This window comes from Pleurodeles waltl, chromosome 3_1 (assembly GCF_031143425.1).
Source record: "Pleurodeles waltl isolate 20211129_DDA chromosome 3_1, aPleWal1.hap1.20221129, whole genome shotgun sequence".
In the NCBI taxonomy this organism is placed as follows: domain Eukaryota; kingdom Metazoa; phylum Chordata; class Amphibia; order Caudata; family Salamandridae; genus Pleurodeles; species Pleurodeles waltl.
The window spans coordinates 1171456697-1171745054 of record NC_090440.1 but is presented as its reverse complement, the minus strand read 5'-3'; the positions used below and the strand labels follow the sequence as shown (position 1 = coordinate 1171745054).

The window sequence follows — 288358 nt, the reverse complement described above, 5'->3', positions numbered from 1 at the left end:
TCACCAAAAAACTTTGGTTTGTCTCATTGGTGCTACTTCTGTCGCTTCCATTCCCTATTAAAGGATGTGCAATGGAGTGCACAGTATCTGGCCACTTGGTCAGCATATGCTTTGTCTAATGAGATGTAATCAGTTGACTTTAGATGATCTGCACAACTGCAATTTTCACAGGTAACTCTATCGCTTTCAGCAATTGGTAAACTCTGTCACCGTTTGGGGTAGGTGATCCAGAGCAGGTCATAAATCCTCTCTGGGTCCATAGTTGTTCAAAACGTTGAGGGGTGGCTCATCTCAATGCTTTTACACTGCCCTGTGCTGACACTAGCAGCAGCAACCTGCTTGAAATAGTTGGGTAAAGCAGCAGCTACAGGGTCCAGAGTGGCAGAAAAATAAGCCAGTGGTCTGTTGACCCCTCCCTGTAACTGTGTCAAAACAGAACAACCATCTCTTTCACAACAAAACAAAGAAAAGCATTTGTATTCAGGCATTCCCAGAGGTGGGGCACGGCACAGGCATTCTCTCAGCTTGGAGGAGGTTCTCATGCATGTCATCAAAGGGTACCAGATCAGACACCTCCTTATGTGTCAGTTTTTAGCAAAGGTTTCCTTGATTGTTGAGATTCTCCCTTGGGACTCGTTTCTTGCACATTTCTCTGTGTTGTGACCTAAGTATTTCACCTCTCTTTGACAGTACTGCAATTTTGTGGGGGACACTTTATGGCCATTCTCCCCTACATGGTTCAGAAGGGCAATGGTATCTCTTCTACAGACTTCACGTGAGTTTGATACAACAACCAAATCATTTATGTACTGAAGTAGGACTGAATGAAAGGACATTTTAAGGGACTCTAAATTCTTTTTCAAAATCTGATAGAAAAAGGATGGTGACTCTGTATATCCTTGACGCACACAATACCATGAAAAAACACGCCTTCCGAATTTAAAAGTGAAAAGGAATTGGCTTTCCTCATGAAGTGGAATGAAAAAGAATGCCTGACACAGGTCAATGACAGAGAAACACTCCACCTCACAAGGAATCTGGAACAAAATCACTACAGGATTTCGTACCACTGGACAACACGGAACAACAATCTCGTTCACCTTTCTCAAATCCTGGAATAAGGTATTTTCCATTGGGCTTCCGCAGTACCAAAATCGGGGAATTACACTGACTTCCTAAGATCTTTTTCAGGAAAACTTGTTCAACAAAATTTTCAATTACGGAGTTAATTCTATCAATTACTTTTGGAGCCAGGTTATAGGGTGGTATCCTTGGAAACACTGCATTTGGCTTAACTGTATTTTTAACTGGCTCAACTCCTCTTATGAGTCCAATATTTTTCCTGAAAAATCCCAAAACTTTACCATCATTGTCTCTTGCAACTCTTCGGGCAAATCCTTTACTGTCATCATTGGTACCAATGAAATGAGAGGGTACATTTCATCAATTGTGCTGGGCATTTCATCATCATGATTTGTCTGGATTGCTATTCCCTTGTGGGTGCAGCTAATGGAACAATTTAGCTTACGTTCTAACAAGTTCACAGGACTTGAATCGCAAACCACAAATTGGTGTTGGTCCTCAAATTACAGGGATATGTTCTGTAATCGGTCTAAGTAACTGCTGATTTGCTACTCCTACCACCTGGACCTTTCTTCCTGACAAGGGCACATTTGATACTTCTGCGGTTCTGACAGTGGAACTTGTTGCTCCAGTGTCAACCAGGACTGAAACATCATGTCCCATAATGTTGTCATTTACACGTTAATCTACCTCTAAGAAAGCGGATAACATGCATTCATCCTCATCAGAACTGTCACTATTATATGTTTCTGAAACGTTCTCATCACTAAAATCAATTAATAGATATTGTGTTACCAACTGATTTACATTTGCGTTTGCTCCCTGATTCAGGTTTTGCTGAGGAACCATCACTTGCTGCTGTTGCACTGGGGCTTGAGGAAACTACATTGCTGAGGGACTTGAATTTGTTGGGGGACCTGCATCTGTTGTAATCCAGTAGGAACAGTCACAGTTTGAATTTGGGCTCATTGGATTCACTGAATCTGAACTTGACTGTTGTCCACAGTCTGAACAACACCACCATTTTGCACCAAATTATTCACATTACTCTGTGCGAACATTCCCGCTTCCAGTGCCTGAAACTACTGCAAGCATGACATGGACTCAGTTTCTTAACTTACTGAACATCAACCACTTTGCCACCCTGATCTACCTGAACCCCAGGTCCTCTGCTTCTAAACTGAGACATGTTATTAACCTGCTGTTGCGCACTTTGCATCCCTCTAGGGTTCACCACCATTTGCAGACTGTGTTCCTGTCTTAGCAGATTTTCATCACCATCAATTTCTTCTTCAACTTTTTCTGTTTCAATTCAATTTAATCACTACAGTACCTAGCATACTGCAGCACTTCATTGGTTGGTTTATTCTGCTAACAAATCAAATGCTGCAGAAATTTCAGGTTTCAATCCTTGCATGAATGTAAACACAAAATTACTAATTTCTTTTGTCTCAAAACCTTCAGACCCACAATGCTTGCAGCAATCTTCCATAGTAAGCATGAATCAACTCCTTAGTTGCCTTTGCCAAATCAACATATTTTGGGGAAACCTTGTTTTTCAGAAATTCAGTCACTTTGTAGTACCCTTTAATCACCACTTCAGACGGCGCACAGGATAATGAATCTCTCTGTGGTTCACAAGCTGGCCAATCAACACTCCGCTTGCACACAACCCATAAATCGACTGAGACCACAATGTCAAATAAAGTGTTCAAATCTTCCCACAGGCATTTTGAAAGTTTCACAAATCTCTCGGTTTGCTTATTCCATTCTACTGGTTTCCCCCTCAATCTCCAGTAATCATTTGTGAATGACAATATGTCACTTATGCTCCACGGAACATGTACATAACCTCCACCTTGAATCTCACTCATTGGCAGCATTTGACAATTTCATCAGCTTGATTTGCTCCAGCCAGAGGCAAACTCTGCTTTGCTTTCTTTTGATCTCTTTTCATTGCCTATCTTCCTTCCCATTTATCTAAAACTCCCCATGTTCGAATGTTCATAATTTATTCTTTACTGTGCATTCTCATGCCGGGTGAGCTCATGTTTGCAATGTTTTTGGAACCAAATTCTAACCTGTAACTCTTTCGTAAATCCACATCATATTTTTCATCAAGCTCTACTAATTACTCATAAGTAAGTTGTGCACTATGTGAAACACCTTTGCACATGAAGCACAATTCTTCTTCATTGTATGAATCCAATCTTTCCAGCTCAACCAATCCCTTTAATTATAATTTATATCTGCGCACATTCACTATCCTGCCTTTTTCTGGGGTCTCTTCTGTTCTGACACTGTTGTTTATAGTATCTGTTGCTCCTCTCTGACTCAGACCGTCTAACAACTCATTTAACTGTTGTGCTGAAAATCTTTGCAAACTAATATTACTCCTCTGTGTCATATTTTGTGGGGTATTGCAAAGCATACTGGCAATCTGATCTGGTGTGGGCATGTGTGGAATTGGAGTTCCCTCCGGACTATCGGTCCTGATTGATTTAACATCTGGTTAGAATTTTCAATCTGTGTAGGGTTTAAAGTTGGGGCACACAAAGCTAGTCTCTCCATTTCCAAATTAGTTGAGTATACTGACCTCTGCATAATATATGGTGACACCCCTGCAGATACGAGATTCGGCGCCAGATGTATCAAAAGATTTTGCATTCGCAAACGGTGAAAATCGCAAGATTCCACCACTTGCAAATGCAAAATAGCATTTCATGATGTATGAAAGGCATCACAGTCCAATTTTAGGGAATCTCAATTTTTAGCGATTCCCTAAAATTGCAACTCCGAAGAGAGAATCGCAATTTGCGATTCCCTAAATGAGAAATCGCAAATAGGTAATTCCTATTTGTGATTTCTTATGCACATGTATCATGCATTTCCTAAATGTAAACTGGGCATTTAGGAAATGCAACTACCACCAACTCCAAGTTGCTGGTAACCATGTGCACTTTTAAAAAATGCATTAAAAATGCATTTGTTGAAGTGCCATGGAGCGCACACATGGCCCTAGGACATGTGTGCATCTGACATGTACACAATTGTTTTTGGGGGGCTGCATCAACGGGGGCCTTAGGCCCTCAGCACCCTTCAATTTGCATTACCTAATTTGCAAATTCCTAAAAGGAATTTGCAAATTAGGAAATGCAAAACCATTTGCACCTATGGGCCTATAAGAATGAATGGAGTCTCATTCCCTAATAGTGATTCCTTAATAGCCATTGCAAATTTTAAGAAATTGTGATTAATACATCACTTTTTTGTTACATTCCATTTTGCATTACCTAAATAGCAATTTCTTAACATTTGCTATTCAGGTAATGCAAAATGGAACCTTGATACATCTGGCCCTTGGAGTCTAAAGGTTACTTCCAGAATTACCCGAAGCATACATTGGAACAACTGGACCTAAGGTTACAGGAACTGTCAGTGGATTAGGTCCTGTCAAATTTGTCTGACTCTGAGGATATGACATCTCAGCACTTTGACCTTTTAAAAATATTAATAACAATACTTGGGGTTGACTGTGCCGGAGTACACAAGGGCATAGCCTGGTTCTGATTAAAATTTTGCAATGGTGCTGTCACGTTAGTTGTAGATTCCATCTAAATAGTTTTTGTTTGTACTTGGCACTACCTGATTCACAACATGGCTTGTAATTTGCTGTGCTGTACTAACAACAGGATCTGGTGGATAAATTGTGGGCACCTGTATCATTGAACTGACAGGCGTACTTTGGGCTACCCGAATCGGGTTTTTTTGAAACTGGAGCTGTTGTCACACTTGGGGCTACATTCTGTACTACTCTCTCAACTGAATGATATCACGGGGACGATTCAGTAAACACTGATTTACATAGTTGTCTTCTGAGTCACTCTAATGTGTGGCTGTCTTTGTACCCTCATCTGCTGTCTGCTCTGTCTTTTCTGTGTGCTTCTTTTTCGTTTAAGGGTTTGTACTTCCATCACCTTCTTCTGTGGTAGCTGGAAACATTCTCACCCCATCCAATGTCTCTTTTCTCCACATTTTCTGTTCCTCATCCCATCTAATTTCTGATTTTCTGCTCCCCACTCTCTATTATGAAATGTTGCTGTTTCTTTTTGTATAGCATCACGTTCCCAATCCAATGAGCCGTCTTTCTCTGTTATCTTACACCATTGTTTAACCTAAATGCATGCTGAAACTCTTCTTGCCTCTGCCACTTCAAATGCTGGTGTTACTCTGGGTGCTGCCTCATCATCCCCTCTTACTGAAATAAACACATCTCCTCTTAGCATAATTTTTAAAGCTTTTAAAAAAGTCATTTTGCACTAATTTTCAATCAATAATGCAAATTTCAATAAAACCAGGAGGTAAATTCAACCCCACAATTCTTTTCTCAAGCTGTTCTCAACCAATGGCATTGCAGTATTGGCAACCAATATGTATGCTGCTTTCTCACTAACTGACCTATCCAAGCGTCGTACAACTGATCTCACACTCACTTCGCTCAGCATCTGCAATCGCTTTGCAACTGTCTCTTACACAATTACTCATACATACACTAAATGCTAAATACTGCAAGCACCAGAAAAACCACAAACCTGTCTGCTCACTACAGGTTGATCCCACCTAAAGAGGGGTTTCCTTACTCAGTTTCTACTACTAACCCAGATTCCTGAGTGTTTCTCTCCATAATTGGAGGACTATCTTGGTAGCTGATGGGAGCGAGGAATCCACCCTGGCTCCATAGGGATGATGCAGCACTAACATAGCACCCGTAGCCCATTTCTCTGAACCTAATGCTGATTAATTTTGTGTGCCATAGTACCATTCATTAATGACTAATAAGTGTGAGGCTGTATAATGAGACAGGATGTTGGCTGCCAAAATGCCACTATTATAGGTGGATTTAAAATATTTGGTCAAGGCTGCCCTCAACATGCCATGACTCCACAAGACATCTCTATGAATAGAGTTGATGGTAGCGAAGAATGTGCGAGGAATGTCAAATGGGAAATTTCGTAGTTGGTACAATAAATGCAGCAATGCCATGATTTTGAAAAAATGGGTGATCTCTCCTTAAGGTAGCTATGACAAAATCCTAACGTCAGCAACTAGTTTAACCAATATTGGGTGAATATTATGGGACCACACTACCTGAGGGTCAGAGTGACATAGGCACCCAAGTATTTAAATTCATCAACTGCTAGATGATAGTCCTACACCCGCCGGAAATAACAATGATTTGGTTTTATTTAAACACAGGCAATTCATGTCCCTGGAGATGCGGAGGACCTGTATGGTTCGGGGACCCGACCATTCTGGGTTCGTCAAAAATAGTGCAGCTTTATTGTCTAATAGAGCTATCTGATTAGCCTCCTCCGTGACCACTGAAAGCCCCATATTTGGATATCCATCCTGACATCCTCTGCCAGAGGCTTGATGGCCAATATAAAGAGCAGGGGTGAGTTTTGGCAGGCCCGTTGAGTACTACACTGTAACGGAAATTAGTTAGAAATGTCCCTTCCCACTCTGACTGTAATGGAGAGGTCAGTTAATAAGTCAGATATATATGTATATGATAAAAGTATCATCAAGACTGATTTTGTGTAAGAAAGCAAATAAGCAGTCCAATCCCATAGAATTAAAAGCGTTTTTTAATTCAGTTTTAAAAGCTTTTTTGAAGTCAGCTAGCAAAATCTGTGCTGGGTGTCTAGAAGGTCTGCCAACACCAAAGTGTTATGTATGGGTTGAATGTAATGCCTCGTGGCACATTTGGCCATGAAACAGATTGATCTTGATGGATAAGGGGGTGAATGATGATAGTTAGTCTCTTGGCTAACGCCTTGGCCAATGTCTTGACCTCCACATTCAGGAGAGAAATCAGGCGATATGATGGGCATCGGTCATGTGGTGTGCCTGAATTGTGAACAAGAACTATGTGAGCCGATTGAAGATTGGGTAGCAATTTCCCAGTTTCAATAGACTCACATGTCAGTGATTTGAGGTTCTGTCAGGCATAGGCTCAACGCAGCCAGGAATCCATTGGGTCCCAGAGATTTCTCTGATTATAGTTGGCTGACAGCTGTCAAAAATTCTTGTGTAGTAACTACTTCCTCTAAGGCATTATGGTCGGTGTCCAGCAAGAATTGCATAGGGAAATCCATTACGAAATCAGCAGGGACATGAGAGTTTGGTGCTGACCCCCATGTGTACTGCCTGGAATAAGTGGAAAAGGAACCATCTCTGTGACCCATGTTCCCTCATGTGTTAAAATACTTGGGGTTGGGTCCAATGACATTTTGACTTAGGTAGAGTCCTACTAGTTTTATTGCTCCACTGATAAATTCAGCTTTGCCCCAACAGATGCATCATAGGGGCTTCATCCATCAATCCCTAATGGAGCGATGTTTTGGTATGTGTTAAGTCACGTAAGGTGGCCGGGGAGGGAGGGCACATGCATAATAGCTGTAACTCAAGGACCCGTGTCTCCAAGTCTACTACCTCTTTTTGTCAGTGTCATTTAATTTATGATTGGAGACTATACTATCCCTCTGGGGGTAGCTTGAAAGGCACCCCAGAGAGTGCCAGTTGACATCACAGATCCCCAGTTAATGATGAAGTACAAGTCTATAGCATTATCTCTGGGGCCCCTACAGTGGTTATCCTGTAACCACCACACTCTAAACCACCAGTTAAATGTTTCTGCCCTTGGTCCCCACCGTAAAGTGAGCTCAACAGATGGGTGGCCAGATAGACTGCATGCCAAAATGCATGCCCCACTCGCCAACTTTATAGCAGATATCGGCATTAAAAAATAGTTTAGATGGGAAAACATGGTGTACACCAAGTAAACAGATAAAACCCTATTTGTTATCATGGAAGGTTTGACAGACATAAGTTATTCCCAATACTTCAATAAATTTCACAAGGATTGGGACTCCTGAGCAGTGCCATATGCCACATATGGGTCTTTGAGGTTTCTGGAACACATCAGAGTATTCTTGATAGCATCTGGGACTCCTTGGACCATGTTAATGGTACTGCTTGTTTGATTAGAAGAAGAAATTGACTCTTTCGGAGACCAATAAGAATCTGTTGAATAACAATGTAATTGACAAAAATGGGATGAAATTGATATAGTCTGTGTCTCCCAATTTATATATGGATTATGTAGTGTAAACCAAGGAATTCACAGGATCATTGTATGTTTAGGGGAGGATATCAAGTCAAAGGCGACATGTTCCTGATATCTTCCGAATTGCAGACAGAGAGTAGGAGTAGTATCCACCACAAGTTTGGAGATTAAAGGAGAGCCATCTACTGTTTGAACATGTTCAGGAACTTCTTTAGGAACGCAAGGTATTCCTCTGTCCTTAGCCCATCTTTCATCTATGAACATCCCACTGGCTCCACACTCCAATAACGCCAACACTTGTTCTTCCTGATTTGGACATTGTGGAGTTACTGAAAATATAAAAAGAGCTGTGGTATCTTCTCTGGAGGAGCAGATAGAAGGGTCTCAATGCCTACTGTCCCCTTCCTTCTCACAGGGGATGGGAGTTGGCGTTTCCCGACGGTCTGGTAGTACGGATTGGACACATATGAATTAGATGACCCACACTGCCACAATAAAGACACAAGCCTTTATGTCGTCTGTTTTCTTGTTCTATCTCAGATAACGATCCACGGGAAACATCTATTTGCATGGGTTCTTCTTCTGAGGAGGCTGGTTTCTCTGATTGGTTTTCTTCAGGGCGACATGCAGAAGTGTGTATTGTTATTGATTGGAACTGAAACCTGGACCTTCGTTTCTCTTGTTAGGATCTCCAGAATAGCGTGGTGTAGAGGCAGAGATAGTAGGCACATCAATGGATCGTAATACCAGAGCTTGTCTTAGAGCGGTATTTTCAGTACGCAGTTGTTGTAGCTCCTGTGCCTGCTGCTGTACGGTATGAAGCATAGACTGTGCAGTTTCCACTACATCTTCAGGTGATCCTTCCATGGTTGCAGAGCAATGCAGAAATATTGGGCGTTGCAATCTGTCACGACTTGAACGCTTCTTACCGCAGTAATCTGCCAGTCTTTGCGCACCACCTGGTTTCTCGCTTGTTCTAGATTGACCAAGGTAGGGGCGACCCTTTCCAGTAGTCAGGGTGCTGCTGATAATAAAACACCACGCAGGCCGTAACCTCCAGAGGGAGTCCCAGAGGGAAAAAAGACAGCAGGGAAAAACCTCTAATCACGGAACTCCTGAAAGATAAGAAAATAAAAAACTTTGAGGCACAAAAAGGACTGAAACAAAAACTGAAGTCTGGAAAAAAGGTAGAATCCAAATCACAGGCTACAGGAGCAAGGAGCACAACCGGAACGGAAGTGTTTGCAACTGAAGGAACAGAAGACAAACTGTGCTTATATACAGACAAGACAGGAAGTGACATGCAGGAAGTCATGAAGACACCATCTTGGATTGGGAAGAGCCAAATAAAGGTGAATGGAAAAATAACCATAGTATAAGATAGGAAGCAAAGCATGCAGGGAAAGAATACAGACTTCTGGGAAAGAGAAAATATGGCCAAAGAAGAAAGAAAAAGAACAAAGGGAAAAAGAAGCGAAGAAAAAAAGAAAAATAGCAACAAACAGGTAAGAAAAATTAAGAGAGCAAAATGTGGATGCAACAAGAAACTGAGCCAAAAGGAAAGGTCTCGGGTCACTCTGTAGCCCGAAAAACAGGTCACGAACTGAAAAGCGGCCCGCAGCAGAAATGGCTGTCTGGAATGCGGACCGCCGATCTGAATGCGGCCCACGAGTGGGGCATCGCCGGTCTGCACAGCGTCACACATATATGGTCCACCACCGCATTCAGATCCCACTGAGACCCAGGGCCATGGGCGAGCCGCCTAATGAGGCCGCTCACATGGTTCAAGAAAGACAGCAACAGTGTTGTGGGTGGTTATAATAATTAGGGGAAGTGGCTTACCACATAGCAACCCTGTCAGTACACTAGATCAAGCAGTGTAATTCCAGGTGTCTTTGATCAGCAACCATTATTGAGAAAGATGGCCATCCCTCTGGATTCCCGCATGAACCCAGAGTGGAACACTTGGGTGAACCCCATAGGAGCCAAAATGGACACTTCATCCCAAGAAGGTGAGTCTCTTGAAGAAACACTATGGGGGTCATTATGTTTTTGGCGGGATGCCCCGCCGGTAACTGTGCCAGCGGTCAATGAATGCCAGCTCCGTGGATGCTGCTCCACCGCCATTAGCGCCTCCCTCACCGCCACGTCACTCCATACACTGCCACGTTATAATGAAGCAGTTATAGGTGTTGCGATGTATGGAGAGGCGGCGATGGTGGTGGAGCAGCATCCAGGGAGCCCGTTCCGTCCCGGAGCAGCGCGACGGAAGAGGTAAGTGCTGTCAGAAAGGGAAGGGATATGTGTGTGTGTGTGAGTGCATGGGGCTGTGTGTGAGTGTATGGGGGGATGTGTGTCTGAGTGCATGTGTGCATGTACGTGAATGCGTGCCTGTGGATGTGGGGGGCTGGAGTTTGGGGGGACCTGTATGTAGCGGGGGTGGGGGATGGTGAGGGTCGGGTGGGGGACTGACATGGGGTTTTGGGGGTGGAGGGTTGGGGGGTTGGTTTCAGGGTTCGGTGGGGGTTGTTCTCGGGGCTTGGGGGGTGGGTAGGGATAGTGGAAAGGGGGGAGGGGCCTGGCATGTCACATACAGGTGACAGGAATGATTATTCCTGTCACCGGTGTGCTTTCTGCCAGGGATTACCTAGAGGGGTAACTCTCCAGGGAATCCCTGGTGGAAATGGGATCATAATCCCACTGCCTGTCTGGACTCCAACGCTGGGTCGAATGTGCTCACAGTCAGCCCGGTGGTCGAATCTGGCCTGGCGGTGGGTGGTAGTGAACTGGCTGCTTTGCTTGTTATAGGTTATGTTAACATGGTGGCCTTCCACAGTTCACCTGCAGAGGCAAGTAGTATGTTGCCAATCTGCAAGTCCATGGCTCCAGCACTCCAGGCCAGGGTGGCGTGAGCAGTCTGGTATATATTGATCAACTCAGGAGGCCATGTTCAATACTAAATTGGACATATTGCTCCAAATGCCGTGAGGCAAAGGCTGAGGGGGATGAGCCTTAAAGGGCCTTAAGCAGTCATTTGTTTAAGACCCATTGAGGTCAGAGGGGAAATCAATAGTGAAGCATTGAATCCACAAGAGCCAACACTTCCACGAATGACACAGTTCCCTTTGGGTTACCCTGACCTCTTTGTTTGTTTGGTAGGGGCCTTAACCACTGCAGCATTAATCAACCACTGCAGCTGGAATCCCTTCTTGTGCTGGTGATAAGAGATAGGAAAGAGAGGGGACAGTTCACTCCCATCACACTGCTCACCCCACCATGAATGGCATCCGGCAGTGGTGAGGTCAGTTCTGTCCCTGGAGGAGTGAATGGCCTCTGATGAAACTTCTGGCGTGACAATCTCACCCACAAGCTCCACCCTGTCACCTCTCAGCATGTCTGTCAACTGTCTGTCAAACTGCAGATGACGGGGGAAGGAAACATAGACAAACTCCCTCGTAGGTGGTGTCTGCCATAGTTGCAGCTACTGGTCGCTGCAGTCGCCTTCTGGCCCGATAGAGGCCGAGAACTTCCACGGACTGCACATCCGGGCCACAGGAAGGATGTGTCAAGGAAAAGGACCGGCGGTTGATGTGGAAGTAGTGGTCTAAGGAGGGGTTCACCACTGCCTTCATCCCCTCCACTGCTTAAGGGGTGATCAGGTGAGGACCTGATACACAGAACGTGGGGGATCGCAAAGGATTTTACAGGCATGTGGTGGAGTGTAGCGTAGGCGGGCACATGGAGCGAAAGGCTACTTATCGGCATGCGAGGCAAAGAAACGCACAGAGCCTGATTAGCAGTAGGTGCCGGCCGTGAATAAAGAAGCCATGCCCAGGCATTCTTATTTAACTCTCCAGCAGTGGACCATTATGCCCCACATCCACGGGGAATCATAAGAGGACCACCCTGTCACCATGATGATATGGTATAGTATAGTGGAGCTTCCCACGTGTCCACCATCTTTGGTGACTTAGCCATGTCCACACCCATTTTTTTGCTGCCTTGAGGGCATCAGGATGGCTCTTTCTCTACAGGTCCAAATTTTGCTTATTTGGGAGGGGGAACATACGGACATACTTGATAGGTGATTAAGGAAACACACCCTCTGTTAATATATGTTTGATGCTTTGTGCATTCATACAGTTATTCTTCACACATTTGAAATAGATTCAAAATACTAAAGAGAAATTATAATGTGTGGTGGTTTGTGGTCGATTTAGTTCCATTTTGAAAATTGAGACCCTTACTTCTTAATTTTAAATCTAATATTGACAACACCCAGAATATAAGGAACATAATCATTCGCAGTTTGGAGTAAATGACTCTGAGCTATTTTGAGTATCAGACTATGGGGCAGATTTATGAAAAGTAGCGCTGCACCTAGTGCAGCACACTTTTCTAGCACTCCTCAGGATCCCCCTAAAGACACCATGTGTGCGCAGTATTTAATATACGGTGCACCATGGTGGTAGTTAGGGAACTGCCGTCATAAATGTTTTCGCTAGTTAGGAGCTTTGCAGTATTAGCGTCGAAAATGTTGACCCTAATCCTGCAAAGCCCATTGAGGCCCAATGTAAACAATGATGTGCCTCCTTTTAATGCCCACTCTGAACAGGCATTAAAAGCGGTGAAAAAATTAGTGCAAGGAATTCTTTTAGATTTCTTTGCGCCATTTTTTCGACCCCCCCTAACAAAGGAACGTCCCCTTTGCATACATTATGCCTGGCGCAGGCATAATGTAGCGCAAAGGGTTACAAGGTGGTACAATGCATGCATTACGCCACTTTGTAAATTTGGCTCCGCGATTTTGGCCTCGTTGGGCCACATTAGCGTTAAAAAAATGACACTAATGTGGCTAAGGAGGCACTAGGGCCTCTTAAATCTGCCCCTAAGAATCTTTTATTAAAGCTGATTGAAAGGTTCTAAATATTCTTTAAACCACTTCAAAAGTGGCATAGCTGTATTTCTGAAGTATTTTTACAAAATTCTGAACCTTTCGTTTTGCCAATAAATTGACCCCCCCACATTTTACATGGAGATCTTCGTTTGCCATCCATGAAATGAATACTCAGTGTTAGAAAAAATACCATTGTATCTAGAGTAGTCAAGAGGGCATAAATAGTCCATTGATTAAGGTAGGCTAATGCAGCATTTTTAATGTGTTATTCATTGAGTTTGTTGTAGATCTTTTATTTAGTTCATAGTTTCACTTTGTAATATGCGTATGTGCAGGCGTGCGTTGAGCGTTTTTTAATGGTACAGCAGTGCTCCGTGTTTCTGCCAAAGCCTGCTCGTTAGGCTCCTGTCTCCTGTCCTGACCTTTGCGCACTCCAGGATTCTCAAGCGCCACTGCTCCTGTTTAATTAAAACAAGCATTGGCAATGCCGACTGGATTACAAGCAATGATGGCTGGCATTGCTACTGCTTTATTTACAGTAGTTTCTTGTATCCTCTCAAATTTCTGCTAGTTTTTCTCGTGACCATGAGGTGTCACTGAAAGGCAACACACTGGTATTTATATGTGGCTCCACTTGCAATGTTCCATGCAGGGCAGACAGAATGACAAATTACCAACTTTCTGCTGTGTGAGTCAAACACAGAAAGGCAGGAAAGCAACAAATAAGAACAAAAGTGAACCTGACAAGAAAGCCATCCAGTCTTGATCAAGGATTGGCTTCGTGGCGTACGATAGACAACGCTGTTTACCGACAGAGAGCTGGGCTGTCTGTAGTGAGACAGTAAAAATATAAGTGCAGAGATTCAAAGCTTTACTTCAGAGCAGCAGGGGATGGAGTCTCGATTACACTTTGTGGCTGATGTTTCCACATCATACACATATGACTCTTGCATGTCACTTTTTTAATCCCTGCTTTCCCCCTTTGGTGCCGTCTTCCTGCCTTTCTCTTCCTCTTCCTCCTGCCTGTTTTTTGCTTGCTCTTAGTCAAAATCCAATGCTAAACAGTGAGGGGCATATTTATGAGCCGCTTGCACTGCCGGAGCATCACTTTTTGTGAAACTCTGATTACACAAACTACAAAACCATATCTTTAAAGCCACGCAAAGCCGCTTTGCGTGGCTTTGAATTACCTCACAGATATGGCATAAGGCAAGGCAGCGCAAATTGCTGTGTTGCCTTACTCTGCGCTCTGGAGGCGTTCCATGCAGTGGTGTAACAAAACTTGAGGGGGCCCAGTAAGGAGCTATCAGGCCAGGGGCCCGTGAGGGGGCCCCCCCGGAGCTTGCCCCTCCCCCAACATCACAGGTGTTACAGGGGCTATTGTTACACCAGTTGTTCCATGGGTGTTGCTGTGAGTGTTCCCACACAATACCTATAGACTTTGACGCTTCTTCAGATTTACAAACCCATGTAAACCTGGGGACGAGCCAAAAACCTACACCTCCCGAAGTGAAGCGTAACTAGGAGAATTAACTTTATTTCTCCTTGTTTCCCCTCTTTCCATGTGTGCTGCATTCTGCAGCAGATATAGAAAGAGGGAAACGCTTCTCAAGATTTTTTTGTGCAGGAAGGAGTACCTTCTTGCACAAAAACAAACCTGAACCTGCCCAGAGCACAGGCACTCTTGCACGGTGGAATAGGTGAGATACTATGTTAAACTCCCTGAGACCCTTATTCAACTATCTGTGTAAATGATTTGCTTCAGGTGGGTCAAATGTGATTCTTGAATGGTGGTGAGCAGAGGGTTGCCTCTTTCGAGATAAGAAATGCGAAGGGCCAGACCTCAGTTACTTAGTTTGGACTTGATTGCACCTTATTTTGGCTTCATCAAGAGAGAAGCGCCTTTCCCTCATCCAATGAGAACTATAATCAAAGAATTCAAAGATGTGGTCTTGGGTCCCCACACCGAGAATGGTAAAAGTGTGGTCCAATTGGAGGTTGTATGACATGCCTGCTCTCATTGCTTTGTGTGCATGTCTATTTTTCTCTTTGAGATACATTTTGTATAATATAGAGGAACAGTTCCATCTCTACAGTTAGGTTTAAAACAAGACTTCATTGGAACAGTCCGTTATTTCATCTTACAAAGTTCTCTCATCCCGTTCATCTATCTGTGCAAAACTTAGGAAAAACAAAGAGTAGGAGATTAACTATAGTGCTGCCAAATCTGGTGCAGATCGTCCAAGGAAGGGGGAAGAGATAAGGGGGAAGCAAGGGCAGAAAAGAGGTGCAAAAATATTTTTTTTCAATTCTAGCTTGGAAATTCCTTTTGGAAATGTTCTCAACCAAATACAAACAAACAGCTGAATGAAAGTACCTCACGTTTTACAGATCTGTAGAAGCAGCTTCGAATTAGTGTCTTTCATTGGTGTGGTGCATTTTAGTTGAGCTATTTTCATGTTAGAAGGTAACAAAATTAGTACACATTGTGCATAGTAGTAGTAGTAGTGATGCTTTATTGTTTAATTAATTAAAGCCATAACAAACAGTTCAAATCAGCTCTTATTAAAATGTAAGGTGTTACGTACAATCCAAAGAAAGCTGCCGGAAAAGAAAAGTTAATGCAGTGTAAAGCTTTTACTAAGAGTAAGTGCTACCGACCAGAGTCCATATATCAGAATGTGCAATCAGTGCATTATAAAACAGTTACATAGTCAGTGCTAGCAGACCTGACTGTGTGCCGAAAAGATGCTATGGCATTGCAAGATCCATGTTACCCAGCATTAAGTCACTGGCTGTGTGCACTTTATGTATGATGGAATTAGTTGTTACCCATGAGTGCAATCCATTGCCTTGGTGGGTGTTGGACCTGGCCCTTTTTGCAGAGTCATAACCAAACTTCTTGCCTCCTTCCTCCTAATCTTTCTGACCTGTTTCTGATGGCTTTAGGACTCTGGGCACTTTACCACTGCTAACCAGTGATACAATGCAAATGCTCTCTCTCTAAATTATATTGGTTATTGATTTATCCATGATTTACTGGTAAGTCCCTAGTAAAGTGCAATATGGGTGCCCAGGGCCCATAAATCAAATGCTACTAGTGGGCCTGCAGCACTGGTTGTGCCACCCTCATGAGTAGCCTTGTAAATATGTCTCAGACCTGCCACTGCAGTGTCTCTGTGTGCAGTTGTACACTGCCAATTTGACCTGGCAAGTGTACCCACTTGCCAAGCACAAACCTTACCTTTTACATCATGTATGTCAGTCCTAAGATAGGCCCAAGGCGGCCTCAGGGGTGGGGTGCTGTGTATTTAAAAGGTAGGACATGTACTGTTGTGTTTTACATTTCCTGATAGTGAAATACTACCAAATCTGTTTTTCACAATTGCAAGGCCTATCTCTCACATAGGTTAACATGGGGATTGCCTTTAAATATATTTTACGTCCATTGGGAGCAGATAGAGGTTTGAAGTTTGGGGTTTCTGAACTCACAATTTAAAAATACATCTTTTGGTGAAGTTGGTTTTTAGATTGTCTGTTTGAAAATGCCTCTTTTAGAAAGTGGGCATTTTCTTGCTTAACCATTCTGTGCCTCTGCCTGGCTGCTGAATTTACTTCAGGGTCAGACTAACAGTTGGGCTGCTTGTGAATTCACTCTATACAGTGTCACAAAGGGAGCTGAGGTGTGTCCTGCTGAGTCTTCCTGATTTGGAGTGGGAGGGAGGAGCTGATACCTGCACTTGAAAGGGCCTTGTCTGCCCTCACACAATACAGTTTCCAACCCCCTAGTATGTCTCTGGAGCAGGGCAAGGAAGAGGCAGGGTATTGTGCACTACAAAGACTTTCCTTTGAAGTTTGCCTACTTCAAAGAAAGTAATGAGTCTAAGTAGTGGACCGCAAAATATCAGACTTTCAGATTACTGTTCTGAAGTCTCAGGGACATCAAAGGCTTCATCTGCCAGTGCCAGGGCCCTTCTGCCGAGAGTCCTGACTTGCTAATTGGTGCCAAATCCAGTCTCTGGACCCGTAGAAGTGGAAGCTGGTGACCTGTGAGGGAAAATATATGTACCACTGTGTGCACATCAGAAAAATCAATGCAGCGCCTGTCCCGCGGTTAAAAATTCAACACAGCCCCTGTCTCGTGGCTGGAGAATCGACGCAGCACCTGTTCTCAATGCAGACCCTTCGCACAGCGCGTTGGAATTTTACATGCATCAGCCCTGGGCGTCAAAATCGTCCACATCACTGAACAGACCTGAGACTGCTTGTCTGGAAATCGACGCATCCCTTCCTTGCAACGAAAGAATCGACACACAGCCTCACTTATGAGTAAGGAATTGATGCATCGCTTGCTTTTCTCATTCACGCTCGCCTGTGTGACTTTATTTTTGACGCATACCAGGTACTTTGTGCTGCAATAACAGATCCATTGATTTCTATGGATAAAGACTCTTTTTACTTTAAACATTCATATCTTTGCTTGTGCATGTTGGATTTTTATTGTTTTGACTTGTTTGATTTAGATAAATAATGGTTACTTTTCTAAATGGGTGTGGAATCCTTTTGTTGCGTTTTTACTGTGTTACTGTGTGTGTTTGTACAACTACTTTACACATTGCCTCTGAGATAAACCTGACTGTTGTGCCAAGCTACCAAGAGGGTGAGCAGGGGTTGTCTGAGCTGTGTATCATTGAGGACTCTTAATTGCTGGTTAATAGTTTTCCTCCAGATGTTGAATGGGGGTCCCCTGTTTGGAGCACTGCTTAATCTATCTAAACTGACTTTATTGCTTCTCTTACGTGGGTGTGCCAAGAGTTCCACGGTGTTTCAATGATGAAGTTAAGGTGACTTTTAGTGAATTAGGCTGATCCCTCCTGGTCCTAATATATTTACTTGACAAGAAGGCTTGACAGCCTGATGATTGGATCGACCAGTCCCAGTTCCAAGCTTAACCTGGACCGACGTGCATATAGCAGCTGTTGGAACATTTGTTTGTATGGTCTGCAGAGGATTCATTCAAATATTGACTCCAGGGCTCCTGAGTAGGCATGATGGCTGTACTGTAATGCTGGTAAAAGAGTCACCTTCATTACCTTTAGTATTGGCACTGCCGAGGTACTACTTAATGTCCGAAACGGTTGGTTGATCCCGTATGTAATAGCAACACCCTTTTTCTTTAAAGCATTAATCTGTGCCGCTGGAGAGCTTTTTTCGCTGCACCACACACCCAGGTAATTATACTTTCTAACTGTGTTGATTGTTTTGCTACTCAGCCACCAAGAGGCAATCCTTTTGATCCTCTACCTTCCAAATATTACGACCTTTGTTTTAACCTGATTTACCTGGAGATAGTTCAACAGATTACAAGTGTTCAGGGCATTCAGTTCATGATGCAGTCCAGCTTTCATGCAGTCCATGATCACTATATTGTGTGCATTTGAATTATTTGAAATTTGGGCCCATATTTATACTTTTTTTGCGCTGCATTTGCGTCAGTTTTTGCCGCAAAAGCAGCGCAAACTTTCAAAATACAATTGTATTTTGTAAGTTTGAGCCGATTTTGCATCAAAAAACGGTGCAAATAAGGCGCTAAAAAAGTATAAATATGGGCCTTGATGTTTCCTACTTTAGCTGGTACCAGGCTGCTAGACTCCAGAATTTTCTCCAAGTCAGATGTGTACAGGTTTAAGAGCAGGGGAGGCAAGACACATCACTGCTTTAGGCCACGGCTTCTTCTGATTTTCTGAGTGATTGTACACAGGCCTGTTTGTGCTTGAACCCATGTACCAGAACACAGCAAAATTACAGCTCTTAGTAATGTAGATGGTAAACCTCATCCTTTGAGCTTTCTTCACAGGGTTGGCCTGTCTACTTAGTCGAATGCCGCACTATATTTGATGAAGCAACAAAAAAGTGGCATATTGTTGTTCTGTATTACTTGTTGCCTCAAGAAAGATAGTTTGTGTTAGAAATTGGGTCTCGTTGGCAGAGGTGTACACCCATGTCCAAGTAGGGATCGCAATCCTAGTCGGGTAAGTCACTACATACCCTCTCCTGTGCTCACCCTCTCGAAGCTTCACACAGAGCAGGCATGCTGAACTTAGTGAGCATTGTGTTAAGTATTTGTGCAATAACTCACACAATTACACAGTGAAAACACAACAAAAAGTACTCCACACCAATATAGGAAAATAGATAATATTTATCTGAATAAACAAAGACCAAAATGTCAAGAATTCAATGTACACAGCAGGACTTCAACAATGTTGCGGTGACATCAAGCTTACATTGCAGGCCACGGTCATTGCGTTCAGCGAGGACCACAGAGCAGGCAGGGGCATGGCGTCGTACAACGTTGTCGGTTCTGGAGTCCCTGAAGTCAGTGATCTAGCTAGAAGCTAGTAGATGAAGGCTTTGATGGCCCTGAGAAGGAGGCAAGCTCAAGCCAAGACCTTGGAGAGCATTTGTGGAGGAAGGCAGAACCCTTCCAGCAGAATCAGGGAGCAGCAGGCAGCAGGTCAACAAGAAGGATAGCAGCCCTTCTAGAAAAGCAGTCTAGATGAGTCCTTTGGGCAGATCAGCAGTCCTTCTGACAGAGTTCAATTGTAGATCCAGAAGTGTCTGATTTGGTGGGGTCACAGGCTCAGTTTATATATCCAAAAGTGCCTTTGAAGTGAAGGAAACTTCAAAGAGTGGTTCTGGAGTGCACAAGTTCCCCTTTCAACCTAGCGCTGTCTGCCAGGAGCCCTCTGGGGGTTATATGTCCTTTGTGTGAGGGCAGGCCACTGGCCTTGAAGTGTAAGAGAGAGCCCTTCCACCCTTGCTACCTAGAGAAACCCATCTTTATGCAGATGAATACAGATGCAGCTGAGTGTCCTGTGTTTATGACAGTCTGGGTGGAAAGCACAAGGGTGAGCTGTCAACCAGCACAGGGTATGTGGATTGCAGACAAGCTGTAAGGCACAGTTGGCAGTAAGTGAAGAGAAATGCTTACTTTCTAAAAGTGGCATTTCTGAAATAGTAATGTAAAATTCAATTTTACCAGTAAGTAGGGTTTCTTACTACTATTACAACCATACCAAGTATGATAAATCTATTCCTCTCAGATCCGAAATTACCACTTAAAAGCATATAACGGGATCTCTAACGCTGGCCTGTGAGAGGAGCAGGATTCACAGTTGAAAAAACATTTTTCACTACCAGGACATGTAAAACGTATAAGTACATGACCTGCCTTTTACTTACATAGCACCCTCCCCTATGGGTCACCTAGGGCCTACCTTAGGGGTGACCTATATGGAAAAAAGGGGACTTTAAGGCTTGGCAAGTAGTTTTAAATGCCAAGTCGAAGTGGCCGGGAAACTGCACACACAGGCCTTGCAATGGCAGACCTGGAACATGGTTAAGGGGCTACCTATGTGGGTGGCACAATCAGTGCAGCAGACCCACTAGTAGCATTTAATTTACAGGCCCTGGGTACATCTAGTGCACTTTACTATGAACTTATCGGTACATTAAATATGCCAATTGGATATGAGCCAATGTTACTATGTTTAGGGGAGAGCGCACAAGCACTTTAGCACTGGTCAGCAGTGGTAAAGTGTGCAGAGTCCTAAAACCAGCAAACATGAGATCAGAAAATTGGAGGGAGGTAGGCAAAAAGTTGGAGGAAGACCACCCTAAGGCTGTCAGGTCTAGCAGTGCGTGGATGTTATCCACAATTGATGCCTCAGCCCTGAAGCCTGTTTGAAAGAAGGGTAAGATTTATTGTTTGTGGATCCACGACTTTAACTCCTCCAACAGGTTGAGCATAGGCTTTTGCTTCTACATGAAGGAGTGCAAATAGATGGTAATTTGCTGGTGATGTCCGGTCCCCATTTTTGTATTTACGGCAGAGAACTGATCCTCTCCAGGCGTCAGGGACTGTCGCTGTTTGTAGTGCGCAATTGAAAAGAGGAGTCAGCAGTTTTCTGAGGCACATCTGAACAGACTTGCTGGAAGTCCATTTGGGCCAGGGGTCTCATCTTTTCTTATTCACCTGATGACCTTTTCGACTTTCTTGGTACTTATTTGTGCAGCTACTGTGCTCTGGGTGTCTTCTGATTGACTTAATAGTTCCTGCCCTTTGGTGACGCTACCCCACGCCATTGTGGCCAACTCCTGGGTGAGTGTGGCCTCAGTGGAAGCCAGCTAGTGGACCCTCCCTCGCGTTCCAATTTGCGCCCCCTCCCACCCCCCTCCGGTTATGGCCCCAGTGAGTGCCCATTACTACTGCGTGGCTGAGTAGCAACAAGGCTGTCTGATTGTCGATGTATAAGTCTAATACGTGGCTTATCCAGGCTGCTACGGAGGCTCCGTTCTGTCTTGTTTCCATACTGTTCTTCAGTTTGTTAACATAACCCCAAAAGGTGCTTAGTTCTGATCTTTTAACAGATAAAATATAGTAGCCCATTCCTTTTGACTTCTTGCCTCCTTATGATCCCAGACTGTTCTTATGAATAGAACGCATTCTTTTAACGCTTCCCGCTGTAGTTGCTGATGGATTTTGTTTGAAAGCCCGCTGGGGTCTGTGGAGGTCTCTTCTTTTAGTAATGAAGTCTTTGTCAAACTTAAATCTACTGTCCCCTCCCCCCAAAGCTGCTTTGTGATAGGCCTGTTTTCATCTCATATCAAGAGAGATCTGGGATATGTGACACAGATCTCCCACCACTGGATTGCAGAGACCTGATGTGTTGCTGTTGCTGCCAGACCTTGCTTGCTTATTCACGTGATAGTTGCTGGTGTGTACTCTACCCTTCACTTTATTCTTTTTACTAGTTTTGCTTTTCCTTTCCCTGCCTATCTGCCCGGAAGATTGCATTCCATGAAGCGTTGAACTAACAGGTTCAAGACGCACTTTAAGGCATTATAATCCCTCTCTTGGTTTCTTCGATGTTGAAATGTACTACCTGCGAGGCTGGATGCTCAGAGAGAAAAACATAATCAATTGTTTATTGACCTTTGGAGGTCAGGGGAAGCAGCCATTCTCCTTTCTCTTTTGCCGCTGCCACTCGCTGAGCCGATGTCAGTCTATAAGTTGACAAAAAATTCTGAATAGTGTGCCATGCTCTCTCCCGATTGGTGCTGTGTGGCATTGCCCCCAAACTACAGATGTTAAAGTCTCCCGTGATTATAAACTCGTGGTCAGGATAGTCCAAGATAAGTGATTCTAGCATGTCAAGCAGTTCTCGGACTAACTCAGCTTGGCTTTCTTTACAAAGTTAAGGTAACAATTCACCAGTATTAAGTTGGTGGCTTTTTGATTACATTTCAGACCTGTGATGGAAATAAGTTGGACAACAGTGGTAGTAAAGTCCAGTGGGACAGCTGTTAAATTACTTGAGTGCTTGATGAAAGTTGATAGCCCCCGTGATGGTTGGCCAACATGCTTGACTGAGTTGCAGGTTTAAAGATTTTTTAGAAGCCTTGCAAGATAGTGGACCCAAGTGCCCAGGTCTCCTGAAGGCCCGAATGTCACTTGTTTTCAGATAATTATTTGTTTCTTTACACATTCTAATACTTTTAAGCCAAGCTACATTCCATGAGACAACTGTTAGCGAGGACTTTGATCCTAGGAGCTGGTGATATACCTGTCTTTTAGGCTGTGTCTCCAGCATCAGTGTTCATTTCCTGAGGAGTTGGGGAGTACCTCCTTGTGATTGTGCCTGCATTGAATTGTGAGGGCACATGAGACCTCTAGTTCTGAATCCCAACCGCAGTTTCCTCCCATTGCGTCCCTCAGCATACTCGTTGTTTGACCTAAGGTGTGAATTTAGTAAAACAAATGGGTATTTCAATGGCACTGGGATGTGAAGATCAATGCCCCATTCCTCAAGAGTGGCCCTATCTACCCAAACAACATCCCTTTGTGCCTCTCTTTTCCATACTGTCATGGTCACTTTGCCAGTTGAATTTAGGAAGGGTGGGCCAAATTTAACCCAGTCCAATTCCTCTGAAGTTATATTTTTAATGAGGGAATGTGACTTAACAGACACAACAGGTTTTCTCTATTGAGAGTGTCCATTGTGCCTTTTGGTGTGTATCATGGGATGAAGAGCAGTTCTCGATGTGTACGCCCAACCTCCCTATTTGCAAGCTTAACTTTGGGCAGCTGCCTATCTAGATGACCAATGGAGTGATCTTTACTAAAGTATCCAGACTGAGCTAAATGGTAGTTGAGAACTGAACCTTTGACGTCTGATCTCTGTTGGGGACAGAATAAGGCATCCTGACAGGAGGATTCCAAACATGGCCCCATCTTTTCTATGCTAATAATTGTCTCTCACTTCGACCCCTTGGGAGATCGGTCGCACTCCTACATTTTAGTAGGCTACTAAATAATCCCCCTTGATTATATCCTGGGATTGCCACGATCTCTCCATCAACTTGGGTGCCCTGATCCAACCTTTCTCTTTGAAAGCTGGGATACTCCACTATTCTTGTCCTTTCACTGCCGTGTGTTTAGGCGGGCCATGTCTGGGCCCTGCACCCTCAGAACAGGCCAGATTACAAGTTGTCTGGCAGCCTCCAGGATTCCCCTAATCGTGGGCTCCTCCGTTCCATCAGAGGGTGCTAAGGAAGTTGCGTTAGAGGGCATATTGCTGAAGATCGGGTCTGAGGTTTTGTCTGTGTCGATGAAGTGAAGATTGGAAAACATTTACAGACTTCAGGTCTTGCACTTTAATGTTTTTGGATGATTTATGCAACAGCGCTGATATTTTGAACAAACATTGCTTTTTTTGTTGGCCTTTTTATTATTTTTTCCCTTCTTTCTAGACTAGATGTGGAGAGATCGGGAACGGCCCGGTTATTGATGGTCTCTTGCGAACCTCTTGTGTCTTCTGCCATGTTACATGCCTGAGAGCACTGCCCATTAGGCTCACCCAGCCGTTCTGTTGCCTTTATATCTGGTGAGCTGCAGGTTGCCTGCTCCAGTATGCCTGCTGGTTGTATGGAGAGTTTCAAGAGTGTGTTGGCTGTAGCGATGCGGTGTTTGATTGAACACACTTTCTCCACTGTGGTTATGATAACGCATCCTGCCCTAGGTAATTTACTTACTTTGGGACTCGTTTTAGGCCAATGAATCTTTTGACCTTGATTGGAGGCACATTAAGATGAGATAACTAATCAGCATATCAATCGATAGGTCAATAACCTCATCAGTATTCACAATAGCGGATTAATTAAATTAGTTAATGACATTAATAAGAATCCAAACTCACCATGACCTTTCAACCACGAATAACCACAAGAAATTTAGTAATAGTTATGATATTTATTCCCTAATAGTTACACTCTACTAGCAAGTTTATTGGTCTCAAAACCAGGAAACACATCAATAATGTCACAATATCGCAACTTGAGTAAGATTTAAGCAATGCAAAGATTATAAACATCAGGACAAAACACGGCGTTAATATGTATCTGTTTAGCAGAGTATCTTTGGTACAATATTCGACAAAGCAAAGATTTGAAACATATTAATGCGTTTTCTATGCGGCTTCATTGTTCCTTAAATTGCAAGCAGTTCATGTTAATTTGGATTATAAAAGCTACACTCCAACAGTAACCTTGTGTGCCTTGGCCTGTGGAGCTTTGCTTATTGCATACTCCTTGACTGTGCCCACCAATGCCCCCAACATCTCAGGCAGGGAGCTTAACTTGTCAATAACTGGGGAGCATGGGCAGAGTTTTTTCTTTACAAGGAACTTTAAGTGGGACTCCAGAAGACTTAATTTGGACCTGATTTCAGCCAGGTGCGTTGCCAATGATTACATCAGATCTAATTGGAGTTCAATTTTATTTAATTGCCAGAGCAGTGCCCTGGCTATAGTATCATGTGAAGCTTTTATTGACACCAGCTCTTGTTTGTGGGAAGTGACCAATGGGCAGAAGGCTAGCTTGGAGGCTTTCCCTGTTGATCCCCACCCCACTATTATCCAACTAACCTCTGTTATCTATGTACCAATTAAATCTTACTCCCAGTGTTCATCGGCTGCCACATTCAAAGCCTAAGGTATATATTGATTGCGATGCCCTGTCAGCATCTATTCCATGCCCTTTCATTTAGCACCATGTTACTCCCTTAAACCTTCAATAAGGCCTGGGGAGGGTTGTAAAATGTCTGCACATCCCTCTACTCCACCACCAATCCATCCTGACCCTGACCAAGGAATATTGTAGTGTGTGTCATTGCACCCTTTTGACACCTGTATTTCCACACATCAGGTAAGGCACACCTTCCTTTCCGAAAAGGCGGGAGGGGGTGGAGGGGAGAAGTCTCTCTATTTCCTGGACGCTTACTGCTGATGAGACTCCTTGCCATGCATATATCCCTGCACCCCATAGTTTCTCCCATCTTTTCCAAGGGCAGTGAAATCCCACAGAACAAGACATCAGCAACCACGGGCCCCATTATCGTGTACGCAATTCCAAACAGGCCGTGGGGTCAGCCTTACATGTCATCCTTCAGTGACATTATGTTAGGGTAAAGCAGAACCAGAAAAGGTCAGAGAAAGCCCATGTCCTTTTCACACGTGCTAACAAGGCACTTTAGTTGCTCTTAGCACCACCTAAAACAACCAAAAAACATGTTGCTGTGTAAAGTTTGGGGAAGAGGCACAGCATCCCTCACAACGTTTGGGCAGGACCAGCAGGTTGGCTACAATTTCATTTCCGGTGCGTGACATCCCATTTAGATGTGCACGAATACATAAATACAAATGAAGTACTTGACCTGTGGAACGTTCACTCCTTACAGACCATTAGATGTAAAAAAAAAAAGTTTTGTTTATATTCTTTTGCAGTATTTGCAGACACCTGCAGAGATTCAAAGCATTAGCAATTGAAGCTCAGTTCGACCCTTTCGATGGTCTTTCATTTCTTTCTTTATATGTAGCACTATGGAACAGTTAATGTTCTGTAAAGCCCTGTATGCAAAGGTAACGACCAGACTCCGCTGCCCATAACTTTTGACAATATTCCTCAGGCTAGAGGCTAGGACATGACCTTCAGCCATGGCCAATGCTCTGGCACCAATCCAGCATTACATGATTGTTGGCCTTGCCCAATGGACTCAATGTATAGCTTTTGTGCATTCCTCAGAACTTACTGCACATGGGTGAAGTCTATGCCCAGCAGGCTCTGGGCACAGGTTACGGTCTAAAACCTTACCCTACACCCCCACTCACACTACCCCATCTCCAGTATCCAGACATTTTATAGTAATGCTTGGTGGGTACCGGTAACAGTACAAACTAGTAATGCCCTGCCACCACACAATAGTTCCTCAGCACGTTATGTGCCTTTGGTATTTCTCTGTCCAGTACTTCCTCTCAATACCTGGTAGGCACAGCCTCTTGCCAAGACTAGCACGGACTGGCTATGGCATGCGACTTGTGGCCACTTCCTGTAGCCAGTAGCTCTAAGCCATGCATACTGAGCAGCATCTTAGGTGAGCACGGTTTGGTTTCTCATTTATTAAGAAATAACTATGATAATTGCATTTGGCAATGGAGTGTTTGGGACCCTGTAGTACTTCCTCCTGCTCCCCACATAACCATTCTGCACACAACTTTTATCATAAAGTAAGGTGGGCAGTCGCATTTTCTGGAAAGTATTATATAGATTTGTACCTGGTTACACGCTGTCAAAAATGTTTTCTCTCGCTATATGCAGCACCAGTATATACCCTTACAAAGTAGCCCTGGCACTAGGGCGTGCTTCTGTGTGCAATGCCTAGTGTTACCAGCGCAAACGTAGCATTATGGGTAGTGTTATAGGACCGAGCTAAATTGATGTAATAAAACCCTAAGTTAGAATAAATTGATAAACACAAATATGCATGTTGCCCGAGTTTGTGAACAGTCTGGCTAGAAATAGCTATACTTTCTTAGGAAAACTGGTACTTCACTGAAGATTTCCTCTACCTTTCTCAGGGGCGGTGTTTGCCAATTCAACCACACCATGGTCCCAGGATTTGTTTTGTTGTTGAAGGGAGTCACGCTCCAAAATTATGCAAAACAAGAGGTGGCATAGGGGTGTTTAATGAGATAAGAAATGGATAATGCCTCAGCTTATTTTTTTCTGTCGACAAATTGTATAGATGCACACTTGTCATTTATTGCTAAGGGTATTTTAATTGTCTGTATGGCTGTTCCGTTTTTCTGATTTCCACTAAGAGACGCTATGGATCCGATTGAGGAATATCGTCATATACATCTTTATTCGGATAAGTTATATCCATAAAGAGTCACAAGATAAAACAAGATAAAATACAATAGTATGATAAAATTTAATTCCATTTCACAATGAGCCATTACAAAGTTAAGAACATTAAAAATGGTTAAAACAATATTAAACTTTGTGCAGGAGCTCTGAAAAAATTCTTTAGGAGCATCTTTGACTCATAAGCCGCATAAGAGCGTAGTAAAAAGAGCATCACCCTTCAATGCAATGTGTAATTATAATGATCGCCATACCACATCCCACAACATCAAAAGTGCAAGAGTAATCTCGGACTTCAATCTATGTAAAACAAAAGTCATTCAAAATTATTACTCCAGACCACAGTGGTGACTCAGCCCTGTATGTTACCGCTTCCAAATTTGAAAGCTGTTTTCTTCTCAAGATGGCTGTTGAGATAAAATGGAAACTAAATAGCATATACCCACATTTTCAGGTGAACAGATATATTTAAAAACTGCTCGATAATGCATTAGGTTTCCAATTGTAAACTTTGCTTTCTTATGTCTGTTAGAAATGTGGTCTTTGGTCGGCAGTCAGGTTACTCCCTGCCCAAGCAACAACCCTCACTCTAGTAAGGTAAAGGAGAATCACCCTCAGTTAACCCCCGCTCTCCCCCTTGGTAGCTTGACATGAGCAGGCAGGCTTAACTTCAGAAGCAATGTGTAAAGTATTTGTACCAGCACACACAGTAACACAGTGAAAATACTTAATAATGACACAACACAGGTTTAGAACAATAGGTAATATATATCTAAACAAAACAAGACCTAAACAAAAAAAATCCAACATACACAAGTCAAGATATGAACTGTAAAAAGAATAAGGGGCATATTTATACTCTGTTGCGCCGAATTTGCGTTGTTTTTTTCGACGCAAATTCGACGCAAAACTAACTCCATATTTATACTTTGGCGTTAGACGCGTCTAGCGCCAAAGTTCATGGAGTTAGCGTCATTTTTTTGCGTGAACACCTTCCTTGCGTTAATGATATGCAAGGTAGGCGTTCCCGTCTTAAAAAATGACTGCGATGCATATGCGTCGTATTTATACTCCCGGGCAAAAATGACGCCCGGGAGTGGGCAGGACTAAAAAACCCGCATTTGCGCCGGATTTTAGCGCCTGGGTCAGGGCAGGCGTTAAGGGACCTGTGGGCTCAGAATGAGCCCAGAGGTGTCCTCCCCTGCCCCCAGGGACACCCCCTGCCACCCTTGCCCACCCCAGGAGGACACCCAAGGATGGAGGGACCCACCCCAGGGACATTAAGGTAAGTTCAGGTAAGTATTTTTTTTAAAAAAAAATTGTGGCATAGGGGGGCCTGATTTGTGCCCCCCTACATGCCACTATGCCCAATGACCATGCCCAGGGGACAGAAGTCCCCTGGGCATGGCCATTGGGCAAGGGGGCATGACTCCTGTCTTTGCTAAGACAGGAGTCATTTCAAAGGGGGATGGGCGTCGTAAAAAAATGGCGCAAATCGGGTTAAGGCGATTTTTTTGCCTCAGCCTGACTTGCACCATTTCTGGACGCCCATACGCCATTTTCCCCCTACGCCGGCGCTGCCTGGTGTACGTCGTTTTTTTTAACACACACCAGACAGCGCCGGGGGCTAACGCCGGCTAACGTCATTCAATAAATACGGCGCCCGCATGGCGCTTCAGAATGGCGTTAGCCGGCGCTAATATTTTTGGCACAAAACTGCGTTAGCGCAGTTTTGCGTCAAAAAGTATAAATATGGGCCTAAGAGTCTTAATCATTAGAAAACTGTGAGAATGCTGTTATTACACAAAGGTACCTGGGTTGCATCAAAATAAAGCCGCACAGGTGAGCGTGCATCAAAAAAGGCCAGCAATGTGTTGATTTCTCACTCGTAAGCGAGACCGTGCGTCGTTCCTTCACCAGCTGGGTTGGTGTGTGTTGTTTCTTACCCCCCACAAGAGAGTAATGCGTTGATCCCAGATGGTCACCTTGGATCTAGGCAGGCTTTGCATTGATTTTTCACGCCCAGGGATGTTGCGTTGAAATCCGGTCGCATGGTGTCAAGAAACCACGCTGTGTGGGGGCTTGCGTCGTTAGCAGCCGCTGCAGCTGGTGCATGCCATTTCTCCAGCCACATTGCGTAGATCTCCCAGCTGCAACCACGAGACCGGCGGCGTGTCATTTATCAGCCGCTTTGCTGGTGGTGTGTCGAAAGTTTCCCTGCACAGCGGTCTTTGCATGGATTTCTGTCCTTTTCCACCAGCTTCACCTTTCAAGGGCCCAGGCACAGGTTAGGGGACCACTTGACAGGATAGGATTCTCAGCAGAAAGTCCAGGTGCTGGCAGAGAGAAGTCTTTGATGTCCTTGAGACTTCAACAACAGAAGGCAAGCTCAGTTCAAGCCCTTGGAGATTCTTCACCAGTGGGAAGTCACACAAAAGTCAGTCTTTGTCCTCTTTCAGGCAGAAGCAGCTACTACAGGCCAACCCCAGGCAAAGGGGCAGTCCTCTTCTTCCAGCTCTCCAGCTCTTCTCCTTGGCAGAGGTTCCTCTTGGTTCCAGAAGTATTCTTTTCAGGAGTTTTAGGCCCACGTCTTATACCCCTTTCTGCCTTTGAAATAGGCCTACTTCAAGGAGAAGTCTCTGTTGTTTAAAAGAACCTGTCTTGCCCAGGCCAGGTTCCAGACCACACCAGGGGGTTGGAGACTGCATTGTGTTAGGGCAGGCACAGCCCTTTCAGGTGTAAGTGACCACCCCTCTCCTCCCCTCCAGCCTAGATGGCCCATCAGGATAGGCAGGCTACACTCCAGCTCCCTTTGTGTCACTGTCTAGAGGAGAGGTGCAAACAGTCCAACTATCAAATTGACCCAGACAGAGAATCCACAAACAGGCAGAGTCACAGAAGTGTTTAAGCAATAAAATGCCTACGTTCTAAAAGTGGCATTTTCAAACACACAGTCTGAAAAAACAACCTTTACCAAAAGATGTATTTTTAAATTGGGAGTTCAGAGACCCTAAACTCCTTATTTCTATCTGCTCCCAAAGGGAATCTGTTCTTTAATGATATTTTAAGGCAACCTCTATGTTAACCTAAGAGAGAGATAGGCCTTGCAACAGTGAAAACCAAATTTGGCAGTATTTCACTGTTAGGACATGTAAAACACATCAGTACATGACCCACCTTTAACATACACTGCACCCTGCCCATTGGGCTACCTAGGGCCTACCTTAGGTGTGCCTTACATGTATAAAAAGGGAAGGCTTATGCCTGGCAATTGGGTACACTTGCCAAGTCGAATTGGCAGTATAAACTGCACACACAGACATTGCAGTGGCAGTACTGAGACATGTTTACAGGGCCACTAATGTGGGTCGCACAACCAGTGCTGCAGGCCCACTAGTAGCATTTGATTTACAGGATCTGGGCACCTCTAGTACACTTTATTTGGAGTCTTACTAGTAAATCAAATATGCCAATCAGGGATACACCAACGTACACAGAGAATTTATACAGGGAGCATTCACACTTTAGCACTGGTCAGCAGTGGTTAAGTGTCCAGAGCAAACAAAACAGCAAAAACAGAGGCCAGCACACAGAAACAACCTGGGAAGCAGAGGTAAAAAGTTAGGGGAGACCACGCCAGGAATCCCAAGTCTAAAAATGCCGTTGTAAAATTTACAGAACAGAATAAAGTGCACAGTTGACTTACTAGATTTACAATCACATGGACATTTAGGAAGCATCTGTGCCCAAGCTTCCATCTTGGGGAGAGCGACCATAAAGTGCAGGGTGCCAGAAACTTAATCTTGTAAGAAAAAAATAACATACAATTAACAGGTAGTTTTGAATTCCTTTTTTTATAGGGCCTATGCAGTAACTACGTACAGAGGACATAGTTATCTCTCAAGTGTCCCTATCCATCTCTCTCTTACCTATTAGAATGACTTTTTATTCCTTTTTACTATGGCATAAGATGCTAACAGGATCCTCAATGGTAATATTTTCACCCACAACCTTTAAGAGTCTATTGATATAGGACAGCCATGGGATCTTCTCTCTATGTTCAAGTATTAGACAATCTGTTATCAGCTATTTAGTGAACTTCATACCAACTTTAATCCATATACTATTCCGAAATAAAACAGGACTAATCTGAATGGAATCTTCTGAAAAGGATACACTCAATTACTCTACCTACAATGTATGAAGAGGTTGACCTTTGTACTGCTAAAAGTCTGCCTAAGAAGATATTTTATTGTGCCTGCAGGGAAGAGCTGTTTTCCCAGTCCCACAGTGGAGCCCCATAACTAACACTAGGTAAACATTTGCTTTTATATAACGTCAATAATTCTCTGGCTGGTTTGTGTCCCTTTTTTTGCAGAAAATCGAAATAAGGCTTCTGTAGATCTTAAAAATTTCAATTTCCTAGCTTTCAGCGGTGACTCCTAGTGATCACTGCTAGGAAATTGTCTACCTAGGTAGATAAAAAGTTAGGTTTTGGCCAAACCCTCAAGATTAATATGGTGGACCCTCTTTTTGGCCTTTCACTTCCCACAGACCATGGTAAACATCTTCTTTAGGTTAATTTTCATATCTTTATCCTCCATATGCAAGACAAAGGTGCATCAGACTTCACCTTTTGTGGCATCCCATCTAACCGGTTAATATATAGCGAGAATAGTACAGGAGAAAATACACAATCTTGCATCCCACGTGTGACCTTAAATCAGGAAGTGAACTCCCCTCTTGGCCCATATCGTACGCGCACAGCCAAGTGAACATACATTTGTGACAGAAATGTAATGATTCCAACTGCCGCACCTAGCTTTGCCAGGGTCTGCCACATCTTGGTGTGATTCACTAAATCAAATGCACTACTTAAATCTGCAAAACATAGGTGGATATGTTCCTCTTTTGCTATCGTATATTTACTTATGAATAGATGTAAATTAGCCCATTGTTCCATAGAACATATGTCCCCCCTGAACTCATATTGTGAGTCCGTGAGGATTTATATTCAGACACCCAAGATTCCAGCCTCTCCAGGAGAGCTTTGTCCATTAATTTGGCAGCAGAATCCAGGAGGGATATTGGAGGGTAGCACCTTGCATCTCCCCATCCCCCTCCTTAAACATTGGGAAAATTATGCTTTCAGTCTAGGTGGCATGGATATAGCTGCTAGCTGTGGCCTTGCAAACTTGCATTAGTATAGGTGCCCATAAGGTAACATGAGATTTAAAAGTATCTATTGGGACCTCATTAGGACCAGGCACCTTTGCATTACCGGACATTTCTAAGGCAGTAATTACCTCTTCTAGGCTTATTAGGTTTAGATGTACTGGCCCTATTGGGTATATGGCAGCAGAGGGTAAATCTACACTAATATAATTGGGATAAAAATATGCCATTAGTGTCTTAGCCAATCCTCCTGTTGTACGAGGGCCTCAACCCTGGGAGCCAATGAGTCTTTAAGAAATCACTGATTAATGGTTTTCCAGAAAAGTATGGTATCTCTTGTATCTGCGGCCTGTTCTAGATTGGCCTATGCTATTGCATCTCTCTTCTCCGTTTTTTCAAAACTTGTTTACAAATGGCTTGCAGGTTAATAATTTTGTACCTATTCCTGGGGGATAGCCTGCAAGGCTTTCTTCAAGTTTCAATTCTCATGGGATCAATACCACTGACCTGGTCAGTGCCCTGCTCTGCTTCCTGTGGCTCCACCTTGCAAGTAGAGCCCTTTCCCTGGCTCCTCTGAACTCCTGACCCCTGTCAGGAGTTTGAGGCCCTCCTCCACCCGCAGGCTTCTGCCTGTGCCTCATCCCTGGTGTATACTGGGAGAGCTCTGCTTTCCTACTAGGCTACCTTCTGCCTCTCTCCTCCTTTCTCTGCTTTGCTCTCTGCTCTTCTGTCCCTTTGTGCTCCTTTTGCTTCCCTACTCTCTTCCTTGTGTTTCTCTCACTCCGCTCTCTCTCTGTCTCACTTTCGCTCTCCCCTCTCTCTCTCTCCCCCGCCACTGCTGCCCCTGTGGCCTGCCCCCTTTTTGTGGCCCGCCCCCTTTTTTGTGCCGTTTTTCGCCCCCACCTCCCAGCTGCCCTCTCCTCCCTTCCACCTCCCTACTTAATGGCGGCCGCTGCCTGGTAGGCTGAGCAATACCACTGACCTGGTCAAGTGCACTGCTCTGCCTCCCATGGCTCCATCTTGCAAGTATAGCCCATTCCCTTGCTCCTCTGAACTCCTGACACCTGTCAGGAGTTCGAGGCCCTCCTCCACCTGCAGGCTTCTGTCTGAGCCTTATCCCTGGTGTCTAGTGGGAGAGCTCTGCTTTCCTAGTAGGCTACCTTCTGCCTCTTTCCTCCTTTTCTCCTTCTTTCTCTGCTTTGCTCTCTGCTCTTCTGTCACTTTGTGCTCCTTTTGTTTTGCTTCCCTACTCTCCTGCTCGTTTTTCTCTTACTCTGCTCTCTCTCTCTCACTTTCGCTCTCCCCCTCTTTCTCTACCTGCCGCTGCTGCCCCATCGTCCCCACCTCCTTTTTGTGGACCACCCCCTTTTTCGTTCAATTTTTTGCCCCCACTCCTGCCTCCCAGCTGTCCTCTCCCCCCCCACCACCCTACTTAATGGCAGCCGCTGTGTGGCCATGCCGCTGGCGCGCAAAGGCAAGCCCATCTGCGCCCGTCCGCGCCTAGCGCTCGAACCCCTGGCTCCCAACCCCCCCCCCACCGCCGCCATGCATGTCTTCACTATGACGCCGCCACCCTCGGCGCCCTCAACAACGGCTGCTCTCCCGCCTGCCTTCAAGCCTCCCGGCAGACCACCCATGGACCGTTCTCCTGCCAGAACTGCCCCATCACCAGCCTCCACGCCGACACCCCACCCACCAAGGCAGGACAGAACCATCTCAGATGTATCCTCCACAACACTGGCTCCATCCACAAGCATGCAGTAGAGATATGGAATCTACTCGACTGAGCCTCCCCAGACGTCGCCTTCCTGACCGAGACCTGGATGAACCCCTCCTCAGCACCTGACATCGCCATAGCCCTCCCAGACGGCTACAAGATCACCCGCAGGGACTGCTCCAACAAACCAGGAGGAGGCATCGCCATCGTCCACAAGAACACCCTCAGGATCACGACTAGCGCCAAAGACACCCTCAGCACCGCTGAACACCTGCACTTCTAGATCCACACTGACCCAAACACCACCCTCCGAGGGATCCTCATCTACAGGCCCCCGGCCCCGACAGCAGTTCAGCGACTCCATCACCGACGTCATCAGCACGCACACTCTCACATCCACTGACTACATACTCCTCGGGACTTAAACTTCCATGTCGAGAACACCAACAACAACAACACGGCCACCCTGCATGACAACCTCTCCAACCTCGCCCTCAAACAGCTCGTCATGACACCGACCCATTCCGCAGGACACACACTCTACCCTATTTTCTCCACCAGAAATCACGTCTCCTTGAGCCACAGCACCAAACTCCACTTGACAGACCACTGCTGCATCCACTTCTCCTTCAAGAACCCCACAACACACCACCACCCACAACGAATCCCCCACCGTAGTTGGAACACGGTCACCGAAGACCAACTCATCGCGACCCTCTCCCAGAACCCACCCATCCACACCACGACACTGATGCAGCTGCTCGCAACTTTAGGCAATGGGTCGACAGATACACCAACAGAAAGGCCTTCAGGTTTACCGCCGACCTCCATGAATCCAAGCAAACCTGCCGAAGACTTGAAAGAAAGTGGCGCCAAGATCAGACTCTGTACAACCACACAGGCTTCCGCAGACACCACCAACTCAACCGAGCCACCAAGAGAACCGCCTTCAAAGACCGCCATCAACAACAATGCACACAGCCACAAGGAGCTATTCAGCGTTACGAAGGAACTCTCTAATCCCAGCTCCAACGTCAACAACATCCCGCCATTCCAAGATCTCTGCAACTCCCTAGCCTCCTACTTCCATCGCAAGATTGCCGACATCCACAACAGCTTCAGCACCCAGACCCCCCTGGTAACCACCAGCACCACAGATTCACCTCCGACCAACCTCCTGCTCTCCTGGACCCCGTCAACAACAACACCATCTACGCAGGAACCACGGACAAGCTCCAGAAGAGGCTGCAACGCATCCATAAATGCCTCTGTACACCTCATCCTGGACATCTCCCACCACTGCCACATCACAGACCACCTGAGAAACCTGCACTGGCTCACAGTCAACAAGAGAATCACATTCAAACTCTTCACCCACGTTCACAAAGCACTGCCAAACACCGGACCAGAATACCTCAACAGACGGCTCTCCTTCTACACCCTGACCTGACATCTCTGCTCCGCCGACCTCGCCCTCACAACCGTTCGACGCATCCACAGGTCTACAACCGGCAGTAGATCATTTTTGCACCTCGCTGCCAAAACATGGAACACTCTTCCCACCCACCTGCGCCAGACCAAAGACTTTCTTACCTTCAGGAAACTTCTCAAGACCTGGCTGTTTGAGCAGTAGCAGCACCCCCCCACCTCAGCACCTCGAGACCCTCATGGGTAAGTAGGTCGCTTTACAAATTCCTGATTGATTGATTGGATCAGTTATGGTCAAACCAGCTATAAGACTTTTATTAGTTTCCTTATTGGCTGATCTCAATTTACCAGCAATTTCTGTTATTAAGTTACAAACGGCTGCTATGATTGTGTATGGGGAGGTGTTCCAGTCCATACAAATAATGAAATCTCTAAGGTTTTCCTTGATTACACTTCCTAAGAGGGCAGTACCATTAACACTCATCCATCTAAGGCTGATGCCATTATGACCATGGGTTTCAATATGGTCTGCAAGTTGCGGGCCATTTGTGTGGGAGTTTTTAATATTAAGAACCACCAACAAGGGATGGTGGTCACTAAAAAGACTTGGATTGATTCAGAAATTAAAATATGATCAAAGGTAGAGTTATGGCCGTTCCCTTGAAAAGTTGGGATTGGTATCCCTTCTAGACTGTAAGAATGTTCTAACAACTAGAAGTTAAATTTAAAATAATTTAATTGATCGCTCCCCGTACAAATTGTGTAGAAAGTGAGGGAGATCTTACCCATTTTCACTTAGATAACCAGCAAGCCGTCACATTTGCTAATATTAAAGTCCCCTACCCAAATAAAAATACAGTCATCTTTAATGTGGCTCAAAAAAGAATCCAACAGCCTTTCAAGATTGACAATGACCCTAATTCAAGTGTTAAATATGTTATTATAGAAATTAATTAAAATGATGTTCATGTGTTAATTGGCCTGGAGATAGAAGAAATGGAAGTGAGGTGAGCTGGAATAAGATTTATTTAATGTGAGGGGGCTGTTATAGATACTAATAAAGCTGACCCCCTCATAGCCCTTTCAGTGCTTGAGGGAGTGGCCGGAGTAATAATGAATGAATATTTTTCTACATAAAAGTCCCCCAGTGCCCATGTTTCCTGTAGGCAAACTAGATGGGATGATTTTATAGTGTTCAGCCATTCTATATTCCCCAGTTTATTTTTGATTCCTGCGATGTTTCAAGACCTAATGGCCAGTTTGACAGTTTCATTACTGGTACTGAATAGTACTGAACTTTCCACAACAACATGTTCTGCAGGTATATTCGGGGTGGCAATCAGTTTGGTTCTCAATAGGCCCCTGAAGTCAGTCCTGTTCATCACAGGTTGTGGTAGGTGCAAATCTGTTAGATGTTTGAAGAGATAGATATGCGCCGGGATAGGATGTAGGTGATACCATATGGATTGTATTAATCAAGGTGGGTTTATAGAAAAAAACAAGGTAAGGAGTTAGTCTATGACTACCCTGCCTCTAAGTGCCGAGAACTCAAGGGCAGCTTCATATTATAGACGTTAGTTGGGGCTTCACTCTCTTTGTTTTCTGTTAATTTTTTATAACACTAATAGTGAATAATACTTTATTATTCACTATTAGTGTAATAAAGAACATATTACAATTAGCTGGAATATGACCCTCTCTTGCATCTGAGGGAAGTAAAAATGCTTTTTCATGTGTGTTGAAAAGGCTAAATGGTGCATAATGTCACTACCGCTACTCCTGGGATTTTAGTGAATTAACGTTCATGACTGTAGGTTTTATTTCATTCAAAAATACATTTTGTTGAAGGAGAGCAGGGCTTAAAAGCACATTCTTAGGAAATAATGATGACAGTCAATCACCTTCCTTGAGCGCTTTCTGTAGGAAAACGTCCCAAGTGTGCCAGAAATATGTAATCAGCACCATGACCTCTTAGAGAGATAAAGATGAGTGAAATGGGAGAACACGTACATCTTGAGATCTGTACGTTTAACCTTAACTCCATAACTACCATTAACATAGCAGGTACAGTGGCACCAGGTCCAGGCTTGTGAGAAGCCCACTGGACCCCAATTATGACTGTGTTTTATTACATAACCTGCTTGCTCTAGGGCCCAAAACACCATTGCTATGTTTCTGCTCAACTCATACTACCCCCTCAGTTCAGTATGGGCATTACTGCATAGCCCTCTATTCTCCTCACTTTGCCCACACTTCAGTACCAGACTCCCGTACTAGCAGATGGGGGCTTATACTTTCTAAATTCGTTTTTATGGGCCCATTTTTGAGGGCAAAACATTAACTAAGGAGGACTGTCCTGTGAAGAAGGTAAAAAGTGCATGAAGTAGGGAAATTCAAAGTGAATCTGGTAATGTAATGTTTACAAATACCTTTTTTGGTGTATGCAAGTTATGGAAAAGTTGTATTTATGAAAAGATGTGGTTATATTTTCGAATGTAGTTAAGCATTAGTTCGGTATGCTGATAACGTAGAGGGCAGCAAACAATCTGTCATGTACTAAGGGCCATATTTATACTTTTTGACGCAAAACTGCGCTAACGCAGTTTTGCGTCAAAAATTAGCGCTGGCTAACGCCATTCTGAAGCGCCATGCGGGCGCCGTATTTAATCAATGACGTTAGCCGGCGTTAGCCGCCGGCGCTGCCTGGTGTGCGTGGAAAAAAACGACGTACACCAGGCAGCGCCGGCGTAGGGGGATATGGAGCTTGGGCGTCAAAAAATGGGGCAAGTCAGGCTGAGGCAAATTTTTCGCCTCAACCCGATTTGCGCCATTTTTTTCGACTCCCAACCCCCATAGAAATGACTCCTGTCTTAGCAAAGACAGGAGTCATGCCCCCTTGCCCAATGGCCATGCCCAGGGGACTTATGTCCCCTGGGCATGGTCATTGGGCATAGTGGCATGTAGGGGGGCACAAATCAGGCCCCCCTATGCCACAAAAAAAAAAAAAAAAATACTTACCGGAACTTACCTTAATGTCCCTGAGATGGGTCCCTCCAGCCTTGGGTGTCCTCCTGGGGTGGGCAAGGGTGACAGGGGGTGACCCTGGGGGCATGGGAGGGCACCTCTGGGCTCCTTCCGAGCCCACAGGTCCCTTAACGCCTGCCTTTTCCAGGCGCTAAAAAACGGCGCAAAGGCGGCCGTACGTCATTTTTTTTGACCCGCCCACTCCCGGGCGTGAATTTTGCCCGGGAGTGTAAATACAGCGCACATGCCTCAGAGTCAATTTTTTAGACGGGAACGCCTACCTTGCATCTCATTAACGCAAAGTAGGTGTCCACGCTAAAAAATAATGCAAACTCCATGGACTTTGGCGCTAGACGTGTCTAACGCCAAAGTATAAATATGGAGTTAGTTTTGCGTCGGAATTGCGTAAAAAAAAACGACGCAATTCCGGCGCAAACGGAGTATAAATATGCCCCTAAGTTTGTTATCTGGCTTAAAAGATGGTACACAGTGTGCTCTCCTGAGTTCAAACTCTTTCTTGAAGGAGAGATTTGTCATTTGTGGTATCCATTTTTCTAGAAATGCAATGCAAGAGCTTGGGGAGTCTTCCAATCCTTCAGGTGATCCAAAAATGCGTAGGTTTCCCTGCAGTTTTTGTCTTCTAGTTCGCTTACCATTCTCTGTAAGGTCTTAGACGAGACCTGTAGTTTTTGTAGATCCTTGGACGTGAGGACGTTTTTATGTTTGAGAATGCTGATTCTTGATTCTGCCTCTTTAACTCTCACATTCATAGAGCGTATGTCTGTTCTGACAGCGCATAACTCCTGTTGCATCAAGTCTGCGTTGACTTTTGTGGATTTCGCTAGATCTTGCACCTTCGCCAGTTTTTTTTAAGAATCATGTCCATGGTGCTATTTATCTCTGTCTTACCTTTGATGGGTGAATCAGGGAGTAGCGGATCTGCCTTCATGCATTTATTCCCAGGTTTGGACCTGTGGCTATCATTCTCGGGTCTCACTTGAGAGAGGCAGACTCCACTTAGGAAGGCTTACAGGTTCATGCCTTATTGCTAAGCTCTTATTATGTCATTTCCTATGGGTGATACATCGATTTAGTGTTAGAGGTTTAGAAAAAATTCAGTTGGCCACTGCGTGGGTGACTAAGGCTCAATTCTACAAAATATGTGACGAATTTGCCTATAAGATCAGAAATCTGCTTGTTCTTTATATTTAAATCTGAGTTGTCTCAAAATCCTCATGGTCGGGTGCCATGTTGAGGACAGACATGGGGAGATGAATCAGTCTAAAGTATTTGAGTGTTGCCATTAGTTCCTTGATCCTGACTAGTAATCTCTAATTTTCAATTGTTAAGCATCAAAAATGCATGTTTGTAGACGTACATTGAAGTTGTGAACACGTTCATGGCTAGTATAGGGTTTGCAAGCAGTCCAGATGATGGCGGCCATTTTGTCAGGCATAGCACAGGGGGAGACCACTTGTACTTTGCTGAAAAAGGAATTATCTGCATATATCAGCTTGATGCACTGTATCGTTGGAGTCGCTCAGCATTCCGCTGTGTGTACCATGGTCTTTCCTATAATTTTAGATCAGTGAAGATTCTTCTTTTTCGCTCCGCGACAGCAGGACTAGCAGAGTGAGACTTGCCTCCTTATGCAAGGCAGCGGGACTAGCAGAGCGGGACTTGCCTCGCGGTGCAAGCCATGCCCCGCTCAGTTAAGAGCTATTATTAAGCTGCGCACCACCTGTATATTAAAGTTCGCATGTGCAATACTCTAAGACCTTAGGCACCCAAACCCAATGACAGCTCAAGAATTGGCCATTTTTTTTAACACAAATGGTTATTTGGATACCAAGATACATTAACAAATGTTCAGACTGGAGGAGAAGTTCCCTGCTTATAGTCGTTAATCCACTCAGACACTGGTGACCAACTTAGTGCTCCCCACTTCCTGGCCTTTTGGCCTTTATGTTCATACAAAACCTTCTCCATATTGTACGTGGCTAGGAACCATTCTTCCTAAGTCAGTGGATCTGTGCTTATCCAACTGGAGGCTATACAGAGGAGGGCGACAGCCATGGCAACAAAAAACAGATATACCTCACCTTTGGCATACGCAGCATCTTCACTGTAGCCCAACAGCATTCCTTGAGGAGTGATACTAACTGATTTCCTAAGGATCATTCCAATAATAGCCCCAATTTCTTCAATGTAGCTATTTAGTTGTGGGAAAGCAAAAAACATATTTATAACTGCCGCTTGATCAGCTTCACACTTGTGGCAGCTTGAATACGGAGTGTGATATGAATCAAACATAGTTTTAAAATGTTGACTTTTCAAAGCAGCCGTTAAAAGAGTTTCTCTCCCAATATCCAGAGAGCACTCGATCAATGGCCCTGATATCCCAACCTTTCTTTCCATCCAGTGTTGTGGGCTTTCATATCATCCGGTGAGACCTGCGTTAAGAAATCATAAAGTTATTTTATCCTGGTACCTTGCTCGATTGCCTCGACAATGGGAGATTTTATGAGTGAGATTTGTTTCTTATCCAGATTCATAGTATAATCTTTCATCTGCAAATAATTGAAGACTTTATTTCTATTCAGAGTAAATTTATCTTGCAGCTCACTAAATGAGCACAACTGATCTCCTTAAAACACATCTCCCATTCTCGAGATATCATGGTCCTCAAATCTTTTACAGAGACTATCATGGAATATAGAAGGCAGATCGGGGATCTAAAGGCCTACATTGATTAAACCTTGTAAAGTTTGTTTGCATTTCATCAAGGTCAGATCCAAGGGGCATGATGGTAGCCATGTGAGACTGCTGATCAAGCCCTTCTCCTTTGGAGTGCTTCACAGGGATGGCTTTTGCAGGCGTCTTGTGCTGAGAGCAGGGCTCATCGTGGTTTACATCGTAATGTTGGCCCAGCTGGTCAGGTTAATCTCAAGGCATCACTACATCAACGCCCGAGCAGAAAGCGCTGGAAGAATAACTGCATCCCAACATCCAGGATGGGACCCGGGGCAGCTGGGGCCTCGAAATCCCAGCCAGGTTACTCAGTGGAAGGCACAGCTGAGCGGGGTAAATCCTCTGTTAAGCAGGGAGTCAGTAGATGCAGGGCTCCAGAAAATGTAGGCTATGGGGGGTCCAGACCGCATAAAGGGGGTGGTGGATTTTTTTTCTTCCAGAGAGTGGACCATGTTTATTTGCCAGCTACTGTAGATAAAGGTCCTTCCCAGACCTCTCTCAGATTTGTCAGACATTGGAAGCATCACCAGTTTGACAGGAGCAGAGCCTGGGCATTGGTAATCAAGCAGCTTCAGGTATCAAAGGGGAAATAGAGACCAAGGGCCAGATGTATCTATCCCAATAGAGATAACCTAATTGTGAATATCTGAGAATCACAATTACGTAATCGCTATTTGAATGTATGGAACTCCAGGAGTTTCATTTAGCAATTCCCAATGGCTTGCAAATCGACCTACCTAATTAATATTCATGAGGTAGGTTGCAATTAGCGACACATTGTGAATGGCTATAATCACTGGGATGGTGGCCTGCTGGGCTATAATTGCTTTTAAATAAAGCAATCTTTTTTTTTTTTTAAATGCAGTTCGAAACGGGATGAGTTTAAAAAATGAAAAATTTAAAGTTTTCATTTCATTTTGTAAGAGCAGGCTATTAAAAAATGTTTTTGCATACATTCACAAAGGGGAGAGGGTCCCTCAGGGACCCCTTCCCGTTTGAGAATGGGTTACCACTCACTTGAAGTAGGTGGTAAAATACGAATGTTTTGTGACCGTATTTCGGTCACAAAACATTCCTACCTACTGCTGCGATTCAGTATTAGGAAGGAACGCCCTTGACACGCGCCTTCCTAATACCGAATCGGTATGTAGTCGCAATTCCAATTTGCGATTCGGTAACAAGTTACTGAATCACAAATTGGAATTCATACACACCAAAATGCATTTTTGTGATGGCAAACGGCCCGACTGTATCGCAAAAATGCATGCTACTTCTGGCCCCAAGACAACAACTGTGGCTGTTACTATGACTGCAACTACTACAACAGTGAGTACCCAGGGGTAAACAAAAAAAACTCCATAGCGCCAAGGAAGGTCAGTTTGCAAAGTGCTCATGGCTTGAGTGCAGACACAAAGGAGGGATTCTTCGAACCCCCAGGCATAGGGTCAGGGAGGGCACCTCTGGGAGGGTAGGGGGGGCGGTCAGTCAGTGTAAGACGAGTCCTCTGAATGGAAGCAGAAGTAGTCTGGCCAAGGCCGAGGGAGAAACTGTTTTAGTCGAACCCTTCTTTTAATTATCAGATCAATCTGAGTGGTCGGGTGATGATACAGATGAGGTGACTTAGAGGGGTAGTGGCAGCACCCATCCAACCGCACCAGCAGCGTAAGTGAGTGACAAGAGGTTCTCTCGGATAACTCTGCCAAAAAGGACTGTGGTAAACTGTGAAAAAGGTTAACCTGGTAGATTTGGGGCATGAGGGTAAGTGCGGTTTAAAATGGGACTACTCAGTGATGCCTAGCTTATCATTTGCCCAGGCAGGAGGGGGCACGACCCCAGCTGCTGCAGTTACTCTGGAGTCAATTCATTAGGGGATCATAAATCCCAGGGAGGAGACCAGGGTAGACAGACAAACAGCCTAGCCTGCTACCAGAAAAGTTTAAGGTGCCATACAAAGGGGACTAAAGTTTGCTCCTAATTCTCTGAGAAATTGTCTGAAATGGAAAATAGAGTAATGACCTTAGAGGGGGATTTGCTCACAAATCAGAAGGTTGCAATAGAGCATGAAACATGTTTGACGGATACCCAGTGGAAGCTTGAAGAATTTGAGAACAGATTAAGGTGAAATGACTTGAGGGTTCTTGGGGTCACAGAAGGGGCGGAGAAGGATGACCTGCGCAACTTTATCATCAGCTTATTTAGAAGTGCCTTTCCAGAGCTGGCAGACTTGAAATAGGCAATGGGGGGTCCAGAGAGCTCAATAGTTCCCCTTTAGGGAGCACCAGCGCCACACGCAAGAAGGTGGCAAACCAATGGCCATTTGGGTATTTTGTTTGGTAACTTTCTCCTTCGGCAGACCATCTTTGAAAAAGCTTACCCTTATGCAAAGAGGTCTGCCAATGGCCACACATTTTTTATTAAGCCAGATGTTTGTCACGTAACATTGGAAAGACGATCACGCCTGAGGAGGTTGATCCAGCTGTTTGTCTAAAGGGGCACAAGCAGTCTTGATTATTCCTGCTAAGCTAAAGGGTGTCTGGCAGGGTAAAACCTCTTTTTCTCCTCCGAGATCAAGGCAAAAGACTTCCTTTGACAAGCATCAATTGGTCTGTAAGGGTGATGGTCACTCCAAGCAACAATCTCTGGAGTAATGTTCACTTGGAGGGTATTTTTAAGACTGACAATCGGTGACAGCCTAACAAAAGTGAGAGGGTGTTTGTTCATCACCTAGCCTTTAGGTAGCAATTCCGTGGATGCACCTTCTTAGGGTTTTGCACTGCTAGCGTTGTTGCCTTTTGGAGCACACCTGGGGTAGGGTGGGTACGTCCATCTACAGGCCAGGGAAGGTACAATTGTCTCACTTAGGTGGTGGTAGGGTTCTATGAGGAGACATGGGAGAGTGGGTAGGGGGAAGACTGGGCTGAGAGAAGTGATGAGGGGTAGGGAGAGGAGGAGGAGGAATGGGGCAGAAGAGTACTTTATGGCAGGAGAAATTGCTTGGAGCAAATTTTAAGGTATGGCAGGATGTGGTGCTGAAATATTTCTGAAACAGTGAGGAAATTATATGACTGGCTGAGATTTGGTGTAAGGATGTTTAGATGCCTCAGCGCAAGTTGAATTGCCAGGGGAGGTTACGTATCTGTATGATTAATGCCTGTGGTCTAAACGACAGGCATAAGAGGGGTAGAATAGCACTAGGTCTGAGAACAATGAGATCCAATATTGTCTGTGTTCAGGAGACTCATATCCTGTGGGCGAGAAGGGACCTGGGGTACTCACTTCTTTGTAACACCACTCAGGGGATGACTTCTAGGGGTGTAGCCATCCTTGTGGATAAAAATACCCATAAAGTGAACAGAAAGCTGGCGGATAAATCAGGGATGTGGGTCAGTTTGGAATAAGGGGTAGGACAAGGGAAGTTTACACTGTGTTCTGTGTATGGTTCCAATCTTGATGAACATGTCCTTGTTGACTATCTTAAGAGTTATCATCCCGCCCAACTGACCTCACTTTGTGTGGTGAATTTAATATTCATGTGCCTGTCGGTGGGACAACCAGTGGGTGCAGTGGGTATGCTGGAAGGAAGCCAGCTGTATTTAGAGAAGTTCAGGGGCCAGAAACCATGGGCTGATTGATGTTTGGAGCAAATTGAAGGAACCAGGCCCCAGATACACAATCTTTCCTTCCTCTATAATAAACTAGTGAGGTTGGATTAATTTTTGGTGACAGTGGCTGTGGTTGGACAGGCAGAAATTGAGATATTTCCCATGATATTATCTGATCACAATCGCCTAGTATTCTATTGTGTTAATAGAGTGTTTAATCAAAACATGCAGGGCATGGACGAGCAATGGGAAACTACTTTTAGAAGCAGACTACGTCAATCATATGCCTGAGTGGCTAAGGGATTTTGTGACAGTAAACCAGGGGACTGCCACCTATAAGATGGTGTGGGATTGTCTTAAGGCAGGTATGGGGGGGGAATAGCTATAGTCTCTTTAAACAGAAGCAGAGGCATGAGCAGATACAAAGTTTATATGTGGAGCTTGCTCTCCTCGAAATAGAACTGGCCAAGTGTATCCAGGAAGGGTGAGATGGTGCTGGTACGCTGCAGAACATCACAGTGTGTAAAGCTACAACCAACCAGTAATATAGTGATGAGATAGCTACGAAATTCCTGACACAGGGCAGAGTGCTATGAATACTAGGAACACTCAGGTTGACTACTGGCACATCGCATAAGGCATAAACAGGCAAAAAAGGGGGTTGAGGTTATTATTGACAAGCAAGGACGGAAGGCAGAAACCCTTGTAGCGATCGTCAGAGTCTTTACAGAATTCTATGAAGAATTTTATGCAGAAGATATTCTGCCTCAGGCAGACAGGTATGCCAGTTTCTTTAGCTAAGTTGGTGGGAATACCTTTAGTGAGGAAAAGAGGGCTATCCTTGACCAGGTAATTACTCTGGAAGAGGTAGCTGAAGCAGTTAGGTCTCTGTCAACAGAGAAAGCCACTGGGCCGGACAGGATTCCTCTGGGATTCTACAGGGCTTTTCTCCCGGAACTCAGGAAGGTGATGACTGCTTCCTTCCTTAATGTGCAGGTGGAAGGCATAGCTCCCCCCTCATGGGAAGATACAAGTATTGGGATATCTAGGAAAAAGGATAAATGCCGACTGAATCCAGTAGGATAGGCTCATATCTAATTATTGCAGATATCGAAGTATACTTCAAGATATTTACTACAAGGTTAGGTAAGGTGATCGCCAAGCTGGTGACTCCTCGTCAGCATGCTTTAATCCCTGGGCAGGGAACAACTGATCATGTCTGCAGGGTCATCCCTTTATTGGACATTGCAGTAGTAAATAAGATACCTCTGGAGTTAATTTAATTGGATGCGGAAAAAACATTCAGTCGAGTCTCTTGGGATTTCTTTGGGAGGTACTGAAATGGAAGGGGCTTACCCTGGTATTAGCAAAGCCATTGGGGCTCTGTACTATCTAATGCAAGGCTCCAGGTGATGGGAGAAAGCTCAGATAGGGGCTCAGATAGATCATGAGGGGCACAAGGCAAGGATTTCCCGTGCTTGCCTCTATTACTTGCGTTGCATATAAACCCATTTATCTCCCGATTGGAAGACAGCAATGCATTCCAGTCAGTGTCAGCTAGCCAAATGACTATAAAGTCTTGGCTCATGCTGATGATATAGCGGTTTCGACACCGGACCTTAGAAAAACTCAGGGCCATATTTATACTTTTTGATGCAAAACTGCACCAATGCAGTTTTGCATTAAAAAGTTTAACGCCGGCTAACGCCATTTCTTAGCGCCACTCAGGCGTCAAATTTATACTTTGACGCACGGCGGCACAAACCATTTTTTTTTTACTCAAACCAATGTGTCACATCCTAAAAAAAACGATGTTAACGTGGCGAAAATGACTTTGATCTGGTTTATGACGCCTCAAACCAGATACGTGCCTTTTTTTGCCGCAATTTGCAGGGGAGGGAGAAGAAGAAAAGGAAGTGTCGGTTCAGTGCAGAGGAGCAGGAAATACTGGTGAAAGAGGTGATGGAACACCAGCACCAATTCTTTGTCACCTCTAATCTGCCAATTGGTAGGAGAGAGGCAATTTGGCAACAAATTGTCGACAAGATCAACAGTGTGGCTGAAGTGTGGACAACAGTCATCGAGTGCAAGAAACACGGGCATAACTGCAAGCGCAGGACCAAGGAAAAGATGGGCAGGAACAGGAAGGCAGCACTGCAGACTGGAGGTGGGAGTCCAGCACCGCAGGAAGCCCTGAACCACATGGAGGAGATGGTGGCAGCCGTCATCCCTTAGGAGATCGTCACAGGGATTCAAGGACAGGACAGCGTGGACTACCAGGAGACAACACAGATGCAGGGTGAGTCGCATGGGGAACAAAAATGGATATTTGTAAACTGTAAGCGGGGGGGACCTACCTACTACACAATGCATGCAAGTCATGATATTCAGGGAGTGGAATGGGCAAAGGGGCACAGGGGCACGGGCAGTTCAGAGGAAACCTGGGGCACATACTACACTACGCCAACAACATTTGCATTGGGGTATGTTGCCATGCCAAGGATGATGGAAAGGTAAAGCCAGTCCAGGAGGGTAGGGCACAACGTAAAACTGGCCTGCTGTCACATGACAGCTGGTATTGTCGCTAAATGAACTAGGGCTCAATTAACAGTCTCAGGCCATATCCGCAAGTGGAATTTAACATTGACAACAGTTGCCACTACCACCTCTGCTGTGTGTGCAGGTCAAGTAGCTAATGGCAGTTACGTGCCCATGGATCAAACACAACCAAATTAGAGGGTTCAGGATGACAACGTTATCAATCCCCTGAAATCAATAAAAATGTGCTAAACCAGTCAAATGTGAATGTCCATAGTCCCTACAAACATCAGCCATTGTCATAAACATTATGAGGTACACAGCAGTAATGTCATACCCATGCTGCATATTTCAGGGTCCACCCTGTGCCTGGGTCACACTGCAGTGACACCATGCAACATCCCAACTGTTATACTGCTCAGACAACAGCATTGAGGGGGAGGACATATGTAACTGGCTAGTGAAATATTCCCGCACAGTCAGAAGAGGAAATGGAACACTGCTAGGACCATCAGTGCAATCCAATGTAGCACACATTTCCCAGCATCAACATTGCACACTACCAATGCTGACATCTGTAGTGTGCCATGCCAATGATATACATAGTATATGCTACATCTCAGCAATATATAGCTGGATGTGAAATATCTGAGACTGGGGCAGTTCCACATTGTTAAGTGTGGTGCAAGTGCCATCAGAACACCCACAGCCAGTGCAAGGCCACAACATGAGAATGGAAGTAGACAGAGGGTTGAGTAGGACAAGAAGGTGGCAACATACAATTTGGGGAGAACCTACACCTAGAGGATATGATGCTGTCATTGCCCGAAACAACCCACACTACATGTGACATGCAGGTGGTGCATAGACCTGGGAAAATGCTAATATTACTGACAGGATCAATGAACAGGAACCAATATCACAATGTGCAACTAATAGGAAGTCAGGCATGTCACATTACAAATGCCACAACACAGACACACTAATTGTACTATATCTCATTGCAGAGGATGATGGCTCTCCTGGGGATATGCCTGTCCTGGACTTCCCTGATGACATGGATGACGAGCTGACAAACATCAGCCAGCAGACCCTCCAGGATGTCCTCAGAACCCTCCAGACCCCACCTTCAGTCGCAAGGAGGAGCACAGATACAGCAGCCATCACAGAGGTCTGAACCCACCCACCACCCTAATAGTACGACCTGCCAGCTCCAACCCAGCTGAGGACTCTGACGACACTGGCACCAGCTTTGAGAGGACTGTAGTTGGAGTACAGTGGGAGCTGGCCAAGGAGGTGCGGGTGGGGATGGAAAATATGGCAGCCAGCCTAGAGGGGGTGCGTATGTGCATGATGTCAACTGCAGAACAGGCAGCACCCATGCAGGGGCGAACATCAATCTTGCAAGAACTTCAACAAAGTGTGAAGGAAATCAGCACTGCAGTAAGGGAGTTGACACAACACCTCCAACAACAAACCTTTCAACGCGTTCATGAATGCAATATTGACCCCCTCAGGGCTGACCTGGCTGCCTACCACAGTGATGTAGCTGCTCTCCTTAAGAACCAGCAGCTCCTCATTGCTGCAGTACTGCCCTTAATAGCCCCATAGTTGGCAGCTACCGGGATTTATGAATCCATGTCTCCAAACACTGAAGTGCGTGTTGCCCCTTCAAACCCACAACCACCAAGGGCAGAGGAGATGACACACACATCAGAAGATGAATACGTGGAACAGATCACCTTCACCCGTAAGAGTACCTGGTAGCACAAGTCCCTGCCACATGGCCACTTATAACCAAGGTCCTGTGCTTTGTAACCTGCCAGTCTTGTAACAGCTGCTCTCAAGCACTGTTCTCCAGCTCACTGTTTACCTTGTCACTATGCCCTGTGATTGTCTCTCACTACCTCATTGGCAATTCATGTCCCTCTGCACTGTATGACACTTCACCCCAGCATGTCCAATGACATGTCCGTTTGCACTTGTGTAGGATCACAATGGAAGGTGTCACACTAATGGACTCACAATCCTGGACTATGTAAAATAGCACTACAGCACTTTAAAATAAATAGCACTTACACAACCACTTTGTCTCTGTGTAATGTGACACATTAAACGTGAGGAAGATTAGTGATGTTTGCCTAATGTCCATGCCCAAAGAATGTCAATACAATTGGGCTGAAAGAATGTGGGCTGATAACTATGCACTGTGGTCTGGATTGTACCGTCATCTGCCCTTCCTGAGGATTAATTTTGAGGTAAATAGAAACTATACAGTATAATGCTGTGTTGGACAGAATAAGTCTTCTTCAAGGGATGTCTAAGCAGAAAAATATTGTCTTCTAATTTTTCTTCCAGGCAATCTACGTATGTGACATTTGACTCATATTTTTCCTCACACACCATACAGCAGGAATGGATGTGTATGAGTGTACGTACAAATAAGTAACCTGGCTGTACAATGTAACAAATGATAGGTGTGAGTTATGTATACTATACTAAATGAGATTATACCACCACTCACCTTATCAAGGTTCACATGAACATCAGGCTGCAGGCAGACGTAACACAGTGTCCTCAATACCAAATCTGGTCTCAAAGTATGTCAGATTGAAAACATGCATCCAAACTTAACAACACATTGGGATCCATAGTAACCTTGAATGGGGGGTGCAATGGATGGCAGATGCATTGAGAAGTAGCTTTGGTGTAGCTGCCAATGTGACAGCTCAATTGGGAATTGGATGCCGGGTGGAACACAAATGCAAATACTAAATTGACAATGTTCACCCATGCCAAGGCCCTGATCCCCAAGCATATGACACATACTGTAAAGGAGTACCTAAATATTTATTTAACAGTAAAAAAGGATACTAAACCTAAGGGAAACACCTTAACTAACCTAACCTATCCTAAATACACATTACCCACAACTGGCCCTAGCTACCCTAACCTAAACTTACTTATCACATTTAACTAAACACTCTAAATATCAACCCCCCTTATATGACGGGACACATGGAGGACAACATATACTAACCTAAGCACATACTATCTTATACTAAACAAATATATATTTTTTGGTAATTTTCTTTTAAATATTTTTTTTTTTTTTTTTTTTTTTAATTTAATACTCAAAAACCCCAACATCATACCCCACCCACCCACCCACATAAAAAAGATGTAAAGATATCATACGCCCACCCCTCAACCCACTACTACTAACTAAACTAACAGCCTATTCTAACCTAACACTAAGCCCCCTAAACCCACTAATTAAAAGAACCAGGAAAGAGGAGGGAGGGGAGGGAATCATGGTGAGGGTATCAGATTCACAAGTTCGCCCTCCGCAGGGTCTTCTTAATGGCACGCACCCTCTTATTTATTTGTGACGCCTCCTGCTGCAGCCTGTCCAGTCTGCGCAACATCCGTTGCATGTCACGTTGCATAGCATGAAAATCACCAGTATCAATGACTGCACCAGGGGTGGTCTGAGTGCCAGTTGTTGAGGGTTGTCCAGTTGGTGGTGCCATGCTTGGAGGGGGAGGTGCAGGTGCCGCTGTCAGTGGTCCTGAAACTGAGGAAGTCGATGGTCCTGCAGTGGTGGCTGGCATCCTTAGTGCCACCTGGGTCGTAGTGGTGGTGCTGGGGGTGGCGGCTGTTGTGGACACAGAAGGACCCCCTTGGGCAAATGCCCTCCACACCCCTGAAGCTCTTTTATGGCGATAACGCCGTGCCATGTGGCGGAACACAGACTCTACATCCAGAATGTGGCGGTAATGCATCGCCCGCCGCTGAAATTCACAGATCTGGCTGGCATCCATATTGCCTGCTGTTAAAAAAGATAAAGCCAAACATTAGGTACTTCATTGTGTGATATAGCTACTGATGGGAATCACGCAATACATCTCATGTAGCTAAAACAGGCCATATCACCATACAGATCACAGATTCTCCCTGAGAAAGTGCATGTCAACGCAGCCTGCACGTGTCCTAACAGCACAGCAATGCTCTAAAAGATGTGTACCAACTTAAATGATCTCAGCATCATTGTTCAGCCATTAGTCAAGTAACAAATGCTGCAAGTCCTCCACATGTGACAGGCCAACTAATGACTATCTTCTGGATGACAATCAAGGGCCACAAGATCTGTGATTTGCAAATGGAATTGCCAGTATGTTATGCAGTTGCTAATCAAGAGTGGGTATCCTAGGTTTGGACAAGTGATTTACAGATTTACAGGTATGTGTACTAAACTTGGATCATCACATCTAGGTACACATTTCGTAACCCTAAGCCTGTGCCTCAGTGGGGGATGGACAAGCAACACATACTTTCAAACATCAAGGATACCCAGGAAGCTTTGGACAGCTGTACATGGGTTTAGGCAGTTCACCACAGGTAGGGAGGGTGTCCAACTAGGATAGACACAAACCTTGGACAATCCCATCCACATTTATGTTTATAATTGCAGACAATTGTCAACATCATTTGATACCACTAATACCTGTCCTACAACAAGCAGATAGATGCAAGCACACAACTGGGCATGAGCTGCATGCACACCTATGACATTGTTCTCAAGTGCCACATACACGTAGCACAACATGTGGAGCTACATGCTGCTAAGAAGTCAAACATACAGTCGAACATGTTCATTAGTGAACAGGGAGGCTCAAGTCTGTGGGTAAGACTTTGGCATCCCTATTCTGTGCGATTCAGGGCCTGACTTGCTGACTAAATCATGAATATGGCCCTCTGCTAAATTTTCTTTACAAAAAATGTAACAACAAATGTTCACCCTATTCACATGGCCATGCCTACAGGGCTGCACTACGATCCAAAAATATGAATATACGCTACTGATTGTCCAACTCAAATATGGAGAAAAAAAGTGAAACTCCAGTCAAGTTACATATCAGCTAATGTGCCAGCACATCATACCTTGCTATGTGTCCAACACACAGGAGTCAATCACACAACAGCTGCAAATCCAACACAGCACAGAAATATCAGCACTTACTGGATATGTCTGGGTCCGCAAATCGAGGCACTTCGCCAATTGTGTGAGGGGCAGGTCCACCTGTAAAGCATGGAAGGGTAAAATGTGCTCAATGTCTGTGCACTGTACAACACTTTCAAATAAAATTACTGTGTGTGACTTTATATCTGAAAGCCCAGCCTCTCAGGCATGATGATACTCCAACATACATAGCACTGCAAACATGTATAGACCCTTTCACTCCAGTGAGTGATACTCACACATCTGCACACATGCAGTGGCCCTAACTATCATGTGGTGACAAACCTGCTCCATCAATTGGTTGCAGATTCATTTATGGAGTGTACTCCTTTCATCATTTGTAATAATGGGAGACATACAAAACCACATTCCTGGAGATCTGCAATACCAGTCACTCGGGTATTGTGGCTTGTGCATCAAGGGACAATCAGTTACTGTGTGATGCTCATGTGGGTTGACTGAAGGTCATGATTTATTATGATTTCTATGGTCCCTTACATGTAGGGCCTGTGTTGTGTGTAGGTTACATATGCTACATTAACAGTGTACTCTGAGCCACATATGCCCCCAATGACACCATAATGGCAGGGATCCTGTGCGTTACTTGGTGACAATTTGAGGCAAGACATGGATTGGCCATTTTAAATATTTTAATACAACAATGAAATATATGCTGACAGTGTATATTGTGGTCATCCATGACAGAATGCATGGGCACAGGTGTAGTCATTGTACCTGAAATGTGTCACTCATTGCCCTGTGTACCCATAATGGGTTTGGAAATCACAGTTAGCCACATTCATCATCTTACATTTGCCAAGTTGGGAGATCAGCGGGTATACAGCGGGTATACAGCAAACTTACAATGTCACATTATTGAAACATGGTTTAGCAAATGTACCACTGTGTCAATCATGATGTTGTAGGTTTCAATTTGTATGTACCTTCTGAATGGCAGCAGTCACAGGAATGCTGGTCTTCTGATCTTAGCATACACCCATGTCTGTGGTAGCCTCCATACTGGGAAGTTAGTTATTGTACATATGCTGCACTAGATCAGCAGGGGTGTACCAAATGTAAAGTAGCAGAGTATTAGGGAACTGTATATGTATGATGGAATTGGTCAGGGGTCCCTTGCACGACATCATGCACGTAATACCATGCATTCCCCAACGTCAGGTATCCCATGATGACCCCATAACTGTGCATGGCTATAGAGTGACACAGATGGGAAATGCATTAGCTCTGTTCCAGCTATTGTGCCCAAGACCAATTTAAAACACACAGGTACAATGAACAGAGGGCCAGGGATAGTTGTTAGCCCTCAATTTGTATCATTTGCTTCATGTTATATGCTACAGCTATGGAAAGTAGCACCAAACATTTAGATATGAACCTGTGTGCATTACTTTGGCATCCATTCCTAATTTAATTGCGGCAAAACCAAGTCAAACTATCAGCCTAAGATATTACTGGAGGTTAGAAAGAAATTGGTATGTATGGGCCAGAATACAGTTCAGACATGTATTCTAAATAATTGGGGAACACATTAATTCTTTGAATTAGCTTGTGAAAAACATATTTTTCCTGGTACACTCACAGACCATGGATAAAACATATATTTGAGCCGCATTAGCATCATCTATTGATGTGAAGGCAGCACTAATTTACAAGATCCAGTTGTGTTTTGTAAGTTAGTGCAGCTGTTGCGTCAACAAATGCCGGTAATGTGTAGCAATTATTGTATAACTCAGGGCCACTGTATGTTTAACTTGCATTCCACATGTCCAAAAACATTGCCCGCAGCATATCAACAAATCTGCTACTGTCACTACAGAGCATTTAAATGTGCACATTACTCTGAATTGTACTCACCAACAGGGCCGCCAATCACAATACCCAGGTGGTCCAGCAGGTCTTGCTCTCTGGCAACAAGGTCATCCCAGCTGTGCTTTAGTTGGTGGTCATTGCGCGGTGTGTTGAAGATACAACGCAGATGGTACAACACCTTTGACCACCGGAGCCTCCTCGCCTCTGTGTGATACCCCTGTATCACCCTGCCACCTGTTTCGATCATCAAGGGGAGGAAGTGGCACACCAGCCTAATGAATGCTCCCAGCTCCTACTCACCCATTCTTCCCAGACGTGGCCTATCCAACATGATGGAAATAATAGGAAAAAAAGGGTACAGAGGATAACAAAGTGAAAGGTGGGAGGAAAATGAAAGAAAGGTAACCCTAAAACAGCCCAACTATCCCCAAACTAACAATACCCACAACAGACTCCCAACAGTACAAAGACAAAATTAGACACTAAATATGACAAATAAACACTTACAATGAACAACTGCGACAATTACAAATAAAACAGATGACAAATAGGATGGCACACAGGAGACAAAAGCACAATTGGGGCAGACAAAACTTTAAGCACAGCCACACAGTCCAACAAAATCACAGACTGCAAAGTGAAAGTGAAAGTACACCCTCTGTACCAATTCTATAAACAGGATATCCTATTACATCACTTCCTGCCTCAAATGCGGTGCGTTTTTATTATGATGCGTCAAAATATTATGACGCTTACAGTCTGTGCATCAATTTTTTTTTACGCAAATGTTTAAAAATTACCCCGCATCCATAGTTCAAAATATTTAGCATTGGTAACCAATTTCATGGGGTACAGTGTAGGATTTACCGCTCGGGCCAATGGATGTATCTTGGCTGTGAGCGTCATTTTTCTACACATATGCAGGGATTTTTTATGCATAAGCATCTTTTTTGACGAGTATGTGTCAACATTTATGTCTTTTACTGGGTTTGGGTCATTTCTCACATTTTTATAGTACATGACAGCTGTAACTATACAGAGATAGGCTGTTTGCACCTGCATTGTGCATTCCAGTGTTTGGGCGCATGTGGCAGATCACACTACTGCGGACCATGATCCTCTAGTTGTTGTACCGGACTAGCACTCTTCACTGATGCAATAGAAACCCAAACTTTTGGAATACAATTAGCACAATTAGTAGTACCCAGTTTGAGCAGGTTGTGCGTCACTAGAGGATAGAAAGGCTACGCAACTTAGGGGCATATTTATACTCTGTTTGCGCCGAATGTGCGTCAAAAATTTTGACGCACAATCGGCGCAAACCCGGCCCCATATTTATACTTTGACATCCGACCCTGCGGGCGTCAAAATTCCACCATGTGCGTAATTTTTTGGAAGGGGAAACCAGCCTTGCGTTAATTATATGCAAGGTAGGCGTTCCCTTCCAAAAAATGACTTTAAGGCCTGTGCCCCATATTTATACTCTGACGTCATTTTGACGCACAGGAGGGGGTGGGCCTTAAAAAACGACGCACAGCCTGATGGGCGCCGTCTTTTAACGCCTGGGTCAGGGCAGGCGTTAAGGGACCTGTGGGCTCGGAAGGAGCACAGAGGTGCCCTCCCCTGCCCCCAGGGACACCCCCTGCCACCCTTGCCCACCCCAGGAGGGCACCCAAGGATGGAGGGACCATCCCAGGGAAGTAAAGGCAAGTTCGGGTAAGTATTTTTTTCAGATTTTTTTGTGGCATAGCGGGGCCTGATTTGGGCCCCCCTACATGCCACTATGCCCAATGACCATGCCCAGGGGACATAAGTCCCCTGGGCATGGCCATTGGGCAAGGGGGCATGACTCCTGTCTTTGCTAAGACAGGAGTCATGTCAATGGAGGTTGGGCGTCAAAAAAAATGGCGCAAATCCGGTTTGAGGCCTGAATTTTGCCTCAGACCTGACTTGCCCCATTTTTAGACGCACAACCCCCATTTTCCCCTATGCCGGCGCTGCCTGGTGTGAGTCATTTTTTTTTACGCACACCAGTCCGCAGCGCCAGCTAACATCATTCCATAAAAGAAGGCGCCCGCATGGCGCGTTGGAATGGCGTTAGCCGGCGGTAAAATGTTTGATGCACAACTGCGTTGGCGCAGTTGTGCGTCAAAAAGTATAAATATGGGCCTTAATACATTAACTCATAGCCTGTGTGTCAATGTCTGTGAATTGGCTATTTCAATTTTAGTTGGGCCTCTGTGTGAACATCACAAGACGTGTTTTCATAAATGTGCTTGTATACATGTGATGTGTATGGGGATAACCATTAGATGCTATTCAGTGTGGAAATGAGTCAGGAAATGTGTTTGTCATACACGTAGCAACTAATGCTGTGTGAACTTCTCTGACTTTTGGGACAAAAGCATCTCCCATGACAAACTATGCACAGGATAGATAGAGGACAGTTGATAATGGCAATGTTACAAGACTAAGCCATCAAATGTACTGTAATGTTGGATACCACTTCCTGGTCACTTGTTTGTATACTACCAATGAGTCAGGCATTTGAAAATGCTATGTATGTACAGTGTTTGTGACACAGAGTCCCAAAACCAATTCAAAAATGTAATGTCACTCCACAGTTTGAGCCATATAAATGACCTATGTTTCTCTTGTGGCAGTGGAGGACCAGCAGACCAAGCAGCATGTGTTCACATATTTCCAGTGGTTAATTGCACAAAAAGGTGTCCAGTTCAAGTGTATGGCCATGTGTACCGTATGTCATTATTGGGCTCCATGTTGTCACAGTTACGTGCAGGTCAAGTCATGAGTCTGTGGAGCCATTTCCTGCATTAACAGAGTATCCTTCAAAGCAGAATTGAACGAAAGCCAAAGAGGAATCGAAAACACACATGGGGATAGCCCAGTTATGGCACTGCAGACGTTTTATGAGACTGACAACAGGGCAACCTTGGTGTGCTCACAAAGTTAATGGATCAATATTTAAAACCAGCAGGTTTAATCACAACATTTGTACACAGGGCGACATCTAAAATTCCCACTGCAACCGGGAACATCAGTGCCTCTGTGCTGATTAATCTCAAAGCAAGTCACCACGCAAGCACCATCATTGGGTTGCAGCCAATGTGAATCTGTGTGTGGACCGTCAGGGCACAAACATGTTTTGTCCTTTCATGCACATTAGAAAACATTGTTGTGCTGGATGCCCCATACCCAATCCATGCATACAGCCATGGTACACGGTCACTGTTTGTCACTCATGCATACATGAAACCCAGACAAGAGATAGGCCCGGGATTAGGCTGTTTGAAGACATGTCCCAGACCATGATATGATAAGTAAACTGATTACGCTACACAATCTATTTGAGGATTCACCGTAGACCTACCAGACACAACACCCCAGGAGGAAAGTGAGGGCATGGAAAGCAACTATGAGACAGATGTTGTCACAGGGAACCTTTATGGTAACACAAAGACAGGAACCAATCAGGCTAACAGGTTGGAGGCGCTGTCAGGAACTAGCAGGAACAAGGCAAATACACAGTGAGCAGACTGTGGCTGGGAAAAGCTGGAACAACACTGTGGAAAATGAAAACTGTATTTGTGCTGAGGGCTGCAACGTTACACAATCACCCAAAGCCTGTGTTACACAAGTGATTTATACAGCAATGCACAAAAAGCATATACATAAAATGGCAGCTTCTAAACCGTTCCAGGCAGCAGCAAGGGCAGTGCAGGTTCAAATGCCTGGTCTGCATGGAAGTGCTCACAGGTGTGAGCAGCTTCAGTCTCTCACAAGTCCTGCAGGTGAGAATAAAGTTCAAAGGGCCTAACAGTACCTTTCACATGGGAAGCAATGGACAGGTGATTACAGGTCCTACAGACTACCAGGCAGTGCATTATCGGACCTGAAGTCCATGCAGACAGATGAACTATGACTATGGCATGCCATACTAAGGAGGGAAGCACATTGGAGTCAGAATGTGAGTCCGGGTGTGTGTAGATGAAGGATTATCAGGGTACAAATAGTCCATTTACAGGGTTCCCTAGAGAAGGGTGGGGAGAGACTGAAAACATGGCAGTGGCAGGACTTATAACCTGGGATGGCATGCGCAGGGCATGTTTTGTGAGCAATGCTTGTCATACCTGGGGCACTCGTGCTATCCAGTTGCAGCTTACATGGACTTCTAGTCACACATACTCCTTGCAAAGATAACTGATACCACACTTACTTCTGTCAAGGGTCTGGTCATACATTTCTGTTAACAATGCAATAGCGCATCCACTGCCTCATGTATGAAGCAGTTTTTTACCTTATGATTGATGGTGTTTTAGTTGTGTGCCATATGCTGCAATGAATCATGTTGCCAACATGGATGTGTGCCATAGCTGTGGTCCTCTGATGTTGCCCTTCAAATGTGAAATGGACAGGATATATGTCATTTACACTGTGTGTGAAGTTGGGTGTACATTCATACCTATCAAATGTGATGAGCCTTTTTCAGTATCCTAATCTGTATATCTGCAATGCTCCATGAGGCTAAACTCTGATTATGAATCCTAGGGATCATGTGATGCATAAATAATTATCCAGACCATGATTTAGTGATTAGGGGCCATATGTACGAACACTTTTTCCCATAGACACAGAATGGCTAAAACCTTTGCTACATCTGGCCCTAGATTAGGTGTTTAGTGACATATGGTAAGACAGTGGTGATGGTGAGTAAAGTTAAAAGAAGTTTGTACAATGTGTTGTCTCCGACACAATCCTGCAGCAGTGTTTGGATGGTCCCCCTCATGTTGATGGACAACATGCTCCACTTCTTCCTCTTCAGGCATTTGTGGGTCTGGTTCATAGAAGGGAATGTTCCTCCTTACACAAATGTTGTGCAGGATGGCACAGGTCAAAATGATCTTGCACACCATTTCAGGTGAGTATAGGAGGCTACCTCCGGTGATATAGAGGCACCTGAATCTTGACTTCAGGATGCCAAAGGTCCTCTCTACTATGGTGCGTGTCCTCCGATGTGCCTCATTATAGGCACGCTCTGATGCTGTGCTTGGGTTTGAAAATGGGGTCATGATCCATGGCTGGATCCCATACCCCTGATCAGCTGAAAGAGAAAACAATTGAAAAAATTTGATGGCGCTTGCACCGTGATTATCACTTTGCATGGCAGCTATTCTCTTGTGTTGTCTGTGACTCATCTGTGTTTGTGTTATTGTGTGGAATCCTAGGTTTCTAGGATGTACCATCAGCATTGGGATGTTTCAATATCTGAACTGGTGTTTGGCTGATTGACCGGATGTCAGCGGTATTTTTGTAGACTTGCAGTACATTGTGTACTCCCATGCATTTTGTCATGTGAAAGAGGTGTCTATGTGTCTTAACTGGGGGTGACATGATACTTCCATACACAGAATAAATTCCACAGTGATGGTAACACGGTTGCATCTATATGGCCTCGACATCCCATCCAATTTAACATATGCAATAGAATTTGTTAAACATCAGTGAGGCCCTTTGATTTGGCTACTTGACAATTTACAACACATCTCCATAGGTTGGCAGCACTGACGTGTTGACAATTGACAATGCACAAATATCCCATGTGTGACACATTCTATGCAGACCTACTTATCTGCCCTCACCGAGTTGACTCATGTTCAAATGTGTACGTACACTACTGAACCTGGTCCAGTTAAGGCTGGCTAACTTGGTTGTGGGGTTGAAGATTTAAGTGTCAGAAAGTCCATATGCCTGTACATCTGTTGTGTATATGTTTAATTTTCTCAAACTGTATGTGTAGGAATGTGCACTTTGCAATATTGTCACATCAATATGTGTTGTTAGCACAGTCCACTTGCTTATTGGTAGTGGGCAATGTCAGACCAGGAGTGATGTGAGAATTTGGAACAGCTTCAATGATTCCATGTCCCATTCATTGGAGTCATCATAATCGTGCTATATGTGTCATGGTGTTAGACCTGCAGCGAAACACATTGCATACCCCTTACACAGTACATAAAGGGTGTGTGATTGAGTGTTATTGATGTGATATTGTAAGATTAATCTTTCAAGTTGTACTGGCAGATAAGGGTATGTCATTGTCACTCTGTGGTTTTAAATTGTTCCCTTGTGTCTGTGGACTGCATCTGTCGTCATTTGTCCATAGATGTGTATCCCATTGGGTCAGGATATCCAACGTTACTAGCAGTGTCACAACCTCAGTGTCTTCCTGCCCACATGTCATTGTAGTGGTGTATGTGTTGTGTGTCCTACAGAGTTGCTGTGTTGTGTGTATATAACTGGGTTTCTGTACTTACCAACAAGTAGACCATTTTCATATCGTCCATCCTGGAAGTGTTGATTGATGGTGCAGTGGCGGAAGATGAATGAATCATGTACACTCCCAGGATACTTTGCCACGATGTTGGTTATCAAACCCCGGTGATCGACAATGGCCTGCACATTGATAAAGTGTGTGTGCTTCCTGTTGCGGTATATGTGCTCAGTTGCAGCAGGTGGCACAATCCGTACATATGTGCAATCAATGGCACCAAGCATGTGTGGGAAGCTGTTGATTTGGTAGAAGCCCTGTTTGGTCTCCTGCTGCTTCTGCTGTGTGTTGGTGAAGCTGATGGTAGCGGGTGTGAGGGAGATGATGGCATCCAATACCTTGGGTAGGAAGGCAAGGAATGAGGGCTGTGAGATCCCGGCAACCAGGGCACCAGTGGTTTGAAATGAGACACTTGCCAACATGTGGAGGACAGCTAGCAGCTTGGTCTCTGGTGGACTGATGTGGGGTGTCTGCAAGCTGGGTGCCAACTGTGGCACGATGTGGCGCAGTAGCTGCTGAATGGCTTGCCAGCTGAGTCTGTACCTCTGGATGATGTCATGTTGCCTGAGTCCCTGAATGGTTGTCCTGGTCCGGAATATCCTCTCCTGCCTTCTGCGTTGCATTTGGGGTCCCTGCTGGTGTGGTGGAAGCTGCTGGTGTTGGTCCTGTGCTCTGCGTCTTCGTGCATGCTGGATAAATAGCACCTCCATGTCTTCCTTTTGGAGCTTTGATGTTGCTTCTGTGTGTTTTCCTTAAGTACTGGTGTGTTTGCCCCATTTTAACACCTGCCCTGACCCAGGCGTTATTTTTTTAACGCAAATCGGACTGTGCGCCATTTTCTGACTCCGCCTCCCAGCCGTGCGGGATTTTTGCGTGGTAGGATAAATATGGCGCACGGGTGTTTAAGTCATTTTTTGGACAGGAACACCTACCTCGCATGTCATTAACGCAAGGCGGTTTCACACATCCAGAAAATGATGCACACGGCAAAATTTTGGCGTTCGCGGGTGTCAAAGTATAATTATGGTGTAAAGTTTACGCAGAATTTTCGTCAAAATGTTTGACGCAAATTCAGCGCATGCAGAGTATAAATATGCCCCTTAGGGCCTTATTTATACTTTTTGGTGCAAAACTGCACTAACGCAGTTTTGCACCACAAAGTTTTGCACCATCTTGCACCATTTTTTAGCACCAGCTGGGCACCATAGTTATGGAATGGTGCAAGCCGGTGCAAAGGGTAGTCCAGCTTTAAAAAAATAACGTTAGGCAGGTTTGAGTCCAAATAAATTACTCTAACCAGATTAGCATAATTTTCTGACGCTAAGGGGCATAGTTATACTCTGTTTGCACTGAATTAGCGTCATTTTTTAAAAACTTTAATTCAGTGCAAAACTAACTCCATATTTATACTTTGGTGCTAGAACCGTCTAGCGCCAAACTTATGGAGTTAAAGTAATTTTTTGGAAGTGGAAACCTACCTTGCCTTAATGAGATGCAAGGTAGGCGTTCCCGTGCAAAAAAGGACTCTATGGCCTTAACGGCATATTTAAGGCATATTTATACTCTGTGGCATATTTATACTCTGTTTGCACCGAATTAGCGTCATTTTTTTACTCTAATTCGGTGCAAATCTAACTCCATATTTATACTTTCGTGCTAGACCCGTCTAGCACCAAGGCCCTGATTTATACTTTTTTGCACCGCATTAACTTCATTTCTTGATGCAAAAGTGGCACAAACGTACAAAATATTGGCCCTTATTTATACTTTTTGCTGCAAAAAAGCATTAAGGTAGTGGTCTTCAAACTTTTTTATGTCGCTTCCCCCGCCCCAAGTGGGGGAAAAAAAAATAATCGCCCTCCCCCAAAATATTTCACTATTGTTCTATTTCATTGGCAATGTTTACATTTGTCTACACTTACTTTTGAACATTGCAGTTAAGTTCTGCTACTGTTTTAAAAATGCAATCAAATACATAATGCCAAACCTACTCTTCTGGTTAGGCAGGCCTAACTGACATGTAAAAGTATCCAAAGTGTGATTATTGGAAGTGGGGTTGGGGGTTTTGAAGAATAGTTGAAGTCCCTTCCCTTTTGACACATACCCCCAGCTTGGATGTAAATGACAAAACAGGTTAGTGAAGGCCCATTACAGAGCGGTTAACTGATGTCTGTTTTTTCACCTTAAAGCACAGCCGTTTTATTAGCATAGTGCTGCTTTTTGTCACGGGATCACTTGAGGCCCCGATAGGGTGGGTCACTTGAGGCCCCCATAGGGGCCACCCCCCCAGTTTGAAGACTGATGCATTTATGAGTGGTTCAGGGTTTTCTGGGGTAAAGGAATGTGTGAAAAAGGTTTAAGGGATTTTTGGGTTCAAGAAAGGGTATTGCCAAGATGTAAGACATGTTTTTTAGGGTTTGGGGAAAGGTAGTAATAAGGAGAAGTAAGGGGCTTTTAGATGCAGGTATGGGAAGTATAAAAGGTAAGGTTTTTTTTAAGATTTCAGGAAAGGAGTGTGTTAAGAAGTAGTGAGGTTTTATTTGGGTTCAGGGAAGGGTAGCAATATGAGAAAGTAATCATCATCATCATCAAATACTTTATTCGGTTTAAAAATTTCAACCATAAAAACAGATAAATATATATCACGTATCAAACACGACAGATTAAAAATCACAAATTTTAGAAACTTTAACATTACATTCAAGATTTCATTTGCTGGACAAAATTTCAATAAAAATAAAAATAAGATTAAAAAGGATTTACACTATTCCGCCTGGTTATGGCTCCCTTTAAAAAGGATCCTATCCCCAACACACCAGCACATCAGAGGTCATCCACAGCCACAAAAAGGCTGGGCGATACTGCACAAAGCCCCTTTCCCTCAACAAGGGGAGTAAAAACCGACACTAAAAGGTGCATAAAAATCACAGAACAGAGTAAAATGGATCAGGGTCTGTAGAGAGACACCAGCACATGGGCAAATTTGTATGGAATTTGGATCAAACCGGCCCAACGGGAAGCACAAATTGCTTCTAATTACTCCTAGCAGAAAACGCGAGATGAGGGTCCTTTCCCATACATTCCTTCTCTCTAAAAGGTACGCATCTGGACCCACCACCATTTTTAACATTATATAATCCCTCACAGATTTCTTCCTTAATTCCTCCGCCTCCCTCTTTGCCCCTAAGATTTTGAAGAACTTCTCCTTTGCCCAACGTTTGTCAGTAGCCCTCTGGTGCATTATACATATCTGGAAGACCAAGGGAAATGGCTACTTCTCTTTTGAATGCCAGCCAGGGAATTTCCCTGGCGTGATCACATAACATACAGTTGCGCAGTATTTCCCTATTTAGGGATGCAAACTCATTTGTCCAGATGAAGATCCATAACAAAAAATGAGCAATCTTGATAGCATCCTCTATAAAATCCAAATCCAATGCGACATGCAAGCAAAAGCCAGAGGTGTTTTGTCCTACTCCAAACAATCTTCTACAGAAACGATTTTCCTCTATCATAGCAGCCCTACTATTTTAGTAGCCCCAGAGTGGTGCCCAATACATTGAAACTGGAAGACATTTACGGCTGTATACTTCAAGCAGGGGCTTAATAGGTTTATTTCCCACCCTTGCGGCAAACTCAAAGATAGTGCCTACTGTGGGATTAAAAGGCACCCCTCTCCTAGAGATACAGGATTTCCAGGTTCCCTTTTCATCAAAATGTACCCCTAAATAGGGGCTTTCCTGTACCTGGCTAATTACTTGATCGTGGATCTTCAGCCCCCCCACCCTGCTCAGGGGTTTACCATACACCATAAAATGTGATTTGCTACTACTGATCTCTAGGTCTAAAGCAGACATGACGGCCCGTATTTATACTCCGTTTGCGCCGAATTAGCGTCGTTTTTTTCGACGCAAATTCAGCGCAAAACTAACGCCATATTTATACTTTGGCGTTAGACGCGTCTAGCGCCAAAGTATGGGCAAATAGCGTCATTTTTTTGCATGAACGCCTTCCTTGCGTTAATGAGATGCAAGGAAGGCGTTCCCGTCTAAAAAAATGACGGCGACGCAAATGCGTCGTATTTATACTCCCGGGCAAAAATCACGCCCGGGAATTGGCGGGTCAAAAAACCCCGCATTTGCGCCACTATTTAACGCCTGGGTCAGGGTAGGCGTTAAGGGGCCTGTGGGCTCAAAATGAGCCCACAGGTGCCCTCCCCTGCCCCCAGGGACCCCCCCTGCCACCCCTTCCCACCCCAGGAGGACACCCAAGGATGGAGGGACCCACCCCAGGGACATTCAGGTAAGTATCATTTTTTATATTTTTTAATTTTTTTTGGTGGCATAGGGGGGCCTTATTTGTGCCCCCCTACATGCCACTATGCCCAATGACCATGCCCAGGGGACATAAGTCCCCTGGCCATGGCCATTGGGCAAGGGGGCATGACTCCTGTCTTTACTAAGACAGGAGTCATTTAAATGGCGTCTGGGCGTCGAAAAAAATGGCGCAAATCGGGTTGAGGCGATTTTTTTGCCTCAACCTGACTTGCCCCATTTTAAGACGCCCTAACGCCATTTTCCCCCTACGCCGGCGCTGCCTGGTCTACGTGGTTTATTTCCACGCACACCAGGCAGCGCCGGTCTGCTAGCGCCGGCTAACGCCATTCCATAAATACGGCGCCCGCATGGCGCTTCAGAATGGCGTTAGACGGCGCTAAATTTTTTGACGCTAAACTGCGTTACCGCAGTTTAGCGTCAAAAAGTATAAATATGGGCCGAAGTTTCCATATGCTTTAACCACCTCACGGAGGCCATTCATAGTGCGGGCCATGAGAACCGCATCATCTACATAGATCAATACCGGGACACACTTACCATTGATTACAGGAACATCCTTACATCTTCCTACTAGGAAATCATGCAGCCCATTTGTATATAAAAGAAAGAGGGTAGGGGCCAAAACACACCCCTGTCGTACACCCCTATTAAGCCCAAATGATTCCGTGCATTCCCCATTCTACCCACACCTCACAGTTGCATTAGTCCCTAGGTGGAGATAACAAAGCAGCTCCACAATTTGGGGATCCAAACCCATCAGGGTTAGCTTTTCCCATAGCTTGCTTTGATTCACCTTATCAAAGGCACAGCTGAGATCCATAAAAGCAAGATACAGTGTACCCCTTTTTGCTTGCGTATATTTGCCAATCAGTATAAGCAGATATAAACATTGCTCTTGATTACCAAGTCCTTACCTAAAACTATGCTGCACCCTGCTAAGGACCTCATTTTCAAACATCCAATCCTCAATACGCCTTAACACAATTTGTCCCAAACTTTTTGCTGAGGAATCAAGGAGTGAGATTGGGCGATAAGACTTTGGGTCACTACGATTGCCCTTTTTATAAATGGGGACACTGCATGCTGATTTCCAAGTGATGGAAATTCCTACACTTACTGCTGAATTTAGAACATTGAGCAATATAGGTTCCCACAGCTGAGGGCAACATTTATGTAAATCCATGGAAATGGTGTCAGGGCCTGGGGATTTATGGCTGCCACTACCCTGTAAAGTGTCCATCACCTCTTTAAGTGTAAACCTAATAGCCAAATTTGGGGGATGACCATATGGTTCACACATTACCTCCACTTGAGGGCCCCCCTAAAGATCCTACAGAAATGGCTCACCCAAACCTCAGGGGCGATATTGCAACCCAACCCATCCAATGTTTCTGTCTCAAAGGTTCCTCTATTTACAACCTTCCAGAACAGGCCTGGGTTCTTGTTACGTGACGCACGTTCCAAGTCCTCCCAGGCCTGTTCCTTAAGCTGTTGCTTCCTAACCCTCAAAACAGTTTTATAGTGAGCCTACGCTCCTCTCACATGGGCCTTATCTCTTGGCTGTGCCTTTAGTGCCTTCTTCAAGGATTTCCTCGCTTCAAAACATGGATTACTAAACCACTACCCCTGATACTTAGAACAGGGCTCAACAGCTGTAGTCATACAATCTTTAATATCTCAATTTACACTGAGCATGGCATCCATAACTTCCGCTGGTCTGGGGGATTCGGCCTAAAGGGTCCCTACTATCAAAATTAAGTTGTGGCCAACCACCCTCTCTACTACTTGCTGGATGTTCACTTGTCTCCATCCAAATCTCCTTCCCTGATCTTTAATTCTCAAAGAGACCAGCCCTCCAAACACTGGATTACAAATATTCAAAAGGAAGTCAAAGAAAATCGTAAGAAGGTTATGGTCACTAGATTGCTGCTCTACCACCTGACCATACATGACCAGGTTTTCAGAGATTGGGACACAAAGATGTAATCAATTGACATAAGACGACACTTAGAAGTCTTCCCACCCTGACCTTCCAAGCCCATGGTAACATTTAGGGGTTGTTCCGATCCCGCTGAAGGTCCCCATACATAGGCCCTCATTACGACCCTGGCGGTTTGTAACCGCCAGGGCCGCGGGACGCGGTGGCACCGCCGACAGGCCGGCGGTGCCCCGCGGGGCATTCTGACCGCGGCGGCTTAGCCGCGGTGAGAGAAGGGAAACCGGCGGTCTCCCGCCGGTTTCCCGCTGCCCCCAAGGAATCCTCCAAGCCGGCGCAGCTTGCTGCGCCGGCTTGGGGATTCCGACTCCCCCTCCCGCCATCCAGTTCCTGACGGTTCTCCCGCCGGGAACCGGATGGCGGGAGGGGGAGTCGCGGGGCCCCTGGGGGCCCCTCCAGTGCCCATGCCAATGGCATGGGCACTGCAGGGGCCCCAGTAAGAGGGCCCCGCTTGTATTTCACTGTCTGCATAGCAGACAGTGAAATACGCGACGGGTGCAGTAGCACCCGTCGCACCTTCCCACTCCGCCGGCTCGATTACGAGCCGGCTTCATGGTGGGAAGGTCGTTTTCCCCTGGGCTGGCGGGCGGCCTTTCGGCGGCCAATGGCATGGGCACTGCAGGGGCCCCCGTAAGAGGGCCCCGCTTGTATTTCACTGTCTGCATAGCAGACAGTGAAATACGCGACGGGTGCAGTAGCACCCGTCGCACCTTCCCACTCCGCCGGCTCGATTACGAGCCGGCTTCATGGTGGGAAGGTCGTTTTCCCCTGGGCTGGCGGGCGGCCTTTCGGCGGCCGCCCGCCAGCCCAGGGGAAAACTTGGAATGCCGGCCGCGGTCTTCAGACCGCGGTGCGGTATTCCTGCGGCGCAACTTTGGCGGGCGGCCTCCGCCGCCCGTCAAAGTTGTAATGAGGGCCATAGTGTCTATCGACCTCCTCCAAATCTGAATATGTAGTAAATCTATTTTCCAAACTAGTTGGCTGTAATTCCACATGCACATAGCCAGGATTCCTAGTTCAGAACTCACCCCTCAGCCGGGTATGATTATAGAAGAAACCCAGAGGGACCATGCCAATCTTTCCTTTCATCTGGGGTGCCAAACGTTGTGTCAAAAGAAACCGTTCGGCCAGACATGGGTATCAACAATTCGCAAAAATACAATCCCCTTTACCTTCCTTAACCCGAGGCCCGACTCACCCAATCCTCCAAACAACAAAATATCCCCAAAATCCTCACACACAAAATCACAGTTTTTGCCCAACCAGTGGCAAGTCTTATTTTTTAATTGGTCCGTAGATTCACTTGTTCCTGCCGCTAAAGAAGGAACGTCTATTAGCACCATCACATAAGGGGTGAAGTCCGGAGGGAGCTCTAAACGGATGAGTGGAGGGCCCTTATTCAAATTTTGATCCTTACTCAGTTCTTGGGACAACTTCACGTTCTCCATGGACCTGCTTCCAATTGTCTTTCCGACTCCAGACCTACCACTGTCCCTTACAGCTGCAGACGAGTCAACAGAAGCTGACCCTACGCAATTGCCAGGGACCCCTAAATTGGAATGGCATGAGGATTGCCGCATAACTCTTTCCTGGACTCTAGGGTGTCCCTCCTGTAGAAACACCCCCTCATGTATTTGGCTTTGACACCCATAATCCAAAGTACCACAAATTACTGGAGCTATAATGGGCCTCCCCTTTCCACCCAACAAGAAGACTGCAGCTTCCAGGGCCTGCAATTTTTCCAAAACCGGGGCTAGGCTTGCCTCAATCATTTCCTTGAACTTCATCAATAGATTCTCTACACCAAGTCCTGGGCACTGTCTAATGTTAGTGCCTTCCAGAGTATCCAAGGAGCTCAAATTTAAAGGCAGGGTCAGTTTAGATTATTTTCCCCAGGCTTCTTCAAAGACTTTTTTCCTTTTAAGGGGGGGGCTACTACTGCCGGGAGGTGAGACCACCTGGGCCCTCTTGCTCTTCCTTGATATAACCTCCAAGCCATTTGTTCCTACTACTACTGGCAGTGGGGATTTGGGCAGATCCCCTCTGCCCTATCAGTGGATGCCTACCATCACTGTCAGAAAGCTCCAGGGCCTCATCATCTGGTGAGACTCGTTGCCAGTCACTCATCTCCAGTGAGAATCTCCTCTCTGCCAAGTCAATCTCCTTTGTAACTACCCCAACTGCTTGTGCAAGTAAGGAGTCTAGCATTGAGTTGGTTGGCCCCTTCCCTCCTCCACATTGGTCCCCAATCTGCAGGGCCCTTCTCCTGCCCAACCTGTCGAATGTCCAAAAAAGCTTCTCAAATGTGACTCAAATAAGCCTCAGCCACTGATTAAATATTGCCCATAGGAGGGAGAGACCCCCTCTTCAACATTAGAGTGAGAGTTAATAAGAATCAATAGGTTTGGCACTCACCCTACTTTGCCAGGTCTCAGAGGGGTGGCCTAGCCTCTTCCGGACACTGACGGGCAAGGATGGGCCCGCGCTAGGCCCGAGTGCATCCCGTGTTGCGGGCATCCTGTTGCGCTTTAGAGCGCTCGCTGTGCGGCTCCGCCCTCCTGACACTGGTGGGCTCCTGGGACACAGAGGGGGTTATTCTAACTTTGGAGGAGTGTTAATCCGTCCCAAAAGTGACGGTAAAGTGACGGATATACCACCAGCCGTATTACGAGTTCCATAGGATATAATGGACTCGTAATACGGCTGGTGGTAAATCCGTCACTTTTCCGTCACTTTTGGGACGGATTAACACCTCCTCCAAAGTTAGAATAACCCCCAGAGTCCCCCAAGAAGAAGTGGTTTCCACATTGCGGGGCGTCATGTTGCGCTTTAGAGCGCTAGCTGTGCTGGCTCTGCCCCCCTCACACCAGTGGGCTCCTGGGACACGGAGTCCCCCAAGAAGAAGTGGTTTCCCACATTGCGAAGCATCCTGTTGCACTTTAGAGCGCTCGCTGTGCTTGCTCCACCCCCCTCACACCGATGGGCTCCTGGGACACGGAATCCACCAAGAAGAAAGTATTGTATTTTTATGTCCAGGGAAGGGTAACATTAAGCAAGAGTAAGAGGGTTTTCTGTTAGGAGAAGGGTACTCTTAAGGGATAGTAAGGTGGGTTTAGGTTTCAGGGAAGGGTTGCTTAAAGGGGGGGTCGAAAACGAGGAGAATTAAAGGTATTTCTCCTCATTGAGCCTTCTTAAGCCTCCACTGAGGAGACGTAGGCTTTTGACGCATATTCCCAGCTTTAAGAAATCTCGTAAATCTGGGAATGTGTCAAATGCCATGGGTGTTATGTGGGAACATCCACTATAACGCCCATGCCACGCATTCCTCTCACAGTGGGTGCAAAGCAGGGACTTGTGCTGCGTTGCCTCAGCTCATATTTACAAGGTAATGAAAAGCCAGGCAGTGGGGGGGGGCTTTACATGGCCTTATAAATATGGTCTTGCGCAGAGCGCAGCCGCACTGTCACTAAAAGTGACCTTCCAGTAGTAACAAGCCCCTTAATTTCTCTCACAAGATCGGAAGGTTTCAAACCTCTGTGATTTAAAACTTAGAAATCGAAATATAAAAATCATAAAAACCTGCTTCAAAGCATTTTTCCATGGCTCAACCACTACATTCTGTCACGTCGCCTTTAGCACCCTTCCATGTTGACTCCCTGGTCAGGGAGGTCTTTTGCATTGTCTGAAAAGCCATCTTGAAACGCAGGCATTTCCAGCTATAGATGTAGTTACTTGCATGCACTAAATATGCACAATATGCAATGAAGGTGGGCTGAAATAACGACATGTGAACGTTTTGCTATGTTTTCCATTTAATGAAGAAACACGATTTGAGATACAAATTGTTATTATGGATTTCATCAGGTGGGCACCTATAGTTTCCCTCTTTCTCTAATTGTGACATGGTCATTCTGTTCTTAATTGTATTCATAAGAAAATATATTTAGCCAAAGTACAGGTATGACGTCAGTCGACCGTATGTAATTGAAATGGGGAGCTCTAGAAAATAAACTCTTCATTGTTGTGATTATTATTGTTTTTCAGGATTTGTTGCTGTTGATGAATCCAAAAGCTAGCCACTGTAAAGCACAGCTGTTGAACCAAATGACTTATTTGTAAACACATATTAATTGCACAATTCTTTACAGATGTATGCATACTATCATTCACAGACGCTTTGGTGTAATCGGATGCAGATTTTCATATTTTAACACTAGGCATATTTAAACAGTGTTGACTTAACCATGAAAGAACTGAGTGGCCTGGTAGAAAAGAAATGTGAAACATGTTTATGCTTGGTCCAACCCAGTCTTAAGTGGGCATGATCCACATCAGATAATAACATGGCATGATGTTTTTTGCTGGAAGTCTAAAAAAGCTTCCCCTAAGATGTCTCTAGTAGGGAGCTATACACAAATACACAGTCATATAAGGTGCTACACAGTCATTTCGGTTCTATTCCATTTTACATACTGAACGTAAAATCTCCTAAGAATTACCGACTCTCAGAATGATTACCAATTATATTTTGTTTATTTCTACAAGTGGAAACACTTCGCAAAAAGCAAGATATTGCACACCCTGACCCTGAACTAATTCAGATTTCGACATTGCAACTGGAGGGGTCAACCGAAAAGCCTTCAAGTCCAAGGCCTCGATTCACAAACGCTTTGCATTAGGTATATGTTACTTTTCCAACATTTATCTGGCGTGGTGGGATTTACTGTCCAACACAACTTGTGATTTGCGTTGAATAGTAACCCAAAGTATCACAAAGTTGCTCAAAGCGTTACCTAGCCTTCTCTTGCATCAAGGAAGCGTTCTATGGTTGCTGCATGGGCGTTCCGGTTTTCTCACTTTGCATATGTACTTATGCTGTACAGCACACACACAAAGTGGGAAAACCTTTACGGCATAGGTTTTGTATATGTACAGAGATGTGGAGTTGCGAACCTTTAATAGTAAATTGCATAGTAGTAAATTGCACTCAATATTGTTGCAGGTCTACATTCTGCACGTGATATTGTAGTATAATACATAAATTAGCAGTGGACGAAAGCAAGCGACAACAGATGGAAGTAAAAAGAGAGGTATCCACGGTGATGGGATTCTCTTTCTTCATTGATGGTGTTGCCTTCAGCCGACGATATAGGGGGCACTAGTAGAGCTCAGTTCTTGAGATGACTGCACAATGTAGTAAATAAGGGCAGAGTAGCCCGCCAGCCCACAAAGCAAGCAAATTATGTTTAGATTTCTTGCCACTTTAGAGGCATTCTTGGCTCCCTCGAAGTCTCTTTTGGCCAAACGTTCCTCCACCTGTAGGGAGATAGGATCAGACAAGGTTACACTGCTTGTGATGCTTTGCATTTCAAGGCTTGTTAAGAGAGGTTTCGCAGTTATTTTATAGGCGTGACCCATAAAGAACATGCCCATTGAAGAATCTTCCACCATATTAGATAGTGCTCCGAATTTATAAAAAGGGAATTCTAGCATAGCACATTCTTCCTGGTTTCAGGGGTAGTGGTTCACATACTCAGTAGTTATCCGGGTAATTAGAACTGAAGCCACCTTTATTTTATGCCATTTGGCATTTACAGAGCACAAATAGGTTCTTGGCACTGAAATACTTAAAATAATGGTCAATATCATAGCTATTTTCATTTTACTGATTACAGATTGAATAAAAACGATTTTAGCAATCTTCTAAATCAGGGCAAACGAGGTTTGCTCCATAGCATTTTGGAGAGAAGTTCATAGTTAGAAATATCGAGCGAGGGAACACTTTGATATCTATCTATCTATCTATCTATCTATCTATCTATCTATCTATCTATCTATCTATCTTTCTACACTTAAAAAACCAAAGGTTATGGGGAGGTTATAGTTAGGCTCAGATTTTGAACGTACCAAACCATAGAAATTCAGGAGTTACAGTTAGAGTTATCTCAAGTAACTAGAACTTATTTCCTAAGGTAACTATAACTCGTGCCCCCGCCAGGCACAGTTTTTTTAATTTTTTTTTTTTTTACCGCAAACATTACATTGATATCATTAATGATTTTATCAAAGATGTCATGAATGCCGTAGTTTGTGGGGTAATTAGCAGTGCATGGCAAGGGGGCAGGTTATATTTACCAAGTCAAGTCAATGAAGTCTTTATTCGATATTTCATCATAAAAGACATGCTACACGTCATAATACTTATAAAATTATCGGTGCTAACGATTAAAATACTAAATACAATATTTCATAAAAGCTACTAAGAACGTATTAAATCTATCTAATGCTTCATTTGTTAAATATTATAACATATAAATAAAAAAAAAGAAGAACATTACTTTAAAAACTCAGTTCTGAAGTTCGAGATAATTTACTTATCTAAAACATATAGCTATTTTAGTAGTTCAGAACGAATTATCCATGCCCACCCCAGGAATTTGGCCACCCCTAGTGCTATAGTAGGTGAAAGATCTGTTTTAAGGATCCTACAAGCAGTCTCGGCCGATTGTGTGCCCAGACTTTTGCATAGAGGTACCAACCACTTCTTCCTTGGGGCAGCATATAATGGACAGACAAAGAACAAATGGCTCACATTTTCCCGCATTTCAGTACACAATGGGCATTTATCTGGGCCTCCAGTGCCCCAGGTTGAGGTTAAACACCTTAAAGGTATTGAGCCCACTCTAACTTGGTGATATAATTTGCGGTCCAGAGGTTTTGTAATAACATCCCAGTATTTTTCAATTGCAGAAACATCTTTCACGTGTACAAAGGTTGTTGTAAGGGAACTACCTATAAGGGATGAGTGTCTTATGCCTACCACCCATTCCCAATATAGTTGTTTCAGCTCTTTTTTTGAAGGAAAAGTAGCTGAGTCTGGGTTGTGCCAAAGGGCACCTAGACCCATGGCACAAAGGGTGGTTCTAACACCCTTAAACCAACCAATCTTATCGGATCCTAGGGTGTCCCTTACCTCGAGGCATGCTTTCGCATATAATAACAGCTCTGGGGTAGACCACAACCTCCGCCAGAAGGCCAAGGGCCGAAATCTGGCTTGATCTTCCACCGGTTGGAGCCCAAGGTCATAAAGGAGCGGGATACGTGGGGATGACCTCGGAAGACCAACCGCCCCTCTTGTAAATCTATTTTGGGCCAGCATCAGTCGGTCCAGATTGCTATAACCCCAAAGCTCTGCCCCGTACAAGACTGAGGGAAGAATTTTTGACCCATAGATTTCCATGAGTGGGGACATCGGGCGGGTAAATGATCTTTTATATTCCCTAAGAAGGGCACCACCTAGTTGAACATGTTTAAGTGCTTGGATATCGATCTGGGGTTTCCAACTAAAATTATCACTAAAATGCACACCCAGATATGTAAATACATTAGTTTGCTCCAAAAAAGCACCACCCATTTTAACCCTTGCCACAGTTTGTGTTCGACCTCTTAGTACCATGAATTTTGTTTTAGAAACATTTACTTCTAGCTCATGCTCGTCACAAAATAACTCAAATCTGAGTAGGGCCTGCTGGAGCCCTTGCCTTGTCTTTGATAATAACAAGGTATCATCCGCGAACATGAGCAATGGTACTTTCATTCCCGCTATCTGGGGAGCATCCGTGGGATGTGTTGCAAAATATTTGGTAACCCCGTTAATAAACAGGGAAAACAAAGTGGGAGCCAGGACACATCCTTGTCTAACACCTTTCAAAACATGGAACCTGTCCGTAACCTCGCCAGGCTTACCCCAACGGACTTGGGCATAAGTGTGTGCATGAAGATTCATTAAGAGTCGCACTAGAGCCCTGGGCATTCCCAGTTCCAGTATGCAATCCCATAATTTAGACCTAGGGACCAAATCGAATGCAGATCTTAGATCCACAAAAGCTGCATACAACTTGCCCTTACCCAAAAAAACTGTTTTCCAATATAAAAGGGCAAAACGAAAGGCTTGATCAAAGGTGCTTACATGAGGTCTAAAACCCGCCTGCAACGGAGTCAAAATATCTGAGTCTGTTATCCATTCCTATATCCTCCCTAAAATGAGGCGCGCTATGATTTTTTGGATCGCATCAATAAGGCTGATGGGCCGGTAATTTGAGGGTACTGAGCGATCACCTTTCTTGTGTATAGGAAGGATTTCTGCCCCATACCATGAGTCAGGAATTTTAGCGCCTGCTGCAACTGCATTCACCAGGTGGAGTATATAAGGTACCCACAGGTCCTGGTCTTCCAAAAAAATGTCAGCTGGAATACCATCAGGGCCAGCGGCCCTCCCTTTGGGAATGTTTTGCAGGCAATTGATAACTTCAGTAACTGAGAATATTAACGGCTCGACGGGCTCAAGACAGTAGGGTATAGTCACTTCAACTGTATGACACTTAAACTGATCCTCAAAATTTTTTACCCACTGATGATTAGAGACAGATGCTGGGCTATAGTGGGCGTCCTGCGAGATACCCCATTTTATGACGTACCAAAACTGTTGCATATTGCGTTTATCACAGGCTTCTGACAGCATAAGCCTGCGTTCCTCGTCCCACTTTTGTTTTGCTTTGCGTTTTGCCTCATTATAGAGTTTTCTACAAGATCTAATCTGGCTATGATTTTTGTTTTTAATAGCCTCAAAGAGAGCTCTTTTTGTCTTGCTACACTCTTTATCAAACCAGGTAATGGATGAGTATTTCTTGGTCCTGGGTTGTTTAGGGATAAATTTGATGAACAGCTTTTTAAGTTCCTGAAACAAGTCAGAATGGGTACGTATAAGTTCGCTGTTAATCTCGTCCTGTGAGCCACAATTGTTTAAAAGCTCCACAGAACTAGACACTAAGGTTCTTATTGCCCTGCGGGCCCCAGCGTCCACAGCTATTTTGGGCCAATGTACCCTGCGCATATCATTGCTCACAATGACCTCTTTATCTGTAATATTAGGACCACTGCCCTCAGACCTCTGAAAGCTGGAATCCCTTAAGGTCAAAACCAGCGGGTCATGGTCGCTCTCTGGGCGTTCCGTGACTAGCATATCAACAACTGCAAACCACTGCCTTACATCGACCAAAATATAGTCGATACGACTACTGTGTCTGCCGTTGTTGAACGTGTGCCTGCCCTTCCTATCTGACTTGACCCTTCCATTAACAGCTCTTAGACCCATATCCAGGCATAGCCCCTTGATATAGGTGGCTGAGCTCGACCGCTTAGCAATCGGAGGTATCTCGAGTTGGGGAATACCCCAGGATAGATCCTCATCCTCGGTGAGCGGGCCGTCCTCAGTACCCAAAGGCTCAAAACATGTATTAAAATCCCCCATCACAATCTTGTGGCCATCGGTCGTTGTTCCTGATAGAATGTCATCCAACAGGAGGAGGGTCGGAGAAACCCTTCCTCCCTGGAGGCCCCTGACATAAATATTAACCAACAGGATATTTATACCTTGGTTGGACTTTATCTTTAAGGCAATTATGTCTGGACTATTTTTATATTTACCTTACGGCACGAGTTATAGTTACTTGAGATAACTAACTATAACTGGTGAATTTCTATGGCTTAGTATGTTTAAAATGTGAGCGCACCCTATAACCTTTGTTTTTTTCAGTGAATTTCTGTATATATATTTTTTAACGTATAGTGTTTTTAATTACTATACGTTAATCCAACCACCTCTGCCGCCATTCCCTGCAGGCCATCCCTATAACCACTCAGCCGTGTGCAGTGGGGTTTGTCAGTTGTCCGCAGGGCCCCTACAGCCAACCCCTATAACCAACTGGCCATCTGCAGCAGATGTTGGCCGCAGGGTCTGACCTGCGGCCAGTCCCTGTCGCCAACCCCTACAACCACCCAACCCTGCACTGCGCCCAGCCTTCGGCCTTGCGCAGTGGGGTTGGCCTCGTGGCTCCTCTCCCCAGGGTCGAACTCGGCCCCGGGGACCCCAACCCCGCGGCCTGGCAATGTATACTGGGTGCCCACCAGGGCACCCAGTGTCACTGTTGGAAACCTGGGGGGGGGGGAGGGAGCCTGAAGGCCCCCACGGTCCATGCTGGCTCCCCACCTTTTGCGGAAGCCACTATTGCTGTCACCGAGAGGGAGCTGCTAAATCATAGTATCAACTGCTTCCACAAGCAATCCTTTAAAATGGAGAAATGTATATGGGTCTGCAGTTGAGCTCATAATCAAACAGACATTACAATTACTTACATTGAAAGGGGTACCCTATCTCCAAAACCTCTCCCTGGCGATGGCTTTGGAGAATAGGCTTTTTTGTATGAATGAGGTCTGCTAGTAGAACAAGCATTGGCAAGGTCAATAGGCCTCGCCTGTGCAAGAGTTATTGGCTTTGCCAATGTGTGTAGCAATGTTGCACACCAGCATGGCTAAAAGTTAGTGGTGTGGAGTGTCAAATTGGAATGGCAGAGAGTAGAGTGGAATGGCAGAGAGTAGAGTGGAGTGGCAGAAAGTGTTGTTTACTGGAGTGGCATAGTGTGAAGTCAAGTAAAGTGGCATACACTGGAGTAGCATAGAGTAGGGTGGACTGGCGTACAGTGCAATGGCATGAAGTATTGCAGAGTATAATGGGGTAGAGTGCAATGGCATTGAATTCAGCAGTGTACAGTGCAGAGTCAGAGTGGAATGGCGCAGAGTGGAGTGGCATGGAGAGTGGAATGCAGGAGAGTGACGCAAAGGGGAGTGGCGCAGGGGAAAGTGGCGCAGTAGAGTGTGGTGGTGCAGAGTGCAGAGGTGAGTGGCATAGAGTGTGGTGGTGTAGACTGGTAGAGAGTAGAGTGGTATAGAGTGGTGCAGAATAGAGTATAGTGTCATACAGTGGCACAGAGTGCAGTGGCTTTAAGAGGAGCAGTTTACAGAGTAGAGTAGTGCAGAATAGAGTGGTGTAGAGTTCAGTGTCAGAAACTGCAGGGTTGTAGAGCAGTCAGGGTGCAGTGTAGAAGAGTAGAGTGGTGTACAGTGCAGCAGCGTAGAGTGCAGTGACAGAGTGCACTGGCGTGGTGTAGTGGTTAAGAGTAGTATGGCGCAGAGTGGAGTGACAGTGCAGTGGCACAGAGTAGAGTGCAATTGCATAGAGTGGCATGGAGTGTAAGGACAAAGTGATATAGAGTACAGTGGCAAAGAGCGCAGTGGTGCAGAGTAGATTAGAGTGGTGTACAGTGGATTAGCATAGAATGCAGGGGCATAGAGTTGAGTGTTACAGAGTAAAGTGTACTAGCATAGCATGTAATGGCACAGAGTGCAGAGCTGCAGTGTGTTGTAGAGTGTAGCGGCGTACAGTTGTGCAGAGTAGATTGGTGCGGCCTAGACTGGAGTGCTGTAGAGTGCAGTGGCAAAAAGTGCAGAGTGTAGAGTAGAGTGGCGAAGAGTGCTGTGGCATAGAATGGATGGTACAAGGTTGAGCAGAGAGGCATAGTGCGAAGTGGCATAGAGTGCAGTGGCGTAGAGTGGATTGGTGCAGAGTAGAATGCAGGTGTGTGGATTGATGCAGAGTAGAGTGGAGTGGTGTAGAGTGGGGTATTCATGGTGTGTTAGTACACTTCCATTACAGACAACACATTTTCAATTGAAATAAAAATTACATATGCACAGAAACAGTGTTTCTAATAAAACTATAAAGTGTGGAAATTGCATCATCTAGTTTAATGATTCATTTTGATCATATCAAAGTATCTGTTTCCAACACGCTTCCGATATAACAAAAAATTTGCTTCATTTATGAGTTCATAATTCTGATATATTCCGACATACTTACACAATTTGTTTAAATGTTATTGTGTGCTGGAAATACACTCTTTCGTTCCCCCACTATCCAGCAAGTTTGTCACATAAATCCACTCACTCCAAAGTCAGAGAAAGAAAAGTAAACACGCAGCCTTGGAAGACAGCACCTGGCATTTGACCTAGGTCTTTGAATGCACAGCAAATATGATGAGAGAGAGAACAAGCTTTACAGGCCTGTTTACAGAAAGGGGGCACTTGGGTGGATTCTGTGAATAAGGTTTTGGCAAGTGAAGGACCAAACTCAAGATGGCCAGCAAAAGGAAAGCAAGAAATTGTGATTTACAAGCCACAAAACCAATGGCAAGCAACAGGCAGAATGCATTCCTAGGCCAACTATCTGAATGTCTCCCAGATGTTTTTAGCAAACCAGGAAGCTCTGCTGCCTGGTATGCTGCGACCTAAACACAAGGAGAAAGCACCCAAAAAAACAGGGGAAAAAACAAAGAGAAAGCAGTGAAAACAAGGAAAAAGCAAGGAGAAGGCACCCAAAAAACAGGGGAAAAAGCAAGTGAAGAACAAGGAGAAGGCACTCAAAAAAAGGGGAAAAGGCGAGGAGAAAGCACTGAACACGAGGGAAGAGCAAGGAGAAGGCACAGCAAAAAAAGAGGAAAAGCAAGGATAAAGCGGTGAAAATGAGGGAAAGCAAGGAGAAGGCACTCATAAAACAGGGGAAAAAGCAAGGAGAAAGCAGTGAAAACGAGGGAAGAGCAAGGAGAAAGCAGTGAAAAGGAAAAAGCAAGGAGAAGGCACAAAAAAGGGATGAAAAGGCAAGAAGAAAGTAGTGAAAATGAGGGTAGAGCAAGGAGAAGGCAGTGAAAACAAAGGAAAAGCAAGGAGAAGGCAGTCAAAAAAACAGGGAAAAGGCGAGAAGAAACTAGTAAAAACAAGGAAAAAGCAATAAGAAAGCACCCAAAAAACAGGGGATAAGCAAGGAAAAGACAGGAGCAAGAGTGATGCAGCAGCATGGGGAGAGCTGGGTTTGAAACTTGACATTCTTATACTTAGACTTAAATTTTGACTTACTGGAAGACTTAAGGTGTGAATTACACCTCACGCAGTTAATAGCATGGGACTGAGATCGGAGTTGCCATTTGCTGCATGAGTAGGATCTGTGATTTGAATATAAACTCTTCTTGTGTTCAGCAACAGAACTTCACCTTCCGGTTCTGGATTGCCTTCAGGTGCATGAGGGCACACTTGAGCGATGTTGCATTTGTGTCTGGAGCCTAAGCATGAGAGAACTACCTCGTGTGGGTCTGCTATCCACATCTGCTTAATGCAGGCTTAGCAAGGCCTGAAACCAGTTTTTATTAAGGACATCGTTCCCTAGCACAAATTTGCTGGAATCCTGACAAGGGTTGGGATAGAAGCTCCATATCCATGTGAGATGGTGCAGAAACAAAAACACTAGTGTAAGTATGCAGAGGTAGCACTTATATGAGATCTGAGCTGTCAATACAAGATGGTATGCAGTCACTACAGAGCAGCACGATGCCATCTATTGGCATTCAGGAGCAGTGCTACATAACAATCTCTGGATCCAGTCTGACACCTGGGGATACTGTAAAGATAAGGAATCTCCTGCTAGAATTAGCCATCAGAAAAAGGAATACTCTGTGACCAGTTCCAGGCCATATAGTAGGCCAAGCAGATGCCCATACTGCTCAAGTATGGCTTAGACTAAGGGATGATTTCAGATTAAATGGTCCTTTGGGACGAAGATTTGCTCAGTTCACAGCATGGTAACAAACAATCAAAAGATCTGGGAGTGATACAGCTAGACTCAAATATCGCCAAACATTTTTCAGTATAAGAACAACCTAATCAGTCCTAGGCTTAATATACAGATATAGATCTACACCAGGCCAAAAAAAGAAAAAAAAGAAAAATAAAAGGAAAAAGGTGAACCATTAACTCCTGACGTCTTAGGCTGTTTAATCTAAGAAAATAAATATTTTTTTATGTTTTGCCACTGCTTTAAAGTTCTTTTTTCTTTTTAAATTGACAAAAAGCAATATTATGAGGCAACACTGTTTGTGATCAGATCCATGTTTAGACACATTGATATTAGATTTCACTGTACTCAATTGGCTCGGTAGAATAAGTATGAGAGTGCACCTTTCCGAAGGACAAGCTCCTCTACAAGAATGGCAAATGAGAAACATCACTTATGTTTTTCTTTCAGGCTGTTTCTCAAAAGTTGTCCTTCTGGCATCTCTAGCACATGAACGCATGAACTGGGAAGGTGAACACAAATATTTCCATCCATGCCACAGCGTAGTTTGTAAACCAGACATGGTTTAGTATTGATAATCACCCCTGCCTCTAAGGCTCACTAAAATATCCTATGGAACTTAAATCCAGTAGGCTGCGAGGTTATAAATGCCATATGCTTCAGGCTAGACTCGAAATGCATATCAAGGATCATGGCAGGGAAGGATGTTGTAAAGTGGTGTTCAATTTCCCTTGAGAGAATATTTAGCCATTTTGACCAACAAAACTGAAACCCATCTGAATGGATGGCACAGACTAGTAAAGTTAGGGGCTTGGCAAATGAAAAGTTGATTTATTTTTTGTTGGTCAGAATGATTAAATGTTCTAAAGACAGAATGAAGGGTCGAAAACATTAGTTCACAATGATACTAAAGGCCTTGAGAAACCTGGTTTACTGAGTGAAACATGTTGGCTGTGCAGTGGCTAAGTAATAACAGCTCCTTACTTGCTAATATGATGTAACTCTATCCCTTGAACCAATACAACTTTGTTGTAGACCAAGCAGTCGATGAGAATGAACCAATGTACTAAAGAAATATGGTTTTACTGTATAACGTATGGTTGGCAAGTTAAGGGTGCATCCTAAAGACTTGTGTTAAAGTTACCTATTGTCATCAGCAGGCCATTCGGTGCATAGTGAACGCATCTAGCATAGTACCAATTTCCCATTGAAATAACTAATTTGAGTATTATCAAATGTTGTTAATAGAGATCTACAAGATAGGTAAATAAAATAAATGATCTGCCAGGTCGAATTTCAGTTTTAGGTAGATTTCAGTGGTTTGACATTTAAGCAGGGATTACTGATAAATTGTTATCAAATTGAAAGACAACTGAATCGATACATTTAGAACTAATTTTGAGCTGATTTTGCCACATGCTATTCTGTGGTATGTTTCCATTACTACGCAGTGTTTTACTCATAGGATGTTACATCACAGGTAAGTACAAAGACCGGGACTTTACATCACAGGTAAGTAAATAGGATGTATTTTGTCGCAGGTATATTTTCATTGTTTACCTCATGGGACTTTCCATTGCAGATAAGTGTGTTATACTGTACTTGTAAATACAGTCAGAAACATATGCACATATATACTATCCAATAATTTTATAATAAAAATGTAAGAATTTGGTTTATTATATGTGTTGAAGTTAAAATATTTTAAATACATTTAATTTAAGTGATATAATAAGTAATAAAACAAGCTAACCTTTTGTATGTCTTCGCCCTGCTACCTATGCTATAGCATCATGACCCACGAATGAAAGACAAATGTTTTGTCCAGCTGGAGAAGGAAATATCCATCTCCGAAGGTGTGCATTCAACCCAGGGCCAATGGCGGAGGGCAAATGTATGTTTTTCCAAACTTCCACTTTTGTAACTGTTGAGGCCAGCTGATGCTGCTCCACAGAACTTTAAAGGATGCAGCAGCTCCTTCTCCTCTTCCACAGTGTTGCACAGGCTGTCCTGACCATTGTAATTCTGAATCAAATGTTAATTGGCCACCTGTAGCAGGCACAGCATCAAATTTGGCCTGCAAATGTGATGTGACAAGATAAGATTTACAGGCCTGTTGATTACAAAAAAAACAAGCTTGTGGAAGAAGATTGTAAACATGGCTTCAGCATGGGCAGGTAAACTAACTCAAGGGTCCCTGGAAAAAATGAGGAGAGATCACCCAGGGAAATGCAAACCAGATGTCAGAAAAATGTCTCTCCAAAATTAATTAACATGAGTACATATACCTCATTTTCTAATTAATAGAGCTTATTCTGGAAACCAACCAATACATGTTGAATATAAATGTAGAAATATACATTTATTTTTTATCATATCAAATATATCAATGTTTTGCAACTTCTTCAAAACAGGAAAAAAAAATGATAAATAATATATTTTAAACAAAATTGTTAGAGGTCCAAAATTAAAGAATCTACTCTCATACGGTCATTCATACAACACAACAATCAACCATAGCACTATCCAATAGTGTAGAAAACAGACAGCTGTTATCTAAATAGATAGACAAATATAAAGGAATACGAAGCAGAATATGCAATTCTACATAGCCGAGATAAATAACTGTATCAAACACTGGGTCAATTGTTCATGACCGATGTTAAACATAAAAAAATAATAATCTAATAATAAGGCTTTAAAGGTTGAGCCGGTCATGTTGAAATCAAACATGTACATAGAATGCTGGTTTATCTTTCTATATCCTTTTATGTGGCCAAACAATGTTGACAGTCCAATTTCAGCACCATATCTTAATTAAGTCCGGATGGCCAATGGTAATTTCCTGCCTGTAGGAAAGTACCATCTTGCCTGGCATGTTACCCCCATTTTTCACTGTATATATGTTGTTTTAGTTGTATGTGTCACTGGGACCCTGTCATCCAGGGCCCCAGTGCTCATAAGTGTGCCTGTATGTGTTCCCTGTGTCATGACTAACTGTCTCACTGAGGCTCTGCTAATCAGAACCTCAGTGGTTATGCTCTCTCATTTCTTTCAAATTGTCACTAACAGGCTAGTGACCAATTTTACCAATTTACATTGGCTTACTGGAACACCCTTATAATTCCCTAGTATATGGTACTGAGGTACCCAGGGTATTGGGGTTCCAGGAGATCCCTATGGGCTGCAGCATTTCTTTTGCCACCCATAGGGAGCTCTGACAATTCTTACACAGACCTGCCACTGCAGCCTGAGTGAAATAACGTCCAAGTTATTTCACAGCCATTTTACACTGCACTTAAGTAACTTATAAGTCACCTATATGTCTAACCTTTACCTGGTAAAGGTTGGGTGCTAAGTTACTTAGTGTGTGGGCACCCTGGCACTAGCCAAGGTGCCCCCACATTGTTCAGGGCCAATTCCCCGGACTTTGTGAGTGCGGGGACACCATTACACGCGTGCACTACATATAGGTCACTACCTATATGTAGCTTCACAATGGTAACTCCGAATATGGCCATGTAATATGTCTATGATCATGGAATTGCCCCCTCTATACCATCCTGGCATAGTTGGCACAATCCCATGATCCCAGTGGTCTGTAGCACAGACCCTGGTACTGCCAAACTGCCTTTCCCGGGGTTTCACTGCAGCTGCTGCTGCTGCCAACCCCTCAGACAGGCATCTGCCCTCCTGGGGTCCAGCCAGGCCTGGCCCAGGATGGCAGAACAAAGGACTTCCTCTGAGAGAGGGTGTTACACCCTCTCCCTTTGGAAAATGGTGTGAAGGCAGGGGAGGAGTAGCCTCCCCCAGCCTCTGGAAATGCTTTCATGGGCACATTTGGTGCCCATTTCTGCATAAGCCAGTCTACACCGGTTCAGGGACCCCTTAGCCCTGCTCTGGCGCGAAACTGGACAAAGGAAAGGGGAGTGACCACTCCCCTGACCTGTACCTCCCCTGGGAGGTGCCCAGAGCTCCTCCAGTGTGCTCCAGACCTCTGCCATCTTGGAAACAGAGGTGCTGCTGGCACACTGGACTGTTCTTAGTGGCCAGTGCCACCAGGTGACGTCACAGACTCCTGCTGATAGGCTCCTTCAGGTGTTGCTAGCCTATCCTCTCTCCTAGGTAGCCAAACCCTCTTTTCTGGCTATTTAGGGTCTCTGTCTCTTGGGATTCCTTAGATAACGAATGCAAGAGCTCATCCGAGTTCCTCTGCATCTCTCTCTTCACCTTCTACCAAGGAATCGACTGCTGACCGCGCTGGAAGCCTGCAAAACTGCAACCTAGTAGCAAAGACGACTACTGCAACTCTGTAACGCAGATCCTGCCGCCTTCTCGACTGTTTTCCTGGTGGTGCATGCTGTGGGGGTAGTCTGCCTCCTCTCTGCACTAGAAGCTCCGAAGAAATCTCCCGTGGGTCGACGGAATCTTCCCCCTGCAACCGCAGGCACCAAAAAGCTGCATTACCGGTCCCTTGGGTCTCCTCTCAGCACGACGAGCGAGGTCCCTCGAATCCAGCGACTCTGTCCAAGTGACTCCCACAGTCCAGTGACTCTTCAGTCCAAGTTTGGTGGAGGTAAGTCCTTGCCTCCCCACGCCAGACTGCATTGCTGGGAACCGCGACTTTTGCAGCTACTCCGGCCTCTGTGCACTTCCGGCGGAAATCCTTTGTGCACAGCCAAGCCTGGGTCCACGGCACTCTAACCTGCATTGCACGACCTCCTAAGTTGTTCTCCGGCGACGTGGGACTCCTTTGTGCGACTTCGGGTGAGCACTGTTTCACGCATCCTCGTAGTGCCTGTTTCTGGCACTTTTCCGGGTGCTACCTGCTGCTGAGAGGGCTCCTTGTCTTGCTCGAGGTCCCCTCTGTCCCCTGACACACTTTGCGACATCCTGGTCCCTCCTGGGCCACAGCAGCATCCAAAAACGCTTACTGCACGATTTGCAGCTAGCAAGGCTTGTTGGCGGTCTCCAAAGGGGAAGTCTCTAGCCCTTGTCGTTCCTGCAGAAACCTAAGCTTCTTCTGTCCAGTAGAAGCTTCTTTGCACCCACAGTTGGCATTTCCTGGGCATCTGCCCATCTCCGACTTGCTTGTGACTTTTGGACTTGGTCCCCTTGTTCCACAGGTACCCTCGACTGGAAATCCATCGTTGTTGCATTGCTGGTTTGTGTCTTTCCTGCAGAATTCCCCATTCACGACTTCTATGTCCTTTGGGGAACTTTAGTGCACTTTGCACTCACTTTTCAGGGTCTTGGGGTGGGCTATTTTTCTAACCCTCACTATTTTCTAATAGTCCCAGCAACCCTCTACAAGGTCACATAGGTTTGGGGTCCATTCGTGGTTCGCATTCCACTTTTGGAGTATATGGTTTGTGTTGCCCCTATCCCTATGTGTCCCCATTGCATCCTATTGTAACTATACATTGTTTGCACTGTTTTCTAAGACTATACTGCATATTTTTGGTATTGTGTACATATATCTTGTGTATATTTCCTATCCTCTCACTGAGGGTACACTCTAAGATACTTTGGCATATTGTCATAAAAATAAAGTACCTTTATTTTTAGTATAACTGTGTATTGTGTTTTCTTATGATATTGTGCATATGACACTAAGTGGTACTGTAGTAGCTTCACACGTCTCCTAGTTCAGCCTAAGCTGCTCTGCTAAGCTACCATTATCTATCAGCCTAAGCTGCTAGACACCCTATACACTAATAAGGGATAACTGGGCCTGGTGCAAGGTGCAAGTACCCCTTGGTACTCACTACAAGCCAGTCCAGCCTCCTACACTGCCTCTCTGTAATTTATCAACTCGAAGATGAGTACTACATAATTTTACTTCCTGGTAATCCAGAATCCATTTGGCACAATATGGCACATTTGACATGCGTTTTGGTGGACGCAATACTAATTCAATCGCCACCTTCTTCAGGGCAGAATTATACTAATAGACCTCCAGGAAAACCTAGGCATAAACAGAATCATAAATATATGGCTCCCAGAACAAGGATAAAGATAATATAGCCAACTAACGTGCAAATCCTAAAGTAGACGGAATCATCTAATAAATAAAAACACCTCTAAGTGACACACACATTAAAAACCTATAAACCATAATCATGCAATTAGCCACCCATGCAGGTGTAAACGCAAAAAGATAAAAAAGATAAAACAGAGTGCAAAGACTGCCACCATCTCAACTCTCGAATGGCAAAAGGATATTGTCAACTTCATAGTACCTGTTTTATCCGAAGAAAGATAGATAACGGATACGTATAAAAGAGTGGGGCCTTCTTTATGTAATTTTGATGTAATGAACAGAGAATATCTGAAAAATAATTAATGGCCTGTTTAATCCGAAGACAGATAGTAATTACCATGTGGTTTGGTTGCTTAAAAGAGGGAAGAACAGGGAGCTCGGTTTCCTTTCTGAAGCGACAGAAGGACACGCCGGAACTCTAGATATCCAAGTAAGCTTAAACATCAGCCTATAACTACACCGTTGTTATAGAGCTTTAGATTATCCTGAAAAAAGGAGATTCTATGTACTTATTAGTTTTTAAATATATGTTTAACATTTGTTTGTTGGTCTATAGTCTTTTGATGCACTTAAACAAGGGCAAGAGTCCTAAATTACAGACCCAGTGATGGGCATCAATGCTCCATGCTGTTGCAAGGCTCACAGGACAGGCCAAGGCTCCACAATGCCATCTACCCGTCTTCTTTTGGCAGCATGAAATGTTTGCGGAGCTGGAGAAGCAACTCTTTGGTATGCGTGTGCCCTCTAGTGGCTGGCGACCTCCATCGCAGTCATGAAGCCCGCTAACAATCAAAGGAAAAAATGCCAAGTGAGGAGTGCTGAAACATGCTCCTCCGGAGCTGCTACAGACAAATGTGTTAGGCAAACACACATAGCAATAAAAGAATCCCACAGCCTTCACTAATCTCTAAAAAAACAAGTATTTGCAATGCAAAGGGTCTCGTGTTTGCTCGAGTTAGAGCTATTTGCGTTTTAAACTCCTAACTGGACTTTTCTTGCCACATAAACTGAAAAGTAAAACAGTTTCACATAAGTGAGCCCACAGCCACCATGAAAGGTGACGGAGGCATACAAAAGGAAACGAAATTTTGCTTGCAGTGAAACATATCTGCAAAAGTGCAATTATCCATGTTACCAACAAAAGTGCAATTAGCCATGTAACACGGTCGAGATCGTGCTGCCTGAGAAATAAAGAGAAAAAGTAGTCCAGAAACCAAAAAGAAAACATGGAGCCTCAAATGTTTTCCGTAGTTTGCCGGCAACCGAGAGGGTGGTTAAACACCGGAAAAGGCATGACGTGTGCATGCCTTCCATTAACGAAATGAAACGAATTGTAAAAGGCAAGGCCACGAACCAACCAAACTCATGGGCGTGGTTAAAAGCCCATAGAGAGATTACACCAGGGACAGAGCGCTTAGCACTCGACCCTAAAAAAGTGGAGCAAGAGAACACTTACCTCGTGGCTGCTTGAGAAGCAAAGAAAGAGGGGGCGTAAACATTGTTCATGGACTAAGTACACTGGACTGTTTAAAAAAACAATGTTTTAATTGTTTATACCGTTTTTCCTCTTTGCTTTCGGGTTCATTGGAAATATAGTTTGTATTAGTATAAGGCCGTTGTGCTAATGAAAGCAAAGAAAGATGAGCATAATCCTCGCCTCCATGTCCTTTATAGAATTAAAACCTTGTGTTATGACAGCTAGGAAATTTTACACTTATATCAAAATCACTACTAAAAAGAGCCCTGTGTTTATGTGAATTTGGAGGGTTTTTCTTGTCTTGTGTTTTTGTAGCAGTACGGCAGGCTACATGATGCTTTAGGGTGTAATGGGCTTGCGTTTGACACGTTTGGTGAGTCACTGATGCACCTTATCCAGGCCTCCACTTCACACCGGCACTGATGATAGGTTTTTAAATAGACCTCTTGGTATATGGAAATAAATGCTGTACCTCTAATTTTCTGTGGCAAAAGTAAAAACCCCTAATGCCCCTAAGATGGTGGATAGACAAAAAGAGAAGAAATATTGGACACCCCTGGCGTATAGTAACACATAATAGGTACCTGTTCAAGAAAGCCCACTCTTGTTAACAGAGCTTACTCTTACACACACATAAAACAGAGCAATGCAGTTAAAGGGGGCAAAGGAGATCACAATACATAGCGTCATAAGTAGGCATCACGAATCTGGACCACATTGTACCGCAGATCAGTCACACACCTTCACAGATTCCGCAAAGCATCCTAATTCGCTGCTCTCACCTTTGCACATGATCTTGAATTGTCCATCAACTACTATTTTACATAACACTCTATTGCTTCACAGCTTGATTCATAATTTACATTTGAGTCCATGCACAAATCTACACACACGTTTGCTTTCCATAATTTGGATAGTGGCACACGGGTTGGGAGGATCTTTCTTGCTGAACAGTGCTCGATCTTTCTTGCATAACAATGCTTGAAGTCACACAAGCACAAGCCAAGTGGTATCACTGTTATAAAGAGGACATAGTAAGATACGTCTCACATAATTTATAAAAGAAGAGACTTGTATCTATTATTCTGTTTTCTCACAAACCAACCAGGATTAATCTATATAGTGCCTGACACTTAGTTTCATAAGCAAGCAGTAGAAGTTAAAAGAATGGTCAGTGGAAATTTGAGCTATTCATAAATCACTATTATATCTGTGTGTTTATATGAAGATATTGCAATTGCAACAACGGGCCTAATTTAGTTATCGGTGGTCGGGCCATTATTCCTTCATTATTGATTTGTGATTCATTAGGTGGGGGAATTATCATCATTTTGATGTTTTTGTCATGTCTGTGAGTAAAGGAATTGGCGTTCGTTACTGTGTTCTTCTTAGTGTTTTGATGATTTGAATTCTATATGCATCAAATAAGCTGTCCGATTTTCCATGTTCATTGTTGATTAAGGTAATCAGATTTATTGCACTCCAAAATCTCAAAACATATAGTATGCAGGGTACCTTTTTGTGAGGCGATGTACACACACACACACACAATTTTATACCTTGGTTCCTGCACTACCAACAATCTTACACTTTTAAGTTGGATGTGTTTAACTTGGATTGTTTTTTGTTTTTTCATTGGTGCACAGGAGTAAGGGAAGTCATCAAGTGTGGACTACTGCTCGATGTGAATCTGTTTTAGTGTGAATTTATGACTGACAATTGCTGCAAAAGTACAGGTTCTGTTCTATTCATTCTGTTGGATTTGGTTTCTCGAATTCCTTGCTTTCTCTCTTATTTATGTGGAGCATACACAATTTTATCGTTTTTTTGTGTTTGGTGGTTAAAGTTATTGTGTTGATTTCTGTTCAGGAAGAAGTTCAGCTGTAATTGGCTAATAAACTCTGAAAGTCACGTTGGGATTGGTGAGATGTCATTGTATGTCACGCTTTCATTGATTGGATGCCGCTGTAGGCTTTGCTGTTATTAGCTTGGCTTTGCCATAGCCATGCTGAGATTGGCTGATTGACTTTTGCTTATTTTGTGAGGTTTGGGGATTAATTTGAGTAAGAATAATGGGTGTCGTACCAGAAAACATTAGGTCCCTAATTTATCTGTTATGGAAGATGAGAAGATTCCTCCCAAAGGTTGTCCTGCATTTAAAATGATGATGAACACTGGGTATATATATATATGTGTGTGTGTGGTAAAGATTGGCATGAGATAATTTCTAGTGACAAGGACATTCAATTTTTAGAGGGTACTTTTAATACTAGAACACTTTGGTCTTGATTTATACTTTTGAATGCAAACCTGCGCTAACGCAGGTTTGCGTCAAAAAGTATACCGCCAGCCACTGCCATTCCTAGAAGCCAGCCGGGCATCATATTTATGGAATGACGCTAGCCGGCGCTAAGGCCCAGTTAGCATCAAAATAAAAGCCGCTAACCAGGTAGGGGATGCGTAGGGAAGACTGGAGGTTGTGCGTGAAAGAATGGCGCTTGTCAGGTTAGCATAAATTTTTTAAAAAAACTCTAACCTGACTACTGTCATTTTTTGTCTCACAACCCCCATGGACATGACTCCTGTCTTAGTAAAGACAGGAGTCATGCCCCCCCTGCCCAATGGCCATGCCCAGGGGACTAAAGTCCCCTGGGCATGGCCATTGGGCACAGCGCCATGTAGGGGGCCCAAGTTAAGCTCCCCATGGCACTTAAAAAAAAAACTTACCTGGACTTACCTGGGATAGGTCCCCCCATCCTGAGGTGTCCTCTAGGTGGGGGTGGGTACGGGAGTCCATGGGTGCAGGGAAGGGCACCTGCGCACTGCTTCCATGGTCTCTGGCCATGGAAATGAGCCCACAGGTCGCCTAACGCCTGCCCTGACCCAGGCGTTAAATAATAGCGCTAAACAGGCTTAGCACCATTATTTAAGGCCCTCCTCCTCCCATGCGTGATTTTTGCACAGGAGGATAAATAGGGCACAAAGCCCGTAGAGTCATTTTTTGCCCGGGAACGCATACTATGCATCTCATTGACGCAAGGTAGGTTTCCACGATGAAACAATGACTTTAACGCCAATATTTTGACGCTAGACGGATCTAGCGTCAAAATATAAATAAGTTAGTGTCGGATTTGCGTAAAAAAAAAATGACGCAAATCCGGCGCAAACAGAGTATAAATATGCCCCTTTGTTTCCTGAGATTAATGTGTGAGAGAACGAAGCAACATAGAACTTCAAAATTTGAGGCATTAAATGAAAAGGATCAAGTGGTCATAGAAAAGGAGAGGAGGGGAATGAAAAAGCTGGTTAGAAATACAGTGAGCCAATGGTTAGAATCCAAGAGAAGAATGCAGAAAAAGGTGTGGCAAAAAGATACAATGCTAGGTGTGAGGGTATTTCCTGTGATAGCTAAGGAATCAGATAAAGGCAAAATTGAAAAAAATATTAATGGTTCTAAATATGAAAATTAAAAAAAAAAACGAAGAAATTGATTCAGGTCAGGAGAATAATTTCCTACATTACCTCTTAGATTCTAGAATTCCTCCTTACACAGACCATTGAGAGACACCATTAGTACCGGATACAGGTGCAGGAAAAACCAGGCGTGAGTAAACAAGAAATAACAGCACTCAGTATTGCAAGTGCTCCACCTGAGGGTCCATTGTCAGCTTTATCTGGCCCTTGTAGATTTGCAACTGCTATTGATACAGTGGTTCCTTTTATTGAAGTTGTTGCTACTACACCAACTGAGAATGAAGAAATTAATATTGATAATTTAAAAGTTGAATTTGGAAAAATTTGACAAAGTAGAATTGACACAAGAAGGTTGCTTATATATAATTCAAATGAATTGAGGTATTGAATTAAAGAAGCAGCTAGGTGTGCACATGAAGCACACAGTAAGATTGAAGGTTTACCAGAAGAATACGACATTGATTTATACAAAACTAGGAGTCTGCACAAAAACTACACAACAGAATTGAGTGAGGCAGAAATAGAAAACAAGGGCCTACTGACTCTGCAGGCTCATATCACGGAATTCATTGAGTCCATCAAAGAATGGAGAGTTTTGAGGGCGTAAAAGGACTAGAGGAAGAAGGCTAACCCTAAAACAAAAAGATTGATACAAAAAAGAACATGTGTGGTCATAAACGAATCTGAAACGGAAACAGTTGTCAGGTTTTGTGCATGTTTCTTGGTCTAGGGATGGCCTCTATTCTTTTATGACAAGTTTTCCAAAACTGAGAGAGGACCTGGATAAGTGGTAAATGGAGGTCAACAGACTAGTGACTATTTGGAAAGTGCTATGAATTGATATGAATACACTGCCTGAGACTGTTTTTTTTAAGGATCTGTGGACAGAATGCAAAGCGGCTGTTGCATGGCCAAACAGGAGCTGTAAGGAGTTCAGCCTAGTGATGCTCTGGCTGCTCTAGTTATGGAGAAATATAAGAAGGTGATAGATTATTTGAAACAGAAAGTGCTGGAAAAAGAGCTAAATTGGCAAAAAAATAGTGAGGGGCAGACAACAGCCAAAAGAGTCACTGCATGCATAGTGTGAAAGGCTTAAGCAAATTTATAGTAAAAACAGTGGGTATTGAAGAACTGGCAAGAGAAGATGTTACTGAATTCGTATCTGCTTTTGTTTTGGGTTTGTGCCCAGATCCTAGCTCAAGTATCCAGAAGAGTGTAATATTCTGGCAGACTAAGTATCGATGAGATACTGAAGTGTGCCAAATACTGTAGTGACTGTTTTGATGCTAAGAAGAAAAATATAAAGTAGAAGTTGATTCGGAGAGGTCAGGTCGTAAATTTCATCTGATACATTCAGTTTCGGATTTTACACCATCTGGAAATTCTGGGGTGAGTGTGAGTTCAAATTTTGGAATGAAATGAATGCAACAGATGGAATGAGAAGTGATATGATGCCAGTGAAAGTCGCAGGTATCAGTACAGGCGTTGTGAACAATTCAGGAATACAAATATTAATATGTTGAAAAAGAGTACTGCTAGTCATTTCTGTGAGCAAGTCAGAAACTGGAAGCGTGAGAGTAGACAGAACCCAGATCAAATCCCCAGTCTGATGTTACTAGATGCCTGTGGTTGGAGCTTTTATCTTTTATGCACTAGTTTTTACTTTGGACTTTTAAAATTCATAACTCCGACTGATTACATTTTTGTTGTTTCGGTGCCAAATAATTTATTGAAATGTACTATATTTTTCTAAATTGTGTGGGATTTTTGTGTTTTGTTTTTACTTTACCATTGTTTGTGTGCTGCATAAATTCTTTACACATTGCCTCCAAGTTAAGCTAACTGCATTTGTGTCAAGCTACCAAAGGGTTAAGCACAGGCTAATTTAGTGACTTTTGTGGTTCACACTGACCGAGATTGTGGCTGTTGCTTCAACACAGGTCACCCCAAATTCAACCAACAACCCAATTTCTCACAATGTTCTTGGAAATGTTGGCTACTCTCGTCAGTGGACTCCAGGGTGGCATATTTTTCAAGAAATGAAGCATTGCAGCATTGCGTCAGTGATGCATCAACATTTTTTGCGCTTCGGTATGACAGAATCCTACGCCATAGATGTGTCGTATTTACTGTACAGCGCACCATGGTGTAAGAATCCTGGCTGCGTAAAAAAATGTGCACTATGTCATAAGGAAATTTGACGCTTTTGCTGCAAAAGAGACGCAGGGCTGACTTGTGGCACGTAAAGTGACATTAATCAGCCCCGCATCACTTTTGAGAGAGGAATGCATTAAAAAAAGGTTTAAAAAATGATGCTTCATTTGAAAAAAAAATGGCACACTTTACAGAAGGCAGTTATGGAGCAGGCAGCAGAAGCAAGGACAACACCAGCACCAGTCAGGATGTCCAGACAGACTCTCAGGGGAAAAAGAAGTGCAATTTCAGTGAAGAGGAGAATTACATAATGATCACTGAGGTTAAAGAGCACCAACATCAGCTTTGTTACGTCAAAATTGCCACTAGGGAAGAAAGAGGCCATTTAGTAGTCCGTAGTGTAGAAGATCAACAGTGTGGGACAAGTGAAGAGGACTGTCACTGACTGCAAGAAGCGCTGGCATGATTATAAGTGCAGGACAAAGCAGAAAGTGGGCAACAACCCGAAAGCAGCAATGCAGACTGGAGGAGGGAGCCCAGCGCTCCATTTGGAGCTGGATGCCTTGGAGGAGTGGGAGTAGCTGTCATCCCAGAAAAGTTGGTTGGCTGGAGTACCAGGACACAACAGTGCAGCACATGAGGAACAATCACAGTCACAGGATAAATATTAAAAAGGGGCAATGCGGGCAAAAAGGCCATGTTGTGCAGTGCAATTAGCTATGTTCCAACAATCCACTGTGTTGTGTGCAGGGTAAAAGACAGGAATCTGGATCATGTCCCATTAAATGGCTCAGAAATGTCAGTCACACTGCTCAGTTACTGGTTACACAGCTCAGTCCTGCTCCATCATGTTTCTCCATTACACGTGTGAAGTGCAATACAAGTCCAGGTCCACCTTTGTGTAGTGGAATGTACAACATGAGTGACCAGAACTACAAGCCCCACGATACAAAGTAAAAAACATGGGGGCTCAATCACAAGGTAAGTGGTGCAGGGCAGCACTGCAAGTCACTTTATGGCACTCCCCTGTACCACATGTAAAGAAGAGGAATGAGCCATACCTACAAGATAATGTGCATTCCTGTCCTCTCCCCCTGCGCTGGTGCCCATTGGGCTGCCTAGCACCGACGCAAGCACCCTTGCACCATGTTGCAAGAATGCCTGCGTCGCAGACAGGATTGTCTCTGTGCAGGAAGGGACACCTTCCTGCACAAAAACAATTCTGTCAGGCTTTTTCCCCTTTCTATGTGTGCTGCATTCTGCAGCACACACAGAACGAAAAAAAGAATTAAGGAGAAACAAAGATATTTCTCCTTATTACGACTCCCGAGGGAGGCGTAAGATTTTGTCACATTCCAAGTTTACAGATCCTTGTAAATCTTGGGATTTATCAAAACCCATGGGTTTTGCATTGGAAAACCCACTGCAATACCCATGGTATGCCTCCTGACACAGAGTATGGCAACATAGCAACTTGTGCTGCATTGCCTTACTCCATATGTACTAGGCCATGAAAAGCCATGCAAAGTGGCTTTGCATGGCCTTCTAGATATGGCTCTGCAACCTGCTTCACTGGTGTGTCACAAAAAATGACACACTACTAGCGAAAGCTGCATGAAAATATGCCCCATGGACTGGAACAACACATCATGCATGGACACCTGAAGCCTATACAACCCGACGGTCACAATGCAGGCTACCTTGCCCCATGAGGCCACTGTGTCTCACATGGGCCCATGCACCCAAATCTTCGAAGTAAAGGAAACAAATGGGATGGGCTTGTCAGAGGAGAAATAGCTCACCTGAGGTGGGGGGGGGTTCAGGTGTGGGGCATGTAAAGTACCAACACATAGGAATATGCTAAGATCCAAATGTACATTAACTGGCATGACAATACATAACACACAGCTGTCCAGATGCGTGGTGAGACCACACAGGTGTCAGTTGCCATGATTGGGACTACCAGAACTCACGCCATGTACTAAATCTGACTGGATAAGGGTTAATGCAAGTGATGCACACCAGAGGACCATGCGTGTATAAACCAAAGCTGATGTGTGGCCCTGGTAGGCACCTTGTTATGCAGAGCATTGTAAGTGCTGGCTGAGTAGGTAGAACTGCTGCAGTGTCTGCATGGGGAGACATTGCATAACAAGGAGGTCAGAATGGATTTGTGTTCTGCAAGGCAGCCTAACTAGTACACATGCACTGCTGTCTTTGACAGTGTTACACTTGTGTTGCAACTGTGAAGGGATACAATTGAAGAGTCCGTTGTGGTACAACCTCCTACGTGTGATGTGGTCCTGGGTGAAGATGTAGCGTTTAGCAGGGTGGAGTCTGAAGGGACATTTTCTCACTATGCCACATAAGATTCAGTAGGAGGATGTGAAATAGTGATCTATCAAGGGACATGAAAAACTAGTCTACCACCACAAAGGGCAGGAGTCAGCGTTGGTTGGAGACCGAGGTGGATGTGCCAAGTTATGCTGAAAACCTGGGTAGATGCATGGCACCAATTCCAGCACTACTACCATGTGGGTACAGCTTGACCCATAGCCCCCAATAACAGCCAACCATGTAAGTACATTGGATATGGTCTCACATGTTTTTGTAGGCACATGAGAGTCAAGGTATAATATGGGTTCCATCACTGTTTGGCATTAAGTTGAGTCACTGGCACAAAATGAGGAGTAGCAGAGGAGGCAGGTATGTGTACAAGTGAGTGGGCCTGAGTCAAAGGGTGTATCATACTAAGCAGATACCCAACTCTGGCAATTAACTGTGGTGAGTGTCACTGCTAGCAACCTACCTAGTCTGAGAGGGCCCATACCCTCAAATTTGTTACACAGTGCCCACTGTCCACAAAGATGAAGCCAAATGTGCATCCAATCAAATCAAATGACTAGACAGAAATAGAAAATACATGCTAAGTACATGCCCTCACACATTTCTGCAGTGTAGTAAGGGCGTTTGTTGTGTAGAGGTATGCAGGGTATGTGTCACAAAATTAACCCTAGCCCACATGAAAGCACAATGTCCATGCAAGACAGCACAACAAGGCTAAATGCAATAGTCTACAGTGTGAAAGCCAGATAGGATCATACCAAATTCATGACCAGACCTACATCACCTGCACTGGAACAGTGAGCTTAATACTGGCTACAAGGAATGTAGGCACTCTGAGGATTAGGTGCAATGTGAACAGTAGTGGTGTCAATATGTTAAAACACAATTTGTTTAGGCATCATTAACAACACTGCAAATCACCTTGGCAGATGTGAACCTGACCTTGTCTCATAGGTCAAGGAATGGTATGCCCAGTGACCTAGGTAACTGTTGCAATATGTGTCATAAGACAAAAAAGGCTACATTGTCACACAGTGGTTGTATGACGAATGCAGAGATGCTGCCAGATGAAAGGCAACTACAGTGCAACTTGGACTCTATAACTCTGTGTAACAGACGTCCTACGCATCAATGTTGCAATGACAGTCAAATATTAGCAAGCCAGATTGTCAATCAGATTATTCATGTCAAAATCCAACATAGGACACCATTAACATTTCTCATTGCAGAGGATGTACACACCTCCTGAGCAGCTGCCTGTCCGGGATGACAATCTGGGTGAGGATGACAGCCTGCCAAACCTTGACCAAGACACCTTCCGGCAAATCCTGGCCTCCTTTGACACACCATCTCCAAGTACTAGAAGGGCTGACAGCGTTGCAGGGTCTCCTGAGGATTCACCCAACAAACACCACCTGCCAGCCCACCCTCGGCCCTGGACTCCGAGGACCCCCAAATAGAAATCCAACGTTGTGCAGTTGGAGTCCAGTAGGAGATGGTATATGTAGTGTGGGTGGGGATGGAGACCATGACGGGCACCCTAGAGTCAGTCCGAAGGTGCTTCAGTCCGCTGCTATACGAGGCTCCTATCCTCAGCTCTGTGGACTCGAACAATCTCTGGCTGACATTGCTGGTGTCATGAGGCAGAGGTACAAATAACTGTCCTACCAAAGTGGCACTAGTGGGGTTGCCAAGATGAGGGCAATCCACAACATCCTGGAGACCACTGAGCAGTAGAAGGACACATACATCATTACAATGTGTGCCTACCACTGCAACATTGGTGCTGGGCTGGCAATCCAGCAGACCCTTCTCAGTGCAGTGCTGCCTCCCTTGTTGGCACAGAGAAATGCTGCTGTGGACTGGGGCTCCACATCTTCAGCCACTGATGTGTGTGTGTGTGCCTTCATTGCCTACAAAACCCTACCCCCTCACGGGAAGCACTACACACATCAGAATAGGAAGATGTGGACTTCACCTCTTCCCAGCGTAAAACTGCCCTGTATAATTTCTCTGTGCCAAATTGCCAGTTACTCCTTTACCCAGTGCTGATGACCATGCCAGTGTACTTCCCAACCAACTGGTACTGTCCTCAATTTGCTGTCCTACCCGTTGAACTCACCTACTTGTGGACAATCAATGTGGCCTATCTTCTCTATTGCCAATTTGCTAATTGTCTTCCTCACTGAAACACCCCTCTTCTACACATGTCCCATGCAGTGTATCCCCCAAGCACTCTATCTGGACATCTAATGGCTCAAAGAAACTGTTGGGATCATTGCTGTCAGAACTGTGCCTGTGATCCTTCAAATGTGTGCACATGTAAATAAATGCACTGAGTTCAACTTGTGTGTTGTATGTCTCTTGGAGTCTGGACTAAGTAGAACATGGTGGATGTTGTGAGCCAAAGACACTATCTACTCCCTAAAGGGACATGCGAGTAATTGAGCCATGGCCAAAGCTACACAGGCCGAGGGCATTATATTTGGTGAACCTATGTGTATCTAGACTAGCACGTAGTTACTCAAGGTAACCAGCATGAAGTGCAACAAGTAGCATGCAGTCAATGTTAATGTGAATGAAGTCACAACACTAGTTGGAAGCTCATCCATGAGTATAGCCAGCAAACAACACTGCTGTGACAAGCAAATGATGCAAGGGTGCGTGTGTAAAGGGCTGGCATCAGTTTGTGACCCCCAAATATCCTTGGTTAGTCACAATGGTTTGACATCGCCACCCCTCCAATGCATGTTGCATGACTTACACACACACAGAGCAACAGTATGTGAATACCTGTTTAGGTAGGTCTGTCTATCCATTCACATCAAGAGTGCCACTTACAGTGCTCAACTGTTTGTAGGTCCCTTATGTGATTCCATGGCAAACTTGACAGGCTCCTTAGGTCTTTCACCTAGTCACATATGTGTACAAACACTGCTAGCAAAGCCTACTGCATGTACTTAGCACAAACTAAGTAGATATGATAACTCCTACACAGTGAAATCACGAAGTAGACTTGTATGTATAAAAGATTGATATTTAATGTAAATATACAACTAAAACTACCTAAACTACACTATCTTACTTGTCTAACCTAAACTACACCTAAACTAAACTATGTACTTAAACTACACTACCTTATCCTAAAAAGTATCTAAAACTACCTTATTTTACTCTACACATTTAACACATGTTAAATATCAACTCCCCACCCTCAATACGTGTTCACACAAAAACATAAGCTATACCTATGATACAAGCTACCTAAACATTTAAAGCTAAACAAATATACGTATATTTTATTAAAACACATATCTAAACATCAATCCCCCACCCACTAAATACCCTACCCCCTCTAAACCCAAGTAATGAACCAACCCTAACTAAAATATTAAAATTAATATACCTAACCTATGTCTACACTAACTATGCTTAAACTGTTATAAAAACAATATAATAGAAACACAACTTAAAACACAGGGAAGGGCAGAAAGGGTCCCCATGGCCTACATTTATTACCCTATGCTGTCCACAGACTGCTTCAGCGTTTGCTACAAACGTATTGCATGTCCACTTTGTGTTCCACGCCTGCCCCCCGGAGCTTCAGGTCTGAAAGGTCCTTCATTACCAGCTGTTCAAAATCTGAACCATGTCCAGTAGTTTGAGACAGGGGCTGTGGTGGTCCTGCAGGCTGACCAGTAGATGTACTGGGCAATGGAAATGAGGCACCTCACTGGCTAGCTGCATTATCCTGGCTTTAGCCTGGCTGATCATGGCTTGATGGCCCCTGTGGTTAATGCGCCAAAGGGCCGACTGCTCTCTCCTCAACAAATTGTTTTGACATTCTGTGGTATACCTTGACCATGTAGCGATGTGCCAGTAATGGTCCAAATGGATAAGGTGGTTTTTCCGCTGCTCCTGGGTCATGTTGTCTGTTGGAGTGGAATGAAAATGAATCAAACAAAGCGTAACTAGAAAATGTCAATCATCATAATGCTTCATCTAGTTTCAAACATCACATTTGTTATCTCTAAAACCCAAAAATCACCTTGAAGTATAAAGTGACAGTCCATCTAAAAATAAATTCAGTTCTCCAAATTTAACAAGGCCAAATGGTGGCAACTGCAATTGCATTGTCAGGCCAAATCTAGGTATAACCATGTCAGTCAATAAAGAGAATGCTTAGGAACAATGCTGTTGTGTACACATGGTATGATGCACATGTTCCTTGTAATTGATCACTTGTGTTCCTCATGCAGCCTGCAATGAGATTGAGTCCATGGCCATTAACCTAGTTAAGATGAGCAATGTCTGGCAAGTACATGTATTATGACTCAATATTGTGTACCTGACATGGCAAGGACTCAACTCTAGACACATTGCTACATAGACTTACTATGTCCCAGGAATTTGAAACATGAATGGAGGCTGGCTATGTAACTCGCTTCAAACAGAGATGTTAGCTACATCTCCAACATATTCTAATGTAAATACTTGAAGGACCATTCTATGGCTCATCACATGCAGTTAAAGTAATATAGTGTGTGTCCCAACATAGCCTAGTGTCTGTCCCTTCATGTCAGCTATTAACATCACCCTGCTGCACATCATCAATCAGCATATTCACGTGATGGGTGTGAGCATGCATGCTGTACATCTCGTATGAACAAGCATCTTGTGATGTCATTAGCAAGTGTGAGTCAAACTAATCCCGTGTGACATTTTTGTTGCAAGCTGTTATGGGAAACACCACCGGAAGGTGAATTTTATGATGGACTGTCGGATGGCAATGCCGTGCAGACATGCCTTTGGTCTAACCCGGTAATAAGACAGCGCAAAGGTATGACTACGTATTTCAAATATGGAAAATGGGGCATCAGACGGCATAAGTGAGCCCTTTAACTGCATTACCATGTGTGGAATGCGGACATCTGGGCCAGCTATCCTGATCTATTCTGTCTTCACTGAGGTGTGAATCGTCACTTCCTGTCTGGACTTGCCGTACAAAATGTACATAGAATGTAATGTGGATGCCTACAGTAGCAATGTCCATCTAAAATGCATTTGGAAGGTTAACCATCCCAAGCCATGTTAAGCTATACATCCTCTCCCATACACTTTAACAGAGTCATCCCATCTATGATGCAGGCCTGCATAGACTGGCAATACATTCACCTTGATATTAGCCACTATCTAATGCACATGAAACTTTTACATATTTAATTTATGATGTACCATGCCTGGAACTATTTATTCCATTGGAATTGGGATGCCCACTGAACATGTCATTGTAAACATTATTCAGTATCACACACAATCCTTGTACAACATAGTAACCATTCAGGTGACACTCACTGATAGCATCCAGACCACTGAAGCTGTCCACCTCACCTTGTGTAGGGTTCGGGTCCACTTACAAGCATAACATGGTACATTGTAATGTGAATGTAGAACACATACACTGTGGACATAAAAAGCATAGTATACTGAACTAGCAACTGTTTATGTAAGTCTGCATGTTGAACAGGAAGCACATGGCACAGTTGACATGGCTTAAACATCCACGTAGGTAAGGCAGAGTGATGTGTTCACAGATATGATGTGCCTTATCAGGAATCAGGTGCACAGATTGTGGACTGTTTGAAATTGGGTCTCTAGTTGGCAGGGGTATGCACCAAGTCCAAGTAGGGACCACAATCCTAATCAGGGTAAGTCACAACACAACCTGAATTATTCTGTGCTCACCCTTCGGTAGCTTGGCACAGAGCAGGCAGGCTGAACTTAGAAGGCATTGTGTAAAGTATTTGTGCAATAACTCATAGTAATACAGTGAAAACACCACAAACAGTACTCCACACCAGCTTAGGAAAATAGATAATATTTATCTGAATAAGATAAGACCAAAATGACAAAAATCCAAGATACATAAGTCAAGATATCACTAACTAAAGGTTTAAATGAGTTTCAATCCTTAAGAATCAATGTTTATGTCCTTTTAACACATAGGCCCTCATTACATCCCTGGCGGTCGGTGATAAAGGGGCGGAAATTACCACCAAATTATGACCACGGCGGAAACAGCTCAGACAGACAGCCACTTTAACACACCGACTGCCAGGGCAGAAACAGGCACCACAGAGGTAACCACCTACAGCCAGGCGGAAGACAATGTTCCACCCACTGTATTAAGACATGTCAATCCGTCACCTTTTCCGGGACGGTACCAACGACATCAAAACCCCGGTGGAAACACTGCACAGAAGGGAAACGGCTCACCTGTGTAGACTCAGGGAAGAACCACGCCGCCATGGAGCCTGAGTAGCATGTCTTCCCAATGCTCTTCTATGTGCTGGTCCACTACGAACACCAACGACGGCGAAGATGACCATGGTGAGTACAGCCACCTAGCACACAGGGGAGGAGGGAGGAAAAAGAGAGTGATACACACACACACACACACAACACCCCCACCCCCAATACCATACACACAAACAGATGCAGTAACATAACATATTGACCCCGTACCCCTCAGGAATAATGCAAGGACAACACCAACAGATTAAAGTGAGTGTAATAAGATAAATATAGTAGGAATACGTGCATCCAAATCAAAAAGTATGTACATGTTTACAAATCAAGGGACACTGCCCAGTCCTTAATATTTGTGGGCCACAGGGCCACATCACAAAGTCCAAGGCCCCACCTCACTCCTACAACAACACGGAGAGGACACTGCAGGGTCATCAGGTCAAAAATGGTACAACACCACTGGACCTGGAGGGGGCAACATGACCATTACTCTGTCCTGGGGAGTGCAAGGCCACAGTCTCTCAAGTAGGTGACTTGCCCACATGCTCTGGAGGGGGCAACATGCCCTGTGCTTGGTACTGGGGAGTGCAAGGCCACAGTCTCTCGAGTGGGTGACTTGCCCACTGGCTCTGGAGGGGGCAACATGCCCTGTGCTTAGTCCTGGGGAGTGCAAGGCCACAGTCTCTCGAGTGTGTGACTTGCCCACTGGCTCTGGAGGGGGCAACATGCCCATTGCTCTGTTCTGGGGAGTGCAAGGCCACGGTCTCTCAAGTGGATGTCTTCTCCACTGGTTCTGGAGGGGGCATTGTGCCCAGTGAGCTTCCTCCTGGGGAGGATGGAGTGAGTGGATGACTTCTCTACTAGTTCTGGAGGGGGCATTGTGCCCAGTGAGATTCATTCTGGGGAGGATGGGGTGTGTGGATAGCTTCTCCACTGGTTATGGAGGGGGCATCATGCCCAGTGAGCTTCATCCAGGGGAGGATGGGGAGAGTGGATGGCTTCTCCACTGGTTCTGAAGGGATCATCGTACCCGGTGAGCTTCATCCTGGGGAGGATAGGGTGAGTGGATGTCTTCTGCACTGGTTCTGGAGGGGGCATTGTGCCCTGTGATGCAGATCTTGGGGAGTGCAAGGTCACAGTCTCTCAGTTGAGTGTCATACCCACAGGATTTGCAGGGGCCAGGCTGCAGAATAGCCCATGGACGCAGGACTACAGAGGACTACGCATTCTGCAGCACACATAAAAAGAGGCCAATGCCTCCATTGATTGTTTTTGTGCAGGAAGATATCCCTTCCTGCACAAAAACAATCATGCCAACAACACCATGGTGCAAGGTACCTGCGTTGGGGAAAGGCACCAATTTGTGCACCTGCAAAGGTAGAAAGGCCAGGAGTGCCCTGTATGTCATTCCAGCACATTCCTGCCCTTTCCTTTTGATGCAGGGCAGTGCAGCAAGAAGCTTTGCAGAACTTCCCTACACCAAACACTTGGAAATGAGGCCCATGGTTTGGCACCTACATTTGTGAGTCAGTAGTGACCTGGAATGCCCGGTGTTAACACTACCTGCACAGTGCTGGTAGGGCAAGAAGCACCTCTGGAGTTGGCATACACTACATGGTCTGTGTGGGCTAATGCCAATCTAGGGCTAAAATGCCTCTTTGGCATGCTTCTTCTTATCAGAATAGTTAGGTGGAAACTTGGCATTCTGACCATAAAACATATGTGACCCTTGGAGTCATTGAAGCAGTATCATTTATTAGCAAAAGAGACTCAGCTAAAAAATTCACAGCATATGTGTACTTACCAACAGCTCCTCCACTTCAACTCTGAGGTAATGAAGGAGGTCAGCCTCCTGGCTAACCACATCTGCCCAGCAATGCTTGAGCGTACGTATTGTGTTGTCCACTGTAAAAATGCTTTGCATGTGCTACCAGACCTTCTCCCACCATGTTTTCTGGTCCTGGGTTGGGTAGCCCTTGATAACCCGTCCTCCACTGGCAATCATGTTGGGGAACTAGTGAGTTATCAGCCACATGAACCCCCTGAACTCCTACTCGGACATGTTGTGCACTCTGCCCCTCCCAGACATATCCATCCCAAAAAATAAATTTCCTCAAATAACAATAAATAAACAACCTAGGACCCCCCAAACTGCCCCTGACAATACAGAACCCTGAAAAGACAGTCACCCCACAATACACTGGGCTAAACAATATAAATTACAATGGCAATATTCAAAATTGAATTTTGGGCTTCAACGTGGACAGCACAGACACCAACAAGACTAATAAGCAGCTCAACACTCTCCAGCAACCACAAGAGACAGCCTCCAGCAAGCACAGACAAACGACTGTAAGGGAAAGTAAAAGTAACATCACACTTCCTGGCTTGCAGCATGGATGTGTCAAGTTTTCACCAAATGCGCCATTTTTGTAATGCATCTGTGGAAAAATAGGACATGCGTGATTTTCGCACAATGCATGACAATGCACAATGCTGTATTTTTGACACATCGGCTTGGATGTGTGTGTGACATCCAGCTGATGCGATGAGTACAATGCGTCACGCATTATGCTAATGCCTCTGTTTACAGTGACAAAATGAGCCTATTGTGTGTTTTACAATGTATTATATTGTGCAATGCATATAAACAATGCTAGGGATCTGTGCAACATAGTTAATGTCTTTGAATGTACTGAATATGTATGTTGACAGTGCACATAGGTGTGACTTGCATTAATGGGGCCCTATTACGCATAGGACGCACTGTCTCTGTTTGTGCCACAGGACACCTTACAAGAGATGTGCTGTGTGCAAATGGAGAAATGGCACCCTATCACATTGAATACACTTCCCCCAAGGCTGTCGCAAACTTGCGCTACCCTGGGAGCAGCGCATTCAAGTGTAAAATAGAGCCACTTAAAGTCGCTCAGTTTTTCCACAGTGCAGGCGTCAACCGGTCTGCACGTTTGAGGGTGTTACAGATCCCCATCCAGGTGGGTTCAGTGATTGACTGCCCCCAACTGCAAGGAGATGTCTGGGGGAGGCATAGGACCACTTTTGGGGCGCACTGGCAGTGCACCACTTTTAGGTGGCGTACTCTCAGTGTCCCTCTTGACATCTTCTTTGCTTCTGCACACGTGTCTATAATACAGCAAAGATGCAGAGGTAAAGGGATTACCTCTTTTGTATGGGGCTACACCACCCTGCACATTAGGGACACCCTTTAGTGATTGCTCTGGCACTATAAGTGTGCCAGTGCTGTTAATATTACAAAAGGGGCCGCACAGCAGGTGCAAACTGCTATGACGGTGCAAACTGCTATGACATGGCCCCTGGTGTCAATACTGGGGCACGCAATGTAACAACTTCAATTTGCCTGTCATGTTCAGGGGCCTATTAACTAATCTTTGAGGCAACGCAGGGCAACAATCCAAGTTGATGTGCTGCATTGCGTCAAAGGAAGAGGGCAGAACTGCCCCATATTTATGAAGATATGGAGCATTTCTGCTCTCTCCTGCGCTGAAGCACTTCAGGCAGCCTAGTGCCAACTCAGGCACCCTTGCGCCGAGGATAGGAAGGGATACCTTCCTGCACAACCACAATCTCTCGAGGCACTTTCCTCTTTCTAAGGTGTGCTGCAGAATGCAGCACATGTAGAGAAAAAACAAGGCCTCTGCATGGCCTCATACATATTGAGTAAGGCAAGGCAGTGTAAAGCACTCCATTGCTTTACTCTGCATCAAGGGTGTGTTACATGGGTCTTGCTGTTGGTGTTCACATACAACATAAATGGAGTTTGACACTGACCCAGATTATCAGACCCCCCTAAACCTGGTGCAGCCCAAAGACCTTACACATCCTCTGAAGAGGCGTAACAAGGAAAAATGTTTTAATGTTTGTATGTCTGCTGCATTCTGCAGCACACACAGAACAAATGAAAACACTGCATGGATGGTTTATGTGCAGGAAGGTGCACGAACTATGATGCAACTTAATATAATATTGGGTGAAGGCATAAGCTTTTTCTATGGCATCAGGTTTACATCCATATGTTTACATGAGGCATCCAGAATATCCATGGGTGCTGCCTTACAAACCACCCCATAGGACCCCTACAACTCCCCCTTGGTACATAGTAAACCAAGCCAGTCTTCTGAGGTGCCTCGATTAACTCCATAGCTACGATTAACTCCATAGTTATGCGGCCATGATGAGCCACACCTGGTGACTAAGCATGGCCTCATAGATATGGTTGAGAGGCTTGTGCACCTGAGATCTAAACGTAGTGATACACCCATGGTACATAGGCTCAAATCTGTATACAGTGCTATCCTAGGATGTCTTGTGGATCCATTACTTGCTGCAGTGTATATGGCATTCACGTGACAGATTGACAGTCTAGATGTGTAATGGATGTGACTAGGCATATATGACATGTTGATATGTACAAATCAACAGTTACCAACGAGTGATAACCAACAATCACCATATCATGTTGTGGTACACATACATCTGCTGTATGGGCTTGGGTATAGAAGGATACATGTGGCACATGAACAGTACCAATGCAAATTAGTGTTTGCCTTAATTCTTTGCCTATGTTTTGGGGATCACAAGGCCAGCTTGCGGAGCCAAAACAAGTTAGATTTATTCCAATGATGTATATGTTTGCTACTGGCATGCATCACATTATGTTGCTTCATTGAGGGGTTACTTGAACTTAGGATGTGCGTATGCATTCACACAAGATGGTCTCTTCTGTCGCAATGACCTGGGATGCATCAGTGATGGTACCTTGGCTGGATTCACCTTGCATGCTTCTGAGCAAATGCTTTATATTCTAACTCTTTGTGTTGTGTTTTTACTATTACACATAACTGTAGCTGTAAGAGTGAACCCATTGCTTGTATCTGAGTGCACTCACCAACATGGTATGATATACTGTATCCCTGCTTGTTCCAGTTGCATCTTTGCTAGTGGGGCAAGTGTGGCAACATTGGTACTAGGTAGCCAATCTTGCAATGGCATAATTGAGAATTCTGTGTTTATGTTTATAATGTGAGATGTCATGATGGATTTAATATGTGTGTCAGACACTGATGTAGCATAAGTAGACTATATGGTTTGGGCTGTGTTCCCATGCACACATTATGTGTCCCAGTTCACAGTCATCAGACCGAGTTAACTGTACTGTCCTCCACAAGTATGAGGCTATACAAATGTGTACACCACACATGCAGTTTTGCACACTATTTACATTAGCGCATCATTTGGATTGTGGTAGGATGTCTGACGGTCAGTACACTGCAACATCACACACTATCATAACATGTCCAAACTGTGTCCAATTGCTAGCTTTGTTTGGTGTCTGTCTTCCCAATGGACATGCATTTGGCATAGGTTGCTGGCATGCACACATTTTAGGATCTACAAGATGCTGCCCAGTGGTGTTTGTTACACATTCCTTCATACCTTTGTTATGTATCCCAATTACTAGCTTTATGTAAGCCAATTTCTAGCACGTGTGATGCGAGTGTTCTGATATGTACAGTGACTATGAAGTAAGATTGCTTACACAGAGGTAGTGTTTATAAATGTATTGGCATTTTAGTACACTTTTATCATTTAGTCCATATATTTGTGACCCTTGATGTGGCCCATGCATCTACAAAATCAAAAACATCTGCACTATTTGGTCTCTCCGCTGTGTCCCAGCAATTGTAGGTACATTTTGTGGTTGGTCCTCATCTTCCTCATCATCTTCACCCAGGCCTTCATGGTCCACATTTCCCTCTTCCCATGGGACATTCGTCCGCACACATGTTGTGCAAAATGCAGCACACAAGCATGATCTTACATACCATAGTGTGGTGGGGGGAGAAGAGCAATCTTCCCCGGACATGTCAAGAAAGTGAAATCGTGACTTAAGGACTCCAAAAGTCTGCTCCACTGTGGACCGGGTCCTGCTAAGTGCATGGTTGTAGTTCAGCAGGGCCTCCGTCTAGGGCTGAGAATATGGGGTCATGACCCATGACTGCAGACCATATCCTTGGTCAGCTGAAAAGTCAGGAGGGGAACAATCAGTAAATGGTCATGATGGCTGATGTGCTCACATTCATGTAAATTCTGTTATGTGTCCTGAATGACTCATACACTTTTAAACCAGTATAGGACATGCACTGACATTGTCTAGCATTCACACACTTTCATTTTTGGGATGACTGACTCTGTGATACAAATACATGTATACTAGCCTGAGTGATACATTTACTATTTGTAATACTTGACAATGCCACTAACGTGGTGAAATTTTACTGCTATGGAAAGCCAGTTAGCCATTGAGGAAGCACTTCTCCCACACTTCACTATTGTGCTTGTTTGGGACTACTATTGGTGTTTCTGAACTACATGTCTGATTTTTCAAAATTTAGCCTGTGCAGATGATGCTTTCCCATTTGTTCACACATATTTGCATGTGAAAGTAGCAGTCACTTTCGTTTATTAGCTACTGCCATGGAGAGATTAGAGTGTGAATGTCAATGTGGGATATGATACACATGGCAGTGAACTGTGTCCACTATGTTGACAGTACACAAGGGGAGAGATATATGGGAGTCTTGGGCTGCACAGTGCAACTAGCAAACAATATTGCACCAAGACAGTCACATTATCTAAAAGGTGAATGTGCGGCTGCCTGTCCTATGAGATGTACTTTGTGCATGAGGGTGTACCTTGCTGCACAGTCTGAACCCCTGGAAGGCTAATAGAATAGGTTTGTGTCGCACAAAATAGACCACATGTAGGATGGCAGATGTGTGTATGATAACTAATGTAATTTTCCATGGTAGACATGACCTAGAGAGGGCAAAAAAAACCTGAAACTTTCTCAGTTTCACAGGTATTGCATACGTGACATGCCTCATGCTCATAGGAGTTACCCGTGGACACTCAGACAACAGAAATGGAGGCCCTTCCTTTAACATTGTGCTGCAACACAGCATTTTACATAGTGTTGCATTGCTAAGGATCGTTCCACCATTTCGAGATACACACAGGGCCTCCTTTATGAGTTGTTGCACAGGGCAGCACAGGAAGTCACTTAGCTGTGCTGCCCTGCATCAACAGGAAGGGGCAGGAATGTACCATATTAATAAAATATGGCACATTAGTGTTCATTCTGCATGCGCAAGATCACAGACTGGTGAGTAGCGCCAACACCGGCACCCTTGCACCATGGTGCAGGGGTGTCTGTGTTGTGGGCTCAATTGTTTTTATACAGTAAGGGACACCTTCATGCACAAAATCAATCACTGAGGCTTTTTCCTCTTTCTATGTGTGCTGCAGAATGCAGCACACATAAAAAGAGGAAACAAAAAAGAGGATACAGTTATTCCTCCTCTTTATGCCTCCCCTGGGAAAGCACACATTTTTGTTTCACACATTTCCAGGTTAACAGATACTTGTAAAGCTGGGAATGTGTCAAAACCTATTGGTGTTGTGTGGGAAAACCCACTGTAAGGCCCATGGAACACATCCTTGACGTGGAGTAAGGCAATGCAGCACTTTGCACTGTCTTGCCCTCCTCCATATCCATGAGGTCATGCAAAGGCAAGCAGGATGACTCTGTGTTGCCTCATAGATATGATTGAGAGACTGTTATGCTATTAATTGTGTTTGACCAATGACTTTGTGTTTCACCACTGCACATATTAGTTGCTCAATGTTCATCAGTAGCACATTACATGTTGTATTCAGTTTAGCTGCCTATTGGCTTTAACATGGCATTAGATATTGCATTTGGCATTTAGGTTAGGTGCCTATTGGCTTCAACGTGGAGTTAGGCATTGCAGCTGAGACGTTGCAGATGAGCTGTGTTTTTCCAAGCAGTGTTTTTCCACAGGGTTGACCAAGCTGTGTTTTTCAAACTGAATTCACACCAAACCCTAGCTGATAAGAGAGCGTACATTTGGTGTTTTCCTTTCTGCTCAGCCTTGGGAAGAGAAGGGGTCTAGGAGATCTGGGCAGTCTCCGAAGGTTTATTTTCATTTCCTGAGTCTGAGAGGAGGGGGCACGTTTTTGTAACGGTGGCCCTGGGGCAGCAGCAGAGAAAGATCTTTATCCAGGACTTTAGGCAGGAACGGACATCAGTTGCCTGTCTCCTGTTTGGGTGGAAAATCTCTTTCTCGCAGTTGAACCGGAGTCATCAACTTGCAGGCATTAGAAAGATGAAGTGGAGTGATGGGCCCTACGGTGATGCAATTGTGACTTTTTATGCTTTGCTTTGAAGTTATGCTATAATATAATCACATGTATTTGCTGTGTACATTGCAACTGAGAAGTACTTTAATATATTTTGCTTTAATTGCTGCAACTACTTTTAAACGTGTGCTTCCAACCTACTAATCTCGTCTTTCAGGAACCTCGTGGTGAAGTAATAATAACAATAGATGTCTTCTTTAAACAAAGAAGTGCATTCCAGAGAAGTTTTGTAAGCTCGGTCATAAGAAGGAAAGCAAAACATTTTGGCGTTAATCAGCAGTCTGGGAGTCGGAGTTAGAGATTGGAAGTGCACTATTTAAAAGTGTAATTGTATTTTTGTTGTTTAGAAAATTAAAGAAGCACGGCAGACCATGTTTGAAAATGCATGTGAAGTTAAACTGCCTTATGGTGCTGTGAGAAACATGTTTTCTTGTTTATCAGGACTTTGTGAATCTTGGGATGAGTGCTTTGATGCATATTTAGAAAATGTGCCTTGTAAAAGAAATGATGTTTCCTTTTGTTCTTGACAGAAGGGGTTGGATACTTTTGTCTGCTTACAGAAAAATGCAGGAGAGATGTAGGCAATTAGAACATGAAAATAAGAATTTACGTGAGCAAATTAGCCAGAACACATTATTGCAAGATAATGCTGAAATCTATAAAGCTGTTTTTGAAGAATCTGGCTTTTCCCATTCCAGTAATGAGAAGGTTAAAAAAAAGTGAGCCTCAGTGTGAGCAGAGCGCAGATCTGCAGAGCAGCCCATGGTTGTTGGCAGTTGAAGTGCATTCCTTAACAGATTACACTGAGAACACAGTTACGAATGTGATTTTCAGACCGCTTTTGCAAAGTATGATGTTTCAAATTAATTCAGACAAGGCAGCAGTACTGTCGCAAAATATGCAGTTTCTGGGAAATCAGTGGAATCCAGAAAATAGACAGATGTTGCCACAAGTAAAACAATTGATTTTAGAGTTTCTTACTATTTGCACTAAGCAAGAGACACCGAGTTTCATGAGCTTGTTTGATTTTTGGAAACAGTATAGCCCTCATCTGAGTGAAATCTTAACACTTTGGTACAAAGTAACTAGGAAAAAACATGAGCAGCTGCGCGCTTTTGATTTGGCAAATTAAATAATTCAGACTTTAGATTTGTGCGCAGTGCAAGAGGGAAACACTGATTTACATGTAAATCAGGAACAGGGGAGGACAAGAGCGCCCCTGGAACTTTGAATTAAGCTTTTGACTTGATATTGGGCTCTAGTGAATACTGAGCAAATGACATTAAATGATAATGTAATTCTGAAAGCTGAAATATCAAGCATGCAGTGGGTGATGAGTTCACCTAAATCTCACAGTATAGGACAGGCACAGGAGGCTAGTATCATACACTGGATCTGGTACATGCAAGACAGGGATAGAGTCACTGCAGCCCTACATGAACAGGTGTCACAAGCCCCTTTTCAGGATGAGGAGAGGGTGCAGGGAGTACCACAGGTAAAAGAGTCACCATTGAAATTGAGTGCACCGTTTGAATTCTTGTTCCCTGAGGATAAAAAGCGTGTGTGTTTGATTAATGATTTATTGAAATGCAGGAGTACTAAAAGACAATGGGAAGCAGTGTTATACAATCCAGTTATTGAAAAGTTGTTGTCTACCACAGGAGAAGGAACAGAGTTGTACAACGTGTGTCAGACTTTAAAGCAAGAGCTGCTTGAGGTGTGTCATTTTTACACTGATTCTTGGTTCACTGCCAATGGTTTAGCCGTTTGGTTTTCCACATGGTTTGTACATAACTGGTTCAATTCCCTTGCAGATGTTAAAGAGAAAAATTCTGAGACAGAAGTGTCCACCCAGAATTCTGATTTAGTGGGGATGGCTAAGTGGGTGCACCAGAAATGTGGACATCTGGGAGAAAAAGCCACTTACAGGTGGGCAGAGATTAGAGGGATGCACATTCCCCTAGATTTGATAAAAACTGTGATTTTGCACTGTCCTATTTGTCAGCACGCACAACAGAGATCTGTCCCACAAACAGTCAAAGATCAGTTGGGGAGAGGAAACTTACCAGGACAGATATGGCTAATTGATCAGACTTAAGGGGGAGTGATTGCTGCAGATTACCAAGGAGAAATCAAAATGATGCTGATAACTAGAAGAGAATCTGATTCATTCATACAGATTGGAGACAGAATTGCCCAACTTGTCACAAGTGCAGTGAATGGAGGTTTGGTAAAGGAGTCTGCCCCAGCCCGTCTGACAGTGCAAGGAAAGGGAAGCTGTGGCGCAGCAGATATACACCTCAGTGCTAAGGTGTGGCTTCAATCCCCAAATGACCCTCCAGAACCTGTAGAAATTATAACAAAGGGCCCTAAGATTATAAAACAAAGAAAAGAGAAAGGAGGGCACATTTCAGATGACAAATGTTATTTGCAAGAAAAGTCATACTTTTTTCTTTTGCAGATCCTACCATGACTCGCCACTGACCATGAGTGTGCTGTGTGGTCTTCCTTCGGGTGTGTGCGTGTGGGGTCGGGGGAGGGACCGAACCCCCAACCTGAACCTGATTGATTAAAGTACAAACCCCATAGAGCCATTTCGCACAACTGGCTCCTTCAGTACAAGTTCTACATGGGATCAATATAAAGTTTGTCAACTTGTTTGATTACATTCTTCCACTGGAACTAAGCAACCTTACCAGTTAACTGTCTCTGTTTTTTTCGTGTGGAACTCTGACTTTCGCTTACATTCCAACAAACCTTTCAGGTGGACCGTGTACCTTTACATGAGTAGAACTCATGCTACATCAACTTGCTGTTTTAGAGACACTATTTTCCCAATCAGAGTATATAAGTTTCAGTCTTTTAATTGTAGGTGTATCTTATGTGAAAGGTTATGAGATCAATATGTTAAACCACTTCCATTGCTTTACAGTGATTGCTTTTATCATTCAAATCTGATTTGCTTATAATGTTTTTTTTTTGTTGATGTTTTTGTTTTTTTTTGTTTGAAATAAGAGTTATGTAAACAAAAATTCATTGGTCATAGGGTGGAGAGTTATGCTATTAATTGTGTTTGACCAATGACTTTGTGTTTCACCACTGCGCATATTAGTTGCTCAATGTTCATCAGTAGCACATTACATGTTGTATTCACTTTAGCTGCCTATTGGCTTTAACATGGCATTAGACATTACATTTGGTATTTAGGTTAGCTTCCTATTGGCTTTAACGTAGAGGTAGGCATTGCAGTTGAGACACTGCAGATGAGCTGTGTTTTTCCAAGCTGTGTTTTTCCACATGGTTGACCAAGCTGTGTTTTTCAAATTGAATTCACACCAAACCCTAGTTGATAAGAGAGTGTACATTTGGTGTTTTCCTTTCTGCTCAGCCTTGGGAAGCGGAGGGGTCTAGGAGATCTGGCCAGTCTCCGAAGGCTTATTTTCATTTACCGAGTCTGAGAGGAGGGGGCACATTTTTGTAACGGTGGCCATGGGGTAGCAGCAGAGAAAAATCTTTTTCCAGGACTTCAGGCAGGAACGGACGTCAGTTGCCTGTCTCGCGTTTGGGTGGAACATCTCTTTCTCGCAGTTGAACCGGAGTCATCAACTTGCAGGCATTAGAAAGATGAAGCGGAGTGATAGGCCCTACGGTGACGCAATTGTGACTTTTTATGCTTTGCTTTGAAGCTATGCTATAATATAATCACATGTATTTGCCGTGTACATTGCAACTGAGAAGTACTTTGATATATTTTGCTTTCATTGTTGCAACTACTTTTAAACGTGTGCTTCCAACCTACTAATCTCGTCTTTCAGGAACTTCGTGGTGAAGCAATAATAACAATAAATGTCTTCTTTAAACTAAGAAGTGCATTCCAGAGAAGTTTTGTAAGCTCGATTATAAGATAAGAGAAGGAAAGCAAAACAGAGACCTGCTCCACCAGAGCGTCATGGGAATTGATGATCTAGAAACCAAGGCCTCTAGTACATGAGGCCCACACTGGCTTAGCAGGTCTCAACATAAGTGACTTGGAGGGTTGTACTGCACACGTGCCATGTAGTATGGTGCAAGTATAAGGACCACACCTGCTACATATGCACTAGCTCATTCACCCAATACAAATATGGCTGTTTTATCCAACATATTTTACAGTCATGCAGTCAGTCATGTGCTTCAAATGTACTTACCAACCAGTAAGCCATTCCCATGTCTCCTATTCTGGTATGCATCATGGGCACTCCCAGGGTACTTTGCCAGCATAATGATGAACATCCCCAGATGGTCTACCATTCTTTGTATGTTGATGGAATATGTGTGCTTCAGACTGCGGTACAGGTAGGATGTAACAGCAGGAGGCACCAGTTACACGAGTAAAGTCCATTTCCCCCAAGACATGTGGAAATCCAGCAGAGGCATAGAAGCCCTTCTTGTTTTCAAGATGTTTCCACTGTCTGTTGGGGAACATGATGTACTGGGTTGTGAGGCTTATGATAGCATTGAGGAATGGAGGGGAGGAATGCAGAATAGGATGGATGAGATATTCCCCCCATTCTGGCTGTGGTGGTTTAGCCAGAGCCAGCATTTGGAGTACTGCCATCAGATTTGCCTGCAGAGGGATGTTGGTAAACCTCTGAGATGTTGTCTGCATTATTGGTGCAATCTGTTGCATGAGCTGGATAATGGACTCCCTCCTGTGCCTGAAGTAGGTGATGCCCTCCTCCTCCCTGAGATGAATCAAGGTGGTCCTCTGCTGGTATGTCCATTTCCTTCTCCTGAACTGCCTTCATGGTGATGGTGAAGGCAGTCATCTTCTTCCTGCTTAGAGCTGCAGTATGAGTAGCTCCATGGCGTAGTTGAGCTTGCAATAGTGCTTTGGGTATCTTCTGCTTATGTACCAGTGCCAATGCATCATTTTTACACCTGGGTTCCAGATGCACAGGAATTATGACGCATTTTGAGCTCTGCGCGTCATTTGCCTATGACGCATCACTTTCCCACAAACTTTTAGATATGGATGCATCAGTTCTACGTTGGATATTAAGCCGGAGCGTCTACCTTGTATATTTTTAATGTTGCCTGATGCAGCAGGTTGTAGTGCACTCTGTAAATATGAAGCACCGAAAGCGCCACCCTCCGCTGCAAGCTCTTTATAATATGCCCCAAAATTTTCCCTGGCAGCAAAGCTTAAGGCTTACTCAGTGCAATGTAAAGAATCGGTTGCCTTTTGATGGTGAATGCATGAAAGCCTTCCTAAAGCTCAGAGAGAATCTCTGTAGTGAACCAGCCCTAGTAATGCTCAATTATGATAAATAATTTTGGCTTTATTGCCACAAAAAAAGAAGTATATGTTCTTTCTATGATGACCCAAAAGCATGGTGAGGTAAAGCAGCCTGTCACTTACTTCTCTGCTGGATTAGATCAAGTAGCCACACCTCTTCCTGAAGTCAGTAGTAGGCTGTTTGCCTTGAAATTGAGTAGAGTGAGGGAGTTGTTCTGGGCCATACACGTATGTGCTAGTTCCTCATTCAGTTGAGATTTTGCTGACTTGTGCACAAACTCATCATCTACATACATCCATCTTATAAAGTATAAACAAACAATACTTGCAACTGAGAATATTTAAATCACAAAACACAATGTCTTGACTCCTGCAACACAATGAAGATCCTGATCATGATTGCATCAATGTAACAGAGTTATGAACTAAACCAAGACCAGGCATTAAACATTTTCCTCTTGAAATGGCTGATATAACTTTGTTTATGGATAGATCTTGTCAAAAAGACTATCGGGGAATACTTTACGCAGCACATGCAATCTGCTCTCTTTCTGAAACTGGAGGAGCATTATACTTGTCTGATATAATTTCAGCACAAGTAGAAGAATAAATGTCTAACAAGAGCATGTCGCCTAGCCAAAGAACTAAGGGCCTGATTCTAACTTTGGAGGACGGTGTTAAACCGTCCCAAAAGTGGCAGATATACCACCTACCGTATTACGAGTCCATTATATCCTATGGAACTCGTAATACGGTAGGTGGTATATCCGCCACTTTTGGGACGGTTTAACACCGTCCTCCAAAGTTAGAATCAGGCCCTAAGTGTGCCGATTTGCACAGACAGCCAAGATGGATTTGGAGTGGTGCACAACTTTGAACAATTATGGTTCCAAATGTGCTTCATGTAATACTCTGGTACTCCAATACGCAATGGGTTCATACATTTTAAATCTTTTGGAAGCCATACAATAACAAAGAAAGATATTGACTAAAAAGTTTATTGCTCCTAAGTTTGGTGATGATATGGTCACTATGCTCATGAAGTTGCAAAATATTGTGCTCCTGAAACTGTAACTATTAAGTCTAATGAGCAGAAACACAAAAGAGAACTAGAACAATGTGAAATTGATACAAAAATTGAACATGCAGAAGATGTGAAATTGTTTTTGTTGAATCCAAAACAGGCAGCATTTAGTGAACTCAGGGAGCTAGAAGAGGAGGAATCATAGAATGAAAAGAAAAGATTGCAAACAATTGGTTGTAAGAGGGATTATAATGATCTTTGGGTAACTCTACAATTTGTTTTTCCACATTCAGAGCTGCAGGGTATGGCCAGCTTCCTTCATGGAGAGATACATGTAGGTAAGGACAATATGGCGAGGATCTCTAAAAATATTGGCACAATACAAAATTTAGAAGTGTAGCAGAAAAAGTATGTCAATTATGTATCACTTTTCAATTAATTAATCCGGTACAGTGTACACTGGTTACGATGAGTCTTATCAGCAAATTTAAAGGACCCTTCAGGCAGACATCATAGAAATGCCTATCTATAACGAGCTCTGAAATATTCTAATAGCAGTCTCCTTGTTTTATAAATGGGCTAAAGCCTGCCCAGCAAGAAGGTGTGACAGTATGACTGTAGCCAAACTCTTGTTAAGAGAATTAGTACCACAATTTGGAATGCCTACGTCTGTTGAGACAGATCAAGGAAGTCATTTTAAGAACAAAGTCCTAAAGTTAAGAAGCTTTAAAGCATACTGATTTGAAAATGTAGCTGAAAATATGAATGGAACCATTAGGCCCAAGATTGCAATGGAGTGTGCCTCAATGTCCTTAACAAGGCCAGACACTCTTCCTCTACTTCTCATGACCACTAAAAGTACTCCAAACAAAAAGACTTGTCTCTCGCCTTATAAACTCTTTACGGGTAGGACTATGTTGACCCCAAGTATTCCTACAAGAGTGCCTGTATCAATAAATGATGACATTAAACTTGATGTACTCTAAGGTATCACTGATGTGGTAAAATATATCTCTCATTAGGTGAATTTGACAACACAGTTGACATAAGAAGTCCAGTGCCTTGCACCACAGCCAGGAGACTGGATGCTGGTAAAGAAACATGTTCACAGAAACTGCTTAGGGCCACAGTAGAAGGGGCCGAATCAAATGATACTTGTGACTAACACTGTTGTTTGGCGTGCTGGTATTCCACAAAGGAACGTTGCAGCTCTTACAAAGAGTGAAGACTGCAGATGAGGAACAATCACTGATTCACAGTGTCAAGCTCGAGTTCGCTGCATGGATCCAGAAGGGGGAGAAGCAGCTGCTCCTGTTAGTTCAGAAACTCCAGAAGGGGGTGAAGAGAATAAAACTGATAATCAGGCAGAAGAAACACTGCAGAGTTATGAGCAGGAAGAACAAATTTAGACTGAAGGGCCAGTTTGTGAAAAAGTAAAACTGAAAATTCAAGTCTCAAGAACCCCTAAAGGAAAGCGGTTTGTAGTAAGCCAAGCTGTGGATGCAGGTGAAGACAAGTTCAGTTGTGAATGAAGAAGATTCAGCAATAGTCATAAGTGAAGAAACAGAAGTTGAAAATACACTTGGAGCAGGCAAGTACCCTGTATCTGTGAGAAGCAACAAAAGATCAATGAGAGAAAGAGTGGCAAAAAGAAAGTACACATCTCCTCAGTGTCTTTGGGTGAAGAACATGGAAATCTATGATTTGACAAGTTGTTACCAGTTTATTTTTTAATCTAAACCAGTAGAAGAAGAACCACCTTGAACTTTTGTTAAGTCCTGATGAGCTTCTGAGCTTTTTGGATTTTGAATTTTATGAGAGATTATTTTTTTTAACCTCTGGTATTTACACAAAGATAATAGTCATAAAAAGGAAGAGGGCTTGAATCCTGATTTTGTATCTCCAGAACTTTCATACTTTTTGTACCATTTATTTTTCTTAGTAGACGATAGTGCATAGCAGATGCTGTAAAGGTTTGTTAAAATATATTTTCATTGATTTTCATTGATTGTGATATTAATAATTTTAGTTGGCTTAGTAATATGCCTAATTTCTGAGAAAATAAAAATAAGTGAGTGAAATTAGTAAATGAATTGAAGCTGAAGAAATTGAAACGTGCAAGTAGACTAAGAATGGAGCATGAAAGGGAGGGGGAGTTTTCTATGGTGTGTTAGATTTCTCAGAGAAGTAGACCAATAGAGTTGGTGGGAGAAAGTGAGTCTGAAAGGAGCTGTGTTGTTCATCATGAGTTTTTGGTGAACAGACAGTTTTTAGTGGAATATATTATGTGTGTGTTAAAACAGCCTATTTTAATCTGTTTTAAAGTTGGGTGAGACGTTGTTACCTTGCTCTGCATTTCCCTCTGGTTTACCAGGTAAATGAAATGAATAATGCTGTTGGTTTAAAAAGAATGGAGCATAGATTTGGACAAATTGTGTTAGATGTGTTAGAAGCTATCAATCAGTCTGTTGGTGTGGCTATGAATGATGTGAATATCAGGAGATTATGTACAATTGTAGATCACCTTCTAATACTGCAGGAGCACTAACTAAAATAAATCAAGAGTTGACAGGTATGCATGGCATGATTATGCAGAATTACCTTGCGTTGGATATCATTCTTGTGAAATGGGACTAAGTTGTAGGTATAAGAAGAAATAGTTTTTTTTTTTTTTTTAAAGGACGTGTGATCAAATCTAGTTGGAAGACATCAGAGCACAAGTTCATGACAAGCTTAAAATGTTGGAAGAATCAAGATGCAAGAGACAAAGTTATGCATACTGTATTATAAATTGTTTGGGGTTTATTGATGATTTAACCATCAGCAGGTTTTTTTTGGGATGTTATATCTGTGTACTAAAACATAACTATTGCAAGTGAAACAAAATCGTTATCTTATTGTGTTTTTCTGGCTTAGACTATAACTAGGTCTCAATTATGCGTCAACTCATATTGGTAAAAATGGCCTGTTTCATAATTTTCACTAAGTGTATATATTTCTCATTTGACAGCAGATGCAGCAAACTGTGCATTATTTATTTATTTAATTATTTAATTTGTATGACTGCTATTTTGGAAGAAACCACGCAGAAAGCCATTTTTCTATTTTACAAGGCTTTTATTGCTAGCATGCTATATTGCATTCCCTCAACAGTTTTTGTTGTTTATGTACCAAGTTGTCCTGACAGCTCCAGATGACATTAAGTCATGGGGGTGAATCATAATCATGCAGTGTAATAGTGCTAAAGTGGTAGGGTTATATGACATTTTAGAAGACTGCAGTGTGAGTTGTGGAAATTATATTTTTGCTTGCACCATGCTGACTTTACAGTTTTCATCATTTTCTTTAGTGAAATTCATTACAACAGACTGCTGACTTTTGGGGTTATCCAGGCAGACTTTTTCCCTTGCCTCTGAGGATGCTTCTTGATTTTCTATTGGTGGCTGCATACTTGAGATTTAATCTGATTTTACGTATTATTGCATTATTCCTGTGATTGATAACCTTCATAGTGTCTTTTGATTGACTTAATGAGAGTTATTCTGCATTTGCATTTTTCTGTTTTCTGTATTGTGCTATAACTTTTAATAAACGTTAATGATTTTCTCTGAACTACTGATCTCGAGCTCCCTTTTTGAGTCAGTTCCTTCCTACTGTGTTTAGAAAAGCTCGTTTGAATCTAAGTGCCTAGGGACACATAATCCATGAGGTTAATACCATCCCTGGCCATGCAAATTGAGTGCCACTGTCATGCAGATTATCTAGGAGACGGAGCTCATACAAGTGCCTGAAGCTTAGTATTACAAGCTGGTACAAGAACGGAGAACAATTGGTTGACGAAATGGGTGGTATTCATAATTCATTACAACGTTATTAAAATCTATAGTCCCTACAATGTCTGGTGTATAATTTGGGATAAAACCTTGTTTGACTTTTTGCAGATGAGGTATAACCATTTGCACGTATGTGGAAACTTTAATTTAGTGATTGATCTACAAACTTTTTGCTTACCCACATGTACATACTGTCCACTAATAACCCACTCTGCTATCGCTATATTTCTAAAACACACCTCTATAATTTATGGTGACTGCAAAATTCTTGCGGGCAAGCATTGTTGTCATGTACTATTTTTTCTTATTCTTGACTGAACTACCTACTTATATTCAGAACAATACTATAGTTATCAATTCATTCAGAATTTAGACCAATATGAATGTGCCATTATCACAACTGGTCTCATATTTGGATCATCCTTAAAAATTATACATAGGAAGAGATGAGGAGGAGATTGAATAGTGACTTCCTAATGATCATACCCATCTTAAAGTTATTGAAGTTGATTTTCACCCACTAACCTGGAAGCGGTTAAGGCACTACTACAAGGACTAGGTATAAACATTATGGTAAAGAAGTATAAAACACATATACCAAAGTGTGGATATATTATCACTAATACCCCTCTTCTATTCCTCACAACATCCCTATGATGCAATAAAGAGAATGTATAAGCTCTCACTAGAAACTCTATTCCACATAATCTTATACAAAATTCAACTGATCTGTTGGCCTATACATTTATGGAAACTTATCACATTTGTTGTAAGTATTAACTCCTGTACTATATGCGCAAGTCTAGTTATTAGTATTTCAGCATATGTTCTTACATTGTTATTAAAAAATCAATACAAAATGTAAAAACTGAAAATTAGACCACTCAAGTGAACACAGGTTGCAGAATTACTAACACTTTGCAATGGGTTTGTATCACAAAATGTTGTGTTGGGATTTGTTTCACTATGCAGATCCTGATTTGAATCGGAAAGCTGCATAAAGGAGTATAAATTAGCAGTATGTGCTACTTTGCTTCAAGTGGGTATTCCACGTGTGGTACATGGGTGTACACCCCACCTATCCATGGGTTTTGATGTAAATCCCTTCCTACTAATATTGGTAGACAGGGATTTGTGCCAAAGACTTATGCCGCCTCAACACTGAATGAATGGTGGAGCAAGTTTTAAAAAACACCACATTTTCCCAACATTGCATGTGTGCTGCACTGCAGAGCACAAATAGAAAGTGGAAAAAGTATTAAAGCATATTTTTTGTACTGGAAGGGTATCCTTCCATACTAGAATGGTATCTTTCCATAAAACCTATGCTTGACAGAAGGCAGACGTCCTGTGTGTGTGTTTTAGTGCAAGGCATCCAAAAGTATGCTAGTGTAGGGGGAGAGAAGAACAGTGCCATATTTTAGTATATATGAAGCTGCTTTCTCTTTCCCTTTGATACAGCACAGCAACTTAGTATGCTGAGCTACGTTGTGCCATAAGTGATTATTAAATCTGCTCCAGGGTGAGACAGAGCTCCTTGCACATCTAACACCAAAAGACAGCTTATGATGGTGGGAAAGAATTGGCAACTTTGTGAATAATATAATAATATACGGGGTTGGAAGGCGATCTGTTATGGTCACACTGCAGGTGCAAGTTTAATCAGACATCCTTCCCAAAAAGAAATTTGCTGGGCCTAGGGATGACTAAGAAACCAAAAGGTTAAAGTGACATTATAGTTAGGTATATAGCAAGATATATATATAAGCAAGATTAGCTTACGTTATAAAAACAGAAACCCAAAGGCTAAAGTGATGTTATCTTTAGGTGTTGATTTGAGATAAATACTAATGTTTAAAACACAAAACAGTGACATTCATAACTTATGGTCTACTGAGCTAACTATAAGTTGAACCTTGCTTATGACCTCACATACTACATCACTCATGACTTGTTAAATGACATAATTGATGACATCACTGGAAACTTCATAGTCATATACAGCATAGAGTTTCTGTGTATATGTGTGTGGATGCATAGCATGGACACAGTATAAGCCTTTAAGGCAAGAATGTTTTTTTACAGTTATATGGTGCACTGTTTAGAGCTCACTAAAGGGTGGGGTGCTAGTAGTACTCCATTTTAAACACAGCAGTGGGTGAGCACATCTGATGTGGGAAGCAGATGTATGTTTCAAATTGGGTTGTGGTTCAAAGGCAAAGTTGTTCTGTGGGAAATGCCAAACCTGTTGACAATAGATTATCCACCTGTATATGTCTGGGCACTAGCCAATTTTAAATAGACATAAGATACTGCTTTAGACAAATTGTATGTAATGTGAACATTTATAAAGTATGATGTTTGCTTCCAAAGATTTGCAGAAGATTTTGAGGCAGTGCAGTTTATTGAAAAATGTTGAATGTAAGCGCATAGGTTGTTTAACTCAAACTGGGATTGTATGCATAACTTTAAGGTTCTATACCATTGTACTCATTTTATGAAAGTGTGTAGTGTATTTTAGCAAACTATAAAGAGCTCTACGTAAGGCCTGGCAAAATTGGAGGTTATGTGAAGAGGGTGATCATGTTAAGGTGAATAGCGTACAAGTTTTAAAAAGGGGTGACTACATTAAACTCTATGGGACACTTTGTGACGTAGGTGAACACCAGTAAAAAAAGGGTTACATTCACCAAATGTAAGAGACTTGGCAGATATTATATGTGTCATGCATGATGTCATACTTTATATTATGTTAGGTGTATTTGTAAAGCGCCCTATCAGCCGGGAGGGTAACCTGTTTCTTGGCAAGTGAGAGTCTTACCTCAGCATGGAGGGACAGACTATTCAAACAGCCATGTCATCTGCCTCTTGTGAAACTCAAGAAGTGGGGAGGAGCCTCTGATGTGTAGCTATAGGTTGACCCATGCTCTAGGAGCGAAGTAGGAGAAGGCCGGACCTCATGAACTGGCTGTGCGTATGCACTGGATGTGTGAAAGTAGGAGCCCAGCTGAACAGAAGTGTGTGGATGGCTTGTGAAAGGAGATGTGACTATTGAGGTAGGCTGGGCTAGTGTTGTGTAGTGCTTTGAAAGTGTATGTGAGGAAGTTAAACTGTGCACGCTTTTGTATAGAATGCCAATGGAGCTTCTTGAAGTGTGGTGTAATATGTGTGCTGCGTGAGAGTTGATGGTGATTCTGGCTGCTGAGTTCTTGGTGGTTTGCAGTCATCTGTTGAGGTGTTTATTGATTCCCACCGTAGAAGGAGTTCCCGTAGTCCAGTTTGCTAGTGACGAGTTGTGTATGACAGTTTTGCAGGTGCTGCTCTGGAGCCCTGGAGCCATTGGAGGATTTTCCTCAGCAGCTTCAGGGTTAGAAGCAGGAGGCTGTGATGGCACTGAAATGGGCGGTATTGCCAAGTTTACTGTCGATGACGATCCCAGATTCTTGGTGTTGGTGCTAGGGCGGTGTGGATCCTAGTGTGGACATCCACCAGGTGGAGTCCAATGCAGATGTGTACTTCCCAAACATGTCAAATTCTGTCTTGTCAGTTTTGAGTTTGAGTCATTTGGTCTTCATCCAGTCAGTGACTTTGTTCATGGAGGCTCTGAATGTGTGCTGGGTGCCTGGAGTCTTGTCTGAGAGAGAGAATATGAATTCAGTGCCATCTGCACAAGAGAGGACACTGATGTTGTGGGACAAGAAATGTTTGCCAGAGGGATCATGTAGGTGTCAAACAGATCGGGCTGAGAGAGATGATCCTTACAGTACACAGATTCACCGATTAGGTTGTGGGCGTCCAACAAATAGGGGGCAACGCTCACTGCTTGTGTCCTTTCCAGTTAGGAAGGAGAAAATCCAGTGCACAGCAGGTCATTGGATTTCAATCTCATGTAGGCGTCGGATGCCATCAAGGATGAGGGTCCCTGTGTCTGTGCTGCCCAAGACTATGCAGATATCATCTGTGGCGGTGATGAGGGTTGTTTCTGTTCTGGTTGGGTCTGAACCCAGACTGTGTGATGTTGAGGAGTTGGTGGTCGCTGAGACGGTTGCTATAGCACCTGTTGACAAGGTCCTCCAGGATTTTGGCTGGAGATGGTGGCAAGGAGATTGGTCTGTTGTTGGGGAGCATTGATGGGTCTGTGGATTTCTTCAGCAGTAGGAGGGCTGTTGCGTATTTCAATATGTCTGGAAAGGTAGCAGATTTGTTAGAGACCATATGTCCACATGATTGCTAACAGAAAATCTACCACAGGTGCAGCATGCTGAATTACTTTTGGTCCTAGGACACTCTCCAGGATGCTGTCACAATGACTGGATGATGTTGTCACTTATTTCATCAATTATGTCATTTAAAATGTTACAAGGTGATATGTAATGTGAAGTCTTAAGAAGTGCATGTCGGGGTGTAATTTATAGTTAGTTCAGTAAACCTTAATTTGTAAATTTGAGTGGTTTGTGTTTTTTCTTTTTTAAGTATTAGTTTTTATCTCAATTCAACATGTACATCTAAAATCACCTTATCCTTTGCTTTTTCATTTAATTTCTGTTTTATGTTTTACTTAAGCCAAGATCTTAATATAGTATCCAAGTACAATGTCACTTTAATGTCACTTTAGCCTTACATTTTTTTCATTGAAGAATATTATTTTATCAAATTCAGCCAGAATCGCCTGTGCTCACAGAGCACAATGGACAGTTGGCTGCAAGCCCGCTATGGGTGCCTAACCCAACCTTGCACAAATCCTTCAGCCATGTGCAGAGAGAGTTGGCCACGGAGCATGTCTTCTAGCCAAGCCCTGCACTCAATTCTGCTCTGGGTGCCAAACCACCTGCTGTGCACAACCTTCGCCAGTGGCCACAGGGTTTGGACCAACCCCCCACAAATGCCCAACCCCGCTAAGAGCACCCAACCCACTTTTCCTGCAAAGTTATTAGCGAAGCACAAAATGCTATTTCTATGGAACTCAGACCTAACAATAGTATGTGCGGAGACCAGCTTTAACCCTGCCTATATACGCTTCCTGCCATGTTCCTGGGAATCGGGAGCAGAGCTGTTACATGATATTGCACTAAGCAGCTGGGTTGTTGAGCGGCTGTGGGGTTATGGCTGCTATAAGCATGAAGAAGAAAGCAGACATGAGACATCCAACCTGTCTTTAGCCCACTGCAGCCCGGTCCAGCTCCATTAACTCCCAGGACCGGCTCTAGGCCAGTGCCACCGGTCAACAATACAAAATGGCAAGATAACTCTGTGATTAATGTTCCCAGAGAAAGGAGTTCTGTCTAGTGGAGGTTTTGACTCATCTTAAAGGTAACACAAAGGGTTACTATGTCTGCTGCAAAGAACGTGTAAAATGCAGATCACAAATTGCATATAATGTAACAAGCATTTGCAATGCAATAGGTCTCACATTTACTTAAGTTAGAGCTATTGCCGTTATAAATGTATAACTGGACTTCTCTTGCCACATAAATTGGTCAACCCTGCTGCATAATTTGGTTCCCTGCCACATAAGTTCAGTGGCCCTGCTTATAACTAAAGCACTTCCATTTACCTTCTTCCTCTATCTGTAGCAAAAAATGAAAATATTACCATTATTCATTAATTTTTTTAATATTATTATTTCTCTCCCTCCTTGACCTAGTGTGAGGACCCAGGGATAACCTAGTCAGAAAGAGCACGTTGTCCAGTGAGTTATGGACAAAAATGTTTTGTAAAAGGAATGTCCTGCAAAGCATTATGGACTGAATATTGTAATATCTTAACTAATGCTCAGAACAGCCCCTAGAGAGCACCACTATAAAAATAACATTTGTAAGAAACATGGTCATGTAACAATATAGTCAGCCCCTAGAGATCATAACTACATGAAGACAGAATGGCAGAACGTAATGCAGTGTAACCATACATTTAGCTCCTATCCCCCCTTGTGTGCAAGACTTCCTTGGTAATAAGCTAGGGAGCATGAAGCGCATGTGTGTAGAGGTGTGTGTGTGATGAAGGACTGTAGGAGTATGTCCATATAGTTGCTTGAGCAACACAAATGGATGATGGACGGAGTGCTGAATAATGCAAACACTCACCCCCAGTCACAGATCTGGGTTTAATCCATTGTTCTTTTGCTCACCATGCCACCCCAGTTTGGACCCAGCCATATGCAAATCAGTCTTGACCCTGAGCCTCATGGGAACAGTCCAGCCCGAACTGCCAAGCCAGGTCTTCACTGGACCGGAAACAAGCATCCTGGGACCAGTTTCAGGGTTTCACCCTTCATCAGCCAGGCTAGCTTGAATCCAGTGGCAAAGTGAGCAAGGGACCCACGTCTGGGCATACCCTTCCCAATTAGGGCAACTTTAGCAACACAAAAGGATGATGGACGGAGTGCTGAACAATGCAAACACTCACCCCCAGTCACAGATCTGGGTTTAATCTATCGTTCTTTTGCTCACCATGCCACCCCAGTTTGGACCCAGCCATATGCAAATGAGTCTTGACCCTGTGCCTCATGGGAACAGACCAGCCCGAACTGCCAAGCCAGGTCCTCACTGGACCGGAAACAAGCATCCAGGGACCGGTTTCAGGGTTTCACCCTTCATCAGCCAGGCTAGCTTGGTCAGCAACAATATTATACATGTATTGTGCGGAGCAATACAATTTGCCTTAACTGCTCACCTACACAAACAGCAGTATATTGATCAAGGTTTACAGCTGTATAAAATATATGTTCACCTTGACACTACAGTTTCATGCTATATTCCCCATGAAACGTTGTATAAATAAGGAAATAACTAAAGTGTAGACATATAGTGAGTCTGTGTCATATTAGTGAGAATAAATAGGGCTCCATTGCTTTGACTCCTAAGTCCACTTTAGCAGTTAAGACACCGGGGTTTAAAATATACATGGCCAGTAACAGGGTAGTAGCACATTGGTCCTCACACATGAGGAAAGAGATGTGTAATGCTGCCTACATCCCCTACCCTGGACCCACAATTTATCTCTCCTGCTCAGACCCACTCAGCTGAGGGTTTGTGCACTTTACAAATAAGAAAAAGGCAGTTGGGAGGTTTGACAGGCTTGTGGCACTGATACTTATAATTCATATGTGAACAGTAGCATCTCTGTTGGGGTAAGAAGCCATTAATAACGGGTTCGGTTATGAGCACTTATCTAGACAGTGTAGACATATAACCCATGATAAACGGGGACAGCTGACACACATCTCTTTCTGTTGTGGTTAATGTCGCTTTATTGTCTTTATGCATTTATGCTCTGAGGGTTCATATATTTTATCACACTTAGTACATTTTTATTTGTTTTAAGGGCAGCGCACGTTAAATGACAGCCGGTGTATAGAGGAAAACTGTGGCAATTGCGGGAGAGGCCGGTGTGTGCATCTCTGTGTGTAGGTGAGCAAACGTGGTTGCGTGATGCACGTCAGTATATGTGCGTTTGTCTGGGCATCGTGTAGAAATGTATGTATGAGTGAACGTTTTTGTGTAAGTGTGCGTGTGTCTTTGGGAGTGTATCTTAATGCATGTGTATGTCTTTGAGTTTGAGTGTGTGTATGTGTGTCTGTGGCTCCGATGCACCAGTTTCCTTGCGTCACCTGGAGCCCCCCTAACACCACCATTTTAGCACTGTATTTACAATACAGCACACCATGGCGCACCTTAGGGCAATAGCGTAAGAATTTTTGAGCTATAGTGGCGCTTTGCAGGAGTAGCTCTAAAAATGTTGGTGATGGGCCAGCATAGCACAGGGAGGCCCACAGGCTGATGCACTAGCCTCACTTTAATGCCTGCCCTGAGCAGGTGTTAAAAAATGACGCTAGAATGACGCTGTGAAATCTTGTAAATTTTACTGTGCCATTTTTTGAAGCCTCCCTGCGGGGGAACGCCCCCTTGCATACATTATACCTGGTGCAGGTATAATGTGGTGTTAGGGGTTACAAATATTAGGGGTTTAATAGGGGTTTGTAAATATGGAGCAGGGTGAGGACCTGCTTAGTGCTGCCTTGGCCGGAAAAAAAAAATGGCGCTATGGTGGAGCTAAGGGGTGCAAGGGGCTTGTAAATATGCCCCTCAATGTTATATCAGCACTAGAAGAGCTGTAAAACTGGGCTGAAATTTTACCCAGGGTGGGCTCTAAGCAGCAGATAATGGCTTCGGAGCATGTTCTCTCCACTCCTGTCTCCCTCATTACAGCATTACCTATGCGGGCACCTTTCCAGTCCAGGCACACACATGTGCAGCATTTGTTTAATAAATGGACATTTGTGGACGCTGCTTCTGCGCCTCTCAAATCAAATAAAAATGTCTTGCAAGTCGGACTTCTGAAGCCAGCTCCTTTCCTCGCACTGATGCTCTTCCCCAATTAAATCTTTATTTGCAAGAATCAATTTGCAATTTAAAAAAAAAAAAATTAACGTGATGCTTTTAAAGACTGGCTTTTGATAGTCTTGTATTACTTCTGTTTTCAATGACAGGATACAACCAGGGCTTCCAGCTGAGTAAATTATTGCTCAAATAATTTTTTTAACGGTCCGTGGACTCCAGGCTTGAGATATATTTCTGTTTTCATTGGGCGTGAAGGCGCCTTTAGTGCCACGATGCAAGCAACGGGTGCTTCTGCCATATTTGTGGGCACAGAGTACCAAAGCCCCACGTAGTTTCCTGCAGTTAGTGGAAGCGCACTGCAGCTCCCTCACTCCCCACGCCTCTCTAAGTGAGGCTCTCTGACGACCTCGATCGCTCTCCCGGCTCCATTTCCGTGGGATCTTCTCCTTCTTCACACCTAAGCACGGATCTGGCTTGGCGCCACTGGAAAGGTAAAGCCTAGGAGGGAACTGGGTTGGTGTTCGGGGAGCAGGGAGAACGCCACCAAAACTAAAAACAGGCTTCACATTAACATTTCTTTATGTACATGCCTAAACTCAATTAAAAGCAAGTATGTTTGCTGCTGTCTGCTTTTATGATGTTCTATTGTGTCGAGCGGCAGTCAGAACGTGGGAAGCCACTACTAAAACAAGCAGTTGCAATGCAATGGGTCTCACGTTTGCTCGAGTTAGAGCGCTAACATTGTAAATTCCTAACTGGACTTTTCTTGCCACATAAATTGAAAATGAAAAGTAAAGCAGTTGACATAAGCAAGTCAATTCAAAGTGCCACGGCCACCATGAGCGCAAAAGGAGAAACACAAAAGGAAAAAGAAGTTCACCCGCCGTCAAACATATCGGCAAACATGCAATTATCCATGTAACAGGGTCGATGGCCAAGGCAGTAAAAAAACTGTCCCAAGGAGGGACAAGCGTAAAGCATTTACCAATGATAAAGAAGGATTTTTGAAAGGCAAGTCCATGAAGGAGTGATAGTAATAGGCATGCAGTGGGCGTGGTTAAAGGTTAAAAGCCCACAGATACATTACAACACATCAGAGTGCTTGCACGCTTGAACTGAAAAAGTAACAAAGTAGATTTTACCATAATTCAATTTCAAGTGCAAACTGAAAGCCCGTCCTGAATCTCAAAACTGTAACAAATGCCTTGTATTTTTAGAAGAAAATGTGGCATTCCTGTTTTCACCTGGGTTCTCTCCCCTTTGTATACACCTCTACACCAATTCCCTGCTCAGTCTTTCCAGTAGCCACAAGATTAAGGGGGTTATTACAACTTTGGAGGAGGTGGTAATCTGTCCCAAAAGTGACGGTAAAGTGACGGATATACCACCAGCCGTATTACAAGTCCATTATATCCTATGGAACTCGTAATACGGCTGGTGGTATATCCGTCACTTTACCGTCACTTTTGGGACGGATTAACACCTCCTCCAAAGTTGTAATAACCCCCTAAATGTCCTGTCTCTTTCCCTACTGAGAGCGCCCCGGGAAAGCTGCCCATACCTAGATAGTGGAGGCTGACTTCACATCTGTGGGTGCTCGTGCTGCTATCATAATAATAAAACAAGAGGCAAGGCAGGGAAATCGTTGAATATTACTCCACTTCACTTGGAGCAGTGATAAATGAAATAGTGGTGGCATCCTCTGCAGGTGAGCATCATGGTTGTTGTAGTGGCACTGACATTACTAATGTAGAGGTAGTTGGTCTCTGACAGCAACACAGAGGATATAATTGAGAGTGAGGATTATGGTGGTGAGGAGGATTTCACTGATGAAAGAAATACAACGACCTTGCACCCTTGTGCAGGAAGCTGCACAGCAGCCTAGAAGCAGAGAGAATAAAAGAAAACAAGTGCACCGTAATCACCGCTACAAAGCCAGCCACCTACAGAAATGGCGGCACCCCCTAAAAATAAGGAAAAAAATAAGTCTTAGGTGGGAGAGTTACTGTAATGAGGCGATAATTTTACATGTGAAGCAAGTTATAAAGTGTAAAGGACAAGAGTACGCAACATGCAGTTAGGAACGAATAATCTTGCATTCAAACTAATCAGGGATAAAAGGGGAAATACATGCTAACAACTAGAAGATGTGTAGCAATACATATGTGCAGTGGCGGCTGCAAATCTCAATGGGAGGGTGGGCGGCGGGGTGGATGGGGAAATTTACAAACAAATATTGTAAAAGAAACAAGTGCGATCACGCTGTGTAAAACTCAGCAAGATCGAGCTGTGTCGGAAATAAAAATAAAAAGTAGTCCAGAAACCATGCAGAACACAAGAAGCCTCGTATGTTTACAGTAGATGGCCGGTGAGCTTGAGGAGGGGTAAACACTGGAAAAGGCATGACTTATGCATGCCTTTTACAAATGAAATCAAGCGAATTTTAAAAGGCAAGCCCACGAACCAATGAAAGTGACTGGCGTGATATGGGCCTAGTTAAAAGCCACAGAGAGATTACAACAGGCCAGAGCGCTTGCGCACTCAACCCTAAAAATAAGTCAAAACTTCATGGAAAAAGCAAACACTCATAGAGAATGCAAGATTAAGTAACGCATGTAACGTAAGCAGGAACAACATGGTTACATTAGCGGAGAGCAAGAATGCGCTGCAAATGAAAAGGGGAGCTTCCCCACATATGAGCAGGAAACTGAGAAAACCAAGAAAAAAACAAGTCCCCCAAAGAACAGCTAAACATGACAAAGGGTAATTATACAGTATTTAGTCCTTGCTCCCAAAGAGAAAAAGGAGGGACATGACTGACCACGATCAAGCAAGGATTTTTAAATGACACTGAAACAAACAAATGAAATGACTTCAAGCCCACAGAAGAAGTACATAAAAGTATACAAGAGGCAGCATGCATACGCTGAACCTAAGAAGGTCAGAGTGTTACTGCTTTTGTCAAAGAGACCATTTGGTTACTTGCAGTTTGTAAGATAAAATTCTAATATAGAACAGCAAGATAAAATTCTAATATAGGAAAGCAAGCTATTAACTGTCATCAAAGAGCTGCATGCAAACAGCAAGGCAGCATTAACCACAATAATGAAAGTGGAAGAAGGAGTATTTAAAAACGAAACAGAGATACTCCAGCACCTACTCAAGTATACAAGTGTTGGGCCATCCTGCTAGATACGTTGCAACAGTTTCTGCATTAAATTATCACCTGAATAAACCGGATATGCAGAGAGCAGAGAAAAGTCATCTGGGGCTGCTCGTATGCTGCCCAAGGCATCACAATACCACTCCACGGGCACACAGCTCTCTACCTCCTTGTGTTTAGAAGGCTCCCTTGGGCCAATGAGCTGACAAGCTCCTGGGATGCACCTGTGTGCCTGTGGAGTGTCTCTGTGACCTGTGTAGACTTGGGTAGCATTTCAGCATCCCCAGATGACTTTTCTCTGATCTCTACTACTTCTGCGCTCTACTGATGAAGGGACTGAATCCAGATATACGCATCTAGAGATAACAGCACTATCTTCACCAACTTGTAAGTACTGAATTTACCCGGATGCAATGGGGTGAACTGTGATGGGATGAGAGGCAGGGTGCTTCCTCCTCCGTTGGACCTAAAAATATCCTTAACGGCAGTGCCTGATGGAGGAGGTGTAAAGGTGAAGCAACAATGTAATGTAAATAGTAATACATTTCAATCTGAATCCCTGTTGATCAATATGCAAATAGTGTATATCAACTCTAACTAATGTGAAAAAGATACCACAGATTTGCATGTCCAGAAGGATAAAACGAGGAATGCAGCCGACCAGCCCTGCATTAATGAACTTGCAAGTAGCAAGACCCTCTGTGAAAGAAGCCAAAAAATGTGCTCCATTACAACTGCAATCCATATCAAAGAGGAAATAATTCACTAAGGCCCTGATTTATACTTTTTGGTGCAAAACTGCACTAACGCAGTTTTGCACCAAAACGTTTAGCACCGGCTTGCACCATTTCTGTGCAGCAGCCAGGCACCATATTTGTGGAATGGTGCAAGCCGGTGCAAAGGGTGGGCTAGCATAAAAAAAATGACATTAGTCGGGTGGGGCTGGCGCTATGGAAGAAGGGGGTTTTGCACCCGAAAAATGACATTAGTAAAAAAAAATGACTCTAACCTACCTAGAGTAATTTTCTGATGCAAAACTATCCATACCACATGACTCCCATCTTAGAAAAGACAGGAGTCATGCTCACCACCCCAATGTCCACCACAGGGGACCCCTGGGCATGGCCACTGCACCCACTGCCATGTAAGGGGGCCCATTTCAGCACCCCCTATGGCACTTTAAAAAATAAAATGCAATACTTACTTGTACTTATCTGGGATGGGGTCCCCCATCCTCCGCAGTCCCTCTGGTGTGAAGGGGGTGTCCCCGGGTAGGGCGCCTGTGGGCTTAATCCATGGTGTTCCACCATGGAAATAGGCCCACAGGTCCCCCAACGCCTGCCCTGACCCAGGCGTTAAAAAATGGGGCAAAGCAAGCTTTGCACCATTTTTTGACCGCTCCTCCCTCCCGTGCACCATTTGTGCACGGGGGTATAAATATGGCATTAAGGCCGTAGAGTCATTTTTTGCACGGGAACGCCTACCTTGCATCTCATTAAGGCAAGGTAGGTTTCCACTTCCCAAAAATGACTTTAACTCCATAAATTTGGCGCTAGACGGGTCTAGCGCCAAAGTATAAATATGGAGTTAATTTTGCACCGAATTAGAGTAAAAAAAAAAAAAAACGCTAATTCGGTGCAAACAAAGCATAAATATGCCCCTAAGCGTCCTTAAAATTACTGTTGAATGTTAAAGTAGTAATTATTTTCCCCAAACACTTCAAACATGCAAATAAATTAAAAGTTGCTAACGTGTAGAATGCACAGAGTTCACATCAATCATCGAATTGCTCCATGCAGCCATTTTTTGAAGTCTTTCAAGCCTGCATCGCATAATACATTCAGAATAAAAGTAGAATATGATAAATATATCTGGAAGAAATTAGTTTAAAAAATCCAATAAGCTCCTATTTTAACTCCCGAATATCAACCAGTGAGTAATTACAATATATTTAATCTAGGAAACGTCCTGAAAATGCTTAAAATTGACACTCATTTGGTTGAAAATAATTCAGTAGAAGTTATGTCCATTTATAGCTCAAAAAAGAACACAAAAGGAATCTACTTTGTTATAATTTACAATACTTGAATTAGCAGAAATTGTTTATGTAAAAAGAGACAAGTTCAGATAGTAGAGTATAAAGATCACACCCCACCTGGAGAATCCTTATTGAACAATCCTAGTCCTATGATGATAAAAGGCTGAATCCTCTCCTGACGGAAAAGTAGTCTTCCCAAGTACTACTGAGAAATACAACCACAACAAACTGTCTAGGTTAGAAACCAACAAGGAAAGACAGACTCCATTTGGGGACTGTCTCATGACTACACACATCACTAGAACTGTAAAATGAGAAGTTATGTATTCTATTTTAAGAAGCACTATTATTGGTCTACCACCGACTGAGGCAAGGCATCCTAAGAGCAGCATCTCAACAATAGTAGCATTGAAGCCATCAGAACTTCTGTTGAAATTAACAGTCAAGAATTCATTTATCCCAGATTGGAGTCATCTATCAGCGGTACTAACATCGTAACCAACTGACTGAAAATGGGATCTGCTTATGCTGCCACTTGTAATGTCCACGCCAATAAATCAACTACATATTTGCTTGTGGAAGGTAGGAGGTATATCGCAAAAGCTTGGAGACCAAGCGGTCATTGTATTTTGGCAACAATTCGAAATCATAATCTTGCAAGGAACATAGTCTCTGGATTCAGTACCTCTAATTGACTTTTTAGAGTATGAATATCCAGCAATTAAAAACAACTTAACAGGCAGTCCCAAGGGTGGGCTTGTCATAAACACTGGTGTGAATCTAAATTTGAAAAAAAAGTGAGAAGTTCCAAATAAAGGAAACAGGAATGCCTGTTAAAATAGATGGGTGGTCTGCGAAGCAGAATACCCAGTTACTTCTTGCAAATATTTGCAGTAATTCAGCATAAAAAAAAAAAAGCATTGATATAAGGGAAACCGTCCAGTATAATCATGGAGCTGAAAACTGAGTATAAAAACACATGTTTTCTTCTCACAAGGGACTTTAACGCCTATTTCATACCACATACAAGGATGAACAAGTTCTAGTGCAAGACAATGCATGGAACATAACCACCCCTCCGCCAGCAGCTTCTCACTAGCAAGCAACCAGATAAATTAGTAGCAAATGTTCTAAACTGCTGTAAGAAGGTGGGGTTTCGAATACTGAACAGTATATTTCCTGAAAATAATCCACCAGCGAGAACACATCTTACAACAACCAGTATTTCAACAATAGACTTCTCGATGGTAAGCTTGCCTTTGTTTGACTATATCGCCCAATACAAACTCGATCCACAGCCAGAGAGCAATTATTTACCTCAGTTAATAAAGCTCAATACCAACGACAGCCTATTTCAAACCTTAAACATCTAAATAAACAAATTCACCTTCTTCATAAAAGTAAATATGACCAGGGTCCTGCATGCCTGTAAAATAAAAACTTAAAACTTCTGGAAAGCAATACACCAAACAGAAAGAGTAACCACAAAGCCCAATAAAGCCAACATCTGCAAATCAAAGTGGTCAAACTTCTTGGAAATATTGTGTGTATCAAAGCCCAAACCATCGGACCACCTCCCCTAGAGTGGTGGAACAAATAATGTGGCAATGGAATAGCATTAATATCCATTGACCGCAAATTGAGCGATTTCCTCTTTGGAGTTTACTGAGAAGCATATACATAAAGATATTGCTAGCAGTCTTCCAAATGGGGACCCAGGCCAAAAGGTCTCTCACAAGCCCTACTAAAGGTTAATGGAGACCTTTGGGCCAGGGAACTGAGCAGATTATACAGCTACATCTCATAAATTGTTGCAGTTCCAAATTCGTGGTAGGGAATCATAATTCATCTAATTTTTTAAAGGGGGCAATAAATCCAATTGAGCAAATTATCAGTTAATCTCGCTTATCGATGTAGAAGCAAAGTATTATTTGGGTCTGTTATTCCAAGACCTAAACTCATTGGCCTCACCACACAAGATCATCCCATGGAATTAGACTTTCAAGGAATGAGAACCATTTCAAATCTGTTTAGCATTATCCATGTCTAAGGAAAGCACTTTTACTGCTTGGTCCTTATTGTACATATGTTTTGTTGACTTTTAATCAGTCTTTAACTTCATACCAAGAAACATCTTATGGTAATAATTAGCCAACTGGGGAATTCATCACATTTTCTTTGGCAAGCCAACAGTTGCTCTCTGACACCGGGGTGTGAATACAACTTGAAGATGGATCCATGCTGTCATGAAAAATAGAAACTATGTCTGGCCTCAAACAGGGATGCACCCGTGCTCCAACTCTAACATGTAAATTTTGGATCTATCTGACCAATCGGATAATATAAATTTGCACCTGCTAAAAGCAGGCAGAAGATTAATTTAAAATCTGCCTTACACAAACGACCACATTCTGCTAAGTAATACCAAAGTTGGATTTCAAAGAATGGTTCAGAAATAGCAGGAATTCTCTGAGCATAAACTGGAGATTAATGTAAATAGAACAAATGTTCTTGCAACTTGGAAAAAGACCAACAAGCCAGGTGTCTGGCATGTAAATTGTGATAATATCGTTAATGCAACTGAGTATAAGTATCTGGGAGCATTAATTTAAAACAGAGGTTTTTCCTTTCATGCAAGCAGTTAATAAGATCTAACACAAGAACTTTGCCAACAGCTTGGATGTTGTACAAATTCCTGTGGAGTCTCATGTTACAAACTTAGCAAAAGCAATGGGCTCAAAATGGCTTCCAAAGTACAGTAGTGAAATCCTGGTAGGATGTGAATCAAAACGTCTTGCTATTTAAACTTCCAGAATATACAAAGAAATATTTTGCCTTCCTAAACACGCTTCACAGGCCCAAGTGCATTTAACATTTGGCTTAATCTAGCAAGTTCTGGCAAGTCAAGGATCTTTCAGGAAAATGCGTCATTGCTCTGGCAGCAGAACAGGACATATCAGATGGCTTATTATTATTAATAGAAATAAATAAGACTTGTAAGGAGAAGACTGCTTACCAACAGTTTTTTGATAAATGTATAAACAAAATCCACTAGTGTGAAAGCTTTGGGAAGCTCCACTCTCTACAAATGAATTTAAAAAAGCCTGGACCACATCATTGGGTAAGATATATGCACTTCTGGTTAAAAACACTAGCATATTGCTCCCATTTGTGGCTGGTATTGAAGTCCTATTCCAAGTTAAGAACTTAATCAAACATGACAATTTGTTATTTCAAGATATTAAAAGCAAACATCTTATCATACCACATTGGAGCCCTCCATACACTTGACTTTCTCTCACAATGGGCAAGGCTAACAGCAGATACTGACTATAGACATTGCTTTTCTCTTGTGCGTAACGCTTTTAATCAACTCAGCATATGGACATGCAGACAAGACCTAATTAAAGCTTTGAACCGGCAAAATCTCTTTTTGAACATTTGTTTTGTAGAGAATGTGATGCTATTAAAAAAAATGCTTTATGCAGTCTGATTAGTAAAAGCAAAGTCTACCTATATCGTTTCAGCTGGTCTTAATATCAGATGTAAATGATGTGTTTTTTTATTGCATCATATTATGTTTTAAAAATTCTTATTTGTATTTATACACTTGAAATTATTTTAAGAAATTATGCATTAGTTAAATAATAAATGTGTTTGATTTTTTTTGTTTGACCTAACTTTAACTACACAGTTGCAACTGTGGCAGTCACAACTGTTCTAGTTAGATCATAATTTCCTTAGAAAACTTTGTTTTGCTAATGCCGTTTGACACATCTCCCAAAATTTCCCCAAAAGTGCTAATTTTTGCCTAATTTGACATGTAAAAATTCAGGGTGATCCGTCAAATGGGAGCAGAGACAAAGGGGGTCCCAAAATGCAAAATCCAGATGATTTTTCTATAAATCTTTTAAAGCTGCACTACCACAAAAATAGCTGAATGAATTATACCAAATTTGGTCCAGAAAGCGTGCTTTTTGTGACTTGGTGTAAATCAGTATTTTTGGAGGTATTAAATCTCAAAAATATTTTCATATCTGGGCTGGAAGGTTTAAGGGACTCTCGGGAGAGTCCCTCAAACACAGATTTGAAAAAGAGAACATTGGGATTGTTCCCAGAGGTCTTTTTTCCTTTGGCCCATCTTGCTGCCACAGAAGGCAGACATTCACAGGAGCAAACACTCTGATGGGCTGCCAGCAACATGAAGAAAACTGTTGCTGGTAGCCATTATAGGACTTGGGTACTTAGTTTCCCATTCTGCAATATTTCATAAAACAATATAAGCAGGCAAGGTAGGGATACCATGCCCCTCTAGCCTTTGCTGGGGATCCCATTGCGCAGGACCAAATTACTGGGTTCTGGGGAGCCCACACCTGGGACACAGTAGTTTCTGTGCCTGCATCAGAGTGAGTAGGGAAACATATGTTTGCACCCACCCAGTGAGAACATTTTTAAATCCACAACTAATATACTGACAGATGGTCGGAAACCGACAGTAATCCTGGCGAACTATCATTGGCACCTCAAAACTTCACCAAGGTGATGACAATGGTTGCAGTATATCTCAGGAGGTCAGGGACCTCGGACTTCCAATACCTGGATGACTGGTTGCTCAAAGTCAGTTTGTTACAGCTGGTCAGTTTGTCAAAGCTGGCTTGCTTCACCTGCAGGCAACAGCATCTTGTCTTCTCAACCAACATTCCCAAGTCTCATCTAGAGTCCTCTCAGTGCCTTCTGATGATAGGGGCAGTATTGGACACAACATTATAAAAACCTTTCGCTTCTAAGAGGATCTAGAACATTAGGGGCTAAGTTCAGTTGTTTTAGAAGGGTATTCAAGTTCCACTCCTGAAGGTTCTTTGCCTGCTGGTTCTGCTGCCTTCCTGCAGTTTCCTGGTCAATTATGCATGCTGGCACATGAGAGCTTTGCAGAGGTGCCATCATGGGCAGTAGCTCAAGCATTAGGGAGACATGTCGGATACCAATAAAATCGATCAATTTGCCAAAAAAGATCTGTGTTGATGGTCATTGGAGGAGCACCTATGCAAAGCAGTCCCATTTCACCCTCCTCCTTTGTTGACACTGGTGGTGATAGACACTTCCACACTTGGGTGAGGAGTCACCTGGAGAAACTGGGGGGCCCAAGGATTTTGATTTTCAGAGAAGTAGGTTCTTCATATCAACCTGCTCAAACTGCTGGTGGCTCTCCTACCTCTGAAGGCATTTCTCCCTTTCCTTCGTGATCAGTCCATACAGATCTTGATGGACACTATGGCTGAGAGAGCGTAGCTTATACAATCTATATTAACATGAAATGCTTATGAACTAATGCATAGTAATACCGCATAGAAACTGTATTAATATGTTTTGCTAAAACGTACGCTTGAAATGTGCCCACGGGAGTGGTCGCCAATGTATACGGGGACTAATAAAAATGATTAATGTTGATGAATTCTTAAATTAGAAGATAGTTTTATACTAATTGTTAATGATTATGTTATTAAAGTTTTTGCTAATAAATCTTTTAGGCCTTAGTTAGCATGAGTCGAGGCCTAGCTGCCTGGCTCTCATATTAAATGTGTTTTTTCTAAACGTGCAGTGTGCTAACTTGCTAAAGGACATGAACTCTTGTTTTCTTCAAACTAGAAGGTGAATGTAACTATAGTAAATCCGTTCTCATGAAGTTCACCGCGCTTGTAGAAATGTATTAACTGAATGCAACAGTGTAGACTAATGTTAAACACAAGGTCGCCCAAACCGGTACAGACAATGGAGCTACTGACCGAAGATGCGCAAAGAATTACAAAAGGATGAAATCATACCGGACATTCTACCTCTAAAGACATCAATCATATGGACCAATAAAATGCCTGAGAACTGATGCTGGGTGAAAGATTCAATGACATAATGCAAATTTAATTGGTTAAAGATAGTGGGGTGCAACCCCTTGTCCAATCAGATTTTAGGGGAATGTACAACGAAAAAGAGATAAAACCCCTTGAGACACGGAAATGAGTTAGTTAGTTAGGGAGATGCTGATGCGATTTGATATGATTCAGACACTTTGATTGGTGACTTGCTGATTTTACTTAGAACCATCCTTGCCCTTAGGTTGCCCATTTACACTTTACCTCCTTATGAGGGAAGTGCCCTGTTGTAAGTAAGGCACATGAAGTACATTTTATATCAACAAGTCTTATTCCTTGTTAATAGGCAAAAATAATATTACAGTTAAACATTGAGATACCTGTTAAGAATATTGTAACATAGTATAATTATTAGGCCTTTAAGTATGTTTATATATTAAACTTATATAGTTGTTAGAATGTAGATACTGGAAATGGTACAGTCCTAACTCACCTTAGAATGTGATGACTGATGGTCTAGCCAGGAGCCCAGGTTAGAATGTTGAGTGAGGAGCTGATCAGATGGCTGTATGAAGAGTTCGGTGAATAAAGTACTTAACTTGAAGCTTGGACTCCTGTCTATGATTACAACATTAAATTGGCGACGAGGATGGGATACTGCGCAGGGGGCAGTTGAACTCTTCACCCCTGATGCTGGTGTAAGGAGAATTGCTGATTTGGAGCCATCCTGTGAGTAAAATCACCCTGAACTGCTGGGTCACTTAGACAGCCAGGACATCCTTATTATTCGTGGTGACAGAACCATCATATATATAGTGGAAGAATGAACTAAATGTGCAGAGTTAAACTGTGAGCTCGAAGAGCTAATTGGACGACAATTCTGCCTGGTGTTGTGACCGTTTTATATACTGAGTGTAGCAGTTGTGTGAAGTTTTTCAAGAGAGAGCGTTGAGATCGTCAGCTTCGTGGCAAAATGATCTCCAGCCGTGCGTGAAGCTGAATAGGAGAAGTGTTTGGCGTTGCGGCATTGTACCCGGAGCGGCGCGAAGTACCGGAGAAGAGAGGAGGCAAGAGGAGTCCAGCTGAGCGGCTAAGTGATTATAGCCGTGTGCGTAGCCGGAGGCGAAAGCGTTCGTGTCAGTGACATTCGGGCGCGTTAAGTGTGAGGAAGGCTGTCAAGGTTTGTGACGCCTTGTCAACAACGCCTGAGCGGAGGGAGAGGCACGCCCACGTTGTTGACATTCCGGACGTGCTTGTCTTCGACGAAGCGCTGTAGGTGCTTGCGGCGTTCTTCCAACAGCGTCAGTACGCTGTATTGAAAAGGTGGCAGTGCTGTCAGAGCTTTGGCAAGTTTTTTTCCAACAGCGTCAGTACGCGGTGTTGAACCGTGGCAAAATAAGGATTGAACGCAGAAAAACAACAGAGGCAGTCACCGAAGCGTGGTGCAACTGACAGAGTTGGGCGGAGCCAAGACATAGGAAGTCCCAATAAAAACAATTGGAGGCATATTTTCATGGCACTGCTAAATAGGAAGGACTGATACTTCAAGTGTTTTTCTTTTCTTTTCTTTTCCATATGCATTAAGTGTTACACAAGTGTGTGTGTGTGTGTGGACAAGGTGAAATTATAAGCAATTATAATAGCAACTGTAATAAGTTTAATGTTGTTATTTCATTAATTTACAGGCTGGAAGTTAACAAATTCTAGAAAATATTACCTAAGTTAAGCATTCAGAGTATTTAATCACATAAGCATTAACATAACATGGCTGCTGCAAGCATGAACCAACCCCCACCCTTCCTAAATGATGTAGGAGAGCCAAGTGTACTTTGGAAGGATTGGATAAAATTGTTCGAATCATATATAATTGCCATTGGGGGTGAAAAACATTCATCGTTACGAAAGCAGCATATTCTTTTACATAATCTAGGAATACATGGTAGGAAGGTTTACGATAACCTACCAGATCCTGAGGATGAAGGGGAAGAAGGAGAAGATCTGGATGAATATGAAAAGACTCTTAAAAAATTAGAGGATCACTTTGGACTAAAAATAAATGTTGTACTGGAAAGACATAAGTTTTTTTCTAGAGCACAAGGTAAAGATGAAAGAGTGTCAAGCTATATAGCTTGTTTGAAGGGTTTGGCAATCACTTGTGATTTTGGGAGCCTTGAGGACTCGTTAATAAGAGATCAATTAGATAGATGCACCAATAATAACAAAGTGCAAGAAAAATTATTAATTTTAAACCCCTCGTTAAAGGAAGCAATTGAAATTGCTAAGAGCATCGAGCATACAGCAGAATGCATGAGTTTGATTAAAAATACCATGACGGTAGATGAAGTGAGGGAAGTTAAGATTAGTTCTAAACAGGATTATAGAGAATCGAAACAAGAGGAAGAATGTAAGGTCCAGGAAGTATTACATACGAAAAGTTCTATAGATAACACAAAAAATAGGTGTTATAGGTGTGGAAATAACAAACATTTAGCAAATAACCCAGACTGTCCTGCTAGGAGCTGCATATGCAGGAGATGTGGAGCCGGAGGGCATTATGCTAGAATGTGTAAAGGTGAAAAACATGAACAAGGAGGTACGAGAACTGTGCACAAGGTAGAAGAGGGTAAAGACTACCATAGTAAATTTGTGTTACAAACGAAGAATAGTAGCGGAACAAAAAGTATGAATGAAATTTACCCTTCGTGTGACATTATTTTAGAAGGTGAGAGAGTGAGAGTGTTTGCAGATTTGTGCTCTCCGTTCACAATTATAAATTATGAGATGTATGAAAACAAATTCAAGACGAAAGGATATATTTTACAACCGGCAGATATATCCCCAAGTGGGTACAACAATGATCCAATACCATTGGAAGGTATGATGAATATGCAAATAACATTCAAGGATAGACAGATTAAGGGTAAAGTTTACTTTACCAGGAAGGGATCTAGTCTTCTTGGTTGGAAACATCAAAAAGAATTAGGCATACGACTTGACCCTCATCTAGAAGAACCAGTACTAGTGGTGGAAAATCTTAAAAAGGACCACGAAATATGTAAAGAGTTCCCTAACGTGTTTGATGACAGACTTGGCCTTTTGATTAACTACCAACACAAGATTATTGTGAAAGATGGAGCAATCCCTATAGCTCACAAGGTGAGATCCATCCCACTCCTCATGCGTGAACCTTTAAAACAGGAGTTGAGTAGATTGAAACAACAAGGTGTGATTGAACCAATTGAAAGTTCATTATGGCTAGCTCCAATTGTTGTGGCCCGAAAACCTAACGGAAAAGGTATACGTGTATGTGTAGATCTCAGAGACTTAAATGCTAACATTTGGGTGGATAGATTCCCCGTGCCTAAGATTAATGAGATGTTGAGTACAATGGGCCCGGCAAAAGTTTTTAGTGTCATCGACCTTTCCTCAGCATATCACCAAGTTGAATTGCACCCCTCTTCGCGTTCGCTCACCTCTTTTATCACACCGTTTGGTGCTTTCAGGTATTGTAGAATGCCGTTTGGGCTAGCGTCCGCTGCGGCTGTGTTCCAGCGCATCATGCAAAATATCCTGAAAGACATCAACCATGTTCTATGTTTCCAGGACGACATGTTGATTTACGGCAATAGCAAACAAGAACATGATGATACTCTAAGAGAAGTATTCAAAGTTTTATGTCAGGCCGGAATGACTATTAAAAAGGAAAAGTGCTGATTTGGAGTAGAGTCTGTAGAATATCTAGGTCATAGAATTTCAAAGGAAGAGGTCCATCCTAAATATGATTTAGTCGAAGCAGTAAGAGAAGCTGTGGCTCCTACAAACAAACAGGAACTCAGATCTTTCCTAGGTCTGGCTGAATATATTGCTAAATTTGTACATAATTTCGCTATGGTTACAGCACCTATGAGGAATTTGTTAAAAAAAGATGTGCAATTCGTATGGGATGTAGAATGTCAACAGGCATTTAACATGATTAAGGGAGCAATATACAATTCTCCACATTTGGGAATTTTTGATTCCAGGCATAAAACTTGGGTGACCACGGATGCCAGTGGTCAGGGATTGGGTGCAACCCTATCCCAATGCGTTGATGGGCAAGAAAAGATTGTTGCTTTTGCATCTAGAGCATTGTGTGGTGCAGAAGGGAACTACTCGACTATTGAAAGAGAGACGTTGGCCTGTTTTTGGGCTGTAAATCATTTCAAATTCTTCCTTTGGGGTTTACCATTCACAATAAGAACTGACCATAAGCCATTAGTCAATGTATTAACCACTCAAGGTAGAGAACGTGCCACTCCTCATATAGCGAAGTGGATATTAGGTCTCGGAAGCTACAATTTCGAAGTGATATATGTGCCTGGTAGCAAAAACACAATAGCTGACTACCTGTCCAGGTCCACGAAGCAAAAATCGGAAAATACTGTTGAACAGGAGTATAGGAAGGAAATAATAAATCCCGAACCCATACTGTGGGTGGAACTGGCAAGTTTAACTAAGGAGGAATGGGTAAAAGAAACCAGGGAAGACAATGTATTGAACCTATTGAGAGAGAAAATTGTCAACGGGTGGCCAAATAGACTAAAAGATATGGAGGATGACCTTAAGGGATACTGGGATATCAGATCAGAACTTCATATTTCTGATAATCTAATCATGAGAGGGGAGAGAGTCATACCTCCGGAGAAATTGTGGAACAAACTAATAGAGTTAGCACATGAAGGTCATTTAGGGAGGAGCATGACGAAAAATAAATTAAGAGCTACATACTGGTTCCCAAAAATGGATGGGTTAGTAGAAAACTCTGTGAGAGAATGCACAACATGTGCACTTAGTGATAGAACTAACATAACACGCAAAGCTCCAATGTCACCAATGAGTGTGCCGCTTAAACCGTGGGACAAACTCGGGTTGGACATTATAGGACCAATTGATCACCTAAGTTGCAAGGGAAAATATGTTTGTGTCTTAATTGATTATCATTCTCATTGGACATTATTCAAAATTGTAAATCAAATCACAACGAGGGATGTGATCTTATTCTTAACTGAATCATTCATGAGTGAAGGAGTTCCCACCACATTAGTGACAGATAATGGTGTGCAATTTACATCGGATGCTATGAAAGTTTTCTTGAATAATTGGGGCATCCGTCAATTTAGGACTGCTTTATATAACCCTAAGGCAAATGGGTTGGTGGAGAGGATGAATAGAATGTTCAAGGAATGCATTCAGGGAGCGAAGGTGTCAAGGAAGCCATGTGAGGATGCGCTAAGACAAATGTTATGGGCGTATCACACCACACCTAATGCAGTCACAAGTGTATCACCATTTCAATCCTTGAAGGGTAGACACCCTGGTACTAAACTGAATCCTAACTGGCTGAGAGGTGGTGAACAAGTACACGAGCAGAAGGAAGTTAGTGCTGAATGTGTTAAGCGTAAGCAAGAAAAATATAGGAATTGGTACAATGATAAATTTGGCACTAAAGAAGGGTTTTGGCAAGTAGGACAAAGAGTGAAAGTCAGACTCCCTGATAAGTTGCAACATGGAAATAGCAAATTCTCAGATCCACTTAGAATCAGAGAAATTTTGAAAAATGTTGTCAGATTAGAGGATGGCAAATGCTGGAGCATGGACAGAATAGTGCGCCATCAGGAGTCGAAGAATGATGAGAGAGAAAGGTTGACCACAGCAAATGAGTCCTTTGGTCTGGCAGACCAACAATGTAGCACTCGGATCAGAAGAAGCCCTGCATGGTGTAAGGACTTTATCTTTTCTCGCTAAGGAGGGGAGATATGTTGTAAGTAAGGCACATGAAGTACATTTTATATCAACAAGTCTTATTCCTTGTTAATAGGCGAAAATAATATTACAGTTAAACATTGTGATACCTGTTAAGAATATTGTAACATAGTATAATTATTAGGCCTTTAAGTATGTTTATATATTAAACTTATATAGTTGTTAGAATGTAGATACTGGAAATGGTACAGTCCTAACTCACCTTAGAATGTGATGACTGATGGTCTAGCCAGGAGCCTAGGTTAGAATGTTGAGTGAGGAGCTGATCAGATGGCTGTATGAAGAGTTCGGTGAATAAAGTACTTAACTTGAAGCTTGGACTCCTGTCTATGATTACAACGTCCTGGAAACATAGAACATGGTTGATGTCTTTCAGGATATTTTGCATGATGCGCTGGAACACAGCCGCAGCGGACGCTAGCCCAAACGGCATTCTACAATACCTGAAAGCACCAAACGGTGTGATAAAAGAGGTGAGCGAACGCGAAGAGGGGTGCAATTCAACTTGATGATATGCTGAGGAAAGGTCGATGACACTAAAAACTTTTGCCGGGCCCATTGTACTCAACATCTCATTAATCTTAGGCAAGGGGAATCTATCCACCCAAATGTTAGCATTTAAGTCTCTGAGATCTACACATACACGTATACCTTTTCCGTTAGGTTTTCGGGCCACAACAATCGGAGCTAGCCATAATGAACTTTCAATTGGTTCAATCACACCTTGTTGTTCCATTTCGTGGTCCTTTTTAAGATTTTCCACCACTAGTACTGGTTCTTCTAGATTAGGGTCAAGTCGTATGCCTAATTCTTTTTGGTGTTTCCAACCAAGAAGACTAGATCCCTTCCTGGTAAAGTAAACTTTACCTTTAATCTGTCCATCCTTGAATGTTATTTGCATATTCATCATACCTTCCAATGGTATTGGATCATTGTTGTACCCACTTGGGGACATATCTGCCGGTTGTAAAATATATCCTTTCGTCTTGAATTTGTTTTCATACATCTGAATCATGTGGACCAATAAAATGCCTGAGAATTGATGTGGGGTGAAAGATTCAATGACATAATGTAAATTTAATTGGTTAAATAGTGGGGTGCAACCCCTTGTCCAATCAGATTTTAGGGGAATGTACAACGAAAAAGGGATAAAACCCCTTGAGACACAGAAATGAGTTAGTTAGTTAGGGAGATGCTGGCGCGATTTGATATGATTCAGACACTTTGCCACTTTGATTGGTGACTTGCTGATTTTACTTAGAACCATCCTTGCCCTTAGGTTGCCCATTTACACTTTACCTCCTTATGAGGGAAGTGCCCCTTTTCAGAGGGATGAGTTCCTGACTGATGGCAAATCAACTGATGTCCTGAAGACGAAGACTGAACCTGAGTGCTGACCCAAACCTTGGAGGGTAACTATACAACAATGAAATTGTGATTGTCTGTTTGCTTTTCCTTTCTAGGTACCAACGGCTTTTCTTTTGACAGAGACCTTAGCTAGATGGTTTCCAAATTGGTGTTACTAAATTGTTGTGCATGAAGCCCAACATGCCAATGCTAATTAGAGGTTAGTTGAGAGGGGTTCACCAAACTGACGCAAATAGACAAATGACGGAATGAATGCTTTGTTAACGATACTCTGCTAAGGATAGCTTATGTTCACATTTTGCTACTTTCTGATGTTTGTGATTCTCGCTTTGATGAAATCTTATCAGAGTTGCCCTATTGTGACAATTTTATTATGCTTATTGGTTTTAAGGTTAATAAACTTGCTAGTAGTATTGTAACAAATAGGGAATAAATATCACTAAAATTATACTAAACTGGTGTGGTTATTAATGACTGAAAGGTCAGGGTGGTGTCCTGAGTCTAACTAAATGTCATTAACTAAAGTGAAATGCATTGTGGTAATAAGTATTGATGATATATTGATTGATATGATGATTAGTTATCTCGTCCTAAGGTGTCTCTCAACAGGGTCAAAAGATTCATTGGCCTAAAACGAGTCCTAATGTGTAATGTGTAATAATCTATCAAAAAGGGACGCGTTAACATGACCACAATGAGGAACATCAGACAGGGAGAAGTGGGGATCTTACCTTCTCTGTTGAGAAGCGTTGAGGCTCTAGGAATGGGTCAACCAGCATGGTGTCTGACAATTCACCTACCACCTGGCTATCTCTCTCATCCTCGGAGCTGACATTCTAATATGAAGTCATGTTGCTAACCACGAGTGGCTGGAGGTGGTGTAGTATATCTGTGCCCTGTACAGTACGAATCAGGTTGTGCCTCTTCACCACTGAGGAAGCACTCACTTCTGTACCATCCTGTGTCTGGGGCAGTGAGCCTTGCGGGATACGTTTTTGTATTAATGGAATTTCCCCCTTCACCACACAATTTATCTAATACTCAGTTACTCAGGTTCTGAGAAAGAAATTTCTGAAGATTGGGCCCAAGCTATTCTCATCACCTCAGTCTGGCCAAAAAGGGTGAGGCATGCAAACCTACTGAGAAATTCCCAGTGTGCTCCGTCTTCCTCTCAGTTTCGTCCTTCTCTCCCAGTGGAAGGAGTAGGTACTACAACCAAATCTCCTGAGTTTCTACTTTCATGCCTGGAATTTGAGAGGATACGCCTTTTCTCCTTCCAGTTCCATTCCTTTGTCCTCTACAAAACTGGTGCACTCTGGAAAGTAGAACAGATTTGTATCTCTGTGTAGACAGCAGAATGTATTCCCTTTGAAGGTGAACCTGTCTAAGGCCCCGAGTTTTGGCACTATGAAGCCATACATTGCTGCCTTGCCAGAACTTAAACCTAGTTTTGATTATTTTGATCAGTGTTCCCTTTGAGCCTCTTCAGAGCTGCCAGTTGCGACTGTTATGGTTTGGCCTTTACCTCATCGAGCATGTCAGTGAGTTGCAGCACTGAGTGTGTGTACCCACCTTTCACAAGCTTCTTTCTAGTCAAACTGGATCTCAGACATAAGGCTACTCTCCTGCCTAAGGTAGAGATCCCTGTTCATCTGGGGCAGTTCATCAACTGTCCTACCTTTTATACTCTGCCCAACCCAAGGAGTAGGAGAGATTTTACCTGCTGGACACCAGGAGAGGGGTCAGTTAAAATTCTGACTGCACCAAGATGATCAGGGCAGATGACCAGGTATTTGTTGAGGTATGCAGGAAAGGCAGTTTAGAAAATCGTTCCTGCTATATAATACACTTTCTACATCTATGCTACACTTGCCAAAACACTAACCACCAAAGGGAATCCAGGCTCATTTCAATGGTGCAAAGTCCTCAAAATCAGTGCTTTCCAGTGGTGTTCCTGTGGCCAACATGGATTGTGCTTTGACATGGGTTTCCCTTCATACCTTCACAATGCGTTATAGTTATTTTGTAAGATGAGAACGGATGGTCCTTTTGCAGGGTCACTTCCTTGTCTCACCCCTCCTTCAGACCCACCTCCAGAGGGTGGTGAAGTTTTGACTGCTTTAGAATTTCTTCAGCAGGTGAGGAATCTGGAGGTAGAATTATCCATCAGAAGAAAAAGTTATATCAGGAACAGTCTTTCTGATGGATTTCTACCTGCAGATTCCTCCAGCGATGGCATACACCTTCCGTTTTGAAAAATGGTCATAGGTCATTGAAAATACTTCAATTAAATGTCTCAAACTGACCTTATCATTCCTTGTCTTTGTCTCAAGGGCACAGAAACAACAGACAGGGACATCACTGCACCAGGATGGGCACCTTATTGCTCCATTTGATGTCACACCACTGTTGTTTCTGGTGCAAGGATGCAGCTGGCTCCCCATAAAGGAGCTGAAGACCTATAGAAATCATTATAAATCCAGTCAAGTGCCTAGAGAACAGAAAGGATTTAAAGAATTTCCACAAGGTAAATAATTATTGGCGTGCAAGTCAGCGAATACTACTGCTGTAATAGTTTTTAGGGCCAGGAGCTTTGAGCAAAACATATACATGGACAGAGGGCTTCATTTTTAGGTCTGCTGTGAGTAGTTTGTAAGCACTTAAAAATATATGCTTTCCTGGAGGAGCTTTTCGTTAACCCTGTTCATTTGTTGATGTGTTACGCACATTTTGTTTCTGCCCACTATAGAAAACCACATATCTAGTGGGCTAGTCCAATGGAGCCATAGTTTCATTTCTCTTTAAGTGATGGGGGTAGGATGATCCACAGAGAAAGTAGTCTTTTTCAGTGCCAGGGACTTGTGGGCTAGTGTTTAAAAAAAAAAAAAAATTACATATATTTTCATTTATTTCAATTTTCCTGAAGGCCATCCAACTCCCCAGACACTGCTCCTGGACCCTCGCATCCTACATGCATAACTTGCACTGACTTTGTTTTGGGTTAGAAAAGTCCCTTATATGGTGACTGACATGCACGCCTGCTGTGAGGGCTATGGTTGCAAACGTGTCTGGATCCCTGGTGCTGATTTTTGTTGTCATGGGGGAACACAGATCACCATAACATAGGCCTGCCTCATGAACTGCATTTTGTTTTGTTTTTTTACCGGGAACGGCACCCAAAGTGCTATCCTCATAGTGGTTAAAAGCCTTTGCCCAGAGTTTTGCAGCATGAGTGGGGTGGTGGCAGCATACCGAGTAGTAATTAGTAGAGGTGAACAGGCTCTTTTTCAAGGGGAACTGAAGTGAGCTTACAGGCTCACTCAGGAAAAGTTCCACTGCTGTGTGTTTAACTCAACCTCATCAAGTTAGTATGCTTTGCTGTGCAGTGCTCGTATGCAGCATGCGTGGGCTGGGTGTAGGTGTGCCTGTGAATGGTACAATACAAGGAAGATTCTGAGTTTCATATTAGGGGAGCAAGGGCTGACTGGAGGAGCAGGAGGAGGTAAGGGATTTGTAGACTGCTGCATTCTTGTGAGCTGGGTGGGACACACACTGGAGGAAGGAAAGCCAGGCTAGACTCTCCAGTACACTTCAAAGGGTGTGCTTTGATTCAGGGAGCGGTCACTGGAAATGGGCCTGTGCCCATCTTAGGAAGGAGATGGAGCTGATAAGAGGATCATAAATATTAGTGCTGGGGCCCTGGGGTAACCTTTTAAAACACATTACTGTGGCTAACATCCAGGTGTGAACCTCTAGCCACTACTGTGGCCTCTGTTGTGGAGCTATCAGATTTTGATTCCCTTCTACTGTGACAGATTGTGTTCTGGAGGAAGGGGATAGCAGAGGAGTGGACACTTCAGAAGGAAGCAGACCCCAACACAAACTTTAAAGACTTTAAGAAGAAAGCTTGAGGCTGCTATGATTGTCCACTGTCAAGCAGCTAAAGGGGAAGCTCTGCAAGGTTTCTACCTGTGACCAGAGCAGGAGGTTAAGGCCTTTCAGTGCCCTAGCTGAGTGAGGGAATATCACCCAGGGGCATTCAAGAGCACCTGCCCCTGTAACCTGGAGCACTAGGGTATGCCTGCTTGCCAAGACCAGCGAGCCCTGTGAGGAAGAGGAGCGTGCTGGAGGGAGCGAGGTCCAATAGGGGATTCTAGTGAGTGGATCCTTGTAGCAAGGTGTGAGAAGACAGCTGCTGCATAGATTGGATTATTGCTTGTGTGGAGGTTCAAGTTGGTGACCTCCGTATGCCAGAGGTGGCCACTGTGAAGTTAGCTGTGGTCATCATCACTGCCATGACGATCAAGCTGTCTCTATTGTGCAGAGTTTAGGTCAGCAAACCTGTGCGGCAGAGGGGGCCACGGTGAAGGTAACCATGCCAATTGGACTGCTATCCATGTGCCTTGTGTAAGTCAGTGACTCCATATGCCAGAGGGGGCCACAGTGAATAGAAACCTGTTGCTGTGCATATCGGATGTCATCTTCACGAGAATAGACCATGGTGGTGACCTATGCAGGCCAGAACCCCAACTGAGGATCTGAACCAGAGAATGTCAAATTCCTCCCCCAACCTTTGAGGAAGACCACAAGAAACATACAGTTGTTGCATTGGAGGAACGCCAAGGACACCCAACCATGGTACCAGTAGAACTGCGTGATTGATACTCACCAAAAGCAGCCACTACAGCTGCCGCACCCATGAGAGAAACGTCTTGGGGACTTCGGTCAGGTAATCCCTGCTGGTGTGGTTAAGAGTTATCAAAAGGCTGGAAGGCCCTAGGGGAACTTGTCTGGAAGATAGCGCTTCAGCGTTGTAATACTTTTGACTTTTCTAAGAGAGTTGGAGTGGAACTCCTGAGACTTGGACTGCTAGTGGGGTCTAACCTGGTTGTCACCTATAGTGAATGGGGAACAACTACTACCGTTAGTCGGGGGAGTGGGACTCGGGGGCTTGCTTACTAAACACTAGAGCCCTGACTTAAGGGGGCTGTGTGTATTGTTTGTGTATGACACATTTCACTTTATGTTTGTATTATCATACAATCATTTAGTGCTTTCATTGAACTTACTTTGAGCTGTGAGCTTCAGTTCACCCCCTTTTATCTACACCCCGTAAGAGAAGCCTTGGACCACTCGACTTGTGCAACCACTGAGAGTTAAGTGTTCATGGCGTGCTTGGTCTAGTCTGGTTTAAAAGGCCTCAACCCCTATGGTTAGACCCAGAAATTCCTGCTTGCTCTGTGACCCTCTGGCATTGGATTCTGACAATTGGCCCAAGTGGTGATGCGCCTCACATTTAGCAGCCTTGTAAACAGTTGTGGCATTGGCCATTTTCAATTTATATCAGTAGTATAGGTCCAGTTTCTACACACAGGCAGCACATGTAGACAACAGGGTTGGTAATAAACCATGTTACCTAGAAAAACTGTTGTGTATTCAGAGTCTAACATCCCCTTAGGACAGGTCAATCTCAGGCACATGCAGACTGTGACCCCTAATGCATTTTGCCAGAGTTTTCCCAAGACATTCACTATCTTTAATTTCTAAAATGCCCTAGGGGATTACACCAATTACGGGAGTAAATCACTTGGGTGACTTGAGCCTAGCAGATTCTAAAAATTCAATTGGCTCTCCCGAAGGCTAAAGGAGAGGAGAAGGCCAAAGAGTTTGAGATAGAGAGCTTAAGTCACGCCCGTTAGAAACATGAGGAGAGGAAGCTGTAGAGATACAAGGAATGAGCCCAGGAAGATAAATGACAAGCAGGATAGGTAAGAGAAACAGAGAGAAAGGGAGGAGAAACAGATGGAAGAGGAAAGGGAACTGGAGAGGAAAAGGATAGCCCTTGAGGGAGAGAAATTTAGGATGGCAGCACTGACACCTCCATCTAAGATATGTAACTCTATAACCAGTTCAGGCCAGGTTGTGGCCAAGACTCCAAGAGATCTTGTGCATATGTATGCGGAAGGTCAGGACATCTTGAAATGGTTTGTGAGTTTTGAGATTGCTTGTAAGGTGTAGGCCTTAAATGAGGAGTCTAAGGCAGCTGCTTAATGGGGCACATGCCTTTGGAAGGGACAGCCGTCATTTGAAGGATGTGTGGTGCGGCAGATGGCCTATGATTGAAATAAGGGAGCTCTGATTAGAGTGTGCTGTCTGAAGCCAGCTCAGTACCATCAAGGGTTCTGGGACTGCAGGATAGCAGATAGTGTTTGGATTCATGGAGTAATGAGTGATTGGAATGAGTGGGTAAGATGGATGAAGGCTAAGGACTTTCATTCCTTTAACAAGTTGATGTTGACAGAGCGACTCAAGGAGGAGTGCTCCACTCCATTAGGGCAATACTTATCTGATCTGACAGAGAGGGGTCCAGAGAAGCTTGCAGAGTTAGCTGACAAGTGGTTAGCTAACATTGTTCATAAGAGGCTAGAACAGCATGGTTCTAAGCCAAAGTGGGAGAGGGCTGATTCCAAATCAGAGCGTAAGGGCCAGAGTCATTCTACTGGGACTCGAGGAGGACCAAATGGTATTGGTGTGTCTGAGAAGGAGCATCAAAAGAAGGGAGGACAGGGAAGTTCTTCCAAGTCCAAGGTGGTGACTTGCTACAAGTGTCGCCAGGTGGGACACTACAAGGGGGGATTGTCAAGTGAAACGCCCTGACCCAGCAACACCTGTGATAGTAAGCATGTTACATATGGGTGGAGGGACACGAGAGGGCCCGGTTACACTTAACCTAGTAGCTATGGAAATCTGGGAGAGGGACCCAAATGCTCTGAAGCACAGTCATCCTAATATGATGGGGTTTGTAAATACAGCTTGGTAGTAGTGGTTTACAATCGCACCTCTGAATACACATGTATAAGCGGGTAAAATATAATCTTTGAACATACAAAATTATTTTAGTTGGGTGCTACATAGCTATCAGAAACCCTACTAGAAAGAGTGTAGATTACACTGGGCCACAAGGGCCCGTGTGTACATAGGACAAACAGAAGATATCACACCACTCAATGTCAAGTCCAAAATAAATTAAATGTCCATAAAAAAGAATTTGTTTTAAGATTTAATTATACGGTTTTATTCAAACGTGTGGAATTCTGTCATCTTCAGTACATTCGTAATCAGCAGACATGTATTTCATCATGCAGGGACGTTTTCAAGGCAAAGCTTTACGCAGATAATTTTGAAAGTACATAGTTTCCTAGGATGAACAAAGTGTAGTATGACCATAGGTTGCGATGTTCGTCAAATGTAACAGAATAAGAGGAGGAACATATGTGTTCCTAAAGGCAGTAGGCCCTTCAAATGTGAGATGCTGCTGCTGAGAGTAATGGTCCACCTCCAATGGTGCAGGATCCAACAATAACTCTCCTACGTCACTGTTAGTGGGTGAACTGGGTTATCCTGTTAATATATATGTTGGGGTTGAAGAGTAAATTCTTTCTTTCAGAACCGAATCCTGTATTGAGGCAACACAGTATAAAAAGTAAAGTTAGTCACCTAGTCGGGTAGTGTGACGATGCAGTAAAAAAAGTAAGGGTGACACCAATGATGTATTAGTTGGTGACTGACAAAGGACTATACAAGGGGAGCAGAGATCTGGGACCCACCAGAACTAGTAGAAAACGATAGAAAGTGATATGGTTCTTTTCTAAAAGATCGTAATGGTAAAGTATGGTTGGCAGTTTGAAAAAATAGTAGGAGACCTTAATAAGCTTCAATCTCTTCCATGTCTGTCCTTGGTACTGCAACATGGTGTACTAGACGAGAGGTTTGTGCAGGACGTTAATATTTATTGAAGGAAAGTGCCTGCCCTGTGGGATATTAAGGCCTTCTGCACTATGATTAAGAGGATGTACCTTAATCCTGGGAAGATGTTTCCTGGTACCAAGGATATCAGTTTGGTTTCTAGTAGAGAAGGCATGGAGTATGCGCTTGGCAGGGTTGAAATTGAAATCAATGTCAAAGCGTTCATGGTTGATGTTGGGGAAAAAGGAAAAGCAAGATGCTGGATGTCTCCTGGGCAATGATATGATTTTTCCTGGCTTGGTGTCAGGACCAAAAGCTTTTATGACTTGGACCATGTCAGCTGTGCTGACCAGAGCACAGGCTGCACATCAGTCTCAGAGTGGGGACTGGGATAGTTCCTGATTTACAGAGACCAGGACAAGGTTGTTTCCAGGGAAGGGCGGACTCCAGGAAGGCAGTGGCTGTGGTGGTCACTGCTTCTGCACCATAGGGAGATGAGGCTCTTAAAGCGGACCAGGTGTTGCAGTCTGGTTCCCTTCCAGAGCTGTATGGTTTGCTGGCTGCTGGACGGCCTACCTTGGAAGATTTATTCAGGTTACAGAAAGAATGATCTATGCGTGTGGGATTTCGCAAAAGGCCCAGGAACAGGTCAGCAAGGGAGAGGTCTGGATACATTAAGCTGGCTGGGATCACGGCCTAGTTTATAGTGAGACAGTGAATCCTGAGCCAGGTACTAGCAATATGTTAGTGGTTTCAATAGTGCACACAACATTACTGCTGTCACTTTGAGCCTCTGTTATACTGTATGCAGAGACATAAAAAGGTTCTGTAGAACCTGTTCCCCTTGCCAGATGAGAGGTAAGACAGGAGGGAGGACAAAGGCACCCCTAGTGCCTCTACCAGTTGTAGGTGTCACATTTGAGTGGGTGGGACTAGATTTAGGTCCCGATTTCGATTTTGACGGTATTACTGCCAATCCCCATTGCTGCAGACCCGAGTATGCCGTCAAATAGACGGTGTTCCGATCGCCATTTTTGGATGTATTGCAGCTGAGCCGCCAACTGCCATGACAGAGTGCTCTTCCCAGCCGTCAGGGAGGCCATTGCAGGACCCAATGGACATCATAAATAGCAGTGGCTATGGAAGAGAGGTAAGTCACACACACATACACACACTGTATCTTAGCCATGTGCCCCCTTCACTACACAACACACCACATACATACTATTATCCAGTGTCACTCTCTACAACACAACATGTGCATGCTGGAAACACACACTGCCATTCATCCATGACATAACATACACACACTATTGACACTACACCCACATGACAACCACGAAAAGCAACACTACTACACACTCATCTACACACAAAAGCGCAACTACACACTTCATGACCACCACCATACGACGCTCACTTGAATTGTACACACAGCAACACAACACACACCAAAATATTCACAACATCAGACTCTAATGCAAAAGGCACAAAATCTGTCACAACCACATCGCCCACTCCAGCTCCTTCCACCTCAACCAGTCAATCAGGTCACACACTGTGTACTTAACTCACCCTAGCACTGTGCAGTGTGTGTGTGTGTGTGTGTGTGTGTATATAGTATGCACGTGCTGGGTATATGTGTGCCTGTGATAGACCACCTGTCTTTGGAGCCCGGAGTACCAGTGTCTGCCTGTTTGCAAGACCAGGGAGCCCTGTAAGGAAGAGGTGAGTGCTGGAGGTAGCGGGTGCAGTGGGGAAATGGTGGGAGGGAGCAGCGAGGTCCCATGGAGTATCATGGGATGTGGATTCCTGTAGCAAGTTGAGAGGATCAATTTACTGCTGGTGTGCAGGTTCAGTTTAGCGACCCCGTAGGCCAGCCATGAAGTTAGCTGTGGGCATCATCACTGCCATCACCACAAGGAAAAGCCTCCACTGTGACCAATTTGGGCCTGAGCTGAACTGCTGCTCCTGCGGGACAGCTTCTCTGGTTAACTCTGGTTAGATTATTCCTGCTGGTGCAGCTATGACTCATCAATGGGCCAGAAGGCCCTGAGGGAAGTTGTCTTCGGTGTTGACACACTTCTGACTTTTCTAACAGAGTTGGAGTGGGACTCCTGAGACTCGGACTGCTACTGGGGCCAAACCTGAATGTCACCTATATTAAATGGGGAATAGCCACAACTGCTAGTGAAAAGGGAGTGGGACTCAACAGGGGCCTGCCTATTGAACACAGGAGTCCTGTCCTCAAGTGGCTGTGTGTACTGTTTGTGTATGCCGTATTTCACTTTGTGTTGGTATATAAATACTATTTTGTCATAAAAGCCAGTGTTTTGCTGGACAATCATTTATTGCTGTTATTGAGTTGTGAGCCTTTTTTCCACCCCTCTTTATCTACCTACACCCCGAGAAACCTTAGATTGCTTGACTCTCACTAATAGTGTTACTCAAGTGCTCTAATTGCCTCTGTTTATCAGTATCCATTTTAGGTAGGGCCCCCAGACATCAGGAGTAAAAGGCCTCAGCCGCCACGGTTGGGCCCAGTAGCTCCTGCTTGTACAGTGACTTTCTGAATGGGGTGCAGACAATAGCCCTCATTATGACATTGGCGGCAAATGTCGCATACCGCCGCGGCGACGGCTGCCAACATACCGTTGCCGTGACTACCAGCCGTCAACCGCATTATGACCATAGGCAGAATTCTGCCAGAAGGCTGGCAGAATTCCATCAACAGTCATGGCGGCGGACGGCGGTAAGATTAGCGCTGCTGCCAGCAGCAGCGCCACGCCAGCAAAACACTGCCTACCGTATCATGTTTCATGATACAGCCTGGTGGTGTTCTGCTGGTGGACCCTGCTGGTGGCAGCAGCGCCGTGTCCCGTCTCCTCCCGGAGAACCCCCTGCAAGCAGGTAAGTTGGGTTCTCTGACAGGAGAGGGGGGTGTTGTGTGTGTGTATATGTGGGGGTGTGTGAGTCTGTCTGTTTTTGTATGCGTGCATGCAGGTGTGAGTCACGTGGAATGCAGGTGTGAATTAATAAATGTGAGGGTATGTTGTGTGTTGTCAATGCATGTGTGCTACAATGTATGTTAGTGTGTGTTGCGGGGTGTGGGTATGTGTGTGTCCATGCTTGGTGGATGTGGGTATGTGTATGAGTGTGTATGTGTAGGTGTCGGGAGGTCGGGAGAGGGAGGGGGAGGACTCTGGGGAGGGGGGCAGAGAGAACCCTATCAGTGTCAAGGAAGGAATTCCCTGGCACTGATAGTGCCTACCGCCATGGTTTTCTTGGCAGTAGATTTGCCACGAAAACCATGGCGGTAGGCAGGGTCATAACCTGAAGGGTGGGATTGTGACGGCCGCCTGGCTGGAGACCGAAGTCTCCAGCCCGGCAGCTGGTACCACCCTGGCGGACGGAGTGGTAGATTGGCAGTTTGGCTTGAGCCAAACCGCCAATGTCATAATTTAGGAAAAGGTACTGCCAGCCCGTTGGCAGTACCTTTCCCCAAATTACCGCCGTTCGCCAGGGCCGTAATGACCCCCAATATGTTTTAAAATGGGTGTTAAGCACATTTAAAATGGCCCACTCTGTGTGCGTATGTGCCTGCCAGGGTGGCCATTTTTGAATATTTTTCTTAGACTTTATGTGCAAGAACATTCAAAGACGTCAGACATGTGTACGCATGTGGACCCATCTTTTAAGTTTTTGTAAAGCTTTATTTCAAAAACATTATAAAAAACAATCTCCTGTCCATGCACACATGTATGCATCCACAGGAGCCCTTTTTATGTTTTTGTTGTAATGTTTCACAAAAACAGTTAAAAACTGCTGTAGTTGACAAACAGAGTAGACTGGCAGTCAATGCCAAGCCTATAAGCCTTGCACTGTGTGCCAGGTGTCATGTTAGCAAGAACTTTTAATTTTACTAAAATCATATATATAAATTACTTACTATGGTAAAATGTGCTTTATGAAGCCCAAAAAATATTTGTACTTTTAGCCAATGCAAAAATATTTTTGCTTTTGGCCTAAAGTTCATTTTTCATATTGGTGATAACCCAGCACCTCCTCAAAAATATATTTTTTTATATTAGTGAAAGCCCAGCACCTACTCAAAAATATAATTTTACAAAAAAAACTAAACAAACATTGATAAAAGCCAAAGGCTGGCAGACAATGTCAGACATACTGGCTTTTTTGATAATAGTTGTTTTCTATTGAATAGAGGCTCCACTATGCTAATATGATAATACACAAAAAAAACAGAATGTGGTATGGCAAGAAATGGAATTGTGGGCTTTACCAGGATAGGAGACATGATCACATTTCAAAAAACTTAAGACAAGTATGAACAAGGTTTTGGATACACTCGAGTTTCCCCAGGGAGTATGCTGGGAGGCCTAGGTAAAACGTATTACTGTATTCCAGTTATGAAAATACACATGCATTGACTAACAGTGCTTGTACATCAGATACAAGTAGTGGGAAGACTTTCTTCATGCAGACAGTTCATGAAAGCAGGAGGAAACAAATGCATTGGTCTGGCAAGTCATTGAGAGATCTTTATCTGAAAGAAAGCCTAGATTCTCCAGTTTGTTGACAGAGGTGCACGGGGGACTGAAAGACAATGTCCATGTGAGAGTGTGAATTTCCTAATATGTTTTTAAATGATTTTAGTATACTAAATGTATGATGAATTAATGTGTAAAACGGGTGACTTTTGAAAATGGTTGCCACAGTTTATTTCCTGTTCCTAACTGAGCAAAATTCTAACTAAATGTTGTGGTTATATTCCATAATTCAATGCTTACATAAAAGTGCGTTCGGAGATTGAGTAGATGTGTCCACAGCTACCCCTAGTGGGTTGCTGCATTATGTCTTGCAAGGTCATGTTTTAACCGAGCATTGCATAAGTTGAATGTTTTATTGTTAGAGAATGTTACTAATACTTGGTTTTTCCTCGAGGATGGAAGTGAAGTGGATACAGTAAAAGTTTCTTCCTGAGAAGAGGTGTTTGGGAGGGGATGAAACAATCGAGCTACAGACGAGACGTAAAAGGGAAAGATATTATTGAAGAAAATGTTCTAGTTAATGTAGAATTGTCATATTTTAGGTTAACAACTTAGTTGTTGATTGGCTAAAGCGTAACCACCCCATAGACTGACCAATCATAAGCTTTTTAGAGATTAGTATAACAAACTAGGTAGATTTATCTAGATGGATAACAGAACAGATGAGATGAGACAAGGCTGATTAGTGAGATGACCAGAGATCTGATGACTAGAGTCAAGATTTCAGTGTTCCTGTAGCAGTGTGGGTCTAGCTGTTAGGCCCAAATCTTCTGAAGACATAACTGATGACATCCCCTAGCTGAAGCAAACTGCTTGTTGTTACTACTACTGATATTGGTGATGTATGTCATTGCAATGTTATATTTGTCTCTTTGCTTTCCAGGTACCAGCTGCAACATATGTTCTGAATGCTGCATATCAATATTCTTTTATTAACCCGAGTTAAAGATTTTTCTAAATTTGTGTTACTAAATTCTTTTTACATGAAGCCCAACATGTTGATGCTAACTTGTGGTTAGTGAGGGAATTAACTTGAAATGCTCATGATTTATATTGACATCTTTTGAGTGTTGTACTAAAGTATACTTTGCCATTATTACCTGTTCTGGTATTGTTAACAAATGTGATTCTCTTGGAAATAATTTGTTTGGTTGTCTTAATCATATTGAGATGTATAAGACGTTCTAATTGACCATTATTAATCTTATACTCTTACCATTTGTATTTGAGAGATATTTTTGTGACATTAGCATTGTTAATCTAGGGAAATACATTTTATAATTCTTCTTAATAAACTGGTGTGGTTATTGACTGAGGTTCAATATTGTTAATTGTGTTGATTATTGTTGATACTCACATTGCTCATTGATGACATCCCCTCAAACCTATGTCGCTTCGATCCATCATCCTTTAGCACAGAATCCTCTATTAAGTGTAAATAATAGCTAGGATTCCGTGGCGCTGCATCATCCACAATGAGCAACCGTTATCAACAATTGTATTCAGCATTTAGACAAGCTCAGTACAAGGGAGTTCAGCTTGTGGTCATTTTGACACATCCTTCATTGTAGAACAGAACAAAATTTTGGAAAAACAGGGAAGGATATGTCTCACATTTGTATCAACATGAATAATGTTTGCATGGAAAAACAAAACAAATCTGAATCCTCTGATAAGGATCGTTGGCAGCTGGATACTCATACAGTATGAGGGACAGGGTAGAGGCCACCAAAGTCTGGAAAGTAGCAAGACCCACAAAGGGATGTGGAGAACACCTATGACCAATCCCTCAAGAAAGAGCTAATCCTGTTCAGAAATGGTCCGTGGTTCCTATTGGCACTAGCCTTTCAGTTACAGTGTGAAATGCAGCTGACAGATGCAAAAAAAACAGAACTGCACATTGGCAGATCTTAGAATCTATCACAGGCCATCTGGGACAGCAGCCAACACCAACTCCAACCAATTAGCTGTCCTGAAGCTATCCTAACATGGTTGCACTTTTAGGTGACTGACTTTTTTAACCAGTTTGGGCAAGAAATCGGCCTGAAGCCCAGGGGGTCTCTAGGAACTAAATGGTATGTTTTCAAAGGAGTGATTCTCACTGGTTCCGATGCCTAAATGGCCGTTTCTGAAGATAAGGAGGAGAAATTAGCATTTGTAAAATACTGAGCACCATTGGGAAAATGCCTCAAAAAACACAAATGGGGAAAAGACTGTCTGAAGAATGAGTGGGTGAGCCACCTCTAAAGTGATGTTGAAGTACTTCTTCTCTTGGGGGCGCAGCTGGTACCAAAATGGGAGCAGGACCAGTAAAGGAAACAAGAACGGTTTCATACATTTTAGTAATTTTCCATGTATCACTTCAAGAAAGGTGTTCAAGGAGCAGTTGAAACGCTTTGTTTTTTTAAATCTGGACTTTTTCGATTTACAGCCCATACATCAACAGAAGATCCCCTTTATATTTAGAATCAGGCCTACACTTTGAGTTATCAAGGGAAGCTTTCTCCTGGGCTAAGGTAGTTTTGCATCCACAAAAACTGAACTTGCAGGCTTAACGGGATTTCTCCAGGTAAAAGTTTCATCATCAAATTGCAAACTCATTGATGAGTATTTTTTCTGCAAGGCGTTGTGGCGATAACCACTAGGTCTTTTTCCAACCCTTACCCAAATTAATTGATTTTATAGGAAATAGGTGATTGATGAATGACATCTGAGAAATCTCACAAGTAGGTCAGTGCCATTGACCTTTGGAGCTTGCCTCCAAAGTTCCAGTAGGTCTTTGGACATGGCCACCATATCAAGTGTTCTTTAAAAGCAAACCTTCACTGTAAGTCACCTTGTCAGTGTTAAGGAGGAGCCAATAGAAATGTAGAATCAAATGAAATAGTTGTCTGTCTGCATCAACAGGAGAGACTTGCAGTATCAATCAGGAGACAAGTCTAGAATATGAGATCAAGACTGTTGTGAGCTGAATGAGTAGTAGTTGAAATGCAGTGAGATCGTCCATAGATGTTGAGGTTAAAGACTGAATTTATGAAGAAAGTAATGGGCACACAAATATTGAAGACACTAAAAGCCATATTATGGGATGAGAGGAAAGCAACATGACTGGCTAGGTTACAGATTTCATCCAAGCCAGGAGTTCTCTACCAAAATGAAAATAAAATAGAAAGACAGAGAGGAGCAAAGCAAAATATCAAGGTTCCAGCTAGTAGTGGCTTGCAATTTAGGAAGTTATCGCTCTGCCCTCTAGTCAGAGGCCCATGTCATTCACATATAATAATCCACATTCATTATGGACATTATGTAGGGATCACCAGAGATCACAACTGCAACCCCATGGTTTTTCTTCTGGTAACCCTGACACTGTCCTTGCAACCCCTGTGTTGGAAACAAGGACAGAAAACAAACACGGCTCTCTAATACTATGCTGCCTTCCTGCAATTCCAATCCAACAGCTTGTGAATTAATTTGCATTCTTACAAACTAAACAGCTGCTCTGTGCAGCATGCACAATGCTGGCTCAATTATGTTTGCTTAATGTCTTGATGATAAAGAAATCAACTTCCTACTTACAGTTAAAGTAGAACTTTTGTTTTCATGAGTGGGGTGTGATTGTGGGAAAGGGAACTCTAGAGGGTGAGAACCCCACCCCCACCCCCCCCCCTGTTGATCAAATATATTTCACAGGGCTAGCAGAAGCTACATGTAAAAACTGTCCATTTGCCCTTCACATGTTTACTGGTCAGACAGGATAGCAGATGAACTGGAGCAAAGAATATTTTAGCAAGCATTGGCTTCCTGTAAGTTTCATTTCTGTTTTGTATCATTTAGCGACATATATTACGTTTTGTTGCTTTTTTTTGCAGAAAACGCAATGGTATAAAAACCCATATTTTACTGTGAACTGTCACAGTTGCCAGTGTAATACAGGTTTCATCATGAAAATATCAGCTTTCAAACCACTCTAAGATTATGCGGCATGAAGGATCAAATTATAAGACAAGGTTATTTACATGAGGCAAATTATGTGACACATTGTCATTCAGTAATATGTGTATTCATAATACAATACAAAGTGTATTTTGGTGAACTCTGCACATATTGCAAATTTTGTGGTAAATGCGGTAAATTCATAATTTTGCAGTAAACCCTGCATCCACACATTTGCCTAAATCCACTGACCCTCCCCACTGCCTTATTAACACTTTAGTCAACAAAAGAAAATAAAGCGTAAGCCTTCTAATTCCAACCATAATTGTTTGCACTTTGAAGCAAACGGTTTTGTCAAGCTGACTTCTCCACTATAAACATGGTTCACACCATAGAGTTCAACACCTCTTTGTTCTGGTGACATCTACAAACCACCCGACCCTCAGCCTGGTGGTGTACGATGTCATCAGAAATGCAATATTGGACCATATTACACAGTTACTCATTTTATATTATATATATATATGTTTATATTATGCATGTAAATGTGCTGAATGCAATATGCTATTTATTATGAATGATTGATTATCTTTGTTTCGATTATAAAAATATAATCATAAAATAGTAAAAACCATCATAAAATATCATCATAAAATATCACATACATCCAAGAATGCAAGAAGATATATGATTCATATAAAGAGATAAAAGTGCCACAGATAAACTAGGAGTTAATAATCTTATTCAAGAAGACGGCACTTTTCAGAAATAAGCAAACCCCAAATGCCATTGCCTGATCACCCAACATTAACAGATGCAGAAATGCAGGCATATTGGGAAACATGACATGCCTTGAGGATTGGCAATAGAAACCGCTGGCGCTCAGGGCCATAAAACTCATAAAAGAGGACCAGATGTTCCAATGTCTTAAGTGAACGGCTGTCACGTGGGCAAACCACTATGGAAGATGTGGCACCCTGCCCAGGGGGAAAACAAAGACATGACCTAATAGAGCCCAAACAAAAGCTCGTAAGGAGCGATATCTACCAGGTCGTCTGACCCAGGTGACATAAGGTTCGAGGACCAGCAAGGATTTCAAAAATAGAAACACTGACAAGGCTAACCTGCTCAGAGGCAAATTCACTCTACGCTCCTTTGCATGGGATAAGAATAGATCTTTTGCCCTTTTACTATCCCCTTTACAGAGCAGGTGTCGGGTAGAAAATAACTGGCAAATCCAAGGACTTAGCCACGGAATTCCAAGGCTATGATCACAGCCCAGACAGTCCTCAATCACGTCTCTGTTAATTGATGTGGCCTCTCACAACATTTGGTTACCCACACAAGTAACATGGCAATAGAGGCATAGTCCAGGCCCAGCTCTTCATGCATGAAATAAGTGGCAGTCGCAGGGCCCACTCCCAACAGCCTGCTACAAAAACGATTCTCCTCCTGCTAAGTGCCCGCACAATCTCTGATCCCCCATAAAGCTGCACCGTACAGCAACACTGGTCGGCACTTCATTTTGTAAACCTGCAGGAGGGGCTCAGCGGGTTTACTGCCAACCGTAGCAGCAAATCTGAACAGGGAGTCACAGGCTTGATTGAATCGAAGACAACGATTTGCAAGACAAGTGGACCAGTTATTAAGGTGATCAAAGGTTACCCCTAAGTAGGGGAAAGTAGCCACCCTATCTATGGACCTCCCCTTGACTGAAATAGGTCTCTGCTTGGCTGAACATTTCCCTCAAACCATATAGTGTGATTTCCCAATATTCGTGTGAAGTTCCAGATTGTCCATGAATTCTACAAAAAGGTCAACCAAACATTTAAGCCCATAAAGGGTGTGGGAGCATAACATAGGGATGGTACAGGTGACAATTTAATGCTAGGAATCTCTCTACCTTTCTCCATCAAAAAGGGATTTAGGGCCATATGTACGAACACATTTTCCCATTGACACAGAATGGGAAAAACCCTTTGGTACATCTGGCCCTTAGTAGATTAATGTAAAGGAGAATTATAATAGGCGCTAGTACACAATCCCCCTTGAGACTCTGAAATAATCTGAACACTCCCCGCCCTGACCATACCTAACACATGCATTAACATCACTATGGAGGGCCCGCAGGAAATCAACCAATGGCTTCGGCAGACCGAGGAAGACCAGTATCTCCCGGAGCTTTGATCGGTTTACCTGGTCAAATGCACAGCTTAAGTCCATGAAAGCCAGGTACAGGGCTCCATTCTTGGTAGTCACATATTTACCAATTATCAGGGTTAGGTTCAGACATTGCTCCATTGTACCTTTCCATTCCCTAAACACGTACTGGTCTGGACAAAGATTATTATTAGCTTGTGCCCATTTCTCTATGCGATGCAGGGCAACTGGGCCCACAATTTTGACCACTGAATCAAGTAAAGAAATCGCTCTATAGCATGCCGGGTTTTGTCTATTGCCCTTTTTGACTGCGGACTTCCATGATTTGGGAATGTTTTCTACAGAAGTTGCATTAAAAATATTAGTTAAAATTGTGACCCAGAAGAAGATATCTGTCTTAAAAAGGTCCATAGAGATGCCGTTGGGTCCTGGCTCTTTATTAGAGGAAATGGCTAAAATGGCATTACGGCCTTCCTCAATTTCAAAGAAGCAGAGAAAGACTAGGGCAGACCACGGCTCTTATCAACAGCATATACCCTAGTAAAATGTTCCGCCCACTGAAAGGGGGAAATTGTGAAGCCAATATCTTCATTAGGGAAGAAAGAGGTCTGTTTGCTATTAATAATTTTCCAAAAAACGTAGCATCCCTGATCGACAAGTTGATAAAAGACGCTCCCAGCGATCCTCTTTCAAGAAAAGATTCCTGGCCCTGATGGTGTTTTTGTAAACAGACCTAGCCAAAGCAATGGCTTGCAGATCTCTGGGGGCAGCTTTAAGAACAGCATGCAAATGTTTATTGGCATCCCTACATTTGTTATCAAATCAACCCTTCTTAAGTGGCAGATTAAGGCCCGACATCTCAATCATGTTTGAATTAACAGGAGCAAATAACGAGCAGGAGGCCTCCATAACATCACTAGCTAGAGCTGTGGGCTTTAACAAGACCTCCAACATTAAGGAAAAATTAGCAAGAAAAGTGGACTCCAGCAGGGCCGGAAAAGGTATGTTGCACCATTTAATTCTGCCACCCTGGTCTTTGGTGTCCAGGTTCTTTAGACCGGGCAGGCCCCTGGCAGAGCCAGTCCAACCTCAATAGGGTTATGGTCACTAAAGCTGGTTTAGTGAACCGTGCCAAAGCTAAGCTGTTCATCTAGGGACCTTGAAACAAACACATCTTCAATGGTTGCACCTCTGCTCCGCCCCTATAAAGGCTGATTTTAAACCCACAGGTACTGCCCCCCCTGGCTAGGGCATTAAACAAGCCAAACAAACTTACAGCTTGAAGAAGCTGCCTCCCTCTAGTATCTGACAACCAGGGGCAGTTTGGGGCTTCTTCTACCAGGAAAGGATTTGAATTGAGGCAATTAAAACCCAGCTTACCATTTAAGTCTCCACCCAACAAAACATTAAAAGATTTGAGGTATGACAAGGCCTTGAGCTCGAGAATTGATAGTGCATTAAACAGGGTTTCAATCTGACAGCCATCCTCCCGTACGGGTACGGATAAAAATTCACAACAAAAAAGGGGAACACTTTAAAGACAACAACCCACAGAATTTGAATACCTTTATGCCTCACCGGGATAGAAGTTACTCTAAAAAGCTTATTAACACAAAACAGGGCAGCAAGACCTTCCCCTCGAGAGAGCCATGAAAAGGAAGGGTGGGCACCACAAAAGATTCGTAACCATCAAAGGAAAAAAAATCCTGTGCCCAGGTCTTTTTTAACAGGATTATATCAAATTGGGTAACGAGCCTAACCCACCTAGGTCCATTTCTTTGGCCTTGATTCCTGCTATATACCAACTCAGAACCCTAGTGATACTTCTATCAAGGCGAGTCACCTCCTCAGTAGAACTTGGGGGGAGACGGCTCATAATCCTAGGGAGCGGTGAACGAAGAATCAGAAGATCATGCAGTCAGTCATTCTCTTCCAAGCAAGATTTTGGTCAGAAGTCTATTGGATGTAGAAAGTAAATTATGAACTACCCCTTGGGGTCCTCGTGTGTGCCCTGCCATGATACCGGACTATAAAAAACACCCCAGCTGCCTGATAGGTATGCCAGAGCCCGTTGGAAAAGCATATGTTGAGGAGGCAACCAGATGTCTAGCCAAACAGTTGATAACTATGCAGTCCCCTCCCGAAGACTTAACACTGAGCCAATCCACCCCACCCTTCTCACAAACAGAATGCCATTATATTAATCAATAGTATAAAGTCTGAGTTGACACACTGCCATTGGCTTACTTTATTTTTCAAGGCTTCTGTAGACTCCGCGGTGAGGGAGGTGTGCTGTGGAACCCTGTCATGACAGCTACATAGAGGCTCCACGGAGGTGGTAAATCAAGGTGTGGTAACTCACGACCCTGCCTGGCGGACCCCCCCCACGTTCAAACTCTCCCGTGGCCCTCCCCTGGAGCCCCTAAACTCCAGAGGGAAATGGTTGCCCCCGCCCCCCCACTGCCCGGACTAATTTTGCAGGTGAGTGTCCACTTGTCCTCTAGAGGCTATTGGTAGAGGAAACTGCTTGGTCACTCCTTGACTGGCATCGACCTCGGGGGTAACAGTAGCCTCTGTGTGAGCAGCTGGGGTGGAAGTGCTCATTAGACTCAGGGGATTGGGCTGTCCCTCTAAGATGGCTGGAGTTGCGGAGATGATGGGGGTCTCCCCCCGGGCGGATCGGGCATTGGCGGTACAACCCACCACATGAATTCCAATTGGCTAACTGGGGCGGAAGGGTGGGTTTAAGGTGTGGCTATATATAGAAGGAGAAGAGCGTGGGCGGCCTCTTTGGCCGTTTTGCCACACCCTGGGTGGTTTGTTGCTATTTTTGTGCCCTCCCCATTCCTTTGCATTCTCTCTTTTCTCTTTTTCCTTTTGTTAATTTACACATGGGTTGTGGGCTGTTTTTTTGTTAGCTTAATTCATTTTTATCTTGGTTTTTTTCTAAATTGGTTTTAAATCTTAAAGGTTTTTTCATGGGCCGTATGGGATAGAATTTTTGCAGTTTTCCTGGGCATCATTTTAGGAGGACAGGTCGTTGTTTAGATTTTGTATTGTTATTTTTGTCGCCGATAGGCAGGTCTGGCAGGCAGGGTCTTTACAGACATGCTTTGGGAGGGAAAGGTACAGATGCACAAAGTTGAGAGGTCGGGAGTTTTTGACAAGGAACAAAAGGAAACTACAGAAGGTGGACAGCAGGACAGATGGTTACTGGTCTGGTTGGGTCAAGGTGGGGATGGAAAGGGGTAATTGATGAGGGGTAAGTTTTGTAGAGGGTGTGGGTGGGATTTTTAGGATGTGTTTATGTATTAGTGAGGTGTTTTCTAGTTTTGTAAAGCTAAATGGCAAGGTTTTATTGTCCAGACCTGTTCTATTAAAGCAGCCTTTTAACCCCCATTTCAGTGTGTTGGTGGTTTGTGTGCCGTTTCGCCCTATAGGCATACTGGGAAACGGCTTGAGAAGAGATGAAACAGAGCTTTCTTATTTACACACTCTCCTCCAAAACTGCCAAACTCTGAACACGCACAGCTTGAAATTTGCCCATGATACGGTACCAGCCTAAAGTGGTGCTCTGCGAAGGCTTACTCACGGTATCCTTATCGCTTTGTATCTTACGCTTGCCCATATTGCCTGTCAAGTGACCCTTATTGAACACAGGCTGCATAGTAAATTATACAGCAGTCATGGAGCACAGAAATAAACTCACATGCCTTACACCAGGCAGCAACAGCCAAGCAGGGCAGAAAACGCCAGGCCTGCGGACACAAATACTAATAAAATAAAGAGATGGGGCCTAGCTGACTGTTACGCTCTAAATGCATGTCAGCACTGACATGTCAGGACTGCAGAGCGGTGAGGGCTGGGTATGAAGTCCCACCCCAGCCATGATAGTCCAAATGCCCGGCAACAAAGCCTCCTCCTCACCGAGGCTTCAGGAAGCGGGAGTGTTTTATATTCGCATCAGGACCAACATGTCCGGGCTGCACAGCCTGGAGGGGAGGGGGGAGAGGGAGGGGCACGGGGAAGGTCTATGCAGATGGTGCCCTCCTTGCATAAACCAGTCTACACCGGTTCAGGGAACCCCCAGCCCTGCTCTGGTGCAAAACTGGACAAAGTAAAGGGGAGTGACAACTCCCCTGTCCATCACCACCCCAGGGGTGGTGCCCAGGGCTTCTCCAGTGTGTCCCCGACCTCTGCCATCTTGAATCCAGAGGTGTGAGGGCACAATGGAGGCCTCCGAGTGGCCAGTGCCAGCAGATGACATCAGAGACCCCTCCTGATAGGTGCTTACCTGATTAGGTGGCCAATCCTCCTCTGAGGGGTATTTAGGGTCTTTCCTGTGGGCTTTTCCTCAGATAACGAATGCAAGAGCTCACCAGAGTTCCTCTGCATCTCCCTCTTTGACTCCTGCCAAGGATCAATCGCTGACTGCTCCAGGACACCTGCAAAACTGCAATAAAGTAGCAAGAAGACTACCAGCGACATTGTAGCGCCTGATCCTGCTGGCTTTCTCGACTGTTTCCTGGTGGTGCATGCTCTGGGGGCTGTCTGCCTTCACCCTGCACTGGAAGCCAAGAAGAAATCTTCCATGGGTCGACGGAATCTTCCCCCTGCTAACGCAGGCACCAAACTTCTGCTTCACCGGTCCTCTGGGTCCCCTCTCATCGTGACAAGCGTGGTCCCTGGAACACAGGTGCTGGATCCAAGGGACCCCGACAGCCCAGTGGTCCATCTGTCCAAATTTGGCAGAGGTAAGTCCTTGCCTCCCCTCGCCAGACAATAGTCCTGTGTACTGCGTGAACTGCAGCTGCTAGGGCTTCTGTGCACTTTTGCAAGGAATCCTTCGTGCACAGCACAGCTCAGGTCCCCAGCACTCCATCCTGCATTGCTCAACTCACTGAGTTCACCACCCGCTTCGTGGGACCCACCTTTGTAGTGTTGAGATTCTTACACTCCTAGCGACCCTCTACATACTACACTAGGCCTGGGGTCCCTAAGTGGTTTGCATTCCACTTTCTTAGTATATGGTTTGTGTTGCCCCTAGGCCTATTGCATCCTATTGTATTCTACAGTGTTTGTACTACTTTTCTAACTGTTTACTTACCTGATTTTGGTTTGTGTGTATATTTTGTGTATTTTACTTACCTCCTAAGGGAGTATATCCTCTGAGATATTTTTGGCACATTCTCACTAAAATAAAGTACCTTTATTTTTAGTAACTCTGAGTATTGTGATTCTTGATATAGTGCTATATGATATAAGTGGTAAAGTAGGAGCTTTACATGTCTCCTAGTTCAGCCTAAGCTGCTCTGCTATAACTACATCTATCAGCCTAAGCTGCTAGAACACTACTAATCTACTAATAAGGGATAACTGGTCCTGGCACAAGGTATAAGTACCATCAGGTACCCACTAGAAGCGCCCCCCCCCCCAACCTTTGTCACCTCGGAATGAGGTCTCTAGGTCGGACTCTGTGATACACAGAGGCGGAGTTTAGCAGCAAAGTGAAATTCAGCACATATGGCATCTGGGAGAACCCCTCTAATGACCTTGTCAGTGTGAGGTGTATTTATACAGATCATGTAGGATCTGTGACGCAGGTATGTTCCTAAACAACTTGTAATGTGGCAGACTTGTTGTAGGCAATTGCCTAAACAATCCCTAACAAGTGTGCATGATGTTCCTATCACACGTAAGTGGGAAAGGGATAGGATGACAATACCTATGTGTATCACTGATAGTGACACCGATAATGATGTCTTCTCAGGACGGCACTGATCAAGAAAATCAAAACATTTCTTATAAAATGTAAGTACATGGCAAAAGCTAATAGAAATAATGAAAAAATAAAAAAACAGAGCTGGCACAGGCCTGCAAACCAAAGGCTAAGCTGACTCCTGCGTCCCAAGAGGAACTAAAATGGATTTACCACACTCTCCCCATTGTCAAAACAAGGATGCTAACTCCCCAACGAGGGTGCATGAGCTAAAAGTCTAAAATCTAATTAAAAAATAAGCTAAAAACATGCTAAGAGATATAGGTGGTCATTACAACCCTGGCGGACGGTGTTAAAGATGCGGTAATACCGCAAACAGTCAGACGGACAAAAAATGGGAATGATGACCCAGGCGGAAACCGCCAACAAAGACAGACACTTTAACAGTGACGTAGGCGCAGAAGATACTGGTGAGTACTGCACCTACGACACGGGGGAGGGGGAGGCAAAAGTTAGGGGGACACCCACCAAACACCCCCACCCCCACCCTCGCATAGTACAACATACACACCAATGCAGTCACAAACATAACAGTAACAACCCACAATCCCCCCGGAAGAATGCAGAGACAATGCGAATTTCGGGCAAACATTATAATGTGCCAATATACATGTCATACAAAAATATACAAATATATGTATTCCAAAATCACTCATATTTACAAAAATAATCCGAAAAGTATTGCAGATATGTACACAGCAATGTCCGTGCACAAACAGTCCAAAAATGCATGGGTGAGGCCCACAATAGATACCTGACCAAAATCCGAGAGAACACTGCCGGGGCATCAGATAGAAACACTACAGGCACCTCAGGGGGAAGGGAAGGGGGGGCACCTCAGCCAGATGAATGCAAAGCCAGATCCATGACGGGGCTCCATGCCCATTGATGTATCCTGGGGAGTGCAAAGCCACAGTCTCTCTAGTCTCTACAGTGGGTGGTTTGCCCACTGTTCCATCCTGGGGAGTGCAAAGCCACAGTCTCTCAAGTCTCTACAGTGGGTGGTTTGCCCACTGTTCCATCCTGGGGAGTGCAAAGCCACAGTCTCTCAAGTCTCTACAGTGGGTGGCTTGCCCACTGTTCCATCCTGGGGAGTGCAAAGCCACAGTCTCTCAAGTCGATGCAGGTCCATACTGGTACTGGGGGGTGACTGGTGCCCAGCCTGGATGAGTCTCCCCGTGAAAGGTAGTGTCCTGTCACTGTCCCAGCTGTACATGGGATAAGGATGCCTGATGTGGTGGGCCATTCATTCCTACCTGGGGCATTGCCCTGTTCAGCGGTGCTTTGCCATGGCGGTCTTTGCCCTGTTCTGCGGTGCTTTGCCATTGAGGTTCAGGACTGTTCAGCGGTGCTTTGACATGGCGGTCTTTGCCCTGTTCTGCGGTGCTTTGCCATTGAGGTTCAGGACTGTTCAGCGGTGCTTTGACATGGCGGTCTTTGCCCTGTTCAGCGGTGCTTTGCCATTGAGGTTCAGGACTGTTCAGCGGTGCTTTGCCATGGCGGTCTTTGCCCTGTTCAGCGGTGCTTTGCCATGGCGGTCTTTTCCCTGTTCTGCGGTGCTTTGCCATTGAGGTTCAGGACTGTTCAGCGGTGCTTTGCCATGGCGGTCTTTGCCCTGTTCAGTGGTGCTTTGCCATTGAGGTTCAGGACTGTTCAGCGGTGCTTTGCCATGGCAGTCTTTGCCCTGTTCAGCAGTGCTTTGACATGGCGGTCTTTGCCCTGTCCAGCGGTGCTTTGCCATTTAGGTTCAGGACTGTTCAGCAGTGCTTTGCCATGGCGGTCTTTGCCCTGTTCAGCGGTGCTTTGCCATTGAGGTTCAGGACTGTTCAGCGGTGCTTTGCCATGGCGGTCTTTGCCCTGTTCAGCGGTGCTTTGCCATTGAGGTTCAGGACTGTTCAGCGGTGCTTTGCCATGGCGGTCTTTGCCCTGTTCAGCGGTGCTTTGCCATGGCGGTCTTTGCCCTGTTCAGCGGTGCTTTGACATGGCGGTTCTGATACGGACATTGGTGTGTGGCATGACGATCTCCATACTGGACATTGGTGTGTGGCATGACGATCTCCATACTGGACATTGGTGTGTGGCATGACGATCTCCACACTGGACATTGGTGTGTGGCATGACGAACTCCACACTGGACATTGGTGTGTGGCATGACGAACTCCATACTGGACATTGGTGTGTGGCATGACGATCTCCACACTGGACCTTGGTGTGTGGCATGACGAGCTCCATACTGGACATTGGTGTGTGGCATGACGATCTCCACACTGGACATTGGTGTGTGGCATGACGATCTCCACACTGGACATTGGTGTGTGGCATGACGAGCTCCATACTGGACATTGGTGTGTGGCATGACGATTTCCACACTGGACATTGGTGTGTGGCATGACGTTCCATCATTGCCCAGCGGGGCTGTGGCATCCTGGCCCCGTCTGGGCTGTGTCTTGTGCGCTGGTCTCAGGACCAGTGACGATACTTGGGCCCTCCTGGGCTGTGTCATGTGCGCTGGTCTCAGGACCAGTGACAATACTTGGGCCCTCCTGGGCTGTGTCTTGTGCGGTGTGCTCAGGACTCGTTACAATACTTGGGCCCTCCTGGGCACTGACTCTGGCGGTGGGCTCTGGACCCATTACGATACTTGGGCCCTCCTGGGCACTGACTCTGCCGGTGGGCTCTGGACCCGTTACGATACTTGGGCCCTCCTGGGCACTGACTCTGGAGGTGGGCTCTGGACCAGTGACGACGGTGCTGGCGGTTGTGTCTGGACCGCCGGAAATGATGGCGCACTTCTCCGGCGTGACACTCACAACAGGCTGGGCAGACTTCCTCGGGACCTTCCCCACCTTTTTTGGAGTTACAGCTGACTCACCAATCGCCTTCGATCCCATTTCACTTGTTGTCCCACCAGGAGTCTTGACACGGTCCCGTTGTCCACTCTCCAATTTTGGAGCCTTAACAGGGGGTGGGCTGCCAGTGCCTTGGCTCCGGGTCCTACTGCCTGCCCTGGTGGACGGTGCACTCCAAAAACCTGGAACACGCACCACTGGTACTGGTGGCTTTTTGGCTGAGGCGCTACGACGGGATTGATGAATTGGAAGGGGGGGTGGGGGCAAAAAGGTCAATTTGACAGAGGGACAGTTTCTGACGAACACTGGGATGGGTAGCTGGAGGGGGTCTGGGAGTGGAGGAAGAGGAGGTGGTTGTAGGAGGTGTCACTTTAGCTGTTTTGGGTGCAGGTGCAGGTACTGGAGGCTGTCGTGAGGTGGATGGATGTTGGGTGAGTGATTGCCGGCGTTTGGGTACTTTGGGAGGGGGCGTCACAGACACACTGGGAGAGGACACAGGGGACGTGTAAATGGCAGTGGAGGTGGTGAGTGCAGGTGAGCGGCGTGTGGTGCTGGGTGTCCTGGTGCGAGTCCTAGTGCCTGTAGATGTGGTGCATGCAGGTGTGTGTGTAGACGAGACTGGGAGGGAGGAGGGAGAAGAGGAGGAGGGGGACACAGTGGAGACAGTGGATGTTGCTGTGTCTGTATGGATGTGATGCTTGTGTGAGTGCCTGTGGGATGTGTGGTGCCTATGTTTGCCTGAGCTACTTTTGGGTGTTGACTTGTGTGCATGCTGGTCTGTAGGTGTGCTTGGGATGGGCTGGGGTACAGGGGATTGTGTCTGGGTGGAGGAAGTTGGAGGTGGGAGGCTGGACACAGGGACAATTGCTGCCATCAGTGCTGAGGCCAGAGATTGCAGGGTTCGCTGAAGGACAGCCTGACCAGGATGAATGCCCTCCAGGAATGCATTACCGCGTTGCAACGCCCTTTCTACACCCTGGATGGCATTCACAATGGTAGACTGCCCAACAGTGAGTGACCTGAGGAGGTCAATGGCCTCCTCACTGAGGGCAGCAGGGGTGACTGGGGCAGGGCCTGAGGTGCCTGGGGCGAAGGTGATGCCCACCCTCCTGGGTGAGCGGGCACAGGGCGAACGCTGAGGGGCTGCTGGGAGGGCGGTGCTGGTAGGGGGGGTGGCGGCTGTACCTGTAGAAGTGGGGCGCACAGGTGGTGCCGCCACCACAGGGGTGCTCACATCGGTGGACGAGTCTGTGTCGCTGGTTGGTGATCCGGTGGCCGACGTGAAGCTCCCCTCGCCCTCCGTCCCACTGGTGCATTCAGAGTCTGTGGTGTGGCCCTCCATGGCCATGTGGGATGCAGCTCCCTCGTGCTCCGGTGCCTGTTGATGCTGATGTACAAAAGGACAGGGAGAGCAGGAAAAGGGGGGGAGACAGAACAAAGAGTTTTAGTGCATGGCATACCGCTACCGTTGGCGGACAAGACAGACGCAGCAGCCCCATGCACAACGCCGTGCTCCTGCCCTCTGCACTTGCAATTTCTGGGATATGGCCTACATGGCATTGGTGGAAATCTGCACACATGGATGCCACAGGGGCAACTATACCTCAACTTGATAATTTACTGAGGTGGGGTAGAGTGCCACATGGCCTACATTACCGAGGGGCCTTGCCTACCTAACTCGCCCTGGCCTAGGGACACCCAGAGTCCACCTCCCCCACCCAGACACCTCCACTGCACGCAAAGTCCGCAGAATGAGGTTGTACTCACCCCGTTGTGTCTGCTGTGATGTCCTTAAGCGCCCATTCAACTCCGGGTAGGCCACCGCCAGGATCCGGAACATCAGGGGGTCATGGTATGACGGGCAACCCTCCCACGTTGGGAGACCATCCCCAGCTGAGCCTCCGCCGTCTTCTTACTGCAGCGGCGAATGTCCTCCCATCTCTTACGGCAGTGTGTGCCCCGTCTCTGGTGGGCCCCCAGGGTCCAGACCTCCTTGGCGATGGCACGCCAAATGTCCCTCTTCTGGTGGGCGCTGACCTACATGACATGCACAAGGAAAGAGGAACAGTCATTACAACTGCACCATCAATGTGAGTGGCCCCCTCCCTACTCTGACCATGTGGCCCATTTATTCCCATGCTTTACTGTAGTATGACTTCTGCCCCCTTCCCTCTTCCACCCAGCCCTGTCCACCCAGGCCTAGCCCCTACAACGTGCTCCCTGTGTACTAACCTGTTGGTCTGGAGGGCCGTAGAGTAGCATGTACTGGGGGAGGACCCAATCCACAAGTTTCTCCAACTCTCGTGCAGTGAAGGCAGGGGCCCTTTCCCCAGACGCAGCAGCCATCGTCGCTTCCAGACCGAGGTCACAGCAGCACTAGCAGTGTAGGTCCTCTCCTGTCGAAGGTCTGGTATCTAGTGATAGAACAGATCGAAAATGGTGGTGACGTCCGCGGCGGTGACGTCCGCGGCGGTGACGTCCGCGGCGGGGCACATCATCATCGCAGGCGCACCTGTTCATTAGCTCCTGGTACCCATAGGGTCCAATGTTAACCAATGCAGCATTGCGCCGCGGACTACGACCGCCTACTGCGACGGTGTGCAAAGCCAGCGCTGTTACCCCACAATCCCATTGTCCCAGTTTAGAGGTCAGGCAGCCGCCATTTCAGGGGCCCACATGGATTCATTTACTACTGCGTCACACATACCGAGGCCTACACTCAATACACATCCAGGAAGGGTTTATTGTCTTGTGTAGTCTTGTGTGTGACTGTGGGTACATACCTGGAGGAATAGTGACTGCTTCTACGCTGTTGTCCTTCTTAGGCACCGTCAGCTGGGACATATGAGAAGATGGCGGAATCCTCCGGTGTACCGATCGCTGGTGGACCTGTTGACAATGGAAGAGAGACATTTAATCGTGACCTACCGGTTTGACCGTGCTACAATCCAGGAACTATGTACCCAGTTGGAGCCAGACCTGATGTCACCAATCCGCCATCCGACTGGAATCCCTCCTGACGTGCAGGTGCTGTCAGTGCTCCATTTCCTTGCAAGTGGGTCATTTCAAACAACAGTGGCCAAGGCATCAGGGATGTCCCAGCCTATGTTTTCCAACGTGTTGTCCAGAGTGTTGTCTGCCCTGCTGAAACACGTAAGGAGATACATCATATTCCCTCAGGTGGAGGATTTGCCTACAGTGAAAGGTGACTTCTATGCCCTTGGACATATCCCCAACGTCATAGGTGCCATTGATGGGACCCATGTAGCTCTGGTCCCCCCCGCAGGACTGAACAGGTGTACAGGAACAGGAAGAGTTATCATTCAATGAATGTCCAGATGGTCTGTTTGGCAGACCAGTACATCTTGCAGGTAAATGCTATGTTCCCTGGCTCAGTGCATGACGCCTACATCCTGCGGAATAGCAGCATCCCTGATATGATGGGTGAACTCCAGAGGCACCGTGTATGGCTATTGGGGGACTCTGGTTACCCCAACCTTTCCTGGCTATTGACCCCAGTGAGGAATCCCAGGACCAGGGCAGAGGAACGCTACAATGAGGCCCATGGGCGGACTAGGAGGGTTATCGAGCGCACCTTCGGCCTCCTTAAGGCCAGGTTCAGGTGCCTCCATATGACAGGTGGATCCCTATTCTACTCACCGAAGAAGGTGTGCGACATCATCATCGCCTGCTCCATGCTCCATAACTTGGCATTGCGACGCCAGGTGCCTTTTCTGCAGGAGGATGATCCAGATGACGGTGTTGTGGCAGCTGTGGAGTCTGTGGAGCCTGTGGACAGTGATGAGGATGAAGCTGAGGAAGACGAAAACGACAACAGGGAGTCAGTCATACAGCAATATTTCCAGTGACACACAGGTGAGAACATTTTCTTTTTTAACATTACATTAACTTTCACACATCTACCTCCATCCTGTACCTACATTTCACTCACTATTTGTTAATTGAGTTGTACCCTTCCATTTCAGTTTCACAAGTGTGGTCACCTACGTGTCAACTGCTTGCATCCTTGAAGGGCTTGTGATGTGTGACATAGGTATGTTAGCCTTCCAATGGGTAACCCATTATGAAACTGTAATTTATAATACAGATTTACAAATCATAGACTGACTCCATTTGTTTTTAGTGTTTCAAGGGTGTTTATTTAAGTGCTCAAAAAATAAAGGGGGGTTGTAAACTGGTGATGGGTGACGGTGGAGGAATGTCCATGGCAGAGTCCAGTCGATTAGTCTCATAGGTACATTGCACATCTGGGCATAGGAAGTGGAGCTAGGTCAGTTCCGATTTGGACAGGGTAACAAAGTGGGACAGTGGGGTGACAATCAGGGTGGTCTTATTTCCTGGCGGGGGTCTTGCCATCTTGCTCTGTCCTGTTCCTGGATCTCAGGGCCTGCTTGCGTGGTGGTTGTCCGTCTGCAGGGGATGGGGTGCTGGTGTGTTGGTCCTGTGGCGGGGCATCCTGTCCACTAGTGCCGGCGGAGGTGGTAGGCATTTCATCGTGCTGGCTAGTGTCAGGGGCCCCTTGGAGTGCCACGGTATTCCTCAAGGTCTTTTGAATGTCCGTCAGCACCCCTACGATGGTGCCCAGGGCGGAGCCGATGGTCCTGAGCTCCTCCCTGAACCCCAAATATTGTTCCTCCTGCAGACGCAGGGTCTCCTGCAACTTGTCGAGAACCGTGGCCATCGTCTCCTGGGAGTGGTGGTATGCTCCCATGATGGAGGAGAGGGCCTCGTTGAGAGTTGGTTCCCTTGGCCTGTCCTCCCTCTGTCGCACAGCAGCCCTCCCAGTTCCCCTGTGTTCCTGTGCCTCCGTCCCCTGGACTGTGTGCCCACTACCACTGCCCCCAGGTCCCTGTTGTTGTTGGGGTGGTGGGTTAGCCTGGGTGCCCTGTAGTGGTGGACACACCGCTGATTGACCTGTCCTGGGTAGGGAGGTTTGGGCCCGCTAGGTGGGTGCTGTGCTGGTGTTACCAGAGGGTGTAAGCTCGGTGTTGGGCTGTGGCTGGGCAAGGGGAACCGACTGTCCTGAGGCCCACGATGGTCCGGGCTGGTCATCAAGATCCAGTGGGGCAGAGCTGCTGTCGTCACTGTGGACCTCTTCTGGGGGTGGAGTGGTGTTGTCTGGACCCTCTGTTGTGGTGACGTTCCTTCGGGTTCCTGCGGGGGTATAAGTTTCATGGAGTGCAATGGTTGGTTGTTCGTGAACCCCAGTGCAAGCATTCCTGTGTGGGGGCTTGTGTGCTGATGGTTGGGGGGTGTTGTGGGTCTGTGCAGTGGGCATGCTTTGGTGATGGGTGTCCATGCTTAGTTATGTCATGCAGGTCTTGGTATTGGGATGGATGGTTGGTGTCATGGGTAGATAGGTGAGGATTTGGGGTTCTACGGGAGGGTGTGATGGTGGGGGTGTGTGATATCATGCAGGTAGGGTGGGGGGTATGATGGTTAAGATTAGACTTACCAGTGTCCTTTCCTTCAACGACTCCTCCGAGGCCCTCAGGGTGCAAGATGGACAAGACTTGTTCCTCCCATGTTGTTAGTTGTAGGGGAGGAGGTGGGGGTCCGCCGCCAGTCCGCTGTACCGCAATGTGGTGCCTGGATACCGTGGAACGCACCTTCCCCCGTAGGTCGTTCCACCTCTTCCTGATGTCCTCCCTATTTCTTGGGTGCTGTCCCACAGCGTTGACCCTGTCCACTATTCTTTGCCATAGCCCCATCTTCCTGGCTATGGATGTGTGCTGTACCTGTGAGCCAAATAGCTGTGGCTCTACCCGGATGATTTCCTCCACCATGACCCTGAGCTCCTCCTCGGAGAAGCGGGGGTGTCTTTGGCGTGACATGGGGTGTTGTGTGTGATGTGTGGGGTGGTGTATGCGTTGATGAGTGTGGTGAGTGTAGTGGTATGTGGTGTTTTGTGCTTGGATGTTGCGTGGATGATGGCGTTGTGTGCCTCTGTGTGATGGGGTTGTCTGTTCTGTGCTGTCTCTCTGGCCTTCTCTCTGAATTTTTTTGCCGTAGGGGTTTGTGTGTGTTTTATATAGTATTGGGTGTGTGGGAGTGGTGTGTGTATGTGTGTCAGGTGTGTGTATTTGTCATTGTCCAATGTGGCGGTGTTTTGTAGATGTGTGTGTATTTTGAGGGCGGCGGTGTGTACCGCCAATGGAATACCGCGGTTGAAAGACCGCCCCGTGGATTCGTGGGTCGTTATGGCATGGGCGTGTTTCTGTTGGCGGGAGGATGTGCTTCCGCCCGTTTATCACTGACCTTTGGTGTGGCGGTATTGTGTGGGTGTCTGAATTTTGGCGGATTCCGTGATGTGTGTCATAATAGCTGTGGCGGTCTACCGCGGCGGCGGCGGTGTATTGGCGGTCTTCTGCACGGCGGTAAGCGCCTTATACCGCCAGGGTCGTAATGACCCCCATAATGTCAACCATGACAAGCAAGGCAGAACAAATATGAACAATTTCTAAAAGGCAATTTGGCGTTACATTTTATGCTTTTAAACTTTTGAAAAAGCCAACAAATTCATTCAACAATAGGTATGATCATGTAGAAGATCTCCGAAGTCACCAAATGGGAGTGTGTCCAGGCAGGACTCCCTATCGGCAAATGTCAGATCAATCACATGATTGGCAGAAGGATCCATGGAGCAGAAGTGGGCAGATGTCTCAGACACAGGATCACCCGCAGAGGCAGCACCATCAATTGTTCCAGATGTCGTTGGAGCCAAGTAGTTCACAAGCGGTGGCTCATAAGTGCCCTTCCGAATCAACCTCAGTCTCATGGGGCACGACTGTGAATAAACCCTCATCGGGTACATCAGAAATTCCTTGTCAACAGGAGCCACTGGCTGCTTAGCAAGACACACCAATAGTAGACACTCAAAGAGGCACAAGGTGCAATGAAAAACAGGTTGCATGCACCACAGGACTGGTCGGAATGGCAGTGACCAATTATGCTCCAATTCTTCCAGCAACAGAGCACCAAAGAACTGCATCATACGATCACGACACAGCTGGGCTGGTGGTAGCGCCATCACTCCGCTTAGCTGAGAAAGCACAAGCACTGCATTTTAGCAGTATTCTGCCAATTAGCGCCAAATTTATAGGAAATCCACCAAACACACTTGGATGGCTGAAGGAATGACTCCGAAGACAGTCTGGAAGGTGGAAACAAATCCAGACCTAACAGCCTAAAAGAAATGTACAATCCCTGCAGTGCTCAGGGCATTAAACATTCTGCAAACAAGCTATCCAAAGTGATTGGGCAAGTTGGTATTTAATAAGGACTGTATTTTTGGCTGATGATCTTGCTATCTGGGGAGTGTAGGTCTCCTGGGCTGATGTCATCGCCACTTCTTTTTTGAACAGTAGCACCTTAAGTCTGCTCAGCTTGTCAAAATTTACATTAGAACTTTCAATGTGACGCCACATTTCTGCTACTCTTATCTCTTCTGTGGGGTACAATTTGATAAACTGAAATTGCGTAGGCAATTCCTGGTCTCATTCCACAGCAACTCTGAACGTTCAGGACCACATAACTTCCATTTGAAAGTATACAAAATGCTGGACGAATCAAAGGGACGGGAGTACCCTTCAGAAAGAATGCCAATTTCACAATCTCCGCATTGCGGATCACTTAATGACGAACAGTAGTCTCACATACGCTTCCACTCAGAAAGACAAACATTTTGCCTTCAGAATTTTGAACTCAAAAGGCAACTCCCACTCTTCTTGTATATAGCTATTTCCTATCCACTCGTATCTGCCCATAGCAAAGTGTTTCAAGCATTTTGTGAAACGAAAGGTGGAAATTGGCAGATTTATAACCCCATGTCCTAGCCATACTGTTGATGACATCTCTGCTTCAGTGAAAGGCAGCATTTCTAACTTTCCTATGTTGAGCATGATGTAAACGTGCTTCCTTTTCAGCCATTATCTGCTGTTCCCTGGACAAATTAAAAGCAGCAAACAAGTCTCTACTGTTAATGTGTTTCCAAGGGACGCGGCCATTTTTCTGAATCTGCAATGTCCAACGCAACTGCATGATGGAACACAGCTGACTTTGCCCATGTTGTAAAAGGAGAATGTCATTCTGAGTTATATCAACTGCAAATGACAATATTATTAAGGGTATATATTCTGTTGGGCAGAGTATTCATGCCATTATCAACAGCAGCTAAAGCCTTTTCCCTACTTTCTTCATCTACCTGCCGTAAACCTACAGCTGCTCCCATTTGAGAAAGCTTCCAGATCTCATTCTATATGGCATACAGGAACTATTTGAAGCAGGCTTTTCTTGGACCTAGCAAGAAATCCTGCAAGTCTACTTCCGCTGATAGGAGTTTAAGATGTTCTTTAACTGCTGCTAAGGTGTTAGTGCATAACCCTTGTTGACACAGTTCACCCATACTGTATGTGCTAACTATACCAGAGTGTTGACCCAAGACATAGCGAGGGATGGGCCAGCTAACCTTGAAACCCCCTGAGGAATTAAGAAAACTTACCTGACACCCATTTGTGTCCAAAGGCCACAATAACTACCCACTGGGACTCAAAAGTGTGGAATTATAGGTACCATTCTGAACCCAAGCATTTTGTTCCGCGTCAGTGACATTTAGGAATGTTTGTCAATTGGTGAATTTGGCTGGTATGGAGATACTGGTTGCATTCATTTATTTTTGCCAAGCCTTAGCTGGATGTTTGGTGAACTGTGTCATTTAAAGATATCATTTGTACAGGAGTAAGGCATGCTCTAAACAAAGCTCCCTACCCTGAATTTGCCAATCTTGTGTTCCCCATACACTTTTCACACCTATAGTGCTCTTCCAGTATTCATAACCTTCAACAGCAAGTCAGGAAACAAAGGAATCTGACTAGAATAATTGTGTGTTGGTGAGCAAAATCTTCTGCATTTTAGAAGACGGTAACTTGAAATAATGTGGCTCTGCATTTGTAGTGTCATGCCCAGAAAAATATGCAAATTTATCTACATATGTTTTGGGGCTCCCCACAGGTGGAGTTGAACAATGTTCCCCTAGAGAGTAATTAAATACTGCTCTAGGTCTATGTGCAGAAAGTAATGCTCCCAATGATAACGGAACATTTCCCCATAATTCACTGTGTTCATATACCCATCTTCACTTTCAAATACAGTGTAATCCAGACAGCATAGGATCAACTGTTTTAACATGCCAGTCATCAGACTAAACACCAGGTGTAATTACATCAGTCATTGAAATTTTAAATACAGAATGACTTTGTATAACCTCAGTAGGCACATATATATCAAATGGAACTTTATCCTAAACAGTCCCATGTGGAACTGGTACTGCTGAAATGTTCACAAGGGACAAGTCACTTCGGACCGTATATGAGGAAAGATATGGTGTTAAAACCTCATACACTGGCTAGATATAAGAGTGTTCAGGAAGATATTTACCATTTATCAAGAAAAAGAAATCAGTCACAAAACCAATCCATAACAGAAAGGCAAGCAATGTCAATAATATCCACATATAATGCCAGGAATAGACCAAATAGTTATTTTTATGCCATATGTACAGCTTACGTGTCTTTGAAACAGTTTCAGTTGCAGATGTAGATGAAGTTGTAGAAAAGTCTTCTTTGTCTATAAAGTAACCAGAATGAGTCTGTGCAAACACAGGAGCTGGTGCTAAGTTGGTGGATGGATCCACTTCATGTGGGAGTTCATAGGAGACAATGTTGTCAGTTTGCGTTGGAGTAATAGACAGACACATCTTAGACAGTTCTCGTTGTTGAAGTGGTCACGGAAATCAGCAGAAACTCATTCTCTACCCTCCCAATGCTCAAGGAAGCATTCGTAGCCTTGTTGTACATGCTGGTATATTGAGAAGTGTTGTTGTTTCTTCTTTGAAGCAGTATGTCCAGTTGGGTAGTAAGAAAGGACAGGGGACTACCCAAGGAACTTTGAGTCTACTGTGCAGGATCGGCCACATGATGCAATTTAATGTTGTCAATGGAGACAAATCTGTTCCCTCTTGAACCTGGCAGCGATGATAGAATGACAGTTCTGGTGCCTTGGATCCCCAGGACTGGAATCGGTGTTCTGTAAGATGGGCCAAATTCCTTCTTCACAGCAATCTTGTCACAAACCAGATCCCCAATTTTAGGAATTCAGCATGTAGGCATTGTTGGTAAATCCCCTATTCCTAAGGTGGCAGCATTGACGGATGAATTATTATCACAAAATTGTTGAAGCTCCTTTAAGACAGTGAGACGTTCATTTATGTCAAAAGGTGCATCTGCCGCCACTATACCAGGGCCATCTACATCTGGGACATACATAGGAATCCCGGTGAGGACCTCATGGAGAGTGCTTCTCCTCAAGGACCGTCTTAGCAGATTATTCAGTGCTCTCTGGATCCCAAATAGGTGATGAAGCCAACTGCGGCCTTAACCTAATACTCTAGCTGTTAAGGACCGCTTTAGGTCACAACTCCTCCTTTCCACAACAGAATTACCCTTGGCATGATATGGGGAAGAGTAATGGAGTTCAACACCCATCACCCTCTTGGTGTCCCTGAATGGACTAGCAGCAAAAGCAGGGCCGGATGGAATGCTGCAACCGCATATGTACCGATAAAGACCAGCAAGTCTTTTATAACAGTTTGAGTTTCAGCCGACTACTGTGACCATACCCACAGGAATCTAGAAGAAGAATCAATAGAGACTAAGATGTATTTGTGTGCACCATCAGGTTGTAAGGGACCACAATGGTCAAGATACACACATTGCAGTGGCCTATTGGATACTAAGAGAAATGTCTGCAGGGGACGTTTGATGTTGGAGCCCTTTACAGGCTGGCAAATGCCACAGCAAAGGACATATTGCTGTTTTAATAGATCTCGCCACCAGAAGCATTTCTGTAAGAGTGATATTGTGGTCGTGACGCCAGCATGAGCAGATCTAATCTCCAGCCTTGGTTGGTAACACTCAATCTCCCACCCCAGGAATTGTCGCAAAAATCAATATTCAGTGTAGTGAAATGGCAGGAATATTTTTTAGGGTATGCTTTTGTAAGACGCTTGCCCTCAGCTGAGGCTTTCATGGCAGCCTGAATCTCATTGTCCTGTCTCGTGTGAGAACAAGTCACTGCAGCAACAGAAGCTGTAGCTACTGCGGATTTGGCCCCTTCATCATCCAAAGTGTTTCCTACAATGTGTACTCCTACACATTGATAGCCCAGTGTATGTGCTATGTGAGCATCTGGTAGCTTATCCTTAAAATTAGCCACTCTCCCCCACAGAGTTCTGTGTTTTATGGTGTCCCCCTTTGAGTCTCTGAACCTGTTCAACCGCCATTGATTGAGATAATCATTGTAGGACTTGATACAGTAATACGAATCACAGACAATCAATTTGACTTGTTCTGTATTCCTAAGTTCCAGTACCAAGATAAGAGCTTTAAGCTCAGCCAACTGAGCGGTGCAGTCCCATAGCATCTGCGTGTAGGTATGTTGAGGATGGAATACGCCATCCTTCATCACTCTGCTCACAGCTGCGCAAGAGACTGAGTATTGATGTTTTGTACCTACGGTCGGTTGTGCCGAACCACTAGTGTAAATGACAGTTTGGTATCTGTCAAGTGGCAAGATGTTATTTAGTGCAGGGTACTCCTGTTTGTACTGGAGAAGTTCTTGTGTTTGACGTTTTGGGTCAAAGATGTAGTCAACATCAGTTGCAGTCAGGGAGGTTGCCCATTGAATCTAACGTGGATGTATTGCTTTAGCTTAATTAGGTGACAGCCTCTAAGGCTGGCACAGGGGTAACAACAATAATGCGTTTCCCTTGGGCAAGTGGTCTCTTTTTAATAACAGCCATCTGCACAGCAGTCAAAACATTTTCTGTGGGTGCAAAGCATAGTTCTGCATTTGAGTATAAATGTGATTTGTATGCTATGGGCAATGTGTCGCTTTCATTAAAGGTGACATTGGTGAACCCGATGGCACCAGCAATTATTCTGATGACCAAATTTGTTTTGTTGTCACATGTGTGTAAGTGTTTTGCTTTTAGCATGTCTTGCTGCAATCCTCTAAGGATGTGCATGTTTTCAAAAGTCCATTGTCTGCTTGAGAAATCTGGGCGAATGAAATCATGCGTTGTGCATAATCTGGAATGTAAATTCTGCCAAGGTTAAAGAAACCATGTAATGATTGCAGTTTCTTATTTGTATTTGGTGGTTGAAGTTAAGTACATTTTTCTAAAAAGTGCGTGGCCAGGCTCTTGCTCTCCTCTGATAGCTCGAATCCCAGGAACGATACACTGAGAAAGGCTATTTTAGTTTTCTTAAAATTACATTTGTAGCTAAGGACTGCAAACCCTAAAACGATCCAATCAACCCTGGCAAGAAAAATGTTGACATCGTCAACTGTGAGATCGATGTCATCCACACAAACGTTCAAAATATCAATGGTTGTTTTATATTTTTTATGCACTATGTTGTTAATTAGTGCGGTTCTGTGTGCATTTTGTATTGCATATGTGCATTTGTAATTATTTAGGTGTCTGTAATCTAAGGCTATTCTATAGGAATGGGCTGGTTTAGCAACAAGGAATAATGGGTTATTCATTGCACAGACTCAGGACTCTATTACTCCCTGGTACTCAAGTTGACTGAGGAGCTCCCTCACTGGGGCTTTAGCCTCATATTTAACAGGATATTGGGGCGGAGGCTGAGGTGTAGAACTGATAGGTATTACATGGTCGTGGGAATCCTTATCCCACCTTGTGTGGTTGTGGTATAGCGTGGGTCCCTGCGCCAAGCCCAGTCAACAGGGTAGGCTTATTTTACTGCTTCTGGAACAAATTCTGAAAAATAAGCAAAATGACATCTTCCCCATGTGGGAGCTTGCAAGCGTTTTCGGGTGCACAGTCTCTTTTTGCCAATAGGATATCCCAATTAAATTCTTCCCCAAGCATTACACAAATATGCCCTCTGTGTCTCCCTCAATTTGGATATTTAAATCATAAGCCCTATCGGGTGGGATGATGCGCCCATCCGTGGTCTCAACTGTAAGAAAGTCGTTAGTTGCCGTCACATCCAGATGATCTTTCAGACTCTGGCTACATATTGCGACTTCTGCCGCGCTGTCCAGCAGCGTCACTGCCCACGTCTTGTTCATCAGCAAAATTCTCAAGTTTGCTGGCATGTTTTATTGAAATCGTTGCCACCTTCTTCTTTTTGAATTGTGGCTTCTGTTGTGGGGGTTTGTCCTCTTTCCTCTGTTTCACATAGTCAGTGTGTTGCTTTGACCAGCCCATTCTCTCACTCCAGCTATCCGGCGTGTCCTGAAAGGAACGAGAGGTCCGGCGCCTATAACGTTTTGCTATTTCTTAGCCTATGTCTCCTTTTGGAGAGTTCTGGATGCGGAGGATCTCCTCTCTGACTTCTGTCTTTATTTTGTTCTTGTTTATCCCCGCGTTTTTTAGAACCCTCTTGTGCTTGTTTAGTACCTTCCTTAGGAGCGGTACTCTAAATTTCTGGCTTCTTTCGGTTTGACTTCCAAACTAACCAGTCCTATACTAGTATAGGTGTCAGAAATAATTTCCGGTAGTTGAAGCTCCTGTTCCAATTGTGTTACAACTGTGTTGTACTAGCTCATTATAAAGTGTGCGTAAGTTAACTATTTGCATTTCCTGTATGCCAGGATATGGTGAGTATGTGGCAAACATAGGTCACGTCAGTCCATCATTACTTAAGGGATCTAATCCCACAGGTTGTATTACTTGTGGTAGGGCACCATTGAACCAATTTTGACGTTCTTGATAGGAAAGCAGTAGCTCTAGATACCAGTAAGCTTGGTATCGCTGTGGTACGTTCCGTATTTTATATGTGTGAAATACATGTGTTGTGTCATCTTCTTCAGGAAAGGTGACCCAGGAATAGAATGTTTCTGTTATGTAAGTCATGAGCTCCACTGAAAATGTGACATCCCGACCCTCATCTGTCAATGCTGTTTTAATGCATGTCGGACATTTTCTGAAATGTCTATGGCGTTAGCCACGTTGAATAATTGGTACAGACAAGGAACACCAGATGGGGAAAGATCCTTTTAAGGGTTCAAGCTTGAACAACCTACAGCCTAGTTAGGTGCTCCCTATTCAGCTGAGGAGGATTACCCCTAAAACCACAGACATCTACGTATAATGATACTTAGGGTACCTTCTGTGTGTGAGACAGAGATACTCATGATATCCATAAATTAGTGCCAAAACACCATCGTTGGTGGCGCCATGTCATAGTTGGACTCTTGCTCCTATGGGAGACTGCTGGTTCAATGATGACAGCACTTTTGTTTGTAGGTGACTGATTCACTCCTACAACAAGTCACAAGTGTCGGCCCAACCCTCCTGGCTCACAAGCAGTACTTCAGCAAAGGTGATTTCAACAGCCTTACACATTGGCTGTAGATCCGACCTCTCAAGGAAGTAGTAGTGGAACCAAAGTTACCCTTTTCTCTCGGTAGCAACAAATCTCATACAAACTTAGGCAATGAAGAAGATGGAGGAGAGTTTTCAATATATTTATTTAAAAGACTGCATTCTACGATTAAATGCATGTGCTGCAATGATTAGGATAATGAAAATTAAAAGAGCCAAAATTGTGAAGGTGAGAGTTGTGAATATAAACCCCACCATCTTACAATAAACATGAGATATAAAATTCCTGACCAAGAAAGTCTAATTCCCTACCCTAAGATAACCCTAATACGCCAGTACCATATCCATGAGAAGCACCCCCAACCCCTGTTACCTTGGAAGGATGTCTCATAGTCAGGCTCCGTGGTGACACAAAGGCTGAGTTCTGCAGCAAGGTGATCTGCAGCATATATGCCACCTGGAATGAACCCCTCTAATGACCTTGTCCGTGTGAGGTGTATTTATACAGATCATGTAGGACCCCTGATGCAGTTATGTTCCTAAACAACTGATATGGCAGACTTCGCTGATAGTGATGCAGATAATGATGCCTTCTCAGAATGGCACTGATAATAAGAATCAAAACATTTCTTATAAAATGTAACCACATGGTGAAAGCTAAAAGGAATAATGAAATAAATTAAATAAAAAATAGCAAGCTAAGTAGGTAAAAGGCCACGAGGTGACGGGGCACAGGCCTGCAAGCGGACTCCTGTGTCCCAAGGGGAAACTAAAATCTTTCATGTGATACTGGTCGGATTCCAAATTAGGCCATGACAAACGTCCTATATGGAATGACAGCAGTGAAAGCACTGAGCATGTCCTTTTTTGTGTTGTGTACCGCTAGGAGTGATGGAAATGGATCAAGCCACTTTGTCTGGCTCTAAGGATTAGACGCTACTTGAAAGCTGCTAGGATAAGTACAGTTGATCCCAGCCGTAAGGTGGTGCACCATCTAGGTGGCTAGATTTCTCCAAGCAGTTTGGTTCCATAGATCAAAGCAGTTTAAGAACTGAGTGGCAATTCAATCCTTGCACTTTACTATATGCACTATAATTACACTGGTGTTTTGCTTCACTAATGACCGAGGTGAAACACTCGTGCCCGACAAAAATCTCTGGAATGCGCTTAGTCCAAAGAAGACATTTATTATTTCACTACGCAAGGTTCCTTAAAGGAGATTAGCATGCTGAAAACACATGTTCAAAAATGGTCACAGCAATGAAATGAAAGAACGTACAAGTGATTCTCCACAGCAATATACAGAGCAAATATATGTACCTATATTATAATGCAAAGCAAATAATGAATTAAAAAATATGCATCACCATGAGAAAAGGGCATCATTGCTTCATGTCCCTCCTATTCAGCATCAGATCGCCAGGTCCCAGAATCGATCGAGGAGAGAAAGATCAATTATCCTCACAGGAGGGATGCACACTCCAGTGTCCTGGATGTGCCTGAGATCTGCAAACACTATCTGTCCCCAGTCCATCTGGTCCCGGCCTCTTATACATTGAACAATCAAGAAAGGAAAAGTCTAGAACTTCCCTTTCTCTGTAGAAGTTTATTTATTCTAAAAATGCTGATTGCTTTAGGCCTGTTTTGAAAATAACACGTCGGGACGTGGCCACAATCCCATGGTGCCAATCGAAAACAAGTCAGTTCCCTGTCGTCTGAGTACATTCCTATCAAACTACGCCCTTGGTGGGAAAAAATAAGAAGAATAAAAACATGTGCACATTGTTTAATGTGGAAAACTACTTACGGCTTTTAACGTAGCAGTGTCTAATACTAAGATAAAGTCAATAGGCAAAATGAAGCTAATGGTCACTAATGTGACAGTGTAGTGTTAGGCTAAGTGCAACGTAGAGTCAGTGGTCAAAACTCAAATATTATTACAACTGGTCACTTTCTTGATTGATTGATTGCTTGATGTTTCACAGTTGTCCATTTGTCTTTTAAACCAGAGGACTTATCAATAATGGAATTTAAAAGTTTTTACTTTAAGTTTTATTCCTTTCTTTGTGTTTTTATTTGGTTGTCTTATACTGGTGTATGTTGTAGATGAATTTAACAATTTGACCATGTAAACAATAAATAAAAATGGGTGCCTTGAGGTAGCACCCAGTGGTGTTCAAACGGGTAGTTGGACGTTTAGGACCAAGGCTATTACTACACTTCTAAACACATGGCTTGCCGTCTTATTCTGGTAGCCTATAAATGATAGCTTCACCTTTCTTTCTGCAAGAGATAATCTTAAAATAATATTCCAAACCAAAACCCATCACGAGACCTTAGGGGCACATAGAGGTGAGAATCTAAATTACAATCTGAAGTTGCTCAGACGATAATAAACAATACAACACATTTCCTAGGCCTAAATACCGAGAATAGTACTATGCCTACCACTACTAATTAAAAATAATGCTCAAATAATACACTAATATTGCATAGTCATGAAACTTCAACAAGATTCACATATTACAAATCTAAATCATAACGATATGCACATAACCTAGAAAGTTGGTTCATAATTGTACATAGAAATGCTTGTATGCAGGAAGAGGACTTCTAGCCCAAAAATATCCAGGTGCTATATCAAGCAGCAAAGCCTTTCCAGGGGGTCTAACAACCCCCATCTGTCACTGCCAAATATGCAAGAAAGATAGTTCAGTTCTTGATTAGAGTCTTGAAAATAATGTGTTAATACTCAAAATTGCTGTGAAGAACAGCATCAGAAAGTACTTGCCAAATGCAGAATAATTTCAGCGTCTGGAGGAGTTAAGACTAGTCAGAAAATGGGCAGCACCATAGAAAAGATGGGAAATCTCCTATTATGAATGACCTTACGCTTGGCCTGTTGGACCAGTCCTGCTTGATCTCCAGCTTGCTTGGATGATTCGATCATTGACTTATACTCCTTGTGATGACAAGCATTGGATAACGACATATCAGAAAAGATGTAAAAAAATAATAATATATATGAGTGGACTGAAAGGTCTTGTTCTGAAAAGCCTCATTGAAAATTTGCTCTTTGACACGGGAATCTCCAAAATTCACAGGGATCATTCTAGGTTATTTGAATAAGGTTGAGCGGAACAAGCAGAGTTCTACTCTGTGGAATTTTGTGGAGTTACATAAAAATAAATTGTGATATTCCGCAGAGATCCGCCCAACACTACCTACTACCACTTGTTACCACCAATTGCTTAAGACAGTTCTCCATACCAACTGTTTGCACGCTCTGATTATTGCCGGTCAGATTCTGAGTGGGTGAGAAACATTGTACGCTTTTGGACAAGTTTGTTCCATGCTGCAGCAGGACTTGTTCAAATATCACCAGCCAGTATCCAGAACCTCTTACACACCGCAAAGGCCTGCTTACTGGTCTCAGACATAGGGCGTGTGCGCTGACCATAGGGTATCACACAGCACTGTGCCTGTGCAGTGACCCCCAAACGAAGCAAGCCATTGGTCCTGTCAGCAACTGTGGTAGATACTGAAGAAGGACATGAATGACGAGGCAAAGTGCTGAAGAACCACTAGGAATGATGTGAGCGCCATTGCCCTATTGAAATAATTTGTTTACCTGAAAGGAGTGGAAGAAGTGGACCACAGAAAGCAAAGAAGAAATTATGGTTTTCAAGGGTAATGGATAAGCATTCAAGAAGCCTTATGAAGATGAGATGCTTGTTCTGCTAGTGGTATCATAAAACACAAACATTTCAGAAAGTGCCCTGTGTCAGGGGTAGTAAGCGCTAAATAAATGCAACCATAATATTTATAGTGGCTAAAAAGAAATAGTATTCACAATTTAAAGTAAGCATAGAGAAGGGAGCTTCACTGCGCAGCCTGGTTGAATATTCTATGAAAATGTATGTTAGAAGATGGCACGACCCTTGTGATGCAAAAATGTGTAACTGGCGATGAATTTGTAGGAAGCACTCAGCATCACGGAGACTGTGGTATGTTGAGTCCCCCGGTGAACAGCAGCATTTACACCACTTACAGTATACATGCATACACTTAGAAGTAGTGCTTCTCTTAACTAGTCTTCCTCGTTAAACGAATGACGCCCGATACTTGGATATTTTCAATTTTCAGACAAGCAAGAACTTGTTTCAAATTAATAATCCTGGGTACTGTCATCCTTGGGCTGTGTGAAATACAGTGACGGTCATCCCTTTAAGATCAATTACAACATCCTCACGCCATCCGAGTGGAAGTAACAGTTAGAGCTGCAGTTTACACATTGTGATGGAAAGCTTGACAGTGGTATCTCAACCCAGACCTGCCTATCTTGGAGGTCCATTTTGACCACCACCCTCCCACACCGCTCCTTTTGTTTCTTTCGCCTGCATACAACCACTTGCTCCCTCAAGCAGACACACTTTTTCCTTCTCCCCGAGCACAACTCTTCTTCACACACTTTCACATAGGCCTCTCATTCTCAGAACTGCCTCATGTCTTTTACCTACCGTATTTTATGCATCTCTTCCACTCAGCTGTCTCACGACACCATCTTTCACACAGAGCTCATACACACACGTATCTCGCAGTTGCCTCACACACGCATCTTAGAACGTTGCCACTATTTCATGTATCAATTCATACTCCGATCTCCAACTCAAATGCATATGCCTGACAGAGGCAACTCTCCCAATCATATCTCTTCCATGCCCTCTCACATCCGTGACACACAGCTCACACGCATCGAACTGCATTCTCACAGACGTACACACAAAGACGCCCCCTCACACTTTTCATAAACATCTCTCACACACAAAATCCACACTTTTTCATTCCCACAGCTGTCTTGTATCTATCACAGTTGTCTCATATAGACATCTGTCAATTCTCACATCCGTTTCTCACAGCTGTTTTACATATGCACCTCAAGTTCTTAGTGAGTTCAGTCTAAACGTTCTTATGCATGTCTCAATTTTTAAAACAGACGGTCACGTGCCATTTTTTCTGATGTTCACACACAAATAGCCCTTCCTAGGAGGTCATAGGCACACACTCATCCCTCCCATACTTCCCAGAGACAGCTATCTCAAAGGTAAAATGCACACACACAACTCTCACAAAGTTCGATGTTACAGATTCGGCTCACAGATCTCTGGGTCACTCAGTCTCTCACAAAGCTCAATCACAAATACCCCCTTTCATGCAGGTATGTCGCTTTCACACAGGTTCCTCTCGCATGAGCTTCTCAAACGCAGCTCACCAACATTCCACACAATGTTGTCATACATACATGTCTCTACAAAACACTCACGGCTCACACGCCCTCAAAGGGCTTTCATATATTAACAGTCCCCTTCCTCCATCATAAACACGTCTTCACAGAACTCTGTGTCTGACACGCACAAAATCTCTTTCACTTGTGCATGCAGCTGACACGTCACTCTTGCGCCCAACCTTTCTGGTGTTAAGACCTTGGGGCTCCTTGAGTCCCCTGCTTTGGAAAACCCCAGTTGTGTCTCGAAGATAGTGGCAGTGAGGACACATGAGGGGAATGGAGAGGGTCCCTCTTCTGCATTTTACAGCCCCCTGTGGTCTTCCCATGGCTGAAGCAGCCAATTCAGATGCAATACTTTCTTTGGCAAAAAAACATGCTTGTGCCCCCGCCCACTTGGCCCTCTTCACAGCTTCTTTCTCTCACACAGACCACAATATTGATGTTCCCTCTTGTACTATCATCATTTTATTCTCTGACTTCACTTGTAGAATTAAAGGGTAGTTTGGCGTTCTTCATGGCATGGTACTTGATGGTAGCGCAGTGGGCTCTGCCTGGGTCATAGGCAGGGATGGGCGCAGGCAAACTTGGCCATGCGCCGGTTTGCAGAGTTTTTGCCAAATTCCACGCTCCAAGCGGAGTGGCAAAACTCTGCGAACTGCACAGGCGGAGCAGAGTTTATTGCCCACCCCTAATTTTGAATTAGAAGGGAGGTAGCCAGTGACCCAGTGGGTGCATATGACGTACAATCCTTACTTGAAGTGGTGGATTCCGGAATTACATATGATTTTACCAATCCAGCAATTAGGCCCCCAACATTCTGGTCTTTCTCTTGACCTCCTGGTATGCCTTCAAAGCAGAGATTCAAACAGCGGGCTCCGTCTTCCATCTCTTCAAGCTTAGCCTTGAGTCCATCAATGTCTTTTCTAGATTGGACAGTTGTAGAGTCAAACTTGTTAAAATTGTTTCCCAGATCTGAGACCCTCTACTTTGTTTGTGCCTTTTGCATTCCACAATTCTCAGCAAGAACCTGCTGAAGAAGAAGAGTGAGCGGTGTAGGAGATTCTGTATTGATTCCCTTTCGTCCTACTTAATCGCCTCTCCAAATATAGTTTGTCTGAGCGCTATACAAAAGTCAAGAGGCTGTGAGAGGAGGGAATCCTGACTAGGTAACTTATTGCTCCATAGAATACTTGGACGCTGACTAGAGTTTTCAGGTGGTACTAGTGGACCCTCAGTGCCTGTTAATGGTAGAACCTTGCCACAAGTAGTGGTATCCACAATTGATGTAGCCTCAAAAAATTATTGACAGCATCTGAAGCAGGCCTTGTAGTATGCAATGTCTGAGTAAAAATTGGGTATGTAGCTTTAGGAGACTGTGTGCTACAAGTTAAGTCAGACACAAGCCCTTTCTGCAAGGGCTGCTGCTGTTGAGCTAAGGCCAAGGTGCCCGCTGCTTGGGGCACAAGGTTGACAATTTTGCAGTTTAATGAATTATTGCACCCCTCAAAGTTGATCGGCAACTGGCATACTGTACCGGTGTGGTAGAATTTCCCCTCTCTTCCAAATACCAGCCCAGTGTTCAACTTGCTGCAGTCTGAGTTGCATCATTAGAAATAGTGATAATTTGGCACTAGCAGGTCCATAGTGTGAAAGAACTGCCCCATTGAAGCACCCGACCTGCTCTGCGGCTGAGTGCTTCCAGGTACAGCATTATTGGCTAAAGGCAGGAAGAGCATCACTCATGGATTCTGTAGCACCACTGTAGCATTTTTGGGGCTTGAGCAGATTTGTGGGGCCTGTTCGTCTGTTTGGAGCCTGTAATCTGGACCGCCATGATTGAAGAAACACGATTGTGACCCTGAGATGCCCAAACCGGGAGGTGCTTGCGCCTACGTGCCGTTATTTTTCTCCTCACTGTAAACCCGATAAAGCAACTACAGAATACTACTAACCCTGCTGAGGGGACCAGGTTAGCATCATAATTACCATACTGGACTCGATATGTTCTGCAAGTTCTTCTTGTTATTTTTATTTCAATTCTCAATGCTGGTTCCGATTTGGATTTGGATTCTGGCCGAGTGGGAGGGCTTTAGGTTTATACTCCAAAACTATACATCAGCACCAAGTATTTGGGTGAGGAGGTCGAGCCCCTTGGAAGTGGTTCATAGGCACCTCTCCCTATGGCAGGGAGTTGGAGAAGCGGCCCATTTAGAGTGGGGCAGCTTGCGACACCCCGGCAGGTCCTGCGTGTGCATTCCTATTGGACCTGCTTGATGTGATCTTTAGTGGGAGCGGGGATATGTGAATTCATGCAAGGGGTTGGCAGTATGAATGGATGAGAAACTGGAGATTAGGTATAGACAGGTTGCAGGTGTGTTTCTTTAAAAGGATATCATGTGGTCTTTGCAATGAGGTGACGCTAATTAAAACTAACATACAAGTAACTTAATTTAAGCTGTGCTCAGAGAGAGGCAGCATGCAGAGGATGGAAAAAAGTACGAAGTCATATGGCACATCTCACAACAGTGACAATAAAGGGTTGAGTTTTCAATGCCATCTGGAACTAGACTGGGAGGCTCTTGTCCTTCATGAACATTCTCTCTCCCCCTGTAAGTTTTAATCACATGAGCCCCTAGAAGTCTTAACCGCATGAGCCTATTTTTCTGCACAGGCAGTCTTTGCTCTTCTTGTGTAGGCCTTCTATAAGCACTTAGTTGCATAAGAAGAGCACCCGAGTGGTATACACTAAAGCCCAGATTTACTAAGATTTTGCATCGAGTTGTGCCATTTTTGTGGCATAGCCCGATGCAAAATCCTTTTTGGCATGTACTAATCAACGCAAAGTCGATTTGCGTGGCTTTGCCTAGTTTAGTAAATACAAAGCATTAAGTAATGTAATGCAGTGTATAGCATTACAGAGGGAAGCATTAAAGGAGTGGAGCAAGGGAGTTTCAAGGCACCCACCCATGTATTTTGATGCAAGCCCAGATTTACAAAGATTTTTAAACCAGGGATTGCGCCAAATGGTGCACCTAGCCAACAGAGCAGTAACAAGGAGCAAAATCTCCTCATAACTTACTCTTTGTTTTTAGGCTGCATTGTGCCACAAATATAGACAGATAAATAGGTCTCTAAGTGCCCAGAGTGCAGGTGCCTTTGCACTGTGTTGCAAGGGTGTCCTTAGCCTAGGCAGAACACAGTGCGCCAGTGCTGGGAGAAAGCAGAGGTGTGCCACATCTAAGTAGATATGGAGCATTTCTGTACTCTCATGCAATGCAGCAAGTTGCCTTGCTGCACTGGGTTGCTTTGCATGAAAGAAAAGAAAATCTGCCCCTCAGATGGTGATAAGATAGCCACCATGCCTCCAAATAGCATGGTATGAGGTAAATGTACCGTCAAAATGTCAAATTGAGTAGTATTGCTTTTGTTTTCACAAAGGAGGTGGCATATTTTCTGATCCAGTCAGTATTTTGTTTGTCCACTGTTCTTAGGATTTCGTTAGTGTTTTCTTGAAGTGCTCTGTCTCCTCACTGGCGCATGCCTAAAAGGGGTGATTCAGCAATGAATAATTTTTAACTCTTCCAGGTATCCTTTTATTGCCTTCCTTAAAATAAGGGACAAATAAGTGACTTAAGGTTCTTTGAAGTTAGTGACTTTAGCAACTTAAATTCACTGTCTCGGTGATTCTGGTACTCACAACCCGAGCAGTTTTCACCTACCACCACTGTAAGACAAAGTTCATGCCATTCTTTCTTTATTTTAGCAAGGCTTCTGACTTCAGTCTGCTGGTGTGTTGATCATTCTGTGGCCTGATGTAGCATACACCAGGCTATCACTTACACTAGTATATAATTTACCCATGGGAGCAATAACTTTTCTTACATTCTGGGCCTGGTCTTCACCACCAATTGATGTCCTCAGTAAAACAATTTGTAAACTTTGCCGATTCAACAGTAACATTCATGAGGGGATACAGCTATATGAAATACTTACCAACATGTAGGGGCATATTTGCAAATAGGTTTGCATTGCTCTTGCACCACATAACCTGGTACAAGTGCAAAGCAAACCTTATATCTGATTTATGAAGCCACGCAAGACTACTTTGTGTGGCCCCGAGTGGCTTCATAAATCTGCCATAAGGCAACACAGCGCAAATCACTGCATTGTCTTACTCTGCCCTGGGAAGGCGTAACATGGGCATTCCGTAGGTGTTTACATGCAACTCCCATGGTTTTTTACATATTCCCAGATTTACCGGAACTGGTAAAACTTTAAATGCACCGAAAAAATACGCCTTCTCATGTGAGACATAACGAGGAGAAAGATCTTTACTTCTTGTTACTTCCTCTAGGTGTGCTGCATTCTGTCCCTTCTTGCACAAAACAGTCCTGTATGCAACACAGACACCCTTACCCAAATGTTCAAGGATCCCTGCGCTGGCGCTAGGCGGCCAAAAGGGTGCAAGCAAGGAAAAGGCAGGAATGCACCTTCCTACCCTTTCCCTTAGATGTAGCACAGCAAGGTGACTTGCTGCCCTGCACTGCATCACATTCTCATAAATGGGCCCTTCAACCCATAAATAATAGACCGAATCAAACTAACCTCTGGTCATGAACCAGTCTACAGTTTAGGCTTATACTGCAAAACATTAGAGCCTTCATCACTTCTCAAAGCTCTTTAAAGTAGAAATATAATCAACAGCGAATCAGCTAGGGAGCAAATGAGCTAACTACACAAAACAAACTAATAAATACATTTATCTGCCTCTCCACCCAAACATTCTGCCTAGTTAGCTTGCTGCATGAGGAGAATTAAATATTTCACTTGAACTCCAGCAGAGAAAAAGAGCTCTGCTTATTATTGTTAAAGAAAAGTTGCTGCTTTCATTTTGGATGCACAGTAATAAAATAGGACCACTTGCTTCACTGAAGTTACCTTCACACAGAGCTTCAGTCAGCTGGGCCTTCCTGATAGGTAGAATTTTGGATTTTGCAAATCAGGGCTTTACTAGATATGTATACACTAGAGAAGCACTATTTAGAGTCCATCCTTTATACACCATATAAGTGCAATTCTATACTTATATTTGATACTGTACTTGGTGTGTGCTCTGATGTCCATTAACATTAATTTAAAAAATATCAAAATTCACTATAATAAAAGACATACACGCCATAATATTTAAGACTGCATACCACCAAAACTAACTTTTCTGTACAGTTTGAAGCCTATAATCAGTGCTTAATTTGAGCCGGTGGTTGCTGGTGGGGGTCACCACCACTCAGTTTTGGGGATCACATTTATGATTCCTCAACAGACATTTCCCAAAGCCAAGAAAGGGAAAAACACACAACAAGGAAAAAAGGAGGATGAAAGAGACAGAAAAAAAATTCACCAAGAGAGAAAGCAGGGTCTTGCACGACTGGGTTAGAGGGGTATGGGATGTTTAGTATTTGATTAAAGAGATCAGAGGTGGATTCTGGATTACGGAGCCATGATATTTAGTGTACCAACGTTTAAGAACTTTGGCCTTGCTTTTGAGCAGCACTTTGGTCACCAGCACTCATCATTTGACAAATTAAGCACTGCATATAATCTTATGAAAGAGTGTTCTGAGACCAAAGTACTGTATTGGCCAGGTAAACCTCTTACAAATAAACTCCTTGAAATTCAGTCCAACAGGCAACAATTCTCCTGGTGGAATGTCCTTGAACCTCCCTTGGTGCGGACCGTTCCAGACTGGAATAGACAAACACTATATTTACCTTATTCCGTTTGCTCAGGGTTCTTTTAGAAGCCTACCTACCTTTTCCTGGAAGGCCAAATGTAAGAAACAAATTTAGTTTTACTGAATTTGCTGGACATATTAAGATAAACAGATAGAGCATGCTTAACATCCAGCAAACTCAGTAACCTTTCTTCTTCAGAACAGGAAAAAGAAAAAAAACAGGAAAGATAAGCACCTGAGATGTATGAAATTTAGGATTGACTTTCCGTAAGAAAGTAGGATCAGGTTTCAAGACCACAGTATCATCTAAACATTATAAGAAAGGAGGACTACATAAAAAAGCAGAGAGTTGTCCCATCCTCCTTGCTGAAGTAATTGTACCAATAAACACAGTTTGAAATAAATAATTTTAAAATCAGAAGTATCCTGTGGCTGAAATGGAAAAAACTGTAACTACTTTAATACTATTGAGAGATCTCAAGGAGGAACCTCTGAATGATAAAAAGTGGAACATGAAATAGAAAAACTTAAAAACATTCTGAAAACTAGAACTGCTGCACTTTTTAATTATTTTTCAGACTCGCGAATACCTTAATTCCACACCACTTCAATTCCAGATTAGAAAGAGAAAGAATCTTGTTAAAACCATCTTGTAAAAACAGCAGAGATAGAATGAGACACCTGTTGGACATGGCTCTGCTGATGGAATTTTCCTGAAATGTTTTTTTTTTCTCCCAGTCTTTTCTGACTCTGTGCGTAGCCTTAGGACTCTGAGCACTTCCCCACTGTTTGGCAGTGGGAAAGCAGGCGCTCCCGTTCTACCTATGATAGGAAGGGGAGGGAAGGGAAATGGTTGAGGTGCTGTACCCAGGAGAGCCTTGTGAAACAGGTCAGCCACATACCTGGGCAGGTATGGCCCTGGCTACTATGGGTTTGTGCACTAGGTGTGCCACCACCTACAAGACCCTGTTAAGCATGTCCACAGCCCTGCAAGGGTGCTAGCGCACCTGCACTCACAGTGGCAGTCCCGATGTGGGGGCCAACTCTGAGCTGCCATATGTCTTCCCCAGAGGTCCCAGACAGCAGGGCTGGTGGTAGGTGGAGGGCAGGTGTACAAAGGTGTACCCTGTCCGGGCAGGGGAGCATCCCCATGTGGGTGTCCACTACATAAAGGTGGGGGTCGGCCGCGTCCATAAGGGCGGGCTTGTCCTCTATTAGTGGCCGTGGGTCATGGGCATTGTCCACCTGTATGGGCAAGTGGAGAAGTGTGCCCGTTTGTCCTCCCCTGGAGGGAAGGTGGCGCTGACGAAGGTGTGTGAGTCCCGCAATGGCAATGCCCAGGGTGTGCAAGGAGGCCATGGAGGCTTCATAGGTACTGAGCCTGCCATACCAGGCTAGTTGGTGCACACTTACACGAAGGGAGATTACATGTATGCTGTGACTGGCACAACTTGCCATTAGGGGCACCCTTGTCAAGGGGTGCCAGATCATATAGTGAGCCAGGCCCAGGGGACCTGTACATACCCATGTGCATGTGGGAGTTCACATACATATAGGGAGCTTGGCATAGTTGGCCTTGAAGTGCCCAGTGCACCAGGGTGTCATAAGAGTAAATGAGTCTGGCACAACTTGCCATTGTAAACATACTTGCACACGGGTGTTGTCATGTGTGAATGGCGACTAGTATGACTCGCCTGAGTGTGCAACTTGTACACTGGTAGTTCTATGTAGGTTCGGGAGCTGGCATCACTTGCCAGAGTGTGCACATTTGCGCATGGGCACCCTGATGTAGGAACTGAGCCAGATCCAGCAGGCCGGTATTGGCACACATGCACCTTTGTGGTTGCTTTAAAGAAAGTGCCCAACACACCCGTCGGACTAGGGTGTGCGCCAGGGTATATGTGCCCCAGGAGTGCCAGACACCCATGTGTGTTCACACATTGCTCTACCGATAAGGTAACATGGAGGAATGAGTCTTTATTAAGTCAAGTCTGGCTGAAATTGAGGACAGCAGGGGAGCAGCCTGATGATGTTTACTATTGTTGGACTCAGGATGACAAAACACTTCTGATGGTAAAGGTGGATTTGTCATAGATGCCCTAGAAATGCCACTTCTGTGCATTCCCCAGGCGACTGCTATAAAACCTGGGCATCCTGAATGACAGATCCCTGCCTTTTGGGGCCTGGATAGATATATTTGGGGGGGTTTGGGGGAGATTACGACACATGGCCTCGGAGCCAGAGCATGGCCCCACTAAAGATAATGATCTGCATTCCAGAGCCTCAGGGCAGACAGGGAGGAAATTTAGGAGAGACATCTGTGGTTCAAAGGATAACCCTTTAAACCCCGCCCCAACTTCAAAGGAACCATCTAGTATAATGAGAGGTACTCAAAGTCTGCAAGGTAGAGTTATCTTTACAGCAATGTGGGACGGGTGCTGCTGGACCGTGTAGCACACTGGCAGGGAAATCTTTAGTGCCCAGGAGGATAACGGTCCGAGGAGGGAATCCATGCTCCCCTTCCTGCTTAAAGACTGGCCTGGGTCTGATTACCTGCTACTTTGTAGCATCCCAAAGTCTTACTCTCCAAGGGCAGGTTGGCTTGCCCCCTGTTTTCTGAGGAGGTCTCAGGGACATGAAAGATCTCCTAAGAGGGACTTACATTGACAACCGGTAATATCTGGAGAGAGGTGCTCTCTACGGCGTCTACATCGTATGCTGGACTGTAGCAGAGGAATTAGCGTGGCCTAAGTATTGTGTCTAGAGACTGGAATTGCCTGGTGCGGAGCTTGCCAAGGACTGCCCGCACTTCAGATGAGTGGCCCTTCATCATGGGAACCACTGCACGTCAAAACGTCTTGCTGGTGCTGAACTTGCGTCTAAGTGTGTGACCGGGGAGTCTGTTGCGACTACAAGTCATCATATACTAGACAGCGTGCCTTATTCCAGAGATGTACAGAAACCAAGTTCTGAGTGTGACCGGATGGTCTAGTGCGACTCAAGTTATTGTTTGCTAGATGTTGTACCTCCTAGAGGGGTGAGTGATTTTCATCCTTTGTGGGAGAGTCTGGGAGTATCTGGTGCGGTTCAAACTATCACACACCAGACTGGCGCGCTGTCCGAGGAGAAACCATCTTGGGAATCAGCTTGTGAATGAACATACAATTAGGGCAACTCAGATCAGCGGACCCCTGACGTTGTGTCTCCTTTTTGTTGAGGCACAGCCCTGAGCACTTTTCCCTTGGGATCGTAACTGTCTGGGGTCACTTCACTCTTTGTGCCCCAGATGCGGCATTCCTGGTACTGGAGGTGCAGGCCTAGTAACTTGCAGGGTGCAACTGGTAGTGTCAAGGGCGACTCACGTCACAAGCCTGACGGTGCCACTCCATTCTGGAGGCGCTGAAATTGCTAACTATCTGGTAACATTGAACTGTCTCGATGGGATGGGTGCCTCGGTGTCCAACGGTGGCTGCAGTGACCCTCCTTCTGTGTTTTGTAGACCTCTGAGTGAATGTCCTGTGGGGAGCCGAGCGTCTCCTCCTTAATTGGTTACCAGCTGCTGTCCTTCCTTGCACCCACATTGACCCCGTAACCCAAAGACTTGTGACTTAGCCACAAGCGGTCCAGTAACCAGGGAAAGGTTGATAGAAATATTTAATTTGTGGGGGGGGGTGGATAGCCAAAGCTGGTAGGTGGATGAGTAGCGGCTTGGGGTCCCAGGGTGCTTGCAAACACAGTGGCATCCATAATCCAGATATCAAGGCACCGCATTAGGGTGTGGGAGAGCATGCATACGAGTGTGTGCACACGCCAATTGATACCCGTGGCACCACACAGTGCTGCAGAGTGGATGGGCAGGAGTGAGTACGGGGGAATAGAAAAACAATATCGTAGTGCTGCTGGTCCCGTTTATCCTGCCAGGGAGTTCTTACAGTTGGCATTTCATCTGACTAGTGCGGCTGCGGCCGCAGTGCTACAAAAAAGTGTTCTAAACCTTGTATGTACATTTTGCTGCTAACGTTGGGAAACGGGGTGCACCCTGAATATATGTGTTACACTCATTGTGGGGAATTATAGGGTGTGTCTTGGGCTGACGGTGGGTGCGGGGAGGGAAAGTACTGTTTTCCTCATGTATTCATTCAGTAGTAGTGTTTAACACAGCTGAGTCTCATATCATGACTACCAATACAACCTTGGGCATAGGCCCAGAGTTACATTATAACTATACTGTGTTGACAAGTTGTGTATTGAATAACAAATGTTATACATACACTGTGTGTGAAGTCTCCTTTGTGTCGCACAGAGTGGATGGTGCCGGGAAGTGCTGCGTCTTTGCTTTACATATTGCCTCTGTGATAAGCCTGACTGCTCTGTGCCAAGCTACCCAAGGGTGAGCACAGGCTATACACCAAGTGTAATCACCCACCCTTGACAGGAGTGGAGGGTTCTCTCTGGCTAGGGTCTTGTCTCAGCCTACCAGAAAGTGCTGCCTCCAACAACACCAACGAAAGATTGTGCAAAGAACACAAGATCAAAAGTAGCCCAATGTCTAGAATAATACTTGAGAATAGAAGGTCTCCATGGACCAGCTCTATTAAATGTGTAGACACCACTTGTTTCAAGAAAATGTAAATGGCCATAGAGGGTTGTTTATCTTTAAAGGAGAAAGAAAGTGAAGAAGAACCCAATATGGCTGTAGCACCATCCCTTTATGAAGAGGGAACCAAGTTCTTCTGGGGCAAATAAGAAAAACTACAATTATATGTTAAATTATATGTTATTTCCTGATGAATCTCTAACAAGTTCTAAATGAATAGTAACAGAGAAAGCAGACATTGGTTTATTTCAGTGGTTCCCAACCTTTTGATTTCTGTGGACCCCCACTTTAACATTAATGGAACCCAGGGACCCCCACTGAATCATCACTGAAATCCAGGGACCCCCGCCTGAGTCATTACTGGAAGCTGGGGACCTAATTTGTCAATATTTGTTAATATTTTTTAATTTCCTTAGCAGTCACGGACCCCCTGAGAAGGCCTTGCGGCCCCCCAGGGGTCCCCGGACCACAGGATGGGAACCACTGGTTTATTTGGTTATTTCAGAACAGTTCTGGAAAGAAAGAGGTCCCTGTAAGCTATGCAAAACCTCCTGCAAATCTTCTGAAGATCGAGCTGGACACCATCAGGTACTGGGTGGTGGCAAAAACTCTGCTTAATTGATCCTCCCCATTGTCCATATCCTGTATGAACTATGCTGCTATTGAGAATAGATGCCCCTCTGGCCAAGAGCCAGGGAACATGGTACCTCATTCGAGGACTGTGAGTGTATGCTGCCTTGATGATTAATATATAGCACTGCACCTATATTTTCGGACCGTACAACACACTGGAGTTAAAAGCTCTAGTTTTGAATGGAATGTTCTAAACACAGCTAAAAACTCCATCCAATTTGAAGACTTTTATGCTTCTACTGATCTCTAATTTGCTTGAACTCAAAAATCTGCCCTAACCAATAGTGCTGGCATCCATCATCAGAGGTAGCTCTGGATGCATTTTAACTCCCTTGTACAGATTGCCTGAAACCAGGCACCATTGAAGACCAGGTGTGATGTCTTGTGTCATTGGAATTACCTGGTCTAAACCAGCAAAGCTGGTGACCAGTGTTTGATAAATTACCTTTGTAAGGACCTCTGCTGAAGCCCTGCCTACTGAGAGGTGAACACATGCTGTTATAAGACGCTGGCTCTCCATCCACTTGTACACTGATGCTTCCTGCAGACAGAGGGTAGATTTCAACAGATTATGGGGCCAAGTTGTCCTTTTAACTGGAAGAGTAATATTACCCTGCTAGACGTCATACCTTGCTCCAATTGGAAAGAGACCCTCTGATGATAATAGCTGAGACTTGGGCATGTTTAGGAGACTCCCTGGTTGGTTCAGAGTAGTTATGGTCTTTATCCAATGATATTTGAAGAAGTAACCATTTGTCTAGGGATGGAAATATTGATATATCTTGAAGGTAAAAAGGTGAGAAATCAGGGGCGGTTCATTTTCATGAAAACTCTTGGTGATACGTGAAGTCAAATAGGCAGAGTCCTACACTGCCATTGTTGATGCTGGGCACAAAACCTCAGATACTTCTGGTGAGATTTGATCATTGGTATGTGAAGGCATTTGTCTATTATGTCTTGTGTTGCTAAAAAGTGATTCATTTGAATCATTAGGATTATTCTTTGGAGGGTCTCCAGCTTGAAAGGAATCTTCTTCAACTCCTTCAAATCAATGACAATCCAAAATCCTCCTTTTAGTTTGGGCAGTAGCAAAACAAATATACACCACTCTGCTGCTCTTCCTCTGGTACTGCCAAACTCGCCTTTTTGAACCAGAGTGATGGGAGTAATTTCTAGAAAGCCTTTATCTTCTCTTGACACTTCAGTGATGGTGTAGGAATGGTCCCTGAATGCACAGAGAGAGAGTTTAATTCTACCTGATATTCCATTCAGATGATGTTCAGTACTCATTCAACTCCAGTAAGTGATGGATCCTACCACCAGCCTTATGCTCATAACCATCAACTTCCTGTCAACTGGCATAGTCAGGAGCACTCATCTTTCCTTGGAGGATCCCGCTTCTGTTTTCTCTGAAACTTTGGAGGAAAGGACTTTGTATGGAACCGTGAACCATCTTCCAAATTCTGTAGTCTTATGGAGGGTTGTCTAAACAAGGATTTGTGTCTAAAAGGAGTTGAGGCTTTTAGTGGTTGCTTTTGAAAAGAAAATACTGTTTCCTCTCTTTAAAAACTCTGTGTAATTTATCCTCCAGTTTCGAACCAAACAACCTAGAACCCTGAAAAGACATATTCAGAGCAGCTGATGTCTGAACACAGTTAGTATTCCAGTCTTTTAGGAAGACATTATGTTCTGCAGCTATCAATATCCCAAAGGCCAATACAGAAGCTCTTATAGCATCAAATGAAATGTAGGAAGAAATTCAACGAGTGTCTCCACATTTTCCAAGAGACTGGAGCACTGCAGAACTTCTTGCATTGCTTTAAACAGCTCCTTAAAGTCTGAGAGGAGTGATATTTAAAGCCCATAAACACCAGTGTAAAATTAGAAACACAATAGACTTCTTTTCAATGCAGAGTCCACTTTCATGTCTGCAGGATCCTTGAGGATATTTTCTTCTGCCATGGATGGAATATGGACCAGACTTGCCACAACCAAAGCTATGTGGAGAGAACCTGACAATTTCTCTTCCATTCTGTCTAAAAACTATAATTTTGACATAAATCTGGGTACAATAATTTTGTCACAGTCCTTACGTTCATAAAGAACAACATCCATTACATACCAGTGACCAAGTGTCAGGATTGCATCAGCCTTGCGCGGCTCTACAGCCCTCACAAGAGTCTATAGCCTAATTCACAAAGTCAATATCCTTGTACAGTGGCAAGGTTTAGGATGACATGAGGGAAGAGGCATGAAGCAAATACAAGAGTTTTATGGTGGATGATCTATCAGTGTGGTTGTTGGCCCTGGGCAGTGGATCACAAAAAGACACTGGTATAATGGGGCTCTTTCTGGTCTGAAGTGTATTTTAGCTTATAGCATAGACAACATAAACCAGAAGGCTGGCACGGTGGCCCCTTTAGGTGGGGTTCTTTATAAAGGCACCACCAACAGGAAACACATGCTTGTTATTCAGGAGACGTTGGAGAGGACACATCTCTTGCACTTTTGTTTTCGGTCATCCCATTAAAGAGGGGGTTATTTTTTAAGAATACTGCACCGTATCATTAAGCATGGAGGGATGAGGCTTGTATTGGCTGAACTACTGACACTCTAAATTAATTAAATAGAATGACTTACTTAAACCTTTTCTGTTGCCTGAAAAACGATTAAAAATTTGATTCTGTTTGAATACTTCCAGGGGTAGTTGAGAATTCAGATTCTATTAAGGTTAAATTCCAGGGAGAGGAAACAAATCACCTTGGATGAAAAATCTTTATTGGCAAGATGTACAATCTATGCATTTCAAGAAGAACAGTTTGAGCTGTTATTTCATTTACAAGAAAACTCACATTATCCTTATCCTTTATGTGATGTTGGGGTTCAGGCAACAATTCTTTGGATATATATTTCCTCTGTGGATCGGGAGACTGGGATGTAAAACCATAAGAAAATTCAGAAGTAGAAAGATCTGAATATATGCTTCCCTGTTCAACCAGGACTAACCCATCTCCCTTCTGTTAAGGGAAGCCCAAGACTCCAACATTAATCTTCTAATCTTGTCACCCTCCCCTTCATCCGATCAACTGTCTTTGAGAGGGTAAGAAGATCAGCTCGTGAAGTAGGAGAAAGGCAATAAATGCCTCCTCTTGTGAGTATTTTTCCCTATACCGGATTACAAAAATATAATACTCCACACATGTCCAAAAAAACACTACGATCAGAATGAGTAATTCTTACCCTTTGTATAGCAAAAGCATGGCTAAGACTATTAGGGGATCTGATAGTCGTCTTCTCAGCATGCTCAGTTGAACGAAAACTGCATCTGCAGAAGACCAGGTGTCATATACATGAACACTGTGGTACCTCTAGTCTTACTGGTACACCACATCATCATCTTTCCAATACTGCCATGCAGATTGTATCTATGATGGTGGGATGGGACTTGAGAGCATGTAATGGGAAAACCCCCATTGATCCTGGTGGAGTGTTACGTTCCACGGGGGTTGCCAATCTAGTACAATTGATTATGTCTTACTTGACATTAGTCTTTGGCCAAAGCGCTAGGACAAAGAGGTTGTTCATCGCAGTGACAGTGATCATAATTCCTTGATTACTTCTGTAATCGGGGACGATTTCAAGAGATCATCATTGATCTGCCCTACTGCGCTCCCAGAACCCATTGTGACAAGTAACTTTAGAAAAGCCTCCTGGCCTAGAGTATTAGCATACAAAGAATTGCATGCCAGGATCTATCAATGGTTTGTGCATTATATGTCAAAGTATAAGAATACTCCGGAGTTTGCCATTCCAATTTTAGATGTCCGTGAGTATTTTTTAGCACACTGCAGGGAATCTTTTATAAAGAGCAAGTCCAAAAATTGGCTGAAGGATCCGAAGTTGTTTTCACCTGACTGTGAAATGGCTAAACAGTCCCTAAAAAGGGATGTTAGAGGATGTAATCGCTCAGAAATTTGTGTAGCACGTCTTAAATATAGAGCAGTGCTCAACCAGACTAAGCACAAGTGGGAGGACTAAAATTGGCACGATGTGCCTCAGGCCTTGAACGTTACACAAGCATTTGCAATGCAATTGGTCTTGCATTTTCTTGAGTTAGAGCTATTGGCATTGTAAATTCATAACTACACTTTCCTTGCCACATAAATTGGTCAACCCCACCACATAAATGTGTCTTTTTCTGCCATATAATTCCAGTGGCCCAGCATTTAACTCAAACTCTTCCATTTACCTACTTCCTCTATCTAAACATTATACAGTTAACATATAAACTTTTATCAGAAATAAACTTTTGGCATTAGAATGTAATGCTCAAAACACCATAACAAAAATATATTTTGGAACAGATTGGAGGGTGAAAGGAAAGAGGGAGGAGGGAGTAAAGATTGAGAGGACAAGTGGTGGCATGGGAAAGGTGTCATGGACCCTGGAGTAAGAAAGGAAAATGGTTGACTGCAATTTCGGTAACAAAATACAGCAGTAATTAGAGATGAGTGAGGTCCATAGGTTTCTGGGCACCGGTGCCAATGCACCTGTTACTCCATTGATAACTAGGCCTCAGGAGAGAAACTGGATGGGGCAGAAAAAGAGAAGCAAAGGGAATACAACAGACAAGAAGAATGAGAAGGGGTTGCAAAGAAATAAAAGAAAGAAGGAAAAGAAAGAACAAGAAAATGAAAATACAACTAAGAGAAGAAACAGAGAAAACGTGTGAGACAAAAGGAAAAAGAGAAGAAAGCTAGCAAATGAAAGATAGAGGAAAAAATAATTAAAGAAATGTGAAAATGAGAAAAATATACGTTGGAGAAAAAAGGGAGATGCTGAGAGAAACAAGCAGCAAAAGAACCAGGACATATATGTACTGACACATTTCCAATAGACACAGAATGGGAAAACCACTTTGGCACTTCGGATCTGACAAGTAACTTGTGGCTTCCACATACAGACAGGAAAAAAGAGGGATTTCTAGTAAAACGTGAATTGACAGATAAAGATAAGAAAAACACCAGAAAAAGGAAGGAAGAAAGATCAAAATTAAAAGTGGAAACGACGCATACTGAGTCAAAGGAAAGAGCAAATAAACAAGTCAAAGAAAGAATGAAGGAAAGAGAAAAAATAGTGAATGAATGAACGACTGATGAAAAAAGAGAGGAACGAAACAAGGAAAGAAATAACCACATTTTTGCAACTTTGAACAAGGAGGTAGCAAGATGAAGAGGGAAATATTTTTAAAAAAAGGGAGAGAGTAGAAATAAAACAGTTGAAAGAAAGAGAGAAACTGTTGACATGTTGGTTTTAAGAGCTGGAAAGAGAAAAGTGGGGAGAAAGAAACCATTGAGAGTAAACAGAGTAAAGGAAAGAACAGAGTAAGATAGGTATAAAGATGGAAGCTAAGAATAGATCTAATTGGCTTCCCCATGGCCTAAAACAGAACTCAGAGTGTGGAACAGCAGGGGGCACTGCAGAACAGGAGGAGGTGCATTAGCAGAGTTGTATGTGAACCCCAAAACAGCAATATTGAGGAGCTTCAGATCAGGATTGGGGATACAGGCAGAGCTGTGTCCCGGCCCAGTGCAGGAATAACAGAAAGGCAGTGGGTGAGGAATGAGAAACGGAGTGCAGTGTTAGTCGTGGTATTAGAATAATGGGGTGCTGAAGGTTAGGGTTGAGGTGCACTGACAGACTTCTATGTGGGCTGCAGTATTGGTATAGTAACAGGCACACAAGGTCAGAAGTGAGGTATGTTAATGGAGCTATGTGTGGATCCTAGTACTGGCGTGCCAGTGTTGCTGAGTGTTAGGCTGGAGAAGCCCTGGTGAAGCTACAAGTGGGGCCCAGTATGGGAGTGGCATTTTCTCTGAAACACAAAAGGGAGGAGTCCTGAAGTGTGTGTGTGTGGGCCTCAGTAGTGAGAAGAAATGTGCACTGAATGTTCGAATTGATAGGTTCTGCCGGTGCTGTGGTGGTTCCCATCAACATTGGCGTTGGATGTTAGACTTGAGGTGATCTGGCTGAGCTGCATTTTGCTTTTTTGGGTCCAGTATTGGCTTGGCAGTGGGACTGAATATTAGAATTAAGCTGCTGTAATGGAACTGTATGTGAGTGGGGTCCCAGTATAGGAAAGCATGTGACCTCTCCAAGGTAGAGCTTAGGTGCACTAATGGAACTGCGCCCAAGGTCCTAGTCCTGGAACAGCAGAGTGTACTGATTGACTGACTGATTACGTATTGACTCTTCTGTTTGATTAAACCTGTGTACCTTCATTTTCAGGGAGACAGTTAGGAATAATTGTTCCACATTAATGTAAGTGATTGGATACTATAGTTTTTCATGATAATTTCTGGTGAATAGTAATCCAGACTACCTTACGTTTAGGAGATACACTTAGCCATTTAGGTCCTGACGAAGCATCACTGGATCCGTATGGACCACCAGGATGCAAAACATGTTGACCCTTGATAGGGATGGTTTGGAAATTCCCCACCCTCATTCTTTCTTTGATATAGAGTGATTGATCATTGTATCTGTTTCACTCTGATGACTATTTTTTAACCTTGGCCATTTCCTCTCATCTGGTCCAATAAATCTGTTACCCAGGTGTAGACGTTGAGAGCCAATTTTAACCACTATCCTTGATCTCCTTTCTTGCTTACTCACTTTTGGGGTCACGGCATCATTATCTAAAAAGATCTCCGGCAAAGAGCCCCCCCATTCGGGGTGGTGCCTGTCAGACATTACAGTGCCGGTCTGACGAGGAGCAAACTCCGATGATGAAGCATGACATCCTTTCGGATGTGTGAGGTTTTTTGCTCCTAAAATTTAGGACCCCTACCATAGTATCCTCTCTCCCTTTCTACTTGGAACAGTGTATCTTATATTTTGACGTATTGATTGGGAGGACATACACTGGACCACAACTCCTCCCTATCCCTCCATTTTTGCGGCATCCTTCTCAACACCCGCTCCATCCACAAGCACGCCATTGAGCTCTGGGACCTTCTCGTCTCCTCCTCCCCAGACATCGCATTCCTGACAGAGACCTGGCTGAACCCATCCTCAGCTCCTGACATCGACACAGCCATTTTAGATGGCTACAAGATCACCCGCAGACACCGCCCCAACAGACCGGGAGGAGGGATCGCCATCATCCACAGGAACACCATCAGAATCTCAACCAACACCGAAGACACTCTCAGCAGCGCCGAAAACATGCACTTCCAAATCCCCATCGACCCCAAGACCACCCTCAGGGGCATCCTCATCTACAGACCCCCAGACCCTGACCTCAGTTCAGTGACTCCATCGCCGACGTCGCCAGCGCTCAAGCCCTAGCTTCCACAGATTACATTCTTCTCGGGTCCTGAACTTCCACCTCGAAAACACCAATGACAGCAACTCGATCTCCCTGCATGACAACCTTGCCAACCTCGGACTCAATCAACTCGTCACATCTCCCACCCATTGCACCGGACACACGCTGTACCCCATCTTCTCCACCAGCAGACACATCACCTTCAGCCACACCACCGAACTCCATTGGATCAACCACTGCTGCGTCCACTTCACCTTCAATAAACCCACCACCCACTACCTCCCGCAACCGACCCCCCGCCGCAGCTGGAACAAGATCACCAACAACCAGCTGATCTCCACCCTCTCCCAGGCCCCACCAGCTGTCTACACCGACTCAGCCGCCCGCAACCTCAGGCAATGGATCGAAGACTGCGCCAACACCCTCACCCCGTCCGAAAAACCCACTCACAACCACACTATCAATAAGGCCACCTGGTTCACCACCGACCTCAGGACCTCCAAACAGGCCTTCCGCAAACTCGAGAGGAAGTGGTGCCATGAAAAGACTCCAGCCATCCACACAGCCCTCAAGAACGCCATCCGCAAGCACCACCAGCTCATCAAATCCACCAAGAGATCCTCCTTCAAGGAACGCATCAATAACAACGCACAAAACAGAAAAGAGCTCTTCAGCATCATAAAGGAACTCGCAACCCCAGCTCCTGCACCAACGACATCCCACCTTTGCAAGACCTCTGTGACTCCCTCGCCACCTTCTTTCACCGCAAAATCACCTACATCCATGACAGCTTCAACAACATGACCTCACCAGCAGCCACCAACACCTCCGACTCATCACCCCCCAAACACACCAACCTCCTGCTCTGCTGGACACACGTCAATGATGCCAACACCATCAAAGTAATGAACACCATTCATTCCAGCTCTCCATCTGACCCCTGCCCGCACTACATCCACAACAGAGCAAGCTCCATCATCGCCCCCAACTCTGTTTGATCATCAATTGCTCTTTCGAGACTGCCACCTTCCCGGAAAACTGGAGGCACACCGAGATCAAAAACTACCGGCCCATCTCCCTGTTCCCGTTCCCGTTCCCAGCAAAGGTACTCGAGAAGATCGTCAACAGGCAACTGTCCCACCACCTGGAGGAAAACAACACTCTGGACCCGTCTCGATCCGGCTTTCGCAGCAATCACAGCACCGAGACCGCCCTCATCGCTGCAACCGACGACATCCGGACCCTCCTGGACAAAGTCGAAACAGCAGCCCTCATCCTCCTTGTCCTCTCGGCCACCTTTGACACCATCTGCCACCATACCATGCGCACACGCCTCCACGACGCAGGGATCCGCAACAAGGCCCTGGACTGGACCACCTCCTTCCTCAACGACAGAATACAGAGAGTCCGCCTCCCACCATTCCTATCTGAAGCCACCAAGACCATCTGCGGCGTACCACATGGCTCCTCCCTCAGCCCGACACTTTTTAACATTTACATGGCACCGCTCGCCAAAATCGTCCGATATCACAACCTCAACATCATCTCTAATGCGGACAACACCCAGCTGATCCTCTACCTCACTAAGGGCCCCGCCACAGCTAAAACCAACTTCCACGAGGGAATGAAGGCCGTAGCCAACTGGATGAAGAACAGTCGACTAAAACTTAACTCAGACAAGATGGAGGTCCTCATCTTCGGCCCCACCCCCTCCGCTTGGGACGCCTCCTGGTGGCCGCCCTCACTGGGAGCCGCACCAACGCCCACCAACCACGACTGCAACCTGGGTTTCATCCTTGACTCATAGCTCCCCATGACCCAGCAAATCAACACTGTCTTGTCCTCCTGCTTTAACACCCTTCACATGCTCCTGAAAATCTACAGGTGGATCCCCACCGAAACCAGAAGGACGGTTACCCAGGCCCTCGTCAGCAGCAGACTGGACTACGGAAACGCCCTGTAAGCGGGAAGCACAGCAGCTCTCCAGAAAAGACTGCAACGGATACAGTACGCCTCATCCTCAACATCTCCCACCACACCGACATCACAGCCAACCTGAGAAACCTACACTGGCTTCCTGTCAACAAAAGGATCACATTCATACTCCTAACCCACAAAGCACTCCACAACGCTGGACCAGCATACCTCAACAATCGTCTCACCTTCTACACCCCGAACCGTCAGCTCTGCTCCACCGATCACGCCCTCGCCCCCATCCCACACATCCACAGAACAACATCCGGAGGCAGATCCTTCTCCTACCTCACAGCCAAGACCTGGAACCCCTCCCCATCCACCTATGGCAGACCAAGGACCTCCTGACCTTCAGGAGACTCCTCAAGACCTGGCTGTTCGAGCAGTAGCAGTCCCCCCCCCCCCTCAAAAGCACCTTGAGACCCTCACAGGTGAGTAGCGCGCTCTACAAATACTATGATTGATTGATTGATTGATTGAAAATATGTCATTCTTAGTGGCCAGATATTCTACATTGCATTTGTTGACCTCCATGCCTCATTCAACCTTGTGTCGCAAGAGAGGCTCTGGAGATTGTTAGAAGACATGAAGGTTCCTGGAGGCGTATTAGATCTTCTCATTTGACTCCATAAAAAACAAGCATTGGCAAAGCCAATAGGTTTTGCCTTTGTTTTTTCTTTTGCATTCAAACTTACTATCTAACTGGATTCAAAATATTATAATACTGTTTGTTTTAAATGTGATACACCGTTAATAGTTGTTTATGTTGTGATGTATGTTGAATTAATAAACAACATAACTGCTAACGGTTTATCAAATTTAAAATAAACTTTATTATAATAGTTGTCTAATATTTAGAATCCAGTTAGATAGAAAAATCGAATGCAAAAGATAAACAAAGGCAAAACCTATTTGCTTTGCCAATGCTTGTTTGACCTGGGTAGGCATAACATTTTTTATTAAATGCTATTATCTGAAATAGTCTTATAGACTTTTAGTCACAGTAAATAAGTACAATAGCTTCTTCCACACATTTCGAACAAATTATGTTTCTATTTACTATCACAATCTTAACTTTAATAATGTGGCAATCTGACGGTAATCCATTACTATTTCCCCGGAAGTAGCAAAGGTTTTTTTTTTACCAACAAGCAGTAGCCTTGGCTTGATGGATATGAAATTCATATTTCCAATACAGGCCAAATTGCATTTTCCAGAATGTCACAGTAAGAACGGCTATTATTTCAATTCTATCAGAACTGCTAATGTGAAAAACCTGTGCGGCCCTGCCACAGTTGTCCTTCCTAACCCAGTTAATTTTACTCGCTACCCTCAGTCAGGACATTTGGAATGCAGGGAGGCGGGTGCGCTCTGTAACACAGAGAGGAGGCAAGATTACGCAGCACGCAGCACAACCTCTGCGTTGTAGGCTTGAGTCCAGGCCTGCTGTAGGCCAGGCGTGGGAGGAAGTGCCAGGAATGTGGAGGGATGGACTGGCAAATAACTGATTGAAAGGACCAGGGGAGAGGTAGAAAAGAACAAATACACACTGAAGGAGAATATCACAGCTTTGTTTTATGTTATTGCTTTTTGGGGTTCTTACACAGAGCGTTACTCTCTGCGCTCCTGTTAGCTGTATACATGCATGCCTGCTGGCCCCTCTGCTCCAAGGGAGGCTGGGCAGGGGGAACTCCGTGGGGCATCTGATGTGACTGCCTGTGTTCCTAAACAGAAATCTAAGATTTCCACATTGTGTAACTAAGCTTTCCCCATTGTTTGCCAATGAGCTTCAGCCACTTCAGGATTATTTGACTATTTAAGTGCAGTTACAATACCATAGGCAGACATAATCGGTGTGAAAAATCGAAATGGCAATTCATAAAACAGAAATAATGGTAATGCTGCAAATACCAAAAGTATGCACAAAACATAGACAGTCTGTATGTTCCAGTTTCAGCTGGAGCAATTCTCTCTCACTGCTTGTTGGTTACTCAGATATGGGTGAAAACACATGTCCTTCTCTAAAAAGTGAAAACCTCCCTACATAGAATAGCCTCGAGCTATATAGGAGCGGCTCAGAAAGTAGCTCCTTGACATGGGGGCAAGTGGACAGTGTTTAAAGCAGCACGAGTGAGCTGGGGCAGGGTAGGGAAAGTGAAAGGGAAACATATAGCTTATTCAGGGTTTCTTTCTGCCATGTTTTTGTTCAGCACAGCTCGTATATACATACCTGGGGGAGAAACCTAGTGTTGCCCAGGAAGAACGTGCAAGACTACAGTGAGGAGAGAGAGAGAGAGGGGGGGCATGCAGATGCACTCGCATAAAGTGTTTGTTCGTAAACGTTAAAAAAAAAATAAGTGCCTGCAGTGTGAATCGTCAGTGGAAGGACGCTGGCCAGTCTCTAGTTGTAGTGACCAGAAGCTGCAATTCGTCCAAGAACCATAGCAGGCAAGGCGGCAAAGCAGAAAGAGAGGAAAAAGTGGAAGGAAAAGTGGACGATGTGCTTGCTGCCCAGTAGGAAGCAAGGAAATCTGAGCGATGCTGGAATAAGCGAATGGTAAAATCAGGTAATCAGGTAAGTAAGGAGCAGGCTCTAAACCTATTTTAATATATATTTCTTTGAATTAATGACAAAAGACTTAGAAAGCACAGCAAGCAAGCACATGCTGTGCAGGTGAAACCTAACTATGCACAGGTTAGGTGGGGCGATAAGGGTGAAATAACAGAATGCATTCCAATACTTTGTGGAGTAGGGCAGGCGTTCGTCCTTGCAGCCACTTTGCTCACTTGATATGTGAAATATGTGGTGTTGGACTTTTGCTTATGCAGGGTCATCCCCAGTCTTTTTGCCTCCTGCCTCCTATTTTTTTCTGACCTGTCGCTGTTGGCTTTTGAACTCTGAGCACTTTCCCACTGCTAACCAGTGCTAAAGTGCATATGCTCTCTGTGTGAAATTGTATGTGATTGGTTTATCCATGATTGGCATATTTGATTTACTAGTAAGTCCCTAGTAAGGTGCACTAGAGGTGCCAGGGCCTGTAAATCAAATGCTACTAGTGGGCCTGCAGCACTGGTTGTGCCACCCACATAAGTAGCTCTGTAATCATGTCTCAGACCTGCCACTGCAGTGTCGGTGTGTATTTTTACACTGTAAATTCGACTTGGCAAGTGTACCCACTTGCCAGGCCTAAACCTTCCCTTTTCTTACATGTAAGGCACCCCTAAGGTAGGCCCTAGGTAGCCCCAAGGGCAGGGTGCAGTGTATGGATAAGGTAGGACATATAGTAATGTGGTTTATATGTCCTGACAGTGAAATACTGCTAAATTCGTTTTTCACTGTTGCAAGGACTGTCTCTCTCATAGGATAATATGGGGGCTACCTTTAAATATGATTAAAGCGTAGATTCCCCTAGAGAGTAGATGGACATGTGGAGTTTGGGGTCCCTGAGCTCACAATTTAAAAATGCATCTTTTAGTAAAGTTGATTTTAAGATTGTGCGTTTGAAAATGCCACTTTTTGAAAGTGGGCATTTTCTTGCTTAAACCATTCTGTGACTCTGCCTTGTTTGTGGATTCCCTGTCTGGGTCAGTTTGACAGTTGGGTTGTTGTTCACCTCACACCAGACAGTGACACAAAGGGAGCTGGGGTGTAACCTGCATTTCCTGATTAGCCATCTCTGCTAGGAGGGCGGGGTGGAGTGGTCACTCTCATCTGAAAGGACTGTGCCTGCCTCTAACAATGCCGGCTCCAACCCCCTGGTGTGTGTCTGAGGCCTTGCCTGGGCAAGGCAGGATTTCACAAGTAGGTGTGAGTCCCCTTTGAAGAAAGGTGACTTCAAAGACTAAAATGGGTATAAGAAGGGCACCCAAATCTACAGACTTTAGAAACACTTCTGGAATCAAGAGGAACCTCTGCCTGGAGAAGAGCTGTTAGCTGAGGAGGAAGTGCTGCCCTGCCTGTGACTGTGCTTTGTGGAGCTTTCCTGCAGTGCTGCTTCTGCCAGAGTAAGAGGGCAAAGACTGGACTTTGTGTGCCTTCCATCTTGAGAAGAAATCTCCAAGGGCTTGATCTAGAGCTTGCCTCCTGTTGTTTGAAGTCTCAGGGACAGCAAAGACTTTTTTCTGCCAGCACCTGGAGCCTCTGGAGAGACTCCTACTCTGCCCTGTGGTGCCCATCCAGTTCCTGGGACCCTGAAAGGAGAAGCTGGCAGCCTAAAGACAAGAAAATCCACGCACAGAGCGCCGTGCGGGGAAAAGATCGACGCGAATCCGATCGGCGGCTGAAAAACGACGCGCCGCCAGCTCCGCGGCTGAGAAACGACGCTCGCAGGAAACGCGACCGAAGAATCGACGCACGGAGCAGGAGAAACGACGCGCAGCATCGCTGACGGAGGCTGGGAGATCGCAACCTGCGCGGCTGGATCGTCAACTCATCGTGCGGCTGGATTTTTGACTCGAGTACCGCCGTGCGGAGTTATTTTCGACGCACGCCCGCCCGGGGTTATTTTTGACGCACACCAGGTACATTTTCACTCTAGCAGCGCTAGTGTGTTTTTAAAACTACTTAAAGACTCTTTTTGATTTTTAATTAATAACTTGACTTGTGTATGGTGGATTTTTGTAGTTTTGGTCTTGTTTTGTTTAGATAAATATTTCCTATTTTTCTAAACCTGTGTTGTGTCATTTTGTAGTGTTTTCATTGAGTTACTGTGTGTGTTGGTACAAATACTTTATGCCTAGCACTCTGAGGTTAAGCCTACTGCTCTGCCAAGCTACCAAGGGGGTAAGCAGGGGTTAGCTGAGGGTGATTCTCTTTTACCCTGACTAGAGTGAGGGTCTTTGCTTGAACAGGGGGTAACCTGACTGTCAACCAAGGACCCCATTTCTAACATGTGGCAAATGAAATAGGGAATTGTGTCAATGGCCCCCACACCTTAAATGGGGTAAAGATACCAATACTGATCTCTAACGTCAAAGGCTCTGATGTGTCTCCAAATACTGCTAGACAGATTTCTAGAGTTCTGTAACAAAATGAGCTTGGAGTTAAACGTGGTTAAAACAAAGTTTATGGTATTTGGCAAGGGGGTAACTAAAAGCAGCGCCATGAAGATTGAAGCCGATACACTAGATAGGGTGTATAGTTTTGATTATCTGGGTGTGACGTTATTGTATAAATACCACTGGGGAGGCTCAGATTACTAAAGGTTCACATATACTGTTCCATAGATCTAAAGCTATACTTTGCTTTCATAAAAAGATGCACTCACGACATATTTCACCTGCCTTGGAAGCTTATCGCGCCAAGGTACAGAGTGCTGCCTTATACAGAGCAGAAATCTGGGGTTATAATAACACCCACAAACTGACTGTAGCAGAGAACATTTCTAGGGCATTGGCTTCTGTACCTGTTAGTACCCCCCTTACCCCACGGGATCTTGATCTAGGCCTCAAACATATATTAGATTTGGCTCAGTTGAGGCCTTTATTATTTTGGATACCTATTTGGTCGACCCTTGAGCTTTCTGAATTTAAAGACTCCTTGCGTGAATTAATGAAATTAGATTTTGCTATAAAGTCTCCTTGGATGAGATTTATTTCTACCTGGTGCAAAAAATTAGGACTACTTAAACTGCTGACCACCCCCGAACTAATCTGCAAAGGAGATAAAATGATTTTAAAAACAACTTATTGGTGTTATGTGCAACAACATCGATTAACTAGCAGTAACCTGGGGCGCTTGTCAGAACAGTTTTGGGATGTGAATCCCCTAACTGTGTTTCAGATAATTCTTAAATATCATAACTCCGCCCCTGGCTAAAAGTTTATTTATAGGATTTACATATGGTTGTTTCCCCTAAGAACCTTTTGCAGAACCTGCAGGATTGATCAGGCAGTGGCGCTTTGCCCTGCTTGCGGTACCGACCCTGCAACAGTGGATCATGTTATGTTTGTCTGCCCATGGTACCGTGGCTTATGGCGAAAATGGTTACGCCCTCTCTGTCTAGCACTGCGGGTGTCTAGCTGCTTTGAGGCACAGCATATTCTGGGATATGTTACATCTGGCCCGATTGTATTTTCTGTTCCTCGCTTTATGTTTAACATTTGACTCAAAGGGGAGAAGAGCTTACACAATTCTCCAACAGTGCCAGCAAAGCGAAACAAGGGTTGTTGCTCCTACTACTTGCACTTTAGGTTGACCGCACCACGCTCTTGGTTGCTACTTTTACACACCACGTGGGGTTGGCATGCTATTTAGTGGATGCTATGGGCTCCAATTCTGCACCATTGTCTTTATTTTATTGTTGTGTTATCCAATTTCTAATTTAACTAGCCAGGGAACAAATTATAAATATGAAATTAGCTGTTTATGTAATTTGTTTTAATTAGGAGTTTGATTACTTTTACGATTGCGAATGCTACTCTCAGATATAGATCTCTTCACTGATTACATATGCTTGTTTACACTTTTTAAAAATTAATTTGGCGTTGATGCAAACTTTTTTTGTAAAAGATACATTGCTGATTCAGTTTTTATGTATTGTATCATGCCAGGATAGTCATATGGAGGAAATACCTGAAGTTTCTGCTGATTTTCTATCTTTCTGTGGTTTTATGCTTTTGATGGTTTACAACCGAATAAAGTTGCATTACTACTACATGGACCTCTAATCCGCGCACAATAAAGCAGAGCTAATCCAGCTTTCAAGCAAAAGCTAAGAACAGGTGGACGGCATCCTCACCGATACAAGATGTGTCCAAGCAACAAAAAGAAAGCACTCATTATTAATATTAGTTATGGATGCAGTTACCACTCTCTACGAAATGGTGCTCCCACGACGGCACTAGAATTCCCTCCTGGCCCAGCAGGGAGAGAAACTACCTCACGTTGGAGACCCTGCTACGGCATCAGCACTCCTGGTCCCGTGAAACAGGAAACGAAAAAGGAAGCGCTGTGGGAATGTTATAATATTATCAGCCCGCTGAGGGTGGGTGGGGTTAACTGAAGCATTTCTGTTTTGTTTCTTGTCTTTGAGGTAGTACTGACTGGGGCGAAAACAAAGTACGTGCCAAAGTACGAGCTTACCACTCTGTAAACAGCACAGGGACATTCTTTGGGAAGATAAGAAAGGTTCTTAAAGCACAAGTGGAAACCAATTCTATAGCAGGACCGGAGGCGAGGATTATGCATATCTTTCTTCACTTTTTATTAATCAGCAAGTTCAAAGTTAAACAAAAATGAACAGAAAAACTACAAGTTCCATGAAGCCGCCGCCATGGTAACCAGTATCCAATGAGGTTCCTCCTTTCACGCTGGTATAAATATCCTCAGCTGCGACACACTTCCTCTTTCTTCACTGCTCCGTCAGATAAGTGCCTTTACTGCCTCCGTTTAAATTTGCTCTTAGCATTGTGTTTGCTTTGTTTGGCGCGTTCTTGCCTTTGGCCTGTGGTAGCAACGAGGGTTGTTACGGGAGTGCTCGACTCGGAACACCCGTTCCGCTCGAGCGCTTCGACTTTGTATTTTTGTATGTTTGGCCTGTTGTAGCAACGGGCGTTGCTACGAAGGTGCTAGGAACAAGACGTTCCGCTCGAGCGCCTTTATTTTCTTTGCTTACACGCGTCGCACTCGGCTGAGGGCGCGCAGTGCTTGTTTAAAGCGTTTTTAGCGCTCGGCTGTTCTGAACACTGGGCGCTCGGTTTTGGAGCCATTTTCTTCCATATTTTGCAACACCTCTGTGTTTTTTGCTGTTCCCTACCCCGTGACACCTGTTGGTCGGTTATACCCCGAGGGGAAGTAATTTTTGTTATAATTGTGTTCTTCTTGACAGAGGGGGTAGGGAATTACCCTTTATATATTTTTATAGGGTGTAATTCTCTGTCACATTATTGCGCTTCGTCTGAACCTCAGCATGCAATCCTCTCAGGAACATGAGCCTTTTGCCAACATGTCCCCAGGTGAGGGTACCTCTCACCGTACCATCCCCCCTGGGGTGGACGCTTTGTTCTCGCAAGCGATTTCGCACGCCCTGGCCCCTCTTAGGGAGACCGTAGCTAAGCTCACAGAGCAGGTGTCCAAGGGTACGGGCATGTTTGGCGTGACGGGAGCGGAGGGTGATTCATCTACCCTTTCGGCCCCCAGGAATAGGCGCAAGCGCGACGCGGGGCACCTGGAGGATAGCGATTTTTTATCACACTCCAAGAGTGCGCGCGCGCATACGCGTTTACCCTCCCGGGAGGGTCGATTGCCCGGAGTAATGGGTGACATGCTTCACCATCTATGGAACCCTAATTCAGGGTCACCTAAAGGCATCATGGGTGGTTCAGATGAGGATTCCTCATCTTTGGGCGATGCCTCAGGTCGCCCTTTGCGTCCTAATGCTACCCTACCGGATCCTTCTGACCCTGGGGATTCGGACTCAGATATGTTTGAACCGGAGGGTATATACCATCCACGTTCCTCTGAGTGGCGCCCAGACCTCGAGGTTGCGGAATCTGTCGCCAGTAAAATTAGGCAACCCTTGGACAAGGAAGTGCGTGCTCGTTTACGGGCGAATGCCCACGCCCATCTTTATCAGATAAGGTCGCTTTTACTCCGGATATAGACCAAGGTCTCTATTAATTAAAATTGACCCCAAATTGGGGGAACTTTCAAATTCGGAGGCAGGGGCTATTGCCCAAGGCAATTTATTTGGGGACCCTTTCGTAAAAGAATTGGGTAAGTTCGTGGCTACTTTTTCGGCTCTGGATAAAGCCCAGTCATCTATTAAAAAGATTTTTCCCAGTAAGGTTTTTTGGCGGGGCCGGACGAGGCAGGGGTCGCTCTTCCGGACGTCCTTACCAACAAGGCCCCGGTTCCTTCCGAAACCACGGTTGGCGTGATGGCCGACAGGGAACGTTCTTCCCCAACAGAGGAAGGGGTAAAGGCAGAGCTTCCAGAACCGCACGTGGGGCAGCTAATGCCCCAGGAGGTCCCTCTGGTAAGGCTTATCCCTTTTTCCCGTCGAAATTTCGGAGGGAGATTGCAGTATTTCAAGACCAACTGGAGACGTATTACATCAGACGCTTGGGTGCTACAGTCAGTGTCGGGGTTTCAAATAGAATTCTGGGGTACCCCTATTCAAGGGAAACTGCCACCACCGATAGTGTTTTCTGCAGCAGACTGCCACCTCATAGATTTAGACGTTCAGGATCTGCTGGACAAGGGCGCCATAGCCTTAACTTCCCGGCACCCCAGGGGTTTTGTAAGCAACATCTTCTTAGTAGAGAAGAAGGACAAGGGTTTTCGGCCTGTCATCAATCTTCGAGCATTCAACGAATGGATTGTTTACAGGCATTTCAAAATGGAAGGTGTTCATTTGCTCCGCGACCTCCTTCTTCAGGGGGACTGGATGGTGCGCCTAGATCTCAAGGACGCATACTTCACCGTCCCTATTTTTCCCCCTCATCGCAGATTCCTACAATTCATCTGGAACAATCAGGTATTCGAATTTATCACTCTCCCGTTCGGTCTCTCGTCGGCACCGTGGTGCTTTACCAAAATCCTCAAACCAGTGGTGGAAACACTGAGGTTGCAGGGCATTCGGCTCATCATTTACCTGGATGACATCCTTTTATTGGATCAATCCAGGTCTCAACTTTTATCCAATATGAACACAACTATTGCTCTTTTCCAGGATCTGGGGTTTGTAATCAACCAACACAAATCGGAACTCTCTCCGACCCAATCGTTAATCTTCCTAGGCTTTCTCATAGATTCTCGGTCGGCATCCCTCAGTCTTCCGACGACGAAGATATCCAAGATAAAGAAGGTACTGAGGAAAGTCCTTCGGCAAGACAGGATTTCTCTACGTCGATTAGCCAGAGTGGTCGGCCTGTTTTCCTCCTCAATTCAGGCCATCTTTCCAGGTCCCCTTTACTACAGAGCCCTACAGCGTCTGAAGGCCTTCCACCTGGTCCTTCAGGGTCATCTCTCTCTCATAGCTTGGAAGATTTCAGGCATCGTTGGCAAGACGGCCGACTTTCCCAGGAAGCTGAAAACTTCATTGCGCAAGCCTGGGCCCCTGGGACATGCAAACGATACAGTTCAGCATGGAACAGATGGTCTCGTTGGTGTGTGGGCAAACACCGCGATCCCATGGGGGCCAGTATTACAGACATCATAAATTTCCTTGCAGAATTAGCGGAATCTGGTCTCGCTTATTGTACGATTAATTCTTTTCGTTCAGCTATATCTGCGGGTCACCCCCCTCTGAACAACCTCCCGGTCGGCGAACATCCCTGTATATGTAAACTCCTCATGGGTATTAGACTCTCCAGACCTCCACAGCCCAGATATACAAATCTCTGGGATGTTAACATAGTCCTTAATCTTTTAGCCTCATGGCAGGATAATCAGTATTTGTCGCGGAAGGAGTTGTCTGCCAATTTAGCCATGCTTTTATGCCTCATTTCATGACAACGTGTGTCAGATATCAGGGCTCTGGATGTATCAGCTCGTGTCTTTACTCCAGAAGGAGTCACGTTTACTATTTCCAGGAGAACAAAGAATAATACCAGGTCGGTATCCTATCCCGCTTTTCCTGATTTCCCAAAATTATGCGTGGTTAGATTGTCTCAAGGTCTATGAGGAAATAACCGTGAATCATAGACCTCCAGGTGAAAATCAATTATTGATTTCCATAAAAAAAAAAAAAAAAACGTTTAAGGCGATTTCTTCTCCTTCCATTGCCAAATGGGTCCGTTGGATTCTGTCTGAAGCAGATATCGATATTCAGGTTTTTGGCGCCCATTCTACACGAGGAGCCATGGCCTCAAAGGCCATACAAGTGGGGGGTAGATTGGACGACATCATGCATGCTGCGGATTGGTCTTCTGAATCCATTTTTTACTTTAAACCAATTCATGAGGCAGCCTCTCTGGTGGTAGGTAAGCTTTGAACTTGCATAATCCTCGCCTCCGGTCCTGCTATAGAATACGAAATTTCCTAGCTATCGTGAAGGAAAGTTTCAATTCTATTAAGGACACGGAGGCGAGGATTATCCCACCCACATACTACTCTCGAGTTTTCTGCCCACCCGAACTCTTATATCTTCGTATGGAGGTGGTATATTTGCATGTATACCTTTTATATCCTTATTTATTTATTTATTATTCCTTATCTTTGCTCATGTATCTAGTTTTTCTTTACACGATGTTGATAGTCATTAGGATTGTAATTATGATTCAAGTTTGTAAAATATGTATATTTCATACTTTATTGGCATTAGAATGCAATGTTGAGTTATCAGTTTGGGCCCTAATTTCACCGTCTTTTATAGGTTCCCAGACTACATCCAATTGACTCGAACAGGATTTCCGCAGTGAAGTCGAGGAAGTGTGTCGCAGCTGAGGATATTTATACCAGCGTGAAAGGAGGAACCTCATTGGATACTGGTTACCATGGCGGCGGCTTCATGGAACTTGTAGTTTTTCTGTTCATTTTTGTTTAACTTTGAACTTGCTGATTAATAAAAAGTGAAGAAAGATATGCATAATCCTCGCCTCCGTGTCCTTAATAGAATTGAAACTTTCCTTCACAATAGCTAGGAAATTTCGTATTCCATTTCAAAGACTGTGAGAATGCCAGGCCAAAGCGGAAGCACAATCAGTTTTACTCCCACGCGCGGCAGTGCCCCCACTGCAAAACAAGCCTTTCCGAGGTGGCTTCCTGAACGTTTCTCAGGAAACAAACACAAAAGAAAATAAGACTAATGGAACAACTTATAGTTTGGTGGAGAGGACACTCTGCCAGACTGAAGGTCTCCCCACTTCGTTTAGAGACGGGCGCACCTTCAGTATGTTGACTGTGGAAACTATTTGTATCTGCCACCGACATGCGCCTTTGTTGGCCTCAGACAGTAACGCAGTTGGAAGTTTGTCCATTTGTTCGCCCACACTATTTAGAGGGGCAGACAAAAGACTGTTTTTTAATGTTTGTCACTGCCAAGGACAGTAAAAACTGTAAAATGATCCCTATGTCATGGGAGAAAAGTGCCATGGTCAGGGAGTCGTTTTTTTTTTTTAATTCTCAAAAAGAAAATCCTGATTTGTAGACCTGAGCGGCTTTCTTCCATTTGCCTTGTAATAACCCACTTTTGACATTTCCAACCAACTATGGTTCCCAACATGTAGGCTTCTAGGCCTTTTATATCAGTCTCTGTTATCTATTGTCTGCCCTCTGTGTTTTTCATTCACTCTTTTGAGGCTTTTATAACTTTCACAATTGTGTCATATTTTGCTTACCCTTTTTTCGTAATCAGGATTAAGCTGTTCATTGTTGCCTTCTGATGTACAGAAAGCGTAAAAATTATATATAGTCTTCAATTCAAATCAATGGTGAATTAGTAATTAACAAAACAAAGAAAATGTATGTATGTAAATTGCCTTGTACAGAGGAGTATTTAAATTAACATCACTTTTGAGATTTCCTTGTAGGCAGAGTTGGTTTCTTTTGATGAAGGGTGAAAAAACAATACTAGTTCTTGTCTTGTATCTGATGTGTTTACTTTAATTGTTTTGACTACTTAAGGTAACTTGCAAGAAACATTCAGGTTTGCCTGCAGTGTATGTACGTTTAATGTACATTTAGAAGGAAAGGTTATGGATTTTATTTGGGGTACAAAATATTTTCTGTAAAATTGGTTGGAAAGACTGGTAATAGCATGTGTTGCCTGTTAGTGTATGCACATGTATGTCCTCGTACCTACTGCAATCTGAAAGGAATGATCACACAGACAGGTAAATCATGCAATATTCTGTAGGGAGGCTGTCACTCTTCTTAACCAGTGCTCAAAGAGTCAGTGAATGCCCTGTTTTACAAATGTAATCCGTTTTTTTATTTGTATCTCTCAAAGGTCCAGCATAGGCGGCATTTTATGGCTAAGGCAATTAATTAAAATATATATATATATATAATTGTATTCATATTGCGAATGGCTTACGAATGCAGAGGGAGAGGACATCTAGGCCTAGGTGAAAATGTGCTAGAGTAATCAGAGCAATTTAATTACCCAGTACTCTTGTGATGCAGATATACACAATTACACCAACTTGAGTAATTAACAGCAATATGTGGCAAAAATCCTATTGCAGGAGCAATGGAACAACAAACTAAGAGAGAGTGAATAGCTGTGGGATACCGCTGTGTGTCCCATAGCAGTTAGTGCTATTTTCTTAGCACAAAATGCATCCTTTGACACATTTTGGGTGCAAGGGTGCTGTCACAAATGCTGGATTACGCCTCTCACATGATTACACATAATACAAGTAATTCTGCAGTATTTACAAGGAGAGAATTACACCAGTTGCACCCACCCCTAGAGGCAACGTTTTGTCTTAAGGTAACAACCTCAATGATGGTGCTTTCATAAATACTTTATTCAAGTGCATGCCATATTCCCACACGTCATACTCCATTTGAAAATAAAAGAGAGTACTCCTGCTCACAAAACCATAGTAGTTAGATGTGCAAAGCAATACTTTTCGTAGACTGGAGGCACACAATCGGAGCTATAGTAAATACTTTCTTTAAGTAACATTGGCAGGGGAAATTAAACTTTATCCTACTTACCCTGTAAACCTTAGCAGTGGGTGGAAACATGAAAAGTAGGGAGGGATTAGGGTGAGTGTGAGATTCAGCAACAGGCACAGTGAATTAAAAAGAAAGAAAGTAAAATACAAGTAGATTAGAGTAGCCCAGTGCACCCGATACTCCTTTCAAACGCACGTCTGCAGTCTAAAATCGAAAGTTAATGATAGGAGTGGAAGGGTGCTGGGAGTTTAAAACAGCAGTGCATTTGTGCGGCTGCTTGTTAAACCAAACATAACTGTTGGCTTATTTTAGACACTTTAAGAACATTACAGTGACCTGCGTGCCCCCGAAAGGTCAAGCTCCACCCCTCTGTGACCTAGATAATGTATGCATGTTAGTGGGCCTTCTCTGGGATGGCGCACTGCTGCTAGCTCAGGCAGCTGGATGAACAAACCGAATATAATCATAGTCGCAGCTGAGTGGAGGGAAAACATCTTTTTTGCGGAAGCGCATAACTTCTGCGCAATTATAATATGCACTCCTGGCTAATAACGTGGGCAGAGCCGAAGCCCTTTCCCGGCAGTGCTTCTTAGCGTCCTTTTTTAAGATTGATCAGACAATGTCTGGCAACAGCTGTGCTGTCAAGCCAGACCCAAAAGTACGATTGCCTAACACAATATCAGTGATTTTATCTGCTTCTGAAGGAGTAAAGTCTTCATTTCCCTGTCAGAAATCAGCCGACTACACTATTTTAGGCTAAACAGAAGGTTAAACGGTGATAATGCACATCCATGTGAAATGCGGGAGGACAAGCAAAGCACGGGATGCCACAGATATGTACATTTCAACAGTAGCAAAATATCGTGTATTCAGACAAGGAACGGTAAAAGGTTGAAACGCTCAGTTGATTAAACTGCAGCAAAGAGGAGGGATGAACATTGCGAAGTACAACTCGTGAAATGCAAACAGTCACATGCATATAAACGATCCACTCGTAAAGCTAATGTGTCTAGGTTTAATGCCAAACACATGCAGCATAAGAACGTTGAAGCCAGACAAAAAGAAAATGTAATAATCTGTATCGAAGGATCGCCCTTCAACACATCCTCTTTTTTTTGCTTCTATTTCAAATTAAAGTTTGGTGTCAAGGGAGTTTTCATTATGCCCACTCTTTAGTTGCTAGGTCATAGAAAGAAACAGACTATAACGAAGACTTCAATGCTGCAAAAACATTTTTGACACAGAAACAAGAAGGTGGCGATATTAAAAGTAGGTAAGTTTTCATTTCTATGAAATACCGAAACGTACCTGGTCTGGGAGAAGCCACTAGGAGGCAAGGGCAGGCGGGGGAGCGAGGAGTCCAAAGGATGGGAAGGGGTGGGAAGAAGACACAAGAGAGAGGAGGACAGGGAAGACGGAATGCACAGTGGATGAGGGGCGAGAGGGAACAGAGAGAATGTGAGGATCAAGGAGCGCATAGTAGAAAGTGGGAGGGACTGGTGGGAAATATGAGAAGGAGTGAATGGAAGAATGAGGAACCTAGAGGGGAAGGAGGTGGTGGGAAGGATTTAAGACAGTGTGGAAGAGAGGGGAACAAGGGTGGAATGAGGTATGGGTGGGAGAGAAACATACAAGAGGGTGGCAAGTAGGGAAGTTGAGGAAAGCCCAGGGGAAAGAGAGAGGCATGAAGGAAAAGAAAGCAGGAAAAGAAGAGGAACACAGTGGCTCACATGCTCCACCACCTGTACCTTGTATAGTGAAAAGAGTGATTAAAACATTTTAGGGAAATACATATTTTTTGGAAATTATGATGGGTTTGGGGCTATGTTATTATTTCATGATTTTTGTAAATTGGTTGCACTTTACGGGCAAGGAGTACAAAAAAAAATCATTGCGGAAATCGCATCACACATTGAAGCCAATAATGAGATAATCCATCGCATTTGGGAAACATACTTTACAGGTAAATAAGACCAAATAAAAGGTGCATTTCACCATCCTCTCTTAAGATACGTCGGTGCCTGCAAACATATTTAACACTCCTCTATAATCATATAAATAAAGGATTTTAAAACTGGATTAACCAGAAAATATAAGAAAAGCTACTAGTTGTTTCCAATTTATTTAAGAATTAGATACGGATTTTGGAAATAACCATATATTTCTGAGGGATTACACATTTAGTCAAAATAAGCTTTTTTTTCTTAAAATCATAAAAGCATACATAGTACATAATATCCGGCATTAAAAATAAATGTGCTAAAATCACGTTATGAACAGCATGTGCAAACAGCCCAAAGAGTGCAGGTGCCCATACATACTTTGCCATTATGCTGCAAATGGATAGAGAAGGTAAAGATAGCAAAAACAGGTATACAAGACGACATTGTTCAAAGTTTAGTTCTCTCAGCATTGATGATATTTAACTCTTCCTCAAAGCTTTATAAAATGTACAAAATAAAACAATACGCATCGTAGTTCGATCTGACATTATCACAAGGGCATTTTGTTACTGTCGCAGACCAGGCATTTGTAGTTGGAAATCTGGTCAAGCGATGGAATATATCCAATCTAAAACAAGTTAAAACAAACTAATGTAAGGTATTATGCACAAACCTAAGATATAGTTGCATATCTGTTAGACCTGGCATCCTTGGCGTGGTCTCCCCTAACTTTTTGGCTCTACTTTCAAGGTTATTTCTCAGTGCTGGGCTCTGTTTTTGTTACTCTGGGCACTTTACCACTGCTGACCAGTGCTAAAGTGCAAGTTCTCACTATGTGAAATTGTATGTATTGGCTTTTCCATGATTGTCGTATTTCATTTAATACTAAGTTCTTAGTAAAGTGCACTACAGGTGCCCAGGGCCTGTAAATCAAATGCTACTAGTGGGCCTGCAGCACTTGATCTGCCACCCACATGAGTAGCCCTGTAAACATGGTTCAGACCTGCTCCTGCAGTGTCTGTGTGTGCAGTTTTAAACTGCCAGCTCGACTTGGCAAGTGTACCCACTTGCCAGGCCTAAACCTTCCCTTTTTATACATGTAAGGCACCCCTAAGGTAGGCCTTAGGTAGACCCAAAGGCAGGGTGCAGTGTATGCTAAAGGTGAGACATGTACTGATGTGTTTTGCATGTCCTAACTGTGAAATACCGCCAAATTTAGTGTTCACTGTTCAAGGCCTATCTCTCACATAGGTTAACCTGGGGTCTGCCTTCAAATATCCTTAAAGTGTAGTTTCCCTTTGAGAGCAGATAGACATGTCGAGTTTGGGGTCTCTGAACTCATAATTTCAAAATAATTATTTTAGTGAAGTTGGTAGAAAATGCCACTTTTAGAAAGTATGCATTTTCTTGCTTAAACTATTCTGTGACTCTGCCTGTTAGTGGATTCCCTGTCTGGGTCAGTTTGACAGTTGGGCTGTTTGTGCATCTCCCCTAGACAGTGACACAAAGGATGCTGGGGTGTAGCATGCACACAATGCAGTCTATAACCCCCTGGTGTGTATCTGGGGTCTGGACTTGGCAAGGCACGATCTTGTGAACAGCAGAGACTTTCCTTTGAAGTTTGCCTACTTCAAAGGCAGAAAGGGGTATAAGTAGTGGATCCAAAACCCCAGACTTTAGATCACCTCAAGATCACTTCTGGAATCAAGAGGAACCTCTGGCAAAGAGAAGAGCTGAGGAGAAGTGCTGCCCCTGCATGTGATTGTGCTTTGTTGGGCTATCCTGCAGTTGCTGCTTCTGCCTGTTGAAGGGGACAAAGACTGGACTTTGTTGTGCATTCCTGCTTGAGAAGTATCTCCAAGGGCTTGGAGCAGAGCTTGCCTCCTGTTTTAAAGCCTCAGGGACAGCAAAGGCTTCACCATCCAGTTTTGAGTCTACATGATGTGGACTCTAGCTTGCCAGAAGGTGCTATTCCAGTTCGTGGGCCAGTGGAAGTGAATTTCTGGTGAAATCCTGTGAAATGATGCTGAATGACGCCGTGCGACTTCACGAAGGATGCCACTGCACGGAACCCGCGATTCTGATTCCACCTGAAGTCATGGACCTTGCAGAAGCGAGATGACCCCAATGACTCCGCAGGCCTTGCAACGCTGCTGCCGCTGATCCTGCACGACGCCGCTGTGGTTCTAAAACTTCTGGACCCATGTAATTTACTTTGCCACAGCAGTACGAATATAGTATCAAAAGACCGATAATGACTAGTACACTAAGCATGAGCATTTTCGCTCAATTCCAGCAGCGTTTTCACCTCGAAATCGCCATTTTCGTCCTGCACTCGTGGCTCCCATTTTATACACGGCAGCCATTTTTAAAAGTTGCCCTCACATAGGCTTATAATACAGTCAGATTTGATTCCAAGGACACGTACACCTTGATTGACTTTTCTCTGACCTGGGCAAGCTGGAACCATTGCCTCAGGCCAAACCTGTTTGGTCAGTCCCTCTCCCAGTGGCCGAATCAGATAGCATCAAGGCACACCAGGCCATAAAACCCTTATTATCGCTCACACACCCTGCCTAACTTGCTCACACCTGCACCTGCTCTTTTCTTCTTCTTACTTTATGAGGGGGAGGTGCCCGTTTTTATTAGGGGTCCACACTTATCTGATGTAAAATACTAGGCCTTGCCAGGTAATTTATTATGGGTTGGATGACATGAAATATAAGGTTTCATCATGACACTGTTTTTTCCTTTGTAGTGAAAACATGTGAATGACCAACCAAAATGTCAAGAATGTTTGCCTGAAGCTTAAAAAACTGTATATAAGGAAACCTGACTTTGCATTGAAACACAGTCTCCTGAGAACATACAAATCGTGCTGTTGTACTTCTAGGACACTTGTCAATTGGTTGCAGCCAATAAATTCGATCTTTGACTTCACCTAGAAGACTCTGAGTTTCTGTAGTCTGAATCAGGAAAGTACCCGAGGTCTTTGGGTGTACCCTGGCACCGCTGGGTTACCGGATCAGTACCGGTTCTGAAAAACCCAGTACCTCAGTTGGCGCCCAACGTGGGGTGATACCAGCGGTACCGGTCCAAGCCTGAGGTCCGTGGGGAGCTTCGTGTGAAAATTCTGGAGGAAGGCCGCCACTTCATCGACCCCTGCATGTCGACGTGGTCCGAAAGTCTTTGTTGCGAGGTTCCCCGCTTCCCGACGGCTATGAAGGACTGCTGCCCTGGCTATCGCCCTGATTTGGACCCTTGATTTTTGGTAGAGCGAAACAATAAGACGAGTCTTCTGGTGACGTCATTGATATTTTCAGTTAAGTATAAGTGGAGCGTCTCCCAGTCCTTAGTTGGACACTTGGTTTGGTCCTTAGTTGGACACTTGGTTTGGTCCTTAATTGGACATTTGGTTTGGTATCCCTTTGGGATCACTTTGATTTGGAACTTGCAAGTACCAAAGCCGAAGGACTCGTGTATTCACGAGACTATCGTAAACGATAATCCTTTGAAGTTTGAAGCTAGACTAGTGAGCGAAGATGCCTGGTCTTAGCAGACTTGGAAATTTGTTTTGTCTTGGTTGTAAAAGGGACTCCCGGTTGGAGGACTCATGTCCGGTTCCTCCGATTGGAACTCCAACCTTTGAACTATATGTGAAGCACGGAGTGGGCCCCATCACGTTTAATAAAGTATGGGTCCGCTATTCTCGGAAATAATTGAGAAAAGTTTTTTTTTTTTCTTGTAAATATGACTTACAACTAGGATCTGCAAATGGTTCTGTAAATAAATTGCGACGGCGCTATTTATGAAAAATGGCTAAAGCGCGCTGTATTGTGTGTCCTGAGTGTTTTCTGTTTATATCTGAAATGAGCTCAATGTGTGTTTGTGGGTCTTCTTGATGTTTTCAGTTTGTTAAGTAAAATGTTGGTTAATTAATATTAAGTAGAAACTTAGAAAAAATCCAGAAATGAACCATATGATGTGCTAACATAGCTATATGTTGCTCTTTAATTTATAGAATGAGCAATTGTGCACATATACAAAACTGCCGTTAAATGCTTAATAAATTAGAAAACACATTCAATAGATATAAATAGGGCCCCCCCAAAAAAAAACGAAATTATCTATTTTCAATCCTGCCAGCACTTTCCCAGTTAAACATGGGTGGAATTTTGCATAACCTTCCTTTTAAATGAAAGTGGCGCAAAAATGTGACGCATTTCAAGTTAGGCTTATGCGCTTAGGCTTGTGAGTTAATGTATCCCAAATAATAGGCAAGGGATGCAGCTTGCTTTTATATGTGGAATTATCAAAAAAAAAAAAAAAGAAGAATTGGGTTCTTATTTTTAAAAAAAAAGAAAATTATTAATTATGGAAAAATTATTTAAAAAATAAGTTCCTTTCAAAATCGTTTTTTAATATTTATAAAGCTTAATACCTATACTACGACCTCCTAACATTAAAATTTAATTTAAGTTATGTTGCACCGCTAAAATGACATTTGTATGTGCAATTTTCCCTTGGCGCAGGAGCAAACAAGCTCATTTCTATAAAGTATAAGTTAATATTTTCAATGGCTGACTCATGGATTGTGTAATAGACATTCTGGTAATGCATATTATGCAAGAAAATTGTAGGATATTGATTTTTTAATGCCTAAAATATCAAAGTCGATTTTGGGCAAAAGCACTGTTTAAACTGCATTTTCTTTCATTCAGAGTACTTTTTAAAGTGTCTCAGGCTTCAGTAAATGCATACATTTAGGTTTGATATATATTTGCAGGTTGTGCCTTCTTATGATTCAATGAGTCAATGTGCCAGTACAAAGGCTTGTTTTAATATCAAGGTTGAAGGTTCTAACTTCAGCTGGGCCTACTGAGACGTTCATTCTTTCGAGGTTGATGAAATATGTACCATTGCATGGGATTGCAACAAGCATTTATTCTAACAACTGGTATGTGTGTTATTAAGGTTTGTGAATTATTCACAGTAAATGTAGTTTAATAATCTGGAAATAGAGATAATTTTTTTAGCGCCTAAAAAGGAATTCTTTTTTTTTTTTTAAATAGAGTGAATTAATGCAGGTTAGAAGGAAAATAGGAAGGCCTACTGTCTTTGACAGATTCAGAGTGGCAGAAGCTAGGAGAGCTACAGAGGCTGGCTCAAGTCACGCTGCTGAGATGCTATCTTTAGTTTTCCCATAAACAATGGAGGAGGCTGTCATGTTGACACCTGTGACCTTTTAACTTAGGGCCTTGTCTCTGTGAAATGCAGAATGACCCTACGGGCCTCTAAAAGTGGGATTTCTGGTTTCTCCAGAAGAACATCAATACAATTAAAGAACTTAATTCCAAAGGGAAAATATAAAAAAAAGGGGTTTCTTCGAATGTCCCAACATCATGTTAAATGCTCTGCAGAACTGATACATTTGTGTCTCCGCTCTAAAAAAATAAAATGATGCCTGCTAGTTGCTTTTATTTGACAGAAAACGAAGTGTTGCATTAAGTCTTAGACAGAAAATAAGATGCAGCCCTTTTTTTTTAATTTTGAAGGCTACATGCCTTAATGAGAACGATTTGCCAATTAAGACTTATTTTTCACAGTGGAAATTGTAGGTGCCAAATTAATATGGAGTGTCAGTGTAACAATTTTTACTTTTAGAAAGGTAAAACTAAGGTGGCTTGATGTTGCGAAGTAACTGACAAGAGGGTAACAGTTAAGTAATGGAAATTTATTTTCATGTATTTGGTCCTATCATGAATTGTTCTTGCTGGTCCTGTACGTTAGAAGAGAAACAGTAAAGTTATATTTGACAGCAGATTTCCATTGCCTGGTGATCTACTGTCAAAAGGAGGGTAAGGATTTTAAACCTGACAAATTAAACAGGCCCAAATATTGGGTTTTGGGCTGCAGGTTTACAGTGCATAAAGTACATGACATGGTGTTGTGTGTCACCGCTTATTCACACATGCTATTGTTTTGTCTATGCTTTTTGTGCTTGATACACAGCAAGTATATCTGATGGCTTGACGTTTTGTGCGTTTTTATTATTTTTTATTTGTTTTTTGCATGTTTGTTGCTGCTTTTGATACTATTACAAGCTCCCCTGTGTTGTGAGGGGATGGTCATGACGATGCCCATCGCTACGCAACAGTTGGTTGAACTTGTTCTGGTTACTAAATTCCACAGATAATGATATTTCATGCTGTGAACATAAAAGACAACACTTCACCAGTGAATGTCTATTTGGCTATAATGGTATTGAAGGAAAATAAAAAGAGATATACAGGATCAAAGTGTGTCACCTGCAGTTAGTCACGTTACTGCCCCTTCCCTTAAAGGAACAGGCAGCCCTACATTTATGTATCCTTGATTGGACCTAAGGATGAAATTATAGATCTGTGACTCAAGGTGGCCTAATTTCTATATTACATTAGTTAATGATGTTCTGTTTCCTAAGTAGCATATGGCTTTCGTTCCTTAAAAGAAAACCAGGTTTTCATTTTTTCCTGAAGAAGGAACTGAAACATTAGCTAGGAGTACCGTATATGGTGTAGTCGCCAACGGTAGAGTTAAAATTTGTGTAACTTTGGCCTTTGTGTATCACCCGTACTCTTGGTGTTGTGTCACATGCCTGACTATCACCCAAATAATTTTTTTTGTTCTTTCTATAGATTTTTTCTTTGATTACTTCCCCTGACCAATGTCGCACCATGCTTAGTTATTGAGATTTTAGCTATGTCCTAGTCCCATTTCTCTTTTTCGAATTCCTTTCACCAGTCAGCCCTTTTATTATTATTGATGTATTGTTCAGGTTCACATTTCCAGACTGCAGTGATGTACCAGGGACCCCCATGTTATGTATAATTCCCTTTGGTACGATCAGACTGGTTTTCAAGAATTTGCCTGCTTCAATGTTTTCCAGCCTGACTGTCAGGGTAGCGATAGACTGGTTAACTGACTCAATATTATAGTAAGACAAGTTTTCTATCTCAATAGGAGATATCTTATGTTTACCTTTTTGAACATGACGAATTTTCAATGTCTATTTTAATTTGGTTTTCGGTTCCCTTCTGTTCCTGCTACTTTAATTTTTTGTGGGATCAGATGTGTCCTAATCATGCAAATATCAGGACCCTCTAGTTCTTGTCTTTTTGTTTGCACATTTGACTATTAGCCTGTGTATTGCATAGTGCACCTGATGCACAGTTTTTAAAGGAAGGTTTCTACATGTCCCTGATAATCGGTATCATGTGATTTCTCTATTGAGATGTTCTAAGGTAAGGAGGAACACCTAGACTTAATCATTGAGGCAAATATGTGTTTACCCCATTAGACAATGCCACTGTGTGAGGAAATCCATTCAGATAGAATTCTCATATAGCTATAGATGGCAGAGAATAATGGAGAGAACTGAATTAAAGATGCTACAGACCCTGTTTTGCCCTTCTGCCTTTGTCTTTGTATTTTATGCCCATGGTGTATGGCTACTCCTTTGAAGATTGCAGACCACCTGCTTGCAGTCCCCTTGTTAAAAACCATGAACTGTTTTTGTACTAAATTGAAGGAAACTAACAGCTGTGGCACACTTCCTACGTCACTAGATTCTGCGGGTATCAAGTCATAATAACCTGCAGGACATTGATTTAAGCCTAATTCCCATCAGTGACAGCTACAGATGAAAGACGGACGTCTTGGCCCTACAGTCTCAGCACCCAGGAAGTAGCAAAGCTGGACAGCGATCGCCAGCGCATGATATCGTACTTGCTCCATCAGACGGCATTGGACATCACAAAACCAATGTTTCAGTGTAAAAGAACTAAAGAGAAGGATTCCTGTTGTTGATGGCAGAGCTGTTTTGAGGTTTCATTTCTCTACCTGTCATGTGCTGGTAACCTCTGACAGTGTGCAATCCCTTGAGCCCCTTGGCCTGAGTTTTGGCCACACACCCCCTTTTCTTTGCTCCAACGGAAGAAGGGCAGTGCACCGGAGATTTCAAGTTTGGAAAAAGGCACTATATTGTGGTGCCCATGAAAGAGCAGCTTGAGCGTCCTCTGACACTAAATAATGAGTGTTGGAGTCTGAAAGTGCTGCTGAGCTTGAGCTATTTCCCAATTAATGGTGCTTGCGTCTGCACGAGATGATTTGTGCCCTTGATCCATGAAGAGCACATTGTTTGTAGTGTCTGCCACAGAAGAGAGACACTGGTGCATTGCTTTAAGACATTGAGACTTTCGAGTGAGCTGTGGGTGTTTGCCAGGAGGGCACTCCAACTAAGCAGTACTTTTCTCACGAAGAGGCCTGAATTGAGAGGCCCATGCGCAAGAAAACAACAAAAGAAAATTTGATGGACAATAGAAGCCTGCCAGAGAGGCTTTTTGAACGGACTCTGGGCATAGTTGGTTTCACAAGAGGTTTCCGTGTGATTGTATAGACTAGGTGTTAGGAGACTGATTGTTTTGCTGGCATTGTTTTAAAGTACTATTCTGTTTAGTAAAAGCAGAATAAAGTCCATTTTCTGTGGAAAGAGTAACCCCTTTTCACCTTAGAGCATTGATGAGAGTCACCACTGTTCCACCTGAACATACAAAAATTACTGAAATGCAGAGGAGCCCTAAAAATGTTACTAGATAATTTTAGGATTTGCTTTTTGGTTAGGGTTGTGAAAAATTATTATTTCATTTGTAAATAGTGGTCACTACTTTCTCCCGTTGTCTATATGTTCTTAATAACGTGTTTTCTAGTGTCTTTTAAACATGACGTTGTCATTTATGGGTGGGATTGTTTTTCTCTACTCAATTGACTTCTGCACCCACTTCCCAACCTATGTCTTTTCCTACTATTGTTTCTTTGCACTCTTTTCACCCTTTTCCTGAACATGAGCAGGTCAGAAGATCAGAATTTGTAAGCAATTCTTTTGTACAGCTTCTGCATCAACACTAGTTAGTAGTGAACATTACTAATTGTTGGGTGTGTGATCTTATGCCACCTACTGCAGATAGAGGTATTCCTTATTTTGTCCTGCCATATGTGGCCTTTTGTGCTACTTCATGTTCGAGGAGACCTGTCCAGAGAGAGTTACCAAGTACTAGAATTTTGCTCCAGCAACATCTCCATGGCCTTATAAACATAGACCTGGACTCAGATTAGCATGAGAATAGGTTTATTACCTATGTAAGGGCAAAAGGAGGGTTTGTGGTTCTAAAAATTCTGGACCCATGTAATTTACTTTGCCACAGCAGTACGATTTTAGTATCAAAAGACCGATAATGACTAGTACACTAAGCATGAGCATTTTCGCTCAATTCCAGCAGCGTTTTCACCTCGAAATCGCCATTTTCGTCCTGCACTCGTGGCTCCCATTTTATACACGGCAGCCATTTTTAAAAGTTGCCCTCACATAGGCTTATAATACAGTCAGATTTGATTCCAAGGACACGTACACCTTGAATGACTTTTCTCTGACCTGGGCAAGCTGGAACCATTGCCTCAGGCCAAACCTGTTTGGTCAGTCCCTCTCCCAGTGGCCGAATTAGATAGCATCAAGGCACACCAGGCCATAAAACCCTTATTATCGCTCACACACCCTGCCTAACTTGCTCTCACCTGCACCTGCTCTTTTCTTCTTCTTACTTTACGAGGGGGAGGTGCCCGTTTTTATTAGGGGTCCACACTTATCTGATGTAAAATACTAGGCCTTGCCGGGTAATTTATTATGGGTTGGATGACATGAAATATAAGGTTTCATCATGACACTGTTTTTTCCTTTGTAGTGAAAACATGTGAATGACCAACCAAAATGTCAAGAATGTTTGCCTGAAGCTTAAAAAACTGTATATAAGGAAACCTGACTTTGCATTGAAACACAGTCTCCTGAGAACATACAAATCGTGCTGTTGTACTTCTAGGACACTTGTCAATTGGTTGCAGCCAATAAATTCGATCTTTGACTTCACCTAGAAGACTCTGAGTTTCTGTAGTCTGAATCAGGAAAGTACCCGAGGTCTTTGGGTGTACCCTGGCACAGCTGGGTTACCGGATCAGTACCGGTTCTGAAAAACCCAGTACCTCACCGCTGAAATTGGAGTGTTATAGCACCAACGCTTGTGACACCCGACTCTGTCGCGGTGCTTGTGAACCCATGACGTGATCACGACCACTTGAAGTCACCCCGCAGCAACTGGACTTCGTCTCTGCTGGAGGTACCAACAGACTGACACTTCCAAACCGATGCCCCCTCACCTCCACCGCTGTGCAGTAAGGACCAGATGCCGCTGCGCGAAGCCTCTGCTCCTCTGCCCCGTAGTACTGGAAACGACAGCGCATCGGATCCAGCAACGCGTCGCTCCCCGACTCCATGCCCTGGCCTTCTTTCTACTTGTTTTACTAAGGTACTGTACCTGGGGGTCCGTACCACTCTGTAAACGGTGCCCATGGCGTTGCATTGTAGGGAAAGACTCCGTCACAACACCGCTTAACAGCAAATTACAGCATTTGTGCCTCTAGACACTATTTTTGTGTTTTTCAGTGCTAAGATCATATTTTTAGTGGTGCATTGTGGATTTTTATCGTATTTGGTCTTGTTTATTTAGATAAAATATTTACTATTTTTTTTAAACCTGTGCTGTGTCGTTTTGTAGTGGTTCACTGTATTACTGTGTGTGGTGGTACAAATACTTCACATATTGTCTCTGAGTTAAGCCTGCCTGCTCATGGTAAGCTACCAAGAGGGTGAGCGGGGGTTAACTGAGTATGATTCTCCTGTACGCTGACTAGAGTGAAGGTCCTTGCTTGGACAGGGGGCAACCTGACTGCCACCCAAAGACCCCATTTCTAAAAATATCATACCAACATCATTTGATTTTTCAAAACAGTAGGCTTTAGAAGTTCTGTGGCGAGTCTTAAGTCCTCCAGCAGTGTGATACACCCCCTTTCGACTTCCTTTCTCCTGTTGCACTGCAGTGTTTCAGGTAGGTCAAAATATTCAGAATGACCAAGGTCTAGGCAGAAGTTTTTAATATATTTCATCCAAGGTGTACAAAGAGCAGAAGAAGATTTAAGGCAATCTCTAATGGTCTCACAATTAAGCCTGGAGTGCTACGAGGACCAAATCTTATGCCAGAAAAAAAATGGCTGAATTCTGGCCATATCTGATAAAGAGAGGCACCTAGTTCAGAGTGGCAGAGAACAGACGAACAACTCTTGGGTATAGAGAAGTGAATCCTAAAAAAGGCATTTCCACCAGTTCTAAAATTTGGCTGTTGCTATATCTTCAGACTTCTGTCCCATAAAGGGCTGGCGGAAGGCGTTTGTGTTATAGATGGTTAACATCTCATCAGGAGGCTTCTTGACAAGTTGCATTGCAAAATTAGTCAACGCCATGGTAGCTTTCATAAAATGTAATTTCCTCATGTTAACAACCTGTTTCATGAACCATCCTTATTAATTAAAGTGCCCAATTAGGAAGAAGAGAAAGTTAAAATGATATTTGTGCCGTCAGTCATATCACAGCACTTCAAAGACCATCGCCTGCATTTCAATATAAAAGTTTGCCTCATTAACTACAGACCTAGTTTCTGCATGTAACAGACAAAGTGGTCAGTAGTCTTTGCAGACCCAGGGGAGTACGGGCCATGAGCATGGCATCATCTGCATAGAGAAGGGCCAGGATCAGACGACGACCAGCCCGTGGGAGGTCACTACAGTTTTCTGTTAACACGCTTCCCGGAATATTAATATACAATTTGAACAGAAAGGGTGCGAGAACGTATCCCTGACTCACACCCTCTGTATGGTTAAGTGCATTCTCCCTTAATACCGTCCCCTGGCCCAACTCCACAAGTATAATTCCCTAAGGAACTGTATTATAGGTGGGTCCACTCTGAGATCTGTCAAGATTGTGTCGTGCGTGATAAGCTGTGCACTATCAAATGTGGTGGCTAGATCTAGAAATGCTAAAAAACATATGTCCTCGCTTAATCAAAGTATACTTCCCAATTATAAGGTGAAGATTTAGTCCCTGCTCTGTCATCCCCAGACCACCGCGAAAGCCGTATGGAAGGTCAGAAAGAATGTTCTTACTTTCAGCCCATTCAGCTAACCTATACAAAATAATACGAACGACAACTTTCACCAGTGAGTCAAGTAGCGAGATTGGGCGATAACAAGCTGGGTTTGAATGTTTGACCTTCTTATAAATGAGAACGATAAGTGAATCAGACCATGTTATTCAAGAAACCTGAGTTACACCACGCTTTCAATACCAGGGTCAAAATAAGGCCCCAAAGTAGATTATTTGCCTTAAAAATGTCAATGGGGATACTGTCAGGGCCTGGTGCTTTTCTGCCCTTGCTGGCCATAAGAGCCCTATTTACTTCCTCTAGAGAGAATAAATACCTATCTGTACTACACAGGGGGTCCGCAACAGTAACTTCTGAATCAAGGGATATTGACTCTGCCAAGTCCTTACTGGGATCTGAGTAAATTTTAATAAAATGGGTAAACCACTCAGTTTCAGTGATTGCAGCCTCCAGCTGTCAGCCACTGTCTTCTCTCAAAAAGAGTGAGTATAGTTCACACCAAAAAGCTGTGCTTTCCTTAAAAGGCTGGCTTCATGAAGGGACTCCCAAGCTTCATCCTTTAAATCTTTCTTCCTCCTGTTCACAGCTAGTCTATATTCACGTCTACAGACCTGCACTTCCTGGGTACACCTTGGGGATTTGTGTTTTCTTAAGTCGTTTATCTTCCTTAGAGCAAAGAGAATCAAACCACCCTTGTCTCTCGCAGATTTGTTTACTTCTTGCAACAGTTAAACTTCCTTAATCCCCGTTGTAATAGTCTGGAAGACTTTAAGAATATCATTGGGGTTTGCTGTATCATTCAGGCATGTCTCAAAAGCCCCTGTGTTTACAAATTAAACTTTCCAGTAATTCATTTGAATTAATCTGCGTCAAACGCAGAGTAAGACCATTTCCTATGGCAAGCTCAATATTATCAACAGCACATGGGATGTGAAATTGTTTACGTAGTCAGATGGTTAAGAGTTACATCCTGTGGGTAATGATCACTCAAGGAAATGCTATGTGTGATGAAACTCGATACCATGTCGGAATGTCTATTAGACAAAACTACGTAGTCGATAACAATGTTCTCACCTCTGCCATTAAAAGGACATTTGAGTGGGACATAAGTACTGCAGAGTTCATTACAAAAAGTCAGATCAAGTTTGAATAGAAATTCGTATAGTTTGTCACCATAATCATTATCTATGAAGTGTGATAAATCACAATAATGAGTGCCTGTCACACTACAGCTCTTGTGTGATGATAATGGGCACAGATGAATATAGAAATCTCCATCCCAAAGTATGATTAATTCCTTCCTACCACTCTTGCTGATGGACTCAGGTCAGTGTTTCAGTCATCAATGCGTTATTATAAAAGTTCACCATCACAAGATAGCAAAAAGTTGAAATTTCAATGGCAATAATTTGATAGTATAGTAAGATCACCACAATAGTTATGTTAGAGAAAGGCAATTAGTTAGAGACATACACACAAAGGCCACCTGTGGCTCTGCTGGATTTCATAGGTACAGCAGGAACATGATAGGTTCTAAGCCATTCATGTGTATAGGCTCAACCGCACAAGTCTCCTGGAAACATACCATCTGGACACTGGTCACACTATCCAACCATTCAGGAATATTAGCCTTTGCACGTAGGCCTGCCACATTCCAGGATAAAACCCCCAAAAACATTAATGGAGAAATCCTCACAGCACCTGGACCTGGAGTGGTGCAAGCATCCCAGTTATTTGAGGGTAAGGAGGAAGAGGGACTGGAAATATAGTGACACATATCTGGATAGGACCGTATATCTAATAAGAACCCATCAGATGTGGAAGCCTTGCCTCCATCAAGTACAGAAGCCAAATTGAGTTCAGCATCAAGTCAATCTACTACATCTAAGGTAGATAGTCTGGCAAAATGCTTATGGGTGGGGATGGCAAATTGGGATTCAGAGGCATACACAGGTGAACTTCTAGCCGACAATCTTAAACTGTTGGCCAATTTTGGTGGTTGATAGAAGTAGCCAAGCGATAATACTGATATTTGATGTCAGGGCAAAGTTAGAGAATTGGTCCAACGCAGGATAGTGTCAACTAGACGGGGGTGATTTCAAAGACAAAATCACACAATCACCCGGTAACACTTTGCTGCCTCTACCAGCCCATTTTACATTTCTAGCCATTTTATTATCCTCAAAGAGAGCCAATGCTAGTCCTGTTTTTTTGCCCACAAAATGTAGGGACTTATTTCTCAATGAGTCCCAGCATTCAGTTTCTGCTGCTGGCAAAAATGGGACGCTGGCCAAAATCAACACGTATGGTGTTGCTTTGGGGTAGTTTTAAAAAAATCAGATTCCTTACCCATATGTCATGAATTTATCCCATGACAAGATTGCCTGTTAAAGGGTGGAAATATAGTTATGTTATGGCTTGTAAGATATACATTCATGCCATTTAAGGAAGATTGTGTACATCACTGCGATTGTTCACCTGAATTACAGTTTATAGGTGGAACATTAGCTCTGTGAGCAGGAATCACTGGTCGGGGATGAGCACCCAAATAGTGAATAGAGGATGCAGAAGTAGCATGAGGGGCATCCACTCTAGCATTAGACACAAGGCCCAAGATAGTTGGAGTTGATTTAGGCTTCAATGGTTCTACAAAGCAGGAAGTAAGGCTTTTTTTTTACACATGCATTAATCTGGTAGTAAGAAAGTCAAATGCAGTCCTCAACAGCGATTCCAGGGCTTGGAGCAATGACTACAGGGATTTTAAATCATCAGACGATGCCTTAACAGAAACAGCTTTAGAATTCGTGGTAGCTGGAACAGATGAGAGATTAGGATTGTTGCTTATTAGGGGCCCTTTCAAGGGATTGGCATCTGGGACTTTAGTGTGGGCACTTGGAGTCTTTAATCGCTTTAGAGGTGTTTGGGATTCAGGGTCAGAATGGGAAATGGAGGCTGAGATATCTTGAACACTATTGTTTGCCTCATTTACCCCCGTTATCTGCCCCATCATCCACAAGACTGGGAGATTTACTGAGGTCTATGGCTTGGGGGAGGTCCTGAGTTAGGACCATCATACCTTCATTACATAATCAGTCTCTCTTCAACACTGGCGATTTCTTTTTCGATAGCTCCATTAGCCCCAGTTATTTATTTAATTATCAAGGAGCGTGAAGTATTTTATCTTGGCCAAGATAGAGGGATGTTTTCTCTTTCCCATGTTTAATAAAAATTGAAGTAAACAATTAGAATATGAAACCTAATCAGTGATCAAAATGAAGTAAACAGTTAGGATATAAAACCTGATCTGTGATAATACATGCAGACAAAACACCAAATACAAGTTAGACAAGCCCAGCCGCATGCAAACAATAACAAATGCAAATCATGCACAAGGGGGATAATATCAAAGCTATCTGGCACAGGCTCTATGCCCCCAACCACAGGTAAGACAATCTCCAGGCTCGTGGCTCGCTAGAACCTGCGGACCTCAAACAAAAAACAAAAAACAATTAAAATATATTTTTTCAAGAAACCTCAAAAGAAAAAAGTCTGATCATCTGGAGTCAAGCGTCCTCCAGTTCTGTGGCCAGGTCTGAGAGAGCAAGCCTCTGCTCAAGGAGAAGTTAAGGGAGAAGAGACGTGCGAGAGGATAGCGAGGAAAACAAAGACAGTAACAAATGTACTTTATGATAAATTATATCTAACCAGGAGAGTCCAGAGAGAACCAGATACCCCGCAGCAGAGCCAAGGGCGGTGGCCCTGCCCTAGCTCTTCCTGGCGCTGACAGGTGCAGGATGGGCCCAGTCTTCGCCCGGGTGTGGACCATGCACATCCTGTGTAGTCAGGTATGAGATGTGCTTTATAGCACTAACGATTTCACAGGGCACGCACTTCCTGCCCCTTCTCTGAGCAGCACAGACGTTTAGGACAGGTAGTTCATGCCACAATACTTGGCCAACGGCGTGCTGCTAAGGGGTATGAGCTGTGCCTTATAGCACCTACAATGCTAGGGGGCTTGGGCTTCCTGCCCCACCTCGTAGCAGCACAGAAGTCTGGGACCAGTAGTCCCTGCGTCTATCTTTGGCCAACAGCGTGAAGGATTAGTTTAGTAAATTGCTGATCATGAAAAAATTAATCCCTTGGTTTGTGTGACGGCCAATGGCTGACACACGCACACCCTCCCCAATGTGTCTGTCAGCATTGGCTGACACCAGAGAGGGCTTTAAAGAATCCTCTGGTACAATGCACTGGAGGATTCTTTTTTGACCCCTGGGGGAGGCGCAGAATCGCTTCTGCATCTCTCCCCGACCCCCTGTAATGTCACCATGCTGCGAGGTGCGCCGATGTCACAATTTCCTCAATGGTGAGGGAGAAGACAGCAGGTGCACTTCATTGTAGGTGGGGGTGTAGAGACCGCAATGCCTCCCCAGATGTCAGGGAGGCATCGTTGGAAAGGGGAGGCTCTTCCCCATCCTACAATGTGTATCTGAGTTGGTCTGTGAGTGGGTGTGTATGAGACTTCAATGGTTTATATTCTTGGTTATCATAAATTAATCATCCTTATTTTTCTGTTTGTAAACTGTTGCGGACACCCCTGGAAATGAACTTAATATATTTGATCCCTTTAAAATCTATTTGAGATTCTAAAGCCCCACAAAGAAGAATATGACAAGTTAACCTTTTTTTTGGAGCCTGTCTTCTCAGCTAACAAATGTGACTTTGTCAGTGAGAGTAAATGGTCTGCCATGTGACTACATGACACCCACCCCTCAATATCACCAGCCCGAAAACCTGCAGTGAATTGGGAGCTTAATTGCGGCAACCTCTTCCAAACATGAAACACCTTTTCATGAAACCGGAGCTGATTTCTTGCTAAATTCCAATAGTAGTCAAAGTTCTGTGGTCGCAGCTCCCCGCCCCCATTCTTTGCACATGAAGCGTTTCTCATGACCGTAAAATGAGGTAGGGAGAGGGTGAAAGGAGTGTTTTTTTAATTGTCATTCACAGGTGACCAAATGTAATGCCTGTCTGCAAGTCCGGGAAATGGGGGTGGTTACTGCGTTTGAAAGAAGGAAGAAACCTTAGCCCAGAGTGACAGATACAATAACTGTGGAGGCCAAGAAACCTTGAAAATATGTTGAAATGGCTGCACACCTTTCAGCACCCTCTGAAAAGAGAATAGTGCTAATAAAGCATTGAGCTTAGGGTTGTCAACAACCTCGTTTACCCCATTAGGGCTCAATAAACATGTGCAAGCCTGCATGGAATAGCTTGTTACCTGTAAGAACATGCTTCTCTTCAGCATGGCAGGTGAAATGCTTTATGTGCAAACTTTGGAGGAGATGTTAGCTCTCTTTTGTGCATCCCTTATGTTTGATAACACCTACTTGATTACAAGGCCATCTTAGTTATGTACAGATCTGCAAAGACACCAAATGGAAGCGCATAGTGGGCTGGCCCCAGGAAGGTGGCTGTCCGTGGGGCCCATATTGGCAAATACAAATTGTTTTTCTTTTAATATCAAAAAAACTACTGAACGGATTTACACCAAATCACAGTAAGGGCTCTTTCTGGACCAAGAGCTACCTTTCTGTCAAATTGGTGTAATTCCATCCAGCGGTTCCGGCTGTAGTCGTGTCTAAAAATCTCTATGGGAAATTCCATGGGGAAACAGTGTTTTGGGACCTCCCCTTTTTTTTTCAGCCCTTACTTGACGAGTCATTGCGAAACTTTCAACACAGTGACTGAAGTGAGTAGCAAACTAGTTTTGAAAATTTTATGAGAATTTGTCAAACGGGGTCAAATTTATTGGCAAAACAATAAACACTTTTCCTATTGAAACTAGGTCCTAACTATAACTACCTACTGCCGACCGCCAATAGTGTGTGTATGTATATATATATATATATGAGCCGAAGGTAAGCCCGGGCATTGTGTTTATTTTGAAGTGAAATAAAGTATTGCCGTTACAGCCCCGAGGCGATGCCACTTAACTGAACGGGGCCACCGAGGTGTGATTGACAATTCTTTTGATAAGCTTTGAAACATCAAGATAGGTATTTTTGTATCCTGCTCACGATAATGGAGGATAGGAAAGCAAAGAGAGCTGCGACTGCAGCTAAAATGTTTGACACGACTAAAACATGTATGGAGGAAAAAATCGATACCAGGTGACATTAACCCAAGAAAGGAGCCTTCTTTAAAACAGCAATTTTTTGAACTGGAAAAATATTACAAAAAGGAAATAAACAAGAGTTGGGAAATTTTATCTTTAGAGAAATATATCGAGGTTAAAAGGATTCCAAGGGGCTTACGTATATTTTTAATGCCAACTTACACTGGGATCAAACCTGAACTATTTACAGAGTGGGCAGAAAATAATACACAATGTTCCCTTAACATGATGAAAATATTAATTAGGCATGCCAAATTAGACTTGGAAGAAACAAATGCTAAAATCAGAGAATTGGAGGACTTGTTGAGTAACCAAAATGACAAAAATGGGCAAACCACCTTGCGACAAGCTATGGAAACTCGTTTGAATATTTATGAAGATGAAGTCCAGCAGAGAAAAAAGAGTACACTTTTAAGGGATGAAAAGGATTATACATTTTGGAGAGTATATACATTTGCGAAAAGATTTGATCAATTGAAACGAGAATCAAGGTTCACTAGAGGACAATCAAATTATAGAGGAGAGGAAACTTCGATTGAATCTGAAGTAGAACTTAGTGAAGGGGAGGGCACGGATACTAGTAATACTACTTTTTTAGAGGAAATGCAAGTACTCTACTTGGACCAAAAGTTGTCAAGAGGAAGAGGCAAAATCAAAGGACGGGGTTATGGAAATAAACAAAATCTGGCAGGATCAATAAAAGACAAACAAGAAGAGCCAAAAGAAACAGGCAAAAGACAATACTCTCTCAGAAGCTTGAGAAAATAACAAAATCCCCGAATTTAGTAGTTAATCTTTCGGATTATGAACTAACGAATCTTGAGTTACAAACGCTAAATAAAGGCCTATCCTTCTGCCCTGAAATTCATCACAATTTTGTGGACACTCGGATTGATATTTATAAATTTATTAGGAAACTAAAATTATTAAAATTTCATACACAACAAAGGAAGAAAATACCATCTGTTTTTGAAGATAATATCACAAAAGAATCGGAGGAATCCCCACTTAAAATTGATCAAGTTATAGATCTCAAAACTTTATTTGATTTGACACATAATCTACAAGATGAGGACTACACTGAGACGGAAGTATTACAGCACTTAGATATAAATACAAAATGTCATAAACCATCTGGCTTAAAAGAAAAATCTAAGTTTTGTCCTATACTTTCACCAGGCAACAAAATTGATTTATATTCGGAATTAGTTTTAGAGGATTTGGAACGTCTTCAAAACAAAAGTTCATTGAATAAAACAGAAAATTTAACTAAGAAAGAGCGGCTGGCATTGAAAAATCTGAAGGCTAATAATAAAATTATAATAAAACCAGCAGATAAAAGAGGTAATGTTGTTATCTTAAATACATCTGATTATATGATGGAAGCCTACAGACAATTGAAGAATCCAGCTGAATATAAGAAATTGACGAAAAATCCTATAAAGAACATGACTTATATGCTACATACAAAATTAGGTATTTGGCATCAACAATTGCTACTTGATCGGGAAGAATACATGTATTTGAAAAAGGAGAATCCAACAATACCTACAATTTATTTCTTGCCAAAAATTCATAAATCTTTGACATTGCCACCTGGCAGGCCGATAGTATCGGCATGTGATTCATTGTTTGAAAGAGTCTCTAATTATGTGGATGTTTATTTAGCTCCAATTGTTAAGACACTTAGCTCATATATTAAGGACTCTGGAGATCTCTTAAAGATACTATTAGATTTGGACTGGCATGATAATTATCTCCTAGTGACAACTGATGTGATCTCACTTTATACTTCTATTAATCATACAATTGGTTTAAATGCTTGTGAATACTTTTTGAAACAGCGCAATATCTCAGAATTAGAACATTCAAAAATGCTACTTGATATGATCGAGATGTGTTTGAAAAATAATGTCTTTATATTTAACCATGAGGTATATCATCAACTATGTGGTACAGCCATGGGCATCTCCTTTTCTCCAAATTATGCCAACCTAGTGATGGGTTGGTGGGAAAGGGAGATAGCATGGAATAAACGAAATGAGGAATTTGCTGAGAAAGCATTATTGTGGGTTCGTTTCATAGATGACCTTTTTATAATTTGGAATGGATCAAAAGATGAATTTCTGCAATATTTTAATATTCTGAATGATAATGAAGTTGGTCTAAAATTTACTTGTGAAATCAGTAAAACATCTATAAATTTCTTAGATATTACTATCTACATTGAGAACAATAAAATTGAAACCACAGTGTACCGTAAGGAGACTGCTTGTAACAGTGTACTACATGGCAAAAGTTTTCATCCCAAACACTTGGTAAATGGTATCCCCTTGGGGGAATTTATCAGAATGAGGAGAAATTGTTCTCATGAAAGGGATTTACTAATGAAATTGGATGAAACATATGAGAGATTTAAAACTCGAGGATATAATGACAAGATCCTTAAAAGTAACATGAGTATTATTCAATCCAAAAAATGTGAGGAGTTTTTGTTTAACAAAAGAGAAAGAGAATCTGAAGAAAGAGTGCGAATGATTATGCAATATACCAAGGAAAGCACATTAATTAAAAACATTCTGTGCAAACATTGGGGAATAATAGGCAAAGATCCGGATTTGGGACCCATAATAGGTTCGAAACCCTTGTTCTCATACAAAAAGGCACCCAGCATTAAGGATATATTAGTTAAAAGTCATCTTGTGCTAGAAAAAGATAGCAATTGGCTGGAGGCGGAGAACAAGGGTTTCGTCAAATGTAATTCCTGTAAAGCATGTAAAATAGGGCAATCAATGAAAAAAATCAATTTACCAAATGGACAGGAATGGTTCATTAAACATAAAATTACATGTGAAACAAAATACGTAATCTATATAATAGAATGTCACTGTGGTCTAAAGTACATTGGTAGTACAATCTGTGCGCTTAAGAAAAGAATCCTTGAACATATCAGAGCTATTACTCATAAGGACTGTACATATGCGACAGCCAGACATCTACAAACACATATATCGAATGATTGGAGGACACTGAGATATTATGGTATAGATCATATCCCAGATCATGAAAGAGGAGGAGATCGAGTAAGAAAGTTGAGGCAATTAGAATCGAAATTCATAATTCGAATGAAAACCAAGGCCCCTTTAGGGATGAACAATGATGAAGAACTTTATGTTCATTTATGAGTGTATAACTCAAGCAGCACAGATGAACTGTTTGATTGGTTGAGTTCTTAATTAATAACCATCCTAATTATCATTGTGAGCATTGGATATAAATTAAATTTTATTTATTTTTCTTTGTCTTCAGAGCAAGTCCTGATTTATATTAAATTAGCAAAATTTGTAATAATAATAATAAAAAAAATTCTGTAATAGTATTACTAGAAAAAGTGAGTTAAAAATACCAGTATAGAGTTAATTAAGTTAATGGGAAAAACGGGATTTAAATTATATATAAATAACAAATGAAGTAAATTTGCTATATAATTATCTTTTTAGAATGCTGGAATTTTATTATGATTGCATTCTCATTGAGAATAGATTGATTGCAATATTATGTAATTCTGAGAATTTGTATTGAATATTTGTTTAACTACAGCTCCCAGCATGCATTATATGGGTATAATACTTTCCACTATAAAAGGAACTTGCTTTGTAAATTGTTTTTTGAACTTGACAAAGACCATCCGGTCGAAACGCGTTGTTCAGCTTTTTTTGTTTCAAATAAATTCAAGAATTACTTTACCCTGGTGGAGTGCACTGCTAAATTTTTGATGAAATAATTACTCTTGGGTTGGTTCACCCAGAGCGGTTGCACCGGTATTCTTCGAGCGCGGCGCCCTTCATTGAACCGCGTTGCTGTTAGATATATATATATATATATATACACACACACACACACTATATATTCTATGTAAAGATATAGATATTCTATATATATTCTATGTAGAAATACAGAAATATATTCCATGTAAAGATATAGATGTATGTTGCTATGTTGCACATGAAAGACATGCCTTTCTGAGCCTTGTGTGGCAGTAATGGGAACCATTAGTAAAGGTTAATTATGCATGAGTTCTTTCTGAAATTAGTGAAGGAGGTGGTTACTTGATAGGTGGTAAAATTTTGTCAAACAGATTCCATCCTGTGACGTTTGAATCTGATGGGCCCTTGCATGGTGGCGGTATGTTCATGTGAGTGCTCTGATCGGCTGGATTGGGCTCATGGTTTGAAAGTCTTATGTGTGGTGCGTGAATGGCGTGTGAATGGCATGGTTAGTGCCTTGACGTAGCTTTATGGCTCACCTTCAGAAGATCTTGGTTTCAATATTCAGATACTTTTATAAGTATTTGAGCTTTGAAGCCATCATTTCTGTGCTAAAACTAACCAGCGTAAGTGGTAGATTAACTTTTAAAAATCTGTACCAGATTTATAGCTGTGGCGGTAAAATGGCTATCACTAAGAACTCCTTTGTCTCCTAATTATAGATAGCTGTGGATTTTGAGCCCTAGCTCAGCCGGCACCTAGACAAACCTGCACATTTTTGAAAACTAAACAACCAAGTGAGTCCAGTGGTTCATGGCTTGCATGGCTCTCAACAAATAGTACTACCCAGAAGCCCTTGCAAATGTCAAACTTAGGTAAGAAACATACATTTTCATCACATGAAATCTGCATAGAGCCAAGGGTTTCTACCATCCGGAGTTTCCACATGTCTCCCAATAAGAAGGGTATCCCACATGGTGGGTGGGCCAAGAGAAAAGGCCACAAAAGTCCCTAAATCGCTATTTTGGGAGACAAGCAATAGGGATAGGTGCGGTATTTGGGGTAATGCTGTGGCGTCACATATGCAAACCTACGAACTACAGACATTTTTGAAAACTAGACAACCAAGGAACTCTGGGGTGGTGTGCCTTGCATGGATCCCACACGGTTTTCTTACCCACAATATCTACAATCCTGAAACTCTGACTGAAATCATACATTTACCTTCCATTTCTGTGATGGAAAGTTCTAGAATCCATAGAAATCCCAAAACTTTCCACCACTCTGCATTACCCACTTGTGCAAATAAAACTTCTGCCCCACTTGTGTGGCTGGGCCTAGTGTCAGTTACATGAACAGCTCAAACCAAGGTCAATGGGAGCCCTCACCAGGGCACTCCTGTTTAGCTAGGTTTGATCCATTTCTGTCACAGGCACTAGGCCTACCAACACAAGTGGTGTACCATTTTTATTGGGAGACTTGGGGGAATGCCAGGTAGAGGAAAGTTTGTGGCCCCTCACAGATTACAGAACTTTCTATTGCGGAAATGGGAGGAAATGTGTTTTTCAGTCAAAGTGGGAGGTTTGCAAGGGATCCTGGATAAAAAAAATAAATGTTAAGAGACAAGCAAGTCAGCCACCCAGGATACCCCTAGGTGTCTAATTTAAAAAAATGTACAGGTTTGTTGTGTAGCCATTTTAGTTATAGCTCCATACACGTTATTTTGGCACACTAGGCCTGCCACTGTGCACTTTAACCTAGATATATTTTATTCAGCTTTATTATTTTAACAATAGCCACATTTGCAGTCTTGTTTTATTTCTTTCTAACCAGCTGTCCTTTGCTTAGGCCAGCTCTGTGTTCTTAAATAAGCACTCTGTGCTTCTCTCAAGGCTGCAGTGAGATAGGTTGCCAGTAAACGTGGTAACATTTTGTCTCTGTTTTTCACAGAAACATACACATCCTTACGTAGGGACATTTTCTCAGAACATCAGTTGTTTTATTATAAAAACACTTCCCTGTCCCATACACGTTAGAGGGAGATTCCAGCCAGATGGCCATGACTGTATGGGGGATGATGTCTTCCCGGGGGAACCTAAAGGGCAGAACTAGAGCTTAACATGCTGTGCTCTAATACAGCCTAGGTAGGAATTAGTCTATTGACTCTAGTGACAATATGGTAGCGTTATTTCTATGCTTTGCTCTCCGTGTCACAATTTTAATCCTGTCCTGCTTTATCGTTCTGGTTATTGCAGTACACGCTTTACTGTCTAAGATGCAGTTGCTTCATTAAAACCTTATTGAAAATATACTGCCTCTGCTTGTCACTGTATATGTGAGACTAATGTAACTGAGAGAAACGGATGAGATCTGAGTGATCCTGATTTCCCTGAGGAATCAATTGTGTCATGCGCTCGGCTGCCCAATCACCCCTGCTCCTGGGTAGAGATGAGGCACTGCTAGTTAGCTGGAACAAAAAACCTGGATTAGGCCGACAGGTGTCACCTGTAGTAGGGCTCAGTCTCCCCACACCGCAGGCGATTCTGCCGCTTAAATTCAGTAGTCTCATTAGAATAATGAGAGCCTACGTGACAGGTTTAATAGATTTCCCTACGTGCCAGCTAAGCTAGGGTCCAAAATCTAGAGCTACCTACATTGGAAAAACAGGTCCAGTTTTCGGTGAACAAATGTGCTGCACTCATGTAGTGTTTTGGGTTGTTTCCTGTTGTGGACACTAGGCCTACCCACAAAAGTAAGGTACCATTTTATCGGGAGACTTGGGGGATATGCCTGATGGAAGGATGTTTGCGGCTCCCTGCAGGTGCCAGTACTTTCTATCATAGAAATATGAGGAAAATGTTTTTTTAGTCAAAGTTTGAGGTTTGCAAGGTAGTCTGTATAAACAAACATGGTGACAGCTATGCAAGTCAGCCCACTGCCCAAGTGTCTAGTTTTTAAAAAAATTTTACAGGTTGGCTAGGTTTCTCTAGGTGCCAGCTGAGCTAGGGTCCAAAATCTAGAGCTACCTACAATGGAAATAAAGGGTCAGTTTTCTGTGGAGAAATTCAATGCGTCCTTGTTGCGAATGTGCCATTTCCTGTAGCAGCCACTAAGCCTACCCATACAAGTGACATGCAATTTCTGTTAGGAGACTTGGGGGGGGATGCTCGGTGGAAGGAAGTTTGTGGCTCCCAGCAGATTCCATAGCTTTCCATCACAGAAATGGGAGGTAAATGTGTTTTTAGTCAAAGTTTGAAGTTAGTAGGGAATTTTGAGTAAAACAATTGGTGAGACCCATACAAGTCAGCCCTCCCTCAATGCCACTAGGTGTCTAGTTTAAAAAAAGGCACAGGTTGGCTAGGTTTCCCTAGGTGGCAACTAAACTAGGGTCCAACATCTAGAGCTGCCCAAATTGGAAGAAAGGGTGTGTTTTCAGTGGAAAAAATGGGATGTGTCCATGTTGCGTTTGTAGTTGTTTCTTGTTGCGGCCACCAGGCCTACCCAGACAAGTGAGGTACCATTTTTATCAAAAGACTTGTGGGAGCATAGAATAGTAAAACCATTGTTATCACCAATTAGATTTCACTGCATTTATGTCTTTAAAATGTAACCCGCTGTATAAAAAAGTTGACATTCAGAAAAATATTATCTAAGTCATATGGTAGTATGGGTACCCGCAAATTCAGAGATGTACAAATAATCTCTGCTTCTAGCCTCCATATCTTGTGCCCATTTCAGAAATACATAAAAGTTTCCTAGATACCCATTTTACACTCTGCCTATTTGCTATACTAACTGGTCTATACTCAGTACTCAATGAAAAACCATTGTACGGTGCAGCTTAGTTGTTGGCTCTGGGGACCTTGGGTTCTTGTATAGCATACATACCCTATATATTCCTGCAACCAGAAGGGTCTAGTGGACATAATGGTATATTGCTTTTGTAAATGAGCCATAGTGATAGCAAGTTACAGGTGAAAATATTGTCACAAATGCTTGTTTTTCCCTATTCGTTTTCAATATTTTTTTCAACAGTTATTTTCCTTGGGAAGACCTTGAGGAATCTATCCCCCCTGCTGAATTCAGATTTGTGTCTACTTTTGAGAAATCTATAGTTTTTTGGATCACCCACAGGTTTACACTAGTTTCCACCACAAACTGAAAGTAGGGTAAGAGCACAAGAAAAGAGAAAACAGGCTACCTTTTAGAAACATGCCAACACTGTGGTGCAAAATTATTTTTTTTGTTTTAGCTCTGCCTGTTCCTGAAAGGTGGGAAGATGGTGACCACAGTACAGTAAACCGTTTGTGGAAGCCATTTTTAGGAAAAAACAGTCATTTTTATCCGGAGCACTTTTTCCCTTTTTTTACGAACTCAAAATGCTGACATATTTTGGCTATTTTCTCGGTCACCTTTAGGGGAGTCCCCAAACCTTTGAATCCTCCGGATGCTGGGAAACATAGCACACAAATTTGGTATGGGTTCCTTATGTGAATTTTTTTTTATTGGAGCCCTAAGAGCAAACTACACCAAAAAGCAAGAAAAGGGCACCGAATGTAGGGGTGAGAGGGGGGAGGCAGTCCTACCTGCTAAATGGTTAATATAGTTGTGAAAGTATTAGCATATTTTTACCCATTTATAGTAAATCCATTAATAATATAGTGGGTGTGTAAACAACAAAAAAATGAAAGATGGACAAAAACTGGTGAGAGGACCAAATTTGTTTTACTATGTACTTTTAAAAGTGTTGTACGTTTGGGGAGAAATTATGTGATTACATTGACTTTTTTGGACTTTTGATCCCTAATTAACTGGTATTTAAGAGTGTGGAAGTTGGCACAAAATAATTGATTTCAATATGTATAAAATATAAACATAGCTTCACATTGATGGTTGCTTTTATGATGGTAGGTGTACTCCTCTCTCTAGTTAAGCAGATAACATCCAGACAGTGTTGAAATGATTATGAAGTTTATAACCTGAAAAAGTCTGAACATCTACGATAATTATAAGTACGCCAAACCTATGGCGATGCTGTAGACATGTTAGACGCAGTAATCTCGCTTTATGGTACGTTTCAAATGCATTTTTAAATTGTTGAATAGAAATGATTTTTAAAGAAATTGAAAGTAACTTATTTGTTCTAAATAAATCATCTCAGATGCATGAATGAAGGTTATGGCCATTAATCGGAAGGCGTATTATAATTGTTTAAAAATATGTATTTATTTGATAGATGTAATGTCCAGAAGAAGCCTTTAGTTACTTTGCAAGGCTCTTCCTCCTCGCTCACTTGAAGGTTATTTGTTTGTGAGACCTTTCATTTTTTAGATAATTAAATTTTTTCTAACATCTCTGATGACATTAGGTCACAGGGGAACTTATTACTATTCAATTAGGGGTACTATACCAGGATAGTAATTATATACAACATTATATAATGTATTTTGATTTTCACAACGTGTTGTTACATTTGCTCAATAGATGCTGACTGCAGGGGAGCGAGACGGGGAACATGGCGGCCAGCTAGGAAGCTGAGCCGCGAGTCCTCCGCACCGGGAGAGCCGACGCAACGCAGGAGGAAGAACTGGGGCTCACCGGACGCGCTGAGGCAGCGCTAGTGCCGGCGGCTCCGAACCACAGAGAAAATCATCTGTGAGGGCTGTAAATGCTCTTTTCTGTTTTACGAGTATCTTTTGTTAAAATCCCGGCCTCTGGATATTCTGCCTTTTAAGCCCATCAGAGGGGTTGTTTTGTCTACTGAGTTTTGGAGCTTCACAGACGGGCTATTTCTCTGGGGAGTACTTGATATCCTGGAGGTAAGAACTCTTCTAAGGGGACATAGACTGGGAAAGTATTGTCTCTCTAAGCAAGTGGAAGATCTAAGGTGAGCCTGACTTTTGCAGGGGGGGGGAAGAGTTCTGGAAAGCCTTTTCTCCTTCCTCCCTGCTTGCTAGATAGGCAGTGAGAGGGTGTTACTCACCATATTTAAATCTGGCACATATCTTGGTTCGGGCCGCGGACGCGGCAGGAAAAGGCACAAATAATGGTTTATGCGGAGAGAGGCGCAGGAGGTTTTGCTCAACTTCAGGTGTGTGGAGTGAGGCGATAAGGGGCGTGCGTCAGGGGAGGCACTACACCGCTAGGTGCAGTCTTCGAGGTCCAAGAACACTTTCAGGAGCGGACTTAACAGAAGTAAAGAAGCAAGGGGGATAGACAACTGCTCCAGCATTAATGTCACCGGTTAGGCATTATTTGAAAGGTCCTCAGGTTTGCACTGGTAAGCTGGGGACAATACGGAAAGGGAAGCCGGGATCTCGAGGGCCGGAGTGCAATATAACTACGGACAATATATGTTCAACCAAAAGGAGAGGTCAATCTAGAGCAAAAGGGATTCTGGGGGAGTTGGAGAACAATACGGGAGGAGGCTCAGGGGGAAAAAGTGTTACCCCAGGGTCAATAACTAAATACTTCCAGTCAGGCGTGGAAGAAATAAGCAAGATTACTCCGGCCCCTATGGAATCACAACCAGCCTCAGAGGTATTGGAGCGGAACTCCCTGGTGCAGTGGGAGGCATAGATGACCCAGTTATCTACAATAGGGGGTAGCTCTTTAAGGGGCAAGGAAGATTCCTTGCCCGTACAGGGCCCCCTCGCGGAGCCTAATGCTTCAGCCTTCTTGGAGCCCAGGGATGGGGGAGTATATGAGCTCTTACTTTCCATTACGAAGGAGATTCGGGAGAAGTTTAAGATCTCTGAAAATAATCAGGCTAAGATACAAGAAGCGTGCATGATTTTGGAGACTAAGATCAATCAGTTAACAGATCGGGTTGGCAGGGTGGAGGAGGCCATGGAGCAGCAGAAAAGCCAGGTGCTGGCCAACTCTCAAGATATTTTGTATCTTAAGCGGGGGGAGAAGGCTCTACAGGATAAACTAGAGTTTTTGGAGAATAATATGAGACGAAACAATATTAGAGTTCTTGGAGTACCGGAGGGGGCGGAAGAAGCAGACCTCAAGGATTATTTGGTTTCATTGATAAAAGATACAATGCCGGGTCTGGCGCACCTAAAATTGGAGGACGACATTCAAAGGATACACCGAGACCCGTTCAAAAAGAACGCGGGAAGGAAATCCCCTAGAAGAATCCTAGTGAATTTTGCCACCTACTCAATAAAAGAGAATATTTTGTCTGAAGCTTTGAAGGTGGGAAACTTTGTTAAGGATGACTGGTCCTTCAGAATTCGGTCGGATGTCTCCAGAGCGACTTTGGACAGACAGTGGGAGCTGGGGAAATTAATGCAAGAGCTTTGCTCTTTGGGAGCAACGGTGCAGTTAAGGTTTCCGGCGGCCCTGCGGATTATGTGGCAGAATAAAACTCATAATATAAGAGAGCCAGAGGAGGTCAGGGCCTTTATAGAACAGATAAAGTCGTCGCAATAACGTAATTGCATTGGTATGATTGAAGATTGCCCGATGTGCGGAGGGCTCTATGGGATAAACAATGGTTGTCCTATTAAAAGTAGGGAGGGTTCCCATGGGTGGTTGGGGTAGGGGTATAAGGGGGTTTGGAGGGGTTTTGGGAACTTGTTGTTTTGGGTGTGGGAGCATAAGGGGAAAAAAGTAAAAAAATATAAATTCCCTCAAAATGGTTTTTTTACGAATTAAGAAGGGGAGGATCCAAGAATTTTTTTTTTCTTCTTTTTCTTTTTATAGGATGGGTAAGCAGGAGGGCTTATTATTAAAAATAAGCTCATGGAATATCAATGGGCTTAGGGTTAAGCGTAGAAGAAGGAAGATTTTTGAATTTCTTAGACAGGCTGGGGAGGATGTGATTATATTACAGGAGACGCATCTCTTACGAGAAGAATGGGAAAATGTGTTTAAAAATACAAGGTGGATATCGAAGGGTATAGTGACCAATCAGTTGTGCCCAATTAAAGGCGTTGCTATTCTTTTTAAAGAAAAAATAGCGAAGGGATTATGTATAGGGGAGGTGCATGTTGACTCAAAGGGTAGATGGGTGGTGGCTGAGGTTTGTTTTTTTGGTTTATGGCTCACGATCGGAGGTTATTATGGTCCCAATACGGATGATTCTACTTCATTTATAGAATTGTATAATCTTCTTCTGAAAACTAAATACCCGGTTGTGTTAGGTGGGGATTTTAATATACTGCTGAATTTGGTCTTGGCCAAATCCACTACCCGGGGACAGCTAATTCCCCTAAATGTAGGTTATTGGTTAAACAGGCGATAACCGATCTGGGGTTGGTGGACGTGTGGCAGGTTAAGGGGGGTGTAGGACCCAGATTTACTTTTCATAACAAGAAATATGGACATAAGTCCAGAATAGATTTCTTTCTATTGCAGAATAGCTTGATAGGAAATGTTTCCTCAATAGTACATGCCCCGGCACATCTATCAGATCATGCGGCCGTTAAGTTGTATCTCTCCTTCAAGGCGCAAGTTCCTAGGCTCCGATGTATAATAAGTCGTTCATTATTATTGGATGACCTGATTATTGAGACATTAAGAAAAGATACAATAGAGTTTTTTGAAGTAAATCAGGGGTCTGCTAGTTTGCAAATAGTTTGGGATGCATATAAAGCCTATATAAGAGGGAGGTTGATTAATTTGGCTGTATTTAGGCGCAGGGAGGAGAGAGAGAAATTATGTAGTGTTGAGACCAGAATAGCGACTTTGCAGGATTCTATACAAGCCACACAAGAAACAGGGAATAGGGATCAATTAATGTTACTTGAATGACAACATGAGGAAGCCTACTTGAAATTAGAGTATCTATTAGAAGCTCGAGAAAAAAAGAAATGGGAAGCAGGTCAGTACGCGCATTATGAATATGGGGAAGGGTGCAGTAAATTACTAACTTGGAAGGTAAAATCTGACCATTCAAAGAAACATATCTCTTCAATTAGGTCTATGGCTACTGGGCAGATTTGTGTAGAAAGATCAGAAATAGAAACCGCTTTTGTTTCCTTTTTTCAAGATCTGTATTCAGATGAGCTGCGGAACTCTGAGGAGCAGGTTAGGGATTTCTTGGCTACGGTTAGGCTGCCGTGTCTGGAGAGCTCAGCGTCACATATTTTAGAAGGAGGGGTAACCGGGTCTGAACTAATTGACATTTGTAAGGGTTTGAAGAGAGGAAAAGCTTCAGGCTTTTTCCCGAATGAGCTATATTTGGTACTGAGGGAAGAATTAATTCTGGTTTTATTGAAATTGTTTAACCATATGCTCTTGGAAGGGGGGCACGCACCGAGCTCTTGGACGGAGGCGGTAATCTGTTTGATTTTGAAGCCCAGTAAGGACCCAACACAGTGCTCTTCTTATCGGCCTATTTCACTACTGAATTCAGACTATAAAATGTATACAAGTTTGTTATCTAAAAGGCTGGGGAAGGTTATGCCGGGACTAGTTCATCCAGATCAGAAAGGGTTTATTAAAAAGGTAGACAGTTACAGGAATTAGTTCATGATTTATTGGCGGCAATGGACTTGGCTTTAGCAAAGAGGCTTCCTTTAGCAATAATAACTTTTGACGCAGCCAAGGCATTCGATCAGGTAAACTGGCTGTTTTTGCAGGTGGTTATGGAAAGGTTTGGATTAGGGACTACTTTTATTAGAGCAGTTAATGAACTATATAGGTCTCCAACAGCGAGAATTCTGATTAATGATGTGCTTTCACAACAAGTAGCTATTTTTAGAGGGAAGCGTCAGGGTTGTCCCTTGTCCCCTTTGTTATTTGATTTATATATTGAGCCGCTAGCAACACTGCTTAGAAACAACGGGGAAATTCTTTCCTTTCAGGGTAGGAGCTGGGAGAAGAAGGTTGCATTATACGCGGACGATCTTATGATTTATACTAGGGATCTTTCTTTTTCACTTCCCTCAATAAAATTGGCGATAGAAGGTTTTGGTAGAATGTCAGGTTATAATGTCATTGCGGAGAAGACAGAGATTATGGGGGTCATTCCGACCCTGGCGGCCGGCGGTTTGCTGGCGGGAACACCGCCAACAGGCTGGCGGTGTCCCGCCAGCAAGTATGACCGTGGCGCAAAAGCCACGGCCATACTGCCGGCTCCTCCATTTTCCCGCCAGGTTTCCACCTGGCAGGCATAATCACCAGGGCAGCGGTGCAAGCACCGCTGCCCTGGGGATTATGAGTCCCTGACCGCCAGCCTGTCCGTGGCGGTAGACACCGCCATGGAAAGAATGGCGGTAAGGGGACGCACGGGGCCCCTGCACTGCCCATGCACTTGGCATGGGCAGTGCAGGGGCCCCCAGGCGTAGCCCCGTTGCGCATTTCACTGCCCGAATTTCGGGCAGTGAAATGCGCGACGGGTGCTACTGCACCCGCTGCACATCAACTTTGCCGCCAGCTCTATTACGAGCCGGTGGCAATGTTGATGTGCCATTTCCGCTGGACCAGCGGAAATGTCGGAATAGGGAGGCATGAATACCGCCGGCAATGGCGGTATTCTGTCTCCCCTGGCCTCGGCGGTCTGGAAGAAAGACCGCCGAGGTCGGAATGACCACCTATGTGTTGGAACATGTCATATGAATCCCCGCTAGTTAAACAGGAAATTCGATATTTAGGAGTCCAGATCACAAAAGATTTGGGGGAATTGGCAAGGATAAATTTTGAGAAAAAACATTTCGAGGCCAAGAAACTTCTTAGAACATGGGCGGCTCTCCCGCTGTCCTTGATAGGCAGATCCAACATTTTGAAAATTATAATTCTGCCAAAATTCACTTTTTTATTTAATACTATTCCGTTGGAATTTAAGAGCAAGTGGTTTACAAAATTGCAGGGAGACATGTCCTCGTTTGTTTGGGCACAAAAGGGAATAAGGATATCTTGGAAAAAGTTAGGCAAGAGAAAGGAACGGGGGGGGCTAGCAACACCTGATTTTTATAAGTATTATTTGGCTTTTCAATTTAAGAATAGTAGAATTCTTTTGAATAAAAAGTCAGAATATACCGCAATGTGGGTAGCGCTGACTGCATATGCAGAGGAAGGGGCTGAGTTCTTTCTGTATAAATTTCGCCACCCAAGGTATTTAAAAAAAGTTAGACTTAAGATTTTACGGCAGGCCTGTAGAACTTGGTTACAGATTCGCAACCTATTGCGGATAGCTTATTATTCTGGTTCTGCTCCAATATGGGACTCACCTGGTACCCCGGTATGTCTTCATGATAAACTATCAAATCCACTGAAAGCGAGCGGGGTACTACGATGGGGACAGATTATAGAGGGCACGGAATTTATACCATGGGCCACATTTCTGGAGAGAGTGGGAGGGTCCATCTCCAAATTTAAGTACTATCAGTTGGCCAGCTGGATTAAATCCTTAAAAGAAGGAGAAATTGGTAGATCTTGCTGGGATGAGAAACTAATTCAGAGACCTCTACATAAGGAAACTGCGGTCTGGTATCAAGCCTTGATGGAGGCAGTTGAGGAGGACCCCCCCCTCCCGCTCCAGAAATGGGGAGAGGTGTTCCCAAATATGGATATAATATCGATGTGGCAAAAATCATGTTCCATTCTTTGGAATACGGTTAAATTAGCGGCAATGAGGAGGAATCATTTGTTTACATTGCACAGAGTGTATTGGACTCCAGCAAGGTTATCCCGTATAAGTAGAATCCAGAAGAAATGCCCACGATGTGAAGGTACTGATGCAGATGATATTCATATGTTCTGGGATTGTCCTGGTTTAGCTAATTATTGGGTAGATGTGCAGAAGGTCTTAAATAGGATATTTGGGGAAGAAATAACATTGAATTCTACTTTAGTGTTATTTGGGGTTTGCGAGTTGAGAGACCAATCACAGCAACGTCTTTTGTTTGTTTTGATGCTTATTGCCCGACGGCAAATTTGCCATAACTGGATATGCTCACAACCTCCTACAGTGCAGGAGTGGCTAAACTCAATAGATAGATTATATAAATTGGAGAGAGCGGGCCGATTAGTAAAAGAGATGTTTTGTGGGTGGGATGGGAAAATGCTTGTCAAAACCTTACTTGATTTGTTAGTTAGGTCACGAAGTCCGATGATTATATCTGATCCCCCCCTCGGTACATCTAGCCCTACTGTCCGTTCAGGATTTTGGGCGGAGGGGAGAAGGATTTGCCAAGGCTATAAGGGGATCCATAGAAAAGAGCGCCAGGTGGAATGGCCCGTTGATACTAGGGGGCTAGATACCTGGGGTAAAAATGGATCCACTCGTTATTGGCACGGGTCAGTGAGATGAGGACAAAAAAAAAAAAAAAAAAATGTATGCTGACTGCTTGATTTCCTTTGCTTTCCATTGTAAAATTTACTATAAAAAGCCTTGATTTTGGGCATGAACCAGATACTTTTGGATTGGTACTACAGACGCTGTCCGTTCTCCATAGATGTGTTGCAAACTCTGGATTTAGTCCATTTCACAGATTTTGCTCATCGTTTTTATCTGTTTAAATGCAAAGTGCCTTCATGGCAATTGATTTCTGAGCTTTATGACTAATTTATTGAACCACCACTATATTTATGTCTTTTGTATTGCAGTTTAATATTTAAATTCACGGTCATGGTTTTCCTAATTACTTGGCTTGAGATCCCTTTTTGAGTCAATTCTTATGTATTGACGGTTATTTGAAATGTGGTTTTGAGTGTTATGTTTAGGGACACATTGCCTCATCTTCTCTTGAGGACAACACCATCTTCAACCCCACACAGATGCTATGGTTGTCATGTAGATTAACTGATCAATAGGTCCAACACTACACAGAAATATCAAAGATGTCTTAATGAAGGGAGTAAATCTCTCTCCATCATAAGCAAATGCGTGCACAATTGTCCAGACACAGATATCATGTGTGTTCTTGCTAACCCTAGATCTGGTGCAGATAATGGAGGCAGACTTCCCATAAAGATTCCCATTTATACCATGTCAGTCAATGTCTAAAACTGCATCGAAGTGAAAGAGGCTACAATGCTGGATCTCAAAGTAATTGAAAAGTCAACAGCCAATCTGCAATCATAATACCTCTGGCACTTAGCCAAAATACATAGACTTGAGGTTTTCCATAAACAACCTTGGTCTCACTATGGTCACAAAATTCTCTGAACACAGAGCAAGTGGACAAGCTAGAAGCTGCAAAGCTCTTGTGCACCATCATTCTGACCAATGGATACTGGCAAATCACAATTGCTCCTGCACAATGGAGAAACAACCTTCGGAACTATTTAGGTACCCTGCCCCCTTTCAATGAGTTCCGAATTATATCCTTGCTATGCTAAACTGGAGGATTTCTACATCAGATATTTTAACTATACATTAGTTTTCAGTGCCTAAGCCAGTAGAACCCAAAGAAGGTTCTACAGGCACCGCAGAGTGCATAGATAACAATCAGTTAAAGCAAGTGCCAGAAATGGCAAAGCTTGTTGGTCTAGCTTTAAAAAAAAAAAAAGTCCAGCCTTTGGATTCCAGAATCCAAGATGTGAATTTCCAAACTCAGGCTCAGATGGCAGCAGGTGGTCCTTTTTGGGACACCTTAGATATTAGTGCAATTATTTGGAGAATTATGGGACCTTGACTTCAACAAGAAGCACGGTTGGCATTGAGCAATCCAACAGCAGTGCACATGAGACATATTGCCTTTTGGGTGGTCTTTGGGTGGTGAGAGCTCTTCGAATGCTCATGATGCTTTTGGGGGTAGATGCTAGCAGGGCAAGGCTGCAGAGTGCAGTTTCGCTGCAAAACCACGTGTCTTTGAGATGATCACGGGTATGTCAAAGAGACACCACAACTTCTCTAGAGCTCTTGCCATTTAGGTAGGGTACCATCTCTTGAACAGCAGCTATGGATCACAGCAGTGACAGCCTCTTCTCAGGGGTATAACATTCACACAAAAAGCCTCACACCTGCATAACAAATAAGATGAGAAACATAGTCAATCAGGTATGAGGCTCAAAATGATGACTTGTACCCACTTGGAGTGCTGTGTCATAGCCACCTCATGCCTATTATGTCACTGGAAGGAGAAACTTCATGCTCAAGTGCAGCAGCACACACGGTCGATGGGCCACAACTTGGGGTGCTGTTTTGCATTACATGCCTGGAAAGTCCCTAGAGAGGGAGCCTGGAGACAGGGGCTCAAAATTACTGAGCTACCAACTTGGGATTCAGTGTCACAATTTCACTTCTGCTTCATGCCTGAAAAGTTGATTTATCAGGTTAGTTGCTTGAGTCGATCAGATTCTTTGACTTGAGCTGGGCAGAGGGTTTGGACTCCTGTCTTGGTCTGCCTTAACAGCGTTAAGTACCTCAACATAGTGAGGGCATACAGGATCTCAGGCTTTGGCAATGCAATGCAAAATAAGTTCTAAGCATGCAGGGTAGTGTTCAGCAGCATCAATTTTCTCCTCATTCCTATAAATGTACTCATTTTAAAAGAAGAAGGGCAAGGTTTCTGTTTCTAGTTCTCCTATTTTGCTTCCCAGATGTGTAAAGCTTCTTCAAGTGAAAAGGTTAACACTGAATTTGATGGAAGGACCAGATTATATCCAGTGTTAGGTGTAGCTGCCGCAAATCAAGGCCGGGATTTACAAAGACTTTCCTTTGGGTGTGTTTTTTTGTTTTTATGCAAACAAAATGCATAGTGTTGAGTTGGTTTGTAACAAAAAGTAATGCAAAGCTGTGCAATGCACTGGCTTGCATTACTTTGGGTCTAGTGAGCATTCCATGGGTGGTGCATGCATATTTACATGCAACCATAAATGGATTCTGAAACAAGTCCTTATTAACAATGATTTGTAGAGAGGGATTTGTGCCTAAATTCTGAATACATTTTATTCAGTGGACTACAGCCCCATGGCAACCATCTTCTGGTGAAATTCTGCCCCTCAACACAAAGCACCCGATGGGAGGGTGAGATGGAAGTCTATGCCCTACTGAATGATAGGCCTTGCTTGCATGCCACAGCCGTGTTTAATATGTTGCTCGGGCTACATCACACTCTGACCTGCTTTAACTGGAGCAGTTTCATCCTAGTGCAACAAAAGATCCTTCCCTCCTTATGATGATTCATACCATGCAGCACAATTGGCTTTCAAAGAAATCGAGAGGAGTGAAGCCATCGAAGAAGCAGTGCAGGTTGGCAAGAAGTGAGAGGGACACAGCAAATTCTGACTACCAATACCTCTGTCAAGCACCTGAGAAAGCAACTGCTACACAGTAATGGACCTGCACTGGTACCCATTACATGTTACCTAAGCACACTTATGCACACTGCATACACAATCAGGGAGGATAGGTGTGTGCAGCGATGACATATCGCACAGATTTACCACCGATAGACAGGCTATCCAGTTGGTCTCAAGTAGAAAGGTCTGCACTCCTGTAATGTAAACAGCTGGTGCCAACAATTAGTAGTGTTATTGTCTGGCTACAATGTAATTGATCACCCAGGGTAAAAGGTGCGCTTTGAGTGGACCTCAACCTTCCAAACAGAATCAGGAGCTCTGGTGGTAAAAAACATGCTAACATTATATAGAGCACATTACATTACATAAAGACCTGTAACACAGACTTCCTGTTCAAGAAAACACACTGCTTCTGCCTGAATAGATAAAAATGAATAGCAGATAGTCATATGGCCCAGCACCAAACACTTTCAGCCCTCTAAAGCCCAATCACTAAATTCTCATGAATGTACTGTGATCAAACATGTTACAGTTAAATAATTTTTTGTATAACCTAACCGATATGTCCCTTAACCATTCTTAATCATACAAAGAGAGAAGGTAAGTAATCATTCTCATTTTTGCCTGATAACTATAACTAAGGTTCCAGAAAAACAATACCCAAAAGTATGATATGACGATGGCAGAAATCAGCAGATGCCACATTCACATGCTGCATCAACTAATCTAATTTGCACAGCAGGATAGTAGGTATCAAACTAGGCTCTACTTGCACCAGGATAGTAGGTATTAAGAAAGCTCAAAGGGAACAGACAAGAAACCGATCCTTCATCTAAGTAAGCTAAGATGTTGTTCTCTCTGGAAGACGTTAAAAGCTACTTTTTTACAGCATGTCTGCCATTAGCAAATCATTTCCACTCAACCTCTTAAGACAACCCCATTCCAAATTGTCTGTTCCCAGTTTCTCTACCCAGCCCTAAATATATATCTGTACCCAAATGGTCTTTGTAAAGAACAGGTGTTAACTCGGTACAATTCAGGCAATCCTACCTCCTACAGCTACCACCTTATCAAAGGTAAAGTGCTCAACTCACCATCAACCTTTAGTTAATCCCATCATTTAGGAACACCGCAATAAGCTAAAAAAAAAACATTACTTAACGCAGTTGCAATCATTTGGAAGAATTATTGTGGCAGTAGGTAATCTGTTTTGCGTACCACTCACAGAAAGCACAGATAGAAAACGTTTTGAAATGTAAAATGCAGGAAGACACAGATTTAAAAAGCTTGAAAGCAAAGCGGATTTAGGTGCTGAGTGGCACAGAGTTGTACCAAGAGATCAAGAAAATAACAATCATAAGGAATGAAGAGGGACAGACTTCTAAAACGTATGATGGTGCAAAAAGATTAAGGGCCAGGTGGAGCAATATCTTGAAGCAATCAACCTATGTTTTAATACGGCGGTTCTTGAAAATCCCAATCGTTGTGGGTGGCAATCCGACCTACCTCATGAATATTAATGGAGTAGGTCGCAAACTGTGACTCATTACAATTGGAGATCATAACTAAGATGGTACCCTACTGAGAACAGTGATCACTGGGACCCCTTACCCTCTGCCAGTGCATTGCCACTTCCTTTGAGATATTCGTACATTTTCAATGTTTTGCAACCAGATTTTTTTGGGAAAATGTGGATGCATATGCCGATCTGGTATATAGAAGGGATGCCTACAACACAACCTTGCAGATACTGAATCGATATTAATTAAGAATCTCCTTTTAGAAGACAGAAAACTGTGTAGGGCCGAAGGCAACGAGATGGAACAAGCACTGGCAAAGCCAATAGGTTTCACCTACGTGAATTCCACTGAGTTTAGCAGTGTTTCCCCAACTATTGCAGGGTAGTTGAGCTGCTGTGCAATATAACTTGAAGTTTAAAAAAACACCCTAAAACAAACAAAGGCGAAACCTATTGGCCCTGCCAATGCTTGTTTCTTCTCTTGTGACAATGAAGAGAATGCACAAATATGCATCAATTTTATAGTTGCGGTTTGCCTCAACTCTGTAAACGACTGTAGTAGCATATTCACTCCAGCAGTTTAAGGATCGTAAATCACAAACTGGGATGCGAGTAACAAGCTGGAGAACAATATTCAATAACACCGAGATAACGTTAGGGTACAAATTCGCCGACATCGTGTAACTGCAAAGGAGTCCACCGTGATTTTTTTGTAGAAAGTAATGTTCTAATTTACCTTACAACATCAAGGGGCATCGTGAAATAATTTGCATAAAACGTGGCCAGGCATGTTATACTATAAAAAAGCAACAGAGCCAAAGACACAACTATATCAAAAATAATTATAATTTGAAATTGCAAAGAACAGACACTCGGAAAAGTCATGCAAGCTTTAAACGCTCGGACAGGAAAACAAAGTTATTCTCAAGATACTCCACTTACAGGAAACATATTTTGGGAGACTTCATAAGGGTCATTAAGAAATGGAAGTGTTGTTTGGGCATTTCAGTTACTTTGGAAAGGGGTATGCATGTCATTGTGCCTCTGCTTTGCAATCTCTAGAATAATTCTTTTGAGACTGGTAGGGTTCTCCATCTCTAGAAGCACGCCATGGTTATGCCCCTGCCGAAGAAACCTGATTTGGATTCTTCCAAACTGGAAAACTTCAGGCCAATTCCACTACTTCCTTTCACTTGAAAAATGGGTGAACCAGCAACTGACAGAATTTATTGAGATGAAAGATCTCTATAGAATAGAGTCTGATTTCCAGCCTGCCCATAGTACTGAGTCAGCGTTATTGTTAACTTCTGAGTCCATTCGTAAAATTGTGGATGGGGGCGTCACAGCAGCGGTCCTGCTATTAGATCTAAGCATGGCTTTCGCTACCATGTCCCACAACATTCTGCTGGAACGTCTGTGGAAATGTGGAATTAGGAATAAAGCCCTGAAGTGGCTAGCTTCCTTCCTGCAGGATAGATCCTTTCAGGCGATGACAAGACCGTTTGAATCTCAAGGTTTTTCTCTGCAGCGGGGGGTGGCGGGGGCTCTTCTTTGAGCCCTACATCATTCAATCCTTATATGTGCCCCCCAGCGGACAACATCGAACCTCACAGTTTTAATAATATTTTGTGTGCCAATGATATTCAATTGATCATCACTTTGTCTCGGGAAGCTACAGAGCCTTCTGCATGCATATGGGCTTGCCTTGTGGAGGTGGCCCAATGGTTGGATATGAACTGCCTTAAGCTTAAAACTGGGAAGACAGGGGGTTCCTATTGTTGGGAACCAGCCTTCTGTCTGGTCTTCTGCTTGGTGGCCTGAAGCACTTGGTCCTCTGCCTTCTCTCAAACCAACAGTCAAGAACCTGAGTATTGCGTTTGATGCTAAATTGACTTTTGATAACCAGATTATTGCCCTAGCCTGCAAGTGTTTTGGGATTAAAAAAATTATTTGTAAAATCGTTAGCTTTCTTCCTGAGGCAGCTAGGAAGACAGTGGTCTTGGCCTTAGTTATTTCAAGGCTGAACTACTGCAACATTCTTTATTTGGTAGAAACCCAATCTTGGTTGCTGAGACTTTAGCAACTGCAGAACGCGGCTGAACAGCTACTTTTGAGCATTCCTAGGCAAGGGTCCTTGGGTTCCAGAAAGATTCCATATGTGGTCATCACAACAACATCCAACAGCCAACACGTGTTTCGTCTCCGAGAAATTAATCTCATTGACTTCCTCAGTGCAAAATATAAGTAAGGTGTTAACATGAATAAATGGCTTATCCTAATCAAGTAAAACTCTTCCTGAAAATGTACGATCAATAGAGAAAGAGTAATGGGAATCATGTGACGGGGGCAAAACACTATTATCCCCGAGTCTTCGTGAGGGAGTACTCATAAGTCAGCACGTATGGATCCAAAATCTTTTACGGTGCGATCTATAAACAAAACAGTTCTTTTGGGTAAATTCTTGTGTTGGGGGCGCTCTGTCTTGCTCCCCGATAATTAAGCTGGCGTGTATATAGAGAAAAAGGACGTGTAAGCCCTCCGTCTCATCTAAAACCGATGTAACAAAGATTATAATCATATGTTGCTTCTAAGTTGAGCAACCAGACTCAGAGTAATGTCTCAGGAGTGTGTGTGAAACTCCCCGTCATGCCGAGGAGTTTCACACACACTCCTGAGACCTTACTCGGTGTCTCTTCTATACCTTATACCTCTAGGTAGGTGACATTAATGTTAACTTATGTATTTTGCACTTTTATAGCAAGACACAGCGCCCCCAACACAAGAATTTACCCAAAAGAACTGTTTTGTTTATAGATCGCACCGTAAAAGATTTTTGATTCATACGTGCTGACTTGTGAGTACTCCCTCACTAAGACTCAGGGATAATAGTGTTTTGCCCCCGTCACGTGATTCCCACTACTCTTTCTCTATTGATCGTACATTTTCTTGAAGAGTTTTACTTGATTAGGATAAGCCTTTTATTCATGTTAACACCTTACTTATATTTTGCCCTGAGGAAGTCAATGAGATTAATTTCTCTGAGACGAAACAAGTGTTGGCTGTTGGATGTTGTTGTGATGACCACATATGGAATCTTTCTGATGTGATGAACATGTATGAAAACCTCGCACAAGAATAAAGACACTGAACTTAAACTCTGTTTGGATTATATATTGATTCTCCGAAGACAAAGAACCTAACTGTACAGACTCTTATCTTATTTCATACGAGTGCCCTGGCCTTTTCAATCAAAATACTGTATAGCAAAGAAACTTGCAAGTACAAAGATGATGCGGCACACAGAAACAAACAAAAGGAGATCCGTTTTCTATGCAGCCAGCAGTGGCGGCCGGCAGCTTTAGGAGGGAGGGGGGCGGGAAACACACTCACTCATTCTTTCACACACACGCACGCACGCACATCCATTAACAACACTCATAACATTCAAACATGCATGCACGCACCAAAGACTGCTGCCTTAGGTCAGCCAGTGAGGGAAGGCAGCAGTCCCAGCCTCTTCACAGAGTGGGATGAGGTCAGTAAGACTGCTGACCCCACCCCATTCTGTGACGAAGTGTCACTGATTGACACTCGCCCTGGGCGCTTCAGGGCTTAAACCTGAAGCATCCAGGTTGAAGTTAATGGGTGACGCTGTCCTCGTCACCCATTGGAGGGCCTCAAGCCACCTCTGCTGAGCTGAGGAGATCACGCCCATAGGAGCTGTGACCTCCTCAGCCCAGCAAAGTTCAGCTCAGGCAGCCAGGAGTCTGCGTAAATCGCGCATCTCTGCTCCTGACTGCCTGACCTGAACAAGAAGAGTGTCTGTCAGGGTGACCTTTGTTCACCCTGACAGACACTCTTCATGAGGGGAAAAGGTGGGGGGCATGGCCCCTCCGCCCTAAAGGACGGGCCGTGCCTGTATTCAGATGGTTTGAAATGCACAATCGTGTGCATATCTTTACATTCAAATCATGTGTCGTCGATAGTGTCCCATTAGCATTTTTGAATCCTGTGTCCTTTGACGCCTTATGACGAAAGAGATCAGCACCTGCGTGTTAGGGCAGAGCCGAGTTCCGAGCAGAGCACTGGAACGGCAGACCATCGCTGCGGAATAGGGAGATAGCTCAGACTCGGTTCTGCTCGTGTGTGTAGGGTCCTTAGGTGGCTTTTGGAGCTCGGAACTACCCCATATTAAAATATGTGAATAGCTCTCCCAAATTTTTTTTAAAAAAAACAAAACATTAAAACGTATTACAAAAGAATGGCAGAACTACACAAATAACATGCAGTCGCCACACACGCTTGAGAACAAATAAAAGAGTTGTGTCATTAAAGGAGGAGAAAAGCTGAAAAAGGAAGACGTACTTGGTCCAAACTCCACTGAACGGATAACACACAAAGAGAAACAAGGAGAAATAGCATGCTGCAACCAACTGAAAACAGATTGACAAGCATAAGAACAAACTGAAAGTAAGGGCGTAAGCCCCTTTTAAGAATGTTTTTAAGTACTTAGCAAGCTCAGCGCTAGCGCTGTGCACGCGAACCCTAAAAACGAGAAGGTGAGTAAGTAACCTGGGGCTGTAACAGAGACAAAATGAGTGACGCCAAACATGCATAAAAGGTTGTAAGCACCGAGATGCACTGCACAGGAAGACTAAACCATTGCTTGAAATGGAAAAATATAAGTGCAGGTACTCTGCATAAGGGTACCTGCTTGTTTCTGGGAAGTGCCGGTACCCTCCAATTGAAAGTATTCCGTTTTTCTGGAGAAGTGCAGGTACTCTCCCTCTCAAAATAAAAAAGTGCCGGTACTCAGTATCGGACAGTACGGGCCCATTTAAAGCACTGGACTAAACATGAAAAAAGTGGTAAAACATTATCTCGACTGTAGGAGGACGAAGACGGACAGTGTATAGAAGGGCACAATGATGCAAACGCAAGCAGGAACAGTGCGGTGAAGTCTCAAAAGCACTGGTGTGTGTGTGTGTGTGAGAAGACAGAGAAATGTAAAGGGAGAAAAGGAAAACAAAAATGTCAAAAGGTACGATCGATGCCTAATGAAGTACATAGAGATCGTGCAGACGCGTACCTCTCCAGAGAAGTAGGCTGCCACTACACCCAGCGGCAGACAGCAGCACAGGATGTTGAACACTGCCCACCACTTGTAGGCAGGCACCTGACCGGCTGCCTCATCAAACCGGCCGTAGTGTATGCTTGTGTCCTCGGAGGGGGGCTCCAGGGGCACCGCGAAAGAGCTCATTTTGGTTTTTGTGGACAGGAAGCCGCTGGGTCCAATCTATGTAGACGACGGAGGCTTCGCTGACTAGTCAAAGCTGGCGCTGCCTACTTATGAGGCTAGATAGAATAGGTATGAATTTCACTTTAAGTTGCGTAAAGAACGGCTCTCCTGCTTTCGGGAATCTGACGTCAGCTCTGACAGCTGGAGCCAAAAGACTCCAAACTTTCCAGTTTTACGACACCGCTCACTTCGGTCGTTCGGTCTGCAATAAACTCTGGCCTGGGGCGTGCGTTATCAAACTGCTGTAGCGCTCTGGACTGGAGCGTTCCTTTTTGGTGCTCATTCACAATTCTGTCTGCGCGTGTATCTGACATCTGTACAAGGAGCCATTGTAGGAGTGCAAAATTACTTCGTGGTCGTAAGGTTTCTGTGTGTGAAAACGTCCCACTGTGCGTCCCATAGTGGCAAACCCCCTAGCGTTTGTGAGCACCCAACAATTTACATGTTTGGGTTATTTTAAGCATTTACTAATCCCACCACCATCCAGAAAATGGTCATATATGTCTCCCATTGCAGGGTGTGAGTGCGAAGCAATCCCACCCCCAAATTGGTCGGGCGTCAGAGAGGAGGTTCCTCCATTGGAAATAATATTTTTCCTTGGGTGGAAAAAGTTTGGTTTCCCTTCTTCCAAATATTTTCCACGTGCAAAACTGTAAAGCAATTTGCCAAATTTATCAGCATTACCTTTAAGAACCTGCGACTGCTAGAGTAGGTGTTTAATAAAAATATTAATGAATCTTCATGTATTCTGAGTAATGGATTTGCATAGAGAATTTAGTAATATAGAGAAGAATAATGCACACATTTGAAAATGTGTCCACGAGAATGGCCGCCAATGTTCACGAAGTATACTTATTAATAGCTTATTATTATGAAATATGGAACTTATGTTTGATTAACGTAGTAATAAATCATATTAAGGGTTATTCATTATGTACTAGCTTTATTAATTGTAGGCCTTAATTTAGCAGAGGTCTTGGCCTAGTTGTATGGCCTCATGTCAAGCTGTATTTCTAAACCGACTAATACAATGTCTGCTTCAAGAATTAAATTGTGATTTTCCACTGTGCTGACCAAATGTGCTTGTAGCTAAAAGACTTTCTCATGAGAACCGCTTGCTAGAAGATGCTGTTCTTGCTAAATGTAACATTATAAGTGTAGTGTGTGTAAGACTGACTTTCTCAGAAGAGAACAATAACCGCTCTGACAGGAGTATTAACTGCTACAATATTGTTACCTGACGAGCCGGATGATGAGGACGTTACAAGAGACGCCAATCAGCGACATGTGAACTGCAAACTAGTAGAAACTGTAGACTTGAAGTTTTAGTTTTATTGGACAAGATGTGAACATGCGATCCCTTGACCAATGGGGACTTGGGAAGTAGTTTTAGGTAATCTAACTTAGCCAGACTGCTCTGGGGGAAGACACTGCTTTTGTTCAATTTGTGTCTTGAGAAGAGACAGGCTTAACTTTAATGCTTGAAGACTTTCCGTTTTCTAAACTTTGATGCTGAATCCTGATGCCTTGCGGACCGAAAGGATGTCCTGATGACGAAGACTATCTTAGCTTGCCGATTCAATTGAGGAGAGGTATACTGTTAAGCATGTGTTTTGCTATGCCTATTTGCTTTTTCTTTCTAGGTACCAAGCGCACTAATTTAATAAAGCCATAGCAAGATGGTTTCTAAATTTGTGTTGACTGAATTGTTTTGCCTGAAGCCCAACATGCTTATGCTAATCTTATGTTAGATAAGGATCCTCACCAATGAAAGTCCACTATAGGGAGTAACAGTCAATGTCTTTCGTTTGCTGAATCTAAATGTATTTGCTATCGTTTGCACAATTGTTCTTGTTATTACTTTGCTCCGTAACTTTAGAATGTGTAATTTTTCAAGTCTTGATTAGATTAAGTTTCTTTCGCCACTTTGGACAGCCAGTGATGTTTCTGTATGTTTATCATTTGATTTTGAGATTATCTTACATGACATTAGCATTGTTAATATAGGGAAATAAATATTCTAACTTTTAGTGAAAGGTGTGGTTATTCATGACTGAAAGGTCTTGGTGTGATAATTACTGACTCCTATTGATTGTTGATGTTATTGATTAATTATTAATATTAATTATTGATCTGCATGTACTGTTTCTATGGTGGGAACATCTTAAATGCTAGTCAAAGGTTAATCGACCCATTTGTGTCCCCTTGTGAGTTTACTTATTAAGATCTGACGCGCTAACAGACGTGGTAGCAGACTGATGGTACAGAGATAGTGACAGCTTGATGGTTTGCCCATCATAGGTGTTCCCAGAGATGGTAGTAGCTTGATGATTTTGTCTTTTGAGAGTTCATTATTATTGTGATTTGGATTTTATTTTTCAATTATACAAATTGGAGAGAAAATTTACCCTTAAGTCCTGAAATGACTTTCCCAGAATCTCGGATCTTGCCAGTGGTTGTTTGAGGATGTTCTTGGTGTTCTAGTGACAGTGTGAATGAAGTAGGTTTTGTCCTTGCACAGCTTATGCAAATCGCAGGTGAATTGTGATGTTTGTGAGGGTTTAGGGAGTTTGCGTACTCCAAATGAAGTTGTAGAAGGAGTGTGCGTACTCTGCAGTGTGAGAGTAGGGAAGTCGTCGAACTTCACATGTGTGTGGCGCTTTGTGCTAAAAAAATTGTCCACATGGTTGTTGATGTACGGACCCTGTGTGGTCTAAGAATCCTGAGTATATTGAAAAGTGTATGAGACACTTGGTTTTATGTTGTAATTTGTCTGGTTTAGTAGGTCGATCGGGCGTGGTCGACAAGTTGGATGTATGAGTCAATTTAAGTGTAAGAAATTTCGACTAAGATCTGACGAGTTCTGTGTGCACCAGGACAGACTCACTGATCAGTTGAGAGTAAAATTTCCTAGTCGAATTTTGCTTGAAAATCAGGGAAGCTGAGAAAGAAGGAGTAGATGCAAGAGTGAGAGCCGTCAGTGAAAAATCCGTCAAGTTTCGGAAGCGATTGTTACCTTTCCTGTAGTAAACCAGCAAATTTGGGTTTTGATTTTGGTTAGTGTTTGCAATTTTTTGCATTAGTTTTGTGTGAATATGAGTTGGGAGGATAAGCCGCGAGACTTTGTCAGCCGCAATACGTGTGAGTGTGACGTCATTGGAGCCACGCTGGGATAGGCTGGTTAGTGCACCGATTGGCAGCCGTCCGTGAGGCGCAATTGGTTGAGAAGGTGGGTGAAGAGAATTCTGGGTTTAAAAGTCACTTCCTGATTCGATTTTGAATAACATAAAGGTCATGAAGCGGAATGCTATTTTTCTTCCAATTCACCAGTACCACATGTCACAAGATGTCCTTATGAAGGTCACCCAAATAACTGCAGAATTTCGTCAAACAAGGGGTTCGGAAGGAAGTATTGAGCAGCCCATGTAATTCTCCAATAATGGGGTTGAAAAAGCCCAGTAGGAAAGTTCGAATTGTCCAGGATTTGAGAAAAGTAAATGACATTGTGGTCAAATGTTGCCCCATTGTACCAAATCCAGCTTTGATAATGTTTCAGATTCCATGTGACGCTGAGTGGTTCACTGTCATTGATTTGTCGCAAGCCTTCTTTTCTGTGCCTCTTCATGAGGACAGTCAGTTTCCTTTTGTTTAAAACTTTTGGTCCGAGTTTACTGTTGGTGTCGAATTCCTCAGGGGTTTTCAGAGTCACCTTCCATATTCAATCAGATCTTGAAAAATAACTTGGAGTCGTTCGAATTGCCTTTCCAATCGACCTTGGTACACTACATTGATGACTTGCTGATTGCGTCCAAAATGACACGATTGCCTTGCTGAACCATTTGGGAAAGAATAGCCATAAAGTGTCTCCACTTAAATTGCAATACTGTCAGAAAGAAGTGAAATACTTGGGTCACCAGATTGAGAAGGGGTCGATAAAGATATCCGGAGAAAGAGTTACAACCATATTGCAGATGAATTCCCCCCCCCTACACAGAAAGATGTCAGGATGTTTCTAGAGATGGTAGGCTACTGCCGCCAATGGATTCCCAATTTTTCAGTCATTTTGAGACCATTGCAGAAGCTGACTCACAAAGAAGTCACTGATCCCATGGTGTTAGACCAGGCTAGAATGAAATCGTTTACTGAATTGAGAGAGATTCTGTGCAAAGCTCCGGCTTTAGGTATGCCTGACTACACAAAACTTTTCACATTGTTCTGTCATGAGCATGATGCATGTTCTTTGCCTGTCTTGAGGCAGCTCCATGGAGGTGTAAACCGCCCAGTAGCATATTTTCACCTACTTTGGACCCAGTTGCAGCAGCCTTACCAGGTTGTTCTCAGTTCTGGAAACTGAGAGGAGCCACAAATTTTCTTCCACCCAGCATTCCCCCATGTCTCCCGATAATAATCGTACCTCACTTTTGTGGATAGGCATAGCGCCCGCGACAGGAAATGCCCCAAAACACAACATGGAACATCAAATTTGCCAATGAAAACAGAGCTGTTTTTTGCAAAGTGCCTAGCTGTGGATTTTCACCTCTAGTTCAGCCGGCACCAAGGGAAACCTACCAAACCTGCACATTTTTTAAAACAAGACACCTAGGGGAATCCAAGATGGGGTGACTTGTGGGGCTCGCACCAGGTTCTGTTACCCAGAATCCTTTTCAAACCTCAAAATTTTGCCAAAAAAACACTTTTTCCTCACCTGCGTTTTTGGTCCTGGGCTCAGCACCATCTAGGGAAATCTACTAAATCCAGACATTTCTGAAAACTAGACACCCGAGGGAGTCCAGGGAGGTGTGACTTGCGTGGCTCCCCCAATGTTTTCTTACCCAGAATCCTCAGCAAACCTCAAATTAAGCTTAAAAGTCTAATTCTTCCCACATTTCTGTGTGGGATCACCGCACCGGGACACATTTCTTACCACGCAACGTTCCCCTCAGTCTCCCGGTAAAAATGATACCTCACATGTGTAGGCGGGCCAAGTGCCTGTGACAGGGAAGAGCCAAAAACATGTTGAATTTGAGGGGGAACCAAAGCGGGTCCAAAAGGGCTGTTTGAAAAAAAAAATTTTTAGGCTCACAAGTGCAGCAGAATTTTTATCGGTATAGATGAGACAATGCTGGGTGGTAGGAATTTTGTGGATTCCTGCAGATTCCGGAAGTTTCCATCTAAAAAATGTGGGTAAAATGTGTGATTTCCAGCAAAGTTGGAGGTTTGCAGGGCATTGTGGGTAAGAAAATGGTGCAGGGTGCATGTGAAGCACACCACCCTGGAATCACCCAGATGTTTAGTTTTCAGATGTGTCCAGGTCTTGTGGATTTTTCTACATGGCAGCGTCCCAAAGTCCAAAAAGTGCATCCCTTACCATTCCAAGTGGAACGATTTTGAGAGTTAGCCAAGCTCTTATGGCACAAATGTAAAACCAAAACCCAAAATAATCAAATGTCCTCTTGCTTGCTGTGGGATAAGATGTTTTAGTGTGTGGGGGAGAGCTGAAAGACTGTTACCCCCTTCAGTTGGGGTCGGGGCATAACCAGGCCCATACTGGTTGGTAGCCACCACCCCACTATTTTCTTTTTTTAAATTTCCTGGTATCTAGTAGACTTTCTGGCCCCCGGGGTGCGGATCAGGGCTTATTGCCCCATCTGTCCACTAGTGGGCAGAACAACTTTGGCCCCATTTATTTGGGGGTGGGGGGGTATCGCCATACTCCCACCCTCTTCTTTTGGAAAAAACGTTTTTCCCTGGTCTCTGGTGAGTTTTCTGCCCCCCCCCCCCCTTGGGGGCAAATGGGCCTTCCAAAAATAGGCCGATCTTCCCCCAAGGGGGGCAGATATGGCCAACAATAATGTGCCCCCATGGGGAGCGACCTTTGCCCAAGGGGCTGCCCCCCCAAACACAACACACACATACACACACACCAACTCCTGGTGCCTAAGTGGTTTCTGCTCCCGGGGGCAGAAATGGATTAAGTACAATTTGCCCCCCAGGGGAGCCATCCTTGCCTAATGGGTCGCTCCCCATTCATAAAAACATAAAGTAAATACAAAAATATATATATGCCCGTTGTCTAGAGGTTTCTGTCCTCCCTGGAGGCAGATCGGCCTAATTTTAATTGGCCGATCTGTCCCCGGGGGGGCAGAAAAGGCCTAAAAATATTTTTGGGGAGTGGCCCTTGCTTAAGGGGTCGCTCCTCACATATAAAATAAAATAAATAAATAAAATTATCCGTGGTGTCTAGGGGGTTTCTGCCCTGGCCTAATTATATTAGGCCGATTTGCCCCCAGGGGTCGCAGAAATGCCCTAAAAATATTTTGCCCCCCCGGGGAGCGGCCCTTGCCCAATGGGAGGCTCTCCTTATGCGTAAGTATATAAATAAACACATTTCCCTGATGTCTAGTGGTTTCTGCCCCACCCCTGGGGCAGATCGGCCTAATTAAATTAGGCCGATCTGCACCCAGGGAGGGCAGAAATGGCTTAAAAATAATTTGGCCCCCTGGGAGTGACCCTTGCCTAAGGGGTCGCTCCCCACATATATATATAAAAAAATAAACACAAAACAAAATTATCCCTGGTGTCTAGGGGTTTTCTGCCCCCCTGGGGGCAGAACCGACCTAAAAATAAACCGGACCCCTGGGGAGCGGCCCTTGCCCTTCCCCCCTGACAATTATGAAATAAAAATCCCTGGTGTCTAGATGTGATCGGGCAGCAGAAATACTGAGAGAGACATGAAAGGAGAGGAAAGGCTTTTCCTTTCCTTTCATGCCTTTCTCGGCCCCTCCAGTGAACAATAACCGCACTGACTGGAGTATAAGCTGCAACAATATTGTTACCTGATGAGCCGGATGATGAGGACATTACAAGAGAAGCCAATCAGCGACATGTGAACTGTGAACTAGTAGAAACTGTAGATTTGAAGTTTTCGTTTTACTGGACAAGGTGTGAACATGCGATCCCCTTGACCAATAGGGACTTGGGAAGTAGTTTTAGGAAATCTAACTTAGCTGGACTGCACTGGGAGAAAACACTGCTTTTGTTCAATTTGCATCTTGAGAAGAGACAGGCTTAACTTTAATCCTTAAAGACTTTGAGTTTTCTAAACTTTGATGCTGAATCCTGATTCCTTGCGGACTGAACTGATGTCCTGATGACGAAGACTATCTTAGCTTGCCGACCTAATTGAGGAGAGGTATACTGTTATGCATGTGTTTTGCTATGCCTGTTTGCTTTTCTTTCTAGGTACCAACCGCACTAATTTGAGAGAGCCATAGTTCGATGTTTTCTAAATTTGTGTTCACTAAATTGTTTTGCATTATGCCCAATATGGTAATGCTAATCTGATGTTAGATAAGGATCCTCACTAATAAAAGTTTGCTATAGGGAGTAACAGTCAATGTCTTTCCTTTGCTGAATATATAGATATGTGATATCGTTTGTGCAATTGTTCTTGTTATTACTTTGCACCGTAACTTTAGAATGTGTAATTATTCAAGCCTTGATTAGATTATGTTTCTTTCGCTGCTTTGGACAGCCAGTGATGTTTCTGTATGTTTATCATTTGATTTTGAGATTATCGGATGTGACATTAGCATTGTTAATATAGGGAAATGAATATTCAAATATTTACTAAAAGGTGTGGTTTTTCATGACTAAAAGATGATGGTGTGTGATAATTACTGACTCCTATTGATTGTTGATGTTATTGATTAATTATTGATTATTGATCTGCATGTACTGAATCTATTGTGGGAAAATCTTAAATGCGAGACAAAAGGTTCATCGACCTATTCGCGTCCCCTTGTAAGTTTACTTATTAAGGTCTGACGCGCTAACACAACTGCACAGATATCTAGGCATAATCTAGTAAATAGTCTGTGAATTCAAAACCTTTGCAGATCTACACCAATGTGTGGTTGGATACCTATGGATGCAGATCTGAAACAGTTTTTAAGAATTTAGGCCCTTTGTGTTTGTAAAACAGTTTCATGGGTTACCACGGTGTTCCATGCCATGTTTGACGTCATCGGCCAGTCCTGAGTATTTAACCCACAGACTTTTTCAAACTGTGGAGCGCGCCCCCCTGGGCGGCCCTGGCTATGTTTCCAGTGGGTCAGAAATGCTTTTGTAAATACTTGTAAGTGACCATTGCCTGGAAGTATGACTTTCTTTATTCATTGCATTTCAGGCTGTCTTATTTGACATCCAGCATGTAAAGTGCTTATCAAGCTTGAATTAATTTTATTTTGATTGAAAATATAGTCAATAAAGCAAAATTATAAAAAAAGAACATGCTTAGTACAGTTAAAACCATGTCATAGGAGACCACACAAAAAGAACACACCTAATGCAATTAAAAACCATTTCATAAAATCAAAATACATAATAAGAACTGTTAGGTAACTAAAAAGAGTGCGTCATTCTTCATTACTAAGCACATAAAATAGAACAGCATAACAAAATACTTAAGGCCATAATTCATCACTTTGTTCCAAAACAGGGCGCTTTTCAGAAAAGAGGAAACCGCCCAAATCACAGTGTGGTCATTTAGCAAATGAAGATAAAGAAAGGCAGGTTTAAATTGCATGAAGCCCTTCGCTTTAAAGATTGGCATTAAAAATCTCCTCCTGGGGGGTTCATAAAGCCTGCAGAACAGGACAAAGTGGTCAAGAGTCTGGAGTGAGGAACCGTCACAAGGGCAAGATTTGATACAGGACAAGTCATATTGCCCTGGGGGAAAGGAAAGGTTGACCTTAATGATGCCCAACCTAAACCTGGTAAGAAGTGATCTCTTCCACAGATTTCTAACAAAGGAGAGATATGCCTCTGGGCCAGCTATGATTTCCAGGAGTAACAGGTGATTACCCAGAGCTAGTGTCTCTCTACATCCTCTGACCTGCTGGAGATATTGCTCCTTGACTAACCTTCTATCACTCCCGGTTAACCGCTGTGGGCTATGGTACAAATCTGGGCGCCCAATCTGGGAAGCAATCCCTTTAATATAATTTAACCACAGGAGTTTTTCATCTTGCTCACAGCTGAGGCAGTCTTCAATGACATCTCTATTGAAAGCAGTATGCTCTGTACTCCAGACAGTAATCCAAAAGAGCAGCGGAGCAATTTTTGCAAGGTCTTCTGCATAGTCAAGATCAAGCTCTTCCTGTACAATGAAGCTAGAGCTTTAGGGACCCAGGCCAAAAAGCCCTCTACAAAATTGATTTTCTTCCCGTTGTATGGATTGGCCATTTCGATATCCCCAGATCGCCGCCCCATATAGGAGAACTGGCAAACATTTCAACTTATAGATCTGGAGGAGTGGTAAAAACAGTTTGCTCCCCACCATACACAAGAATCTAAACAGCAATCCGCAAGCTGGGTTAAAACGAGAACAACAATTAGCAAGACAGGGGGTCACCATACACTGCAAAGGTAGGGCAATGAGGCAACCCTGCTGACAACCTGCCCCTTAATTGTGATTGGTCTAAGTTCAGAGGGCCGCCGCCCACAAACCATATGTATCTTTGCAATATTAACATCAAGCTCCAGTTCCCCCCTGAGCTGAACAAAAAGGTCCACCAAGCCCTTAAGGCCATTAGATGTGCGCAAGAGTAACACTGCATCATCGGCGTACAATAGCGAGGGGACCAAGGTGGACTCTAGCCTCGGTATATCTTTACCAGTGAAAGCCAAAAAGGGGTTCAGCCCGTTTATATACAGCAGAAATAGTATAGGTGCCAAAACACACCCTTGCCTGACCCCTCTTGATAGACTGAAGGAGTCAGAGCACTCACCCTCAGGGCCGAACCCATCTGAGGCCTTGACCCCAGTGTGATGGGCTCTGAGGAAATTAACCAGAGGTTGTGGCAATCCCAGGTTCTCTAGGATACTCCAAAGCTAGGAGTGATTTACCCAGTCGAACGCACAACTCAGCTCCATAAAGGAACACATACTGGGCTGAGCAGAGGACATTGTTAGCCCGGGCCCAATCCTCTATGCGGGTTAGAATAATGCATCCTACAATGTTGACGGTTAAATCGAGTAAAGAGATTTGGTGATGGAAACCTGGGTCCTGCCTACATCCCTTTTTAAAGACCGGGACTATGATCACTGACTTCCAAGAGCTCAGGATTTCAGTTTGGGCAGCAGCATTCAAAACAATAGTCAAAAGCGGAGCCGAAAAACAAGTATTCCCATTATAGAGGTCTATAGGGACCCCGTTAGGCCCTGGGGCTTTGTTAGAAGGGCTACCCATAGTGGCCAACTTCATCTCCTCAATGGCAAAATCAATGCCCAATGGAAATGATGGTGATGCCTCGGCCATGTTCGAGGAAACATCAGTGCCCAGCAAGTACACCGTCTTAAAATGCGCCACCAACTTTGTGGTGGGAATGCTAGTTGCTAACCCATCAGGAGAAATTTGATAGGCTGGCTTCATATTGAGAATATTCCAAAAGCCTCTTGCATCCCCCAAGTGACAGGTACTCAGTAACTTCTTCCTGAAGGACTTGCTTTCTATTTTCCACTGCTACTTTATAGGCAGCCATGTCTGACTTAACAAGTTGTTGGTCCCTGGGCTTTATCTTGAGGGTATTATGCAAGTCTACTGTTTTTGTCAAACCACCCTGTTACCGAAGTTCTAAGGTGCCCAGCCAGGCCAGACATGATGGATCTGATAGTACAGTTTAAGATCTGGAAATCAGTCAGCTTTGGCTTTGTATGATGGCAAGGAAGCTAAAATCCTAGTCAGGCTTGTCTTAATTAAATTCTCCTGCAGCTTGGGGATCAGGACTTTATGTCATCCAATCATTTGTCCCTGACCTTTTGGGAGCAAGCCTGTCATGCTGATGGTTCTAGTTGAGGGAGCACTCGTTGGCAAAACCATCTTCACTTCAGGTGCGTTGTGATCGCTGTACAGAGACTTGTGTACCTCCCCCCTGTTAAAAAGGTGGCAAAGGGAATTGGAAGCAAATATATAATCAATAACAGTCCCCTTGCCCCACCCTACGAAGTTGGGCCGGCTACTGAGAGAATCCCCACCAACTCCATAAGATTGCAGAGGCCAGCCTGCCCAAGCATATTGATCAGTAGCCTCCCTCTGGCATCAGGGCCCTCATGGGCGATGGCAAAGTCCCCTGGTAGAAAAGGATCAATGAAGGTAGAGAGGGCGCACAATTTAGCATTAAAATCGCCCACCAAAAATACATTAAAGCAACTCAAGCTTGAGCCTGACCTGCCCTCCAGAATAGAAAGTACTTGAAAAAGGGTCTTTATCGGGCAGCCTAATTCACAAATTGAGTTGTAAAAATTTACTAGAAACAAATTGAAGCTTTGGGAGAAAACAACCCATAGTATCTGAATCCCCTTGTGGGATAAGGGGACCTGAATAACCCTGGGGTGTTTTGCAATTTGTAACAGGGTAGCCAGACCTCCTTGTGCTCTATGCCCAGCGGAGGGGATGACCCCTGAGTCCATGTTTCTTGTAATAAAATCACTTCGAATTGGGAAATAAATGTCAGCCATTCTAGGTCAGAAATCTTGTCCCTGAGACCCACACAGTACCATGAAAGAAATCTTAATTCCCCACCCTCTTCAATACTAATTCCTGAGGATGAGGGATCATTAGATTTGGCGTCCACTGTACTAGATCCCTAAACAGTGCTACTTGGCAGTCAATCATTACAATCCAGGTCAGTTAGGGGGGATAATATATTGCTAGTCAAAGTAGGCGGCAATGCTCCGACTCCGAAAGTGGAAAGGGCGGAACCTGCCACAGTTTGGGGCTGCAGTCGTCCGTAGAAAAAGCCTAAAGGTAAGATTTGAATGACTGTATCAGGCAGAAATGTTTCACTCGCAGTGGAAATGAATCGCCTTGCCAGGTTGGGAGTTCTACAGTTGACCACCATACAATCACCTGCAATCTTCTTTCCCAGAGGGCCCACCTAGTCCACCCTTCTTGCAAGTAATGTGTCACTATAATCCCTGATGTTGAAATTAGCATTGTGGCACAGCCATTGGCAGACTTTATTTAAAAGGTCAGCAGTGATTTCCTCCTTGGATGACCTAAAGCAGGGCACCCCTGTCATAACCACAACATATGGGCAGCATACAGGTGGCAGATTCAGGTGTGGTAAATTGTAGGCCCTCTGAGCCTGTGCTCGTTCAATCTCGGAGCTCCCCCTGCTCCCCTCGGCTGAACTGGACCAGTTGCCCCTCCTAGGACTGATCAGAGGTGGCATACTGATACTATCAGGAGCAATAAGAACATTATCTGGCACTTTACTTAAAATGGTAGGCCCAGTTGCCTTTGTTTGACCTCTATTAGAGACCTCTACAGGGGCTGAGGCAGCTACTGGGGCCAGCTTGGTTGTATTAGCGGCAATTGAAGAGTTAGCCCTAGGTGCTGGATTGGACTGGGCAAGAACAGTTAATTCCAATTTATGCAGTCTCTCTATTAGGGGGACCACACAATGTTCAACCACAGTTTTGAACTTGTCCAGTATAAAATCCCAATCCAGCAGATTCATTTCCTGGGTGACAGGGGGACACCTTTTGTCCACAATAGGACCCAGGGGATCACGGGTCGCTAAGCACACCGTTTGGCGTTTCATCTTGGTTGGAGAGACATGTTCACTATTGTTCAATGTAACCTGAGCTAAAGGCCCTGAGAAAGGTTCTCCGGAACCAGGTGCCAAGCTTAGTGGGGTGGTCAAGTCAATGGGATCATCAAGAGTCTCTGGGACTAGTGTGATTTGCTGATCTTGACCATTGGGCATGGGTAAACAATAACTGGTGACCTCTCCAACATCCAGGGATAAACGCTGTTCTGCAAGGTCTATCGCCTTCGAAATCACTCTCACGGCCCGGGTTAAAAAGAGTCAAGAGTAGAACCTTGGGAGGGCTTAGAAGCCCTCAACCAAGTAAAAGATAATTATTGAAAGCAGAAAAAGTACCACTCACAACAAAAAGCCCAAAACTTTACCAGCGAAAGAGGGATGGAGCGCAGAGTTCCCTTTATGCGCCTCCAGGCACAGGCAAGACGTTGGCGGCCCCTCCTGCCACGTGTGGAGCTAGGGGATGTAGTGCGGCCCTTTCCCAGTAACTGACAGCGCGTCCTGTGCAGCGGGAGCGCGGAGTTCCCTTTATGCTCCTTCGGGCGCAGGCAAGACATTGCAGGCTCCTCTTGCCACGTGAGGACAGCATGTCCCATGCAGCAAGAGTGCGGGGTTCTGTAGGAAAGTACCATCTTTCTTGGCATGTTACCCCCATTTTACCTGTATTTTGTCTGTCTCACTGGGATCCTGCTGGACCGGACCCCAGTGCTCATAGTTTATGGCGTAATGTGTGTGTCTGTATAGTGCTTAACTGTGTCACTGACGCTCTGCTAATCAGAACCTCAGTGCTTATGCTATCTCTGGACCCTCTTTATAAGTCCCTAGTATATGTTTCCTAGGTACCCAGGGCATTGAGGTTCCAGGAGAGCTTTATAGGCTGCAGCATTTCTTTTGCCACCGATAAGGAGCTCAGACAAACCGTTTCACAGGACTGCCAGTGCAGCCTGCATGAAATAACGCACACGTTATTTCACAGCCATTTTCACTGCACTTAAGTAACTTATAAGTCACCTATATGTCTAACCTTCTCTTGCTGAAGGTTAGGTGCAAAGTTACTACGTGTGAGGGCACCCTTGCACTAGCAAAGGTGCCCCACATAGTTCAGGGCCATTTCCCGCGAGTTTGTGAGTGCGGTGACGCCCTTACACGTGTGCACTACATATAGGCCAAAACCTATATGTAGCTTCACAATGGTAACTCCGAATGTAGCCATGTAAGGTGTCTAAGATCATGGAATAGTCCCTCCATTCCAAATTTGGTATTGGTGAACCAATTCCATGCATCCTGGGGGCTCCACCATGGACCCCTAGTACTGCCAAACCAGCTCTTTGAGGCTTGAACTGCAGCTACAGCTGCTGCCAGCTCACAGATGGGTTCTGCCCTTCTGGGGTCTGAGCAGATCAGTCCTAGGAATGCAGAACAAAGCATTTCCTTTGGGAGCAGGGTGTTACACCCTCTACCTTTGGAAATAGGTGTTACAGGCTGGGGGAGGGGTAGCCTCCCCCAGCCTCTGGAAATGCTTTGAAGGGCACAGATGGTGCCCTCCTTGCATAAGCCAGTCTACACCAGTTCAGGGACACCTTGTCCCCTGCTCTGGTGCAAAACTGGACAAAGGAAAGGGAAGTGACCACTCCCCTGTCCATCACCACCCTAGGGGTGGTGCCCAGAGCTCGTCCAGTGTGACCCAGGCTTCAGCCATCTTGCTTTGCAAGGAGTGGGGGCTTTG

At 43.7% G+C, this 288358-nt stretch overlaps 1 long non-coding RNA gene across 1 annotated transcript; it reads right to left on the bottom strand.

Annotated features, from left to right (window-relative positions):
- Positions 1-70938: 70938 nt before the first annotated feature.
- LOC138285037 (uncharacterized) lies at positions 70939-274157 on the bottom strand. Its single transcript, XR_011201494.1, has 2 exons — positions 273812-274157; positions 70939-72460 (listed from the first exon to the last, which is right to left on the bottom strand). It is a non-coding gene; the product is annotated as an uncharacterized lncRNA (long non-coding RNA).
- Positions 274158-288358: the final 14201 nt, after the last annotated feature.